General features: G+C 45.9%; 1 protein-coding gene across 2 annotated transcripts; it reads left to right on the top strand.

The window, feature by feature from the left end:
- The first annotated feature begins 1,029 nt into the window (after nucleotides 1–1,029).
- Nucleotides 1,030–197,751, top strand: LOC115481964 (protein HEG-like). Of its 2 annotated transcripts, XM_030221465.1 has the most exons (12): nucleotides 1,030–1,156; nucleotides 59,167–60,135; nucleotides 74,679–74,801; nucleotides 76,792–76,901; nucleotides 81,130–81,188; nucleotides 99,395–99,537; nucleotides 110,388–110,516; nucleotides 175,618–175,660; nucleotides 186,185–186,222; nucleotides 186,815–186,902; nucleotides 191,365–191,542; nucleotides 197,373–197,751. In XM_030221465.1, exons 1-12 carry the CDS (start codon nucleotides 1,102–1,104, stop codon nucleotides 197,502–197,504), a joined length of 2,067 nt encoding a protein of 688 aa, XP_030077325.1. In that variant the 5' UTR covers nucleotides 1,030–1,101; the 3' UTR covers nucleotides 197,505–197,751. The 2 variants fall into 2 exon arrangements, with proteins under 2 accessions (XP_030077325.1, XP_030077326.1); XM_030221466.1 differs by lacking the exons at nucleotides 186,185–186,222; nucleotides 186,815–186,902.
- Nucleotides 197,752–227,422: the final 29,671 nt, after the last annotated feature.

Raw genomic sequence — 227,422 nt, 5'->3', positions numbered from 1 at the left:
TTGAAAATATGGTCTGTCCCGCCCCTTCGCATACCCGTCCTCCGAGATAGGCACCCATGGAGATGGGCGTTCGATTATGCCCCTCTGTGTGTGAGTTAAAGGATCAGAGGGTTACCTGTGAGAGTGGGTGAGGGAATTAGAGAGCTATGTGGGATTGAGTGAGAGGCCAGGACTAGCCCAACTGGGAAAATGAAATCATCAAAGTCAAAGACACAAAATATTTAGTTTCGGTTTTTAGAAAATGCAATACATCAGCTTTGAAAATGGGCATTTCATTTATTTTGTTAATTACAGAAAGAAGTGCTTTTTTGTTTCCGTTTCTTCAGTGTCTACTGTTCACGGTTCTCTTTTTAGGGTGTTTCCCTCCCTTGATTCTTTAAGATCCCTGTCCTTTTCCGTCCATCACTAATAGGAGTCTCTTTTCCTTTTTTCCCTTCTCCCACTCAAGAAACAAACTATACACATATGATATGCAAGAAAACAATGTAATGTTTTTACAAGGTATAAACAAATATGGGAAGCTATGCAAATGTCTATTACTCGTTGAAAAATAGTTTAATAATAAAGCTATATTAAATCCATTGTTCCTGTGTAAAATATTTAAAGAACTGAAACCTCAAATCTCCCGAAAGGAGAATTTATATCAATGTTTCCACCCTCTATCACAGTGGGAGTAAGTTCATATCATTGGTTTCTAGGAAGAAAAAAAAGCAACAACTCCCAAAGGTTCAAAACAAAATCTTTCTCTCTTAAAAGGATCCATAGACTGTCCTTATCTTGAAGACCGCTTTCCTTGGCAGACTTTTGCAGCTGAAATGTTGAAAAAGGACTGCGAATATGGGGGGGTGAATGGAATTTCGGAACAGCTTTTGAGAATGTTGCCCACTCCCTCCCCAGCACAGTGCGTGTCATGGTACCAGCTGGCTCCCAGCACCTCTGCCCACCTCTTGCTGTCCCTCCCAGTCCTCCTCCTCCTCCCCCTCTCTTCCCACCTCCTTCCACAGGAGAGAGCAGTGGAGGGAGGTCAGTTCTGTGCGGTGCAGGCTCCGGTCGCCCGTAGCTCTTACTCCTGCTCCCCAGCTCCCAGAAGCGGAGGAGGCAATGCGGGGAGCCGGTGCCCTGGGCTGCCTTTGCCTGCTGTTGCAAACTGTTGAAGGTAAGGCATGGTTTGGGGAGGGGAGAGGGAGTGGAAAAGGCACAGGATCCCGGTTCTCCTGCTATCCCCGCCCCGGGTACCGTCAGCTTTTCTCCCCTTCCCCACTCCTTTCACCTACTTCTTGTCTTCTTCTCCCAGCGGGGAACCCCGGTTTTCACATTCTTTGGAGCACTGCTCCCCTCCACTTGGGGAGGGGCTCTCTCACTTCTGGAAGTCCAGTTCTCCCCCCCCTTTCTCCTCTCTTCCTCCCAGGGTCTACCCTAGTTCTCACTATCCTACCCCTACCCCAACTATCTGGAGCCTCTTTCTTCCCCGCCAGGTCTACCTGCACCTCTCTTCCTATTACCCTAGAGCCCAGTTCTCTTTCCACCACTGTGTATACTGAAGTCCAGCCTTTCCCTCTGGCCTCTTCCTCCCTTTGTGCTCCTTGGAGCTGAGATTCCCTCCCCCCCCCCCCCCCACACACTCTCTCTCTCTCTCTCTCTTGCTCCCTGAAGCCCAGTCTTCTCCCCCCTCCCCTTGCCTGCTCCCTGTTGCCGAGAGCCCCCCCCCCCCCACTATCTTGCTCCCTGAAGCCCAGTCTTCTCCCCCTCCCCTTGCCTGCTCCCTGGAGCCGAGAGACCCCCCCCCCACACACACACTCTCTTGCTCACTGAAGCCCAGTCTTCTCCCTCTCCCCTTGCCTGCTCCTTGGAGCTGAGAGACCCCCCCCCCCTTCCCTGCGCCCTGGAGGTGACTCCCCCCCCCACCCACCTCCGCTAGTTTACTTGATGCTGCTGTGATTCATTCTCTGGTTTACATGGCAACGTGTGATTCAGAGGTGCAGAATGGCACAGACAGGAGCTGAACAGAAAAGTATGTGCCCCAACCCCAGAGCCTGCACAGGAGGATGTGTGAAGCCCCCCTGCTCCTCTCATGTGCTCTCACAGGTTTCCAGTTCCCTCTCACACACCGTGGTCCTCAGCTACATTTATTTTTATTTTATTTTTGTTACATTTGTACCCTGCGCTTTCCCACTCATGGCAGGCTCAATGCGGCTTACATGGGGCAATGGAGGGTTAAGTGACTTGCCCAGAGTCAGAAGGAGCTGTCTGTGCCTGAAGTGGGAATTGAACACAGTTCCTCAGGACCACTCATAAGGAGTGCTGTGGTTTTCTGGCTTCCAGTTTGGTCCTCTGGCTGCACTTACACACAACCAGAATATGGGGAGCTGCCTGGTCCTCTTGCACACTGGACAGATAGGCCATCATTTTTTTCCCCTTTTCTATGCTCAGAACAGAGGAGGCCGTTTTGACCCTCAGCTTTGGTCCCCTGATCTGAAGGAGCTGAACCCCACTGAGGGACACAAGCTGCTTTGTAGCTGCATTAGTCACAGATCAGCATGTTCTTGTGGAGAAGAGAAGTAGACAGGCTGCTGGGGGCGGTAGTTACAGATTAACAGGCTTCCAAATATTATTTCTTGCCCAGATCTTGCTGAGATTAACTGTTCATGCAAGGATGCTTGGAGCTGTGCGTAATGTTTATGCTGTACCTTTCACCTCTGCTTCCTGCTGGGGATTACAGGGAAGGGTAGAAGTTGTCTACAAATTTGTATACCTTTTTTTCCATTTCTGTTGGACTAATTACAGTTCTTAAATATTATTTATTTATTTATTTATTTTTGGTATTGTTACCTGGTGTCATCGTAGCACAAGACCTGAGTTTGACTGCTGTGTGATTCACAGAGCAAGGTTACTGCACAGAAGAGCTGGCATACAAAGCACAGCATGTGTTCTTTCATTAGTGAAGGGTGAATTAGCCTCTGGTGATTTTGTATTATTTTCCTCTTGCTTCTGTGGTGTTCCACTTTCATTGGCACTGACCATAACACAGTTAAACCCTCTATTCTCTACTAGCAGGTGTTTTCCCCTCAGTTTGAATTCTCAATCCTATTGCTCAGCTGTTGCACTGATGGTCCATGGCCAGCTCCCTAGAGTACTTGCTAAATGTGCCTCCTGAGTCTGCTACTAGGTATCACCATGTGATGACTGATTCCCTCCCTGGAGAACTGTCAGCATGCCTTCCAGGGCATTCCCGGCCACCCCAAGAAGCAGGAGTAGGAAGGGGGAGTCAAATTCATACCTACAGCCCTGAAAGAATGTGAACCTTTGACCTGAACTGCTGTGACCTGGAAGTCACACACACATAGGCAAATCAAGGTCTCCAATTTGCATTTCATACTTTTGCACTGTACAGAAGGATTCTTTCAAGCTACACAGTGTCTTTTCCTGCAGAGTTACCACGTGGTTCAGTCTCAGACTCCTCAGGGAACAGGTTGTTATGAGAGAACTCTGCTGCATGCAGTGTATTGTCGGTTTGTTTATGTATGTGTATATTCATTTACTGTGATGTTAGGGCTGCAAAATCCCAGGTTCCAGGGTGGGTAAGGACGAGCACCTGGGCTGCCAAGCTTTGGAGGACCGGGATGCCCAGGGCCCTTTTGAATCAGTCTGTGAGCATGCCAACCCTAAATGGGGATGCCCTTGTCCCAAGTTAGATTGTAAGCTCTGTGGAGCAGGGACTGTCTCTTCATGTTCAAATGTACAGCGCTGCGTACGTCTAGCAGCGCTTTAGAAATAAGTAGTAGTAGTAAGTTTTGTTCAGCTATTGTCTTGCCTTGCTCAGATTGCAGTAGAGAAGTTGGACTCTAAGCTTTTAATCGATCGTTGCAAAGTGACATTTTTTTTAAGTGCAACTATTTGCTTTGTTGGTTTCATTTTCCAAATTTGAAACTTCTGCAGGTTGTCCTATTTATAACCATTTTTAGCGGTTTTCAAAAGCTTATCATATGTTAGTTGAATGTTCTAATGCTTATTAGGTGTATCAGTAGGATTGTGCTAACATTGTATAATATTTCTGGTATTTGAATTTCAGTTAAATGTGTATATTTTGATACTGTTTCAGGGTAGTTCTATTATTAGGTTTCAATTTACTGTTTTGAAGTTTACCTCATTTATTGTGGTTGTTTATTCTTGGTTATTTTACTATTGTTATGCTGTTAACAAAATTGCAAGTTTTATCTTAAACTGTACCTGCTCTACACCATCTTGGGTGAATCTCTTCATAAAGGCAGTTAATAAATCCCAATAAATAAAGTAAATAAATTTTATTTATTGTATTTGTACCCCACATTTTCCCACCTTTTTGCAGGCTCAATGTGGCTTACAGAGTATGGAAATGAAAACGTCGTTACATGATTTGAAGACAAAAGACAAAGACAATCAATCATAGGCTAAGGTGAAAGAGGAGTTCAGATGGAAAGGTGTTAGGTAAGGTCGTGTGAGAGGTGTCTTAGGTGTACTTGGGTAGTTTAAGGAATGATTTGTTTCATTGAGGGTGACTTTTATAGGCTCTGTTGAAGAGATGTGTTTTCAGGGCTTTGCGAAAGCTTGTTAGCTTGGTTATGGTTTTCAGGGCCATGGGTAGTGCGTTCCAAGACTGTGTACTTTTGTACGCAAAGGTAGTAGCATAAGCCTGTTTGTATTTCATTCCTTTACAGCTGGGGAAGTTCAGGTTGAGGAATTTGCGGGCCGCTCTTTTGGCATTCCTGGGCGGTAAGTCCACTAGGTTTAGCATATAGAGTGGGGCATCTGCATGAATGATTTTGTGTACAGTCGTGCAGATCTTGAACTCAATTCGTTCCTTGAGCGGGAGGGAGCCAGTGTAGTTTCTCTCTGAGGGGTTTCATACTTTCGTATTTAGGTGTTCCAAAAATGAGTCTGGCTGCGGTGTTCTGGGCTGTCTGGAGTTTTTTGATGGTCTGCTCTTTGCAGCCTGCGTATAGAGCGTTGCAGTAGTCCAAGTGGCTTATTACCAGTGACTGTACTAGGGTGCGGAAGATGTTTCTTGGGAAGAAAGGTTTTATTCTTTTGAGTTTCCACATCGATTGGAACATTTTTTTTGTAGTGTTCTTCACGTGGGTGTCGAGAGTGAGGTTTCGGTCAATGGTGACTTCAAGGATTTTCAGATTTTCTGAGATAGGAAGTGTACAGTAGGGTGTAGTTATTGTAGGGTAGTTGTTTGTATTGTATTGGGAGGTGAGAACTAGACATTGAGTTTTTTCTGCGTTGAGTTTTAGCTTGAATAGAGCAGGGACAAATTTATTTATTTAGCTAGCTCCTTGTGACCCTGGGCAAGTCACTTAACCCTCCATTGCCCCATGTAAGCCGCATTGAGCCTGCCATGAGTGGGAAAGCGCAGGGTACAAATGTAACTAAAATAAAATAGATACTATTGGAGATTCTACATGGAATGTTGCTACTATTGGAGATTCTACATGGAATGTTGCTACTATTCAGATTCTACATGGAATGTTGCTACTATTTTTTTTTGTTACATTTGTACCCTGCGCTTTCCCACTCATGGCAGGCTCAATGCGGCTTACATGGGGCAATGGAGGGTTAAGTGACTTGCCCAGAGTCACAAGGAGCTGCCTGTGCCTGAAGTCGGAATCGAACTCAGTTCCTCAGTTCCCCAGGACCTAAGTCCACTACCCTAACCACTAGGCCACTCCTCCGCTCTAGCAACATTCCATGTAGAAGGCTGCGCAGGCTTCTGTTTCTGTGAGTCTGATGTCCTGCACGTACGTGCAGGACGTCAGACTCACAGAAGCAGAAGCCTGCGCGGCCACATTGGTGATCTGCAAGGGCCGACTTCTACATGGAATGTTGCTAGTGGAATAGCAACATTCCATGTAGAATCTCAAATAGTAGCAACAGTGGAGGAGTGGCCTAGTGGTTAGGGTGGTGGACTTTGGTCCTGAGGAACTGAGTTTGATTCCCACTTCAGGCACAGGCAGCTCCTTGTGACTCTGAGCAAGTCACTTAACCTTCCATTGCCCCACAGCCTGCCATGAGTGGGAAAGCGCAGGGTACAAATGTAACAAAAATAAAATAGATACTATTGGAGATTCTACATGGAATGTTGCTACTATTGGAGATTCTACATGGAATGTTGCTGCTATTGGAGTTTCTACATGGAATGTTGCTATTCCACTAGCAACATTCCATGTAGAAGGCTGCGCAGGCTTCTGTTTCTGTGAGTCTGACGTCCTGCACGTACGTGCAGGACGTCAGACTCACAGAAGCAGAAGCCTGCGCGGCCACATTGGTGATCTGCAAGGGCCGACTTCTAGTGGAATAGCAACATTCCATGTAGAATCTCAAATAGTAGCAACAGTGGAGGAGTGGCCTAGTGGTTAGGGTGGTGGACTTTGGTCCTGGGGAACTGAGGAACTGAGTTGGATTCCCACTTCAGGCACAGGCAGCTCCTTGTGACTCTGGGCAACTCACTTAACCCTCCATTGCCCCATGTAAGCCGCATTGAGCCTGCCGTGAGTGGGAAAGCGCAGGGTACAAATGTAACAAAATAAAATAGATACTATTGGAGATTCTACATGGAATGTTGCTACTATTGGAGTTTCTACATGGAATGTTGCTACTGTTGGAGAGTCTACATGGAATGTTGCTACTGTTGGAGATTCTACATGGAATGTTGCTACTATTGGAGATTCTACATGGAATGTTGCTGCTATTGGAGTTTCTACATGGAATGTTGCTATTCCACTAGCAACATTCCATGTAGAAGGCTGCGCAGGCTTCTGTTTCTGTGAGTCTGACGTCCTGCACGTACGTGCAGGACGTCAGACTCACAGAAGCAGAAGCCTGCGCGGCCACATTGGTGATCTGCAAGGGCCGACTTCTAGTGGAATAGCAACATTCCATGTAGAATCTCAAATAGTAGCAACAGTGGAGGAGTGGCCTAGTGGTTAGGGTGGTGGACTTTGGTCCTGGGGAACTGAGGAACTGAGTTTGATTCCCACTTCAGGCACAGGCAGCTCCTTGTGACTCTGGGCAACTCACTTAACCCTCCATTGCCCCATGTAAGCCGCATTGAGCCTGCCGTGAGTGGGAAAGCGCAGGGTACAAATGTAACAAAAATAAAATAGATACTATTGGAGATTCTACATGGAATGTTGCTACTATTGGAGTTTCTACATGGAATGTTGCTACTGTTGGAGAGTCTACATGGAATGTTGCTACTGTTGGAGATTCTACATGGAATGTTGCTACTATTGGAGATTCTACATGGAATGTTGCTGCTATTGGAGTTTCTACATGGAATGTTGCTATTCCACTAGCAACATTCCATGTAGAAGGCTGCGCAGGCTTCTGTTTCTGTGAGTCTGACGTCCTGCACGTACGTGCAGGACGTCAGACTCACAGAAGCAGAAGCCTGCGCGGCCACATTGGTGATCTGCAAGGGCCGACTTCTAGTGGAATAGCAACATTCCATGTAGAATCTCAAATAGTAGCAACAGTGGAGGAGTGGCCTAGTGGTTAGGGTGGTGGACTTTGGTCCTGAGGAACTGAGTTTGATTCCCACTTCAGGCACAGGCAGCTGCTTGTGACTCTGGGCAAGTCACTTAACCCTCCATTGCCCCATGTAAGCCACATTGAGCCTGCCGTGAGTGGGAAAGCGTGGGGTACAAATGTAAGAAAATAAATAAATTTAGCCTGTGCTGTCAGTAAAGCCCAGAACAAAATCAAATACAATTAAGAATCAAAGATCCATAAATAAACATTTACTTATGATGCCCTAGCTTGTTCATTATAATACTGCCACATGCTGAGCCAGAAATCTGCTGGACACCTCAGACACCCTGAAAAATTTACAGAAGCAGTATTTTTAAAGGCAGTATGTTTCTTGAGACTTTTTACGTGCAGTCTCATATATTCTGCTTTTCGAGGCTGTGAAGGTGTCCCCACCGCAATCATCCCTTCACCTCTAGAAATTCAAACTCCATCAATCTTAAACCCTGAAATTACATCCCTGCCCCCCCCCCCTCCATGTGTGACTCAGCAGCTTGTGATGTGGCCGTAACAATGAGTTCTACACAAAGCCCTTGAGATGCTCTTTGTTTTTACTTGCTGTGTCACACATGGAGATGTTTTCCATTCATGAAGATGCTGCCAGTAGATCTTTAATGGCTGGAACAGACTGCGGTGAATCCTGGTGACACAGGTACCAGGACCACCCATCCATTCACCTTCAGTTAATCAGCCCCTGATTTTATATGTGTTGCCCCCATTGAGCTGGCATGAGTGCTTGTATCTAAAAAGTTAGGTGTGTAAATACAGAGTAATCTGTAACAGCATTTTCACGCACAACTGCCCATAGAGAGTTCGCACAGCATCCCAGTGCCTTTTTGGAATTTACACCGTAACCCTTCCTGTGCAAGAGGGTTAAGCAATGAGCTGAAGGTGAGCAGCACAAGTATGGTGAATTGGTAGGGGGAAAATCTTAATTCTGCACCCACTGTCTGAGTTTCTGCAAATGAAGTTGTATTTATAGAATCTGAACAGTGTGATTATACGAGGGTTCTGTCCTACCCTCTATAAATCAGTGGGATAGCCAGAAATGATTTTTTGTTTCTGGGGAAGGGGGAAGGGCTAACATGGCTGGGCATTAGGCACTAAGCACCCTATTTTTCCTCTGTCTTCTCTTCTCTTCCTCCATACCCCGCTGGTGGGGATCCCCAATCTGGAGGTCAGTCAACTGAGCCCCAGAGAAGCACAGCAATCAGCAGAATGAGGATGTTCAGTGCTTGCAGGCTACCACTGGCTGTTGCTGATCCCATGAGGACTAAACATAGTAGCATTGGAAGCTCAAAGTGCTGCCACTAACTAACTTTTGGATTTCGTCAGCTGGCTGGGGCTTGCGGATACCCAACAGCTCTACTAATGGTGTGACAGGGTGCTGGGAGGGCCTGAGGCAATATTGGAGAGGGCCAGGCCCACCTGTTGCTACTCCTTCTATAAACTCCTGTGGCTTTTTCTGGTTGTATTCCTTCTAGCAGTTCTTCTCAAATCTTTTTAAGCCTATGACCCCACGATTACAGTCAAATAAAATTGTGTGACACCCTGGAAGTGCAGAATAATGATGCATCTATGGAGTGTCCGACTCACATTTTAGGAAACCCTGTCTTATAGCCAGTTTAAAGGTGGGGGACACGATGTGTGTAAATGGTTTACCCCCCTGTTCTTTCCTGAATGCCTCTTTAATATCCCCTTTACTCCCCATATACGCAGACGATGTCACGATTTACATCCCGTTCAAACGTGATCTAAACAAAATCACCAATGAGATCAACCAAAGCCTCCAAATCATGCACTCCTGGGTAGATGCATTCCAACTGAAACTCAACGCAGAAAAAACACAATGTCAAGTACTCACCTCACAACACAACACAAACAGCTACTCCACCATAACCACACCATACTGTTCTCTTCCCGTCTCACAAAATCTGAAAATTCTTGGAGTTACCACTGATCGAAACCTCACACTCGATGCTCACGTGAAGAATACGACGAAAAAGATGTTCCACTCCATGTGGAAACTCAAAAGAGTAAAACCTTTCTTCCCGAGATACATCTTCCGCACCCTAGTACAGTCAATGGTAATAAGCCATCTGGACTACTGCTGCAAAGAACAGACTATCAAAAAACTCCAAACAGCCCAGAATACCGCCGCCAGACTCATATTTGGAAAAACTAAATATGAAAGTGCAAAACCCCTAAGAGAGAAACTTCACTGGCTCCCACTCAAGGAATGCATTGCGTTCAAGATCTGCACGATTGTACACAAAATCATTCACGCAGACGCCCCAATCTACATGCTAAACCTCGTGGACCTGCCTCCCAGAAACGCCATAAGATCAGCCCGCAGATTTCTCAATCTGCACTTCCCCAGCTGTAAAGGACTAAAATACAAGCTGATACACGCCACCACCTTCTCTTACATGAGCACGCAGTTGTGGAATGCATTACCTACAGCCCTGAGAACCATTGACGAAATAACTAACTTTTGCAAATCTTTGAAGACACATCTCTTCAATAAGGCCTACAAAGAGAACCCATAGCCTTACAAAATTACCTCACCAACCCACCCAGTTATTAAAATCCACCATCTTTACTATCCTGCCCAACACCTTCCTGTTCTCTTCCCTTTCTTAATCTCTGTATATTACTAATTGTATCTGATATCCTGGAATGACTGTCATAACAAAAGTCTGTAAGCCACATTGAGCCTGCAAATAGGTGGGAAAATGTGGGATACAAATGCAATAAATAAAGTACCTTTGTACAGTGACGCTTTCCAACCAGTATGCCTTCAGATCTGATCAGGTGAACCACAGAAAAGTCATCAAGATCCAAACCAGCACGTGGGCTCTGCTATCAGCACTTCACAGTAAGAGACAGCAGTGCTGGCTCTTAAATATGAAGCAGCTCCTGCGATCCATGTATAGCAGAGTGGGAATTAATAGCACTCAGGGAATTAGTAACCTGGTCTCGTTATAGACATTGTGGAATTAACAGCATGCAGGAAATTGATAACCAGATCTCCTGATAGAGAATGTGGGAATTAACAGCAACCAGTGAATTGATTAGCGGGTCTTGTTATGGAGAGAGTGGGAATTAAGAACACACATGATAACCGGGTGTCGTCATAGAGAGTGTGGTAAGTAAGAGCAAACAGTAAATTGTTAACTGGTAATTAATAGCACGCAGGGGATTGTTAACGGGATTTTGTTATAGAGAGTGTGGGAATTGATTGCACAGACTGAGTTGATAACTGAGATTAATGAGAGTGTGGGAAATTAATAACACACAAGGAATTAATAACCAGGTCTCATTATAGAGAGTGTGGGAATTAAGAGCACGTAGGGAATTGATAACCAGGTTTTGTTGTACAGATTGTGGAAATTAATAGCACACAGGGAATTGATAACTGGCTCTCATTATAGAGATTGTGGGAATTAATAACACAAAGGGACTTGGACTTTTATGGTCTATGTCCCAGAAACACCAAAGTAAGACCATGATCAAGTAAATAATATCACATTCATTGTTGATTTAAATTTTGAATTAATAATGAATGTGACTGTTGGGCAGGCTGGATTTATTTATTTATTAGAATTTATTTACTGCCTTTTTGAATGAATTCACTCAAGACAGTGTACAGTAAGAATAAATCAAAACATGAGCAATAGACAAATACGATCTGAGGAAAATGGGAGTAGGAGGAGTAGCCTCTTGAACAACACTAGTAGGCGACGTAGGTTAGGAACAATCTCTCTATTTAAATATACACTCGAGTTGAGTGTATATTTAAATAAGAGATTGTTCCTAACCTACGTCGCCTACTAGTGTTGTTCACAAAGTATGGCATAGTATATTACTTACAATGTCAACACAGTACGTAATAGAACATTTTAATAGACAGCGTAGTGTATAAGCAAAGATGGAACATATAGATAGGTAAGAGATATCTATACACACACATGTGTGTATGTATATGCACAATATATACCCCCTAATTTTATAAATTCACCAAAAATTGCAAGTGGAAATCTGCACATAAAATTTAAATTAGTTCTAATAATTGGCTTAATTACTGGCGATACCTGAAATCAATTAATATGTATGTGTGTAAATTTAGGCACATGATGCACAACTGAATTTTATGCATCCTGGAAAAGGAGGCGCAGGAATGGGAGGGTCATGAGAGTTTTGGGGTGGAGCATGGCCATGGATTCGTAAGCGCAGCCTATAGAATAACCCATAAGTGGGTTTTTTCTTCATCGATTTTTTTATGGACCATTCGGGTCTTTACCTGCTGTCACTTACTATGTTACTATCATAATTGGGTGTCATTATACAAAGTGCGGGAATTAATAACACACAGGGATTTGATACCCGAATCTCATTATAGAGTGAGTGAGAATTAAGAGCACACAGAGAAGTGGTAACTGGGTCTTTGTTATAACGTGTGTCGGAATTAATAGCACGCAGGGGGATTGATAACTGGGGCTCATTATAGAGATTGTGGGAAATACCACACAGGGAATTGATAAGTAGATTTCATTATAGAGAGTGTGGGAAGTACACATATATACAGCAACGCTTCTTCGTCCTGCTCTGAGGCTCCTCCTTTGAGCCTTTAGCGGCACTTTTCATTTCTTCCCTTGCTCTCCTTTGGGAAATTCAACTCTTTTCTGTATCTGTACTGCCTCCTCCATGGATGCTGGCTTGCTATCTATATAAATAAAATCCCCCTCAGACATTCTGAATCCCCCTCAGACGTTCTGAAGCTCACCTCTCTCCAACTGTGGCTCCTGACCTAGGCTATTCAGACTCCCGCACTCAGCCACGCCCATCTGCGCCCTAAGCCACGCCCCATCTGGACATAAAAAGCACTCTCAACGTTCCATTGACCACTGACGTCAATGAAGCCAGTTCGTTTGTTCGAAGCTCTGTAGCAGCAGATGTGGGCCCCGCCCTCGCGTCAAACGTAATGACGTTGAGGGCGGAGCACATTCAAGGAGCCAATCAGTAGCCGAAAGCAGGAGAGAGGCCAGGTTCACACTCTCGCACAGGACGAAGAGGGAGGGCGGCAACACGGCGAGCAAATGGCTGCGGCGAGTGTCCAATGTGGAGGAGGCGGGTGAGGGCTCGGGGTCGAGGACCACTGGCGACTCGGAAACGGGGGGGGGGGGGGGGGGGGGGGGAGGAAACAGCACTGGCTACGACTCCAGCGCAGCCGTCATCCCATTCACTGAAAATAAAAGAAGCAAACCTATGACATGCTTCAGGACGTTTAATACACAGGAGTGGAAGTGACCCAAGCAAGTGTACGCTAAGCAAGGAAGCCTGGTGACTTGCCTGCCTGGTGCGAAGGTGGCGGACCTCACGTGTCACCTAGATAGGATTCTAGATAGTGCTGGGGAGGAGTCCGCTGTCTTGGTACATGTGGGTACCAATGACATAGGAAAATGTGGGAGAGAGGTTCTGGAAGCAAAATTTAGGCTCTTAGGTAGAAAGCTGAAATCCAGATCCTCCAGGGTAGCATTTTCTGAAATGCTACCTGTGCCACGCGCAGGGCCCAAGAGACAGGCAGAGCTCCAGAGTCTCAATGCGTGGATGAGACGATGGTGCAGGGAGGAGGGCTTTAGATTTGTTAGGAACTGGGCAACATTCTGGGGAAGGGGGAGCCTATTCCGAAAGGATGGGCTCCATCTTAACCAGAGTGGGACCAGGCTGCTGGCATCGGCGTTTAAGAAGGAGATAGAGCAGCTTTTAAACTAGAAATGGGGGGAAGGCCGACAGTCGCTCAAAAGAGCATGGTTCGGGATAAGGTATCTTTCAAAGATATCACCATAACAGGGAAGATAGAGTATCCTGATAGTGAGGTTGCAAAAGAGATTGTAGTAGATCGGGTATCTTTAAATAACAATAAAAATCAGACAAAAGATTGCCAATTAATACTGTCAAGTACTAAGCATGATGTACTTAGGAACAACAAACATAGTTTGAAATGTCTATATGCGAATGCCAGGAGCCTAAGAAATAAGATGGGGGAGTTAGAATATATTGCACTAAATGAAAAATTAGATATAATAGGCATCTCTGAGACCTGGTGGAAGGAGGATAACCAGTGGGACACTGTCATACCGAGGTACAAATTATATCGTAGTGATAGGGTGAATCGGATTGGTGGAGGGGTAGCATTGTATATTAACGAGAGCCTTGAATCAAATAGATTGAAAATTCTGCAGGAAGCAAAACACTCCTTGGAATCACTGTGGATTGAAATTCCATGTGCAAAGGGGAAAAGGATAGTGATAGGAGTGTACTACCGTCCGCCTGGCCAGGACGAACAGACGGATGCGGAAATGTTAAAGGAAATCAGGGACGCAAACAAACTGGGCAACACAATAATAATGGGGGATTTCAATTACCCGCATATAGACTGGGTTAATGTAACATCTGTACACGCAAGGGACATAAGATTTCTTGATGAAATCAAGGACAGCTTCATGGAACAGCTAGTTCAGGAGCCGACAAGAGAAGGAAAAATACTAGACTTAGTCCTTAGTGGTGCTCATGATCTAGTGCAGGGGGTGACGATACGAGGGCCGCTTGATAACAGTGATCATAATATGATCGGTTTTGATATTGGCATTGAAGGAAGTGAAACTAGAAAATCAAGTACGCTAGCGTTTAACTATAGAAAAGGTGATTACGACAAAATGAGAAAAATGGTGAAAAAAAGACTGAAAGGAGCAGCTCGCAGAGTAAAAAACTTGCATCAGGCGTGGATGCTGTTTAAAAACACCATCCTGGAGGTTCAGGACAAATATATTCCACGTATTAGAAAAAAGGGAAAAAAGACTAAACGTCAGCCGGCGTGGCTAAACAGTAAGATAAAGGAAATCATTAGAGCCAAAAAACAATCCTTCAGAAAGTGGAGAAGAGAACCAACTGAAAGTAACAGGATAGATCATAAGGAATGCCAAGCCAAATGCAAAGCGGAGATAAGGAGGGCAAAAAAGGACTTTGAGAAGAAATTAGCGTTGGAAGCAAAAATACATAGTAAAAACTTTTTTAGATACATTAAAAGCAGGAAACCGGCCAAAGAGTCGGTTGGGCCGCTGGACGAAAATGGTGTTAAAGGGGCGATCAAGGAGGACAAAGCCGTAGCGGAGAAATTAAATGAATTCTTTGCTTCGGTCTTCACCGAGGAGGATTTGGGGGGGACACCGGTGCCGGAAAGAATATTTGAAGCGGGGGAGTCGGAGAAACTAAACAAATTCTCTGTAACCTTGGAGGATGTAATGGGTCAGTTCAGCAAGCTGAAGAGTAGCAAATCACCGGGACCTGATGGTATTCATCCCAGAGTATTAATAGAACTAAAAAATGAACTTGCGGAGCTACTGTTAGAAATATGCAATCTGTCCCTAAAATCGAGTGTAATACCAGAAGACTGGAGGGTAGCCAATGTTACTCCGATTTTTAAGAAAGGTTCCAGAGGAGATCCGGGAAATTATAGACCGGTGAGTCTGACGTCGGTGCCGGGCAAGATGGTGGAGGCTATTATTAAGAATAAAATTGCAGAGCATATACAAAAACATGGACTGATGAGACAAAGTCAGCACGGATTTAGTGAAGGGAAGTCTTGCCTCACCAATCTAATGCATTTTTTTGAGGGGGTAAGCAAACATGTGGACAATGGGGAGCCGGTTGATATTGTATATCTGGATTTTCAGAAGGCGTTTGACAAAGTGCCGCACGAAAGACTCCTGAAGAAATTGCAGAGTCATGGAATCGGAGGTAGGGTATTATTATGGATTAAGAACTGGTTGAAAGATAGGAAGCAGAGAGTAGGATTGCGTGGCCAGTATTCTCAGTGGAGGAGGGTAGTTAGTGGGGTCCCGCAGGGGTCTGTGCTGGGTCCGTTGCTTTTTAATGTATTTATAAATGACCTAGAGATGGGAATAACTAGTGAGGTAATTAAATTCGCCGATGACACAAAATTATTCAGGGTCGTCAAGTCGCAGGAGGAATGTGAACGATTACAGGAGGACCTTGCGAGACTGGGAGAATGGGCGTGCAAGTGGCAGATGAAGTTCAATGTTGACAAGTGCAAAGTGATGCATGTGGGTAAGAGGAACCCGAATTATAGCTACGTCTTGCAAGGTTCCGCGTTAGGAGTTACGGATCAAGAAAGGGATCTGGGTGTCGTCGTCGATGATACGCTGAAACCTTCTGCTCAGTGTGCTGCTGCGGCTAGGAAAGCGAATAGAATGTTGGGTGTTATTAGGAAGGGTATGGAGTCCAGGTGTGCGGATGTTATAATGCCGTTGTATCGCTCCATGGTGCGACCGCACCTGGAGTATTGTGTTCAGTACTGGTCTCCGTATCTCAAAAAAGATATAGTAGAATTGGAAAAGGTACAGCGAAGGGCGACGAAAATGATAGTGGGGATGGGACGACTTTCCTATGAAGAGAGGCTGAGAAGGCTAGGGCTTTTCAGCTTGGAGAAGAGACGGCTGAGGGGAGATATGATAGAAGTGTATAAAATAATGAGTGGAATGGATCGGGTGGATGTGAAGCGACTGTTCACGCTATCCAAAAATACTAGGACTAGAGGGCATGAGTTGAAGCTACAGTGTGGTAAATTTAAAACGAATCGGAGAAAATTTTTCTTCACCCAACGTGTAATTAGACTCTGGAATTCATTGCCGGAGAACGTGGTACGGGCGGTTAGCTTGACGGAGTTTAAAAAGGGGTTAGATAGATTCCTAAAGGACAAGTCCATAGACCGCTATTAAATGGACTGGAAAAATTCCTCATTTTTAGGTATAACTTGTCTGGAATGTTTTTACGTTTGGGGAGCGTGCCAGGTGCCCTTGACCTGGATTGGCCACTGTCGGTGACAGGATGCTGGGCTAGATGGACCTTTGGTCTTTCCCAGTATGGCACTACTTATGTACTTATGTACTTATTGGTTAATCTCTGTTTCAACTCCCCCACGCAGCCGTCATTGCTATACACTCACAAACAAGCAAACCTAGGAGCTGCTGCTTCACATTGTCGTTTTTAAATTGAGGACAAAAGGAGAGGGGACACAGACAGACCCTGCAACTGGGAGGGGGGACCCTGCAACTGGGAAAAAGGGACGGGGGGAACCCCCCTGGAACTGGGAGGGAGGGGGGAATCCCCCCTGCAACTGCAACTGGGAGACAGACCGGGGGGGGGTGGACACCCTGGCACATACTCTCATTCTCACACACACACTCGCACCCAGTCTCACTCTCCCTCTGTCACACACGCACATACGCGCGCACATTCACTCTCTCTCACACACTCACTCACTCTCTCAAACATACACACTCCGAGGAAAACTTTGCTAGCGCCCGTTTCATTTCTGTACGAAACGGGCCTTTTTTACTAATATGATATGTTTTGAAATAAGTGTTGATGTACCTTAGTCTTGAAAAAGCTGGGAATCGCTGATGTAGTGTTGGATCTTGCTGCCTGCCATTGCTTATATTCAAAACCAACCTAAAATATCACCGCCTCGAAATGGCTTTTAAATCTTACTCAGGTTGTTCCTGTTTTTCTCCATGTTGACTGTAATACATTCTGGAAATTTGATTTGTAAACTCTACACACCAGAGATTCTCTCTTATTTCTGCTGTGTACATTATTAGCTTTCCCTTTCCACAAGGAACCTGCCTATAATGTTTGCTAAATTAATCAATTCTTATGTACACTGAAGGAAGTAAACAGGGAAGTTTAAATGCAAAGTTACCTGTCTTTTTTTTTTTTTGTCTCCTTCCTGCCAGAACTCGCCTCACCTGGCACCATGGTGACATTAGACATAACTATCTAGAGCTCTTCCTTATATTTAGTTATTAGGATTCATTTACCGGCTTTTTTTTTTTAATTTATAAGAATCTTTATTAAGCATTGAATAACAATACAACTGTTCAAAAGTACAAGTATGACAGCCACAAGTAAGCAAAAGTACATCCACGCAAACATCATGATTCACATCTCAATAAGCTGCCTAAATACTTTTTCAATGCAGCTATAAGATCCAATCAGTATTCTTAATTTTTCCATTTACACATTCACCCCTCCCATTAAACTATCTTATCCAAATCAAATCTACCTAAATCACAAACTGCCCCCCCCAATCCGCCCCCCCCCCCTTCATCCATCGTTAGGCAACAGTAAGTAAGATAATGAATGAAAGCAAAAAGAACAATGAAGTACATTGATTACACCATCCAATCATACAGGATAATGGTGAGTAAATGGTTCCCATATCTGTTCCCATCTGGGCAGTTGTTTCTTTTTCACCGCTGTCAAGCGTTCCATCTCACACAAATACCTCACCGTAGCCACCCACCCACTCAGTGATGGAACTCCAGGCGTCTTCCAGCACCTCGCCATGTGTATGCGAGCCGCCTGTAAGACCACCCTCACCAATTGGAATTGCATCTCATTACACCCCCCCCCCCCCCCCGGCTTCATTCCCAGGAGGAATACCGCTGGATGCCACTGCACCAGGACTCCCAGCCAAACCTGCAATCTTGATTGTATAGCCCTCCAGTATGCCTTTGCTTTAGAACATTTCCACCAAATATGTCCCATAGTACCTAGGTCACCACAACCCCTCCAACAGTTAGCGGAGACCTCAGGGAACATATGCTTTAGTCGTACTGGAGTCAAATACCAGCGATAAAAAATTTTAATCGCATTCTCTTTCACTGCCACTGATAGAGCTGACTTCATAAGCCCCTTCTCCAACCTCACCCATGTATTCTCTGATAAGGTAAACTCTAGTTCTTTCTCCCAATTCTGCTTATGCAACAAGTAAGGCTTGTGTCTTTGGCTCACATAGCCATATAAAGAAGTGATCATCCCCCTAGCACTTCCCAATTTAACACACATCTCCTCCAAAGGATCAACCTCCCGTAGCAGGCATTGTTTATATTTCGGAGTATGCAAAAAATGTTGCAATTGCAAAAAGGCATACTTGTCCTTTACCCGTAACTTAAAATCGTCAACGAGCTTCTCATAGGGAACTAGCTCGTTATCTTCATACAACTGTCCCCACATCTCCAATCCCAACTCCGCCCAATTCTGAAAGGGCGTCACTCCTACCCCCGGCTCAAACAGTGGATTATCTGCGATTGGCGCAAGTCGTGAAAAATAGGGCTGACTTGCCGGGAAACAAAGATCCCAGTAGTAAAAGGTGTTCTGAACGACAGGTGGAAAACACTCCACCCATCCCCTGTGCTTACTAGGAAGCCACATTAGCTGTCCCAACCTACGTGAACCCACCAGAGATTGCTCAATATGAACCCACATCTTGTGACTCTCCCTTCGAAACCATTCTATGGCCGAGCGGGCCTGGGCAGCACAGTGATACCAATATAGATTAGGGACCCCCAACCCACCATCTTGCCGACTTTTGTACAAGAAGTTTCTCGGCAGACGCGGACGCTTCTGGTGCCATATAAAGCTGACTAGTTTGGCTTGTAGGTTAGATAGAAAAGATCTGGAAAGACGCAAAGGAAGTACTTGGAACAAGTACATTAACCTAATGAGAACATTCATTTTTATGACCGCTATCCTCCAAAACCAAGATAGGCCAATAGAGTTCCAACGATCCAAATCACTCTGAATCGCCTTCTGAATAGCAGGGTAATTAAGATCAAATAGCTCAGACAAATTCCAGGGAATCTGAACCCCCAAATATCTAAAATCCCTTAACGCCCATTTAAATACGAAGGATGACCGCAGCGTTTCCAATAATCCTGAAGGCACACGCACTGCCATTCCTATAGATTTGCTGGCATTGAGCTTATACCCCGACACCCCCGAGTATACATCAATTTCCTTCATTAAGTTAGGAAGAGACACCAGCGGACGCGTCAACGAAAGGAGAACATCGTCGGCGAAGAGCGCAATTTTAAAATCCTCACCCCCAACACTCACTCCAGTGATATCCACGTTCTCTCTAATTGCCGATGCCAAGGGTTCCATAGCCAGAGCAAAGAGAAGGGGAGATAACGGACACCCCTGTCTAGTGTCCCTTTCCAAAGAGAAACTCCTCGAGTAGCCCCCATTTATTTTAACGCAAGCTTTAGGAGAAGTATAGAATGCTTTAATCCACAGTCGAAATACCGGTCCCATTCCAAATGTTTCCAAAACCTTATCGAGAAACCCCCAATGGACCCTGTCAAAGGCCTTTTCAGCATCTAGCCCCAACAGGACCATGGGGAGCCCTCTCTTTTGCGAAACGTACAGTAAGTCCAGAGTTCATCTTATATTATCCATAGCCTGTCTTCCCGCCACAAACCCCACCTGATCCGGATGAATCAGGCTAGGGAGCAATTTAGCTAGACGATTAGCCATCACTTTCGCCAAAATTTTTACGTCCGTGTTTAAAATGGAGATCGGGCGGTACGACGCACATTCAGTGATATCTTTATCAGGCTTCGGGATAACTGCCAACCAGGCCTCCATCATGGACTGGGGCAAAGGTGCTCCTTCTCTCACCGAGTTAATAAGCTGCACCAAGTATGGTGCCAGCTCTCCCGCAAATGCCTTAAAAAATTCGGAGGTGAATCCGTCTAATCCCGGGGCCTTGTTGTTCGGTAGCTCTTTAATGACCCCCAATACCTCATCTACTGTGACTTCAACATCCAACTCCCTCCTCTGTTGCTCTGACAGGGCCGCCAGATCACGGGCCTTCAAATAGCTATCTATATTCGCGACCTGTACATTAGTGTCTCGCTTGTATAGCTTCTCGTAAAACTGAGCAAACCTATCTCGGATACTCATGGATTTCCGTAATTGGTCTCCCCCTTCATCTCGAATCCGCAATATTTGCCTATCCACTCTAACCTTTCGGAGCTTAAATGCCAGCAAACGCCCAGGCTTATTGGTACTTTCATAATGTACTTGACGTAAACGATCGTGAACAAATTTCAAACTCTCTTCATGGAGCGCTCATCCATTTTAAGTTCAATGTCCTCGACTCTCCCGCCTAACTCGCGGAGGTCCGAACTCAGCGTCGCAATGGTCTCCAAGATCTCATCTTTTGAGGTCTGTATCGCTGCTTGGATGCCATTCAACATCTTGCGCATTTCAGTAGAGATTCCTTTTTTCGTAGGAGAGCGTCGCGCCTCGTCCATGGAGAGCGCGGAATCTGACTCCGACATCGAAGCAGGAGCGGCAGCCTCATGGCGCGTGGCGGCCTTGCCTGCCGATCTCCCGGAGCTTCGCGTTGCTTCCTTCCGCCCTGCCATCTCAATTTCGCTCAGAATTTGGAAGCAACAAAGTTGGGCGGCTCCCACACGTTTTCGCTAGGGGTTCAGCCCCGTTCACCAACAGCAACAAAAGATATCGCCACTTTCCAGGAGTCGTGGGGAGGAGAGCTCAAACTAAGCAGCCATAGCCTGCAGTGACGTCACTTCCTCCTCTCATTTACCGGCTTTTTGAAGGAATTCACTCAAGGTGGTGTACAGCAAGAAGAAGTCAAACATAAGCAATAGACAATTACAGCAGTAAAAATATTCTACATTACAATGTCAACAATAAAACATTTTAATAGACAGCATAGGGTGTGAGCAAAGATGGAATGTATAGAATGATAAGATAGATTAACATGGGTACAGGGAGTAAGGGAAGGGAAATGGTACTTGATATACCGCCTTTCTGTGGTATTTTGCAACTACATACAAAGTGGTTTACATATATTCAGGTACTTATTTTGTACCAAGGGCAATGTAGGGTTAAGTGACTTGACCAGAATCACAAGGAGCTGCAGTGGGAATTGAATCCAGTTCCCCAGAATCAGAGTCTGCTGCACTAACCACTAGGCTACTCCTCCACTAGCAACATTCCATGTAGAAGCCTACCCTAGCAAATCAGCAATGCGGTCTCGCAGGCTTCTGTTTCTGCGAGTCTGACATCCTCAAAGGCTTCCAGGCTGCTTTTTTCATGCTTTGAAAATACGTACGGTAGTCATCAAAACAAATGTTGGAATGCACTAGTTGCTGTTTTTTTTCTGAAACGTGATGCCTGTTCTCATGTACAGTTTCTTATGGTAGTATTTCCCAACTAATGTACCCTCAGAGCTGATCAGGTGTGCTGCTATGAGAAAGTCACCACTGCTTGACACTTAGATCTAGAACAGCAGGGCTGAGCGCTCAGCACCTTGAAGCAACATGAGACAACAGTGGTGGTTCTTAAAGGTGCAGGAACTCTTTTATTAGCACAAGTGTAATCATGCATTCCTCTTCTTCCTAGTTGGGTAGATTAAGTCCTGGGTAAAAAGTTGGGGGGTGGGGGGCTTGCTTACTGTAGTACATTTCACACAATACTTCCTCCTTTTCTTCCTCTTGAATTTGTTCATCTTCTGTCTTATCACTATGGGAGTGAGATGGGAAGCGCACGCACGAAGCACTGGTTGTGATTCGTTGAGTGTTAGGAGCGAAGCAGTTGCCTGTAGCATCTGGATTGCTTCTTTTCGCTTGAATATAGAGGGGATTGGAATCTAGGAGAGGGAAGGTCTAAGGGGGGGGGGGGGGGGGGAGGTTTGAGACAGGAGTCCATGTGTGTTAAGGAGCTTGTGCAGGGTGGATGGTGTTCCCTTGTGAAGTGTAGAAACAGTGAAGCAAAGAGCAGCAAAAGCAGGGCACAGAAGTGTCCAGGGTGAGATGCCTTTGTTTACAATGGGATTAAATGTGTCCTCTCCATGCCCACCAAGTCTCATGTGATGCACTTTTTGGGTTTATTTTTGTAATATTAATGTGTCTCGGGGTTGAAAAGATTGGGAAATGCTGTCCCATGATCAGATATGTGTTTGTGTACTAGAGAGCCATTTTGAAAAGTGTGAATTGTGCAAAGGTTTGCCTACAGCCCCTCTAGGTTCCTGTTCCTGAGGAAATACTGCACAATACAAAGTTTGCAGAGATTTCCTACCCTTATAGAATTTGGCAGTGGAGGTGATAAAAGGGGTTCAGTGGCTGCATAAGTGGCCTGCATGACCTGGAAGAGGGATCAGTGGCATTGGATTAGTCCATTTGAGCTGGAAGAAAAAGGGGTCAGCATCTAGACCAACCCGCTGAGCTGGGCTGGGCTGGAGCTTGCACAACTTTAGCCCACACTGGTACAAAGAAGGCTGGTAGGATGAACTGGGGAGAGGGAGAAGGGATTGGGAGGGAGCATAGCAGGTCAGTTGTGCGAGTCGAGAGACAGAGAGTGGAGGGTTTTGATCCAGGTAGATGGAGAAAGCAGAGGGTATCAGGCTTGGAAAGAGTGAGGAGAGAAAATAGAAGTTAGGCCTGTGGAGGGAAGGTAAGGGGATGTGGTTCCTTTGCACAAGAGTGAAAGTAAGGAGGAGGTTGGGAATTACAGACCTGTCAGTCTGACCTCAGTGCTGAGTATGCTAATGGAAATGCTTCTAAAGAGGAGAATTGTGACATTTCTTGAACTACATGGAATGCGGGACCCGAGGCAGCATGGTTTCACTAGTGGCAGGTCGTGTCAGACGAATCTGACTTGCCTTCTTCGACTGGGTGACCAAACAGTTGGATGTGGGAGGGGCGCTTGATGTGGTATACTTGGATTTCAGCAAAGCCTTAGACACGGTTCCACACAGGCGTCTGATAAATAAATTGAGTGCCCTCGGTGTGGGACCTAGAGTAACTGATTGGGTAAAAAATTGGTTGAATGGTAGGAGACAGAGGGTGGTGGTAAATGGAGCTTGCTCTGAAGGAAAGGAAGTCATCAGTGGAGTACCGCAGGGATCGGTCCTAGGGCCGGCTCTTTTTAACGTCTTTGTGAGCGATATTGCAAAAGGGCTGTCTGGCACAGTTTGTCTCTTTGCAGATGATACTAAACTCTGCAACAGGGTGGACACCCTGGAGGGTGTGAATGACATGAGGAAGGACCTAGCGAAGCTGGAGGAATGGACTGATATTTGGCAACTAAGGTTTAATCCCAAAAAATGCAGGTTCATGCACTTGGGTCGCAAAAATCCGAGGGAATGGTACAGTATAGGGGGTGACGTGCTTCAGTGTACAAAGGAAGAGCGGGACTTGGGGGTGATTGTGTCTGATGACCTTAAAATTTCCAAACAGGTAGAAAAAGCGACAGTCAAAGCCAGAAGAATGCTTGGGTGTATAAAGAGAGGCATGACCAGCAGGAAAAAGGAGGTGATAGTGTCGTTATATAAGTCTCTGGTGAGGCCTCATTTGGAGTACTACTACTACTACTACTTAACATTTCTAGAGTGCTACTAGGGTTACGCAGCACTGTAAAAATCAACAAAGAAGGATGGTCCCTGCTCAGAGGAGCTTACAATCTAAAGGACGAAATGTCAAGTTGATGCAGTCTAGATTTCTTGAGTAGAGGTGTGGTGGTTAGGTGCCGAAGGCGACATTGAAGAGGTGGGCAGTTCTGGAGACCGCACCAACGGAAAGATATAAACAGGATGAAGTTGGTCCGGAGGGCGGCTATGAAATTAGTAAGCGATCTTGAATGCAAAAATTATAGGGACAGGCTTATGAACCTCAACATATATACACTGGAAGAGAGGAGGGAGAGAGGAGACATGATAGAAATGTTTAAATATCTCAAGGGCATATATGTACAGGAAGAGAGCCTTTTTCAAATGAAGGAGATCTCTGGAATGAGGGGGCATATGACAAAGATAAGAGGGAATAGGCTTAGGAGTAACCTAAGGAAGTATTATTTCACAGAAAGGGTGGTGGAGGCATGGAATGGCCTCCCGGTAGAGGTCTTGAGGACTGTTCCAGAATTTAAAAAGGCATGGGATAAGCATGTGGGATCACTTAGGAAGAATTACGGGTTACAGAAGATGGGCAGACTGGATGGGTCATATGTTCTTTATCTGCCGTCTTGTTTCTGTGTATAGTGTATTCATATTGCTCGAGTGAGGGAATTCTGCAGAAAACCTAAACATTCTGTATTTTTTGTTAATGATTTTTATTTTAGTGTACTGCATTTTCAGTGCTATTTTGACCAATACAGTAGATGGCGCTGGAAAGATCCACGCTAAACTAGTATTCTGTGCAGAGCACCCTTTGCAGAATAGTAGCTTAGCGTGGATCTTGCGCCTGACTTTTATGCCTGCGGAAACCTGATACGTCATTGAGGTGTGATGTTACAGAATGATGTCATTACGCGCCCTGGGCGCATAACTAATGGTGGTTGGACGCATAATGACATCATTCTGTAACATCGCACCTCAATTCTGGGAATGCCTCTGAGGTGCCCATGGCCACGTCCCCTTTTCAGTTGTGCATCATAAAATTTGGGCACGCAGGTTACGGAATAGTATGCAGGGCAGATCTGTGTGCAAATCCTAATGACGTCCAATTATCACCGATTATTGATTGTTAATGGCTCATTAACTAATTAGTTGGCGTGCAGATCTGAAATTAGATTAGCTTTATTATTTTTTAGTTCGCCTTTATCCAGAGCGGATAACAATGAAAATATTAATAAAATATATAATAAACGGAAACACAAGGTAAAAATCAAGATGCATCAAAAATACATCACTTAAACAGGACAATGAAAAACCTTAAACAAAAGAAAGTCTCTTAGGTACTTTCGAAATGCTGGCTCACAGGTCTCACATTTGAGCCACAATGGCAGACTGTTCCATTCAGTAGGGCCACGGATGGGTAAAGTACCCACTGCTTGTGTCCTTTTCTGTGTATATGAGCTGTGTAGTGTAGTGTGAATGTAACTCACCTTGAGCTACTACTGAAAAAGGTGTGAACAAAAATCTAAATAAATATATATGAATAGGAGAGGACAGAAACAACAGAAGTAATGTTTCTGGTGTGAAAGGTAGAGGAACCCTTGAAATCAGAGGCAAACCGGTTTTGAAAGATGAGCACCGTGATTCCTTGCATGGAACAATGGCAAGTTGTCTTTAAAGGAAATCCAGACAGAGGATAAGGTACGCCATCTTTTCCACTAGCAGGTTGTTTCAGGTTTCCTTTTGATGGCAGGCAATCAACAGCGGAACTGCAGGGCTTGGACTAAGCAACTTTCCCACTTTTTCCTGTTACCTCTTTCCAGGAGTCCCTGCAGCAGCATTCCACATGCAACATCCACAGGAGAGGGATCCCACTTCATCCCACCCTGCATCCTCATACATCCAGCCAGGACCAGTCCTTCACGCTGCATGATTTATTTATTTATTTGCTGCATTTGTACCCCACATTTTCCCACCTATTTGCAGGCTTAATGTGGCTTACACTATATTGCAAAAAGGCATAATTATGAACAGAGTAATAGGTTTTTAAATTTAACATATTATTGTGTGAAAATAAGGAAGATAGGTCTATAGAATAATTTACATAACACATAAAAAGCAGTAAAGGGGAGGCGTGGCCTAGTGGTTAGGGTGGTGGATTCTGGTCCTGGGGAACTGAGTTCGATTCCCATTTCAGGCACAGGCAGCTCCTTGTGACTTTGGGCAAGTCACTTAACCCTCCATTGCCCCAGGTACAAATAAGTACCTGTATATGTAAGCCACATTGAGCCTGCCATGAGTGGGAAAGCGCAGGGTACAAATGTAACAAAAATAAAATAGATATTATTGGAGATTCTACATGGAATGTTGCTACTATTGGAGATTCTACATGGAATGTTGCTATTCCACTAGCAATGTTCCATGTAGAAGGCTGCGCAGGCTTCTATTTCTGTGAGTCTGACATCCTGCACGTACGTGCAGGACGTCAGACTCACAGAAGCAGAAGCCTGCGCGGCCACATTGGTGATCTGCAAGGGCCGACTTCTACATGGAATGTTGCTAGTGGAATAGCAACATTCCATGTAGAATCTCAAATAGTAGCAACAGTGGAGGAGTGGCCTAGTGGTTAGGGTGGTGGACTTTGGTCCTGGGGAACTGAGGAACTGACTTCGATTCCCACTTCAGGCATAGGCAGCTCCTTGTGACTCTGGGCAAGTCACTTAACCCTCCATTGCCCCATGTAAGCTGCATTGAGCCTGCCATGAGTGGGAAAGCGCGGGGTACAAATGTAAAAAAATATATATATATATATATAACTAATGTAATCAATTCAGTGGGATCAGTACATGGTTGGTTTAGATATAGAATAATAATCAAGTCATTAAGGAGGATTCTTACTGTAAGTCTCTTTGAACAAGTGCGTTTTCAATAATTTCTTGAAGGCAGTCAAGTCACGTGTTGTTTTTAAAATATTCGGTAGTTTATTCCATGCTTTTGTGCAGAGGTGCATGAAGGTAAGATTTGTGTAATGATTTGTATTTGAGTCCTCATGATTCAGTCTCATTTTGACTCTTCAAAAGGAAGGATGTTGAACATTATTTGAGCGCTGCGTAACCCTAGTAGCGCTCTAGAAATGTTAAGTAGTAGTAGTAGTATTTGGTTTCAGTACTGGGATGAAGCTAGCAATGCTGTGAGTCCTTCAGCAAAATGAGGAACTGACCTTGAAATCTAAACCTATCCTTTTAGCTGAACTTCCCTAGACATGCTCGACCACATGTGAAGTCTGGCACTGCTGCAGCATAATTACGTATTATTCAAGTTTCTCACTGCAAGTTAACGCAACAAAGATCTAGGAACGAAAGAGAATGTGCCTAATCTGAGCACAACCAGATCCACCATAACACACGCACAATATTTTAAAACTGTGTGATCTGTATTGATTAAAATAGAACTGAAAATGCAGTACACTAAAAAAAAAATGTTTCTGTAGAATTCCCTCACACAAGTAATATGAATACACTATACGCATTCTCTTACCTTCCCTCCACAGGCCTAACTGCTATTTTCTCTTCCAGCCGCCGAGCAAGCTGAGTGTGGCTCATAGAAATATTACCCCAGTGATTGAATTAAAGAAGAAATTGGAATGCCTTTTCCTCTCTGCCACTTTGATTCTCTTTCTCTAAGTACATAAGTACATAAGTAGTGCCATACTGGGAAAGACCAAAGGTCCATCTAGCCCAGCATCCTGTCACCGACAGTGGCCAATCCAGGTCAAGGGCACCTGGCACGCTCCCCAAACGTAAAAACATTCCAGACAAGTTATACCTAAAAATGAGGAATTTTTCCAGTCCATTTAATAGCGGTCTATGGACTTGTCCTTTAGGAATCTATCTAACCCCTTTTTAAACTCCGTCAAGCTAACCGCCCGTACCACGTTCTCCGGCAATGAATTCCAGAGTCTAATTACACGTTGGGTGAAGAAAAATTTTCTCCGATTCGTTTTAAATTTACCACACTGTAGCTTCAACTCATGCCCTCTAGTCCTAGTATTTTTGGATAGCGTGAACAGTCGCTTCACATCCACCCGATCCATTCCACTCATTATTTTATACACTTCTATCATATCTCCCCTCAGCCGTCTCTTCTCCAAGCTGAAAAGCCCTAGCCTTCTCAGCCTCTCTTCATAGGAAAGTCGTCCCATCCCCACTATCATTTTCGTCGCCCTTCGCTGTACCTTTTCCAATTCTACTATATCTTTTTTGAGATACGGAGACCAGTACTGAACACAATACTCCAGGTGCGGTCGCACCATGGAGCGATACAACGGCATTATAACATCCGCACACCTGGACTCCATACCCTTCCTAATAACTGTTGGAATGTAATTGTATTTTACATGCATTGCCTGTCACCTATTATTTCTCTGTGATTACTCTGTGACCTCTGATGTAAATTACTTAGAGAGGTCACACAGCTATGCAACTTCCTGTGGGGGTTAGACACAGCAGATGCAGCAGATGCAGCACATGGAGCACATGGAGCTCATGATCTCTCCTAACCTGAGAGGATCTATGGTGGTGTGAGCATCCATTACCATCTAAGCACATGGAAGGAGCTGATAATACAAATGTATAGTAATATGTATATATAAGCCTGTCTGATTATAATCTAACTACAAACTGTGAGTAAACAGATGTTTTGTTACTTCAACTTTAAAGTGACTCAGCAGTGAATTATTCAGGGGTGAATGAGAGAGAGATGAAGAAAGAAATTAACATTTCTAAAGCTGAAGCTGTGTGTACTAAAATCTGCTAATTATTTACTACAAATAATCCAACAAAAGGGTTATGGGCCCAGGGGCCAGGAATTGAAAAAGAAGAGAAATATTACCAGGCAGAAAAAAGGCCACATTTTTTCTCTTAAGTTTTAAAGGAAAGATTCAGTCTGTCTCTCTCTCCCCCCACACAGCAGACAGAAGGCTAAGAAAATGGCTGAGGGAAGAAATTCACCATTTTTCTATTCTCTCAAGGTGCCTAAATTAACTGAGTTTAATTATCGGCAGTGGGAACTAAGATTCATATGTCTCCTTCGAGCAAAAAGATTAAATATATGCTTAGACCAAGACAGAACAGATGAAAATATGGCTGAATGGGACAATGCAAACTATTATGTGAAGTGCATGCTTTTGGAAGCTCTCTCAGAGAAACAAGCCATATTAGTGGAGGGAAAAGATACACCAAAGGACATTTTATATAAACTGAGAACTATGTATGCAACTACATATGCAAAGCAGCAACCAATTTGGTTGGCAGAGTTGAATGAAACCAAATTAAGGGATAAAAGTAAATGTAATGATCACATTATGCATCTTATGTCTTCATTTCAAAAGCTAGAACTTTCTGGAATTCCCATGTGTGATGCATTGAAAAGAGCATTTCTTTTTACCTCACTATCAAAGAAGTTTGATGTTTTTAGGTCTGTAAATGAGGCCATTGAAGGGCAATCTTTTGAACAGGCAACATCAAAACTAAGGCAGGAATGCATAATAAATGATTCTGAGGAGATGTGTTCTCAAAGCAAGTCAGAGAGAAATGAAACAAATTTCTTGGCAAAGAACAGAGGAAGGCGGAGCTATGGGAAAACTCCACCCAAGGGCAAGCTGATTTGCTACTCATGTGGAAAGGAGGGACATGTATCTAAATGGTGTAAGGAAACACAAAACACTCCCTCTAGCTCACCTAAACCAATGGAACTAAAGAATTTTCAAACCAGGAAATGTATGAAGGACAAAGATAAACACAAGGGCTTTCTAATGGCAGAAAAATCTTTGACTATGGTAAATAATAATTCAAATGAAAGTACTTGGATTTTGGATTCAGGGAGTACATGCCATTTAACCAATTGTAAGGATTTCTTTCAGGAAATGTGTCCAGAGGAAGGTATTCTTAAAACTGCAAACGCAGGGACTGCTAAGATCCAAGCAAAAGGTATTGGATTCTTAAAATGCAAAGTGTCTAATGAAGTTAAAGAAATTCCTGTAAGTGATGTCTTGTATATTCCCCAAGCAGTTTGCAATATGCTTAGTGTATCTACATTAGATAAGAAGGGATTTGTGATTCATTTTGAAACAGTAAGTGCACAATCTCTAAAAATGATGAAGTGTATGCTGAAGCTTTTATGCATAATGATGTTTATAAGCTGAACATTTCAGGTGAAGCCTCACATATGGTGCAAGTAAGGAAGAATGATGGTAAATGTAGTCTGGAAATCTGGCACCGCCGCCTGGGACATCGTGATTCTAAGGTGATCCAGGATCTTTACAGTAAGCAACTGGCCACCGGCATTCAGATAAGTGCAGATGCTGGTAAAATGGAGAAATGCATAGACTGTGTTACTCAAAAAGGTGTGAGACCCTCATTTCCTGCATACACAGGAAATAGGAGTAATAAAGTGCTGGACTTAATACACAGTGACTTATGTGGACCGTTTAATATCCCATCATTGGGAAATAACAGATTTGTGCTAATATTCTTGGATGATTTCTCTAGATATTGTGTGGCCTATTTGCTGAAAGAGAAAAGTCAAGTCACAGACATGCTGAAGAAATACGTAGCCATGGTGAGCAATAAATTTGAAAGAAAACCAAAGGTTCTTCAGACCGACAATGGTGGTGAGTTCATTTCACAAAGCATGCGCACATTTCTAGAACAAGAAGGCATTCAGCATATCACAACAGTAGCTTATACACCAGAGCAAAATTCTGTTGCAGAGAGAAAATTTAGGTCACTTGTGGAAATGACCAGATGTATGCTGTCAGATAGCAATCTCCCTAAAAGACTATGGGGGGAAGCCATTCTCACAGCAGTGTACCTACAAAACAGAATGCCAACTAAAGGCGCTGAGCGCACACCACATGAGACATGGCATGGTAGGAAGCCAAACCTGTCACACATAAGGACATTTGGAAGTACAGCATATGCTCATATACCAAAGCAAAGAAGGCATAAGCTGGATTCCACAACAGAAAGGGGCATTTTAGTTGGCTATGCTCCAGGACACAAAGGATATAGAATTTTGAATCTGAAAACTGGCATTGTTGGCATAAGACATGTTACATATTTTGATGAAAACAAAAGGGTTGATAAAGGCTGGATTATCCCAGATGAGCCTTATCATCCAGAATATGAAACTAGAACCATAATAGACATGCCAGTGTATATAAATGCCATACCAAGGCAGATGTCTGAAAGCAACTCATCTGTATCTAACGAGGAACAGGCAGAGGAAGCAGACACAGAAAGGATCATTGAAGAAGACAGTACAGTTGGAGAAGGGGAATCAATTGGAGAAGGACTCTCAGATTTAGAGGATGCGGAAAGGTCAGACCAACCTGTTGTCAGACGCTCATCCAGGGAAAACAAAGGTGTTCCACCCCCAAGACTGTCTTACCTAACAAAGTCAGCAGAAGCTCAAGAGCCCTTAACATGGGATGAGATTGAGAAAATGCCAGCAGAAGAAGCTGCTGAATGGCATAAAGCTGCACAAGAAGAAATTGATGCATTGGATAAAAATAATACTTGGATTCTTACAAAATTACCTCCTGGCAAGAAAGCTATAGGATGCAAATGGGTATTCAAGTTAAAAAGGAATGCACAAGGAAAAGTGGAAAGGTATAAAGCCAGATTAGTGGCAAAGGGATATCTTCAAAAATATGGAGAAGATTTTGATGAAGTGTTTGCACCTGTAGTGAAACACACGACAATCAGAACACTTCTGAGCATTGCAGTCTCAAAAGGCATGCAAGTCAACCACATTGATGTGAAAACAGCGTTTCTTCACGGAGAAATAACTGAAGACTTGTACATGGAACAGCCAACAGGTTTCATAAATACAAAACAAAGACAGCTAGTGTGTAAATTAAACAAAGGTCTTTATGGATTAAGCAAAGTGCAAAATGTTGGAATGATAAATTGCATGAAATATTGACAAATTTAGGATTTAAGCAAGGTGAAGCAGATAAATGCTTATACACTAGGTGCACAAATGGACAATATGCATACATTTTAGCTTTTGTTGATGATCTGCTCATTGCAAGCAAAAGTGAGCAAGAGTACAAGGACATTGTAAAGTGTTTAAACCTCAATGTTGAGATAAAAGAACTTGGTAATGTGTCATACTATCTTGGTATAGAAATTGAGAAACAAAATGATGGTTCTTATCTTCTAAGCCAGAAGCAGAAAATAAATGAGCTTATTGAAAGTTTAGGTATGCAAGATGCCCAAGTTGTAAGCACTCCCATGATCACTGATTTTCTGAAGGATGAAACAGTAAGAGAACCTTTACCAGATAACATCCAATATAGATCAGCCATAGGTAAGCTTTTATATCTAGCTACCACATACAGGGCTGATATAGCAAATGCAGTAGGAATTTTGAGCAGAAGGGTCAGCTCACCTACCAAATCAGATTGGACTGCAGTTAAAAGGATGGTAAGGTATTTAAAGGGTACCATTGATTGTAAATTAAAGATTTCAGCCAATAGTAATCCAAAACTAATATGTTACTGTGATTCAGATTGGGCAGGGGATCATTCTGATTATAAATCCACAAGTGGATATGTGTTTATGTATGGAAATGTACAAATTTCATGGGCCAGTCATAAACAAAGTATTGTGAGTTTGTCTTCTACAGAAGCTGAATATGTGGCCGTATCGGAAGCGTGCAGAGAACTGATGTGGATTGAAAAACTTATGCTGGATTTTGGAATAGCTGAAAAGAGACCAATCCAGATAATGGAAGATAATCAGAGCTGCATCCGACTGTCACAAAATGACAAGGTTCAGTCACGCACCAAGCACATCGCAACGAAATACCACAACGTGCGAGAGTTGGCAAAAGAAGGGGTCATCAGTCTACACTATTGTCACACCAGTGAGATGACAGCTGACATCATGACCAAACCGTTACCCAGAGAACATTTTGTGAATCTGCGTATAAAGCTTGGACTTTGTATGAATAAATAATTGCATGACAGTTATGCATGAGAAGGGGTTTGTTGGAATGTAATTGTATTTTACATGCATTGCCTGTCACCTATTATTTCTCTGTGATTACTCTGTGACCTCTGATGTAAATTACTTAGAGAGGTCACACAGCTATGCAACTTCCTGTGGGGGTTAGACACAGCAGATGCAGCAGATGCAGCACATGGAGCACATGGAGCTCATGATCTCTCCTAACCTGAGAGGATCTATGGTGGTGTGAGCATCCATTACCATCTAAGCACATGGAAGGAGCTGATAATACAAATGTATAGTAATATGTATATATAAGCCTGTCTGATTATAATCTAACTACAAACTGTGAGTAAACAGATGTTTTGTTACTTCAACTTTAAAGTGACTCAGCAGTGAATTATTCAGGGGTGAATGAGAGAGAGATGAAGAAAGAAATTAACATTTCTAAAGCTGAAGCTGTGTGTACTAAAATCTGCTAATTATTTACTACAAATAATCCAACAATAACACCCAACATTCTATTCGCTTTCCTAGCCGCAGCAGCACACTGAGCAGAAGGTTTCAGCGTATCATCGACGACGACACCCAGATCCCTTTCTTGATCCGTAACTCCTAACGCGGAACCTTGCAAGACGTAGCTATAATTCGGGTTCCTCTTACCCACATGCATCACTTTGCACTTGTCAACATTGAACTTCATCTGCCATTTGCACGCCCATTCTCCCAGTCTCGCAAGGTCCTCCTGTAATCGTTCACATTCCTCCTGCGACTTGACGACCCTGAATAATTTTGTGTCATCGGCGAATTTAATTACCTCACTAGTTATTCCCATCTCTAGGTCATTATAAATACATTAAAAAGCAACGGACCCAGCACAGACCCCTGCGGGACCCCACTAACTACCCTCCTCCACTGAGAATACTGGCCACGCAATCCTACTCTCTGCTTCCTATCTTTCAACCAGTTCTTAATCCATAATAATACCCTACCTCCGATTCCATGACTCTGCAATTTCTTCAGGAGTCTTTCGTGCGGCACTTTGTCAAACGCCTTCTGAAAATCCAGATATACAATATCAACCGGCTCCCCATTGTCCACATGTTTGCTTACCCCCTCAAAAAAATGCATTAGATTGGTGAGGCAAGACTTCCCTTCACTAAATCCGTGCTGACTTTGTCTCATCAGTCCATGTTTTTGTATATGCTCTGCAATTTTATTCTTAATAATAGCCTCCACCATCTTGCCCGGCACCGACGTCAGACTCACCGGTCTATAATTTCCCGGATCTCCTCTGGAACCTTTCTTAAAAATCGGAGTAACATTGGCTACCCTCCAGTCTTCCGGTATTACACTCGATTTTAGGGACAGATTGCATATTTCTAACAGTAGCTCCGCAAGTTCATTTTTTAGTTCTATTAATACTCTGGGATGAATACCATCAGGTCCCGGTGATTTACTACTCTTCAGCTTGCTGAACTGACCCATTACATCCTCCAAGGTTACAGTGCTACCCCGCTCCATCCTCCGACAGCCATAGCCCTGTGTCACAGCCAGCGGCGGTTATTTCCTCCCTGCTTCAGTTGGTTTGCTTCGCATTGGGGCTGTTGAAGTGGCCACTCTGAGGGCTTGTGCAGGGCCATGTCTCCATTACCAGTGACGACACACAACACAAGTCATGGAGGGGGAGGGGGCAAGCATTTAAAGCAGGCTGGATTCTACCTCCCTCGCCTTCCTATTGAACAAATTTGACCAGTCAGATGGTGATGGGAAAATCCCACCAACCCACAGGCCCTGGCTTTGAAAATCGCCCAAAAAGTCGCTACCTGCAACTTTTGAAATTTTCCTGCGGGGGCAGTTTTCCCATGGACATGGCAACTCTGCTAGAGGGCTGAAGTGGGAGGAGGTCCCTGGGTAGGAGGAAGCCCAGCCCAGGGGGAATAGTTTGAAATAAAATGCAAAGAAATAGTGCCCTGGCACTGAAGAGTGATGGGGAGGGGGGAGGAGTTTGGAAGGAGTTACACTTTAGGGGGTTATTTTGGTTGCCTGCAGGTCCCCTGCCAAGAGACCAGGAGGAGAAAAGTGGAATCCTCAGTGAGGAGTGTGATCACTGGCTGTAAAGGAAGGTTGCGGCTCCAGAAAGTGGCAACTGGGAGATTGTGTGTGAGCTACAGGTGGGCAGAGGAGAGACCCAGCCCAGGAGCAGGGCATTGGAGCCAGGGAGATCTCGTTCCCGAGACCAGGGTGGATCTAGAGAGGGGTCACTGCTAGAGGAGGGAGGGTCTGATCCTGCAGAGAATGAATTTATGCTGAAAGGAGGAGAAGCAGCCACTGAGAATAGTACTGCCTTACAGGATAGGCATGGACAGGTGAACTGTATATTTGTACATATTTGGTACCCATGAGGTATCCCTGAGAGGAGAAGTGGTATATAAGTTTCCCTGCGGAACACCAGAAGGATTGGATCTAAGTTGGAGTTTATATGCTGTTTGGACTTGAAGTACTGCCTTTTGCAGAGTTGGAAGAAATAAACAGTTTGAGTTGTGTAAGCTGTGACTACAGCGTATCTTTGAGCACAAAGGTGCAAGTGCCCTCCAACCCCCCCTCCCCCCCCCCCCCCCCCGGATCACTATTCTGGACCACAGACCCACCCCAAAGCTCAACTGCATATGTGCAGCAACTGATAAGTGAGGGAAGATTGGTCCTGAGTGCGAGATCTGTTTTGTGCACCAAGTCCGGAGCTAGCACACGGGTGAGACTCGGGTTACACCTGCAAAGAAGAGAAAGTTGGCAGAGGACAGGTGAAAAAGGAAACACTACCCTGGAAATACCCACTCTGCCTGAATGTAATTCAGCTTGAGCTACCACTAGAAATGCATGAGCTAAAATATGAAAATAAATAAATGAAAGGGGAAGAATTCTGGAGCCTGCTCCTATCTTATGAGATGTGTGTTAAATCGATGCAAGAGGATTAGCTTGTGGGTGTCATCATTTTGTGTTTTGGAGGGAACTGCCCTGTGCCTTGGGGGTAGGTGGCTTTTCATTGGGACCAGTTGCTTACACTGGAGTAGAGATGGAGTGTTTTGGGGTTCCAAGCTGAGGCCTTGTGTAGAAAGAGGCATTTCCCAGGCCAGCTTGACCCTATTTAGTAGAGAGGAGTTCAAGGGAGTTTATTGCCATGAAAGGCTAAAGAAAGAAGCTGAGGCCACAGTCAACTCAGAAAGTACCTGAGAGTGTTTCCTGAGAAGACTGTGGGACCTCGAGACTGCATCTCACTTAGCTTCTTGAGAAGTCCAGAGTGTTGACAATGCTAACAAAAATATGTAAGACACTTTGAGCCTGCAAATAGGTGGGAAAATGTGGGATACAAATGCAATAAATAAAAAAATACCCTGGTGCATCCCAAGCACACAGTATGGAACAAAGATTTCAGCATTTTTGAGATACTTTGCTCCTCCTGTATCTGGACCCAATAGCTAAGTTATAAGACATTTTTTGGACTCCTTGGGGTTGACGTGCAACCCCCCCCCCCCCCGGGGACTGGATCTTGCACATTGTATCTGTCCAAATCCAGGTTTAACACCACACTGTAAATTAAACGGTAATATCACCTGCAATAGAGGGCTGGTCAGTTTGATTCCCAGGCTGGGTCTTCTGCACCCTGGAATTTAGAAGTTATGATAAAAGGTTGCCATGCATGTTCTTGTGCGTTTCTGTGATGGAAATCTTTCTGTCTTATTCTCTTAAATCATGTGTTAGTTTTCTCTATATATTTTTTATTGCACTGTATCCTCAGTTTCCGGTTATGTTCTCCTGCCTTGAGCTGCTAGGGAAGGCTGGGATAGAAATACAAGGTTCCGGAAAGAGCCCTGGTGTATGGCTGCTAATCTTTGCTGCAGTGACCAGTGTAGTAGCAATAGGAGGATCTCGTAAAATCCACAGGTAGTTGTGCATGAAGACTCATCGATACCAGGATTTTCCCTCTGTTTTACGAGATCCTCCTATTGCTCCACTGTAGCAGAAGTCCAGGGTGCCTGGAACTGGTACTGATCAACCTTAGTATGTGTAACACTGACCCAATATCCCCTGAATTCTGTATAGGTTACCCAAAGTTGAGTGCAGATCCCAGATCCACACAGAAACTAGTTAGCCAATTAAGTGCTGTCAATAATTGCTGTTAATTGACAGTAATTAGGACTTGCTGAGGATCTGCCCCACGCCTTATTCTATAACATGCATGCCTAAATTTTATAGTGCAGCACTGCAAAGGGGGCATTCTCAGAAATTAGACGCCATTTGTGTGCCTAACTGCCATCATTATGATATGAGACCTGGATGAATGGTCTTCCCAGAAGGACATACTAGATGGGTTCCATTATCCTCACTTGACAGCCAGACATCCCTCTTCTACTTTAAACAAGCCAATAGGTGCTTTTTCTTGTCTGTTTGTGATATGGAAGCACCTGGTCCTGTTGATGAAGTTTTGGTTTGTAGATCAAAATCCTATATGAAATCCCATACCTGTAGGACTAGATCCCTGTGTAACTCATCTTTTAAAATATCAAACGACCTTTCTCATTTGAGGTTTCATACAATTTGGCTTGAACTAATCATCTTTAAGAAGTTAGTAAGATGTATGATGTGAAGAGGCAGGGAACTAAAAGGTCCAGAATGCACTGCAGCAGCAAGGGAATCAGAGTCAAGGGGAGGACTCTAGGCAGGAGAGTGAGAAGCCAGCAGTTGATTGAGAAATTGAACCAGGTATGAGAGGGTTGCAGGCAGCTTAATTAAGAGAGTGGTGGAAAGCTGGGAGAGGTAGAAGGAAACACTGGGGAAGCTCTCTCTGGAAAAAGTGACAGCTGGAGAAGGAAAGTAGATGCTTGTGTTTGACTGTTTGAGTTTGAGGAACTGTCTTAAGTTTGAGAAGGGTTTAAGTAGCAGGCTCTGAGGAAAGTGCCTTTTTGTTATGTTTGACTTCAAGAAATATTTATGTTAAAGAAGAAGAAATGTTAATGTTAAAAAAGAAATGTCATGAGAAGTATGTTAAATAGCCATTAATAAAACCCTTAATTTCTTATAAGAAGCCTGGTGTTTGATGAGCGTTTTGTGAAGGGAGAAGAGGAGGCAGAAAGCTCGAGAGAGAGTGGAAGGGTGACCACCTCACAATGGCTAAGTCTGCAGGTTGGGAATGAACTTCCATAGCACCCAGATAGGCCCCGAGATGCTTATACAGGGCTCTTACCTCTTAAACCATGTCAACCATTGCATTTTACGTTATGTTTTATTGAAAATTCTATTCTTAACTTTGTATTTCAAATTACTACGTAAGCCGCATTGAGCCTGCATTGTGTGGGAAAGCGCGGGGTACAAATGTAATACATAATAATAATAATAGTGACATACAACATAGTCCAGGTACTTGGGATTCCTGCCCCACTGTCTAGCACTTTGTAACGTTGGTGACCTGCTTTCCCCGGAATAAAGTATAAATGTTGGATGTTAGATAACATGATTAGTTGGAACTATGGATAATCATGCCATCTAGGTATTGGTGGAAACTTAACATCATGTCCATGAGATACTGTTGCTGTGGCACCATGTAAATAAACTGGCAGAATCCTGATGAGGTAGGAAATAGTTTTTCCCCCATAAACTGAATGCCTGTTGTAGAAATGTATTTGTCAAATTTAGAGAATCTAATCTAATCTGTATTTATATTCTGCTAACTCTCTAATGGCACAAAGTGGATTACAAAATGTTAGAAGTAACCAGATCAACCATCTGGAAGTTGCAGTAAATTAGTACACAAAATAATTATCATTAATCTTCCTAAATTTTATTCAGAACCTCACTGTGCCATCTAATTGACATTTTAAGTGCTCCTAATCATAACATATCCTGAACCTCTTTTTCCAGAAGGATCTTACGAGACTGGGAGACTGGGCGGCTAAATGGCAGATGACGTTTAATGTGAGCAAGTGCAAGGTGATGCATGTGGGAAAAAAGAACCGGAATTATAGCTACGTCATGCAAGGTTCCACGTTAGGAGTTACGGACCAAGAAAGGGATCTGGGTGTCGTTGTCGATAATACACTGAAACCTTCTGCTCAGTGTGCTGCTGCGGCTCGGAAAGCGAATAGAATGTTGGGTGTTATTAGGAAAGGTATGGAAAACGGGTGTGAGGATGTTATAATGCCGTTATATCGCTCCATGGTGCGACTGAACCTTGAGTATTGTGTTCAATTCTGGTCACCGCATCTCAAGAAAGATATAGTGGAATTGGAAAAGGTGCAGCGAAGGGCGACTAAAATGATAGTGGGGATGGGACTACTTCCCTATGAAGAAAGACTAAGGAGGCTAGGGCTTTTCAGCTTGGAGATGAGACGGCTGAGGGGAGACATGATAGAGGTATGTAAAATAATGAGTGGAGTGGAACAGGTGGATGTGAAGCGTCTGTTCACGCTTTCCAAAAATACTAGGACTAGGGGGCATGCGATGAAACTACAGTGTAGTAAATTTAAAACAAATCGGAGAAAAATTTTCTTCACCCAACGCGTAATTAAACTCTGGAATTCGTTGCCAGAGATCGTGGTGGAGGCGGTTAGCTTGGCAGAGTTTCAAAAGGGGTTAGACGGTTTCCTAAAGGACAAGTCCATAAACCGCTACTAAATGGACTTGGGAAAATTCCATAATTCTAGGAATAACATGTACATAAGTACATAAGTACATAAGTAGTGCCATACTGGGAAAGACCAAAGGTCCATCTAGCCCAGCATCCTGTCACCGACAGTGGCCAATCCAGGTCAAGGGCACCTGGCACGCTCCCCAAACGTAAAAACATTCCAGACAAGTTATACCTAAAAATGTGGAATTTTTCCAAGTCCATTTAATAGCGGTCTATGGACTTGTCCTTTAGGAATCTATCTAACCCCTTTTTAAACTCCGTCAAGCTAACCGCCCGTACCACGTTCTCCGGCAACGAATTCCAGAGTCTAATTACACGTTGGGTGAAGAAAAATTTTCTCCGATTTGTTTTAAATTTACTACACTGTAGTTTCATCGCATGCCCCCTAGTCCTAGTATTTTTGGAAAGCGTGAACAGACGCTTCACATCCACCTGTTCCACTCCACTCATTATTTTACATACCTCTATCATGTCTCCCCTCAGCCGTCTCATCTCCAAGCTGTATAGAATGTTTGTACGTTTGGGAAGCTTGTCAGGTGCCCTTGGCCTGGATTGGCCGCTGTCGTGGACAGGATGCTGGGTTCAATGGACCCTTGGTCTTTTCCCAGTGTGGCATTACTTATGTACTTATGCTGCAGACTCTATATGGCCTCTGCTTTGAGAGGAAAAAAATGAGAACATTGCTCCAACTGACTAGAGATGTTCCAGCTGAATACAGGAGTAAATGTGTTCAGATTTGAGGGTTCTAGGTACCTAATGCAATGTGTTCATGTATATGGGTTGCTAGTCCATTATGGTGGAGAGGAGGATGTTAATGGCACATCGATGGTGGCTCTTCCTCCAGGCGCAGCCCACGAGGGATGTGAGGGGATGCAGGACCACATGCAGAGTGACTCATTGTGGAGCGTCATTTGCATAAGTTACTAGAGGCTGAAAAACAGAGCAGAAAAGCAGACTATGTGTGAAAAGAAAAGCACAGTTGCTCAATGTGTCGGATACATCTTCTTGAACCTGATGCATATCTTTGGCTACCCCTTATTACCCCTAATATGCCTCTCTTATGACAGTCACTACTCACAGATACATGAAAGTCACCAGTATTTGCTCAAAAGAGTCATGCTGAGCAACGGAAAGGGAGGTTCAGATTTCCTGCCCTTAGGAATTTGGCAGCTGCCCCACAAAGAATTGTGCTGCCTGATGCTATCATAATTCCAGGTTTTTTTTCTGATATAATATCCCCCTCTTACTGTGATAAAGTGTCTGAAGATATCAGTCCCCTGGAATTTACTCTTCTCATCAGTAAGATGTTTTCCCACTTGCTGCAAAAAAGAGGCTTGTTCTCCCTGGCCTTGATATTCAGACCGTGGAAAGCAGCCCATGATTGCCGTTGACCCCGGATATTCAGTGACAGGCCTTTTCCGGTGACTGACATTGAATATCTTTATTTTATTGGGCAGGCTAAGACTTAACCAGCTAAGTGAATAGTTTATAATGGCCAAAGATAGGAGGACTGCTATTTAGGCGTGGTATAGCCGGTTAGCTGCTATGTGCGAACTGTCAATATTCAGCGAAGATAACCGGCTATCTCCCACTGAATATTAGTGGTTAGCCAGGTAAATGCTATTTAACCAGCCATTCCTAGCCAGTTTAATAGTGCTGAATATCGGCCAGCCTGGTAATATAATCCTTGTGACCTGGACTTTTAATACTTGGTGTTTTTCTTTCCTTTTCTGCTTTTGTTTGGTTGTGTTTTTAGGGAGTTGTGAGCTATAAACTTAGAGGTGTGCTGTTCCTGCTTCATTTGGCATGTATTTGACTTGAACAAGTGTGTCACGGTGTCTGATACTTTCTGGTATGTTAAGATTATAGAGTTTAGGTCAGTGGTGTAGCTAAAATTGAAAGGGCCTCTGGTAAAGGAATGACTTGCCTTTCCAAACCTGAGCTCAGGGCGAGTTACAGTTCAAGCTACTCAACAGGGTTTACGTCTAAGCAGTGGAAGGTGAAGTGATTTGCCCTGCCAGCTCCCTCACTAGTACCTTCCTTCAGGTTCAGACAGCCTAGCGCTACATTCTCTACACAGTGCTTTTTAAAGTACAAACTGACTAGTCTTCCAGATGTTAATTTGACATTTTCTTCACACCATTGACCTGGCTCTAAAGTTATTCCTAGACCTTACAGAGCTGCCAAGTTATCTACTTCCAGGTTTTGAGATTAATCTCAACTTGGTAGCTCTGACCTTCTTGTAATTCCCACTAGTCTGCCCTGGGACTGCTGCAGTAGGAATGGCCATAACATCTGAAGCTGTCACTGTCAAATCCTAGGGGAGGTGGGGGGAGGGGTCAGTGACCACTGGGGGATTTATAATAGTCTCTACCATACTTCTTTATAATAGTTTCTACCATTTTGCTCGGCACCGACTTCAGGCTTACCGGTCTATAATTTCCCGGATCTCCTCTGGAACCCTAGCATGCCCTGATGTTACATTTACCCAGTCAATATCAGGGCTAATTAAAATCACCAATTGTGTTACCCAGTTTGTTAGTGTCACAGAACCCGGGATGGTGAGCCCTTGGGCTGCAGCAGATAAATCCTCTGGGGAGTTGCAGAGCAGAGGCGAACCAGGCACTGAATACAAACAGGATACCAGTCTGTCATGGTTGTGGCCGTGCCCTTATGTTTAGACCTACTGCTTCTCCGTATCTAACTCCGTGACCTCTCCAGTCTGCCTTTTTCCTATTGTTCTTCCTGTAAGCCAAACCTCGCTTTGGTCTCCCTGCTTCTGCTTCATTTCCTGTTGTTGTTCTTCCTTTTAGCCAAACCTCGCTTTGGTGTCCCTGAAGCCAAGCCTCGCTTGGTCTCCCTGCTTCTTCTTCATTTCCTACTTGTGACATCAGCCTACTCCTTTATAAGAACCCAGGGAGCTTTCCTACATTGCCTTTGCAAGAGGCCTCTTAATCTTGTGTTACCTGTCCTGAGTGTTTTACTCCTGAAGGTCTGTTCTGTGTTTCTCTGAGTCTTGTGTTTCAATGCTTTCCTTTGTTTCTGTGAGTTTGCTTTTGAATCTTGTTTCCTGAAAGCCTGGCTGTAGAGCCACTCCCTGCCCTTGGTGTCTGTATCTGTTTGATTCTACTCTTGGCTTCTGCTTTTAGTCTAGCCCTGCTTTTGACTCTTCCTATAGTTAAGCTTTTAAGCCAACCTCTGTGTTTAGCTAAGCTCTGTTTCTGTATTCCCTGTTCTGTTTCCTATGTGTGTGTGGTTCTTGTCTGTTTATTCAGAGTCTGTAGAAGCCAGCATTGTCCCTAATTACCTCATTGCTATGCAGCTGGGTCTGCTGCTTCTCAAACTGCCTGGCCTTTCCCTTCCAGCTGTGGATGCTGGTAAGCACATTGCTTCTTTGTTTGTTTGTTTGTCTTCCCTTAGTCTGCTTAATCCTTTGCCTGCTATGTTTGCTTCCTGGCTCTTGAGCTCTATTTCTGCCAAGTTCTGTTCCTGTTGTGTGTTTGAGCCAGGTTCTGCCCCTGCTCTCTATCAAGCCATTTCAGACTCCTGTTCCAGTGAAGCCCTTTCAAACTTCCATTCCAGAATCCGGTTCTAGCCAAGCCAAGCCTGTTCCAGAATCCTGTTCTAGCCAAGCCTGTCTGAGAACCCTGAATCCTGTTTGAGAATCCTGAATCCTGTTCCAGCCAAGCCTGTTTGAGAATCCTGAATCCTGTTTGAGAATCCTGAATCCTGTTCCAGCCAAGCCTGTTGAGAATCCTGAATCCTGTTCCAGCCAAGCCTGTTTGAGAATCCTGAATCCTGTTCCAGCCAAGCCTGTTTGAGAATCCTGAATCCTGTTCTTGCCTTGTGTATTGTCTTGCTTCTGTTATTCTGTTGCCTAGCTCCTGCTCTGTCTTGCCTGTCTAGTTGTGCTTTGTTTTGTCTCTTTCAGTCTAGTCCTGTCCAGATCCAGTTCTTGCCTTGTCCTTGTCTTGCCCTTTTCTGAACCCAGTTTTAATCTACTTCCGTGTTTTGCCTTGTCTTGCATTTCTGGGTCCCAGTCCCAGTTTTAATCCAGTTCTGAGTCTTGCCTTGTCCTGTCTGGGTTTCAGTTCTGGCCCTTGCCTTCTTTTTCTTGCCTTGTTTGGATCCGGTTCTTGTGTTGTCCATTGTGTTTAGTTACCTCTGTCCTGCCTTGTTGAGTCTGTTAGTTAATCCTAGTCCAGTCTGTTCTGATTCCTGCCTGTGTCAGCCCAGGTGATTTGTCTGCCAAAGCTCTGGCTTTGGTCCAAGGGCTCACTACTCCTGACAGTTGTGACATAGTCATGGCAAATAGACAGCACACTCAAAACAAGCAACAAGCACCACAACTTAGGCGGGCCTCACGGACGATCTGAAACCCACTCGTATAAAGTCCAAGTGTATGGGCCTCACGGCCGAGCTGGAACCAAATCATACCCGAGGGAAGGGAAAAGAAACAGAATGGAATCTCTTGAGCAAGTACTACTCAAGCAGTGCACACACACTGCACTAAACAGAGCCATAAACAAGGGGTCAAAAGACCCTACACACAGGCACAAAGAAAATGAAGGGGAAGAGACAACCCCACTAGACTCACATGGTAGAAACCACAAGTAAAAGATAAGAAAACCACACAGGAAGGCTGCACAGGACTGGGCTTAAAACCCTAGCTATAAATGAAAAGTCCTAACCAAGTCAAACAAACATTGCACAGAGAGGTAGCACAGGGCTGGGCTAGTAGTCCCAGCTAAATGGAAGAGCTGTCCACTTGTGCAATACAGAGAGACAGCTCGAGGCTGAGCTAGTAGTCACAGCAAACAGATGAACCACTCACTCAAACAGAATCAAACAGAGAGGATGCACAGGACTGTGCTAGTAGACAGCTAAATGGAAGAACGGCCCACTCATGCCACACAGGGAGATCGCTCAAGGCTGCGCTACTAGTTACAGCTAAACGAAAAAGCAATCCACTCAAACACAACCAGAAACCTCACAAAGAGAACTCAAACAGAAAGCACACAGGAAAAACTCAAGACAAGGCCACACAGAGGAACACACACGGCTATGCCATACAGAACTCAAGGATAAGGGAAGCCAATCATGAGGGAACACTCTGAGCTGTACCATACAGCACTCAGGGAGGAGGGAAGCCACTCAAAGGAATACTCAAGGGTGTGCCACATGGCACTCAAGGATAAGGAAAGCCACTCATGAAGGAACTCTCTAAGCTGTACCATACAGCACTCAGGGAAGAGGGAAGCCACTCAAAGGAATACTCAAGGGTGTGCCACCAGCAGTGCTTTTTTGTGCCAGTACGCGCTGGTATTTTTTTTTTTTTGTTACATTTGTACCCCGCGCTTTCCCACTCATGGCAGGCTCAATGCGGCTTACATGGGACAATGGAGGGTTAAGTGACTTGCCAAGCGTCACAAGGAGCTGCCTGTGCCAGAAGTGGGAATTCAACTCAGTTCCTCAGTTCCCCAGGACCAAAGTCCACCACCCTAACCACTAGGCCACTCCTCCACTACGCGCCAGTATGACATACCGGCACTTTTTTTCCGAGGTCCGCTCACCTGCCAGCTCCCATCTGTTCATGCACCTGTGCTCCCTGTGTTGAAATCTTTTGTTTACCCGAAGTCACGGTGAACCGGCAGTGAAAGCAGCAGGCAGGCAGGCTCGCCTCCTCATCACTTCCCTTTCTTCTCAGTCCCGCCTTCCACTGATGTAATTTCCTTTCCGTGAGGGCAGGACACAATGAGAAGGAAGGAAAGCGACGAGGAGGTGAGCCTGCCTGCTTGCCTGCTGTTTTCACTGCCGCTTCGCCGTAACTTCGGGTAAACAGAAGATTTCAACGCACGGAGCACGTGTGCACGAACGGAAAGTTGGGGAGCTGAGGGCAGGCAGGTGGGGCTGGGATTTGAACGATCTTGGGGGCAGGTGGAGGCTGGGGCGAGTCAGTGGACATGGAAGGGAGGGGGAGAATAGGGGGCAAAAGAGAATTGCTGGACACGGAGGGGAGGAGAGGGGGGAGAGAAGAATCGCTGGACATGGATGGGAGGGGAGGACAGGGAAGAGAGGAGAATCGCTGGACATGGAGGGGAGGGGACGGCAGGGGAGAGAGGAGAATTGCTGGACATGGATGGGAGGGGAAGGCAGGGAACAGAATTGCTGGACATGGATAGGAGGGGAGGGCAGAGGAGAGAGGAGAATCGCTGGACATGGATGGGAGGGGAAGGCAGGGAAGAGAGGATTGCTGGACATGGATAGGAGGGCAGGGGAGAGAGGAGACATGCTGGACATGGAGGGGAGGGAAGGGCAGGGGAGAGAGGAGACATACTAGACATGGATGGGAGGGGAGGTCAGTGAAGAGAGATTCGCTGGACATGGATGGAAGGGGAGGGCAGGGAAGAGAATTGCTGGACATGGATGGGAGGGGAGGGCAGGAGAGAGGAGAATCGCTGGATGGGAGGGGAGTCAGCAAAAAGAGATTCGCTGGACATGGATGGGAAGGGAGGGCAGGGTAGAGAGGAGAATCGCTGGACGTGGATAAGAGGGGAGGGCAGGGGAGAGAGGAGAATCGCTGGACATGGATGGCAGGGGAGGACAGGGGGCAGAGGAGAATCGCTGGACATGGATGAGAGGGGAGGGCAGGGGAGAGAGGAGACATACTGGACATGGATGGGAGGGGAGAGCAGGGGAGAGAGGAGATTCGTTGGACATGGATGAGAGGAGAGGGAAGGGGAGAGAGGAGAATCGCTGGACATGGATGGCATGGGAGGACAGGGGATAGAGGAGAATCATTGGACATGGGTGGGGAGGGCAGGGGAGAGAGCAGACATATGCTGGACATGGATGGAGGGGATGGAAGACAGGAAGGAGATGCACATGGATGGGAGGGGAGAGTAGGGGTGATAGGAGAAATGCTGGAAATGGATGGAGGGGAGAGCAGGACAGGACATAGAGGAGAATTGCTGGACATGGATGGATGTAGGGGTTGGTGGGGAGAGAGGAGAAATGCTGGACATGGATGGAGGGGAGTAGAGAGGAGAAGTGCTGGTAATGGATGGAGGGGGGTAAAGAAAAAAGAAGACGATGCACATGGATGGAAATGAGGGAAAGGGAAGAGAGGAGAAAAACTGCACATGGGTGGAGAAAATAGGCAAAAGCTGGATCCACGTTATACCTCCTCCAGCCAATTCCATGGAGGAGGACCCAGCTTTTACTTATGGATGTAGGGCAAGAAACGAAGAAGAATGGAGGAAAGTAAAGAAATAAATGGAAAGGAAGCCCTAGAAATGGAGTAAAGAGAACAGATAGTAGCAGAATCAGAGACTGGGACCAATATGGATAGAAAAACAAAGTCACCAGACAACAAAGGTAGAAAAAATCATTTTATTTTCATTTTAGTGTTTGGAATATATCCAATTTGAGAATTTACATCTGCTGTCTTATTTTGCATTGGGTATACTAGAGCTGTAACAGCTTACAGAAATTATTTATAATGAAAAAAAATCACGTTATTTTTTTCTCCTATACTAGTATAATATTTTCAATGATGTCTGTTTATATGCGCCATGGCTGGTATAAGGGGTGTGGCTAATGTGGGTGTGGCCATCATATGGGTGGAGCCCTATGTGGTGACCCCTCCCATAATGAGTACCGGCACCTTTTTGTCTACAAAAAAAGCACTGGCCACCAGGCACTCAAGGGAAAAAGGGAAGCCGCTCATAGGAACACTCTAGGCTGTACCATACAGCACTCAAGGGTTTACCTACAGGAATCAAGGGAAAAGGGAATCCACTTGCAATCATAAACAAGGCTGGCCATACAGGACTCAGGCCCAGATGCATCAACCAAACGTTAAAAAATCAAAAACGTAAAAATCCTTAACGAATTTTAAAAAAACGAACAATGCACCAAAAAATTCAAGTCGCACATGTTCAGTGCGGTAGTGTAAAGTACAATGCATCAAACTGGTGTAATCCCTGTCGGTAATCAGCCCCTAAAGCTTGCGCAGAGCAGCCAAGCGTTATGCTGGCTGCTCTGCACATGCCACAAACGTCAACCCCCCCCCCCAAAAAAAAACCAAAACACAAACACGTGGATTAGGAGAGGGCAAAGGCACTTGTCAGGAGCGTCCTTTATGGACGGCCTTATCCCCCCGCCCCGCACGAGGTCGCCGCTACTCCCCGCTTCCCCCCCCCCCTTGAATTAAATAAAAAAAACAAAACAAACTTCAAAACTTTAGCAGCCCCGGGCCCCCCTCCCTTCCTTTCTCTCAACTCTTTCTCCCCACAGCTCCGCCTCTGCCTCCCGCCATCCTCCGCCCCGTGCCCCGCCCCTGCCACCACCCCTGAGGTCGTCGCCGCCGCTCCCCCCTCCACCGGTCCCCCCTCCTCCTTACCAGGCCCGCGCAATGCCTCTCACCTCTGTGTGAAGGCGCTGCACGGGCAGAAAGAACAGCTGATGCCTCCAGTCTTCGCGTCTCTCCTGTCCTCTTGGGCCCGCCCTTGTCTGACGTAAGTAACCTATGTCAGACGGGGGCGGGCCCAGAAGGAATGGAGAGTCGCGAAGACTGGAGGCATTAGCTGTTGAGAGAAAGGAAGGGAGGGGGGCCCAGGGCTGCTAAAGTTTTGAAGTTTGTTTTGTTTTTTTTATTTAATTCAAGGGGAGGGGGGAAAGTGGGGAGTAGTGGCAACCTCGTGCGGGGCGGGGCGGGGGGGGCAAGGCCGTCCATAAAGGACGCTCCTGACAAGCGCCTTTGCCCCCTCCCGATCCTTTTTTTTTCACTTTTAGATGCAGGGGGAGCCGGGAGAAGCAATAAAGGACGCACCCTGACGCGTGTTTTCGCCCCCCTCGCTTTTTTTTGGGGGGGGGGTTTACATGCCTAATAATCGAATCACCAACTACAACAGCCATCCTAACCCTTCCCTCCTGGGCAGTAGCTCCTGGAGACGCATCCTCAGTGTGAGAAGATATTGCATTCCCTGGTGTGCTGGTCCTCTTCATTATTAAGATGGACGGGGAAACTCCACTGCTTATTTCTAGGATAAGCAGCATAAAATGTATTGTACTGTTTTGGGATCTTGCCAGGTACTTGTGACCTGGATTGGCCACTGTTGGAAACAGGATACTGGGTTTGATGGACCTTCAGTCTGTCACAGTATGGCAATACTTATGTACTTATCCTCTCCATGAAAAAGTACTTCCTAACATTACTCCTAAGTAGATCCCCCTGTAACCTCAATTCATGTCCTCTAGGTCTACCATTTATCCTTCTCTGGAAAAGATTTGTTTGCATATTAAGACTTTTCAAATATTTAAACGTCTATATCATATCACCCCTATCCTTCCTTTCCTCTAGGGTATAAATATTCAAGTCCTCCTCTTCTTGTACGTTTCTTTGGGGCAAATCCCATATCATTTTTGGCACTTTTCTCTGAACTGCTTCAAGTCTTTTTATGTCCTTAGCAAGATATGGCCTCCAAAACTGAACACATCACCAACCACTTGTACAGGGGCATCAACACTTAATGTTATTTATTTGGATTTTGCTCACACCTTTTTCAGTAGTAGCTCAACATGAGCTACATTCAGGTACACTGGGTCTTCTTTCCCAGGAGGGCTCACAATCTAATTTTGTACCTGAGGCAATGGAGGGTTAAGTGACTTGCCCAAGATCACAAGGAGCAGCAATGGGATTTTTAACCGATCACCTCTGAATATCAAGACTGGTGTTCTAACCACTAGGCTACTCCTCCACATAGTAACATAGTAGATGACAGCAGAGAAAGACCTGCACGGTCCATCCAGTCTGCCCAACAAAATAAACTCATAGTGCTACCTTTTGTATATATCTGACCTTGATTAGTATCTGCCATTTTCACGGCAAAGACCGTAGAAGTCTGCCCTGCCCCCCACCACTGGCTCTGCCACCCAATCTCCGCTAAACTTCTGAGGATCCATTCCTTCTGAACAGGATTCCTTTATGTTTATCCCACGCATTTTTGAATTCTGTTACTGTTTTCATCTCTACCACCTCCCGCGGGAGGGCATTCCAAGCATCCACCACTCTCTCCTTGAAAAAGTACTTCCTGACATTTTTCTTGAGTCTTCATTTTTCCAGAGATGGGAAGGCGGCAGAACTAGAGGACATGAAATGAGACCGAAGGGGGCTTCAATCTCATTTCATGTCCTCCTGTTGAAGCAAAAGGGTTTTAAGAAGGTTTTGGTGGCAGAATTGGATGTTTCCGTGGGTGGTTCTCTTTTTCTCTCTTTCTCTGATGGCAAGCAGAATTGCACAGGAACCGGTTTTGTCCTTGCTCCTCTCCTCTCAGGAGAATGATTAACTTGGCTGGAAATTGAAAGGGAAGTTCTTTAAAAACAGATGTTTCGAAGGTGCTTTTTTGGTTAGAGGGGCAGGTGTGTTGCTGTGATTGGACAGAAGTTTTCAGGCTAATGCTTAAACAAACAAAATGAGATTCTTGTCAAGTTATTTACAGGAGGAAATATTTATGAATATTTCTTTTATACAGAAAGAAGGTTTTGAGTTTAACAGTTTAATTGCTCAGGCTGCCACAGGTTTGACTGATTGAGGGATTTGGGAGATCACTTATTTCAGCTATTCATAAACTGAATCTTCCAGGTAACCTTGTTTAGGATTCAAGGACTATGCCTTTATGTAAAGAAAGAAGTAAAACCGAAGCTCTAATTGTTTTACAGATGTGCACAGGCAAAAAATAAAATAGTTTTATTTCTGTTTTTTCCCCAAATATGTTGGAAGTACATTTTTTAAGTTGCTTAATACACAATATTTGGGGTCAAGTACTATAAGTTATATGCACATGTCCTGAACTTGGGCACCTATATTTCCTGAGCTCCGTTAAGGTGCTGACACCTTAGTTACCAGAGTATGTCTTACCCATTAGATTAGTATTTTGTAAAGAAAAGAAAGCACCTACCTTTCTTATTATAAGAAGCCTGGTGTTTGATGAGCGTTTTGTGAAGGGAGAAGAGGAGGCAGAAAGCTCCCGTGTGTGTGACCAGCTCACAATATATAGGTATAAAAGCATAAATTTACTATATATTATAATGTTTTAAGCTCTTATTTTGAAGTTGGAGTCAGAGTCAGTACATTTTTACAGACTCTGACTCCACCCAAAATTACTTCTGATGCCCTCTTACGTATCATTTTCTGGCCTACACTAATGTTGGAGTTCTTTTCTGTCTGTAAACCCTTCTGACCCATTGCATCATAGTAAATTTTAAAACAAACTTAAACACATCTAAATCCAGGAAAGCACGGGACAAGCACAGAGTATTTTTGAGGGAGAGAGAAAAGGATTGTACAGATGAGCAGTTGGTGTCTATATGTAGATTGGTTAGGTCATGTATGGTCTTTATCTTCCATCATGTTCTATGTTTTTGTAATAACCAGTGCTTTCCAGGTCGGTCCTGGAGTATCCCCTTGCTAGTCGGATTTACAGGGTATCCACAATAAATATGCATTCAAGAATTGCATACAGTGGAGGCAGTGCAGGCAAATCAATCTCATGCATATTTGCTGTAGATATGATGAAAACCTGACTGGCAAGGACATACTCCTGACCTGACTTGGGAAACTCTGCTCTATACAGCAGTCCTACGTATATAAGCTGCAGTGAATACAAGATCATTATCGACGTAATCAGGGAGTCATGTGATAAATGCTGTCCAGTTTGTAGGGTTCTGGAATAGTCAGTGATCGATCAAGTGTTGTCTGGGGTGGGGGGGGGGGGGGGGGGGGGGGAGGAGGGTAGAAGAATCTTAACTGGTAACAGCTGATCGTTCTTTGTGCAGTGCAGTAATAGTGTGGAACTTGTAATGGAAACCACTGACTGATCTCCCATTGCTGGTTTTTATGACTGGCCAATAGTTTCATACTACTTTCAGATCTGTTGTCCTAACACAAGTCTGTCTTGTGTAGGAGTTTATATCCCACAGAGCAGCTCACAGTAAGGATGCAATGCAACACCAGATTCTCAACCCATAACAGCAATTTATCCTAGGTGATAAGGTTGTCCTGGGGTCATGCAGACTCAAAGGAGTTATAGCTGGCTTTTTCTCTTTCCCGTATGAGCCAACTGGTTGGTTTAGAATACTGAGACTTCCCAGAAATATTGAGGAGTACCTGCAAGGCATAGCTGTTCCAACTTGGAGAACTGATGCCAGAAAGGATTTCTAGAAGGATGGAGGGTTTTCTCTCTGTTCTGCATGATCCTACTGGTTATTACATAGTAACATAGTAGATGACGGCAGAAAAAGACCTGCACGGTCCATCCAGTCTGCCCAACAAGATAACTCATATGTGCTACTTTTTGTGTATACATTAGTGAAGTATCGCATTTGCTTTAACATATAATGCTTGGTCTTTTGTGTTTTTCATACTGAGAAAACCTATTATCTGTTTTTCCTTTTTATTCTATGTGTCCCCCAGAGATTGCTACGATCCATCATGTGTCACTTGTCTTTTAAATAGTGCATTTTTTCTAGTGAAAAAGGTGCTGGTACTCAAATGCCAAGGGGTAGTATGATCACTGAAGGACCCATCCCACAATAGCCGGGCCCCCTACAACCAGTCACAGAATTTATGACAAGGCAGAATTTGTGTGTAGAGCCTGAGCTCTTTCATTAAAACTTTGGGACTGTGGGTCAATTTTAGCTGTTTCCAACAGTGGCCAATCCAGGTCACAAATACCTGGCAAGATCCCAAAAAAGTACAAAACATTTATACTGCTTATCCCAGAAATAGTGGATTTTCTACAAGTCCATTTAATAATGGTGTATGGACTTTTCCTTTAGGAGCCATCCAAACCTTTTTTAAAGTCCACTAAGCTAACCGCCTTTACCACATTCTCTAGCAACGAATTCCAGAGTTTAATTACATGTTGAGTGAAGAAAAATTTTCCTCCGATTCATTTTAAATTTACTACATTGTAGCTTCATCACATGCCCCTTAGTCCTAGTATTTTTGGAAAGCGTAAACAGATGCTTCACATCTACCCGTTCAACTCCACTCATTATTTTATAGACCTCTATCATATTTCCTCTCAGCCGCCTTTTCTCCAAGCTAAAGAGCCTTAGCCGCTTTAGCCTTTCCTCATAGGGAAGTCGTCCCATCCCCTTTATCATTTTCGTCGCCCTTCTTTGCACCTTTTCTAATTCCACTATATCTTTTTTGAGATGCGGCGACCAGAATTGAACACAATATTCGAGGTGCGGTCGCACCATGCAGCGATACGAAGGCATTATAACATCCTCATTTTTGTTTTCCATTCCTTTCCTAATAATACCTAACATTCTACTTGCTTTCTTAGCCATAGCATCAACGACGACACCTAGATCCCTTTCTTGGTCTGTGACTCCTAACGTGGAACCTTGCATGACGTAGCTATAATTCGGGTTCCTCTTTCCCACATGCATCACTTTGCACTTTCTCACATTAAACATCATCTGCCATTTAGATGCCCAGTCTCCCAGTCTCGTAAGGTCCTCTTGTAATTTTTCACAATCCTCCCGCGATTTAACGACTTTGAATAACTTTGTGTCATCAGCAAATTTAATTACCTCACTAGTTACTCCCATCTCTAGGCCATTTATAAATATGTTAAAAAGCAGCGGTCCCAGCACAGACCCCCATTTTTATTTCTTTTAATGTATAGTTAATGTAACTTGCCTTGGATTCTTCTGAGAAGAAACTGAAATAATTAAATGCAACAGATCCAGTGTAGGAATGAACTGGATAGCTAGAATTTTCCACGCACCTTGAGTATTGTGTTCAATTCTGGTCGCCGCATCTCAAGAAAGATATAGTAGAATTGGAAAAGGTGCAGCGAAGGGCGACTAAAATGATAGCGGGGATGGGACGACTTCCCTATGAAGAAAGACTAAGGAGGCTAGGGCTATTCAGCTTGGAGAAGAGACGGCTGAGGGGAGACATGATAGAGGTATATAAAATAATGAGTGGAGTGGAACAGGTGGATGTGAGCATCTGTTCACGCTTTCCAAAAATACTAGGACTAGGGGCATGCGATTAAACTACAGTGTAGTAAATTTAAAACAAATCGGAGAAAATGTTTCTTCACCCAACGTGTAATTAAACTCTGGAATTCGTTGCCGGAGAATGTGGTGAAGGCGGTTAGCTTAGCAGAGTTTAAAAAGGGGTTGGACGGTTTCCTAAGGGACAAGTCCATAAACCGCTACTAAACGGACTTGGAAAAATCCACAATTCCAGGAATAACATGTATAGAATGTTTGTATGTTTGGAAGCTTGCCAGGTGCCCTTGGCCTGGATTGGCCGCTGTCGTGGACAGGATGCTGGGCTCGATGGACCCTTGGTCTTTTCCCAGTATGGCATTACTTATGTAAGTAAACAGCCTTCAGTTCCTTCCTTTTGCACCTGTAAACCCTGTAAGGATCTCTGAACACACATAAAAGGCTCTCCTAACAGAGGGGCCCTTTTATCAAAAGGCGGTAGGGCTACCACTGGCTTGGTGTGTGGCAAATTGGCCCTACCGCCAGGCTCGTCCAGGAGCCCAGTGGTAGTTCCAGTTTTCCCACGTGCCAGGGCGTATGCTGTGCACTGCCCGATTACCACCGGGTTACCGCCAGAGCCCTCAGCAAAGGCAGTAAGGGCTCCAGCAGTAAATGGCTGAGCAGCAGTTTTTAAATTACCACACAGACATTTATTGGCCCTTTAAGAAAAAGCCAAATTTCTTGCACCCACCCAACAAGGACCCAGAAATATCGTGGAACTCCCGATTCTGCTGGGCAGGGGATGGAAACAAACTGGTCTCTTTACAAGCTGTTTTATTGCCGACTGAATGTTTATTTCCATCAGTGAACAATCCAGGAGCCTGAGAAACTTTGGCCTAGTAACATAGAAATACTTATGGGATGATTGTAAATGGCTTTGCCTGGCTCTGTCACCTTAGTATGTTTGCATTTATTTATTTATTTCCAAAATTTCTAGCCCAAGGTATCTACAATTCTGAGCGGGTTACATTCATAATATTATACAAAAACAAAACATTTACATAAAACTAACAAATACTTTCAATAAACGAAATCAACCAAAGCTTCCAAATAATGCACTCCTGGGCGGACGCATTTCAATCAAAACTCAACGCAGAAAAAACACAATGTCTTATAATCACCTCACAACACAATACAAATAAATTCACCACCATATCCACCCCAAACTTTTCCCTCCCCACCATTGACCGAAATCTCACACTTGAAAATCACGTGAAAAACACAACTAAGAAAATGTTCCATTCTATGTGGAAACTCAAAAGAGTAAAACCTTTCTTCCCAAGGGGCCATTTTTCGGAACCTGGTACAGTCAATGGTATTAAGTCACCTGGACTATTGCAATGCACTTTATGCTGGCTGCAAAGAACAGACCATCAAAAAACTTCAAACAGCCCAAAATACCGCAGCTAGACTCATATTTGGGAAAACAAAATATGAAAGTGCAAAACCCCTAAGAAATAAATTACACTGGCTCCCACTTTAAAAAACGTATCGCATTCAAGACCTGCATGATTGTTCACAAAATCATTTACGGAGATGTCCCGACATACATGCTAGACCTTGTGGACCTACCACCCAGAAATGCTAAAAGATCTTCCCATATCTTCCTTAACCTTTCCCCAGCTGCAAAGGACTAAAATACAAACTATCACATGCGACCAGCTTTTCTTATATGAGTACTCTGCTATGGAATTCACTTCCAACTCACCTGAAAACGATTAATGGATAACTGACTTCCGCAAATCCCTGAAGACTTACCTCTTTAACAAAGCCTACCACGAGAACCCATAACTAACCATAACACAACACCTACCCAACTTTATTCAAAATGTATCTTTTTACAACTGCTTTACCAAATCCTCTTGCCTTCACGGACTTCTTTGTAACACCAATTGTATTATTTAACTTGGAATGGCGATGCCATAACAGGTCTTTGTAAGCCACATTGAGCCTGCAAATAGGTGGGAAAATGTGGGATACAAGTGCAATAAATAAATAAATAATAAATAAATAAACAGCCCTGATCAAAGACCCTAACAACTAACAATATCCTCCAGAATAGCACAGCCTAATCAGTAACTCTCCTTGTACTGCTTTTAGTTGGTGATGGATAGAGGAGAGGTTGTTTTTGGATAAAAGTCATTGGTTTGTTTGTTCTAATGTTGCTGAAATTCTTTTTGTCTGTGTAAACAGAAAATTTGAGCAGGCGGTTGTGGAATCAGTGGGAATAAAAGTGATTAAAAGCATCTTTTGTGTTTCTGATGGAAAGTGATTGCATGACATTGTTAGATGCCAAGAAGCTGCAGGCTGGTTATTATCAGCTGGTTAGGGCAGTTCCTCTCCTGACATTTCCCTCTTTTGGATCAAGTGCTGGAGACAAAAGCAGAAACTGATTCATTTTCCTGACTTGTTATTACAGATTTTGCTAAAACAAAACTAGATAGAGTGTGTGTGTGTAAAGGCTTTGACTTCTATATATGTCCAGGGCTGTCATCCTAACTCCACGACAGAAAGGAAACTGGTCAGCCTCCATTTTCCAGCAGTCATCTTGGCGGATGTGGGCCTTGGCCAAATGTTCACACCCATCCCAATGTATTATGAATATTTTTCTGATAGTGTGGCTGCCTCTTTGGCAGGTGATTCTATTCTGTGACAGCAGACTCCTCTTGGTGGATGACGCTCCCCGCTCACCCAAAATTTCATCTCCCTTAGTGTGGCTGGTGGGGATCCCCAAGCCCCAATAGCCAAAGACCTCCTTTCCACCAAATGGGCTTACTTCTTGGGTGGCCGCCAGCACTGTTCCCAAGCCGCTGCTGCCAGTCGCAGGCCCCTCCAACATGCATGTGCGAAAGTCAGCATTGGCTGAGGCCAGTATCTGGCAGCAGCGGTTCAGGGACAGTGCCCAAGAAGTAAGCTCATTTGACAAGAAGGAGGTCTTCGGGCTGGCAAGGCTTGGGGATCCCTGCCAGCACAGGTATTTCATTTACTTTGGGTAGGGTGCTGGGAGGGGAGGCGGAAGTTAAATTTGGGTTATGCTTTGAGCAGGGCATGGTGGCAGTGGACATGACATTTTGGCCCACCCATTTTGATCTCGGGCTAACCCTAACTTCTCACTCTGCAGCTATTGTGAAAGAAATGCAGATAAGGGCCAAAATGAATTCCTGTTGTATTGATTCAAGGCCCTCTTTAACATACAATGCTACCCCTCCACCAATTCGAACCACCCTATCACTCGATATAATTTGTACCCCGGTATGACAGTGTCCCACTGGTTATCCTCCTTCCACCAGGTCTCAGAGATGCCTATTATATCTAATTTTTCATTTAGTGCAATATTTCTAACTCTCCCATCTTATTTCTTAGGCTTCTGGCATTCGCATATAGACATTTCAAACTATGTTTGTTGTTCCTATTTACATCATGCTTAGTACTTGACAGTATTAATTTGCAATCTTTTGTCTGATTTTTATTTTTATTTAAGGACACGTGATCTACTACGGTCTCTTTAGCAGCCTCACTATCTGGATACCCCATTTTCCCTGTTTTGGTGATATCTTTGAAAGATACCTTATCCCGAACCATGCGCTTTTGAGCAACTGTTGGCCTTTCCCCCGTTTCTAGTTTAAAAGCTGCTCTATCTCCTTTTTAAATGCCGACGTCAGCAGCCTGGTCCCACCCTGATTAAGGTGGAGCCCATCCTTTTGGAACAGGCTCCCCCTTCCCCAGAATGTCGCCCAGTTCCTAACAAATCTAAAACCCTCCTCCCTGCACCATCATCTCATCCACGCATTGAGACTCCAGAGCTCTGCCTGTCTCTTGGGCCCTGTGCGTGGAATGGGTAGCATTTCAGAAAATGCTACCCTAGAGGATCTGGATTTCATCTTTCTACCTAAGAGCCTAAATTTGGCTTCCAGAACCTCTCTCCCACATTTTCCTATGTCATTGGTACCCACATGTACCAAGACAGCCGGCTTCTCCCCAGCACTATCTAAAATCCTATCTAGGTGACGTGTGAGGTCCGCCACCTTCGCACCAGGCAGGCAAGTCACCAGGCAATCCTCACGTCCACCAGCCATCCAGCTATCTATATGCCTAATAATCGAATTACCAACTACAACAGCTGTCCTAACCTTTCCCTCCTGGGCAGCACTTGCAGACATATCTTCGGTGCGAGAGGATAGTACATCCCCTGGTGGGCAGGTCCTGGCTACAGGAGTACTTCCTACTTCACCAAGGTGATGCTCTCCTTATAGGAGACCTCCCTCCTCCAAGGTAGCACAAGGGCTACCAGACTGGAGGTGGGACTTCTCTACACCTGTAGGTCTCCTCTATGTACCTCTCTGTCTCCCTGAGCTCCACCAAGTCTGCTCCTGTAGTCTCAAGACAACGGACACGTTCTCTAAGAGCTAGGAGCTCTTTGCATTGGGCACGCACATATGACATCTCACCAACTGGGAGATAATCATACTTGTGACACTCAATGCAAAAGAATGGATAGCACCCCTCTTGCTGCTGGACTCCATCTTAACGTTTTTGAGTTTTTCAATAATTTAAAACTTGCTACAGTATTAAGGATATTAGCCTAATATAAAAATGTCTTTTAGTTTATGTGGTATATTGTATGATTTATTTAGTGTTTCCTTCTTAGATGGTAATGAAATGTATTTATAACTCTGTAAGAGTACTCCTTGCTTGTTAACTCTAATTACAATAACTGACTATAAATGAAGAGTTGTCCTAGGGGTGGGTGGGAAGACTAAACTAGATCCTGCAGTGCCTGCTAGATACTATCTGTTAATGCTTTGGTACAAAATTTTTAAAACTAAGTGGAAAAGACTATGGAGATTAGTTGATAAAATTTGCTTTTTATATTTTTATTTTGCCTATCACTAACCTACAATTCCTCCTTTCAACCCCAATCTTTAAGTTCCCGAAGCACAAAGCAAAATAGCATTCACTTACCAGAGAAATGTCCTGAACAACTATCTAGTTAAGTTAGGACAGTCTTTTTGCTGTCCTAAGCTAACTAGGTACTATCAAAATGCTGTTGTTGAGTTTGGGTGGTTTCTCAATAACTCCAGACTCCACCCCTACCCTACTCCCAGACTTCCCAACCCAGAGTGCCATGGCAGTCAGAGCACATGTTCAATGTCGCTCTTCAGTTAAATGCTGCCCAGTCAGCATGATTTAAGCGAGCCAGAACATCTCCCGCCTGGTTAAATCATGCTGAATATTACTGACTTTGCTAAATTTATGCTGGCTCTTCTCCATTCAGTCCAAGACCAAGAGAAGCAAATCCAGCTGCAACAGATGGTACAAGCAAGAAAGCAGTGGAACTGGGAATTAACAAGAGCAATAAGATGATTTTACTGAAGCAAACCTTAAATCTGACCTCTGTGTTTAATACTGTTTACTCCACTAACAGAGCACATCATGAGACGAAGACATGGGATATTGAAGTTGAAAAGTTAAACGGACATATGAGGTGGGATGTGCAATCTTAAACTAATGTCATATTCTATTTCTGTGTCACTGTGCAGCTGTGTCAACAACAGTGGAAGCTGGTGCAACAGCCAGCACCCCGGGGATCTCAAAGAGTACAGAACATGCAGCCAACTCTACCACTACTTCGGCAACAGCTACAACTGGTGTGGAGAACAAACCACGTAGCCCACAAGTGCCCTTACTCACAACCAGTGCCACAGACAGTGATGGTATGACAAGAACAATGGGTGAGGGCTCCAGTAGCATGTCATATAAGACGAGCAGAATAATATCAGAGAGCCAGGCACCTTCTGCCACCTCCATAGCAGCTTCCATTGGTGCAGAGAGTTCAACACCCAGTGCCAATCCTGATACCACACCTTCCACAGCTTGGGTATCCACCTCACCCATGGACACTATAGAGCAGCGCTTGACAACTGGAATCAGAACAAAAATGACATCTGAAGATGACAGTTTCTCCATAGTCAGCACCACATCTTCAAGAACACTAAGAATGGACTCCACGACATCTGTTGCAAAGGGTGTCATAACACATGGACAAACCACAAGTAGTGCAGGTACAGCAGCAGTGAATAGTGTCAGATCCTTGAGTACAGAGACTCGGCCATCAACAGGAGGCACCACAACTGTGAGTGCCAGTGCTGGAGTACAGACACCAACAGGGCATACTGTCAGCTCACTAACAACCAGTGAGGGTACTAATGCCAGGAATCGGACCTTAGGCTTTACAACAGCCAGCCACAGTATGAGTTCAGAAAGTTCAACAATGGCAACAGACATTGCCATCTCCACACATAGCCTCACAGTCTCCCAAAGTCAACTGACTGCAGCAACTGGAGGGAGCTTGTCCACATCACCTAAGACAACTAGAACAGGGCACAACAGCACATCCTATACACAGAGTTTCTCAGCACAGACTGTGTCAAATGGAAGCCACTTGGACAGTACAGAACATGTCACAACATCCCCCTCTCAGGTCTCCTCAACTACATCTACTCACACCGGTAAGTTACCAAGAACAGCTCTGCTGCTCTTGGTTGTTCTTAGTAGCAATACAAGAATTATTACAACACAACACTGTGTAGCAGCAGTGTTCAAGGTGCTTGGCTCTTCAACCAGGCCTTTAATGGAAAAAGTAACTATCTTCTTAGTCTCACACACACATACACACACACACACAAGGAGTGACACAGGCTGCACATACTGCAGCAGGACATGTTTATCCACTTCTACCCTAGCTGAGAAAACATTTCATCATCTCTCTGACCTCATGTGCAACTTTCTTTAAATTTGTCACCTTATTTTCTAACTCCTTGTTCCATCTTTGCTTATACCTTAAGCTGTCTATGAAAATGTTCTATTGCGTATTGTTTGACATTATAAATAGTATACTATGCCATACTTTCAGGCTTATTTTTGAAAGAGAAGGGCACCCATCTTTCAACACAAATTGGGAGATGGGCATCCTTCTCCCAGGGTCACCCAAGTTGGCATAATCGAACGCCAATTTTGGGCGTCCTCAACTGCTTTCCATCACGGGGACGACCAAAGTTCACAGGGGCGTGTTGGAAGCGTAGCAAAGGCAGGACTGGGGCGTGCCTAACACATGGGCGTCCTCGACCGATAATGGAAAAAAGAAGGGCGTCCCTGACGAGCACTTGGGTGACTTGGTCCGTTTTCTTTTACGACCAAGCCTCAAAAAGGTGCCAGAACTGACCAGATGACCACCGGAGGGAATCGGGGGTGACCTCCCCTTATTCCCCCAGTGGTCACTAATCCCCTCCAACCCTCAAAAATAAACTTTTTAAATATTTTTTGCCAGCCTCTATGCCAGCTTCAAATGTCATACCCAGCTCCATGACAGCGGTATGCAGGTCCCTGGAGCAGTTTTAGTGGGTGCAGTGCACATCAGGCAGGTGGACCCAAGGCCATCCCTCCCTACCTGTTACACTTGTGGTGGTAAATGTGAGCCCTTCAAAACCCACCAGAAACCCACTGTACCCACATGTAGGTGCCCCCGTTCACCCATAAGGGCTATGGTAGTGGTGTACAGTTGTGGGGAGTGGGTTTGGGGGCTCAGCACACAAGGTAAGGGAGCTATGCACCTGGGAGCAATTTCTGAAGTCCATTGCAGTGCCCCCTAGGGTGCCCGGTTGGTGTCCTGGTATATCAGGGAGACCAGTGTACTGCGAATGCTGGCTCCTCCCATGACGAAATGGCTTGGATTTGGTCGTTTCTGAGATGGGTGTCCTTGGTTTCCATTATCGTCGAAAATCGGGGACGACCATCTCTAAGGACGATCATCTCTAAGGTCAACCTAAATTTCGCGATTTGGGCGTCCTCGACCGTATTATCAAAATGAAAGATGGACGCACATCTTGTTTCGATAATACGGGTTTCCCTGCCCCTTCGCTGGGACATCCTGCGAGGATGTCCTCAGCAAAACTTGGGCGCCCGTTTCGATTATACCCTCTTTGTATTGTTATTTGAATATTTTTTACTGCTGTAATTGCCTATTGCTCATGTTTGATTTATTCTTACTGTACACCACCTTGAGTGAATTCCTTCAAAAAGGTGGTAAATAAATCCTAATAAATAATAAAATAAATAAATGGGGTTAATATACACAGAGAGCACAAAACAGTACATCAGTATAAGTCTAGCGGGCTGTTACAATGGAGGGTAAAGGGTAGAGTTTGCAGTCAGATGAGGTTGGGGTTGCAGTATGTTCACATTTCAGCAGGCCCCACACAAATGTAGCTCTTTTGTTGATGTCTCCAGGAACTGGTTGAAGGGGGGCAGACTCAAGAAAAATGTCAGGAAGTATTTTATCACGGAGAGAGTAGTGGATGCTTGGAATGCCCTCCCGCGCGAGGTGGTGGAAAAGAAAACGGTGGTAACGGAATTCAAACATGCATGGGATAAACATAAAGGAATCCTGTTCAGAAGGAATGGATCCTCAGTAGCTTAGCCGAGATTGGGTGGCAGAGCCGGTGGGTGAAGGCGGGGCTGGTGGTTGGGATGCGGGGATAGTGCTGGGCAGACTTATATGGTCTGTTCCAGAGCTGGTGGTGGGAGGCGGGACTGGTGGTTTGGAGGCGGGGATAGTGCTGGGCAGACTTATACGGTCTGTGCCAGAGCCGGTGGGGGGAGGCGGGGCTGGTGGATGGGAGGCGGGGATAGTGCTGGGCAGACTTATACGGTCTGTGCCAGAGCCGGTGGTGGGAGGCGGGGGGATAATGCTGGGCAGACTTATACAGTCTGTGCCCTGAAGAGGACAGGTACAAATCAAGGTAGGGTATACACAAAAAGCAGCACATATGAGTTTATCTTGTTGGGCAGACTGGATGGACCGTGCAGGTCTTTTTCTGCCGTCATCTACTATGTTACTATGTTTAGTGGCAAGGACATGTAGTTTTCACTGGGCTCCAGCACATGAATGTTGAATCAGCAGAGAAATGAGCATCTCCCGAGCTCTGTGTGATCAGTTGACTCTGACCTACCAGTGCTGCCTGACATGCATACTGCATCAGCAGGTAATGTCTCATGAATAGCACATGTAACCATCCCACACTTCCCACAGCTCTCCTGCATAACACAGCCACATGTAAAGGTCCCACATATTCTGTAGTTCTCCTATTGCAGCCACACTGAAGGATCCTGCACCATCTACAGTCTTCCTCTACATCACAGTGACATGTAAGGGCCCCATATTCCTTGAGCCTTCCTCTATAGTACAGCCATATGTGAAGGTCCCATACACCCTGGCGTATTCCCCAGTGCCAAGAAAACAGCAAGGCAACCAATCCACAAAAGCCAAAGCAAAAGCTGAGATAGCAGACCAGATGAGAAGTCAATCAAATATTTATTCATGTTACTACAACATTCAAATCAATTAAGACCCAATGCCAAACAGGGCCATATTTCGCCAATCAGTCTGTGGGGTGGAGGAATAGCCTAATGGTTAGTGCAGTGGCCCAAAAATCAAGGGAACAGAGTTTGAGTCCCACTGTAGCTCCTTGTGACCCTGAGCAAATCACTTTACCCTCCATTGCCCCAGGTACAAAATAAGTACCTGTATTTAATATGTAAACTGCTTTGATTGTTACCACAGAAAGTCAGTATATCAAATCCCTCAAATCCCATCCCCTTTCCCTGCATCAGGGGCAAAAAGTGGATGAGAAACTACAAACGTATAATTTTACATCTGATTGGCAAAGCATGGCCCTGTTGGGCATTGGTTTTTAATTGGTTCAGGTGTTGTTATAGGTTTAATAAACATTTGATTGACTTCTCAGGTGGTCCATGTGTAAGGGTCCTGCATTCTCTTTAGCCCTCCACTATACTACAGCCACATTGGCACATTGCGGATGATACCAAAATCTGCAGTAAGGTACATACTCCTGATGATAAAGATAACATGAGGAGGGATCTAGTGAAGCTTAATGACTGCTCTAGAATTTGATACCTAAGATTTAATGCTAAAAAAAAACAGGGTCATGGATTTGGGCTGAAAATTCTCAACCTTGGTCCTGGAGGCACCCCAGCCAGTCAGGTTTCATGATATCCCCAGTGAATATTTATAGTAACCCTTAAGTAACTACTTGTATATGTTTCTTTCACCCTTTATTTATATCAACATGCATTTAATACACATTTTCAATACATATATTGCCTAATGGTTTTTCTACATCCGTCCTTTCTTCTATCACTCTTACATTCCACTCTCTCCTTTCACTCATCCTATATAATAAAACTCACCCTCAACGTTCTGAGGACACTGACGTCAGTGTCACTTCCTGCAAGCACTTCCTTTGGGTTCGAAGGGTTCGTGGTGGTGAGGCCACCGAAATCACTATGTCTGGACCCCGCCCTCGCGCAGGGGTGTGCTGGTAAATTTTTAACAACAGGCTCTCTATCCGAGCATAGCTGGCCCTGAAATTTGGGGGGAGGGGGAATACATGCCTCTCTCTCCCCTCCCTTGTGCGGACACGCTAGGCATACCTTTGCTGAGCCTCACCAGCCAATAAATGGACTGCCACCATTCTCTGCTGTTTGTTTCTGGCTCTGAGCAGCATGATGGAACCTTCTTGTGCTTGCATGAAAAGTCCCAGCCTGATGCTCAGAGTCAGAAACAAGGAGCAGAAAGCAGCAGCAGTCTATTTACTTGGCTGCTGGGACCAGCATCACTGCCAGCAAAGTAAAAGAGAATTCAGGAGGGGGCCCAAGCCCACATTTTGGGAGTCAGTTGTTAAAGTAACCATGGGGAGGCCTACTTTAACAACCGGCTCCCAAAATTCTTAAAAACTTAACAAACGGCTCTCGCGAGCCCGTAAGAGCCCGCTCCAGCACACCACTGCCCTCGCGTCAAACATGATGACATCGAGGGCGGAGCAATGGCGTCAAAGATCAAGGGCGGAGCAATGGCGTCAGTGGATGAAGGTGGCTTGCGTTGATGAGGTGCGGAGCAATGGCGGTCAGTGGCTTCACAACGCCGAAGGGGTGGGTGGGGGGGGGGTTCGGGAGGAAAACCTTGCTAGCGCCCGTTTCATTTCCTCCAGAAACGGGCATGTTTTACTAGTATATCATATTATATCCGACCCGTTTGGGCCCAAAGTGCACGGGTCTTATCAAAACTCCTTATCTTATCATCATCTTCTATAACAGAGGATTCTTCACGAAAATTCAAAGTTCTATATCAGTCCAGATTAATACACTGGTATACACTGTCCTCTTCTTTTATGTATCTGCTTTTCTGTATATTACCTCCGATTTGTTGTCATAAAAATTTGCATTTCATGCTAGTTAACGTTGAAAATGTTCTCTTTCAGTCCCGTATTGAAAATGTCTATTAAATGCATGTTGATATAAATAAAGGGAGAATGAAACATATACAAGTAGTTACTTAAGGGTTACTTTAAATATAAATTGTAACTAGGGAGGAAAAGGAGGGGCTCATAATTGGGAGCAATGAATATTTATGAGATAGATGAATATTCATTGTGGATATCCTGAAAACCTGAACGGCTGGGGTGCCTCCGGGACCAGGTTTGGGACCGTAGCATTTGATCTTATGAACCATCTTCTTCATCAACTTGCAGATATAGGGGTTTCTACAACAGTTCTTGATTGGTTTCAGCCATTCCTTCAGGTTATCAATAGAAATCAAACAAAATAAAACATGGAAAAGAAAATAAGATGATACTGTTATGATTGGGGTCTGAACCCCTCTCAAACTTACCTCTTTCCTGGGGGTCAGCTTCTTAGCTGGCTTCTGTTTCTTTTCTCTGTCCTTTCTGAGCTGGCTCTGTCTCTCTGTGCTGGCAGCTTCCAGCAGCATGGCTCTAATTGTTTCACTATACTGCACCTGTGTGGGTGGACTGAGTTACCTCTACCTCTCTTTGGAGGTACTGGCTTCAAGTGCTTCACGGTTTTGCATTGGTGTGGGTTGGGCCTCTCTGGGTCAGTGTGCTGTTGCCTGGGGCTAGGGAGTGTGACATCATCAGGGTGGGCCTTGATAAGGAAGTGGTCTTGTTTCCTTCAGGGCCTTTGCAACAGTGGTGTTTGCTTTAGGTAGGGTGGTGCAGTGTGCACTTCTGACTTTGTCTAGTTTCCCTGCTTGCTTTTGCTAAGGGCCAGGTTAGTGTTAGTGCAGTGTGCACTGGTGTTTGTGTGTTTAGCTTTCCTGCTTTTCCCTCTTGGTTTTGGAAGCATTGCTATGTGTAGGGCTTTGGAAGCTCTGTTGCTGATAGAAGTACTTCAGGGTTTGGTGTTGTTAGGAACACTGCAGAGTTTGCTGTTAGAAGTACTTCTGGTGTTTGTGCTATTGGGAGCATTGCAGTCTTTGCTGTTGGTGTTTGGTGATTTAGAATCACTTTTGGCTTATGTGTTAGCTTCCCTTCTTTTTCCTTGTGGCTCCCCTGTCTTCCCTTTTAGTGCTAGGAGCTCTTCTGGTTGCTTGCCAGAGTAGTGCTTAGGAAGCACCTTGTTAGTTGTTTCTAGCTTGCTAGAGCAGTGCTTAGGTAGCTGGTTAGTTCTGTGTTTAGCTTATTAGTGTAAAGCTCTGCTTGTAGCTTGGTGCTTAGTAGCACCTGTGTTAGCTTTGTGTTTAGTTCCCTGTTCTGTTAGTTTAGGGCTTAGGAAGTCCCTTTCTTGAGCAGGGATTAGGAGCTCCTGTTTAGTATAGGGCTTAGGAAGTCCTTTTGTCAGTTTACTGTTAGGAACACTCCTGCTGGTTTAGGGCTTGGGAGCACGTAGCTCAGTTTAGGTTTAGGAGCACTTCTGTTTCCAGTCCTGGTCCCTATGTCATCCGGTATCCAGTAAGTCCTGTCGGCTACTCGAACCCAGGAGCTCAACTCCTGGGGGGCTTAGTAGCTAGGTGCAGGTGAAGCTGTGTGGACCAATCCGGTGTGCTCCAGTCCGGTGTTCCAGTCCTGTGTCCTCCAGTCCGGGGGATTCCAGTCCAGTGTTCCAGTCCGGGGGGTTCCAGTCCTGTGTCCTCTAGTCCGGGGAATTCCAGTCCAGTGTTCCAGTCCATGTGTTCCGGCTCGCTGGGCAGTGCCTGCAGTCCCTGCCGGTGTCGGTGTGCTTGCCCAGCGTTGGTTGGTGGGTTTTGCCTGCTGCTGTCGCTCCTCGTCAGCAGCCCAAGGGCTCACGTTTGCTCCAGAGCCCGGCCCCGTGGGCTCTGAACCTGAGAACCTGACAGATACCTTTTTTATTGGACATAACTTAATACATTTCTTGATTAGCTTCTTCGTCAGAATGGCTACAACCCCAAAATAATCTCCAAGAATATTGCCTCCTCCCTCAAAACACCCAGGGAGAATCTGCTACAGTACAAGGAGAAAAAATCCACAGACAGAATTCCCCTTGTAGTGACATACAATCCAGAGCTGGAAAAACTGAGGAAAATCATAAGAGATCTACAACCTATACTCCAGGAGGATGAATTACTGAAAGAGATATTCCCATCCCCACCAGTACTGGCCTTCTGACAGCCACCCAACTTAAAACACAAGCTAATCAGAAGTAAACTTCCATCACAGACTGAAAAGGAACAGAAGGGCACACTTCCCTGTAATTTATCCAGTTGCAAACTATGCCAAAATATTTCACAGGACCCCAAAGTCATCCACAAAGGAAAGATATTCAACATAAAGGAATCTTTCACTTGCTCATCTTCCAATGTGGTATATATCATTCAGTGTAAAAAATGTAACGAAGGATGCTATATTGGAGAAACAGGCCAGATGCTTAAGACAAGATTCAATTTACATAGACATCACATGAACAATACAGCCAGTAGGGCCCCCACCCCGGTGGGACAGCACTTCACAGAACCAGGACACTGTACCAATGATTTCACAGTGAGAATACTGAAAGGTAACTTTAAAACCATACAAGAACGTAAGACCTTTGAAGTCAGAATGATTGAATATTTTAACACCCAACAGAAAGGACTTAACAAGGATCTGGGGTTCCTAGCCCATTATAAACCATAAAGCTGTATGTCTCTGTTGATCACCCTCCCCTCACCTATCCACACCCATCCTGTTAGAATATCAATGATATGCTTTGATGTCCCCATGCATACCTCCAACCCACCCCCATCCTCCCACCCTGTCAGACTGTCATAGTAATGCTTGAATGTTTTCACTTATGTGCACTGTCAGCTAGCACATTTGCTTATTTCCGATCTGACGAAGAAGGGCAACCTTCGAAAGCTAATCAAGAAATGTATTAAGTTATGTCCAATAAAAAAGGTATCATCTTATTTTCTTTTCCATGTTTTATTTTGTTTGATTTCTATTGATAACCTTAAGAGTGGACTAACACGGCTACCACACTCCTCTAGCCATTCCTTCAGAATCATTCATTTAAAGTTTCTATGCAAGACAAAATATCCACATCTTATCCTCTCACAAGGTTCAACTCTCTCCCCATTGCTTCTAATATTTTCATGAGTCCCCTTGCTCTACTGATACAGAATCTGGGCATAAGTAGCTATTACTATGCAAAAGTACCCATTACTATGCAAATGATATTCTACTGTTTATTTATTGCATTTGTATCCCACATTTTCCCACCTCTTTGCAGGCTCAATGTGGCTTACAATACATCATGGATACTGGAGATAAGAAGAGAATATAAATTTGGTTTTACAGAAGGATTTTGGATTATGTGGTCGTGAAATACAAGATAGTGGTATTGCAGAAGACATTATCAGACATTAGAAATACAAGATAGTGGTATAGCAGAAGACATATAAGACATTAGACGCGTTATGACGTTTCTGGGTATATTTGGAGATTTTTACATGTTTTGATCTTTGTGGTATATCTTTTCAAAGAGATGAGTCTTCAGTAACTTACGGAAGTTGGCCAGTTCATAGGTCGCTTTCAGATTGCGTAGTAGCACGTTCCAGAGTTGCGTGTTCATATAGGAGAAGGTAGAGGCGTGCATTAATTTGTATTTCAAACCTTTGCAGTTTGAAGCTTAAGGAATGTTTGAGAAGATTTTTTTGCATTCCTGGGTGGCAGGTCTATTAAGTCTGACATGTAGGCTGGGGCAGCTCCATGGATAATTTTATGAACTAGGGTACATACTTTGAACGTGATTCGTTCTTTGAGAGGGAGCCAGTGTAGTTTCTCTCGTAGGGGTTTCGCACTTTCATATTTTGGTTTTCCGAATATTAGTCTGGCTGCCGTGTTCTGGGCTGTTTGGAGTTTTTTGAGTATTTGTTCTTTACAGCCAGCGTAGAGTGAGTTGCAATAGTCCAGATGACTGAGTACCAGTGATTGTACCAAATTGCAGAAGACAGTCCTTGGCAAAAAATGGTCTTATTCTTTTTAATTTCCACATTGAGTGAAACATCTTTTTGGTTATGTTTTTCGCATGATTCTCAAGTGTTAGGTGTTGATCAATGGTGACTCCAAGAATTTTTAGGGTGTCTGAGATTGGTAGATTTAGTTTTGGTGTGTTGATGGTGGTAAATTTGTTCGTGTTGTGTTGTGAGGTGAGTACTAGGCATTGGGTTTTTTCTGCATTAAGTTTCAACTGAAATGCATCTGGCCAAGAATGCATGATATGTAGACTTTGGTTGATTTCGTTGGAAATTTCACTTAGGTCTTGTTTGAATGGGATGAAGATCGTTACATCATCAGCATATATGTATGTACTAGTCAAACTACTAAGATAAACTACTACTGAAGTACTGGACCTTCAACCTCTACAATTTTGCTTTGAGACAGTGGCAGATTGGCTCAGAAACAATCAGTTGGTTCTTAATCCAGAATTAAAGAGTAGCCTGTTGAGTTACAAGTCACACATCTCCTCCCAATTTTTCTCCGGTTCTCTTTGGTCATTCAGTCCAAACAGTACCTTTCTTTAAATACATATTAGATTCACAAGTCTTGTACCCAACAATTTTCAAATGTGGTGAAATCAGGTTTCCACGCTCTTCGTCAAATATGCTAGGTTAGAAACTATTTGATCATGATGCTTTATGTACGTTTTGTTATGCCTTTGCCCACTCTCGCTACGAATCGTCAACGAAATTGACCAAAGCCTACACATCATGAACACATGGGCAGATGCATTTCGACTGAAATTAAATGCAGAAAAAACTCAATGCCTGATTCTCACCTCTCAATACAACACAAAAGAATTCACAACCATTAACACTCCAAACCTGAACCTTCAAGTCTCAGAAACGCTAAAGATCCTTGGAATCACCATCGACCGCCACCTAACGCTTGAAACTCATGCTAACAACACAACAAAAAAGATGTTTTACAGCATGTGGAAACTAAAAAGGATAAGACCATACTTCCCAAGATCCGTCTTTCGTAGCCTAGTGCAATCCCTTGTGCTCAGCCACTTGGATTATTGCAACTCACTATATACAGGTTGCAAAAAACAAACACTGAGGAAACTGTAAACAGCCCAGAATACGGCAGCCAGACTTATCTTTGGAAAGCCAAAATATGGAAGTGCACAACCATTAAGAGAAAAACTGCACTGGCTTCCACTCAAGGAACGCATAACTTTCAAAATATGCACATTAGTCCACAAAATCGTTCAAGGTGAAGCCCCAGCCTACATGTCAGAGTTGATAGACTTGCCACCCAGAAATGCCAAAAGATCATCTCGAACCTTCCTTAACCTCCACTTCCCCAATAGCAAAGGCGTGAAATACAAAAAGTTACACGCGTCAACCTTTTCTCACAAGAGCACGCAGTATTGGAATACACTGCCGCGCAACCTAAGAACAACCAACGAGCAAGCTTCCTTCCGCAGATTATTGAAGACTCATCTTTTCGAACAAGTCTACGGAAAAAAACAAAACACATAAAGTCCATACTTACTGTTCAATAATGCATCGTACATTCATCGCAGAACTCCCACTCCCAAATTATCACATCACTCATACCTTTAATCACAGAAAGTTATAAACCAAATGACTTCACGTCTTTTATCGCCCCAAAACTACCATTTCTTCCTTCCAAAGTTGCAATGCCTATGTCCCATTAGTAAATCCCTAACGACACCTCAACTGCTTCGCTTAACCCTGCATAATCTAATCTCTAACTATCTGTAACAAATTGTATTTCCAACATTCAAATCATATTGTAAGCCACACTGAACCCGCAAAAAGGTGGGAAAATGTGGGATACAAATGCAATAAATAAAATAAATAAATAAATAAAATTATTGTAATGTCATCTATGCAAGTATTACAAAGGCAAATCTTAAGTGATTGCAGACCATGCAAAATACTGCAGCGCATTTGATTTGCAAGGCAAAACATAGGGACTATGTAACACCTTTATTGAAACAGTTACATTGATTGCCTGTGGAATATAGAGTAAAGTTTAAATTTAACCGGAAAGAAACGGCACCTGGTGGATTAAATGGTACTTAGCCGGCTATCCAGTGATATTCAGCAGGAGATAGCTGGCTGTCTCCTACTGAATATCATCGGTTAGTAGCTATATAACCGGCTATCTGCCATTTCCAGTGTGAGTTTGGTAGCCATATTTGGCTGCGTGAAACCCTGGAATATCTTTGGCCGGTTTAAACATAACCTGCCAGCACCGAATATCAGCTTGGCCAACTGTTTTTAAACCAGCCAAAAATAGATTAGATATTCAATGCCGGACACTGGAACGGTCCGGCATTGAATATTCTGGCTCAGCACTGACTGCAGGAGGCAGCCCAGTTATCTCCCATAGTCTGAATATCAGCCCTTAATATTAGCCCATAAAGCTCTTCATACCAGTAATGCTAGCTATTTAGCATCGTTAACAATCCCATTCATGCCCTCACATCTGTGCTCTTTGAATGATCACAGAATGGTCTTCCCAGGCTCAAGGTATGCAAGATGAGAAGAGACCAGAAACTCAGCTTTCTTTTTCCTTGCCCCTGCATTATGGAATAGTCTTGCTCATGTGTCTTTGGTATGAATCTTCATTGATGCAATTTAGAATAGGTCTTAAAGCACATGTTTTTAAAATAGTATTTGGAGAGATTGCAGAGCATTAGTCTGTTATTGTTTTTGTTTGGCATGAATGGTAGGTGAATGCAGAAAGGGTTATGAATGACATACCACAATTGTGTGAAAAGGTGTACTTGTTTGAGTCTGGAGAGAATAGGCTGCTTTCCTATCTAATAATGGCATTCCTTTCTGCTTATATTATACTAGCCGTTAAGCCCGTTAAAACGGACAAGTATTGGTATGGGGGTTTTCCAGGGCCCCCTCCCCCTGCCGCTGCAGGGCCCCCTGCTCTCCCTCACCTGCCAGCTCCAAGGCCAACCTCCTTCCCTCCCTCCCAGCTCCAAGGGCCCCCTCCCCCCCTCCCAGCTCCAAGGTCCCCTGCCTGCTGTCCCAGTTCCAAGGCCCCATGCCGTCCCAGCTCCAAGGGCCCCCCCTCCGTCCCTCCCTCCCAGCCAGCTCGAAGGCCCCCTTCTGTCCCTCCCTCCCAGCTCCAAGGCCCCCTCCTTCCCTGCCAGCTGCAAGGCCCTCTGTCCCTCCCTCCCAGCTCCAAGGTCGCCGCCGCTGCCCCTCCCCCCCGAGGTCGCCGCTACCGGTCCCCCCCCCCTGGAGTCGCTGCCGCCGCCCCCCTCCACCCGGTCCAGGCCCTCTCTTCGCTATCAAACATATAAAATGCGAGTGACGGTACTCACCTGCAAATGCGCAGTAGAGACTTCCCTCTCTGTCCCGCCCCTGCGTCAACACGTGATGACGAGGGCGGGACAGAGAGGGAAACTGCGCGAAGGGGAGGGAGGGAACTGCTCCCCCCTCCCCGAGGTCACCGCTACCATTCCCCCCACCCGGTGTCGCCGCTGCCGCCCCCCCTCCACCCGGCCCAGGCCCGCTCTTTGCTATTGAACTTACATTGCCGAAAATGCAGCAGTCAGATCAGCTGAGCTCCCGTCAGTCTTCCTTCCCTGCCTGTGTCCCGCCCTCGCCGACGTTACATCACACGAGGGCGGGACACAGGCAGAGAAGAAAGGCTGACGGCAGCTCAGCTGATCTGCCTGCTGCGTTTTCGGCAATGTAAGTTCAATAGCAAAGAGAGGGCCCAGGCCGGGTGGAGGGGGGCGGCGGCAGCGACTCCGGGTGGGGGGAGCGGTAGCGGCGACCTCGGGGGGGGAGTGGTTCCCTCCCTCCCCTTTGCGCAGTTTCCCTCTCTGTCCCACCCTCATCATCACGTGTTGACGCAGGGGCGGGACAGAGAGGGGTCTCTACTGCGCATTTGCGGGTGGGTACGGTCACTCGCATCTTATATGTTTGATAATTTTATTGTTAATCTGCCTAGACTTGCATTGCGAATTAGGTGGTATATAAGATATGCAAAAGAACATCAGGACTAGGTTATGCAGCATAAAATGTATTGTACTGTTTTGGGATCTTGCGAGATACTTGTAACCTGGATTGCCCACTGTTGGAAACAGGATGCTGGGCTTCATGGATATTCGGTCTGTCCCAGTATGGCAATCCTTATGTACTTATGGGATTGTATTTGAAGATCTTAAGGTGGCCAAAAAAGTAGAAAGGTAATGACAAAAACCAGAAGGATGCTTGGGTACATAAGGAGAGCAATGGACAACAGGAAAAAGGAGGCAATAAAGCCTCCATATAAGTCTCTAGTAGCACCTCATTTAGAGTATTATGTACAATTCTGGAGACTGCACCTTCAGAAACATTTAAACAGCATGGAGTTGATCCAGAGGGCGGTTACTAAAATGGTCAGTGGTCTTTGTCATAAAGCATATGGGGATAGACTTAAACCGCCCTATATTTAAAGGGAAACTGCCGAAACAGCACCTAACTGGCTACCCAGTGATATTCAGTGCTGAATATTGCCGGTTAGCGATATAACCAGCTATCTCGCGATTTTTATCGTGGAGCCGGCTAATTTTGGTGGCCATATTTGGCTGCCACAATAGGTAGAATAACTTTGGCCAGCTCGAACGTAATCAGCCAGCGCTGAAAACAGCCAAAGTTAAACTGGATAGTCAATGCTGGTCACTGGAAATGACCCGGCATTAAATATCTGGGCTCACTGCAGACCATGGGAGACAGGCTGGCTATCTCCCGCCGTCTGAATATTGGGGCCAAAGATCTTAATATGTCTACTTTGGAAGAAAGGCGGAAGAGGGAAGATATGATAGAGATGATACCTCTGTGGCATAAATGCACTGGAGGTGAGTGTCTTTCAATTGAAAGGAAGCTCTGGAATGAGGAGTCATAAGATGAAGGTGAAAGGAGACAGACTCATGAGTAACCAGCAGAAATACTTCTTCACGGAAAGGGTGGTAGATTTGTGCATCAGCCTCCCAGTGGAGGTGGTGGAGATGAAGACTGTATCTGAATTCAGGAAAGAAAAAGGAAGGGATATTAGATGGTATGGGTTGGCAGATTTGATGGACAACGTGGTCTTTATCTGATGCCATTTTCTCTGTTTCACATGTAAGGATCCCACACTCCCTACAGTCCTCTTGTCTAGTAACATTTATTTAAAATTTTCTAATCCGCCTACAACTAAGCGGAATGTAAATAGTATACATAATAAAAACAGTAAAACAGAAACCACACATCATTATACAAATCCCACAATGGCAGCATTGTCAGCTAAACAAGTAAGGGTCCACATTCTCTTTAGCCACGTACTAGAGCCATATGTATAAGGGTCTCACATTTTCTGTAGCTCTCCTCTATATAACAGCCATATGGGAAGATCCAAATACCCTGATGTTCTTCCCAGTGCTATTGCTATGTATATGGGTCCCATGTTATGCACAGGCCTCCTCTACAGCACAGCAACATGTAAGGGTCACATATTCTTACAGGCTTCTATCCTAGTTATATGTGAAGATCCCATACACCGTGGAGTATTCCCCAGTGTTTCAGCCATATTTGAGAGACTTAAACATCTGCAGACGCATGAGGATCTGGAGAAAAATGGGGGTTTGGGGGGGGGGGGGGAGGTTCTCGCCCCACTGGTTATTCATGATCTGAACTGAAATTTTCTTCCCTTTTCAGCTGAAAATTACTGCAACAGTATGATGTGTCCACTTTTCAGCACTTGTGTGTCCAGACAGTCTGACTATGTCTGTCAGTGCCCCCTCGGGTTCTACTTTCAGCCCCCAGCTGCCTGCGTAACAGGTAAGTGAAGGACTCTGTGCAAGGGCTGTTGGAACTTTGGGCAGCGGGAGCAGGTAAACCAAAGAAAATTTCAGAAAATGAAACTAGAGGTAGGATTCTGAGGGCTCTATGTGCTTCAGGATGCTCCTTCCTGCACGGATAATGCAGGAGCTCTTGCCACCTACAGAATAGATGGCTGTAAGCGATTCTGCAGTAATTTTTATCAATAGAAATCAAACAAAATAAAACATGGAAAAGAAAATAAGATGATACCTTTTTTATTGGACATAATACATTTCTTGATTAGCTTTCGAAGGTTGCCCTTCTTCGTCAGATCCATGTTTTATTTTGTTTGATTTCTATTGATAACCTTTAAGAGTGGACTAACACGGCTACCACACCTCTCTACTTAAGATTTGCAGTAATTTTTAAATCTGGGAATGTCTAAATGATATGTTGGGCTTAGATGCCCAACAGAGTATCCCGCTGATATATTTCCATTCACTCCTAAGAGATTCGACTCCAATATGAATACTCTATTGTGACTCAGCAGTGGAACCAGGAGCTGGGCCTAAACCTCCGACTGGAACAAGTGGGGGCATGTTTATTATCAATTTATAGTATGACAGAAAAACGCCTGCTGGTGGGAATTACATTACAAATTTGTGCTGTGATTACACTTATCCCCTCACAGAGCCTTTCGTGCCACTTTACGAGATAATAATTCTTGTCCTAAGTGTTCTGGGTCATATGTTATGGTCTTGTCCCTTAATATTTGCTTTTTGGAAAGACCTAACTAGTCATGTCTCAAAGCTCTGGAACCTTTCTTGGCGCCCGGTGCCAAGTCAGTTGTTTGACATCTACCATAGCTCAGGTTCCGCGCTCCTAGGCCTTAAGGCTTTTTTAAAACGATCCGTGCTAATGGCAAAAAAAAGTGGTATGTGTCTGACTCTCCCCAGGCATTCCCAAACCAAGTCATACCCCTTTCCCCTCCCACCTTGGCTTTTACTGGGAGATATAAAGGAATTAGAGAAGGTGCAGAGAAGGGCGACGAAAATGATAAAGGGAATGGAACGACTTCCCAATGAGGAAAGGCTGAGAAGGTTAGGGCTCTTCAGCTTGGAGAAAAGGCGGCTGAGGGGTGATACGATAGAAGTCTACAAGATAATAAGCGGAGTAGAGCGGACAGATGTGAAGCGTTTGTTTACACTTTCAAACAACAACAAAACCAGGGGACATAAGATGAAGCTAGAATATGGTAGATTTAAAACAAATAGGAGAAAGTTTTTCTTTACTCAGCGTGTAGTTAGACTCTGGAACTCGTTGCCAGAAAATGTAGTGACAGCAGCTGGCCTTAAGGAATTTAAAGGGGGTTTGGACAGATTCCTGAAGGAAAAGTGCATTGAACCATTATTAAGAATTGGGGTTTTTTTTTTTTTTTTTTTGGGGGGGGGGGGGGGGGGGTTGCCGGGTTCTTGAAGCCTGGATTGGCCACTGTCGGAGACAGGATGCTGTGCTTGATGGACCCTTGGTCTTTTCCCAGTATGGCAGTGCTTATGTACTTATGCTTATGAACTTTCTAGTGCCTAGTGAGGGACAGGAGCAACCCCTACTTTCTCCTACCTTGTCAGCTATCTGGGATCACAACAGCGGTTCTGACCTCAAGCAGTACTCACCACAAGGGGTCAGATTCTGGGCAACTGATGGGAAAGTATCGTATCTTTAGGGCTGAGCCACCAAATATGTTGGAATATGCCCCGTTCCCCACAGCCATGCCAGTACAACTCATTTCCTGTTCCATACATATGCCTGAATCAGTTTAGGGTGTAATACAGGATCTTATATTATTTTCTGCGAAGTTTTGGCAGGTCGGGAAATGATATGGAAGCGCGAAGCAGCTGGCATGTTCACATTAGCATGTACTAACTGGTTAATGCAGGGTTAACGGGGCAGCCCTTAGCATGCAAGTCCAGCATGAAGACACACTAAGCCCATTTTTAATGTTTTCCAGGAAAAGCTTTCCCGGGTTCCCTGCACCTCCGTAACCTGAGTTACTCTTTGAACATGGAGAACCGAGATTCTCTTGTTTTCAAAACTACAGCTGCAGACATTGAGCGTGTTGTAAGTTTTCAGTTTCTTTAATCCTTTGGTGGGGGGGGGGAGGGGCAATGATAAATTCCCGATTCAAGCTGTCAGTATATGTCAGATTTTACAGTGGGGGGAGTATGATGAAACATGGCAGAAAAGGAGGGCGGGGGAAGTGAACATGAGCATCAAGAGTTTGACTGGGACAGGTATTTGACAAGTCTCTTGAGCAGGGACTGTCCTTCCCCATGTTTTAACTTGTACAGCGCTGCGTAACCCTAGTAGCGCTATAGAAATGCTAAGTAGTAGTAGTAGTAGTAGTATTTGGGAGCAGAGTGGCAGAATGATGCGAGACAGTGAGGGAGAGGAAAGAGATTGCAAGCAACTGAGTTCCAGAAGATGAAAAGTTACCCTGGGTTAAACTGAGGTAAGAGAAGAGAACACAAAGGAGGAGATGACAAGAACTAGACATGACATGAGAGACAGCTGGCTCTTGTAGATGTGACGAGGGATCCGAAAAGGTGAACAGAGCCCTACCTCCACCTTGAAGGAGTTGGGAACAGTTGATGGGAAAAATAAGCTGGACGAGGCAGCTGACTTTCATTCTAGCATAAGCTGGAAAGTGGAGACAGTGAGGAGGGTGGGGTGAAGGAGTGGTGTCAGAGGACAGAAAGGGATAAAAGGATGTTCTGTAGAAAGCGGTTTAGAAAGGTCTAAGGGGATTTAGAGAAACAGGAGTTTGAAAAGAGCTGAAATTGGAGAAAAAGTGATAGGACTTCTTTTCAGCAGAGTAGATAAGAAATAATTACTTCCTTAGTGAAGCGATTTTCTAGCTGGGCTGGCAACGGAGATACTCACATATGCTGCAGCTATTTTGAAAAGGCCTTTATATGATTACTGTGCTGGAAAGTAATAAGCACATACATGCACACCTGTTATCTGTGTGTAGGTGTCAGTAAGAACGTAAGGTTGCCCTACAGCAGTGGCGTAGCCAGACTGGATATTTCTTTTGGGGGGGCCACTAGGCATGTAGTGCTTCGTAAACTTCTGAACAATGCCTTAGCATGCACTTGATGAAAGATTTCTAACTAAACAGTTTATCCTGCACCAAACATACTTATGGAAACGTTGGGCTCCTTTTACAAAGCCACAGTAGTGATACCTGGTGTGACAAATGCGACGAAGCCCATTCAATTGCTATGAGCTTTATCATATTTGCCATGCAGGAATCACTACTGTGGCTTTGTAAATGAAGCCCTGTGAAAATGCTGACATTTTAAGATAAATTAGCATTATCTCATAACTTAGCCATTATAGTAAGGTTGAGTCTGGTCAACATCTCAACACACATCACAGTATCCTGCAAAATAATTATCACAATGGTACATATCCTTCAACACTGCCCACTGGACTATCAAGAAACCCCTATAGCTCCTCCTCTAAGAATGGATGCAAAGAAGAAAAAGGGCATTTCCCCAGGAACTTGCTGTACAAAAAAAGGTTGATGTTGGTGTAATCTCAATAAAAACTTAGACTATGAAATATCTGTAATACGAAGCCTACAAAAATCACTCAGGACCTATAGAGCTAATCTACTTTACTATAACACCACTAATTTAGGGGCCCTTTTAGAAAGGCTTGGTAGGCTCTACACGCATGCAGCGTGTGTCAAAACAAGACTACCGCCAGGCTAGCGCCCCCCCCCCACCCCCCCAGCAGCAATTTGAGATTTGGTGCGCATCCATAGTGCCAGGATGAACTATTTTTTTCAAAATTGTGTTAAGGCAAACTTCTGAAGAATATATTTAAAAATATATGTAATAAATAAACAAGTGTACAAACATATTAAAAATATGATAAGGCAATAAAATCAGACAAACAAGTGTAAGGACTAAGGATATCAAATGATAATGCAACTAATACACTAGTATATGTGATATAAAATAAAACATTGTCAAATAAACATACAACGTAATCAAATAAAGATTCTAAAATGAATACTGAGAACTCCAAACCAAAAACTGACCTCTGTGGTTGGTCTCTCGTATAACAACCTTCAAAGTCAAGAAATACATATCATAGGGTACTGAGACAACAATTAGGTCTACAAAATGAAAGTGACGTCTGTGATTGGTCTCTCATGTAACGACGTCTAAAGTCAAGAAATACATATCATAGGGTATTGAGACAACCATTAGGTCTACAAAAATGGAAACATACATCATCGAGTAAGCAAACAAGACATAAACACTGAAAGGTACTTAAGACAAGAAATACTCAATAAAGTCTACTTGTAAAAATAATAAGTAAATCTTTGTATAAATTTTATACTGTATGTATATGTTATATCTACTGAAAAGTGTAAGCAAATAATAATAATATGTTAAACCTAGGGACGGCTATAATAAAATAAAGGGAAACAAGGACAGCAATGGGCTCATGTGTATGATAATAATTCAAATGGGAGAAGTAAAAAAAAAATTGGTCTGTTAGTGCCCAAGTTCCCAAAGGCAGAATAGTAAAAACAAAAGCTTGTTTCTAAGTAAAGCAGGGCAACAATAGACAATCTGAGAGGAAAGTCTGTAAATGTTTCAAAAGATCAAAAGTTGTGCCGGACGATCCGTACTACTGGGAGAAAGAAGTGAATATACTGAAAGTGAGTGATGTGAATGGGGGTTGTTATCTGGCTCTCCATTATAATGAGCGCTGACAACAGTAGAATATTTATGATGCGGGAGAGCAACCAACACAAGTAAAAATGAAAAATGACACTGCTGCGTCTGCACACTTAAGAACACCGAGAAAGAAGATACGGGTGTAGCAGTTAATGACAAACACACTTCCTGAAAACAAGTGCAGAAGGCAGGAAAGTGAAGGTGAATGATAGGTGTGAAAATAAAGAATACACTCAACGGAAAGAGTAGTAGCAGTGAACACAAAACGTTTTAAATATCGCGTCACTCAGGTATACTTTTCACTCGGCATAACGCCTTTTATCTGAACAAGCACATATCACATTTTCTGGTTCCCTTTTCTCCAACGGTCTTTTTCAAGGTAAGATATTTTTCTCACATTTTACAAAGGCACGTAAGGGCCTATGTGCGTGCAGCACGTGTCAAATTGGCATTACCGCTTGGCTAGCGGTTATCGGCAGTTGGCGCACGCTGGACAGTTATCACACAGGTAATGCGTGAGCCCTTACTGCTAAGTCAGTGGTGCTAAGGGATCAGGGCGCTGGTTTTCATTTTGCCGCACGCCCATTTCCCGGGCCTTCCAAAACACCCTTTCTTCCAGCCGCGGTGGAGAAGTGGTCCAGCGTGCATCCAATACACATGCCCGCACTACCGCAGGCCACTTTTTAATCCCTGTATAGCATCCCGATTTGTCCACCTAAATGTGGGCACATGTCCAAGATGGACGTGCAATTTAATTGAGTAATGAGCCTTCAGCTATCAATGATTGGGTGCTAACAACCAATTAAGTTAATTGTCACTCACTAAAATTTGCGCGTGCATTTGGCTGTTTGCTATTCTATAAGGCATGGTCCTATTTGTGTGTACGTCAAAAAGGTGCGTGGTCATGGACGTGTCACTGTGTTCCAAAAGATTGCGTGTGTACTTATAGAATATAGCCTCAGTGCACTTAAGTTGGGCGCCAGCGTTTACACCAGGTTTCAGCAGGCGTAAGTCTGGCACCTAGTTAGGCGTGGGAATCAGCGCTATGCACGATTTTGTAAAGAGCTTGAGTCCTTTATAGAATCGCACGTACTGCTGATGTTTTGCTGGCTGAATTTTGAGCATCATTTATAGAATTTTCTTCTAAATGTGTGTAAATGTTCTAATAGAATAGGCTTGAGACCCATAGAAATTTGGCGCCTAAATTTTGGGGACCCGATGCCCCCAAAAAGTGAGTATTTGCATAAGATGACACCATTGGCAGTGACGCCTGAGTTCCCTGTTAAGTGTGCACTGACATGAAGGATACAGCCAGAACTGTCATCATAAATTAACAGGTAAACAGGATAGTCAAAGGCCATGGAGTACTGACGGGAAAGGGCTCCATCTGGGGTGGGGAAGAGGGTGGGAGTGGAGGCTTCCCTTCCACAGAAGGCTGATGCGGTGGGGAAGGGCTAGGTTGGTAGTCTGCAGAAACCCAAGTTAGCTGCATACGCATCTCTCTTGATTTTAACACACATGCTGCTAGGAGAGAGGAAGCCAGGTGTGCTGAGCACTTCTACTTGATTTCTGCTACCATTTTCTTTCAGTTATCTGAAATTCTGAAGAATCACTCCGGCTATGTTACATCCATCGTAGAAAAACTGACGTAAGTAGAAATAAGTTTGTGTGTGTGTGCTATTGTATTTGTAATTGAATGTGTGTGTATGTGACTTTGTGTGTGTCATTTTGTGTATGTGTGTGTGTCATTTTGTGTGTGTATGTGTCTGTGCATTTTCTGTGGATAGATACGTAGAGAAGGCTAATACTTGCGTTGTGAGAGTGTAGTTACATGAGCCATTAGTCTCGGAGATTCATAATGGCTCTTTCTGGAGCAAGGATGTACAATAAATACTTAACCCTGTGTATCAGTGATGTTTGACAACAGGTTACACCCCCCACCCCCCAAATGGAGCACATTATAAAGTATCACCTTCTAAAGGCCAAGAATCAGCTACTTCCCTTCTGTTGTGCCAGCAGCAGTCTATAGTCTTGGCATATCTAGCAAATGCTACATTTCCTGGCACCTCAAGGGCAGTCTGATAGGAGCAGTTTTTGAGCTTTGTCAGAATCACAGAATTCCGCACCCAACAGGAAACAAAGTCAAATCCCTTTTCAAAGTAGTGAAGCTTTAGTGTTTAATTTCACTTAGTTTACTTGCTTCCTGTTTTATTTTATTTTAGGTTTATTTTAACTTGGCAAAACAGCCTTGAGTTTTTTTTGCTTTGTGCTTTTTCACATACTCTTGCACTTATGATTATGAGGCAGTGGACAAAGAAATTATATATATAAGAAGTGATATTAACTGTTAATTCTGGGATTTAAAAGCTTGAAGTTTGAATTCTTTTCACTCTGCCAGCAAAGTAAAGAGAAGGAATGTCATCTGGAGAATATTAGAAATCCAGCTTGTTGAGCTAAGGTTAGGAAAGGTCAGTGAGAAATGAAACTCTGTCCCTTGTGAATTGCCAATGCTAGCTGGCACAGCTGTAAACTATTATGAATGAATAAAGGAATGAACCAGACATATGATTAATTGTAGTTTAAAATGCTTAGATAGAAAATACTATTTAGAGAGAGAGAGGCAATAGATTAGTATTTACAAGTTTTTGATATTTAGAATATGTCTTATAAGAAATACTGATTCTGTGTAAATTAATAAGGTTTGTGTCTGTGTAGAATATCTGTTAAATTCTGTATTACTCTTTGTCTGCTGTTTAAGAGGTCAAGCAAGGACTGCATTGAGGAGATCAACATGTGGTTTGACTTAGCCATAGTTCTGGCTGGTTCAATGTATAAGCTAATAGGTGAAAAAGGTCAGAACTAGTCAGCTCTCTTCTCCTTGATTAATTATAGCTAAGTGTAGGACTGGCCTCCTGGAAGTAATAACCTGATATGTATGTTATTAAGTAAGACTGGCCCTTGACCCCTTTAATGAATGCCAGAGTTTAGTTAGCAGTTAGTACTAGGAATATGAGAAATCAATCATAATAACATGTAAGAGACTGGAGACCAAATGTCTGGCTTAAGGGGCCCCAGGTCAGAGGTCAGTTTAGGATGTCTGGAACCTATGTAACTGATATTTCAAAAGTAATGATTGGTTGAGGCAAGGTAGCCAATCAATTTATTAACCAATTGGGAGTAAAGGGGGCTAGGCTAGGAGGAGGGCTTAGGACCCTATTTAAGTAGGAGCAGAAGCAGTTTACGTCAGAAGGAGCTCAGAAGAAAGAGAAGGACAGAAGGAACAGACAGAAGAAGGAGAAGACAGCATAAGAAGAGAAGCAGCTGAGACAAAGACACAGAGAGCTGAGACAGAGGAGAAGAGAGCTAGAACTGATGTCTTGCTTTGTTTGCTGGCAAATAAAGAAGATTTTTCTCTCATACTGGTGTGTGCTGTCTGACTCCTGAAGCATCACAAATTCATGCCTCCATTCCTGCAACAATTCTTGGTGGCAGCGGTGGGATGAATCCTGCATTAATCCCAGCACCCAACTGACTGGAGAACATTCGCCGGGTATGTATTCTGTATTCTGTATTGTAATTCTAGCTAGAAAATTGTAAATCAGCCCCTCAAACAAATTGAGGAAGGAGAGCCTGATCAACTCTCAGCGAAGGCCCTAGTACCTTCTAATCTAGAGGAGATTAGAAGCGAAAACGCTTGAGCTTATCTGTATCTGAGAAATCTGAAATTGTTGGGTGGGATTTTCTGTACTGAATGAATGTGTGATGCCTGAATGTTAATGAGTGCGGACTTCTTATAGCTGCATTTCCAATTAACGCGAGTTCAATTGGTCAGCAACGGAAGGAAGCGATTGTTGTCTGTCTACCTAGTGTCTCGAGAGTGCAGACCCCTTACTGCATTCTCAAAAATTCCCTCCCTTTTTGTGTGTTGTAACTGTAAGCATTATGGGTGGGACATCATCTAGACAAATTGATACCCCCCTAGATTGTATGCTTAAGAACTTTAGAAAAGGATTTTTAATTAATGACTATGGACAGACTTTAAGCTCAAGTACTCTAAGAACCTTGTGTGAAGTTGAGTGGCCATCTATGGGAGTGGGGTGGCCCCCTAGTGGCAGCTTAGATATTGAAGTAATCCGGAAGGTCTACAGCATAGTTGTAGGAGAACCAGAATATTCTGAACAACTCCCTTATATAGATTCCTGGGACAGCCTTGTGACTGACCCTCCCTCCTGGTTGAAAACTTATATGGGATCCCCAGTAAAATTCATGTTAGGCCGTGTTCAAAGAAAGATTAGAAAATCTAAACTAGAAGAGGGAAAGAGCCCTAGGAAGCTTACCACCCAATCAGTGGCTTCCGCCCCTACCCTGTCTGAGAAACCCATACTCTCTGATGACCCCTCAGATCTTGAGCCACCACCTTATGGCCCATTGTTGGGGTTCCGTGCTACCCCCAGAGATCCACGCCGCCCAGCTCAAGCCTCTCCAGTACAGGCTTCTCCGGATAGTTCTTCCCCTCCTGTGCAAAACCTACCACATCCTAGGTTGGACTTTTCACCTGGCCTCTACCCTTCTGTGCCAAATCCTCTCCTGTTAACCTCTGAAGACCCGCTTTGGGTTCCACTCCCTGACTCCTCAACTCCTGACAGCCCAGCCTCTCCCTCTAATACCCCTACCCACTCATCAGGGGCCCGGCATCCCTTTCAATGGACTGACTCACCTGTGACCACCTCTCAGTCTATGAGTACCCCTCCCCATCCCTCAGGGGTTCAACATACCTCCACTGAATGGGTTAGACCTGCTGCAATCACCTTTGAGCATGATAGGAGGGTAGCTCCTAGCTCTACCTCAGATTCCATTCCCACCTCCTCGAGAGTTCTGCCACTCCGTCAGGTAACTACCACTCGACCGGATCCTAATAATCAGGGTCAGGTTATACAGGCACAGGCCTACCAGTATGTACCCTTCACAACCACCGATCTCCTGAATTGGAAGACGCATTACCCCTCTTATACTGAAAAGCCTCAGGCAGTGGTGGACCTAGTGGCTAGCATTATGGCCACCCATAACCCAACCTGGACTGATTGTCAACAACTTCTCCTGACCCTCTTCACAACTGAGGAGAGGCGGAAGATTTTGCAAAATGCTGAGGCCATCACGCGAGAGCGTGTCCCCGGGGGGACACAAGACCCAGAGGGATGGGTTAGAGCTCGGTTTCCTCGCGCAGCTCCAGATTGGGATCCAAATGATGGGCAGCACTATGAACTGTTGTCTGGCTATTGCCGGGACTTGCTGGAAGGTATGAGGAAAGGCATAAAGAGGCCCATTAATCTGGCAAAGGTCTCTGAAATTCTCCAAGGGGCAACTGAATCCCCTGGGGCCTTTCTAGAGCGACTAATTGAAGCCTACAGAACATACACCCCATTTGACCCTGAAGCCCAAGAAAACCAGAGAATGGTGAATAGTGCATTGGTGGCCCAGAGTATGCCAGATATCCGGAAGAAGTTGCAGCGTCAGGAGGGATTCGCAGGGATGAATACCACCCAGCTAATTGAGATCGCAACCAAGGTTTTCATTAATAGAGATCAGGAGGTGCGCCGAGAGGCTGACCGGAAGATGCAGAAGAAGGCCGACCTTTTAGCGGCAGCCATTACTAATTCCACCCTTAACCGAGGTCGACCTCTAGCTAATGGGAAGCCAAAGTGGGACCCCGGACCACCAGCCAGGCCCCGAGATTCCTTCAATCAATCCCGGCCAGGGGGGAGAATCCCAGACCAAGATTGGAGAGGGACCAGTGTGCCTATTGTAAGGAAAGAGGGCACTGGAAAGATGAATGCCCCCAGAGGCGCCAGGGACTGAGAAGGGGACCAGGAGATCGAGGAAGCCGAGGCCGAGTTCGAGAGGGAAGATATGAGCCTCCTGAATCTGACATCATCGGGATAGCCGAGATGGCAGAATGGGACGAATAGGACAGACCGGGTTCCTACAAACTGGGCTCCCAGGAACCTATGGTCAAGCTAACTATAGGGAGCCGCTCAATTCCATTCATGATTGATACAGGAGCTGAACATTCTGTTGTGACGGAGCGATTAGCGCCTGTGTCTGGAAAAACTGTCCGAGTGGTGGGAGCCACGGGGGTGCAGAACCGGAGGCCTTTCCTGACAACCCGTAGATGCCAATTAGGCTCACACATAGTCACTCATGAATTCCTGTATATGCCAGACTGTCCAATCCCTTTGTTAGGTCGAGACCTGCTGTCCAAGCTTAGGGCCCAAATTTCCTTTGACTCTGATGGCCAGACTTCAGTCTCCTTTCGGCCCCCGATATCCAGCCCTAAGGGTATATTGAGTTTCTGCTGCCCTCTTGAAGAAGAATGGCGGCTGCATCAGTCACATAGCCAAGTTGACCTACCCCTGGCAGACAGCTTTCAGGTCAGTGGGGTATGGGCAGAAGATAATCCCCCAGGGTTGGCCCGAAATATTCCTCCTGTACATGTAGACTTACTTCCAAATGCCCGGCCAATCCATCTTCGTCAATACCCAATTCCCAGAAAGGCTCTGGAAGGGATTCAAGCACATTTGAATCGTCTGTTATCCCATGGAATTATTCGTCCTTGTCAGTCTCCATGGAATACGCCACTATTGCCAGTTCAGAAGCCAGGGACTGAGGACTACCGGCCAGTCCAAGACTTACGAGTGGTTAACAAATCCACTATTTCATTACACCCTGTAGTGCCTAATCCATATGTCCTGCTAGGATTGATACCTTCTGGAGCTACCCATTTCACAACACTAGACCTAAAAGATGCCTTCTTTTGTATTCGGGTGGCCCCCGCTAGTCAACTGCTTTTTGCCTTTCAATGGGAAAACCCAGTAACAGGAAGGAAGCTTCAGTATACATGGACCCGCCTGCCACAGGGGTTCAAGAATTCCCCCACCATTTTGGGACAGCCCTAGGACAAGATCTTAAGACTTTTAAATCTGAGCCTTCCAGGCGAGTTTTACTCCAGTATGTAGATGACCTCCTGATTGCAGCAGTGACCCAGGAAGAGTGTTTTGAGGCTACCAGAGAATTGCTGGAGCTACTCTTGGATGCAGGCTATAAGGTCTCACGCTCAAAGGCCCAACTTTGTCAGTCAGAAGTGAAGTATCTGGGCTTTTGCATTTCCCAGGGAAGTCGGAGACTGGATGCTAGTAGGAAGCAAGCAGTTGCTGCAATTCCCCAACCCAAGTCCAGAAGAGAAGTTAGGGAATTCCTGGGAGCAGCTGGATTTTGCAGAATTTGGATTCCAAATTTTGCATTGATGGCGAAACCCCTTTACCAAGCCACAAAGGGGGGTGAAAAGGAACCATTTGAATGGGGACCTACTGCTCAACAATCCTTCATTGCCATAAAGAAAGCCCTACTCCAAGCCCCTGCGTTAGGCCTTCCTGATGTGGAGAAACCTTTCTCATTGTATGTCCACGAGCGACAGGGGGTTGCTCTGGGTGTGCTGACCCAGATGATGGGATCCTGGCAGAGGCCTGTTGCATACCTGTCTAAACAGCTGGATGGAGTGGCTAAAGGATGGCCAGCCTGCATGAGGGCCATTGCAGCAACAGCCTTACTGGTCCAGGAAGCTGATAAGTTGACCTTGGGCAAGAACTGGTTGTTAAAGTCCCCCATGCAGTTCTCACCCTCATGGAGTATAAGGGCAACCACTGGTTTACAAATAACCGCATGGTTAAGTACCAAGCCAGCTTGTGTGAGAATCCACGGATACACCTGGAAACAGTGGCTACATTTAATCCTGCCACTCTTTTGCCAGCATCTGAGGGACCTCTGGATCATGACTGTATCCAAACTATGGATGAAGTGTACTCCAGTCGACCAGATCTTAAAGATGTTCCGTGGAGGGACCCAGATGTAATTTATTTCACAGATGGAAGCAGTTATGTGGAGAACTCCAAGCGACTGGCAGGCTATGCTGTGGTGACAGAAGACAAGGTGATAGAAGCAAGAGCCCTGCCCCAAGGAACTTCAGCCCAGAAAGCAGAACTTGTGGCCCTCATACGAGCTCTGGAGTTAGCAGCAGGACTGGTGACCAACATTTATACTGATTCTAAGTATGCCTTCACAACCCTACATGCTCATGGAGCTTTGTATAAGGAAAAGGGACTCATAAATGCTGCAGGCCAACCTGTTAAGTATGGACCTGAAATACTTCAGCTGCTAGAGGCTGTGTGGGCCCCTAAGAAGGTAGCTGTTATTCACTGCAGGGGACACCAAAGAATAGATACTCCAGTGGCCCGAGGGAACCGCCATGCTGATCGGGTGGCCAAGGAAGCTGCTCGAGGACCCCCAGCAAGTACTGTGACTCCCCTGTTCCAAATCCGATTGCAAGAATGGACACCTATGTATACCCAAATGGAAGAGAAATGGGCTCAAGAAGAAGGTGCAGTAAGGAGACCTGATGGCTGGTTACATCTCCCTGATACCAGAGTTCTGGTGCCACGCCACCTAGCTTGGCCTGTAGTGTCTCAAGCTCATGACCTATCACACTTAGGGAAAACAGCACTAGCCCGCCTACTCAATCGAGTAGTGGTGCTGGAAGGATTGGATAGTCTGGTTGCCACTGCCTCTGCCCGATGTACTCTCTGTGCCCAGAATAATGCTCGTCAGGGACCCCGTATTCCACCAGGAGTTCAGTCTAGAGGACTAACACCCTTTGAGTCCCTAGTTATAGACTTCACAGAAATGCCCAGGAGTGGTAGGTTCCGATACCTCTTAGTCATGGTCTGTACCTTTTCTGGGTGGGTGGAAGCATATCCTACAGTCACTGAGAAAGCCACAGAAGTAGCTCGAGCCCTCCTTAGGGATGTCATCCCCAGGTATGGACTGCCCCTTGCCATAGGTTCAGATAATGGTCCCGCCTTTGTTGAAGCTACACTTCAGGCCCTGTCCCGCGCATTGCGCATTACCTGGAAATTGCATTGTGCCTATCGTCCCCAGAGTTCAGGGCAGGTTGAGCGGGCAAACAGAACCTTGAAAAATAGCCTAGCAAAGATTTGTCAGGAAACCCAATTGAAATGGCCACAGGCATTGCCACTAGCCCTCTTCCGCCTCCGATGCACCCCAACTAAAGGAACAGCCCTCTCTCCCTTTGAAATTGTGTATGGGAAGCCCCCAGCCATTTTACAGGGAATTAAGGGAGACATAGGGATTTTAGGGTCTGCCCAGGTGCAGGAGCAGGTAGCCCTCCTGGGTAAGATAATTTCTGAGCTTCAGTCTTATGTGAGAGAAATAAACCCTGTCCCCTTCCAGGCTCAGGTACATTCCTTCCTGCCAGGGGATAGAGTTTGGGTGAAAGACTGGAAGCTCCAGCCTTTGGGGCCCCGATGGAAAGGACCTTTTACTGTTTTGCTTTCTACCCCTGCAGCTGTGAAGGTCGCAGGGATTACTCCATGGGTCCACTGGTCTCGAATTAAGTCTGCTGACCAGACTGAGCCCAGCACGGATCAGACGGAGCCTAGACAGTGGAGAGCAGAAAGAGATCCAGCGGAGCCATTGAAGTTGCGCTTGACCCGAACCAAAGAATCTACTAGCTGAAAAGAAGGGTCAACTGCATACTGCAGGAGCTGCTGAACTTCGGCTTCATACTGAGACTCTTTCTTGCTCTGATTCTGGCTTTCTTGGAATTTGAGAGCTTGATCCTTATCAGTTGAGGGTCTATCCCAACTGGTATAAGAACTCAAAGACTGAGAACACTATATGAGAGTAATCTGTGATTAGCACAGACTGTTGAAATATTATTGCTTAATTAGTTTGCTGTATTTGTTTTAGATTAGGAAGAAAGAAAATGTTAGTAGTTTGGATGCTTTTGTTGTTTTCTACTCCTTGCCTCCTTGTTCCTAATACCCCAACTCGCTCCAACCTTTGGTTACACTCTGTCCAGGAACTAATTAGCCAGGCAAAGATTACTTCCCCTTGTATTGTGTGTTCCCGATTTTCTCCTTATACTACAGATGTCCCAGCTGTACCTGTCCCTGTGCAACTCCCAGCTCTTATACCTCCCTACTTTTCGAGTTCAGGCCCTTGGAGCCAGGATTATACTTGGTGGTCCTTTTATAATGCTACTTCCCCCTCTGAATCTTCTCTAAGGCCAGTTTTTACGTCTCCCTATCCAGCCTCTGGAGTGTTTTGTTTAACAAGAAGCATCTCAACTGTTCTTCCCATTCCCTGTAACTATACTAATGTTCTCCCAGAAAAAGGAGAATCTGTGTGGGTAGTTTCTCCAGGTACTCCTATGTGCCCTGCTACCATACCTGTAGATTATGACCCAGGTGATTATCTGGCTCCTAAGCGTACCACTGAGAAGACTATAGTGTCCAAGCTTATTTTCTACTTTCATAAGTCCCCGGGGTATGAAGAGTTATTAACAAATGAGCAGCCTGTCACAATTGGGGATTGGCGCCTATGGTGTGCAAAGTCTCCATTTCGTCTTCGTTCCCCCTGGGATAGGGGCTCGCATTATGGGCACCCTAAGTACCCTGTCCAGCCTGAGCCAACATTTATTGGGAACTTTCCTCACCCTCTCCTTGGTCATTACTGGCTCTGTGATAATGTCCTCCACATGATTCTTCCCGCCACATATGATTTTTGTGTATTGGTAACCTTGAATTATTTTCCTAAAGTTATTCCTCTTAAGCCACTATCCCCGCACCGCTCTAAGCGAGAGGCTTTGTCCTTACCCTCCTCCGTTGCCACAGAGGATGAGGCGATTGAATTAGCCCTCCAGTATATTAATTCTACTTATCCTCTGACTAAAAAGAGACTTGTAGCCCTTTCTGCCACGGCCTGGATTCCAATTGGAGGCCCGGTAGCGGGTATTACTGAACTAGGTATGGCTACCCGGAGACTTCAATCCCTACTCCATGTTTTAGTTCATGAGCTGAATGTGGTAGTCAATGCATTGCAGGATCAAATTAATGAATTAAGTATAGTTTCTCGGTATAATCGTATGGGTCTTGACTATCTCTTTGCAGCCCAGGGTGGTCTCTGCACAGTGCTAAATTCTTCAGAGTGCTGTACTATTGTCATAAATAGGACGCATGTAGTTAGGCATGCCATGGATAAAGTCCTACAGTTGGCTAGCCTTAATGTGGAGGATTACCGAGGAGGATTAGACCTTACCTCCTGGTGGTGGTCATTGACCTCCTGGATACGTCCTTTGTTCATTTCCCTAATAGTCTTAGTTTTAGCAGGGTTTTTGTTTTGTTTCCTGGCCTCATGTGCTTCGGCAGTATGCCGTCGGACCTTAACAAGTAGGGTAATGGTGATTCACAAGTCTATTCCTAGTTAGGATCACTATAATCTCCAGAGTTTGAGTTGTGAGACTTATCTCTGCATAAGCTGATTTTAGTCTCAAAGGGGGGAATGAGGCAGTGGACAAAGAAATTATATATATAAGAAGTGATATTAACTGTTAATTCTGGGATTTAAAAGCTTGAAGTTTGAATTCTTTTCACTCTGCCAGCAAAGTAAAGAGAAGGAATGTCATCTGGAGAATATTAGAAATCCAGCTTGTTGAGCTAAGGTTAGGAAAGGTCAGTGAGAAATGAAACTCTGTCCCTTGTGAATTGCCAATGCTAGCTGGCACAGCTGTAAACTATTATGAATGAATAAAGGAATGAACCAGACATATGATTAATTGTAGTTTAAAATGCTTAGATAGAAAATACTATTTAGAGAGAGAGAGGCAATAGATTAGTATTTACAAGTTTTTGATATTTAGAATATGTCTTATAAGAAATACTGATTCTGTGTAAATTAATAAGGTTTGTGTCTGTGTAGAATATCTGTTAAATTCTGTATTACTCTTTGTCTGCTGTTTAAGAGGTCAAGCAAGGACTGCATTGAGGAGATCAACATGTGGTTTGACTTAGCCATAGTTCTGGCTGGTTCAATGTATAAGCTAATAGGTGAAAAAGGTCAGAACTAGTCAGCTCTCTTCTCCTTGATTAATTATAGCTAAGTGTAGGACTGGCCTCCTGGAAGTAATAACCTGATATGTATGTTATTAAGTAAGACTGGCCCTTGACCCCTTTAATGAATGCCAGAGTTTAGTTAGCAGTTAGTACTAGGAATATGAGAAATCAATCATAATAACATGTAAGAGACTGGAGACCAAATGTCTGGCTTAAGGGGCCCCAGGTCAGAGGTCAGTTTAGGATGTCTGGAACCTATGTAACTGATATTTCAAAAGTAATGATTGGTTGAGGCAAGGTAGCCAATCAATTTCTTAACCAATTGGGAGTAAAGGGGGCTAGGCTAGGAGGAGGGCTTAGGACCCTATTTAAGTAGGAGCAGAAGCAGTTTACGTCAGAAGGAGCTCAGAAGAAAGAGAAGGACAGAAGGAACAGACAGAAGAAGGAGAAGACAGCATAAGAAGAGAAGCAGCTGAGACAAAGACACAGAGAGCTGAGACAGAGGAGAAGAGAGCTAGAACTGATGTCTTGCTTTGTTTGCTGGCAAATAAAGAAGATTTTTCTCTCATACTGGTGTGTGCTGTCTGACTCCTGAAGCATCACAAATTCATGCCTCCATTCCTGCAACAATTAAAGTTTGAATGTTCAAATGGTCACAATTAAAGAGGAGGAATTCTGGGACTTGCTGTGTGGGAGACCCAAGTTCAGTCCCCAGTTTGGCTTTTGCAGCTCATGCCAGGACTTGGGGGGGGGGGGGGGGGGTGCCATGGAGGATATGTTCAGATCTCTGAGCTGAGGTAGAAAGGATGTCCCAGCAAAATAAAACAGCAGCAGTAGCTGCTCCAGACTGCACTTCCTGTCTGGCAGTGGCTCATGCTGCCATAGCCCCAGGTAGGCAGGATGCAGTGGAACACGAAGTCCAAATAAGCAGGAGAAAGCTTATTATATTATTGAGGCTATTTTAGAAGGCTTCCACGCCATCCCCAGGATTCTATATAGGTCGTACTCTGGATTTGCCTGTGCAACTTAATTAGCTTAAGGTTTAACGGTTTTATTCAGGATCAAAAAAACAAATCAGCATGGAACAACTAGACAAGATAAAACAAAAACATCGAGCGATTACATAATAATAAACATAAACAGCATACAGCAAAGAACTGGATAATATATGATACCATTTTTTGTTTAGTGAGAAAACTCTGACACCCTCCTCCCCACTACCCTAGTTCACTTTCAAATTTTAACTATTATAGGCAAGATCACCCCTGTCCCTCCAACCCTACTGAAGCCCATATTTTAAACGTTCACGAAGATGACCCGGCGTCTGGGCTGCAACTTAATTTGCTTAACGTAGAAGGGGCGTGGCCATGAGAGAGACATGGGCAGGTCGTGGGCGCTCCTTGAATTTACACACAGTGTTGTAGAATATGTCCATTCCACACGTAATGTAGGCATTAGCATTTGCACCAGGTTTTTATTAGCGTAAGTCACTTAACCCTCCATTACCCCAGGTACAAATAAGTACCTGTATATAATATGTAAGCCGCATTGAACCTGCTATGAGTGGGAAAGCGCGGGGTACAAATGTAGCAAAAAAAAAAAATGGCTGCGACTAAATCTAGTGGCAGAAAACGGGCATTGGGCGTATTCTACAAAATGCACTTAAATTTAGGCGCAGTATATAAATAGGGGGTTTTACATGTGTAAATACCTATCTGGGGAATTCTGTATAGGTTGCCCAAACTTAGATACCTGGATGATATTCCTAGCTGTTTCAAAATGGATGCTGTTACAATTCCTGTTTGAATCAAATCTGGAACAGCGAAGATACTTATCTGTAGCAGGTATTCTCCGAGGACAGCAGGCTGATTATTTTGACACGTGGGTCGACGTCCGCGTTGGCCTGGGAACTGGCATTTTGCCATAGCAAAACCAAAAAGGTTTTCCTATAGTCTTCTGACGTGCATGCAGCACGCACTGACTTCCCGCCGCGCAAGCGCATACCTCAATTAAATCAAAAATCATAACAAATAACTCCAAAGGGGAGGTGGGAGGGATTGTGAGAATAATCAGCCTGCTGTCCTCGGAGAATACCTGCTACAGGTAAGTATCTTCGCTTTCTCTGAGGACAAGCAGGCTGCTTATTCTCACACGTGGGGTATCCTTAGCATCCAGGCTCACTCAAAACAATGAACATTGGTCTATTGGGCCTCGCAACGGTGAGGACATAACATAGGTTAACTTGAAACTATATGCAGCTAGCTGAGAGTGCAGCCTGGAACAGAATAAAAATGGGCCTAGGGGGGTGAAGTTGGATTCTAAACCCCAAACAGATTCTGCAGCATTGACTGTCCAAACCAACTGTCGTGTTGAGTATCCTTCTGAAGACAGTAGTGTGACGTGAATGTGTGGACTGATGACCACGTTGCAGCCTTGCAAATCTCTTCAATGGAGGCTGACTTTAAGTAAGCCACCGATGCAGCCATGGCTCTAACATTATGAGTCATGACATGGCCCTCCAGAGTCAGCCTAGCTTGGGCATAAGTGAAGGAAATGCAATCTGCTAGCCAATTCGAGATTGTGTGTTTTCCAGTTGGGATCGAAAGAAACAAACAACTGGGCGGACTGTCTGAAGAGCTTCGTCCGTTCCATGTAAAAGACAAGGTGTGCAAGCTGCTTTCACCAGGGTGGGCATGAGGACGGGGAAAAAATGTTAGCAAGACAATTGACTGGTTCAGATGGAACTCCAACACCACCTTCAGCTGGAACTTAGGGTGCGGAGGAATACTCTGTTGTGATGAAACTTAGTATAAGGTGCATCCACTACTAAGGCCTGAAGCTCACTGACTCTACGAGCTGAAGTAACAGCCATCAAGAAAATGACCTTCCAGGTCAAGTACTTCAGATGGCAGGAATTCAGTGGCTCAAAAGGAGCTTTCATCAGCTGGGTGAGAATGATGCTGAGATCCGATGACACTGATGGAGGTTTGACAGGGGGCTTTCACTAAAGCAAACCTCTCATGAAACGAACACCTAAAGGCTGTCCAGAGATAGGCTTACCCTCTACATGCCTTACGGAGTAGGTCTTGAGACAAGTGTAGAAGGTATTCAAGCAGGGTCTGTGTAGGACAAGAGAGAGGATCTAGGGCCTTGCTGTCACACCAGATGGCAAACCTCCTCCATTTGAAAGAGTAACACCTCTTCGTGGAATCTCTCCTTGGAAGCAAGCAAGTCTCGAGAGACATCCTCTGAAAGACCCAAGGAGGCGAATTCTAAGGTCTCAACATCCAGGCCGTGAGAGCCAGAGATTGGAGGCATGTAGAAGCGACCTCTAGTTCTGAGTGATGAGGGTTGGAAAACACTCTAATCTCCACAGTTCTTCAGAGGACAACTACAAAAGAAGAGGGAACCAAATCTGACGCGGCAAGTAGGGTGCAATCAGGATCATGGTTCCGCAGTCTTGCTTGAGTTTCAGCAAAGTCTTCCCTACTAGAGGAATGGGAGGATACGCATACAGAAGACCCATTCCCCAATGAAGGAGAAAGGCATATGATGCTAGTCTGTCGTGGGCCTGAAGCCTGGAACAGAACTGAGGGACCTTGTGATTGATCTGAGTGGCAAAAAGTTCCACCGAGGGGGTGCCCCATGCTCGGAACATCTTGCGGGCTACGCCCATATTCAGTGACTACTCGTGAGATTGCATTACCCTGCTCAGCCTGTTGGCCAGACTGTTGTTTACACCTGCCAGATAAGTGGCTTGGAGAAACATGCCATGTTGGCGCACCCAAAGCCACATCTGGACAGCTTCCTGACACAGAGGACGAGATCCGGTACTCCCCTGCTTGTTGGTGTAGTACATTGCAACCTGGTTGTCTTTTTGAATCAAAATGATTTGATTGGACAGTCGATCTCTGAAAACCTTCAGAGCGTTACAGATCGCTCGTAGTTCCAGGAAGTTGATCTGAAGACCTGTTTCTCGGAAGGACTAGGCTCCTTGAGTGTGAAGCCCATCTATATGAGCTCCCCACCCTGGAAGAGATGCATCCATCGTCGGCACCTTTTGTGGCTGAGGAACTTGGAATGGTCGTCCCATGGTCAAATTGGACCGGATTGTTCACCACTGAAGAGAATTTTGAAAATCAGTGGACAGTTGGATCACATCCTCCATATTTTCTGTAGCTTAATACCACTGGGAAGCTAGGGCCCATTGAGCTGATCTCATATGAAGATGTGCCATGTGTGTTACATGTACTGTAGAGGCCATGTGCCCCAAAAGTCTCAGCATCTGCTGAGCTGTGATCTGCTGAGACGCTCAAACTGTGGACACCAGGGACAGGAGGTTGTCTGCCCTTGTCTTTGTGTCCAGCAGTGCTCCAGTGAACTCCAATTTTTGGACAGGAGTGAGATGGGACTTGTAGTAATTTATTACAAACCCCAGTAGTTCTAGCAACTGAATAGTCATTCACATGGACTCCAGAGCACCCTCCTCTGAGGTGCTCTTTACCAGCCAATCGTTGAGATAAGGAAACACATGCACTCCGTCTGCATAGTGACGCTGCGACTACTGCTAGACACTTTGTAAACACTCTGGGTGCAGATGTCAGGCCAAAAGGCAGTACATGGTACTGAAAGTGCTGTGTTCCCAGTTGAAATCGAAGATACTTCCTGTGAGCTGGGAGTATCGAGATGTGTGTGTAAGCATTCTTTAAGTCCAGAGAGCATAGCCAATTGTTCTTCTAAATCATGGGAAGAAGGGTGCCCAGGGAAACCATCCTGAACTTTTCTTGGACTAGGAATTTGTCCAGGGCCCTTAGATCTAAGATGGGATGCATCCCCCGTTTTCTTTTGCACAAGGAAGTACCTGGAATAGAATCCCAGCACTTCTTCCCCTGATGGAATGGGTTCAACCGCATGACCCTTTAGAAGGGCGGAGAGTTCCTCTTCAAGTACCTGCCTGTGCTGGGAGCTGTAATAATGAACTCCCAGTGGGCAATTTGGAGGTTTGGATTCCAGATTTAGGGTGTATCCTAACTGGACTATTTGAAGAACCCACTGGCCGGAGGTTACAAGAGGCCACAGTTGGTGAAAAAACATTAACTTCCCTCCAACCGGCAAGTCGTCCGGTATGGACACTTTTACTGTGGTTATGCTTAACTGGAGCCAGTCAAAAGCTCGTCCCTTGCTTTTGCTTGGGAGCAGCAGGGGCCTTAGGCGCATGCTGTTGATGAGAACGAGCACTCTGAGGCTGAGCCTGACTAGGCTGTCGAGAAGCGGGATTGTACCTACACTTTGCATAGGAATAGGGAGCACTCCTCTTCCCCCCCCCCCAAAAAGCCTCCTAGATGAGGTTGTAGCAGAAGGCGCCCGGCGGGAGAGAGAATCCATAGCACCATTATGCTTCTTGATCTGGCCAGCAAGATCCTTTACTTTTTCACCAAAAAGGTTGTCCCCCTTTCAAGGTGCATCTGCCATCCGCTGCTGGATCAAATGGTCCAAGTCAGAGACACGCAGCCATGAGAGTCTGCGCATCACTATACCTTCAGCAGCGATTCTGGATGCCACATCAAAAGAGTCGTAAGCGACCCTGGCCAAGAATTTACGACACGCCTTCTACTGCCTCACCACCTGGCGAAAAGGCTGGACAGCTGCCTCACCACGTTCTGCAAGTGTACGCTCGTGAAGAGCTGGCAGGACTGGATATGGGCAGAATCCAAGGTCCTAGCTTCTCTGCCTGGGTGCGCCGAGGCATAGTCTATAGTACTCTTGACTCTTTTGAGGGCGGAGTCCAACACCATGGAATTGTGGGGTAATGGAGACCTCATCAACCCAGGTTCACCATGGATTCGATACTGGGAATTAGCTTTCTTTTAGGATCACGGGGCCAGACAGAGGCAACGACCAGTTCCGCATAAGGACTTCCTTCAGTACCTTATGTAGAGAAGCCATCACAGCCTCCTTAGGTGGAAAGGGATAGTCCAGGACCTCAAGCATCTCAGCCCTGGGCTCATCCTCCACCTCCATATGGAATGGAATAGCCATAGCAATTTCCTGGACAAAGGATGTAAAGGAAAGGCTATCCCTTTGGTCCTAGTTGTAGTTACTGCCGTTTACCACTAAAGTGACTTTGGTGCATCTGCTGTTTAATGCCCCCTGATAGCCAGATCCAGAGAATCGCTGTTCTGCCACCTCCTGTTTCCAGATATTTCTTTTCTCATGGGGTAGATTCAAGAAAAGTGTGAAAATGTAGACACCAGGATGATGTGAGCGCTAAGCTAAAAGCCCACCTTTTTGATGCTGCTTTTAACTCCTAACACTTATTCACTTGTTCAGAACCCTTATTTTATCATCCTCACCTTAATATTCCCTTATCTCTTGTTTGTCCTGTTTGTCTATCCTAATTAGATTGTAAGCTCTGTCAAGCAGGGACTGTCTCTTCATGTTCAAGTGTACAGCGCTGCGTATGTCTAGTAGCGCTATAGAAATAAGTAGTAGTAGTAAGTGTGAATTCTATAATGGCAGTTCCACGTGGAGCTGCTGTTATAAAATCCTAATTAGATTGTAAGCTCTGTCAAGCAGGGACTGTCTCTTCATGTTCAAGTGTACAGCGCTGCGTATGTCTAGTAGCGCTATAGAAATAAGTAGTAGTAGTAAGTGTGAATTCTATAATGGCAGTTCCACGTGGAGTTGCTGTTATAAAATACTAGTGTAAGTCCGCAGTTTCGCACTTAACTGCAGGCACAAGAATTTACGCCATGTCAAAGGCTGGTGTAAGTACTTGCGCATAAAAAGGCCCTTTTACAAAGCGGCGGTAAACCCAATGCAGACTTACCGCACGCTAACCCGGAGCTACCACTGGACTAACATGGCCACCGGAGGTACTTCTGCCTCAAGTGTGTGCTATTTCCAAAAAACTTGTTTTTATTTTATAGCACAGCACTAAACTGGTAGTAATCAGGCATCGTGGCACACTGCCCGGTTACCACCAGGTTACTTTGGGTGCCATTAGTGCCACCTCAGTGGGTGGTGGTAAGTGCTACCCCCGCATGGCCATTTTTTTTTTAGGAGCTTTTTACCTGGTGCGGTAAAAACGGCCCCAAAAGTTGGCCTGTCTCCTAGTACTCTATAACATGCATGCTTAACCCCTAGGTACACCCTTGACTTACCCATGGACCTCCCACATTCCCACCCCCTGGAAGTTTCATGGGATAGAATTTGCTCATGAAATTTCTAGAATAGCCACTAAGGGCACAATTAGCATAAGTTAACACCAACTTAAGCCAATAATTGTTTAGCTCCAATTAACAGCCAATTATTAAGGGGTCCTTTTACTAGCCTGCGCTAGAATCAACACATGTTTTTGATGTACGCTGAGGCCCCCATTTACCGCAGTGGGTAAAAGGCTGTCTTTTTCCCAAGGACAAGAAATGGCTGTGCGGTAAGTGAATCACTTGCCACGTGGCCATTTTGGGGGGGGGGGGGGGAGGGGAGCACTTACCACCACCCACTAAGGTGGCAGTAAGGGCTCCTGTGCTAACCCGGTGGTAACCAGCGCTACAAAACTGAAAATAATTTTGTAGCACCGCAAATAGCATGTGCTGGGGGTGTGGTAGCCCGGCATTCAATCCAGATTGACGTGTGGCAAGCCTGTTGCCGTGCGCCAATCCTTTAGTAAAAGGGCCCCTAAACTAATTTGCACACCCAAATGACCTTATTTTATAAATTGTAACTACAAATTTAAACACTATACATAAATTTGGTTGCGCAAGTTTATAGAATTAGGGAGTTGGTGTCTTGTCTTTTTAATTTACCTGCCCTGGCCAGTGGTGTCACCAGTGAGTAGCCTTTTAAGTCTGCACATTTTCTCTGAAGCTGTAACTTGTGTCTTTCCCAGAAATGGCAGCGTCATGGCCACTGTCAGTAACTTTTTCCAGCAGTCGTCCCCAGTGACCAGTGACAACGTGACTCAATCTATTCAACGTTTCATCAGAGATTGTCATGATTGTAGGCCACTGCAGAAAGGGGATGCTTACCAGGGTAAGGATTACTTTGCTTTTCATTTCTACCTGTGGCACAAGTTACATAAGTACATAAGTAATGCCATACTGGGAAAGACCATCAAGCCCAGCATCCTGTTTCCAACAGTTGCCAATCCATGTCACAAATACCTGGCAAGGTTCCAAAAAAAGTACAAAACGTTTTATGCTGCTTATCCCAGAAATAGAGGATTCTTCCCAAGTCCAATTCAGTAATGGTCTATTTATTTATTTATTGCATTTGTATCCCACATTTTCCCACCTATTTGCAGGCTCAATGTGGCTTACAGAGGTCTGTTATAGCATTGCCATTCCAGTGAGTCAGATACAATTGGTGATGTAAAGAGATTGAGAGTAGGAAAGAGTTCTAAGAAAATAGTTATTAAAGAAGAGTTTCAGACTAGTGAGGATTAGTATGGTTGTAAAGTTAAGCTATGGGTCCTCTTTGTAGGCTTTGTTGAAGAGATACGTCTTCAGGGATTTTCGAAAGTTAGGTAGTTCTTCGATTGTTTTCAGATCGGCAGGTAAAGTGTTCCATAGCTGCGTACTCATGTAGCAGAAGGAAGTCGCATGTATAAGCTTATATTTTAGTCCTTTGCAGCAGTGGCGTAGCCAGAAGTCAATTTTTGGGTGGGCCAACAGGTTGGATGGGTGGGCACTAGACAGTGGTGTGCTGGTAAATGTTTAACAACAGGCTCTCTCCCCGGTTCACCTGTGCACCTCCCTTCAAAATTGCAGAGCTGGCTATAGCCGGGGAGAGAGCCTGGGGGGTGGAGGAGGCAATGCATTACTCTCTCCAGGAAAAAAAACATTAAATGATCCCAGGTTCCAATCTAATTCATGTTTAATGTGGGATAAAATGCCATAAATAAGTAAATAAATATAAACTTTTAATGTTGAGCACCTGATTCTCAAAGTGGACATGTTCCAATCATTATAATGAAAATAAAATGATTTTTTTCTACCTTTGCTGTCTGGTGACTTTGTTTTTCTGATCATACTGGCCCAGTATCTGATTCTGCTGCTATCTGTCCTCTTTATTCCGTTTCCAGGGCTTCCTTTCCATTTATTTCTTTACTTTCCGCCTTTCTTCTTCATTTCTTGCTCTGGGTCCTCCACAGACTTGACTGTCCAGTGGATCCAGCTTCTGCCTATTTTCTTCAACCATGTGCAATTTTCTCCTCTCTTCCTTTTCCCTCATCTCATCTCCTTCCTCACTCTTCCCTCCCCTCCATCCATGTCCAGCATTTCTTCTCTCTCCCTTCCCTCTCCTCCATCCGTATCCAGCAGCCTCCTCTCTCCTGCCCTTCCTTCCCTCCATCCATCCATGTCCAGCAACCCTCCTCTGCCCCCTGCCCTCCCCTCCATCCACCCATGTCCAGCAACCTTCCTCTCTCCTCTTCCCTCCCCTCCATCCACCCATGTCCAGCAACTCTCCTCTCCCCTCCATCCATCCCCAGCAATTCTCTTCTCTCCCCTGTCCCCTCCATCCATCCATTCCCAGCAATTCTCCTCTCTCCCCTGCCCCCCACCTCCATCCATCCATCCCCAGCAATTCTCCTCTCTCCCCTGCCCCCCACCTCCATCCATCCATCCCTAGCAATTCTCCTCTCTCTCCTGCCCCCCACCTCCATCCATCATCCTCAGCAATTCTCCTCTCTCCCCTGACCCCCACCTCCATCCATCCCCAGAAATTCTCCTCTCTCCCTTGCCCCCCACCTCCATCCATCATCCCCAGCAATTCTACTCTCTCCCCTGCCCCCCACCTCCATCCATCCCCAGAAATTCTCCTCTCTCCCTTGCCCCCCACCTCCATCCATCATCCCCAGCAATTCTCCTCTCTCCCCTGCCCCCCACCTCCATCCCCAGCAATTCTCTCTCCCCTGACCCCCACCTCCATCCATCCATCCCGTGACTCTCCTCTCTCCCCTCCCCTCCCCTCCCGCTCCTATCCATGTGTCCAGCGATTCTCCTTCACCCCCATGCATCCTTCCCTCCCATTCCACCTGCCCGCCCTCTCTCTGACGGCAGCGCTTCCCAGACGCTGCCTCCGCCGCCACGATCTACCACCTCCCTCTGTCTCACTCTCAACAGCAGTGGTAGCGATTCAAACACGCTACCTCCTGCTTCTAACCCGGAAGCGTCTCCTCTGCTTCCGGGTTAGAAGCAGGAGGCAGCGTGTTTGAATCACGATGCTACCGCTGCTGTTGGTGAGACAGAGGGAGGAGGTAGATCGTGGCGGCGGAGGCAGCATCTGGGAAGCGCTGCCGTCAGAGAGAGGGAGGCAGATGCAGGATCAGCGCTGCCTGCTCCCTCCGCTCCGCTGCTGGGTGGGCCTGAACCCAAACTGGGTGGGCCTAGGCCCATCCAGGCCCACCCGTGGCTACGCCCCTGCTTTGCAGTTGGGGAAGTGTAGATTCAAATATTTTCGAGATCTTTTGGCATTTCTGGGAGGCAGGTCTACAAGGTTTAGCATGTAAGTTGGGGCGTCTCCGTGGATAATTTCCTTAAGTGGGAGCCAGTGAAGTTTTTCTCTTAGGGGTTTTGCAGTTTCAAATTTTGGTTTTCCAAATATGAGTCTGGTGGCGGTATTCTTGGCTGTCTGGAGTTTCCTGATGGTTTGTTCTTTGCAGCCAGCGTAGAGTGCGTTGCAATAGTCCAGGTGGCTTAGTACCAGTGACTGTATCAGGGTCCGGAAGATGGATCTAGGGAAATAGGGTTTTACTCTTTTGAGTTTCCACATGGCGTGGAACTTTTTTTTTGCTGTGTTCTTCACATGGGTTTCGAGCGTGAGGTTCCGGTCGATGGTGACTCCAAGGATTCTCAGATTGTCTATGGACTTTTCCTTTAGGAAGCCGTCCAAACCTTTTTTAATCCCCGCTAAGCTAACCAGCTTTACCACATTCTCTGGCAACAAATTCCAGAGTTTAGTTACACGCTGAGTGAAGAAAACGTTTCTCTGATTTGTTTTAAATTTACTACTTTGTAGCTTCATCGCATGCCCCCTAGTCCTAGTATTTTTGGAATGCGTAAACAGTTCACGTCTACCCGTTCCACTCCACTCATTATTTTATAGACCTGTATCATATCTCCCCTCAGCCGTCTTTTCTCCAAGCTGAAGAGCCCCAGCTGCTTTAGCCTTTCCTCATAGGGATGCCGTCCCATCCCCTTTATCATTTTTGTCGCCCTTCTCTACATCTTTTCTAATTCCACTATATTTTTTTTGAGATGTGGTGACCAGAATTGAACACAATATTCGAGGTGCGGTCGCACCGTGAAGCGAATCAAAGGCACTATAAGTCCTCATTTTTGTTTTCCATTCCTTTCCTAATAATACCTAACATTCTATTTGCTTTCTTAGCCACTGCAGCACACTGAGCAGAAGGTTTCAACGTATCATCAACGATGACCCCTAGATCCCTTTCTTGGTCGGTGACTCCTAACTTAAAACCTTGCATGACATAGCTATAATTCGGGTTCCTCTTTCCCACATGCATCACATTGCACTTGCTCACATTAAATGTTGTCTGCCATTTAGACGCCCAGTCACGTAAGGTCCTCCCTCAATTTAACTACTTTGAATAACTTTGTGTCATCAGTAAACTGTACTTTGTCAAATGCCTTCTGAAAATCCAGATACACAATATCAACCAGCTCACCTTTAGCCACATGTTTGTTCGCCCCTTCACTAACTCCATGTTGGCTTTGTCTCATTAATCCATGCTTTTGAATATGCTCTGTAATTTTGTTCTTTATAATAGTCTCTACCATTTTGCCTGGCACCGACGTAAGACTCACCTGTTGTGATATCCCCCTTCTCACTCAGGGTGACCTGGTTCTCAATGTGCAGATCATATGCAAATTAGCGTACTACCCCTTCTAGCTCAGGGTGACCTGGTTCCCACTAAGCAAATTAAACGGGTCTCACCAACTGCATATTTCTCAGGCAGCTCTTTATTCCAGCCCCTGGGCACACTTCTTCTAGCTTAACACTTTATGGTTTCATAGATCTTCACACTGAGCCTCCCCACACAGATACATGGGCTCAGTACTAGCTTCAATACTTTGGGGACTTCTAACCCCAGGCTTTGCAGCCTGCTTCTCTCAGTACTGGGACACACAGTCCCCTCTTTGAACGCACAGTTCTGGACACACAGTCCCTTCTTCTTTGGACACACAGTCCTTTCACTGAACACACAGTTCCTATAAGTACTGAGGACACACAGTCAAACACTAATGCTGTAGGGACTTCTTACCCCAGGATTTTCAGCCTGCTGATCTCCTTTGGACACACAGTCCACCACAAGTCCATAGGGTTAGCCTGTATCTTCCAGGGGGATCTCTCTTCTCCTGCTGCCAGCTCACCTCACTTCCTTTCACCACTCAGGTGGAGTATAAAGTGGTTAATTAGCTACACAGGACCCAGCCCATAACTTCCCACACCTGTGGACATCCCAGGGCTCTCCCTGGTCCTAGCGACCTCCACCTATTCTCCTACTAGCGCCATCTAGTGGCCTACCCCGTATAGGACAGTCTCCTACTTATCACACTGTCTATAATTTCCCGGATCTCCCATGGAATGTTTTTTAAAAATCGGCATTACATTGGCCACCCTCCATTCTTCTGGTACCACGCTCGATTATAAGGATAAATTACATATTACTAACAATAGTTCCACAACTTCATTTTTCAGTTCTGTCAGTACTCTGGGATGAATACCATCCGGTCCAGGAGATTTGCTACTCTTCAATTTGTCAAATTGCTCCGTTACATCCTCTAGGTCTATAGAGATTTCATTCAGTGTTTCTGACTCGTCAGCTTCGAATACCATTTCCAGCACCAGTATCTCTCCCAAATCTTCCTTGGTGAAGACCGAAGCAAAGAATTAATTTAATCTCTCCGCTACGGCTTTGTGTTCCCTGATCGCCCCTTTTACCCCTCGGTCATCTAGAGGTCCAACCGATTCTTTTGCCAGCTTCCTGCTGATGGATAGGTGGGGTGCACATAATTTTGCTGCTGTTGTTCACCATGGGTGGGTTGCGAGTTGGCTCCAGATTTTCAGGACAGGATGATCCAGTCCTGGTTTTACTGCCTACTATGCATGGATCTATAGGCCATAATTTTGTAAAGGATGTTTTGTGTGTAAATGCATGAAATTAACTCATGTATAAAACCTTGGGGTTGGACTGGGAGACTGGGACATGCTGAATAATATTAAAGGCCTACCAGGGCTTAGAGCTAGTGCGGGGCCCAGAGAATGTTATGTTAGAGTATTACAAAGAGCAAACCCAGTGTACCTGAATGTAACTGAAGTTACTATTGAAAAGGGTGTGAGCAAAATCCAAATAAAATATTTCACTCAGTCACAATTATATAAAACAAGCAAAATTTTGACACTCGTTTGTGTTAAATGCAATAGGGAGGATAACATTTTGTACCATTCATTTTAGGGGCTGTTCATTAAAACAGAGATTTTGGGCTGCTCCTGTTTGTTATATGGCCACCATTTTGTGCTGCAGGCTTCCTTGAACAATTGTTGGATAAGCCTGGAGCCTTTCAGGGAAAAGACAAAGGGGGGGGGGGGGGGGGGACCTTGTTGTTTTGCAAAATAAGGCTTGTGTTAAGAAAATGTATTTTACATCCGTGGACGTTGTTAGAACCCCAACCTATTAGAAATGGAAAACCCAGTTACATTTGCTATTTACATGGGAGGCAAAAAATGTATGGGAATCTCCTAAATGGAAAAAGCACTTCCTGATGGTATAGGATTCTTATATACAATCTCAGAGTCCCAGGGGAGAAATTTAGTCCTGCTTACTTTCAGGCTTATTTTCGAAAGTGATCGCCGGGCATCTTCCGACATAAATCGGGAGATGGCAGGCGATCTCTCAAAAGCGGCAAAATCCGTATAATCGAAAGCTGCTTTTTTTGACACCATCGCCGCTTTCCCGTCGCAGAGCCGGCGAAGTTCAAGGGGGCGTGTCGGCGGCATAGCGAAGGCGGGACATGGGTGGGCATGGGCGTGGCTACCAGATGGCTGGCTTTCGCGGATAATGGAAAAAAAAAGTGGCGTTGATCAGTATTTCGCCGGGTTTACTTGGTCTTTTTATTTTCACGACCAAGCCTCAAAAAGGTGCCCCAACTGACCAGATGACCATCGGAGGGAATGGGGGATGACCTCCCCATACTCCCCCAGTGGTCACCAACCCCCTCCCACACTAAAAAAATAAAACTAAAAACCTTTTTTGCCAGCCTGTATACCAGCCTCAAATGTCATACCCAGCTCCCTGACAGCAGTATGCAAGTCCCTGGAGCAGTTTTTAATGGGTGCAGTGCACTTCAGGCAGACAGACCCAGGCCCACCCCCCCACCCCCCATCTGTTACACTTGTGGTGGTAAATATTAAGCCCTCCAACCCCCCCCCCCCAAACCCACTGTACCCACATGTAGATGCCCCCCTTCACCCATAAGGACTATGGTAGTGGTGTAGAGTTGTGGGGAGTGGGTTTGGGGGGGGGGGATTTGGGGGGCTCAGCACCCAAGGTAAGGGAGCTATGAACCTGGGAGGTATTTGTATATTTTTAAAAACGTTTTAGAAGTGCCCCCTAGGGTGCCCGGTTGGTGTCCTGGCATGTCAGGGGGACCAGTGCACTACAAATGCTGCCTCCTCCCATGACCAAATGCCTTGGATTTAGCCGGGTTTGAGATGGCAGGCATTTTTTTCCATTATCGCTGAAAAACAAAATCGGCGATCTCAAACCTGGCGAACGCTGGCATTTGGCCGGACCAAACCGTATTATCGAAAGAAAAGATGGCCGGCCATCTTTTTCGATAATACGGTTACGACCAGCTGTAGCGTTGCCGCCAAAATAGATCGCCAGCGATCTATTTCGCCGGCACCGTTCGATTATTCCCCTCCACATGTAACATATAGTAACATAGTAAATGATGGCAGATAAAGACCTATACTGTCCATCCAGTGTGCCCAACAAGATAAACTCATTTTACATGGTATGTGTTACTTTATATGTATACCCGAGTTTGATTTGTCCTTGCCATTCTCAGGGTACAGACCGTAGAAGTCTGCCCAGCACTGTTCTTGTACTAGATGTTCTGAAGCTAACGTGTAAACCCCTTAAAATTTACACTCCAGCCCATCCATATCTATTCAGTCACGATCAGGGTGTAGACCGTAGAAGTCTACCAAGCATTGGTTTTACTCTCCAATTACCGGCGTTGCCACCCAATCTCCGCTAAGATTCCATGGATCCATTCCTTCTAATCAGGATTCCTTTGTGTTTGTCCCACGCATATTTGAATTCCATTACTGTTTTCATCTCCACCACTTCCCGTGGGAAGGCATTCCACGTATCTACCACCCTTTCTATGAAAAAATACTTCCTGACGTTACTCCTTAGTCTGCCCCCCCCCCTCAACCTCAATTCATGTCCTCTAGTTTTACCACCTTCCCGTCTCCGGAAAAGGTTTGTTAGATTATATGTAAACGGGGATGATTCTATATCAGAGCAGTTCCTGGGGGGGGGGGGTGGATGGGGAGTGAAGGGTATTATTGGTATACTATCTAGGATCAAAATAAGCAAGGCCTTCTGATAGAGGTCAGTTGTTGGCATGCAGTATATTGTGGGTTACGGGTAAAGAGTGGGACTGTGGGGGGGGGGGGGGTTGCCGTTTGTTACTGTTTGTTTACTATAAGAATTATAATTAATAAAAATGTTTGACTCAAAGTGTACGTTGTGCAATTGGGCATGGACTTGTCTGCAACTTTAGAGAAGGTGGGCCTGATATTCAACTGGCGGCAATCAGCATTTTGCTGACTGCCACCAGCATTACATAGAAACAGAGAAAAGTGTAGGCAGATAAAGACCATATGGCCTCCCCAGTCTGCCTATCCATGCCATCTACTCTCACTTTCACTCCCTTAGAGATCCTATGGACTTGTCCCAAGCTCTCTTGAATTCAGATACTGTTTTCATCGCCATCACTTCACCACTCTTTCTATGAAGAAACATTTCCTCAGGTTACCTTGAGCATGTCCTCTTTTACTTTCATACTATGCCCCCTCGTTCTAGAGCTTTCTTTCAATTGAAAGAGACTCACCTTCTGTTCATTTATACCACATAGGTATTTAAATGTCTCCCTCATATCTCCCCTCTCCCACCTTTCTTCCAAAGTATACATATTGAGATCTTTAAATGACAAAGACCACTGACTTTCTGGACTGACTCCATGCTGTTTACACCCAGAAACTCAATGCTGGGCCATGTCCGAGCTCTGGCATTGAATTTCCAGGTATATAGAGCTGGCAAAAGCATACCCAGTTAAAAACATTATTCAGTACATAACCAGCTATGAAGAACCGTATATAGACAAGACTGCATTTTATGTGGTCCTATTTATGTGGTTATCTTAGACAGTTAAGTTCTGAAATCAGCACTTAACTGGCTAAGTGCCAACTCCTTCCCCCCCCCCCCCCCAAACGCCCCCAAAATAACCGATTTCAACTTGGGCACTAATGGACATTTTCAGCAGCACTATTCAGGGCCACCGGGGGGGGGCAGGGGGGACAAAATTCCCGGGGCCTGGGCCTCCAAGGGGGGTCCGGCACCGGGGTCAGGCCACCGGCGCTGCAGTCCCTGGTCTCACCTGCCTGCTCCTGGCCCCCTGCATTTGAAGCCGACAAGGGCGTGACACAGGGAGGAAAGGCCAGAAGAGAGGAGATCTGCGACTGCCACTTTGAATGCAGGGTGCCCGGAGCCGTGGAGGCAGGCAGGTGAGACCGGGGACTTCAGGGGCGGGGGGAGCGACACAGGGTGGTAGCGGTGGGGGTGCGACAGGGGGCGGCAGCGGCGGGGGGAGAGACGGTGGGCGGCAGTGGCAAGGGGGCGAAGGTGGGGGCGCCCTTGCCCTGGGCCCAGCCTAGTCTCTCGGCAGCCCTGGCACTATTCAGTTAAGTACTCCTGAAGATAACCTAGGTAGCCTCACATAGGTGATTTAAACAGCCAGGAGCCTCTCCTGGCCTTGAATCATTTTGAATATCGGACTCGGTGTGTTGGGGTGGAAATGTGGGTGGAGTATGGGTGCAGTTTTACACATCTTTCATAAAATATACACATACTTTATCCACTGTAACTTAACATCTGCTCCTGAGCAGTTGTTAATGTTTGCAGCTTCAATCTAGGTGCAATTTCGGCCGGTTTGCCCTTAGTCTTTTATGAGACACATGGAGGGGCATAATCGAACGGCACCGGCCATCTTCGGGGCCGGCTCCGCAAAGGGGTGGAGCCAACCATATTTTCGAAATATGATTGGGGTTGGCTAAATCGATCACCAGATTCAGAGGAGATGGCCGGCTTCATTTTTCAGCCATAATGGAAACCGGGCCCGGCCATCTCAAACCCGGCGAAATGTAAGGCATTTGGTCGTGGGAGGAGCCAGCATTTGTAGTGCACTGGCCCCCCTGACATGCCAGGACACCAACCGGGCACCCTAGGGGGCACTTCTAAAAAAAAAAAAAAAAATAGCTGCCAGGTGCATAGCTCCCTTACCTTGGGTGCTGAGCCCCCCCAAATCCCCCTCAAAACCCACTCCCCACAACTCTACACCATTACCATAGCCCTAAGGGGTGAAGGGGGGCACCTACATGTGGGTTTTGGGGGGCTCAACATTAACCACCACACGTGGAACAGGTAGGGGGGGATGGGCCTGGGTCCACTTGCCTGAAGTGCACTGCACCCACTAAATAGCCTGCAAATAGGTGGGAAAATGTGGGATACAAATGCTACAAATAAATAAATACTGCTCCAGGGACCTGCATATTGCTGTCAGGGAGCTGGGTATGACATTTCAGGCTGGCATAGAGGCTGGCAAAAAATGTTTTATTTTATTTTTTTTTGGGTGGGAGGGAGTTGGTGACCACTGGGGGAGTAAGGGGAGGTCATCCCCAATTCCCTCCGGTGGTCATCTGGTCAGTTGGGGCACTTTTTTGTGACTTGGTCCTAAAAATAAATGGACCAAGTCCAGCCGGCGAAATGCTCATCTGAGCCGGCCATCATTTTTCCATTATGGGGTGAAGCCGGCCATCTCGTAACCACGCCCCATCCCGTCCCGCCCCCACTCCACCCCCATCCTGCCTTCTGTACCCTCCCTTGAAGGTTGGCCGGCTCTGCGACGAAAAAGCAGTTGGCGCCAGCTAAAATTGGCTTTCGATTATACTGATTTGGCCAGGATCAGGAGATCGTCGGCCATCTCCCGATTTGTATCGGAAGATGGCCAGCAATCTCTTTCGAAAATAAGCTCAATAGTCGCCTATATGCCTTATAAAATAAATAGACACCTACCTGGCCTTCACACACAGGTGACTTGTTCTAAAATTGCCCTCATAGTCCTGCCTGCCGATTGGTGGATGAGGGAAGTTTGATAGGGCAGACGACAAGAATGTAAGGATGAGTTTTTCTGTATCAGTACTGCATGCATGCTAGAGCCAGGCTTCCAAGAGGGGGAGGCAGGGGGGAAAAGATTCCCTGGGCCTGGCCTCCAAGGGGGGGCCTGGCGCCTGTAAGGTTGTTGAGGGAGCAGAACCTTCTTCTTGCCTGCCTGCTTCCGGGACTGTCTCTCTCCTGCTCCTATGTGCCAGGACTTGGGTGATTGCATTAACAAGAGACAACAGACCGAGGAAGAAGCAGACACAGGAAAGTAAGGGGGTGGCACGAGCGTGGGGTGAAGATGCTTGGCTCCGTGGTGGTCCAGATGGGGTGGGCTGTGCCTCTCGGTGGCCCTGGCTAGAGTACATAGTCCATATGTCTCACTTCTGTGCCTTTTTCTTCTCTACAGAGACAAGCCTCTGTGGCCCAGACAGCTGTGACAACACAACCACCACCTGCAAGTCAAGTAATGGAGAATTTTCTTGCTCATGTAAAGATGGTTACTTCAAACGCTTCCCGATGGACAGAAGCTGCATGGGTAGGTGGAGCAGAAATTGCAGGATGTATCTGGTATTCCTGTTGGGAACTGCTGACAAGCATAGATGCTCATGGAATGGGACAGGAATACTGGGCCCAAAATACTGCCAAAGACAAAGTTGCTCAAAAAGAAGATGACAGACAGTTGGGGTCAATATTCAGCCTGTAGTGTGGTCAGTGGTTTTTTGGCCATCACCAGCTTTATTTCTGGATATTCAAGTATATTGCAGCCGGCTAACAATTAAGCAGTGAATTGCTGATATTCAATGCTTAATCACATAAGGGCCATTTCTGCCCCCTAATCACCCACAAAACAGTCGCACTACCCAGAGTGGAGGAATAGCTTAATGGTTAGTGCCATAGTCTAAGAACCTGGAGAATCGGGTTCAATTCCCACTGCAGCTTCTTCTGATCCTGGACAAGTCACTTAACCCATTCACTGCCCATGTGCAAAACTTGTGAGACCACTAGGGACATAAAAAGTATGCAAACTGCTTTTGTTGTACCCACAGAAAGGTGGTATATGAAATCCATTACCTTTTTAAGTGCCACTGAATATGCCTGGTTAGCCCCAGACAAGTGATTTAAACAGCTAGGAGCCATTTCTGGACATTTAAATCACTGTGAATATCAACCCAGTTGTGTTAACGTTGGTAATTACCATCATACCCCCAGAAACTCTTACCGTGTTTGCTCCTCAAGAAGTATGTAAAGCTTCCTTGAAAAGCCAAGTCTTCAAGTGTTTTTAATGACCCATAGCAAGAATGCTGGTGTAATTCTAACCCAGTCTAATCTAAACTCTTTTAACTGGCTAGATCCCTAAAAGGTTCAAAGCAACTAATTTAAGAAGGTGATAATACAATAAAACAATGCTTATGTGGGTTACTCATTCCCCTCGGCTAAGGGGAAGAGAAGACTACGTTTATTTGAATTAAGTCTGGCTTTTCAAGCAGCTAAGTTTTGGAATGGAATTGCTGATATTTTTTCATTCTTCGCATTCATATTTTGTTTTTAGAAAAAGGATGAAAATTGTTTTATTTCAGAAACACGTTTTGCATTCAAATTATTAATTGTTTCTTAGTGTTATCTTCTTCCCAGGAAATCAATTCTGTTTTTTTATGATTGTGTAACCCACTTTGAACTGCAAGGTATTAGCGGGATATAAGACTGGTTTATCATTAACAAGAGAACACAGCAAAATTCTAATTAATACAAATATTTTTGGAATAAATAGGTTTTCAGGTCCCTTCTAAACAATAGCCCCTAAGTATTCAAAATTATTTAACTGGTCAGTGATGGCTGCTGACTGGTTAAACTGCAGACAGCAGGAGCAGGGACGTTTCTAGGTCAGCTGCACCTGTGACGGATTTCCACTGCGCCCCCCCCCCCCCCCCCCCACCACCGTTGTTCTTACCTCCTGGGGTTGCTGGGAGCATTTGCGTGGCTGTTTGCTCCGCCGGTTCCCTGCCCCAGAACAGGAAGTAATGTCAAAGGGAGCAGGGAACCAGTAGAGCCAACAGCTGCGCAGCTGCTCTCTGCACCTCCTTGCAGCGTGCACCCGGGGCGGACAGCCCCCACAGCCCCACCACTGAGCAAGGTTAGCACTGTAGATGGAACTGTATGAATAGCTGTCCTATGCCCAGTTACAGCTGCATATTGGTTTAATCAATACAGCTCGCTGGAAACAGCCGGCATGGAATATCAGGGGGCAACGCCAGCAGTGGGCAGTCACTGCACTGCCTGCTGCCAGCTGACTATCAGGCCCTAGGTAAGTAACTGGCAGTTTTACAGGTAAATGAAGACTGTTTCAGGTCTGATCGGGTCGAAAAATGAAAGAAGTTTCTAGTATCTTTTTTCTAGTTGCACCTTTAAATGAAGGATATATTAACAAAAGTCAATCTGTTGATCTGAATGTTCAGTTTGTAGCAGGAAAGATAATCAATTTTGATAGAAAAATAGGTGCAATACCATACATTATTTTTAAAGAAAACATGCCAGTTTAAAGCCTGCTGACTTTAACAGGTAACCAATGAAGTGAGATGAGGAGTGGAGTAGCTTGAGCAAATCAGTCTGTGTTCTGTAATAGTCGGAGTCCACAGTATACAGTATTGCTGTAATCTAATTGTGGCAGCACTAATTGTTTATTTTAATTATTTATGTTCTGTGCATCCCACAGTTTACGGTGGATTACAATTTTATACATATAATCAAAATCACATAAAATATACAACACAGTCACATCATAACACCATAAAACAAATCAACAACATAAAATAAGTTAAAGTGAGAATCTCCTCATGCCACAACTGCAGTTAGAAAACATGGACGGAATTATGAAAAGGATGCTTTAAGTTGCTTTCTAAAAAGAAGATCTGAGTCAGTTTTGTGGAGATCAACAGGCAGTGAATTCCACGATCTGGGGCCCATTACTAAGCAAGTGTTATGACCCGGTAGTAGTGAGCCCCTGTGACCCGACTGAGCACGGCTGAGATGGAGTGATGCCGCACTCGGTCAGGCAGCCAGACAACCCCTAGCTTCACCTGGGAAGTGACCACCGTTCACCGGGAGTTGAGCTCCCAGCTGCAGGTGCCCATCAGGACTTCTGGAACTGGTGGGGTTGCACTGCCACTGACCAGGATGGCAGAGAACAGACAGTCCAGAACCAGTACTCTGATAGGCAAGAATAGTCAAAATCAGTCCAGGGTCAAGGCAGGCAGCAAACAAGCGAAATCCAAGAAAACTAGCCAAGGTCCGGTACACAGGAAAACAGGAACAAAAGATAGTTGGCAAACAGCACTCAACAGCAACTCCTCGGAACAATTGAGGCCAAAGCAATGAAGGACTGAAGGCAGGGCTTTAAATAGTGTTGGAATCAATCTCAAACATGTGCAGCTGATTCAAGATGGCTGCCCCCATCAGCAGAGATGCCTACGTCCAAATATGGGCTTCCTTCCTGAAGCTAATCAACACCAAGTGGCTTCCTAGGATAAGATCTATCCAAGATGGCTGACTCTTGAGCTATCCAAGATGGCTGTGGACATTGATCCAACCAAGATGACGGCTGCCAGAAATAGGAAACAGACCCATCCTGGAGAAACCACATCCAAAATAGCCAGCTATCTCTGCCGGACCGCACCTCGCTGGCGAATCGGCCGCGCAGACCTGGATGATTCGTGAGGAACGTAACAGCAAGGTTGAGCTAGTAGCGCCAAATGCTCCTCAAGAAAATATGGGCTGATAGCTCTGAGCTGTTTACGAGTCAAAAACACTTTCCTAAATAGGCTGTTTACTTGAAAATCAAAAGATAAGAGACTGTTCCAGGATTATTCCCAAGATTTTAGCAGTCTGAGCATAAAAAAAACAGTCAGGTTTTGTTCATCAGCTTTTCCAAACCATAATACATTCCAGCCGAGCTGCCATTTTTTTCAAGAAAGCCGCAAGGGACAGGAGTGAGTGTCCTTCATCCTGTCCCAAACTACCCTCATGGACCACCAGGGACATCAGGTAGGCCCAGTGGGACTACATGAACAGTGGAGGGGTTGAGGACAGGATGGCGTTCTGGGGGGGGGGGGGGGGGGAGCTTTGATCATGGTGGTGGACTTGGGGAGGGGGGTGGAAGGAAGGGACTAGTAGAGGGATGGGGGATTTAATGGAAAAATAGTTATGTGGGTACTGTTCGAAATTTTTTGTAACGACACCCACCCACCAGATTTTGAGCTGTCCTAAATTAGGCTGCTTAGCTCCTTCCTAACACCATCCCTGACCTCTTCTTTTTTTGCGGCCTGCTTTAGTGCCACTGAATTTCGGGGGTTTGGCAGCAAAAGATGATTTAAGTGGGCAGGAGTCTCTCCTTTCCCACTTAAATTGCTTTGAATATCGCATTCAGTTTTAGCATATGAGACCTACACAATTAAATATCTTTTGACAAGTGAGGTTATAGTCTGAAAGAGTTGTTATCAGTAAGAATATATCGTTGGCATAGAAGAACAAATTTTAATCATGTTCTAAAGTAACCATACTCAAAAAACGCATGTTAAATAGTAATGGCGAAAGCAATGAGCCCTGTGACACTCCACATACTACCTTCCATTTCTGCAAAACTTTTCCAGCTTTTCTGACTACATATGACCTGTTAATTAAAAATTTACGCAACCATTCCAAAACGATGCCCAAGTGTCCTAGCTCATTTCGTGATCGACAGTGTCAAATGCTGCGGTGATATCAATTTGCAGCAATATTGTCCGGTTGCCTTTACTTATAGATTTTTTGGCAGCAGAGACTAAAATCAACAATAAGGACTCACTGTGTAGGTCTTACAGAGTAAAAATGTTGGGCGCATTATCCATCGCCTTCGTCTACAAATTGTGGTGTGCCAATATTATATCTCCAATATTATTTAACGTCATGATAGCTCTGCTACAGGGGAGACTTGAGTCAATGGATTCTATCCTTTTAGATTGTAAGCTCTGTCGAGCAGGGACTGTCTCTTCATGTTCAAGTGTACAGCGCTGCGTAAGTCTAGTAGCGCTTTAGAAATGATTAGTAGTAGTAGTAGTATCTAAGCAGATGCCACTATTTACATCTCTTTTTGAGGTGACATCCAGAGAGTTCTATATAGGATTAAAACTGGCCATGATTTAATGGAATCCTGGGCCTCTGAATTCAGGCTAAAATTAAATAGGGAAAATACAATTTTTTTTTTGTAATAACCAATTTCTTTGACCATGATCTGTGCAGCAATTTTAGCACTGACTGTATTTCTTATCCTTTGGAGTCCACTCTAAACATTTTAGGGGTTGTTGTTGATCAGCACTTAACCTTTGAATCTCAGGTATCCTTGGTGGGTACTAAACCTTTTAAATTACTTTGGAAGCTGAAGTGCATTAGGTCCTTTTTTTCTTTTTTATAATTTTCATCCAAATTTAACAACTCACAAGAGAAGATTACAATATGAGAAAATGTACAATATCTATAATATATCTATTACAATTGAAATGTTTATACTCTACTTTCGACCAGAAATATAAAGTAATAGGATCCAAGAAAGGAAAAGAAAAAAACAAAACAAAAAGACAAAATTGTTACAGTGGGGTTGTTGTTTATTTTTAATTTATTTATTTTATTGCATTTGTATCCCACATTTTCCCACCTATTTGCGGGCTCAGTGTGGCTTACAATACATTGTATTGATGGAATTACAATCTGTTACAACATAATTATGGTTACATTATGAGGCGTTAAGTTAAAACAAAGTCCATGTATCGTTAAAGAGAATAAAAACAATGGCAAAGAACAACAAAACAATAGAAGAACACTGGATACTGATTGGGCATCAGAGCAATATCAAGAGATCGTTCGGGTATAATATTTTCTGTTTTTTACCTGTAGAATAGGTTTAAGCGTGTAAAATTGCGGGGGATAGAAGTACGGAAGAGAATGTATTGATGCATTGCTAACAGTGTGTGTGGACTTCATGTGTTTTGATCCTTTCGATATATTTTTTCTAAAAGATGGGTCTTTAGTAGTTTGCGGAAGTCGGTTAGTTCGTAGTTTGTTTTCAGATTTCGTGGTAGTTTGTTCCAGAATTGTGTGCTCATATAAGAAAAGGTTGACGCGTGCAGCACTTTGTATTTTATGCCTTTGCAGTTAGGGAAGTGGAGGTTGAGGAAGGTTCGGGATGATCTTTTAGCGTTTCTGGGTGGTAGGTCTATTAAGTCAGACATGTAGGCTGGGGCTTCACCGTGAATAATTTTGTGGACTAGTGTGCATACTTTAAAAGTGATGCATTCCTTGAGTGGGAGCCAGTGTAGCTTCTCTTGTAAGGGTTTCACACTTTCGTATTTTGGTTTCCCGAAGATGAGTCTGGCTGCTGTGTTCTGGGCTGTTTGGAGCTTCCTCAGTAATTGTTCTTTACAACCTGCGTATAGTGAGTTGCAGTAGTCCAGATGGCTGAGCACAAGTGATTGCACTAGGCTTCGGAAGACGGATCTTGGGAAGAATGGTCTTATTCGTTTGTTTCCACATGCAGTAGAACATCTTTTTGGTTGTGTTGTTTGCGTGGGTTACCAAGTAAACCTTCCCTAAGTGTATCATACAGTGTGGTCTGGTAATCCTACTACTACATTCACATCCTCTTTTGAAACTAAAAACTCCTCTAACTGTTTAGGATCAAAAAACTGGAACAATTTGCCTTGATATAATACTCTATATATACAAGGAAATTTTAACATATAATTTGCTCCAAGTGCCAGAGTCCTCTGACGTAGTGCTAAAAAAGCACTACGTCTTTTTTGGGTCTCTCTAGCCATATCAGGAAATATTCTTATTTTAGATCCAAAAAAAGTAGATTCTAAATGTCTAAATGAAAGTCTTAAGACTGCGTCACGATCCATTTCTAAAGCAAAAACAACCAAAGCAGTCAACCTCTGGGAAATTACTTCCAAAGATGATTCAAGAAATTATGTCAAGTTCTAATCTCACCACGGCAGGTTTTTTTTAACACATTCCACTTGAAAAACCAGAGGGGGGGGGGGGCATTAGCAATTTGCCTCAGTGTACTCACAGTCTGCTCTTCCACCGGTTCAGCCCTCGATGTTAACACAGCTGAAGATAGGCTTCCTCCCTGCTCTCTCGTCTCCTCTGTGGGAAGCCATGACACAGGACTTTCTCCAGCTTCCAACCCTCTTGGTTGCGGGGGAGCCGTGCACATGACGGGGCTGAAAGAAACCCCGTCTACACTGTCGGCCAGCTCATTAGTTCCGGCTCTGATAGCAGGGGAAGATGTTTGACTCGGGCCAGAAACCACACCAAATTGCTCCAGCATCAGCTGCTGTAGAAGGTGGGTTCCACTCAGAGTTGAGGGATTAACCCGAGTTTTCCCTCTCCTTTGCCCCATAATGATAGGGAATCAAAGCCCTCCCGCAGCGTTCTGAAAGAGCAAATTGAGCGCGTCTGGTACAACAGCTCTCTAGGCGGCCATCTTGGATCCGGTGGGCCCTTTTTTTCAATTGATATTTTTAGATTACTTGTCCAATCTCTTGTTTTGAACCAATTTGATTATTCTAATTCCATCTATGCAGCGTGTACAGAATGTATCTTAAGGAACCTGCAAACTGCCCAAAATACTGAGGCTAGACTTGTCATGCATCTACCATGCTTTGAGAGGGCTACTCCTTTGGTGATACATTTGCATTGGCTTCCCATTAGGGCCAGGATTGTATTCAAACTCTGTGCTCCCATATTTCAGATTTTGTATGGAGTTGCCCCTGACTATATGTTGCCCCTTGCTGCTTTGCCTTCTCGCAGTTCAATCTTTGGTGCAAAAGACTACCTGTGACTTCATTTTCCTACCTGTAAGAAAGTAGTTTATAAATCTATATATTCAGCTACTTTTTCATACCAACCAGCTAATTTTCGAAAGTGATCGCCGGCCATCTTCTGACATAAATCGGGAGATGGCCGGCGATCTCTCAAAAGCGGCGAAATCGGTATAATCAAAAGCTGCTTTTTTGACACCATCGCCGCTTTCCCATTGCCGAGTCAGCGAAAGTTCAAGGGGGCATGTCGGCAGCGTAGCGAAGGCAGGACATGGGCGTGGCTACCAGATGGCCGGCTTCAGTGCATAATGGAAAAAAACAAAAGCAGCATTAATGAGCATTTCGCCGCTTTTACTTGGTCCTTTTATTTTCACGACCAAGCCTCAAAAAGGTGCCCCAACTCACCAGATACTGGAGGGAATGGGGGATGACCTCCCCATACCCTGCCAGTGGTCACCAACCCCCTCCCACACTAAAAAATTAAAAATAAAAACCTTTTTTGCCAGCCTGTATACCCAGCTCCCTGACAGCAGTATTCAGGTCCCTGGAACAGTTTTTAATGGGTGCAGTGGACTTCAGGCAGGTGGACCCAGGCCCATCCCCCCTACCTGTTACACTTGTGGTGGTAAGTGTTGACCCCTCCAAACCCCCCCAAAACCCACTCTACCCACATGTAGGTGCCCCCCTTCACCCATAAGGGCTATGGTAGTGGTGTAGAGTTGTGGGGAGTGGGTTTTAGGGGGGATTTGGGGGGCTCAGCACCCAAGGTAAGCTATTTGCACCTGGGAGCTATTTGTATATATTTTTTTAATTTTTAGAAGTGCCCCCTAGGGTGCCCGGTTGGTGTTCTGTCATGTCAGGGGGACCAGTGCACTACAAATGCTGGCTCCTCCCATGACCAAATGCCTTGAATTTAGCCGGGGTTGAGATGGCCGCTTTTAGTTTCCATTATCGCTGAAAAACAAAAGCGGCCATCTCAAACCCGGCGAACTCTGGCATTTGGCCGGTCCAAACCATATTATCAAAAGAAAAAATGGCCAGCCATTTTTTTCGATAATATGGTTCCGACCAGCTGTTTGCGGCGCCACCAAAATAGATCGTCGGCAATCTATTTCGCCGGCGCCGTTCAATTATCCCCCTCCACGCTACTAAATGTGGAATTCCTTGCCAAAAACTATAGGATCCCAACATGATTATTTGGTTTTTCATAAGTTTTTGAACTCTTTCCTTTTCAAAACATCTGCCTAATCTCCCCCTTCCATTCTCCCCATTATGCTTTATTATTGAATATTGAATTCTTATATTTATAAATATATATATGTATATATATATATATATATACACACACACACACACACATGATTCTTTCTTTATTGATATGTGTGGGTTTATGTATTTTGTTTCAAATTTCTTTTTAGCTTGTTAGCCACATTGAACTCAAAATTGTATGGAAAAATGTGGGGTATAAATGTTGTAAATATATAAATAAAGTGTAGTATATCGAATTTCTCCAAGAACCTAGATAGTTGATATTCCACAACGGCCTCCAATAATTTGGTAAATAAAGGAATGTTTGGCCTTGGTCCCCCTGTAGTTGCTAGGCTCTGTCATATTTAGTTTGGTTGATTTTGGGATAGGGGTTAAGATTATATCACCCATTTATGGTGGAAAAAAAATCCATAGATAAGGTACAATTCAAAAAGCAAGTGACCCATTTGAGAATGTAGGTACAGAGAGTCGTTCATAAGAAAGGCTGGGGAGTAGTCCAGTGGGCAAGTTGACTTAGAAAATTTCTGAATTAAAGGTGTAATCTTAACTTCTGTAGCTGGCTCAAAGATTTAGCATTTCTATAGCGCTACAAAGCGTACGCAGCGCTGCACAAACATAGAAGAAAGATAGTCCCTGCTCAAAGAGTTTACAATCTAGTAGACAAAAAATAAAGCAAACAAATCAATTAATGTGTAGAGGAAAGAGGAGAGGAGGGTAGGTGGAGGCAAATGGATACAAGTGGTTACGAGTCAAAAGCAATGTTAAAGAGGTGGGCTTTCAATCTAGATTTAAAGATGGTCAAGGATGGGGCAAGATGTAGGGACTCAGGAAGTCTATTCCAGGCGCAGCAAGACAGAAGGAGCGAAGTCTGGAGTTGGCAGTAGCAGAGAAGGGAACAGATAAGAAGGATTTATCCAGGGAACGGAGTGCATGGGAAGGGGTGTAGGGAAAGACGAGTGTGGAGAGATACTGGGGAGCAGCAGAGTGAGTACATGTATAGGTTAGTAGAAGAAGTTTGAACAGGATGCGAAAACGGATAGGGAGCCAGTGAAGCGACTTGAGGAGAGGGGTAGTATGAGTAAAGCGACCCTGGCGGAAAACGAGACAGGCAGCAGAGTTTTGAACCGACTGGAGAGGGGAGAGGTGACTAAGTGGGAGGCCAGCAAGAAGCAGATTGCAGTAATCCAAACGAGAGGTGACAAGGGTGTGGATGAGGGTTTTGGTAGAGTGCTCAGAAAGAAAGGGGCAGATTTTACGGATGTTGTAAAGAAAGAAACGACAGGTCTTGGCGATCTGCTGGATATGAGCAGAGAAGGAGAGAGAAGAGTCAAAGATAACCCCAAGGTTTCGAGCTGAGGAGATAGGGAGAATGAGAGAGCCATCAACAGAAATAGAAAACGGGGGAGCGAGGAGGTGGGTTTGGGGGGGGGGGGGGGGGGAAATGAGAAGCTCAGTTTTGGTCATATTTAATTTCAGGTGGCGTTGAGACATCCAGACAGCAATGTCAGACAAGCACGCTGAAACTTTGGGGGAGAAAGGTAGATTTGGGAGTCATCAGCATAGAGATGGTAGGAAAAGCCATGGGATGAGATTAATGAACCAAGGGAAAAGAGGAGGGGGACCAAGAACAGAACCCTGAGGTACGCCGACAGGCAGAGGGATAGAAGTAGAAGAGGATCCACCAGAATGAACACTAAAGGTGCGGAGGGAGAAGTAGGAAGAGAACCAGGAAAGGACAGAGCCCTGGAATCCAAATGAGGACAGGGTATCGAGAAGTATGCTGTGATCGACAGTGTTTAAAGCAGCGGAAAGATCAAGAAGAATGAGGATGGAATATTGACCTCTGGATTTAGCCAGTAATAGGTCATTGGAGACTTTAGTAAGCTCAGTTTCGGTTGAGTGGAGAGGGCGAAAACCAGATTGTAGTGGTACCTGGTAACCCTGCTTCAAGATGCAAGAAGAGATACAGACCAGGAAGACTTATAAAGAAATGACTGTAACATGGAAGTGATTTTTTTCCTTTAAAAAATATTACACATCTAATAACATCAAGTTGTTCTGTAGGATTGGAAGGTTTCTTTGTCATTGTTAGATTTTCAACAACTGTCAGATAGATGTTTCTCTTTTGCTTGAGACCTCAGATTCTGAACTTGTGGCTGCAGTCACAAGTTCAGAATCTGAGGTCTCAAGCAAAAGAGAAACATCTATCGGGACATCAGGTTGATTCATTTCTTTCCCAGGGATATAATAAGCCATAGTCATTGGTGGTAAATTCTGTTCAGGAATAGATAAATTTTCACGCATATAGCGCTTCAACATCTCCAGCAGAGCAACATTGTGTAGTTCTTTATTGGTATAAAAAACTGATCTACTAGTCCCTTTGGAATGGAGGTGAATGTGTATACAGAATCTGGCCCTTTATGTCTAAACTTGTTCTGAATCTCATTATGTAAAAATATAGACTACACCCTCAAACAAAAAGCATTTTAATTAGACCTGTCCTTTTCAGGGCACAGACCGTATAATTCTGCCCAGCACTATCCCTGCCTCCCAACCAGCCTCCCTCCCACCCAATCTCGGCTAAGCTTCTGAGAATCCATTCCCTCGGAACAGGATTCCTTTATGTTTATCCCATGCATGTTTGAATTCCGAGAAAGAGCGAAAAAGGAGGTATAGAAGGAACGAGGGAACGAGAAAGAGAAAAAGGAGGAATAGAAAGAATGAGGGAATGAGAGAGAAAAAGGAGGTATAGAAGGAACGGAAAGAGTAAGAAAAAAGGAGTAATAGGAAGAACGAGAGAGCGAAAAGGAGGAATAGAAGGAACGAGAGAGCGAAAAAGGAGGTATAGAAGGAACAAGGGAACGAGAAGGAGAAAAAAGGAGGAATAGGAAGAACGAGGGAACGAGAAAGAGAAAACAAATGTATAAAAGGAACAAGCATAGTAACATAGTAGATGACGGTCGAAAAAAAACCTACAGGGTCCACCCAGTCTGCCCAACAAACCTTGATTTGTAGCTGTCATTTTCAGGGCACAGACTGTACAATTCTGCCCAGCAATATCCTCGCCTCCCAACCAGCTCCCCTCCCACCCAATCTCGGCTAAGCTTCTGAGGATCCATTCCCTCGGAACAGGATTCCCATGCATGTTTGAATTCCGAGAATGAGTGAAAAAAGAGGTATAGAAGGAACGAGAGAGCGAAAAAGGAGGTATAGAAGGAATGAGGGAATGAGAAAAAGGAGGGTTAGAAGGAACGAGGGAACGAAAAAGGAGGTATAGAAGGAACGACAAAGAGCGAAAAGGAGGTATAGAAGGAACGAGGGAATGAGAAAAGGAGGATTAGAAGGAACGAGGGAATGAGAGAGCGAAAAAGGAGGTATAGAAGGAACGAGGGAACGAGAAAGAGAGAAATGGAGGTATAGAAAGAATGAGGGAAAGAGAAAAAGGAGGAATGGAAAGAACGAGGTATCGAGAAAGAGAAAAAATATAGAAAGACCGAGGGAATGATAAAGAGAAAAAAGCAGGTATAGAAGGAACAAGGGAACGAGAAAGAGAGAAAAGGAGGAATAGAAGGAATGAGGGAATGAGAAATAGAGAAATGGAGGTATAGAAAGAAAGAGGGAACGAGAAAGAAAAAAGGAGGTACAGAAAGAACGAGAGAGAAAAAAGGAGGAATGGAAAGAATGAGGGAACGAGAAAAAAGGAGGACTAGAAGGAACGAGGGAACGAGAAAGAGAGAAATGGAGGTATAGAAAAAATGAGGGAACGAGAGAGAAAAAAAGGAGGGCTAGAAGGAATGAGGGAACGAGAGAGGGAAAAAGGAGGTATAGAAGGAACGAGGGAATGAGAAAGAGAAAAAGGAGGTATAGAAAGAACGAGAGAGAAAAAAGGACTAGAAGGAACGAGGGAACGAGAAAGAGGGAACAAGGAGTTATAGAAAGAACGAGGGAACGAGAAAGCAAAAAAAGGAGGTATAGAAGGAACGAGGGAATGAGAAAAAAGGAGGAATAGAAAGAACGAGGGAATGAGAAACAGAAAAAAGGAGGTATAGAAGGAACGAGGGAACGAGAGAGAAAAAAGGAGGTATAGAAGGAACGAGAGAAGAGGAGGTATAGAAAGAATAAGGAAACGAGAGAGAAAAAGGAGGAATAGAAGGAACAAGGGAACGAGAAAGAGAGAAATGGAGGTATAGAAAGAATGAGGAAACGAGAGAGAAAAAAGGAGGTATAGAAAGAACGAGGGAACGAGAGAGCGAAAAAGGAGGTATAGAAGGAACGAGAAAGAGAGAAAAAAGGACGTATAGAAAGAACAAGGGAACGAGAGAGAAAAAGGAGGTATAGAAAGAACAAGGGAGCGAGAAAATGAAAAAAGGAGGTATAGAAGTAACGATGGAACAAGGAAGAGAGAAATGGAGGTATAGAAAGAACAAGGGAACGAGATAGAGAAAAAAGGAGGTATAGAAGGAACAAAGGAATGAGAAAGTGAAAAAAGGAGGTATAGAAGGAACGAGAAAGAGAAAAAGGAGGTATAGAAAACGAGGGAAAGAGAAAAAAGGAGGACTAGAAGGAACGAGGGAGAGAGAAAATGAAAAAAGGAGGTATAGAAGGAAAGAGGGAACGAGAAAGAGAGAAATGGAGGTATAGAAAGAACGAGGGAACGAGAAAGAGAAAAAAGGAGGACTAGAAGGAACGAGGGAATGAGAAAGTGAAAAAAGGAGGTATAGAAGGAACGAGGGAACGAGAGAGGGAAAAAGGAGGTATAGAAGGAACGAGGGAACGAGAGAGAAAAAAGGAGGTATAGAAGGAATGAGGGAACGAGAAAGAGAGAAATGGAGGTATAGAAAGAACGAGGGAACAAGAAAGAGAAAAAAGGAGGAATAGAAGGAACGAGGGAGAAAGAGAAAAGGAATGTATAAAAGGAACAAGCATAGTAACATAGTAGATAACGGCAGAAAAAAACCTGCAAGGTCCACCCAGTCTGCCCAACAAGATAAAATCATATGTGCTACTTTTTGTGTATACCTTACCTTGATTTGTATCTGTCATTTTCAGGGCACAGACTGTATAATTCTACCCAGCACTATCCCTGCCTCCCAACCAGCCTCCCTCCCACCACCGGCTCTGCCACCCAATCTCGGCTAAGCTTCTGAGAATTCCTTTATGTTTATCCCATGCATGTTTGAATTCCGAGAAAGAGCGAAAAAGGAGGTATAGAAGGAATGAGGGAACGAGAAAGCGAAAAGGAGTTATAGAAGGAACGAGGAAGATCCCTCTCCCCGTTCCCTCTCCCCGTCCGTACATATCAGACTCTCACCGCCTAACACATACGTCTCCCGTGGATTTCTACTCCCTAAGTGCATCACTTTGCATTTCTTCGTATTGAATTTTAATTGCCAAACCTTAGACTATTCCAAGTATCCACCACTCTCTCTGTGAAAAAAATACCTCCATGACATTATTCTTGAGTCTGCCCCCCCTTCAATCTCATTTCATGTCCTCTAGTTCTACCGCCTTCCCATCTACGGAAAAGGTTTCCGTAGATGGGAAGGCGGTAGATGTCAATGTATTATTAATATACACATCAAATTATTTGAGTGATCAGCTTGACCTTTGCTTGTCATTATCTCTAATCCATTCATTTGTAAGGAATCTGGGGTAAATAAGATGAAGAAACTTCTATAAATGATAGCTAGTCCCCTACCTTTCTTATTTCACCTTGGATAGTGTACTACATTGCATCCTCAAGGACAAATATCTATGAAAAAGGGGCTCTTGATATCTGGAGCCAAGTCTCAGTAATAAAAACAAATTCTGCACCGGAGTCTTCTATCAACTCCCTTTTATAAGGGCATTTTGTTACAGAAGGACCTGGCATTAAAACAAAGACAAGGTACTGGAGAATCTAACTCTAAGTTTCAGGAGTACAACAGAATGTTTTTCAGGAATTCCTTAGATGCATAATAAGTGACACTGTCTCTAAACTGTCTGTTTCCTACAATAGCTGTAATATTGTATATAAGTATTGCCACACTGGGACAGACCAGTATCCTGTTTTAAACAGTGGCCAATCCAGGTCACAAATACCTGGCAAGATCCCAGAAAAACTCAATACATCTTATGATGCTTAGCCCAGAAATAAGCAGTGGATTTTCATCGTCAATTTAATAATGGTCTATGGACTTTTCCTTTAAGAAGCCGTCCAGACCCTTTTTAAGCCCCGCTAAGCTAACTGCCTTTGCTGGCAACGAATTCCAGAGCTTAATTACATGTTGAGTGAAGAAAAACTTTCTCCGATTTGTTTTAAATTTACTACTTTGTAGCTTCATCGCATGCCCCCTAGTCCTAGTATTTTTGGAAAGCGTAAACAGAGGATTCACATCTACCCGTTCCACTCCACTCATTATTTTATAGACCTTTCCTCATAGGGAAGTCATCCCGTCCCCTTTACCATTTTCGTCGCCCTTCTCTGCCCTTTTCTAATTCCACTATACTGTATGTTTATTTATTTATTATTTATTCATTTCAATTAAATATCAAGCAAAGCTTGTACAGAAAAGAAAGTTATTACAATATATGTACATAGGAAAACAAATTTAAGGCGAAAAAGAAAAATTAGTAATATCTTACTCAAGTCCACAATTGCGAATTCAAGATTACCAAGTGGAAACTATTATACGAGATATTACAGGAAATAATAAACCTGATCAAACTAGTACTAACAAGGGTCTACATTATTAAGGGTATATTAATCAAAAGATTAACATTGATGTTTTATTAATCTGCCGCTTCAGATCTCCTAGAAACTAAAAATTCAGTAAGTTGCAGTGGCTCGTAAAATACATAGTTCATAGATTGGTACCGAACTATGCATTTACAAGGATAGCGAAGGAAAAAGGTAGCTCCCAACTGAAGTACCCCTGGTTTACTTAATAAGAACTGTCTTCTATGTTTTTGGGTCTCTCTTGACACATCTGGGAAGATCCTGATTTTTAATCCCCAAAATTCTTTATCTTTATTTTTGAAGAACAGTTTCAGCAGCCATATTTTGTCTAGAGATAAAACCACCGAGGCTATCAAAGTCGCAGAGTTAATTATTTCAGAATCCGAAGATTCTAAAATTGCAGAAACATCTAAAGGTGAATCTTAATGAAGAGGTACTTCGAGACCTCCGGTTGGTTTCATCGGTATATAATAAACATAGGAAAACGGAGGCATAGATTCTTCTGGAATTTCTAAAATGTCTTTTAAATATCTTTTTAACATTTCTTTAGGAGAAACTAATTTCATCTTAGGAAAATTTAGAAAACGTAAATTATTGCTTCTCTGGCTATTTTCCAGTGATTCTATCTTCCTTCGCATGTTCATATTATCTTTAACCAATACTGTTTGTGTTTCTTGTATTTTTTCCTCTGTTTTCTTTCGTATTTCCACTTTTTCAGAAAGCTTTTTAAAGTCCGTATTAAGTGTAATCAAATTTTCTTTCAAAGTCTGTGTCTGTCCTTCTAGTGCTTGTATCTGCGGACACAGGGCCTTTCCCAGATTAGCAAAAAGGTAAAAGCATGCATAGTCTGTACCTTTTGAGTCTCTGAGGTTAATGCCTTTGTATTACCGACCATAACCAGGAGGTCCCCCGAAGATGTATTCCCAGTACCACGGGGGTCCGAATCCAGCGGACTCCTCGAGTCATTGAGATGTTGTTCCTGTGCCTCTCGTTCAGCCACCTCAGGGCGAAACGGAAAAAACGCAGTCAGTGGAGAACTCGTGGTCTGTGGCTGCGGGGGCGGTGCCCTATGGTCGGAGCTCAATGAGACTTCCAGCACTTGCGCTGCCTCGGTGCTTCTACTTGCAGGGTGCAGCGACCACATGCCGCCTTCCGACCTATTGACCCCTTCTACTCTCTGTACAAACATGTCCAAGGGTCCAGTAGTCAGGACGGGGAGCCGACCAGAGGCCATAGCGGAAGACGACTTCCCCCTTCGCTTCGGTATTGCTAAGCCAAGGATAGGATAACAGAGGTCTAGCCTGCATCAGCTTCAAACCGCCATCTTGAAATTCCTCCACTATATGTTTTTTGAGATGCGGCGACCAGAATTGAACACAGTTTTCGAGGTATGGTCGCACCATGGAGTGATACAAAGGAATTATAACGTCCTCACTTTTGTTTTCCATTCCTAATAATACCTAACATTCTATTTGCTTTCTTAGCCGCCACAGCACATTGAGCATAGGGTTTCAATGTATCATCAATGATGACACCTAGATCCTTTTCCCAGGCAGTGACTCCTAATGTGGAACCTTGCATCACGTAGCTATAGTTTGGGTTCCTCTTTCCCACATGCATCAGTTTGCAAAAATCAAACCTTTGTTTAAAAATTTTAGCGCACATCGCTATAATCTTACCTCAGTTGCCACGTAGCACATCGCCGCACTGTCAGAGCATGTTGCCTTGTTCCGTTTACATCATCACCATCCACTAATGCTTGGTACCTTGTACCCGAGCGCAGACCCTTTTGTTTTTGCTCTGTTTACTTTAATGGCTCCCGCTCTATATATTTATATAGTTTTATAGTTTTCACGGCATGCGTTCACTTTTTCCATACCGTTCACAATTTTTGTGTCACCTCAATATGTAATTATTTATCTGACCCTTTTTGGTTGCTCCCGCTGTGTCATTTACATCTGGCATTTTTGAGTAGCTCTTCTTTTATACACACCACAGCATACCATTGTTTTCCATATATTATGGTATATTTTTCAGTATTTGTGTTTTCATCTTTTTAGACCTTTATAATCTATCGTTGCTACTTCCAGATTTGTATCTCTAATCAGACATACAGGTTAGTCTCTTCAGAGTGTATTTCTCCGTTCCTTTTTAACACGTATTTATCTAGGTTATATTCTATATTTCTTTCAAATATACTGTTCAAGGTTATCTAGATTCCACTCTATTTGGTCAAACACATGTAAGTTTATGATTTAATTTTTTTAGCAAGAAATTCATTAAGGCCACACTCTGATATATATACTTACTAGTATAAAAGGCCCATTTCGGTAGGCAATGAAGCGGGCAGCGTCCTTCCTGTCTCCCCTGTCCCCCCTGCAGCCACCCATCTGGTCTCAGGACCCCCTCCCCACCAACCTACTCTGCCCCTGCAGCCACGCATGTGCAGCGGCCCTCCCCTGCTCCCCCTGCAGCCACCCATGTCCAGTGACTCTCCTCTCCCCCTGCCCCCCCTGCAGCCACCCATGTCCAGCGACCCTCCTCTCCTTTCTCCATCCCCCCCTGTGGCCACCCATGTCCAGCGACCCACCTCTCTCCCCTGCCCCCCTGCAGCCACCCATGTCCAGTGACCTTCCTCTCCCCCCTCCCCCCCTGCAGCGTCCCTTCTGTCTCCCCTGCCCTCCCCTGCAGCCACCCATCTGGTCTCAGGACCCCCTCCCCACCTCCCTCTTCCCTGCCCCCCTGCAGCCATCCATGTCCAGCGACCCTACTACTACTACTACTGCTACTATTTAGCATTTCTATAGCGCTACAAGGCGTACGCAGCGCTGCACAAACATAGAAGAAAGACAGTCCCTGCTCAAAGAGCTTACAATCTAATAGACAAAAAATAAATAAAGTAAGCAAATCAAATCAATTAATGTGAACGGGAAGGAAGAGAGAAGGGTAGGTGGAGGCGAGTGGTTACAAGTGGTTAAGAGTCAAAAGCAATGCAGCCACCCATGTCCAGCGCATCACCCAAACCCCTACCCCCCCCCCCCCAGTGCATCACCCAAGCCCCTACCCCCCCCTCGGGCACATCAACACCCTCGCCACCCACAGCCGCCAATACTAATGCTCTCCGGCCGCTGCTGCGTCTCCTGTTGAGCAGCAGCGGCTGGTACAAAAAGAAAAAAGCCCAAAAAAGATTTTAAACCTGAAACACGGCTCCGTAGACAGCCATCTGGCATTGGCTGTCATCTCTGCAGCTGCTCCTCCTCTCCCCTCTGACGTCGCTGCGCTCCTCCGGGGTCTTCCTGTAGGGGCAGTGACGTGGAGGGGAGAGGAGGAACGGCTGCAGTGACGACAGCAAATGCCAGATGGCTGTCTACGGAGCCGCGTTTCAGGTTAAAAATCTTTTTTTGGCTTTTTTCTTTTTGTACCGGCCGCTGCTGCCCCACAGCAGCGGCCGGACAGCGTTAGTATTGGCGGCTGCGGGTGGCGAGGAAGTTAATGTGCCCGAGGGGGGGGGGTAGGGCTTTGGTGATGCGCTGGGGGGAGGGTCTTGGGTGATGCGTCGAGGGGGGGTAGGGGCTTGGGTGCTGCGCCGGGGCGGAGGGGCTTGGGTGTTGCACCGAGGGGGGGGGGGCACTGAGAGCTGATTGGTAGGCAGGGGGAGGAGTAGGGAAACACGCTCTGCGTGTTTCCCTACTCCTCCCCCTGCCTGGCTCGTGGTTTCCAGGGCAGGGGCTTGGATGTTGCGCCGAGGGGGGGCACTGACAGCTGTTTCCAAGGCAGGGGGAGGAGTAGGGAAACACGCTCCGCGTGTTTCCCTACTCCTCCCCTTGCCTTGGAATCAGCTGTCAGTGACATCACTGACGTCAGTGCGTTCTAAACTGCCTAGCAGACCACCTCCGAGGGAGCCACGGTACCAAGCACATTAGAATGTTGGAGGTGAGAATTATTATATAGGATTCTCATTTCTTTTATTTCTTTTGCTTTATTATTCATTTTTTCCTTTTTTTGTTTTAATAGTTTTTTACCAATTGTTTTTTTCAGTACCTGGTCAAAATAACCCTGACAAAATAACCCCGATAAAAAAGCTCCAAACAAAAAAGGTTCCCGACATAATAGTCCCTGACATAACAGCCACTGTCAAAATGGCCTGCCCAAAATATAACCATTGACAAGTTAGCCCCTCGACAAAAGGGTCCGATCAGGCTGCCCAGAATATGGGACTGCATTTTTTCCTAATAATCTTACCTTGCCAAACAGGATAGGGTTGGTAAGGCTATCAAAATGATGACAATATTGGGTTGTTTTTTTTAATTAGCATGTTGATGGAAGAATAGTTTCTTGAAATAGCAGAACAGATCATGAATACCAGTTTGTAGCTATAGAATTTTGTTTATTTATATATGCTTTATGCAATTGAATGCTGGTAGGAATCTTTATCAGTGAAGATTTCAGTTGTAGTTTATTATATATTTTGTGATGTGTTATTTTTTCTTAGGGGGCTGTTTTGTGTAGAGGCTATTTTGTCAAGGGTTATTTTGTTACAAGGCTGTTTTGTCAGGGCTTTTTTGTTGGGGTTCTTTTGTCAGGGCTCTTATGACTGGGTGCCGTTTTTTTTCCATTCTATTATGATCATTAATTTCTATTATATTTAAATCATCTGCATTTTTTAAGTATATATACAGTGGGGGAAATAAGTATTTGATCCCTTGCTGATTTTGTAAGTTTGCCCACTGACAAAGACATGAGCAGCCCATAATTGAAGGGTAGGTTATTGGTAACAGTGAGAGATAGCACATCACAAATTAAATCCGGAAAATCACATTGTGGAAAGTATATGAATTTATTTGCATTCTGCAGAGGGAAATAAGTATTTAATCCCTCTGGCAAACAAGACCTAATACTTGGTGGCAAAACCCTTGTTGGCAAGCACAGTGGTCAGACGTCTTCTGTAGTTGATGATGAGGTTTGCACACATGTCAGGAGGAATTTTGGTCCACTCCTCTTTGCAGATCATCTCTAAATCATTAAGAGTTCTGGGCTGTCGCTTGGCAACTCGCAGCTTCAGCTCCCTCCATAAGTTTTCAATGGGATTAAGGTCTGGTGACTGGCTAGGCCACTCCATGACCCTAATGTGCTTCTTCCTGAGCCACTCCTTTGTTGCCTTGGCTGTATGTTTTGGGTCATTGTCGTGCTGGAAGACCCAGCCACGACCCATTTTTAAGGCCCTGGCGGAGGGAAGGAGGTTGTCACTCAGAATTGTACGGTACATGGCCCCATCCATTCTCCCATTGATGCGGTGAAGTAGTCCTGTGCCCTTAGCAGAGAAACACCCCCAAAACATAACATTTCCACCTCCATGCTTGACAGTGGGGACGGTGTTCTTTGGGTCATAGGCAGCATTTCTCTTCCTCCAAACACGGCGAGTTGAGTTCATGCCAAAGAGCTCAATTTTTGTCTCATCTGACCACAGCACCTTCTCCCAATCACTCTCGGCATCATCCAGGTGTTCACTGGCAAACTTCAGATGGGCCGTCACATGTGCCTTCCGGAGCAGGGGGACCTTGCGGGCACTGCAGGATTGCAATCCGTTATGTCGTAATGTGTTACCAATGGTTTTCGTGGTGACAGTGGTCCCAGCTGCCTTGAGATCATTGACAAGTTCCCCCCTTGTAGTTGTAGGCTGATTTCTAACCTTCCTCATGATCAAGGATACCCCACGAGGTGAGATTTTGCGTGGAGCCCCAGATCTTTGTCGATTGACAGTCATTTTGTACTTCTTCCATTTTCTTACTATGGCACCAACAGTTGTCTCCTTCTCGCCCAGCGTCTTACTGATGGTTTTGTAGCCCATTCCAGCCTTGTGCAGGTGTATGATCTTGTCCCTGACATCCTTAGACAGCTCCTTGCTCTTGGCCATTTTGTAGAGGTTAGAGTCTGACTGATTCACTGAGTCTGTGGACAGGTGTCTTTCATACAGGTGACCATTGCCGACAGCTGTCTGTCATGCAGGTAACGAGTTGATTTGGAGCATCTACCTGGTCTGTAGGGGCCAGATCTCTTACTGGTTGGTGGGGGATCAAATACTTATTTCCCTCTGCAGAATGCAAATAAATTCATATACTTTCCACAATGTGATTTTCCGGATTTAATTTGTGATGTGCTATCTCTCACTGTTACCAATAACCTACCCTTCAATTATGGGCTGCTCATGTCTTTGTCAGTGGGCAAACTTACAAAATCAGCAAGGGATCAAATACTTATTTCCCCCACTGTATATATATATATATATATATATATATATATATATATATATATATATATATATTTGCACATGTTTGGTATAGATGTGTCAAGTTTTATTCATGTAAGATTAATATCTTTTTGCCACAACTATGTTTAATCATGCTTTTTTTATGTATAACAAATCCTGGGCGGCTAAATGGCAGATGACGTTTAACGTGAGCAAGTGCAAGGTGATGCATGTGGGAAAAAAGAACCGAATTATAGCTACGTCATGCAAGGTTCCACGTTAGGAGTTACGGACCAAGAAAGGGATCTGGGTGTCGTCGTTGATAATACACTGAAACCTTCTGCTCAGTGTGCTGCTGCGGCTAGGAAAGCGAATAGAATGTTGGGTATTATTAGGAAAGGTATGGAAAACAGGTGTGAGGATGTTATAATGCCGTTGTATTGCTCCATGGTGCGACCGCACCGTGAGTATTGTGTTCAATTCTGGTCGCCGCATCTCAAGAAAGATGTGGAGGGGCATAATTGAACGTGAACGCTTATGTGTAAGAACGTCCATCTCCGAGAACGGGTCCGTGAAGGGGCGGGCCGAACCGTATTTTCAAAAAAAATGGACGTCTATCTTTTTTTGCGAAAATACGGTTTGTGCCAGGCAAATGCATTGGATTTGGTCGTTTTTTGAGCTGGGCGTTTTCGTTTTTTAGCGATAATCGAAACCAAAGCGGCCCAGCTCAAAAATGACCAAATCCAAGGCATTTGTTCGTGGGAGGGGCCAGGATTCGTAGTGCACTGGTCCCCCTCACATGCCAGGACACCAACCGGGCACCCTAGGGGGCACTTTTACAAAAACAATAAAAAAAAGTAAAAGAGCTCCCAGGTGCATAGCATCCTTCACTTGTGTGTTGAGCCCCCCAAATCCCCCCCAAACCCACTGCCCACAAGTCTACACTATTACCATAGCCCTAAGGGGTGAAGGGGGTCACCTACATGTGGGTACAGTGGGTTTTGGGGGGGGGGAGGGTTGGAGGACTCAGCATTAAGCAGCACAAGTGTAACAGGTAGGGGGGATGGGCCTGGGTCCACCTGCCTGAAGTCCACTGCACCCCCTAACAACTGCTCCAGTGACCTGCATACTGCTGTCAGGGTATGACATTTGAGGGTAAAAATAAAAAGTTGTGAAACTTCATTTTTTGTGGTGGGAGGGGGTTAGTGACCACTGGGGGAGTCAGGGGAGATCATCCCCGATTCCCTCCGGTGGTCATCTTGTCATTTAGGGTACTTTTTGGGGCCTTATTCGTGAAAAAACAGGGTCCAGGAAAAGTGTCCTAAATTCCAGCTAAAAACGCATACTTTTTTTCCATTATCGGTGAAATGCGCCCATCTCTGTTCAGCCAATAACCACGCCCCAGTTCCGCCTTCACCACACCTCTGACACACCCCCATCAACTTTGTCCGCATCCGCGACGGAGTGCAGTTGAAAACGTCCAAAATCGGCTTTCGATTATACCGATTTATTCGTTTTTGGGAGATAAACGTCTATCTCCCGATTTGGGTCGCAATATAGGCGTTTTTCTCTTTCGATTATAAGCAGGATAGTAGAATTGGAAAAGGTGCAGCGAAGGGCGACTAAACTGATAGCGGGGATGGGACGACTTCCCTATGAAGAAAGACTAAGGAGGCTAGGGCTTTTCAGCTTGGAGAAGAGACGGCTGAGGGGAGACATGATAGAGGTATATAAAATAATGAGTGGAGTGGAACAGGTGGATGTGAAGCGTCTGTTCACGCTTTCCAAAAATACTAGGACTAGGGGGCATGCGATGAAACTACAGTGTAGTAAATTTAAAACAAATCAGAGAAACCTTTTCTTCACCCAACGCGTAATTAAACTCTGGAATTCGTTGCCGGAGAACGTGGTGAAGGCGGTTAGCTTAGCAGAGTTTAAAAAGGGGTTAGACGGTTTCCTAAAGGACAAGTCCATAAACCACTACTAGATGGACTTGGGAAAAATCCACAATTCCAGGAATAACATGTATAGAGTGTTTGTACGTTTGGGAAGCTTGCCAGGTGCCCTTGGCCTGGATTGGCCGCTGTCGTGGACGGGATGCTGGGCTCGATGGACCCTTGGTCTTTTCCCAGTGTGGCATTACTTATGTACTTATGTACTTTTATGTTGCATTTTCATCATGTTTTATCCTGTTTCATTTATCAAATATTTATAATTGTGTGTTGCATCTACATACATTTTCACTGTATATTACTGTTTAATCCTATATGTTCATAATTTGTTTACTATTTATTTTTTATTGCCATTTGAATCTTTGCTTTTATTTGAATTTCATTTTTTATATATTGGTTCTAATCCATAGACTCCTGATGTAGGTCTTTTGGCCGAAACACAATGTTGTGTGAGTCATCTTGTTTTTCAATAAACTTTGTTTCATTATACGTCTGCTGTGGTCCTGTCTTTGGAGATCCTGGTTCTCATTCCCACTTTCTTCTCTACTTGAGCTTCTCCGTGGGACCTGTTTGAGTTCTCCATGGGCAAGGACCTCTAAGCATTCTGCGCTAGTCAATGCAGGTGCTAGTCCGGTTCTAATGGCCTCTAGCGCTTGTGTTTACTTCTGAGCATCCGGGCCTAAATGTCTTTACCCCAAGTCACAAGAAACTGCAGTGAAAATTGAACCCAGCTCCCCTGGTTTTTAGGCTGCTACATTAACCATTATGTATTCCTCCTGTAAAGACATAAGCCAAGTGTTTGTGCAGTGGATTTTATCGGAAGAGTGACCTGGCACACAGATCGGTATCTGGGTAGAGCAGAGAGGAAAAGACAGCCTCCATGCATTCTCCTCTGGTTCAAGAAGCACTTGTTTTGATTTATAATCATTTGCAAAGGAATGATGTTTGTTTTCTACAGTCTTGCCTTTCTGAGGACCCTCGTTTTCTTTATATGGAGCTCTTTTGTACTCTCAGAGCAGGAGTGTGCTCCAAGGGAGCCTCATTGTCTGCTTACTGGTATCCCGAGGTTTTTGTTTTCATGATAGATTGTGCAACACTTCTCTGAAAACTATGGCTTAGGTCCTGGGCCTAGATGTTCCAGTAAGTCTAGCTATACTGACAGCAAATTTTCATATCCTGTAACATTTATTTATTGGGATTTATTAACCGCTTTTATGAAGGGATTCACTCAACATCTGCTGCACCTCACAAAGAGTGTTTCTGGGATTAATTTCCCTCTGGAGAAATTTAGGCCCTAGAGCTGGTCAACTCTCTAAAAAACAAAAAAAAAAAAAAAACCTTGACACTATTCTTCAGGAATCTAAGGACAAGTACAATGTTGATACATTTTTGTTTATCAAATTCATGTGCTTGAAAAGGTTCCTTCCTATAGCTGGGAATTAACAGCGTTAAAGAAATTAATTTTCTCTGCTACTGAAAATAAAGGCCTAGCTTGTAAAAATAGTAAAAGCTGTGAGAAAGGACATAGATTTCCAATTCTCCATAGGTGTTACTGTCACGGACTGTCACAGAGTCCGGAGTAGTGAGCCCTTGGACCACTGCCAATGACCGGCAACAGCAGGTGAACCACCCAAACAGGAAGCGAGGCCGAACACAGACAGGGTGGTACAAACAGGACCGGAACTAGCAGGATGGGAACTGAAGGGGTAGATGAGCAGGGCTGGAATAAGCAGGACTGGAGCAGCCGAATTCTGGAACGGGCTTGGCTTGGCTGGAACCGGATTCTGAAATGGGCTTGACTGGAAAGGATTATGGAATGGATTTGGCTTGGCTGGAACCGGATGCTGGAGTGGACTTGGCTTGGCTGGAACCGGATTCTGAAACGGGCTTGGCTGGAACCGGATTCAGGATTCTCAAACAGGATTCAGGACTCTCAAACGGGCTTGGCTGGAACAGGATTCAGGATTCTCAAACAGGATTCAGGATTCTCAAACAGGCTTGGCTGGAATGGAAGCTGAAAGCAGACAGGGTTGGAACACACAGTGGAGGAACTGAAGCTGAAGACAAACAGGGCAGACACAAGCAGGATTAGAACTGAAGCTGAAGGCTTGCAGGGCTGGAACAAGCAGGGTTGGAGTAGAAGTTGAAGACTGGCAAGACAAGAACTATCAGGGCGGGCTGGAACTGCAACAAACACACACAGATGAAAACTCATCTGAAGGCCTCTGTTGCAAAGGCAAGCCTGAAAGTTCCCAGGTGCTTAATAAAGGCAATTACAGATGGGGTCACAAGTAAAAGTGAGGCTTGGCAGCAAAAACACCAGAGCACAGCTTGGCTACAAGAACACCACAGCAAGGCTTGGCAGTAGGAACACCAGGGCGAGGCTTGGTTGCAAGAGCACCAAAGTGAGGCTTGGCTGCAGGAACTCCAAAGCAAGTCTGGAATGCTGGAACATCAGAATAAGACTGGAATGAACTCTGGAACATGTTTGGGAAACAGGAAGAAGAAAGTCCTTAGCAGCCATAGGGCCTGGTCACCAGGATGCGAGGTGAGTGTAGGCATGGGATACAGTCACAACCATGACAGTTACTTTGGGATTTTGAGTTACTTGAATGGATCCTCAGGAGCTTAGTCAAGATTGGGAGGCGGGGCTGGTGGTTGGGAGGCGGGGATAGGGCTGGGCAGACTTATATGGTCTGTGCCAGAGCCGGTGGTGGGAAGCGGGACTGGTGGTTGGGAGGCGGGGATAGTGCTGGACAGACTTGTACGGTCTGTGCCCTGAAGAGCATAGGTACAAATCAAAGTAGGGTATACACAAAAAGCAGCAAATATGAGTTATCTTTTTGGGCAGACTGGATGGACCGTGCAGGTCTTTTTCTGCCGTCATCTACTATGTTACTATGTTACTATGTATGTTTGAGGGAGTTTGTGCTGTTACTGAGGTGACTTCAGAATTTTTTTTATATGATGAGTTGTAAGTGGAGGTGTTCTAATTCTGCTGTGGATCAGGGGGCCACAGGGGCTGGCTCCCCAAATTGGCGCTGGGGCTCCCAGGGGTCCCCAACCCCTGCCAGCTGAAGAATTTGTCCTACGCAGGTCTCTCCACATGGCCTACCCTGCTCTTCTCAGTCACGCCGTACACGCTCATTTTAGTGAAACTGAGCATGCGCACACTTTGCACATGCTCAGTTTCATTAAAACGAGCATACATGGCACGACTAAGAACAGAGCAGGGCAGGCAGTGCGAGACCAGCGCGGGACAAACACTTCAGCTGGCGGGGGTTGGGGACCCCTGCCAGCCAAGGTAACATTGTGCAGCGGAAGCGGGGGTGGCGGCAAGGAGGCATACCAAAATGTGCCCCTCATTTTGGCCTCTGCCCCCCCCCCCCCCTCCTCTTGAAGTCTGGCTACGCCCCTGCTCTGTACTCACAGTTAGAGGGAATTTCTTGTGCACTTAGGGTATATTTTTATTTATTTACAGGACTGGAGGTACAGGGTTTCTCTTTGGCCTCTATCAAATCTAGTATAGACAACAAGGAAAAAAAGTTACTGGGCTCAATATTCAAACAGACTTATATATTGTGTTACTTTATAAAGTCAAGTAGGTGCCTGGTTCTTTATTTTTTAAAGTTTTTATTTATGTAAGGCTCCAAACTAGATCCAGATTCACAGGACAGGGTTGATCCAGTCCTGGGTTTAACCCGTTGCATGCAAGTAGGTCTGATTTTCCCAAGAATACAAGTCCCAGCATGCACTGGGATAAACCCTTGTATTTGGGCAGTCTTATATTTATGCACTTTTTATAGAAATACAACAAAGAGATAACATCTGTGTAACGAAAGCACACTAGTCATACACAACATATAATAAAAAGGAAAAAAAAAGTGAATAAACAATAAAAAAAATCTTCTAGACACAAAGGCCCTGATATTCAGACCACAGGACATAGCCGGGCTGTCTCCCATGGGCCACGCTGAACCCGAATATTCAATGTCAGGCCATTTCCAGTGATTGACATTGAATATCCAGGGTTTTTTTTGGCCAGTTTGAAGATAACTGACTGTGTCGATATTCAGACATAGCCGGTTATCTTTAAGCCGAGAAAGATATACCGGGGTTTGACACGGCCAAATATGACCACCAAATCCGCTTTAAAAATTGGTGGATATAACTGGTTATTCACTAACTGCGAATATTCAGCGGATGATAGCTGAATACTGGTGGATAGCTGGTTAAATGCCATTTAACTGGTCAGCATCTGTTCTGACCAGTTATATAGCGCCAAATAGGTGGAAAGTCCACAATTAGAGAGATCCAAGATTACAGAAATCGGAGGAAGCTGAATACTAAAATTAATAAAGGAAATATACCAGGCCCCAACCATTGGAATAGGTCCCAGAGATCACTGAGAGTTTAGAGAACTGCACAATCGCAATTGTTCAAAGAAATGATAAGTTTTGTCCTTGAAAGTGCAAATCCCCTTCGCGAAAAACTACACTGGCTCCCAATCAAAGAACTCATTGCTTTCAAAATCTGTACTCTGGTTCACAAAATTATCTACGGTGAAGCTCCGGGATACATGACAGACTTGATCGACCTACCAACTAGAAACACATCTGAATCAACATGAACGTACCTAAATCTGCACTACCCAAGCTGCAAAGGACTCGATTACAAATCAACTTACGCGTCCAGTTTTTCCTACATAAGCACACAACTATGGAACGCATTACCAAAAGCCTTGAAAACTACGAACGACCACCTAAACTTCCGGAAAACACTAAAAACTAACCTGTTTAAAAAGGCTTACCCTACCGATGCAACATAAATGCCTGATCTCTGCAAAACAACAAAACTAAAGAACGTAATGGACATAACACAACTCTTCCATTGTACGATTCCCTAGTTTGGTTGTGCCACGTGAACTTTATGTTACCACAACATCACTTTGTATTTGTTTACACCGGAGTCTGTAACGCCTCTCCGGTACTATGTAAGCCTACAAATAGGTGGGAAAATGTGGGATATAAATGTAATAAATAAATAAATAAGACAATATGCTTGCAGAGAAGGCACAAATGTTACCAACCTCACACAGTTAAAATCTTTGCATGCATTTCCAAGAACTTCTTCCTCCTTTCTTACAGGGCCGCTGAGAAGGGGGGGGGGGGTGCAAAATTTCCCAGACCCGGCCTCCAAGAAGGGCCTGACACCAGGCCTTCGGAAGGCCATCGTGCCAACAATCACTGCGGATACGGGAACAAAACATTTTACCGCCCCAGGGAAGAGTAGAAAGTTTTGTTCCGGCAATAAAAAATGCTTTCCTCCCTTCCTGTCTTTTTCCTCACCGCAGTTATCACCTACAGGATCCTACAGCCAGCAGTGACCTTCCTTCTGCCGGGACGCGGCAGAAGGCAGGCCTCAGAGTCGGAGTCAGCCTCTGACTGTGAATCGCTGCTGGCTGCAGGAACCTGTAGGTGAGACCAGAGGGGAGGACGAAAGAAGGGGAGAAAACCAGCAATGGTGAGGGGCAGAGCAGAGGCAGGGGTGGTGGTGGCAAGATATTTTGCCCTGGGCCCAGCTTTGTCTCTCAGTGGCCCCGTTTTCTTATGTAAAGCCTCTTTATCTTGGAGAAATATGAAGAAGCCCGTACTGGAAAGTTGGCGCAATCACTTGTATCTGCTCCAGAGTTGCTGTAAGTGAAGGCACATACATTGTTGGCTCAATAATGCTTTGATAATGTGACTGTTGGGCAGACTGGATGGACCATGGAGGTCTTTATACGTCAAACACAAAACAAAAAGGGAAAGGCAACTTCACATGTAAAATCCAAAACGGGAAAAAGTAGGGATGCATTTACTATGTTATACATAAATGCACATAAAGGGGCCCTTTTACCAGTGGCATAGCCAGACCTCGATGTGGAGGGGCACATTTTGGCCCGCCTCCCCACATCCCACTGCCAAACATTCCTTGGCTGGCGGGGGTCCCCAATCCTAGTCAGCTGAAGCATTTGTCCAGCGCTGGTCTCCACCACATTGCTTGCCCTGCTCTTCCCCTCACGTCCTGTGCATACTCGTTTTAGTGGAAGAGCAGGGCAGAACCGCAGAACAGTGCTGGGCAAATGCTTCAGAAGGCGGGGTTGGGGATTCCTGCCAGCCAAACCAGGGGCCCCAGAGCCAATTTGGGGGGGCCCAGGGCCCCGTGGCCCCCCGTAGCTACACCACTGCCTTCTACTAGGGTGCGCTAAGCACAGTCTTTTGTGTGTTAACTGTGCAGTATTTATTATTTTTTAACTTATTTTTGAGAGGGCGTGTCGGGGCAGAGAATGGGCGAGGAAGCGCTAATCAGGTAGAGTGCTGTCATTAGCATGTCCTAACTGAATAACGCAGAATTTGCATGGAAGCGCTTAACACCTCCTAAATAGGAGGAAGTAAGTGCTCCCGCGTTATTTGCTGTTACCACATGCTAATCACGACATTAAAAACATAAGAAAATAAGTGTTGCCATACAGGGACAGACCAAAGGTCCATCTAGCCCAGTATCCTGTTTACAACAGTGACCAATCTAGGTCATAAGGTCCTGGCAAGATCCCAAAACAGTACAATATATTTTATGCTGCTTACCCTAGAAATAAATTTACTACATTGTAGCTTCATCGCATGACCCCTAGTCCTAGTATTTTTGGAAAGCGTGAGCAGACGCTTCACATCTACCCGTTTAACTCCACTCATTATTTTATAGACCTCTATCATATCTCCCCTCAGCCGCCTTTTCTCCAAGCTGAAGAGCCCTAACCGCTTTAGCCTTTCCCCATAGGGAAGTCGTCCCAACCCCTTTATCATTTTTGTTGCCCTTCTCTGCACCTTTTCTAATTCCACTATATCTTTTTTGAGATGCGGCGACCAGAATTGAACACAATATTTGAGGTACCATGGAGCGATACAAAGGCATTATAACATCCTCTTTTTTGTTTTCCATTCCTTTCCTAATAATACCTATCAATAGAAATCAAACCAAATAAAACATGGAAAAGAAAATAAGATGATACCTTTTTTATTGGACATAACTTAATACATTTCTTGATTAGCTTTTGAAGGTTGCCCTTCTTCGTCAGATCGGAAATAAGCAAATGTGGTAGCAGATAGTATATATAAGAGAAACATCAAAGCATAATACCTAACATTCTATTTGCTTTCTTAGCTGCAGCAGCACACTGAGCAGAAGGTTTCAACGTATCATCAACGACAAGACCTAGATCCCTTGCTTGGTCCGTGACTCCTAACGTGGAACCTTGCATGACGTAGCTATAATTCGGGTTCCTCTTTCCCACATGCATCACTTTGCACTTGCTCACATTAAACGTCATCTGCCATTTAGACGCCCAGTCTCCCAGTCTCGTAAGGTCCTCTTGTAATTTTTCACAATCCTCCCGCGATTTAACAACTTTGAATAACTTTGTGTCATCAGCAAATTTAATTATCTCACTAGTTACTCCCGTCTCTAGGTCATTTATAAATATGTTAAAAAGCAGCGGTCCCAGCACAGACCCCTGGGGAACCCCACTAACTACCCTTCTCCATTGAGAATACTGACCATTTAACCCTACTCTCTGTTTTCAATCTTTTAACCAGTTTTTAATCCACAATAGAACACTATCTCCTATCCCATGACTCTCCAATTTCCTCTGGAGTCTTTCATGAGGTACTTTGTCAAACGCCTTCTGAAAATCCAGATACACAAAGAGGGTGCCCAAGTTTTCCTGAGGGCATCCTCGCAGGACGTCCTTGGGAAGGGGCGGGGAAACCTATATTATCGAACCAAGATGGGTGTCCATTTTAACATTTAGGTCGACCTTAGAGATGGTCGTCTTTAGAGATAGTCGTCCACGGTTTTCAGCGATTATGGAAACCGAGGACGCCCATCTCAGAAACGACCCAATCCAAGCCATTTGGTCGTGGGAGGAGCCAGCATTCGTAGTGCACTGGTCCCCCTGACATGCCAGGACACCAGCCTAGGTTGTACAGCAGTGGACTTCACAAATTACTCCCAGGTGCTGAGTCCCCCCAAAAAACCCAAAACCCACTACCTACAACTATACAACACTACCATAGCCCTAAAGGGTGAAGGGGGGCACCTACATTTGTTTATTTATTTATTTATTTATTTTATTGCATTTGTATCTCACATTTTCCCACCTCTTTGCAGGCTCAATGTGGCATACATTACATCAGGAGTAGTGGAAATACATAAGAAAATAGACATTTACTACATGTGGGTACACTGGGTTTCTGGTAGGTTTTGAAGGGCTCACATTTACCACCACAAGTGTAACAGATAGGGGGGGGGGATGGGCCTGGGTCTGCCTGCCTGAAGTGCATTGCACCCACTAAAACTGCTCCAGGGACCTGCATACTGCTGTCAGGGAGCTGGGTATGACATTTGAGGCTGGCATAGAAGCTGGCAAAAAATATTTTTAAAGTCTTTATTGAGGTTGGATGGGGATTAGTGACCACTGGGGGAGAAAGGGGAGGTCATCCCTGATTCCCTCTGGTGGTCATCTGGTCACATCCTCAATCTCTCTCTCTCCACTGCTACGGTCCCTGACACCTTCAAGCACGCTGTAGTCACACCACTTCTCAAAAAACCATCACTTGACCCCACCTATCCCTCTAACTACCGCCCCATCTCTCCAAATTACTTGAATGCGCTGTCCACAGCCGCTGCCTTGATTTCCTCTCCTCTCATGCCGTCCTCGATCCGCTTCAATCGGGCTTTCGCCCACTACACTCGACAGAAACAGCACTCTCTAAAGTCTGCAATGACCTGTTCCTTGCCAAATCCAAAGGTCACTATTCCATCCTCATCCTCCTCGACCTATCTGCCGCCTTTGACACCGTCAATCATAATTTACTTCTCGACACACTGTCCTCATTCGGGTTCCAGGGATCCGTCCTCTCCTGGTTCTCTTCGTATCTTTCCCAACGCACCTTCAGAGTATTTTCTAATGGCTCTTCTTCCACCCCCGTCCCGCTCTCTGTTGGGGTTCCTCAAGGATCTGTCCTTGGACCACTTCTTTTCTCGATATACACCTCTTCCCTGGGCTCGCTGATCTCATCACATGGTTTCCAGTACCATCTCTATGCTGATGACACCCAGCTTTATCTCTCCACTCCCGACATCACAGTCGAAACCCAGGCCAAAGTTTCGGCCTGCCTTTCAGACATCGCTGCCTGGATGTCCAACCGGCATCTGAAACTGAACATGGCAAAGACTGAGCTCCTTGTCTTTCCACCCAAACCTTCTTCTCCTCTTCCCCCACTTTCCGTCTCTGTTGACAAAGCCCTCATCCTCCCCGTCTCTTCAGCCCGCAATCTCGGAGTCATTTTTGACTCCTCCCTCTCCTTCTCTGCCCATATCCAGCAGACAGCTAAGACCTGTCGCTTCTTCCTCTATAATATTAGCAAAATTCGCCCATTCCTCTCTGAACAGACCACCCGAACCCTCGTCCACTCGCTCATTACCTCTCGTCTTGACTATTGCAACCTTCTCCTCGCTGGCCTCCCGCTTAGCCACCTATCCCCCCTTCAATCTGTCCAAAATTCCGCCGCGTGAACCGATACTCTCATATCACCCCTCTCCTCAAGTCGCTTCACTGGCTCCCGATCCGCTACCGTATACAGTTCAAGCTTCTCCTATTGACCTTCAAGTGCACTCAATCTGCAGCCCCCCATTACCTCTCTACCCTCCTCTCCCCGTATGTTCCCACCCATAACCTTCGCTCTCAGAACAAATCACTCCTATCTGTACCCTTCTCCACCACCGCTAACTCCAGACTCCGCCCCTTCTGCCTCGCATCACCTTATGCCTGGAACAGACTTCCCGAGCCCATACGCCATGCGCCCTCCCTGACCATTTTCAAGTCCTTACTCAAAGCCCATCTCTTCTCCCTTGCTTTTGGCGCCTAACCACCTTCCCCATTCATGATACCTACACTTACTACATAGTTTGTTACCTTTAGATTGTAAGCTCTCTTGAGCAGGGACTGTCCTTCCCCATGTTTAAACTTGTACAGTGCTGCGTAACCCTGGCAGCGCTATAGAAATGCTAAGTAGTAGTAGTAGCAGTTCGGGCACCTTTTTGAGGCTTGGTCGCAAGAAAAAATGGACCAAGTAAAGTTGGCCAAGTGCTCGTCAAGGACACCCTTCTTTTTTCCATTATCGGCCGAGGTCGCCCATGTGTTAAGCACGTCCCAGTCCCGCCTTCGCTATGCTTCTGACATGCCCCCGTGAACTTTGGTCGTCCCTGCAACGGAAAGCAGTTGAGGATGCCCAAAATCGGCTTTCGATTATGCCGATTTGGGCGACCCTGGGAGAAGGACACCCATCTTCCGATTTGTGTCGAAAGATGGGCGCCCTTCTCTTTCGAAAATAAGCCTGAATATCAACCGGCTCCCCTTTATCCACATGTTTGTTCACCCCTTCAAAGAAATGTAGTAGATTGGTGAGGCAAGATTTTCCTTCACTAAATCCATGTTGACTATTGAGCTTATTTTCGAAAGAGATCACCAGCCATCTTCCGACACAGATAGGGAGATGGCCGGCGATCTCCTGATCCCGGCCAAATCCGTATAATCGAAAGCCGGTTTTGGCCGGCGCCAACTGCTTTTCGTCATGGAGCTGGCCAACCTTCAAGGGAGGGTACAGAAGGCGGGGCGGGGGCGGGGCAGGGGCGTGGTTACGAGATGGCTGGCTTCGCCTGATAATGGAAAAAAGATGGCCGGCTCGGACGAGCACTTTGCCGGCTGGACTTGGTTCATTTATTTTTAGGACCAAGTCACACAAAAGTGCCCCAATTGACCAGATGACCACCAGAGGGAATCAGGGGTCACCTACCCTTACTCCCCCAGTGGTCACCAACCCCTTCCCACCCAAAAATATTTTAAAAAATCATTTTTTGCCAGCCTGAAATGTCATACCCAGCTCCCTGACAGCAGTATGCAGGTCCCTGGAGCAGTATTTAGTGAGTGCAGTGCACTTCAGGCAGGTGGACCCAGGCCCACCCCCCACCCCCACCTGTTACACTTGTGGTGGTTAATGTTGAGCCCTCCAAAAACCCCCAAAACCCACTGTACCCACATGTAGGTGCCCCCCTTCACCCCTTAGGGCTATAGTAATGGTGTAGAGTTGTGGGGAGTGGGTTTTTGGGGGGATTGGGGGATAAGGTAAGGGAGCTATGCACCTGGCAGCTATTTTATTTTTTAGAAGTGCCCCCTAGGGTGCCTGGTTGGTGTCCTGGCATGTCAGGGGGGCCAGTGTACTACAAATACTGGCTCCTCCCATAACCAAATGCCTTACATTTCGCCGGGTTTCAGATGGCCGGGCCCGGTTTCCATTATGGCTAAAAAACGAAGCCGGCCATCTCCTCTAAACCCGGCGATCGATTTAGCCTGCCCCAACAGTATTTCAAAAATACGGTTGGCTCCGCCCCTTTGTGGAGCCGGCCCCGAAGATGGCCGGCGCCGTTCGATTATGCCCCTCTTTGTCTCATTAATCTATGCTTTTGAATATGCTCTGTAATTTTGTTCTTAATAATAGTCTCTACCATTTTCCCCTGCACCGACGTCAGACTCACCGGTATATAATTTCCCAGATCTCCTCTGGAACCTTTTTAAAAAATCGCTGTTACATTGGCCACCCTCCAATCTTCCGGTACCATGCTCGATTTTAAGGATGAATTACATATTACTAACAATAGCTCTGGAAGTTCATTTTTCAGTTCTATCAGTACTCTGGGATGAATACCATCCGGTCCAGATTTGCTACTCTTCAGTTTGTAGAACTGCCCCATTACATCCTCCAGGTTTACAGAGAATTCATTCAGTTTCTCCGACTCATGAGCTTCAAATACCATTTCTGGCACCGGTATCCTACTCAAATCTTCCTCGGTGGAGACCGAAGCAAAGAATTCATTTAATCTCTCCGCTATGGCTTTGTCTTCCCTGATTGCCCCTTTTACCCCTCGGTCATCTAGCGGTCCAACCGATTCTTTGTCAGCTTCCTGCTTTTAATATACCTAATTTTATTAACCAGCTCATTTCGAAAGAGAAGGACGGCCATCTTCTGACACAAATTGGGAGATGGCCGCCTATCTCCTAAAGCCGCCCAAATCAGTATTATCGAAAGCCGATTTTTTGACACTCTCGCCGGCGTTCCGTCACATAAGTACATAAGTAATGCCATACTGGGAAAAGACCAAGGGTCCATCGAGCCCGCATCTTGTCCACGACAGCGGCCAATCCAGGCCAAGGGCACCTGGCAAGCTTCCCAAACGTACAAACATTCTATACATGTTATTCCTGGAATTTTGGATTTTTCCAAGTCCGTTTAGTAGCGGTTTATGGACTTGTCCTTAAGGAAACCGTCCAACCCCTTTTTAAACTCTTCTAAGCTAACCGCCTTCACCACATTCTCCAGAAATGAATTCCAGAGTTTAATTACACGTTGGGTGAAGAAAACGTTTTTCTCCGATTTGTTTTAAATTTACTACACTGTAGTTTAATCGCATGCCCCCTAGTCCTAGTATTTTTGGAAAGCGTGAACAGACACTTCACATCCACCTGTTCCACTCCACTCATTATTTTATATACCTCTATCATGTCTCCCCTCAGCCGTCTCTTCTCCAAGCTGAATAGCCCTAGCCTCCTGAGTCTTTCTTCATAGGGAAGTCGTCCCATCCCCGCTATCATTTTAGTCGCCCTTCGCTGCACCTTTTCCAATTCTACTATATCTTTCTTGAGATGCGGCGACCAGAATTGAACACAATACTCAAGGTGCGGTCGCACCATGGAGCGATACAAAGGCATTATAACATCCTCACACCTGTTTTCCATACCTTTCCTAATAATACCCAACATTCTATTCGCTTTCCTAGCCGCAGCAGCACACTGAGCAGAAGGTTTCAATGTGTTATCGACGACAACACCCAGATCCCTTTCTTGGTCCGTAACTCCTAACGTGGAACCTTGCATGACGTAGCTATAATTCGGGTTCTTTTTTCCCACATGCATCACCTTGCACTTGCTCACATTAAACGTCATCTGCCATTTAGCCGCCCAGTCTCCCAGTCTCGTAAGGTCCTCTTGTAATTTTTCACAATCCTGTCGCGAGTTAACGACTTTGAATAACTTTGTGTCATCAGCAAATTTAATTACCTCGCTAGTTACTCCCATCTCTAAATCATTTATAAATATATTAAAAAGCAGCGGTCCTAGCACAGACCCCTGAGGAACCCCACTAACTACCCTTCTCCATTGTGAATACTGCCCATTTAACCCCACTCTCTGTTTCCTATCCTTTAACCAGTTTTTAATCCACAATAGGACATTTCCTCCTATCCCATGACCCTCCAATTTCCTCTGTAGCCTTTCATGAGGTACCTTGTCAAACGCCTTTTGAAAATCCAGATACACAATGAGGCTCATTTTCAAACCTATGGAATTTAGCCTCCCAAAGTGCTTTGAAAATATGCCTCAATATCAACCGGCTCCCCTTTGTCCACATGTTTGTTTACTCCTTCAAAGAATTGAAGTAAATTGGTCAGGCAAGATTTCCCCACACAAAAGCCGTGCTGACTTGGTCTCAGTAATCCATGTCCTCGGATGTGCTCTGTAATTTTGTTTTTAATAATAGCCTCTACCATTTTCCCCGGCACCGACGTCAGACTCACCGGTCTATAATTTCCCAGATCTCCCCTGGAGCCTTTTTAAAAAATGGGCGTTACATTGGCCACCCTCCAATCTTCCGGTACCACGCTCGATTTTAAGGATAAGTTGCATATCACTAGCAGTAGCTCCGCAAGCTCATTTTTCAGTTCTATCAGTACTCTAGGGTGAATACCATCCAGTCCAGGAGATTTGCTACTCTTCAGTTTGCCGAACTGCCCCATTACGTCCTCCAGGTTTACCGTGAAGTCAGTAAGTTTATCCGACTCGTTCGCTTGAAATACCATTTCCGACACCGGTATCCCACTCAAATCTTCCTCGGTGAAGACCGAAGCAAAGAATTCATTCAGTCTCTCCGCTACGTCTTTGTCTTCCTTGATTGCCCCTTTTACCCCTCGGTCATCCAGCGGCCCAACCGATTCTTTTGCCGGCTTCCTGCTTTTAATATACCGAAAAAAATTTTTACTATGCTTTTTTACCTCTAATGCTATCTTTTTTTCGTAATCCCTCTTGGCCTTCTTTATCTGCGCCTTGCATTTGCTTTGACACTCCTTATGCTGCTTCTTGTTATTTTCAGACGGTTCCTTCTTCCATTTTCTGAAGGCGTTTCTTTTAGCCCTAATAGCTTCCTTCACCTCACTTTTCAACCAGGCCGGCTGTCTTTTGGAGTTCCGTCTTTCTTTTCACAGAAGTGGCCAAACTTCAAGGGGGCGTGTTGGCAGTGTACAGAAGGCAGGACGTGGGTGTGCTTACGAGATGGCTGGCTTCAGCTGATAATGGAAAAAAGAAAGCCGGCCCTGACGAGAATTTGGTCCGATTTATTTGGTCCCTTTTTTTTAGGTCCAAGTCCCAAAAAAGTGCCTGAACTTCCCAGATGACCACTGGAGGGAATCAGGGATGACCTCCCCTGACTTCCCCAGTGGTGACACACACATACCTCCCTGGGTGGGGGAGGTATGTGTGTGTCAGCAGAGGCATAACGAAGGCATGGACGTCCTTCTTTCAAACATTTTGGACATCCTGAACTGCCCCCCTACAGGGACAGCCAAATTTCAAGGAAGTGGAGTGAAAGAGTGACAGACTGGCCTAGTGGTTAGAGCACTGGTCTGGCAATCCAGAGGTGGCTGGTTCAAATCCCACTGCCGCTACCTGTGATCCACAATCCAAATAAATAAATAAAGAGGGTTTTGGAGGCATTTTGGATGTTCTCAATTGCTGTTGCAGGGAAGGACATCTTCAACTGCCATCACAGGGACAGAGGCATAGCAAAAGACATAGTCTTAAAAAAAAAAAGTTTGAAAAGTTGTTTTTTTTTCAAGGTGGGAAGTGGTTAATCACCACTGAGGAAGTCTGGTCATGTGGGCAGTTCGGGCACCCTCCTTAGGAAGGAAATCGTGTGCAAATGAGCTAACAGCAAGCAGCTCATTTGCATGCAATTTCCTTCATGCATGCCCATTCCTTTCCAGATTAGTAAGGGAAGGGCTTTTTCCATTCAGTTAGTAGGACCACTGCACTACGAATGCTGGCTCCTCCCATGACCAATGGCTTGGATTTGGCCGGGTTTGAGATGGCCGGCATTAGTTTCCATTATCCAACTTCCATTGGTTTTCAAACTATCTTGAATCACTCATAATGTTTGTGGACTGTTAAACTAATATAATATTGTAACTTTGCCTCTCTATATAATTTCCTTTGAAAATGACTTATATTGGTGTATCTTATCAAAGATGATATCTTTGTATTTAATGAAAATTAATAAACAAATTTAAATATAAAAAGGAGATAGAGCAGCTTTTAAACTACAAACGGGGGAAGGCTGACAGTCTCTCAAAAGCGCATGGTTCGGGATAAGGTATCTTTCAAAGATATCACCAAAACAGGGAAGATAGGGTATCCAGATAGTGAAGCTGCTAAAGAGACTGTAGTAGATCAGGAGGGGCATAATTGAACACGAACGCCCATCTCCATGGGCGTCTATCTCCGAGAACGGGTATATGAAGGGGCGGGACAGACTGTATTTTCGAAAAAGATGGGCGTCCATCTTTTTTTTCGATAATACGGTTTGTGCCAGGCAAATGCATCGGATTTGTGCGGATTTGAGCTGGGCGGTATCGTTTTTCAGCGATAATGGAAACCGAAAGCGCCCAGCTCAAAAACGAACAAATCCACGGCATTGGGTCATGGGAGGGGCCAGGATTCATAGTGCACTGGTCTTCCTCACATACCAGGACACCAACCGGGCACCCTAAGGGGCACTTGTAACAATTAAAAAAAATTAAAATACCTCCCAAGTCCATAGCTCCCTTCCCTTGGGGGCTGGCATACAGGCTGGGAAAAAAAAGTTTTTAAAGTTCTTTTTTTTTGGGTGGGAGGGGGTTAGTGACCACTGGGGGAGTCAGGGGAGGTCATCCCCGATTCTCTCCGGTGGTCATCTGGGCAGTTGGGGCACTTTTGGGGGACTTGGACCTGAAAAAAAAGGGTCCAGAAAAAGTGACCCAAATTCACGTTTCTGGCGCCCTTCTTTTTTCCATTATCGGCTGAGCGTGCCCATCTCTCCTTGGCCGATAAACACACCCCAGTCCCGCCTTCACCACGCCTCCGACACGCCCCTGTTAACTTTGTCCGTTCCCGCGACAGATTGCAGTTGGAGACGCCCTAAATCGGCTTTCGATTATACCGATTTGGGCGCCCACGGGAGAAAGGCGCCCATCTCCTGATTTGGGTCGAAATATGGGCGTCTTTCTCTTTCGAAAATAAGCTGGCAGGTGTCCTTAAATAAAAATAAAAATCAGACAAAAGATTACAAATTAATACTGTCAAGTACTAAGCATCATGTAAATAGGAACAACAAACATAGTTTTGAAATGTCTATATGCGAATGCCAGGAGCCTAAGAAATAAAATGAGAGAGTTAGAATATATTGCACTCAGTGGCGTCGCGAGGGCAGCTGACACCCGGGGCGGGTCGCCGCTGCGCACCCTCCCCCCTCCGGAGCGCAACCCCCCCCCCCCCCCGAGAACATACCTGGAAGGCGGTGAGGGGCGGGCAGGAGAGCCAATCCGCCGAGTGCACGCTGCTGGGGGGTGTCGGCGCCTCGCTGGTTCCTTGCTCTCTCTGCCCCGGAACAGGAAGTAACCTGTTCCGGGGCAGAGAGAGCAAGGAACCAGCGAGGCGCCGACACCCCCCCAGCGGCGTGCACCCGGGGCGGACCGCCCCACCGCCCCCCCCCCTTCCTACGCCACTGATTGCACTAAATGAAAAATTAGATATAATAGGCATCTCTGAGACCTGGTGGAAGGAGGATAACCAGTGGGACACTGTCATACCGGGGTACAAATTATATCGTAGTGATAGGGTGGATTGAATTGGTGGAGAGGTAGCACTGTATATAAAGGACAGCCTTGAATCAAACAGATTGAAAATTCTGCAGGAAACAACACACTTCTTGGAATCACTGTGGATTGAAATTCCATGTGTAGGAGTGTACTACCGTCTGCCTGGCCAGGATGAACAGACGGACGCAGAAATGTTAAAGGAAATTAGGGACGCAAACAAACTGGGCAACACAATAATTATGGGTGATTTCAATTACCCCGATATTGACTGGGTAAATGTAACATCGGAGCATGCTAGGGAGGTAAAATTCCTTGATGAAATCAAGGACAACTTTATGGAGCAGCTGGTACAGGAACCGACGAGAGAAGGATGGGACCAGGGTGGGACCAGGCTGCTGGCGTCGGCATTTAAAAAAGGAGATAGAGCAGAGATTCAAGATGGCGACGAAGCAGGATGTGGATGGCGGTTGCTCGTAGAAAATTCTTACAAAGTACCGTTTTTCTCATTAACAATGCTGAAAAGGAAGGGTAAGCCAAAGGGACCACCCCTCCCGAAGCAAATTTCCTCCTTACCCGGACAACCGCCAATATCCTCATTTTTGGTATCGACCCCAATTTCGGGCGCATCCGTTGATGGGTCTGGGAAGAGCCCCGTCCAGGAAAGCGATTTTTCACTCAGCCCGCTGAGACCTTTGACCCCGCCGCCTCCGCAGTCTGACGGAGTTGCTGTACTGAGGCCTGAAGGAGGAAACTCGAAGGGGTGGCGAACTCCATCAGAAGGAGCGGCATCCGAGATGCCTAGTCCTTAGTAGAGCGCATGATCTGGTGCGAGAGGTAATGGTGCTGGCGCCGTTTGATAACAGTGATCATAATATGACCGGATATATTCCGCGTATTAATAAAGGAGGATGGAAGACCAAACGACAGCCGGCGTGGTTAAAAAGTGAGGTGAAGGTAACTATTAGAGCTAAAAGAAAATCCTAAGAAATGTCAAGTCGAATGCAAAGCGCGGATAAGGAAGGCTAAGAGGGACATCGAAAAAAAGATAGAGTTGGAGGCAAAAACACATGGAGGGGCATAATCGAGCGGGGCCGGCTATCTCTAAGGGCGGCCATCTCTGAGGACAGCGCCGCCGACCGTATTTTCGAAACAAGATGGGCGACCATCTTTCGTTTCGATAATTCTCTGTAGAGGTGGAAGGGATTGGTCTGAATACTTATAAACCTCTTTCAAAAATTTTACAAACATGTCTCTTGGAGATGTAAATTGATCTTTTGGAAAATTTAACAAACGCAGATTCAAATTTCTTGAAGAATTCTCTATGTTTTCTATCTTTCGATGTAATATCATCCGGTCTCCAGAGATTTGTGCTTGCTGCTCTAGTATTTTAGCAGTTTCTGTCTCAAGTTTAGTCTGTTTCAACAAAACACCTTCCATCTTCTCCCTCAAATTTCTTATTTGAGAAGCATTATTTAAAGCTACTGAAATAAAGGCATTACAAACCTTATGCAAAGACTCTAAGGCTGTCCATATAGACTCCAACGATACCTCTTGAGGCTTAACCAACGATTGAATCGCCATAGCACATAGAAAAGATTCTTGTAGATTTATATCTTGATTCAAATCTTCCGTGGCGTCCCCAGTTGTCATTTCCGGTAATCGTTGGGCTCCCACCGCCTGCTCTGATGGTATCTCGGATGCCGCTCCTTCTGATGGAGTTCGCCACCCCTTCGAGTTTCCTCCTTCAGGCCTCGGTACAGCAACTCCGTCAGACTGCGGAGGCGGCGGGGTCATAGGTCTCAGCGGGCTGAGTGAAAAATCGCTTTCCTGGACGGGGATCTTCCCAGACCCATCAACGGATGCGCCCGAAATTGGGGTCGATACCAAAAATGAGGATATTGGCGGTTGTCCGGGTAAGGAGGAAATTTGCTTCGGGAGGGGTGGTCCCTTTGGCTTACCCTTCCTTTTCAGCATTGTTAATGAGAAAAACGGTACTTTGTAAGAATTTTCTACGAGCAACCGCCATCCACATCCTGCTTCGTCGCCATCTTGAATCTCTGCTCTATCTCCTTTTTTAAATGCCGACGCCAGCAGCCTGGTCCCACCCTGGTTAAGGTGGAGCCCATCCTTTTGGAATAGGCTCCCCCTTCCCCAGAATGTTGCCCAGTTCCTAACAAATCTAAAACCCTCCTCCCTGCACCATCGTTTCATCCAAGCATTGAGACTCTGGAGCACTGCCTGTCTCTTGGGCCCTGTGCAAGGAACGGGTAGCACTTCAGAAAATGCTACCCTAGAGGTTCTGGACTTGAGCGTTCTACCTAAGAGCCTAAATTTGGCTTCCAGAACCTCTCTCCCACATTTTCCTACGTCATTGGTACCCACATTTAGCAAGACAGCCGGCTCCTCCCCAGCACTAAAATCCTATCTAGGTGACGCATGAGGTCCACCACCTTCGCACCAGGCAGGCAAGTCACCAGGCGATCCTCACGTCCACCAGCTATCTATATGCCTAATGATCGAATCACCAACTACAACAGCTGTCCTAACTCTTCCCACCCGGGCAGCACTTGAAGACATATCCTCGGTGCGAGAGGATAGTGCATCCCCTGGTGGGCAGGTCCTGGCTACAAGAGTACTTCCTACTTCACCAGGGTGAAGCTCTCCTTCTAGGAGACCTCCCTCCTCCAAGGTAGCACAGGGACTACCAGACTGGAGGTGGGACTTCTCTACAACATCCCTGTAGGTCTCCTCTATGTACTTCTCTTTCTCCCTCAACTCCACCAGGTCTGCTATTCTAGCCTCAAGAGAATGGACACGTTCTCTGAAAGCTAGGAGCTCTTTGCATCGGGCACACACATATGACGTCTCACTAACTGGGAGATAATCGTACATGTGATACTCAGTGCAAAAGACTGGATAGCACCGCACCCCTCCCGCTGCTGTTTTTCAATAATTTAAAACTTGCTACAGTATTAAGGACATTAGCCTAATATAAAAATGTCTTTTAGTTTATATGGTATATTGTATGATTTATTTAGTGTTCCCTTCCTAGATGGTAATGAAATGTATTTAAAACTCTGTAAGTGTCCCGTCTTCCGCCGGGACCAACGAGCGCCTGCTCGCTGCTGGCGCCGGTGGACCATGGGACCCGGGGCCGCCAGGGATGGCCGGCCTTCGCCGCGGATCCTCCGGTGGCCGGCCATCGCCAGCCAGCAGGGAGAGTCGGCCATTACCTTAGTCCGGCGGCAGAGGATCGCTGGTTGTTCCCGACTTGTTCCCGCCGATGGCCGGCTTTCCAGTTCCGCTATGGAACCCCTGCAACATGGCGCCGGCGGTGGATAGCCGGCGTCTCTTCCGGTTGCGGGGCCAAGCAGGGGAAGCGGTGACTGGCGTCACCTTGGATTGGTTACGTAAAGGCTCAACCGCAGGAAGCGCCAGCTAATGGGAAGGCCTACTTAAGGAGCACCACTCCTCTTGGCCAGTGCTTCGGCTTCTCGTTCCTGAGAGCTCCGCATCGTTGGATGGAACTCTGTACCTTGCTATCGGACTTTGCCTGCCTAGACCACTGCCTGCTACTGACTCTCCTTGACCTCGGCCTGCCTCGACCACTGCTTACTACTGACTCTCCTTGACTGCGGCCTGCCTCGACCACTGCTTACTACTGACTCTCCTTGACTGCGGCCTGCCTCGACCTCTGCCTGCTACTGACTCTCCTTGACCGCGGCCTGCCTAGACCACTGCCTGCTACTGACTCTCCTTGACCTCGGCCTGCCTCGACCACTGCTTACTACTGACTCTCCTTGACTGCTGCCTGCCTCGACCTCTGCCCGCTACTGATTCTCGTCGACCGCTGCCTGCCTCGACCTCTGCCTGCTACTGATTCCCCTTGTTCACTGTCTGCTTCTTCCAGAAGCCCTGTCCGCCCCCTGTTCCGGAAGCCCTGTAGGCTGCCCGCACCTGGAGGCTCAACTTCCAGGGAACGGCGGCCTTCCCAGGCGAAGAGTGGGGGTGGGTCAGCTGTCCTCTGGAGAAGGAGGGGTTTACTCCGCTGTCTCCGGCTGGATCCAAGAGCTCACACCCGTAAGCTGCTCATCCTTTGGCGGAGCAAGACAGTAAGCCGAAGCCATGAGCTCGCCGACTCCACCTGACTTGAGGAACCTGGCGAGGATCCTGCAGCAGCAGCAGGAACAACTGAATGCCCTCTCTGGGGCCTTCCAGAATGTGTGTTCACAGATCAACTCCAGGCAAACCCAGGCGTAGGCTTCACCAGCGGGTTCCCGTAAGAGTGCCACATTTTCGGGGCCCCGCTTTCCTGAGCCTAGCCGGTTCAATGGGACCCCCGAGAACTGCCGGGGATTCCTGAACCAATGTAATCTCTACTTCGAGATGCAACCGGAGGCCTTCACCTCGGACCAAACGAAGGTCTCCTATGTGATCTCCCTACTCACCGGGCCGGCCTTGGCCTGGGCTTCACCCCTCTGTGAACAACGGGACCCCATGCTCACGGACTTTGAAGAATTCCAGCGCCGATTCCGGCTCGTCTTTGATGTTCCGGGAAGACCGTCCTCCGCATCCTCGGAACTCCTGCGGATTCAGCAGGGGTCCGGGACCGTGGGCGAGTATGCCGTGCGGTTCCGCACCTTAGCCTCAGAACTGCGGTGGAACTCTGAGGCCCTGTCCGCAATCTTCTGGCAAGGATTGCAGGGTCGCATCAAGGACGAACTGGCTGGACGGGACCTTCCCTCCACCTTGGATGCTTTGATCACGCTCTGTACCCGGATTGATACGCGCTTCCGGGAGAGGGCCTGGGAACGGGCCGAACAGCACAGGACGGCGGCTCCTGGGCCGCGACCCCGGAGGGTTCCTTCACCTCGAGACCCTTCCGCTGGGCAGGACAGTGTTCCGGAGGAGCCCATGCTCGTGGGCCAGCAGCGATTGGCTGCCTCAGGGCGTAACCGGCGACGCCGGAATAACCTGTGTTTCTACTGTGGGGAAGCGGGACACTTGATTCAGGCGTGTCCTACTCGACCGGCGGGAAACGCCGAACCCAAGGCCCCGTGAGGGGACTGGTCTTGGGTCACTCGGGGCCCCCTCCCGACGATCTGTTCACCATACCAGTGACCCTCCAGTGGCAAGACCATTCGATCCAGACCCAAGCCCTGTTGGACTCAGGGGCTGGGGGAAACTTTATTAGTTTGGAACTGTTTGAGCAATGGCAACTACCGGCGCAGGAGTGCAACCCAGCTGTGCAGGTGACGTCCATTCAGGGAACAGTATTACCCAATCCCATCTCCCGACTCACTCCGCCGGTCGAGCTAAGAGTAGCCCAGCAGCATCAGGAGAAGATCCAATTCTTGATAATGCCTAAGTCCATTCATCCCCTGGTGTTGGGCCTGCCATGGCTACGCCGCCATTCACCCTTGATTGATTGGACATCGGGGCACATACAGGGCTGGGGAAAGTATTGCTCAGAGCAGTGTCTGACCCCGGAAGGGAGCCCCTGCTCGGTGCTGGCAACCACCCCGGGAAGACTGCTGGCCTGCAAGGCGACCTTACCTAAGGAATACCAGGCCTACGCGGATGTCTTTAACCCGGTAGAGGCGAACAGGTTGCCCCCGCACCGGCATTTTGATTGTGCTATTAATCTCCTGCCAGACCGGATGCCACCTCCCGGGCGGCTGTATACCCTCTCCCGGGTATGTTCAGGAAAATCTGGAGAAGGGATTCATCCGAGCATCGTCCTCCCCGGCGGGAGCCGGCTTCTTCTTTGTCAGCAAGAAAGACAGAACCCTCAGGCCTTGTATCGATTACCGGGCCCTGAACGCCATCACGATTAAGGACCGGTACCCGTTGCCCTTAATTCCAGCGTTATTTGACAGACTCCAGGGAGCCCGGGTATTCACGAAGCTGGATCTGAGAGGAGCGTATAATCTTATACGGATTCGACGGGGCGATGAGTGGAAAACCGCGTTCAATACGCACGAGGGGCATTTCGAATATTTGGTTATGCCTTTCGGATTATGTAATGCCCCGGCGGTTTTCCAAAAGTTTATCAACCACGTGTTTCATGATCTCCTCTACTCATTTGTTATTGTCTACCTAGACGACATCCTGGTATTTTCCCGGTCTCCACTGGAACATGTGGACCATGTAACCGAGGTCCTCAGGCGCCTAAGGCAACACTGATTATATGCCAAGTTAAGCAAGTGCGTGTTTCACCAGGTAGTGGTGCCCTTCTTGGGCTATATTATCTCCGGGCATGGGTTCCAAATGGACCCGGATAAAGTGAGAGCGATTCGAGATTGGCAGCAGCCGCAGAACTTGAAGGCCCTACAAAGATTCTTGGGCTTTGCCAACTATTATCGCCAGTTCATCAAGCACTACTCCCCGGTCATGGCTCCCTTGACTGCTCTCACCCGGAAGGGAGCGGATGTACAGCACTGGCCAGCCCCGGCGGTGGAGGCGTTTGTTGCTCTAAAGAAGGCTTTCCTGTCGGCTCCCATCCTCCGAAGTCCAGACCCGAGTAAACCTTTCGTGGTGGAGGTGGACGCTTCAGCCGTGGGGGCCGGGGCCATTCTCTCTTAAGTCACGTCCGCGGGGAAACGACTGCCGTGCTTCTTCTTCCCTCCGAAAGTTCTCCCCCGCCGAAAGGAACTACACTGTGGGGGATCGGGAGCTCCTGGCCCTCAAGTTGGCCCTGCAAGAATGGAGGCACCTGTTGGAGGGCGCCGAACATATTTTCACAGTAATAACCGACCACAAGAACCTGTTGTATCTCCAAGGAGCCAAGAGGCTCAATCCACGACAGGCTCGGTGGTCCCTATTTTTTGCACAATTCCAGTTTTGCCTAATGTTCCGGCCCGCGGAAATGAACATTCTTGCCGACGCCCTCTCCCGGGCGTTTGAGGCCCCCGAGGAGCCTGAGGACTCGCAGCCTATGTTGAACCCGGAATGTCTGCCAGCCATGCCTACGGCCCTAGTACCTACCAGAACGCTGGTACCTCGCCAAGACCGGAGGAGAGCGATGCACTGGGCCCACTCGTCAGCGTTTGCGAGGCATTTTGGGTTCCATAAAACGTTGCACTTACTCGCACGACAGTACCACTGGCCACGGAAGACACAGGACGTGCTTCACTTTGTGTCCTCCTGCCCCGTTTGTGCCCGGACCAAGTCAACGGTAGGGCGGCCGTAGGGGGAACTCCAGCCCTTGCCGGTACCACAAGGCCCCTGGGAGGAGCTCTCCATGGACTTCATCACCGATTTACCTCGCTCCCAGGGGCATACGGTCATTTGGGTGGTAGTGGACCGGTTCTCCAGAATGGCCCACATCATTCCCCTGAAGGGACTTCCCTCGGCAGCCACGCTAGCCACTTGCTTCGTCCAGCACATCTTCCGCCTGCATGGGCTCCCCATACGGATCATTAGCGACCGGGGAACCCAATTCACCTCCCGGTTCTGGAAGGCGTTATGTGCCGCCTTAGGAGTCAAGGCCCATTTCTCGTCGGCCTACCATCCTCAGACTAACGGGATGGTGGAACGTATTAACCAAACCCTGAAGGGGTTCCTCCGAGCTTTTGTGAACAACCGCCAGGACAACTGGGTGGCACTCCTTCCCTGGGCAGAACTCGCCTACAATAATAGCCTACACTCAGCCTCCCAGCACTCTCCGTTCTCTGTGGTGTTCGGCCGGCACCCCCGGCTTCCTCCGGCTATCTCATCGGAACCAGATATTCCTCAGGTACAGCAGGCCCTGAATAGTATGCAGGACACCTGGAAAACGGTCCGCGAGCAGCTGCGGAGGGCGGCTGCCAAGTACAAACTATACGCGGACCGCCGCCGCCGCCCCGCTCCTGTATTCCAACCGAGGCAGAAGGTCTGGCTAAGCACCAAGCACCTGCGGCTCCGGCTGCCGTCTCGACGGCTAGCGCCACGCTTCATCGGACCCTTCTCCATTCAGGAACGGATTGGAACTGTCACCTACCGGCTTCGCCTGCCCCGGTCTCTGCGGGTACACAATGCATTCCACGTATCCCTCCTGAAACCATTTCAGAGGTCCCGCTGGCATCCACGAGGGGAGGCATCAGTGATTCCGGATTCTGAACCAGATCCAGAGTTTGAGGTTCAGGAGATTGTAGACTCCAAGTGGAAAAGAGGGAGACTGTATTACCTTCTCTCTTGGAAACATTTTGGCCCAGAGGATAACTCATGGGAGCCGGATTCCAATGTACACGCTCCGGACCTAGTACAGGAATTTCATCTACGCTATCCACAGAAACCCGGACCCCGGGAAGGAAGGGGGTCTTCCGGGGGGGATACTGTCCCGTCTTCCGCCGGGACCAACGCGCGCCTGCTCGCCGCTGGCACCGGTGGACCGTGGGACCCGGGGCCGCCAGGGATGGCCGGCCTTCGCCGCAGGTCCTCCGGTGGCCAGCCATTGCCAGCCAGAAGGGAGAGGCGGCCATTACCTTAGTCCGGCGGCAGAGGATCGCTGGTTGTTCCCGCCGATGGCCGGCTTTCCAGTTCCGCTATGGAACCCCTGCAACATGGCGCCGGCAGTGGATAGCCAGCGTCTCTTGCGGTTGCGGGGCCAAGCAGGGGAAGCGGTGACTGGCGTCACCTTAGATTGGTTACGTAAAGGCTCAACCGCAGGAAGCGCCAGCTGGGGCCCCACGCTAATGGGAAGGCCTACTTAAGGAGCACCACTCCTCTTGGCCAGTGCTTCGGCTTCTCGTTCCTGAGAGCTCCGCATCGTTGGATGGAACTCTGTACCTTGCTATCGGACTTTGCCTGCCTAGACCACTGCCTGCTACTGACTCTCCTTGACCTCAGCCTACCTCGACCACTGCTTACTACTGACTCTCCTTGACTGCGGCCTGCCTCGACCACTGCCTGCTACTGACTCTCCTTGACCGCGGCCTGCCTAGACCACTGCCTGCTACTGACTCTCCTTGACCTCGGCCTGCCTCGACCACTGCTTTCCACTGACTCTCCTTGACTGCGGCCTGCCTCGACCACTGCCTGCTACTGACTCTCCTTGACTGCTGCCTGCCTCGACCTCTGCCCGCTACTGATTCTCGTCGACCGCTGCCTGCCTCGACCCCTGCCTGCTACTGATTCCCCTTGTTCACTGTCTGCTTCTTCCAGAAGCCCTGTCCGCCCCCTGTTCCGAAAGCCCTGTAGGCTGCCCGCACCTGGAGGCTCAACTTCCAGGGAACGGCGGCCTTCCCAGGTGAAGAGTGGGGGTGGGTCGGCTGTCCTCTGGAGAAAGAAGGGTTTACTCCGCCGTCTCCGGCTGGATCCAAGAGCTCACACCCGTAAGCTGCTCATTCTTTGGCGGAGCAAGACAGTAAGAGCACTCCTTGCTTGTTACTCTAATTACAATAACTGACTATAAATGAAGAGTTGTCCTAGGGGTGGGCGGGAAGACTAAACTAGATCCTGCAGTGCCTGTTAGATTCTATCTGTTAATGAAAAGTTTTTAAAACTAAGGGGAAAAGTCTATGGAGATTAGTTGATAAAATTTGCTTTTTATATTTTTATTCTGCCTATCACTAACCTACAATTCCTCCTTTAAACTCCAATCTTAAGTTCTCAAAGCACAAAGCAAAATAGTGTTCACTTACCAGAGAAATGTCCTCTTCTCTCAGAACTTCTCAGAAAGGAAGAGGGACTAGGAATAATGGGGGGGATATGCGCCTCCTATGCACCTAATGTAGGCGCTGTCTTGTCTTGAAAAGGAGGTGAGCCCTTAGGTCCCGTAAGGCCCCGAAGGACCTCAAAGGACAGCCGTGCAACCCCAAGTCTTCACCCGCGGCGGCCGCCGTTCACCAAGGGTTGAGCCCCCAGCTGCAGGCGGCCAAAGGGACTTCTGGAACCGCGGGGTTGACAGGCTGACCCAGCACTGGAACCGGGAGCAGAGGGAGCAGGAGGCAAGACAGAGAAAACCAGGAACCGGCAGCAGGTCAAGATAGGCGGCTAACAGAGTAGTCCAAAACAGGCAGCAGGTCAGGGCAGGCAGCTATCAGGGTAGTCCAGAAACAGTCCAAAGGTCAAACCAGGAAAACAAGGGAACGCTCAGAGAACTGGAGCACAAGAAGACTGGTCTCGGGAACAGAACCTGAAGCAATGTTCTGTCTCTGCCCCGCTCCTTAAATACTGTCAGCATTCAGCCGCCCAGCCCCAGCCGATATGGCCGGCCAATCGGAACCTGACTACCGAAGAGATCCCTCTGATTGGTTCCGTCCGGCCTCCCAGGCGGAGCTACAGCACTGGAATCCCAATCCGGTCCCTTAGAGGCGGAGCTTTGGGCACCCGTGCCCGAAAATGAGGAAGACGCCGGTCATCGCGTCCCAGCGCCATCTTCCCTGCTAGTGCAAGCGCGGACTCCATAGCCGGCGACTGAGAGCCTGGAAGCCGCGATCGCCGGCCTACAGGCTCGGCCGCGGATAGGACGGCTATCGCCGGGACGGGTCCTGGTTTTTGGCCGCGGTTCTAAAATGGCTGGCCATCACCACAAGGAATACCGGCTCGGCCCCGACTGTACTCGAGATAGCCGGCCATCCGGGGAATCGTCGGGTAAGTCCTCCCTGGCTGCAGAACTGTCCTCCCGGCCCTTGCTTCCCGCAGAGGAGCAGCCTGAGGGAGTGAAGGATGTGACAGTATCCTCCCCGGATGCTCCCTTCCTTCTGGGTCCTGGTTTCTGAGGATAGCGATTATGGGAGGCCCGGACCAACTCTGGGGCATGTACATTAGTGGCCGGTTCCCACGAATTGTCCTCGGGACCGAAATGCTTCCATGACAACAAGTAGAGCAGCTTTCCCCAGCGCCTCTTGGAGTCTAAGATCTCTTCCACTTCTTACTCAGGATCGGGGTCAGCCTCTGGAACAACAGACTCTTGGTCCTGTGGATGCCACTTAGACCCCCGGAAGACTTTCAGCAGCGAAACATGGAAAGCATTATGTATTCGTAGATTCTTTGGTAGCCGCAGGCGGTAGGTCACAGGTCCGATCCGAGACTGGATCATGAATGGCCCGATGAACCGCGGCCCTAGCCTCTGCGAAGGCACTCGGAGCCTCAGGTATTTAGTACTCAGCCATACCTTTTGCCCTGGCTGAAGGACCGGAGCAGGGCGCCGATGCCAGTCAGCGAACGACTTATACCTGGTGGCGGCTTTCTGTAGTTGTTCTCGGACCATGTTCCAGACTACTCGTAGGTCAGCAAGGGTTTGAGTAACCAGGGGTGCAGCTGAGTGAGAAGGAAAAGGCGGAGGAAGCCGCGGATGTTGTCCGTATACAATGAAGAACGGAGAGCGCCCGGAAGCAGAGTGTTCTGACCCCTAAATCCCATACTCTTCTCAAATTGACTGGCTTTAGGTGAGAAACTACCTGATATTGTCTTAAATTTTTAAGGCTTGTTGCTTAATCAATTTAATTAGCACTGGGAAACCTCTCTTTCTGTCTTTCTTTCTTTCTGTTCCTGCCAAGCTCTGATAGAGGGGAAGGGCATTTTTACATAGCTGAAACTGCTATAATTATTGGCAATATCTAGATTTATTTAAAAGGAAAGTTATTAATATCTAGGGCAGTTTTAAAAAGTAAAATAAATTGTAAGGTCCTTGAGCAGACACTACCATTTTGGTCCATTCAGCTAGAGAATTCCCTTGATAGCAGCACTTAGCTGACACTTTGGGACTTATAATCCCTCCCACCCCACGGTTGTCCACTCATTTATAGACAAACCAAACCTCATTAACTTTACTCCTCAGTCATACACAGGCAGTCTTGCAGGCTGATACTCCAACATAGTACACCTGTTCATACCCATTTCAACCAATCAGGATGACTTTTATTCTCTGCAATAATTGTGCTGCTTTAGTTTCAAGGCCAATCATCTGGAAACTTAAAGCTTGTCCTATCTGTCTTCAGCTATCTACTTTAAAACAAGAGCTCTATAAAGTAATGCAAGAATTAGATGCAATTAAAGCAACTTATAGGACTGTGCAGAATCATAACTTCTCACCACTGCCTCAGAGAATAAAACCACAAAGGAACAGATGGTTCACAGTAGGCTCAGGCAGAATTCGTCATGTGACCTGGGGCGTAGCTACGGGTGGGCCTGGGTGGGCCCAGGCCCACCCAGCGCCAGCCCCAGCTCCCATTGCCGGCCACTGCTGCTTTTCCTGATGAGCAGCAGGGCCGGCGCTACAAAAAGAAGAAGCGCTCAGCTGACTGAGCTGAGTGCCAACGCTAAGACTCGACAAGAAAAAATGTTTTAAAAAAACCGCGGCACCGCAGGCAGCCTCGAAGCATTGGCTGCTGGCTCTGCAGGCTCCGCCCGTCTCTTACGTCACTGCCCCTGTAGCGAAGCAGGCTACATACCAGGCTATAATCTTTTTAGGAAGGATAGAGAGGGACGTAAAGGTGGAGGAGTAGCTCTGTATGTGAGAAATGATATCGCAGCAACTGAAATGACAGGGAAGTGGGGAAAGGAAGAAGAGATATGGATCACCTTAAAAAGAGAGGATAGAACCTTGGTCCACGTGGGTGTTGTCTACAGACCCCCGACACAATTGGAGGAACTGGATAAAGATCTGATCGCTGATATTCAAAAGTTGGGGAAGAAAAGAGAGGTGCTGTTGTTGGTAGACTTTAATCTGCCGGATGTAGATTGGAAGGTTCCTTCTGCGAAATCGGAAAGAAGTAGAGAGATTGTGGATGCTTTCCAAAGTGCTGTGCTCAGACAAATGGTGACAGAACCCACAAGGGAGGGAGCAACGCTGGATCTGGTGCTCACAAATGGGGATAGTGTGTCAAATGTCCGAGTGGCTGCGCACCTGGGAAGCAGTGACCATCAAACGGTTTGTTTTGATATAACGGCTCATGTGGTTAGCGACCACTCTAAACTCAAAGTCCTGGACTTCAAGCAAACTGACTTTAACAAAATGGTGGAATACCTGAGGAAGGAGCTGATGGGCTGCGAGAACGCACAACACGTGGAAGGACAGTGGTCCAAGCTGAAAGAAGTAATAAACAGGGCCACAGACCTTTATGTAAGGAGAGTAAATAAAAGCAAGAGAAAAAGGAAACCGATATGGTTTTCAAAGCAAGTGGCTGAGAAAATAAAGGCTAAAGAGTTAGCATTCCAGAAATACAAAAAATCTCAACACGGGGAGGAATACCGGATGAAACTGAAAGAAGCCAAGAGAGAGGTACGTCTGGCGAAGGCGCAAGCGGAAGAACAAATGGCTAGAAATGTACGGAGGGGAGACAAAAACTTCTTCAGGTATATTAGTGAAAGGAGAAAGACTAAAAAGGGGATTGTGAGACTAAAAGATACAGCAAAACGCTATGTAGAAAATGATGAAGAAAAAGCCAATTTGCTAAATAGATACTTTTGTTCTGTTTTTACTGAAGAAAATCCTGGAGAAGGACCGAGAGGAACTGACAAAAGTACACCTGAGAATGAAGTGGATAGAGCACCGTTCACGGAAGAGAGTGTGTATGAACAACTTGGAAAGCTAAAGGTGGACAAAGCCATGGGGCCGGACGGGATCCACCCCAGAATACTGAGGGAGCTCAGAGAGGTTCTGGCGGGTCCTCTTAAAGATTTGTTTAATAAATCCTTGGAGACGGGAGAGGTTCCGAGGGATTGGAGAACGGCGGAGGTGGTCCCTCTTCACAAAAGTGGTGATAGGGAAGAAGCTGGAAACTACAGTTCGGTAAGCCTCACTTCGGTTATTGGAAAAGTAATGGAAGCCATGCTGAAGGAAAGGATAGTGAATTTCCTGGAAGCGAATAAGTTGCAAGATCCGAGACAACATGGTTTCACCAGAGGGAAATCGTGTCAAACGAATCTCATTGAATTCTTTGACTGGGTGACAGGAGACTTAAATCAAGGACGTGCTATGGACGTCATCTACTTAGATTTCAGCAAGGCTTTTGACACGGTTCCCCACAGGAGGCTCTTGAATAAACTAGAAGTGCTGAAGATAGGACCCGAAGTGGTGAACTGGATTAGGAACTGGTTGATGGGCAGACGCCAGAGGGTGGTGAATGGAGTTCGCTCGGAGGAGGGAAAGGTGAGTAGTGGAGTGCCTCAGGGATCGGTGCTGGGGCCCATTCTGTTCAATATATTTGTGAGTGACATTGCCGAAGGGTTACAAGGTAAAGTTTGCCTTTTTGCGGATGACACCAAGATTTGCAACAGAGTGGACACCCCAGAGGGAGTGGAAAACATGAAAAAAGATCTGAAGAAGCTGGAAGAATGGTCTAACATTTGGCAATTAAAATTCAATGCGAAGAAATGCAAAGTGATGCACTTAGGGAGTAGAAATCCAAGGGAGGCGTATGTGTTAGGTGGGGAGAGCCTGATAGACACGGACGGGGAGAGGGATCTTGGGGTGATAGTATCTGAGGACCTGAAGGCGATGAAACAGTGCGACAAGGCGGTGGCCGTAGCGAGAAGGTTGCTAGGCTGTATAGAGAGAGGTGTGACCAGCAGAAGAAAGGAGGTTTTAATGCCCCTGTATAAGATGTTGGTGAGGCCCCACTTGGAGTATTGTGTTCAGTTTTGGAGGCCGTACCTTGCGAAGGATGTTAACAAAATGGAAGCGGTGCAAAGAAAAGCTACGAGGATGGTATGGGAGTTGCATTCCAAGACGTATAAAGAGAGACTTGCTGACCTGAACATGTATACTCTGGAGGAAAGGAGGAACAGGGGTGATATGATACAGACGTTCAAATATTTGAAAGGTATTAATCCGCAAACGAATCTTTTCCGGAGATGGGAAGGCTGTAGAACGAGAGGACATGAAATGAGATTGAAGGGGGGCAGACTCAGGAAAGATGTCAGGAAGTATTTCTTCACAGAGAGGGTGGTGAACGCTTGGAATGCCCTCCTGCGGGAGGTGGTGGAGATGAAAACGGTAACGGAATTCAAACATGCGTGGGATAGGCATAAAGGAATCCTGTGCAGAAGGAATGGATCCACAGAAGCTTAGCTGAAATTGGGTGGCGGGGTGAAGAGGGGTTGGTGGTTGAGAGGCTAGGATAGGGGAGGGCAGACTTATACGGGGTCTGTGCCGGAGCCGGTGATGGTAGGCGGGACTGGTGGTTGGGAGGTGGGAAATACTGCTGGACAGACTTATACGGTCTGTGCCCTGAAAAAGACAGGTACAAATCAAGGTAAGGTATACACATATGAGTTTATCGTGGGCAGACTAGATGGACTGTGCAGGTCTTTTTCTGCCGTCATCTACTATGTTACTATGTTACTATGTTCACTGTTGTTATAGGCGAACTCAGCCCAAGGGAGAAGGGATGCCCTGTTGTCTTGCCGCCTGTTGACAAAAGCCCGCAAGAATCCCTTCAGCGTCTGGTTAATCCGCTCAACCATTTCATTGGTTTGGGGATGGTAGGCAGAGGAGAAATGGGTGACGACCCCCAGCGCGGAACACAGGGCTCTCCAGAATCATGAAGTAAACTGGGCTCCCCGGTTGCTGATGATCCTGACTGGTAGCCCATGGAGCCGGAAGATGTGCTGGATGAAGTGCTGGGCTAGCAGTGCTGCCGACGGAAGTCCTGGCAGGGGAACCAAGTGTGCCATGCGGGAGAACCGATCCACCACCACCCAAATTACTGTGTGCCCCTGGGAGCTAGGAAGATCCGTAATGAAGTCCATGGACAATTCCTCCCAGGGGGCTGCAGGAATGGGCAAGTGCTACAGATCTCCCCAAGGGTGCCTGACCACAGACTTGGTCCGGGCGCAAGTGGGGCAGGTCGTGACAAACTGAAGAATGTCCTGGTTCATAAGAGGCCATCTGTAATGTCGGGTGATCAAATGGAGGGTCTTTTGAAACCCGAAGTGTCTAGCCACCGCAGACGAGTGTCCCCAGCGCATCACTTTTCCCCGGTCCTGCGGCTGCACGAATTCCCGCATAGGGGTGACCTCGCCCTGGGCCGCACCGAGGCAGGCTGGATCCAACATAGGATGAGGTTCCTCGAGGTCCTCTGGAACTTCAAAAGCTCTGGAGAGGGAGTCTGCAGGGGTATTTTGCGCAGCTGACCGGAACACCAGTTGAAACCGGAACCTGGCGAAAAACAGCGACCAGCGGGCCTGCCGCGGATTCAACCTTTGTGCCTCCTGCAGATACAAAAGGTTCTTGTGATCGGTGATCACCGTAAAACGATGCTCCGCCCCTTCCAGCAGATGTCTCCACTCCTGCAGAGCTAACTTCAGGGCTAGCAGTTCCCTATCCCCTACGGTATAGTTGCGCTCTGCTGGGGAAAACTTTCGGGAGAAGAAGAAACAGGGTTGGCGCCGGCCCTTGGCGTTAACTTGAGAGAGAACCACCCCGGCGCCCAAAGCAGAGGCGTCCACCTCCACCATAAAGGGTTTGTCTGGATCCGGGGCCTGAAGGATGGGAGCGGACTCAAACACTTCCTTCAGTTGATTGAACACTGTGTGTGCTTCGGCTGGCCAGTTCTTAACATTCGCATGCTTCTTAGTAAGCGCTGTCAATGGAGCTGTCAACTGAGAATAATGGGGAATAAATTGCCGGTAATAATTAGCGAACCCCAGGAACCGTTGCAGCGCCTTCAGGCCTTGGGGTTGGGGCCACTCCCGGATAGCGCGGAGTTTGTCTGGATCCATCCGCAGACCCCCAGATAGAAGAATATGTCCTAAAAAAGACAGAGTCTGCTGGTGGAAAGAGCATTTGCTGAGTTTGGCAAACAAACGATACTGCCGCAAGCGCTGGAGGATGGTCCGGACGTGGGCCACATGCTCCTGGGGATCCTTAGAGAAAATCAAGATGTCATCCAGGTATACGATTACAGTAGAATAGAGCAGGTCTTCAAGGACGAAGTTCATGAACCTCTGGAACACCGCTGGAGCATTGCACAGGCCGAAGGGCATCACCCGGTATTCAAAGTGCCCCTCGTGCGTGTTGAATGCGGTTTTCCACTCGTCCCCCTGCCGGATACGGACCAAGTTATAGGCCCCACAGAGGTCCAACTTGGTAAAGATCTGGGCCCCCTGCAGCCGATCGAACAACTCCGGGATAAGGGGCAGAGGATAACGGTCCTTCACAGTGATGGCATTCAGACCCCGGTAGTCGATACAAGGCCTCAGGGAGTCGTCCTTCTTAGTCACGAAAAAGAATCCTGCCCCGGCAGGGGACGTGGAGGGGCGAATAAACCCCTTCTGGAGATTCTCCCGGATGTAAGCTTGCATGACCTTCGACTCCTCTCGGGATAACGTATAGAGTCGGCCCCGCAGTGGCATCTTGCCAGTCATCAAATTAATAGCGCAATCATAAGACCAATGAGGGGGTAGCACGTCTGCTTCAACGGGATTGAACACATCAGCGAGGTCCCGGTACTCTTCCGGCAGAGCAGCTTGACAGATAGGCACAGTTCTAGGAGTAGCCACTACCGCGGGGCAGCTGGATTCTCGACCCTTCAAACAGGTCTCGGTGCAGGCGCTACCCCAGGCTGGAATCTTGCCTAGAGTCCAATCTATTACAGGAGTATGATGCCGTAACCAGAGCAGGCCCAGTACCACCGGATGAATGGTACGGGGCAGAATCAAAAATTGAGCCTCCTCACGGTGGTCTTCCCCCACCTGGAGCGCCAAAAATGGGGTCACCTCGGTGATAGGCTGGGGTAACGCCGTTCCCTGGATGGACGTCACTTGCAAGGCAGGCTGAAAGGGCAGTGTAGGCCATCCCATCTGCCGCAGGAGTTCCTGACAAATAAAGTTTCCCCCCGCCCCAGAATCCAGCAAAGCTCGGGTGTGGACCACCGTCTCCTGCCAACGCAGGGTCACCGGGAGAGTAATCAAATTGTCCGGTAGGGGATTTGAGTGCCCCAAGACCCCTCCCCTCAGGGCGCCTTGGGAGTGGCATTTCCCGGTCATGCGGGGCAAGTGTTGACGAAATTACCGGCCTTGCCGCAATACAGGCAGAGGCCGCCCCGAAGGCGTTGAGTCCAATCAGCCGGGGTTAACTGTTGACGGCCAATGACCATAGGTTCCTCGGAGGCCTCCCTCAGCCCTCTGGAGACCCGTCGAGGGGAGAGTACCCGACTAGACTGGGGCCCGCCTCCGGACCCCCTCCGCCGGTCGGCACGGGATCTAGCCCTCTCCTGGAAACGGGTATCCACCCGAACACAGAGCGAGATCAAGGCGTCCAGCTGCCCCGGAACCTCCCGCCCGGCCAGCTCGTCCTTGATCCGATCCTGAAGTCCCTCCAGGAAGATAGCAGATAGAGACTCCTGATTCCAGTGCAGTTCTGTCACCAGAGTCCGAAACCGGATGGCATAGTCCGCCACGGTCCCCTCGCCCTGCTGAATCCGCAGCAACTTGGAAGCGGCGGAAGACGGCCTTCCAGGAAGATCAAACACCATGCGGAACCGGTGCTGGAACTCCGCGTAATTATCCAAAAGCGGATCCTGTTGTTCACATAGCGGAGATGCCCAGGCTAGGGCTCGACCAGTTAACAAAGAAATAACATAGGCCACCTTTACCTGGTCTGAGGCAAAAGCCTCTGGTTGCATTTTAAAGTACAAGTTGCACTGGTTGAGGAACCCCCGGCAGCTTCCAGGGACACCATCAAACCGTGTAGGCTCAGGGAACCGAGGCCCCGGGAAGGGCCCTCCCTGACGGGGAGCCACTGCAGCGACCTGATGCGCCGCAGCGGCCTGGTTATGGACCTGGACCGTGGTTAGCTGAGAGCAGACATTCTGCAGGGCCCCCGACAGGGCATTCAACTGCTCCTGCTGCTGCTGGAGGACCTTAGCCAGGTCTCTTAGATCAGGTTGCGTTGACGAGCTCATGGCTTCAGGTTCCTGTCTTGTCTTGAAAAGGAGGTGAGCCCTTAGGTCCCGTAAGGCCCCGAAGGACCTCAAAGGACAGCCGTGCAACCCCAAGTCTTCACCCGCGGCGGCCGCCGTTCACCAAGGGTTGAGCCCCCAGCTGCAGGCGGCCAAAGGGACTTCTGGAACCGCGGGGTTGACGGGCTGACCCAGCACTGGAACCGGGAGCAGAGGGAGCAGGAGGCAAGACAGAGAAAACCAGGAACCGGCAGCAGGTCAAGATAGGCGGCTAACAGAGTAGTCCAAAACAGGCAGCAGGTCAGGGCAGGCAGCTATCAGGGTAGTCCAGAAACAGTCCAAAGGTCAAACCAGGAAAACAAGGGAACGCTCAGAGAACTGGAGCACAAGAAGACTGGCCTCGGGAACAGAACCTGAAGCAATGTTCTCTCTCAGCCCCGCTCCTTAAATACTGTCAGCATTCAGCCGCCCAGCCCCAGCCGATATGGCCGGCCAATCGGAACCTGACTACCGAAGAGATCCCTCTGATTGGTTCCGTCCGGCCTCCCAGGCGGAGCTACAGCACTGGCATCCCAATCCGGTCCCTTAGAGGCGGAGCTTTGGGCACCCCTGCCCGAAAATGAGGAAGACATAAGTACATAAGTAATGCCATACATGGAAAAGACTAAGGGTCCATCGAGCCCAGCATCTTGTCCACGACAGCGGCCAATCCAGGCCAAGGGCACCTGGCAAGCTTCCCAAACGTACAAACATTCTATACATTCTATACATTCTAGACGCCGGCCATCGCATCCCAGCGCCATCTTCCCTGCTAGTGCAAGCGCGGACTCCATAGCCGGCGACTGAGAGCCTGGAAGCCGCGATCGCTGGCCTACGGGCTCGGCCGCGGACAGGACGGCTATCGCCGGGACGGGTCCTGGCTTTTGGCCGCGGTTCTAAAATGGCTGGCCATCGCCGCAAGGAATACCGGCTCGGCCCCGACTGTACTCGAGATAGCCGGCCATCCGGGGAATCGTCGGGTAAGTCCTCCCTGGCTGCAGAACTGTCCTCCCGGCCCTTGCTTCCCGCAGAGGAGCAGCCTGAGGGAGTGAAGGATGTGGCAGGCGCATACATTTGCGCCATGTTTTACTTGGTACAAATGGCCTCACCTGAAGTTAGGTGTAATTCCCGGGCGTAAGTGCTATTCTATAAACCGCGTCTAACTTTAAGTGCAGGTTATAGAATAGTGCTTTTTATGGCACCAAATATAGAAATCCAGCCCTTAGTGTGTCGGGACTGCTGAACATTGTTACCGTAGGGACACTTGTACAAACTTTAGGTGCCCCAGGGATAAGAAGTGGAAGCCTATTTTACATGGCATTAGAGCGCCTGGATAGGCGCTCTAATGCCTTAGATAGCCTTAGACCTGGCGTAACTGGGGGCGTCTGAATGCTGCAGGGACATACGTAACTTACAGCAGCCAGATGCTCAAAACTCCAACAAATACCACCTGAGCAGCTCCTCATACTCAACGCCAATGACTTACAAATTTAAGCACATTCATAGTGTTGAGCATGAGGAGCAATTGTGGAAAGATTGTGACTGGGTATGCGCCCAAGAGCTGAGTGTTAAGCACAGCTCTTGAGAAAATGCCCAGACAAAGCCCTGACCTGTCAAAATATAAAGCCATTGTGGTCCGGTGGAGCACAGTCCCCTGTTCCCCCCCCAAACATGTGAAGGCTTGGTGGTCCAATGGACCCCAGGCTCCCCATCCCCCAACGACATAAACCCCTCCCTCAAAAATAAATAACACCCTGGTGGTCCAGTGAGACCCCTGGCAAGGACCCCGACACCCCACCGCAAGGGCTAGGCCTGCAGGTCTAGCAGTAGCCCCCCTCCCCCCCCGAACTCTCTCCTACCTTGAAGAAAGGAGGAGGGACTAGGTCTCCCTCCTCATTCTAGGCACCTCCTCAAAACAGTGATGCCCTGCCCGGTAGTTAAACCTTGCCCAGTGCATCCCAGGATGCACCGGGCAGGGCAGAGCGCCGCCATTTTGAGGATTCACCCAGCAGCAGGAGGGAGTCCTAGTCCCTCTTCCTTTCTTCAAGGTAGAAGGGGATTGGAGGGACCACTGCTAGACTACCAGGGCTAGCCCTTGAGGTTCGGAGTCCTGGCCAGGGGTCTCACTGGACCAAAAGGGTGTTATTTATTTATTGGGTTACATTTGTACCCCGCGCTTTCCCACTCATGGCAGGCTCAATGCGGCTTACATGGGGCAATGGAGGGTTAAGTGACTTGCCCAGAGTCACAAGGAGCTGCCTGTGCCTGAAGTGGGAATCAAACTCAGTTCCTCAGTTCCCCAGGACCAAAGTCCACCACCCTAACCACTAGGCCACTCCTAGGGGGGAGGGGGTTCACAGGATCACCAGGCCCTCACGTTTTCAGTAGGATGGGGGAGTGATTCCTAGCCCTTCCCGATCTCCCCATTCCTGTCCAATGACTTGGCAAATGCCAACTCTGAGCTGGCGTAGGGTTTGCTGTGGGAGGAATGCCCTTGTTTGGCACATTGACTGTTGAGTATTGTGGAGGAACTGGGAATTAGTTCATCAGCTTGTATTTGCATTCTTAATGTGCTATCCCTCAGCACTGTTCCCTGCAGTGGGGGCCTTCGAGCATAGTATGCCAGCAAACATGGGCGCTAGTCTGGCACTAATGGCCTCTGGCGTCCACGTTTGCTTCTGAGCATTGGGGTCTAGGTGCATATAACAGCCCATATAACAGCTTTGACCTTTTATTAATAAAGGTGGTATATCAAATTCTACAATAAGCAATATATGCCCCCCTGCATTTACACCAACATTTTTCAACCAGTATGCTGTGGCACACAGGTGTGCCGCAGGAGCTGGGCAAGCTTAATTTGTGCCAGAACAGAGTAAGTTTTCTTGTATCTAGCGGTCCTTGGCAGGAAGCAGTGATTCGTACAGCCTGCTCGCACCAACCCTGGAGCCTAGCCTTCTGTCTGACGCTTCCTGCCTATGTGGAAGCAGAAAGTTACATGAGAGAGAAGGCTCCAGCATTGGTGCGAGCAGGCTGTATAAATTGCTGCTCCCTGCCAAGGACCGCTAGAGACAAGAAAACTTTTAAAAGATACACTGGGGGAGGGGGTCAAGAGAGACAAGGGGAGATGCCTGGTTGCTGGCTGGAAAAGGGGACAGGAGGGAGAGATGCTGGACTATTTTTGTGGGGGTGGGGGTAAGGGAAAGTAAATGCTGGACTATTTTTGTGAGGGTGGGGCAGAAGGGACTCTTTGTGACGGGGTGTGCCTTGACAATTTTAATGCCGTATAAGTGCCGTGAGACGAAAATCTCTGGTTTACACGCTATGCAACTTAAGTCACCATCACAGAACAGCACTTAGGCACCTCTGTGTCAATATTCTTGTAAGGGATATGCAAATGCAGGCCACATTTACAGAATTGTGTGTCACGTGTAGCGAGCAGCAGTGAGCGCATTATGTAAACGTTCAGTGCTGATGCCCATCCACATTTTTATGGACTGTAGACGAGCAGATTTACCTTGCAGTGCAGAGTTTGTATGACTATTTGATTAATGTAAAATTCATTTGATGTCTCTGCAACATTTATCATTCCCCTGTAATTGAGTGGAACCACCAACTTGCATTGGAACAGCTTAACCACTTGACCCCTGATGCAGGCATATGCCGAAACATGGCCCGTGTCAGACCTTCTAATAAATTTTGTTCCTTCTCATCAATTCTTGGGGCCCTTTGTGCTTTTTTTTCTGCTGCTTATCCATATAGCAGCTCAGATCACTGCCACTGCTGAAATTTGATCTAATTGTAGATTGTAGATTTAAAATCAGGGTAAAATCATGGATATTCAAGAGCTCCTTTAAGCCTGAAAATTAACATTTTTCCTACATGCTCTGAGGGGGAGACTTATCAACATGGGCTACCATTAAGACGTGTCACTTTACTGTTAAACCCAGTTATTAGTAACTAGCCTGCTTATTTTCGAAGGAGAAGGGCGCCCATCTTCCGACACAAATCGGGAGATGGGCGCCCTTCTCCTAAGGGCAGCCAAATCGGTATAATCGAAAGCCGATTTTGGCTGCCCTCAACTGCTTTCCGTCACAGGGCCAGCCAAAGTTCAAGGGGGCGTTTCGGCAGTGTACAGAAGGCAGGACGGGGGCATGGTTAAGAGATGGCCGTCCTCGGCCGATAATGGAAAAAAGAAGGGTGGCCCTGATGAGCATTTGGCCAACTTTACATGGTTCATTTATTTTCAGGACCAAGCCTCAAAAAGGTGTCTGAATTGACCAGATGACCACCGGAGGGAATCAGGGATGACCTCCCCATACTCCCCCAGTGGTCACCAACCCCCTCCCACCCAAAAAAAAATTAAAAACATTTTTTGCGAGCCTCTATGCCAGCCTCAAATGTCATACCCAGCTCCATGACAGCAGTATGCAGGTCCCTGGAGCAGTTTTAGTGGGTGTAGTGCACTTCAGGTAGGTGGACCCAGGCCCATCCCCCCTACCTGTTACACTTGTGGTGGTAAATGGGAGCCCTCCAAAACCCACCCGAAACCCACTGTACCCACATGTAGGTGCCCCCCCCTTCACCCATAACCATAAGTGCTATGGTAGTGGTGTAGAGTTGTGGGGAGTGGGCTTTGGGGGGGGGGATTTGGGGGGCTCAGCACCCAAGGGAAGGGAGCTATGTACCTGGGAGCAATTAATGAAGTCCACTGCAGTGCCCCCTAGGGTGCCCGGTTGGTGTCCTGACATGTGAGGGCAACCAGTGCACTACAAATGCTGGCTCCTCCCGCGACCAAAGGGCTTGGATTTGGCCGGTTTTGAGATGGCCGGCCTCGGTTTCCATTATCGATGAAAACCAATGCTGGCCTTCTCTAAGGTCGACCCAAATGTTGAGATTTGGCCGGCCCCGACCGTATTATCGAAACGAAAGATGGCCACCCATCTTGTTTCAATAATACGGTCAGGGACGCTTCTTTACGGGGCCATCCTTAGAGATGGGCGCCCCCTTTCAATTATGCCCCTCCATGTCTCACTGAGATCTGTGGTAAAATAACATGAGTTAGTGGAATAATAACATGTTAACAGTAGCCCACATTGATGACTACACCCCTGATCTAGTTTAAGAGGACTTACGTACACATGTCGGCGGAGTTACCAAGTGCATTTGTTCTCCCTTCCTGCTGCAGACCTTACATCATCATTTCTCCACTGGCAAAGATCCTCTGTGCTCCACTTTCTTGAATTCTGTTATTCTTTTTACTTCCATTGTAGGATGAGGGTTGTAGGGAATAAATTTTAACTGAGAATAACTATCTCCTTATGTTGCTCCTAAATCTACCTCCTTTGGGCCTCATATTATGACCTCTTTTTCCAAAACTTTCTTTCATCTGAAAAATACTTCTTGTGTATTATTTATACCTTCTAAGGTATTTGAATGTCTCTGTGTTAAGCTTCCTCTCTCTTCTCTCCCCTTTAGATCCATAACCTTAGGGTTTTTAGGTCTGTTGGGCATAAGGTGCAAACTATATCCTTCCTTGGAATCTGAGATGCTACATGACACCAGTAGATAGGAGACAAGAAGATAAAATCCCTTTGTTCCCCGGAAATAAAAATTCACATTTTCAGGTAAAGTTATGTGTCTGATGTCTGAATATTCCTCTTTTTTTTTTCCTAGCATGCTCCAGTGGATATGGCCTGCAGGACACGACATGTGTGGCGTACGTGAGTTTTTGTAAATATTACACTGGAAAAATTCTCAAACTTTTTATAATCTCTTTCTGAATGCATCTCACAGAACTTTATTACCAAGCTCTAAAGCCCCCAAAACATTAACAGGTGTAAAAATAAGTAACAACATGACCATTATGTCCTATTGTGGCTGAAGGATAGGAAACAGAGAGTGGGGTTAAATGGGCAGTATTCACAATGGAGAAGGGTAGCTTGTGGGGTTCCTCAGGGGTCTGTGCTAGGACCGCTGCTTTTTAATATATTTATAAATGTTTTAGAGATGGGAGTAACTAGCGAGGTAATTAAATTTGCTGATGACACAAAGTTATTCAAAGTCGTTAACTCGCGACAGGATTGTGAAAAATTACAAGAGGACCTTACGAGACTGGGAGACTGGGCGGCTAAATGGCAGATGACGTTTAGTGTGAGCAAGTGCAAGGTGATGCATGTGGGAAAAAACAACCCGAATTATAGCTACGTCATGCAAGGTTCCACATTAGGAGTTACGGACCAAGAAAGGGATCTGGGTGTCGTCGTCAATAACACACTGAAACCTTCTGCTCAGTGTGCTGCTGCGGCTAGAAAAGCGAATAGAATGTTGGGTATTATTAGGAAAGGTATGGAAAACAGGTGTGAGAAGGTTATAATGCCGTTGTATCGCTCCATGGTGCGACTGCACCTTGAATATTGTGTTCAATTCTGGTCGCCGCATCTCAAGAAAGATATAGTAGAATTGGAAAAGGTGCAGCGAAGGGCGACTAAAATGATAGCGGGGATGGGATGACTTCCCTATGAAGAAAGACTAAGGAGGCTAGGGCTTTTCAGCTTGGGAGGGGAGACATGATAGAGGTATATAAAATAATGAGTGGAGTGGAACAGGTGGATGTGAAGCGTCTGTTCACGCTTTCTAAAAATACTAGGACTAGGGGGCATGCGATGAAACTACAGTGTAGTAAATTTAAAACAAACCGGAGAAAATGTTTCTTCACCTAACGCATAATTAAACTCTGGAATTCGTTGCCGGAGAACGTGGTGAAGGTGGTTAGCTTAGCAGAGGTTTTTTTTTTTTAAATCTTGTTTATTAGCAACAATAACAAACATACAATCACAATGGTAACACAATGTAGTTGACACGATCCATACAATCAATACCGTCCTCAACTGTTGCTAGTGTTTTCCCCTCTTTTATCCCCATCCCCCCAATCCTCCCCCCTCCCTCTCTTTAGGAAACTATTCAGTCGTCGGGATAGTGGATTCTCGTATACACAAATAAAAACCTTACACCACAGCATTTCAACTCAAAAATATACACATACTCCTGCCTACTAATATAAGTTTTAACAGTTTAAAAGTCTGCTTCTTGCAACTGGCATCAGGGTGTCCCAGTATGGAACCCAGGTCTTGGAAAATCCGTCTCCCCTTCTGGAAGCAAGGTCTCCAACTCCTCTTTTTTCCAGCATACAACACTGCATCATGGCTCCTCGCCACTGCGAAACACTAGGCCCCTCTTTTTGCAGCCATAGTTGTAAAATTATTCGCTTTCCCATCAAGACAGTCTGTTTCAAAAAAGCCCTCAAGCCTTCGGGCGATTGTCCTTGAACAATGAACTTGTCGAACAGTTGACCCGGGGAAGGGCACCACCGGACTCTCCACATCTGTGAGATTTTAAATCTCAGCTCTGTCCAGAACTGTTTCACCAGGGGACAAGCCCAAAACATGTGTCCCAAGGTGGCTCCCACTTTCCCGCATTTTGGACAATCATCAGTCTGTTTCAGGGTTGCTCTATAAGCTCGGTGTGGCGATATATACATTCGCATAACAAATTTGTATTGCATTTCTCTCCAGATTACATTTTCCGTTACTTTATGTACTGTAGATAAACAAAGTGCCAACTGTTCTGGATCAACCTTCCACTGTAGTTCTGATTGCCAGAGAGTTGACACTTTAGTGCAGTCATTTGCTTCCTGCAGATCTCGTAGGTTACGGTGGAAATATTTCAAAGGTACTTTCAACTGCGCCTCCAGGCCCAGAAAATCATTCATATTATCCCATATGTCTTGTGTCAGATTTTGGTCCGGTAAGGTCTTAAGATAGTGATTAATTTGTAAGTAAGCAAAATAGTCCCCCTGATCTAACCCAAACTCGTCACACATACTTTGAAAGGTTTTAGGGGTCCCCTGTTCTGTGACTACCTGGAATAGATAATGTATTCCCCGGGAGGTCCATTTCTGAAACAATTTGGAGGTTCCTCCCTCAGGGAAGGTCAGGTTGCCCCTCAAAGGGAGCAGGGGTGAGACCGCACTGTTCCAGGTGAAAGCCTTACTCAGCCAGCGCCATACTTTCCACAGGGAATTTATTATATACCCATAGGCTCCCACCATAGGAAACTCAGCCGACGGAGCGTGTAGCCAGTATGCAAAATCTAAGGGTGCCATTAATGATGTCTGCCTTGCAAGGATAATGGTAACCCCTGCCACCCCTGTAGAAGGTCTTGTGTGCGCCTCCGCAGCGGGCTCATGTTTTCTCGGTACAAATTGCCTATGTCTGCCGTAATAATAATCCCTAGATACTTTAAGCGCTCTGTAGCCCATTGAAAGGGAAAATGTCCCTCCCACTCCGAGCGCAGCGTCGTTGGTATTGGCAAAGCCAATGATTTTTGTAGGTTTAGTTGTAGCCCAGAGAAGAAACTGAATTAATCTATCACTTCCAACAATCTCTCTACTGACGTTCTTGGGTGTGTGAGTGTAAGAAACATGTCGTCTGCAAAGGCCAGTATTTTAATTTTTTGTCTATGTATGGTTACCCCCTGTATCTCTGGGTCTAACAAGATAGTATGGAGTAGGGGTTCAAGATATAGTAAAAACAGTAACGGTGACATCGGGCAGCCCTGTCGCACCCCTCGCTCCACCCGAAAGGAAGCGGATCTAGTTCCATTTATCAATATCTCTGCCTGGCTTTCACCGCCTCCAGATACCAGTCCCCCCAACCCGATGTAATCTAACACCTGGAACAAATAATCCCAATTCACCTTATCAAAGGCTTTGGCAGCATCTAGGCTTACCAGTAGTAGTGGGTCTCCCGTCTTCTGCCCGTATGCCCCTGCTAGTAGCACCCTGCGCATGTGTTGGGTGGCCTGCCGCCCCCTCACAAACCCTACTTGATGTACTCCAACAAGGCTAGGTATATAAGACATCAATCTCTCTGCCAGCACCCGAGACAGTATTTTAACGTCTACATTCAGTAGCGATATGGGTCGGTATGCCTCAACCTGGTCCTGCGACTTATCTGGCTTCAGAATTAGGGTTATTAAAGCCATATTCTCTCCAGGTGAGAAGAACCCCCGTTCCACCACCGCGTCAAAATACTCCACCAGGGGCCCATTCACTTGCTGTAACAGCAACCGATAATATTCATTGGAGAGCCCATCCGCCCCCGGTGCAGAACCCAGACGTAGCGACTTTAGGACTCTATGGACCTCCTGTGCCCTTATCGGGGCTGTCAACGCCCGTTGTGCCTCTTCCGTTAGCTTAGGCATTCTAGCGTCCTCCAAATAGTCCCATGTTAGTGGGCCCTGAAAGCGTTCCTGTGCAGCGTATATATCTGTGAAGTAAGTTTGAAACGTCTTTGTGATCTCCTGCGGTTGGGTTACTCTCTTTCCCTTATTATTCACCACGGCTGGTATAAATTGTCGTGGCATGTTAGCTCTTGCTATTCTCGCTAGAAGTTTACCCGACTTATTGCCAAAGCGCTGAAAATTCATTCGCCTGATCATCAGTTCCTTTAGAGCCTGATCGTGTATAAGGGAATTCAATGCTACCTGGGCCGCAGACATCAACTCCTTATTAGACTCGGTTGGGTGTAATAAATATTTCCTCCTTGCTGATCCATATTCCCTCTCTAGTCTCAGGATACCTGAAGCCAGGCGTTTCTTCCTGGCACTCAGGTATGCTATCACATGCCCCCTCATAACTGCCTTGGAGGCTTCCCAAAATGTTATTGGCGACTCGCAAGTGGCTAAATTCGTGTCTACATAGAATTGCCATTTCTTAAATAAATAGTCTTTAAATTGTGGATCCTGGTATAGGTATGAAGGGAATCTCCAGCGCCCACCCTCTGGAATCCCCCCTGAAAGCTCTAAATCAATCCAGATCATATTATGATCCGATACTGCCATTGGGCCTATTGTTGCTGCCTGGACTTTAAAGAACCACGAGGTAGATATCAAGATGTAATCTATTCTAGACCAAGATTGATGGGCCTTTGACTGGTGAGTATAATCTTTAGTGGTGGGGTGGAGGGATCTCCATGCATCTGTCAGATGTAATTGATCGCAAAGAATCGGCAGTCCCTTCCCCCTCCCCACCCCTGGAGTCGCCTGGGGGGAGAGTCTGTCTAATGTAGGGTCTTGTACTTGATTGAAATCGCCTGCCCACACCCAGGGTGCATCTGTGTATTTCATTCCCAGCGCAATAAGAGACTGAAAAAATTTTGGGCTATAGTTATTTGGGCCATAGACTGTATACAAGTAGAATTTTTGCCCCTGGTAGTTAATGTACAATAAAACAATCTGTCCCTCTGTGTCCTTATATATCAGTTTTGTTTGACATGGCAGTCCCTTCCCAACTAGTATGACCACTCCACTTTTCCTATTCCCTGATGAGGAGAAGTAGCAATCGCCCACCCATTGCTGCTTGAGTTTTGCATGTTCTGCATCCGTCAATTTTGTTTCCTGTAAACATGCTATGTTTGCCCCCTGCCTCTTAAGTTGTGTGAGGATCTTGTACCTTTTCACTGGTGAGGTAATACCAGAGACGTTCCAAGATATAATCTTTAGATTATTACGATTAATATCTCTTCTTCCTCATGGGTACCTTCAGAATACTAATGTCAAACTCCCCAGGAGCCCAGCCCCTCTCCCAGGGAGGCTTGCACTGTGTCTTTACAGGGGACCACCGCAACCTCCCATACATCACCCCTGCGCCATTTACACCATCCACCATCTCATCTGGCATTAATCCCCTCCCCTCCTTTTGTGTACCCCCCTTCCCTCCCCCCCCCCCCCGAATCTCCCCCCCCTCCCGAACAACAACAACAACTTGAAAGTCACCTTAATGTTGAGGTTCTCTAACCCCCATGTCCAAGAGTCTGTTGCCCTGCAAACTGTTCCTCATAAATGTCCACGGACCTTAACTCCAGCTCTTGTCCCAAACCAGTGGTTCTCCGTACTGTGCAAGTTCTTCCGTTCAGCTGGTGTTGCCACTATCTCTTTTGCTTTCAAGGCCACCCACAAAGTCTTTAGCTGCTTGTTCCGAATCAAACGATCTCCGGACTCCATTCTGTTTAATTTTTAATACTGCTGGGTATATTAACATGAAGGGGATTTGCAAGGTATGCAGCCAGCTACACAGCGGGGTGAACACTTTCCGTCTCTCTTGCAAAGCAGCAGAGTAGTCCTGATATATTCGTACAGGGTTACCTTTAAACTTTGTGGACTCCCGTTTCAAACGATAGCCATTCAATATTTCTGTTTTGTGTGCAAAGTTGTGAACTTTGATTATCACTGGCCTCGGTGTCTGGCGGTCTTCTCGAGCGCATCCCAGCCTGTGCGCTCTCTCCAAGCTCAGGGGCCCCGCATGGTCAGAAAGGGCGAACTCGTTTTTGAGCCAGGCCTCCAGCTCCGTGATAAGAATTCTGTCTCCCACCGACTCCGGCACACCGATCAGCCGTAGGTTAGACCGTCTGGACCTGTTTTCCAGTTCATCTATTTTAACAGTAAGTGAGTCTACAGAGTCTTTAAGTTTACTCAAGGCCGCCGGGGTTGTCGGGGTGGCGTCTTCCAGATTTGAGACGCGTTGCTCAAGTTCTCCGGTTCGCCGGGTGAGCTCCGCCTGTGATGCTGTAAAGTTTGCAATTTGCGTCAAGAGTTTCTCCAGCCTTGGTTCTATGGTGGCTTCCACTACCGCTGTCAGCTATGCGAGTTGCTCCTTAGAGAATCCCGCGCTTCCACCTGGCGGCCATTTTGTTTCCCCCAACGCGTCTTCCACCCGAGGCTATTCTTTGTCGCGTTTACTTGTTCTACTCGCCATCACCTTGGAAGTGGAATCCACAAATTTGTCCATGCCACTTTGGACTATCCGCTGGTGTTCTTGGACCGCTGTTCTGTTGCACAGGGTTAGATTTAAGCCGCAAAGGGGGGCCAGATTTTTCAGAGAGAGCTCTCCTCACGTCCTGCTCCCTCTAGCACATCACGTGACCTCGGCCAACTTGGCAGAGTTTAAAAAGGGGTTAGACGGTTTCCTAAAGGACAAGTCTAAAAACCACTACTAAATGGACTTGGGAAAAATCCACAATTCCAGGATTAATATGTATAGAATGTTTGTATGTTTGGGAAGCTTGCCAGGTGCCCTTGGCCTGGATTGGCCGCTGTCGTGGACAGGATGCTGGGCTCGATGGACCCTTGGTCTTTTCCCAGTGTGGTATTACTTATTAAACAAGGCAAATATATAATCGTTGCATAAGTACGTAAGTACTTGCCATCCGCTGTGTGATAGTATATATCCCTAGTGAAGCATACAAGTTCAAGTTGCAGACAGATTGTTCGGTCTTTCACCAGATTTTTAGTGGAAGACAGATAATTCCCATTTCTTCTCTTTAGAAGTCCACCCCTGGGTATTGGAGCTCATGCTACATACCTGGGAGTTATTCACAAATTATTTCTCTGTGATTTATGGGTTAGAAGACTACCCAGAGCTTTGTCTCTTGCTGGGACCTGCATAAGGGGATTCTTCTTCCTTCCTTCTCCTACCACATCAAACACTGATCCCCATTCCCTCCCAACCTCCATTCTGAAACGCTGATCCTACTCCCTCCCCCCCCCCCCAACCGAGGAGCACTGGTCCCTTTAATAAGAACCCCACCTCCTGTTCACCCATTCAGGCTTCCCTTTAAAATCTCTGGTGGTCTACGGTTCACAGGGCCGGAGCGATGCCCACTCATTCCTGCCCATCATGGCTCCAATGTCAAAATCGCCGCCACAGTGACATAGCTAGGACTGAGATGGGCCCCCTATAACACCATCACTCAAGAGCTCCAGTGAACAAACCATGCAAAAAGCAAACACATTCACACCTGCATAGAAAACCTGTCACAGTAATAGAAATTGAAATGCAAGAAGGAACGGTACAGTATAGGGGATGAAGTGCTTCAGTGTGCGAAGGAAGAGCGGGACTTGGGTGTGATTGTGTCTGATGACCTTAAAGCTTTCAAACAGATAGAAAAAGTGACAGCCAAAGCCAGAAGGATGCTTGGGTGCATAAAGAGAGGCATGACCAGCAGGAAAAAGAAGGCGATAGTGTCGTTGTATAAGTCTCTGGTGAGGCCCCATTTGGAGTACTGCGTGCAGTTCTGGAGACCACACCTACGGAAAGATATAAACAGGATGGAGTCGGTCCAGAGGGTGGCTACAAAATTAGTAAGTGGTCTTGAATGCAAAAATTATAGGGACAGGCTTATGAACCTCAACATGAATACGCTGGAAGTGAGGAGGAAGAGAGGAGAAATAATAGAAACGTTTAAATATCTCAAGGGCATTTATGTACAGGAAGAGAGCCTTTTCCAAATGAAGGAGAGCTCTGGAATGAGGGGGCATATGACAAAGTTAAGAGGGAATAGGCTTAGGAGTAACCTAAGGAAGTATTATTTCACAGAAAGGGTGTTGGAGGCGTGGAATGGCCTCCCGGTGGAGGTGGTATCTTTAACAAAGAAGGAATCTTTTCAACTGATATTGCTGATAAGGAGGGCCCCCATCCTTCACTTAATGGGCGCCCTCTAGACAGGCTCTCTGGCTAGGTAATTATATTAAAAGAAATTTTCTGTCATAGTCAATCGTGACCACTGCATTAAAAAGTCTGTAGGAACTGAATGAGGTCTCTTTCTTCTATACAACCTGTTTAGCTACCTGTAGAGTGTCCCTGCAGCCACATCAAAACTCACCATCACAAAAGGATAAGATTCACTTGTAATTTCTGACAAAATTTTCAAAAAATGAGTGGTATCTTTAACAAAGAAGGAATCTTTTCAACTTCAGTTCTTAGAAAGTAATCCACAAATCATGAAAACGGTTCCAACACCAATTGCCGTAGTGACATAATAGACCTCTCAGAGGGAATGACCAATTCTTATGTACTTTTGGTATCAAATTCAACACTAGTGTACTAGGAGGTTGTTTGTTTAAATATTTGTAGTCTCTAGATGGTAGGAAACCTTCTTCAACACCTGTCTTGGTAATCCTTTGTATCTGTTGTTGTATTCTGCTTTTTAACATATTTATAAATGACCTAGAGATGGGAGTAACTAGTGAGGTAATTAAATTTGCTGATGACACAAAATTATTCCAAATAGTTAAATCGCGGGAGGATTGTGAAAAATTACAAGAGGACCTTACGAGACTGGGCGTCTAAATGGCAGATGATGTTTAATGTGAGCAAGTGCAAAGTAATGCATGTGAGAAAGAGGAACCCGAATTATAGCTACGTGGAACCCGAATTATAGCTACGTGGAACCCGAATTATAGCTACGTCATGCAAGGTTCCACGTTAGGAGTCATCGACCAAGAAAGGGATTTAGGTGTCGTCATTGATGATACATTGAAATCTTCTGCGGCTGCTAAGAAAGCAAATAGAATGTTAGGTATTATTAGGAAAGGAATGGAAAACAAAAATGAGAACATTATAATGCCTTTGTATCGGTCCATGGTACGGCTGCACCTCGAATATTGTGTTCAATTCTGGTCTCCGCATCTCAAAAAAGATATAGTGGAATTAGAAAAGGTGCAGAGAAGGGCGACGAAAATGATAAAGGGGATAGGATGACTTCCCTATGAGGAAAGGCTAAAGTGGCTGGGGCTCTTCAGCTTGGATGAGGGGAGATATGATAGAGGTCTATAAAATAATGAGTGGAGTGGAATGGGTAGACATCAAGCGTCTGTTTACGCTTTCCAAAAATACTAGGACTAGGGGGCATGCGATGAAGCTACAAAGTAGTAAATTTAAAATGAATCGGCGAAACCTTTTCTTCACTTAACGTGTAATTAAACTCTGGAATTCATTGCCAGAGAATGTGGTAAAGGCGGTTAGCTTAGTGGAATTTAAAAAAGGTTTCTTGCCAGGTATTTGTTACCTGGATTGGCCACTGTTGGAAACAGGATGCTGGGCTTGATGGACCTTTGGTCTTTCCCAGTATAGTAATACTTATGTAATGACCTTTCATATCTAGCGATCCAATTTCTTTTAACAATTTAGATTTAAAAGTGTATGAAATAGGGTGCAAAGGTCCAGGTGGTACCCAAGTGGAATGAGATCTTTTGATATCTTTATCAAATCCCATTTCCTTATTATCAAAAAATATTCTTAATAGTAATCTCTCAGAGTCAATCATGAATTGAAAGTGGTCAAATCCAGAAACAAGAACAAATGCAGGCCTTTTAGGATCAGTGAATGACAACGGAACCCACCAATACAGGGAGATGTTATAAGCAAGTTTTGATCAACTAGCTGTTTTGAATGTGCTGGGTTGTTGAGATTCTTTCCCTCTGGCATTCTGTTGGGTATTTTTGTTCAACACCAACCCAATAAGAGCTTTCTAAAGGTCAAAATTCAAGTGTAGACATGAATTTTGACCTTTAGAAAGCTCTTATTGGGTTGATGTTGAACAAAAATACCCAATAGAATAAATCCCACAGGTAAAATGAACAAGAGTATCTTCTACCTTCAGACAGTGTTGCAAGCTTCAGACTGGGCTCCGGTGTCTTGCACCTTGGCTGCCTCCTTAAAGGGAGACTGAGATCTGCTCTCACATTCCTCTTATTATAGGACAGTAGACTCCTCCCTTATTCACCAACCCCTATCCTGATTGGAGGATCTGCTGATCCATGGATTCTATTGGAAGAGCCACAGGACCTCTCTCTGTCATGTGCTGTACCTCTTCTAGCTGTTTCCATGGGAATTGATCTTGTGGTCCACACGATTGGTGAACTCTATTTTCCCTTACAGGACTGAAGCTGATTCTTTGGTGTTGGTCCCCCACCTTCATCTTTTTCTCCTAGGCCTGAGTTTTCTTATGGGATGGGACATAGACCCTGTCACAGTGTGCATGTGTCTCTCTCTCCCCTCCCCCTGCCCCCTCTCCTTTGGTCTGGCTCTCTCTCTGTCTCTTTCCTCTGCTTCTCCCCAACTCTCCGGCTCCCCTTCCCCTCCCCCTGGACATGGCATCTCTCCAGTTCTCCTCCCCCCATGCCTGGGTCCAGCATCTCTTCAACTCCTCACCTGCCTGCTGTTCCTGTAAGCGTGCAGGCGGATCACTGCAGAGACAGAACTGTAAAGCTGCCTCTCTCTGGCATCGTGTACAAAACTCGCGAAGCAGTCCCAGTATAATAATGTCACAGTATAATAATGGGCTTGGAAAAGGCTTGGTTGGCATCTTCTGCTGTGCCTGATGAAATGAATTGTGTGTTTCAGATGTCCATTTGGATACGGAGGCTTTAACTGCACTGATTGTAAGTAATCTGTCCTCATTTGAGTCTTTTGATATGCAGTGGTGCCATCAGAAAAGCCTCACTAAGGTGTGCACCTGCTTCATATGTTGAGCACGTGTTGCATGCATGCCTTTTTTGCTTTGGATGGGGGCAGATATCCTCTGCTGTGCAATTCAAAAAGTTTGGGTGATAAGGCGGGTCCACGCAGTCTGGATCCCTGAGGTATTATCATCCTACAGAGCACAGCTCACATGACTCTTCACCCAACGCATAATTAAACTCTGGAATTCGTTGCCGGAGAACGTGGTGAAGGCGGTTAGCTTGGCAGAGTTTAAAAAGGGGTTAGACGGTTTCCTAAAGGACAAGTCCATAAACCACTACTAAATGGACTTGGGAAAAATCCACAATTCCAGGAATAACATGTATAGAATGTACGTTTGGGAAGCTTGCCAGGTGCCCTTGGCCTGGATTGGCCGCTGTTGTGGACAGGATGCTGGGCTCGATGGACCTTTGGTCTTTTCCCAGTGTGGCATTACTTATGTACTTAAGTACTTACGTACAGTACTTCATTTCACTGTGTCCTCCTGCTGTCATCTTCTCTCCTTTTACCTAGCCTCTCTCCTGGCTCTTGTGATTGTGTCCTGTGTCCTGGGGTTACTGCTGCTGATTCTCTTACTTGCATTCTTCTTCACATGCTGTCGGTGAGTATAGAAGACAGGTTCTCTGCATGCGACGCAGCTCAGTGCTCAACAGTTTGCAGGGGCAGATTGTTTAGGTCTCTTAGCTCGGGTTTCCCAGTACGTATGTTGCACAAGCCACAGTGGGAATAATTTGATAAAGGCTTTTGTGTGTATGTATGGAAAATATATGGGCGTAAAATGTCGCTTGTAAAATTAATCCCCATGTTGTATATTATTTATTTATATTTCACCTTTTACAAGGTGGAGTTCATCACAACATTCCTAAGAAAACTTGTAAAAAAAGGGAATCAATATTCAGCCAGTTGAGCTCAGCATTTTGCTGACCACCACCAGTGTTAAACCCGGATATTTATTTATTTATATCATTTATACCCTGCCTATTACCACACAGAGCAGCCACTAAGCGGCTTACAATGAACAAATAAATCAGTTGCAATGGCAGAAGAGAAGGACCGGAGGAATAAGGGAAAGAGGGGGAGAGTTAGAATACAATATATCATTAGTAGAAATAGAAAACAAAAAGAAGAAGAGAAAGCAGGAGTCCTAAATCAGGTCTTGACTCGCCGGGACACTCAAGGCAGGAAACCAGGAGGAAACGGGCCCCTTCGTCCTAAGCACAGAGCAGCCACAGAAGAGAAGACCAGCTGCCCGATCAATCCAAGGCATCCAGGTAGTGCAGGTTCTAACGGGCCTCCTCTAAATGTCCAACCGCCGGGCTCTCCGTCATCCGCTACTGCTCCGCCGATCCGACAGAAGAGGAGGAGCCGGTGTCGGCAGGGGGGAACAGCTCCAAGACTACAGCCAAAAGCCCGCCAAGATAATGACAGCAGAGGCAGCAGACTCCCCTCCAGCGACGAGACTGCAGCGCCAAGTGCAGCTAATGGATCCAGCACCATGCCCGGCAGCACTCCTACCCGTCTCCTCCATCAGCAGCACCTCCCTGCTCGAGTCCACCACAGATGAATCACCCCACAGCGCTGGGCTTCCAGCATTGAATTTTCTTGGTATCCGGAGCCGGCTAACACATAGAGGGAAATAATGGAAAGGGACACCCAAGTTTTGCTGAGGACATCCTCGCAAAACATCCCGGTGGAGGGGCAGGGAAACCCGTATTATCGAAACAATATGGATGTCCACCTTTTGTTTCAATAATACGGTTGGGGACGCCCAAATCTTGGCATTTAGGTCGTCCTTAGAGATGATCGTCCCTAGATTTGGTCATTTCTGATTTTTGGCGATAATGGAAACCAAGGACGCCCATCTCAGAATCGACCAAAAGCAAGCCCTTTGGTCGTGGTAGGAGCCAGCATTTCTAGTGCACTGGTCCCCCTGACATGCTAGGACACCAACCGGGCACCCTAGGGGGCACTGCAGTGGACTTCACAAATTGCTCCCAGGTACATACAGTGGTGGAAATAAGTATTTGATCCCTTGCTGATTTTGTAAGTTTGCCCACTGACAAAGACATGAGCAGCCCATAATTGAAGGGTAGGTTATTGGTAACAGTGAGAGATAGCACATCACAAATTAAATCCGGAAAATCACATTGTGGAAAGTATATGAATTTATTTGCATTCTGCAGAGGGAAATAAGTATTTGATCCCCCACCAACCAGTAAGAGATCTGGCCCCTACAGACCAGGTAGATGCTCCAAATCAACTCGTTACCTGCATGACAGACAGCTGTCGGCAATGGTCACCTGTATGAAAGACACCTGTCCACAGACTCAGTGAATCAGTCAGACTCTAACCTCTACAAAATGGCCAAGAGCAAGGAGCTGTCTAAGGATGTCAGGGACAAGATCATACACCTGCACAAGGCTGGAATGGGCTACAAAACCATCAGTAAGACGCTGGGCGAGAAGGAGACAACTGTTGGTGCCATAGTAAGAAAATGGAAGAAGTACAAAATGACTGTCAATCGACAAAGATCTGGGGCTCCACGCAAAATCTCACCTCGTGGGATATCCTTGATCATGAGGAAGGTTAGAAATCAGCCTACAACTACAAGGGGGGAACTTGTCAATGATCTCAAGGCAGCTGGGACCACTGTCACCACGAAAACCATTGGTAACACATTACGACATAACGGATTGCAATCCTGCAGTGCCCGCAAGGTCCCCCTGCTCCGGAAGGCACATGTGACGGCCCATCTGAAGTTTGCCAGTGAACACCTGGATGATGCCGAGAGTGATTGGGAGAAGGTGCTGTGGTCAGATGAGACAAAAATTGAGCTCTTTGGCATGAACTCAACTCGCCGTGTTTGGAGGAAGAGAAATGCTGCCTATGACCCAAAGAACACCGTCCCCACTGTCAAGCATGGAGGTGGAAATGTTATGTTTTGGGGGTGTTTCTCTGCTAAGGGCACAGGACTACTTCACCGCATCAATGGGAGAATGGATGGGGCCATGTACCGTACAATTCTGAGTGACAACCTCCTTCCCTCCGCCAGGGCCTTAAAAATGGGTCGTGGCTGGGTCTTTCAGCACGACAATGACCCAAAACATACAGCCAAGGCAACAAAGGAGTGGCTCAGGAAGAAGCACATTAGGGTCATGGAGTGGCCTAGCCAGTCACCAGACCTTAATCCCATTGAAAACTTATGGAGGGAGCTGAAGCTGCGAGTTGCCAAGCGACAGCCCAGAACTCTTAATGATTTAGAGATGATCTGCAAAGAGGAGTGGACCAAAATTCCTCCTGACATGTGTGCAAACCTCATCATCAACTACAGAAGACGTCTGACCGCTGTGCTTGCCAACAAGGGTTTTGCCACCAAGTATTAGGTCTTGTTTGCCAGAGGGATTAAATACTTATTTCCCTCTGCAGAATGCAAATAAATTCATATACTTTCCACAATGTGATTTTCCGGATTTAATTTGTGATGTGCTATCTCTCACTGTTACCAATAACCTACCCTTCAATTATGGGCTGCTCATGTCTTTGTCAGTGGGCAAACTTACAAAATCAGCAAGGGATCAAATACTTATTTCCACCACTGTAGCTCCCTTACCTTGTGTGCTGAGCTCCCCAAAACCCACTACCCACAACTGTATACCACTACCATAGCCCTTAGGGGTGAAGGGGGGCACCTAGATGTGGGTACAGTGGGTTTGTGGTGGGTTTTGGAGGGCTCACATTTACCACCACAAGTGTAACAGGTGGGGGGGGGGGGGGGGGTGGGCCTGGGTCCACCTGCCTAAAGTGCACTGCACCCACTAAAACTGCTCCAGGGACCTGCATACTGCTGTGATGAACCTGAGTATGACATTTGATGCTGGCATAGAGGCTGGCACAAAAGATTTTAAAAGATGTTTTTGAGGGTGGGAGGGTTTAGTGACCACTGGGGGAGTAAAGGGAGGTCATCCCCGATTCTATCCGGTGGTCATCTGGTCAGTTTGGGCACCTTTTTTTGCCTTGGTCGTAAGAAAAACAGGACCAGGTAAAGTCGTCCAAGTGCTCGTCAGGGACGCCCTTTTTTTTCCATTATGGGTTGAGGACGGCCATGTGTTAGGCACGCCCAAGTCCCGCCTCCAACACGCCCCCATGAACTTTGGTCGTCCTTGAGACGGAAAGCAGTTGGGGACGCTCAAAATCGGTATTCGATTATGCCGATTTGGGAAACCCTGGGAGAAGGACGCCCGTCTTCTGATTTGTGTTGAAAGATGGGCGTCCTTCTCTTTTGAAAATGAGCCTGATAGCCGGTTAAGTGCGTTATTCACCGGCTATGAGCTACCACATAAACATAGGACGGACTTTTATGAGGACCTATGTATGCGGTTAACCTGGCCAGTTAAGTTCTGAATATCAGAACGTAACCAGCTAAGTGCAGACTCCAACCCCAGAACGCCCACAAAATAGCCAGTGTAGACTTCAGTGCTAACCAGTTAACTGCCACTGAAAAATAGCGGTTAGGTCTGAACAGGCGATTTAACCAGCAGGAGCCATTTCTGGCCGGTTAAAATGCTTTGAATATCGACGTGATAATCAATACTTTAATAGCAATAATTCTGAAATTCTTCTCCGTTAATATGATTGCCATAATATTCCTGTGCACCTTATCTGTTATATATACTCTGATTCTCTATTCCATCAATGTGATTGTAGTTGTATTATATTGTAAGCCACATTGAGCCTGCAAATAGGTGGGAAAATGTGGGATATAAATGCAGCAAAATAAAATACATACATAAAACTAAATAAATTGCAAATATATTAAGAACATTAGGCAAATCTTCAGCCTTGTGTAGAGTCAACCCCTCAGTTTACTAGCATAATACTGTCTCACACTGGCAGCTGCACTAACACTGCGCTCCCTTCTTTGACAGAAGTGGCACGGCAGATCTTTTGGCTCTCTTCCCTAACACTCTGCCCAGCATTCCCCTCCATTATTGGACAGAAAGCTCTGCACAGAATTATTTCAACTTGGTTGATTCTTCTTGGATGAAATTGATTGTATATTTCAGGTCAAAGGTACCATCTAGTGCACCATCTTACGAGCAGGAATCCTACTTGAGGTGGCCAAAGCAAGAAGCACTGAAGATTCCCCGTGTGACCATGAGCTGGGACAGCAGCCACATTGAGATGCAAGAAAATGGAAACAGGAACAACTTGGAGGAGAGCCCTGTGGGCAATGGGAATGTGGTGAGTGGTAGACTGGGAGCAATGTGGTGTCCAAGAATAGGATCTGAGACCCAAGCCTGGCAAATACATTACACCTCTTTTTCAGTGATTGGGTCAGCAGTTACAGAAAAATCCAGACCTTAAACACAAAGGGGAGAGATAATAAGTACCACCTACTTTCCTCTACAGGATAAGAGCATAACAGATGATGGACACGCCTGTAACTTATGCATTGATCACTCACACCAGCCAGACAGCTGTTGGAACTACTTGTGCCTAAATGCTGGAGACAGAAACGGAGAAAAATGTAGGCACATAAAGACCATAAGGCCTATCTGGTCTGTCCATCCATGCCATCTACTCTCCCTATCACTCCCTTAGAGCTCTCTTGAATTCAGGTATTGTTTTCATCTCCACCACTTCCACTGGGAGGCTGTTCCACGAATTCACCACCCTTTACGTGAAGAAGTATTTTCTCAGGTTACTTCTGAGTCTATCCCCTTTTACCTTCATCCTATGTCTCCTCATTCCAGAGCTTCCTTTTATTTGAAAGAGACTCGTCTTCTCTGCATTTATGCTGTGTAGGTTTTTAAATGTCTCTACCATATCACCTCTCTCCCACCTTTCTTCCAAAATATACATATTGAGATATGAAGACCACTGACCATTTTAGTAGCCGCCCTCTGGACCGACTCCATCCTGTTTATATCTTTTTGAATAGAGAGATGTGGTAGCCGTGTTAGTCCACTTCTAAAGCCAGTCAATAGAAACAGAATAAAATAAAACATAGAAAAGAAAATAAGATGATACCTTTTTTATTGGCCTAACTTAATACATTTTTTTGATTAGCTTTCAAAGGTAGCCATTCTTCATCAGATCAGAAATAAGCAAATTTTGATAAGTAACAGCATATATAAGTGAAACATCAAAGTATTTCAGTGACAGTCTGAAGGGATGAGGGAGGGGTGTGCTAGGTGAGAGACAGAGAGGGCTGAGAGGATGAGGGACAGGGAGATATGCATGGTGATCAGAGGGTGAGAAAGAAGTGAAATTTCATGGTTTATAATGGGCTAGAAAACCCAGATCTTTGTTAAATCCTGTCTGGTGGGTGTCAAAATATTTAATCATTTTGACTTCAAAGGTCTTACGTTCCTGTATTGTTTTAAAGTTTCCTTTTAGTATTCTCACCATAAAATCATTGGTATAGTGTTTTGGTTTTGCAAAGTGCTGTCCCACAGAGGTAACATCCTGGTTGGCACTGGCATTTTTCATATGATGTCTATGTAAATTAAATCTCTTCTTCAGCATATGGCTTGTTTCTCCAATATAGCACCCTTTGTAGGTAGATATTTATTTATTTATTGCATTTGTATCCCACATTTTCCCACCTCTTTGCAGGCTCAATGTGCCTTACAATCATCATGAATGCTGGAAATATATTAGAAATAGACATTTAGTGTTACAGAAGGATCTTGGGCAACATGATAATGATAAAACATGATAGTGGTATAACAAGCAGATATAGTAAGACAGTTCTGAATATATGTGGAGGAGTTGTGTATAATCACATCGGTTGATCTTTGTGGTATGCCTTGTTAAAGAGATGGGTCTTCAGTAGTTTGCGGAAGTTCGTTAATTCGTAAATCGTTTTTAAGTTGCGCGGCAATGCGTTCCATAACTGTGTGCTCAAGTAGGTAAAGTTTGACACGTGCGTTAGTTTGTATTTCAGCCCTTTGCAGTTAGGGAAGTGCAGATTAAGGAATGTGCAGGATGATCTTTTGGCATTCCTGGGTGGTAAGTCTATCAGGTCTGACATGTAGGCTGGTGCATCTCCATGAATGATTTTGTGAACTAGGGAGCATATTTTGAACGTGATGCGTTCTTTAAGTGGGAGCCAGTGTAGTTTTTCTCGTAGGGGTTTAGCACTTTCATATTTTGCTTTACCGAATATGAGTCTTGCTGCAGTGTTCTGGGCTGTCTGAAGTTTCTTGATTATTTGCTCTTTATAGCCGGCAAAGAGTGCATTGCAGTAGTCTAGATGGCTGAGCACCATTGATATCATTTTTACAGCGGAAATAGTTGTGAGTTAGAATACATTTGTGTTATGATTGGGGTCTGAACCCCTCTCAAACTTACCTCTTTCCTGGGGGTCAGCTTCTTAGCTGGCTTCTGTTTCTTTTCTCTGTCCTTTCTGAGCTGGCTCTGTCTCTCTGTGCTGGCAGCTTCCAGCAGCATGGCTCTAATTGTTTCACTATACTGCACCTGTGTGTGTGTTGCCTGAGTTGCTCTAGCTCTCTTTGGGTGTACTGGCTTCAAGTGCTTCACAGTGTTGCATTGGTGTGGGTTGGGCCTCTGGGTCAGTGTGCTTTTGCCTAGGTCTAGGGAGTGTGACATCATCAGGGAGGGCCTTGATAAGGAAGTGGTGTTGTTTCCTTCAGAGCCTTTGCAACGGTGGTGTTTGCTTTAGGTAGGGTGGTGCAGTGTGCACTTCTGACTTTGTGTCTAGTTTCCCTGCTTGCTTTTGCTAAGGTCCAGGTTAGTGTTAGTGCAGTGTGCACTGGTGACTGTGTGTTTAGCTTTCCTGCTTTTCCCTTATGGTTCCCCTGCTTTTCCCTCTTGGTTTTGGAAGCATTGCTGTGTGTAGGGCTTTGGAAGCTCTGTTGCTGATAGAAGTACTTCAGGGTTTGGTGTTGTTAGGAACACTGCAGAGTTTGCTGTTAGAAGTACTTCTGGTGTTTGTGCTATTGGGAGCATTGCAGTCTTTGCTGTTGGTGTTTGGTGATTTAGAATCACTTTTGGCTTATTTGTTAGCTTCCCTTCTTTTTCCTTGTGGCTCCCCTGTCTTCCCTTTCAGTGCTAGGAGCTCTTCTGGTTGCTTGCCAGAGTAGTGCTTGGGAAGCACCTTGTTAGTTGTATCTAGCTTGCTAGAGCAGTGCTTAGGTAGCTTGTTAGTTTTGTGTTTAGCTTATTAGTGTAGAGCTCTGCTAGTAGCTTGGTGCTTAGTAGCACCTGTGTTAGCTTTGTGTTTAGTTCCCTGCTCTGTTAGTTTAGGGCTTAGGAAGTCCCTTTCTTGAGCAGGGATTAGGAGCTCCTGTTTAGTATAGGGCTTAGGAAGTCCTTTTGTCAGTTTTCTGTTAGGAACACTCCTGCTGGTTTAGGGCTTGGGAGCACGTAGATCAGTTTAGGTTTAGGAGCACTTCTGTTTCCAGTCCTGGTCCCTATGTCATCCGGTATCCAGTAAGTCCTGTCAGCTACTCGAACCCAGGAGCTCAACTTCTGGGGGGCTTAGTAGCTAAGTGCAGGTGAAGCTGTGTGGACCAGTCCGGTGTGCTCCAGTCCAGTGTTCCAGTCCTGTGTCCTCCAGTCCGGGGGATTCCAGTCCATGTGTTCCGGCTCGCTGGGCGGTGCCTGCAGTCCCTGCCGGTGCCGGTGTGCTTGCCCAGCGTTGGTTGGTGGGTTTTGCCTGCTGCTGTCGCTCCTCGTCAGCAGCCCAAGGGCTCACATTTGCTCCGTCCAACTGGAACTAAGGATGCATGCAGCTTTCACAGCACGACGAGGATGAAGACCGCGGCTGGGCTGGCGGGAGGTTGGGGTCCCCCGCCAGCTGAAGCAATATTTTAAAAAGCCGGCAGGAGGGAGCAGACCTCAGGGGTAGGTGACGGCGGTAGGCGGGGGAGGGAGGGAGGGTTAACGGCGGTAGGGGGGAGAGTTGACGGCGGTAGGGGGGGCAGCGGCGGCCGGGGGGGGCTATAATGTGCCCCCTCACTCTAGCCCCTGCCCCCCTACTGCAGAACCTCAGATACGCCCCTGCTGTCAGCCCTCTCTGTTTCTCACCTAACCCACCCCTCCCTCATCCTTTCAGACTGTCACTGAAATACTTTGATGTTTCACTTATATATGCTGTTACTTATCAAAATTTGCTTATTTCTGATCTGACGAAGAAGGGCTACCTTCGGAAGCTAATCAAAAAATGTATTGTTAGTCCAATAAAAAAGGTATCATCTTATTTTCTTTTCTATGTTTTATATTATTCCATTTTTATTGACTATCTTTTTGAAGGTACGGTCTCCAGAATTGTACACAATATTCTAAATGTGGCCTCACCAGAGTCTTATACATGGACTTGTGAATGTACATTGGGCTGGCACAAACAGGTAGACTGGCCAGCTTATAATCGAAAGTAATCGCCGGCTATTTCCCGACACAAATCGGGATATGGCTGGCGATTTCCCAAAAGCGGCGAAAAGCGTATAATCGAAAGCTACATTTGCGATAGCTTCGCCGCTTTCCCTTCACCTCGCCGGCGAAAGTTCAAAGGGGCGTGTTGGCAGTGAAGTGAAGGCGGGACATGGGCAGGCTTGGGCGTGGCTACCAGATGGCCGGCTTTTGCGGATAATGGAAAAATAAAACCCGGCGATAAGCAGTATTTTGCTGGGTTTACTTGGTCCTTTTATTTTCATGACCAAGCCTCAAAAAGGTGCCCCAACTGACCAGATGACCACCGGAGGGAATGGGGGATGACCTCCCCTTACTCTCCCAGTGGTCGCCAATCCCCTCCCACACTAAAATTATTAAAATACAAACCTTTTCTGCCAGTCTGTATGCCAGCCTCAAATGTCATACCCAGCACCCTGACAGCTGTATGCAGGTCCCTGGAACAGTTGTTGTTGGTTGCAGTGGACTGCAGAAAGGCAGAGCCAGGCCCATCCCCCCTACCTGTTCCACTTGTGGTGGGTAATATTGAGCCCTCCCAAACCCCCCAAAACCCACTGTACCCACATGTAGGTGCCCCCCTTCAGCCCTTAGGGCTAGGGTAATGGTGCACACTTGTGGGCAGTGGGTTTTGGGGGGGATTTGGGGGGCTCAGCACACAAGGGAAGGGTGCTATGCACCTGGAAGCTAATTTGGTTGTTTATAAAAGATGTTTGAAGTGCCCCCTAGGGTGCCCGGTTGGTGTCCTGGCATGTGAGAGGGACCATTGCACTACAAATGCTGGCTCCTCCCACAGCCAAATGCCTTGGATTTTGCCGGGTTTGAGATCGCCAGCAGTTTTTTCCATTATCGTGGAAAAACAAAACTGGCGATCTCAAACCCGGCGAAATCCAAGGCATTTTCACCGGCCCACAGCGTATTATCGAAAAAAAAGATGGCCGGCCATCTCTTTTGAAAATACGGTTCCGGCCAGCTGTTGCGCCGCTGCCGCCAAAATAGATTGCCGGCGACCTGTTTCGCCGGCGACGTTCGATTATTCCCCTCTGGATGGACTAAATTGGCTTTGTCCGCTGACATCTGTTTTCTGGAGCTTTCTCAGTGATGAAGCTGTTGTGCTGCTGTCAGCCGCAGTAGCCATGGTTGGCCTCTACTATTTTAACTTGTCTCCAGATCTAAGCTAAATACTGCAGTGACCTCCAGTGGGCAGGAAGCAGAATGCAGCTGGATCTAGAGCTGCTTCAGCTCAGTTTCGTTGCAAACTGGTAGCTGGGAGTGCAACTTGGCAGCTCTTGCAGACCTAGGAGAAGCCTAGATGTGTGAAGCCCTTGTTTCCTTCACGTAAATGTAACACTCTCACTAACTGTCTAACCTGGAGAGTTCTAGTGTAGAAGTTGCAGCTACAGACCAGTAGGTATTGTTGCCTCATCCCTTCACTCCTACTAAAGGGAGGAAAATGGGGAGAGTGAATGAGCTAGCACCACAGTTCACATCTGAATGAAACCATGGTGCAAGGTTTTTAAACAGATCTCCTTCCTTGAGGTAGCTGATAAAAAGCTCTCGATACTTATGCTATTTGGATGTTCTCTTTTGTGGCGTAAACTTGATGAGCTTAAACTTGCCCCTCTGTTCTCTGGCTTAGGTTGATGCCAACAGAATGGATAGCTTGAGGACATTTACCTGCAAGAACCCAACCCGCTACTCCTACCTGTGCCAGGGGCAGGATAATCCATATTTTATCAGTGATGACCATGGCCAGGTGAACCTGAAGTGACCCACAGCCATCAACTGTCCATCTGCTGAGGACTCTTATCTCCTATCCACCATTTGCAAAGCTCCATCACTTTGATGCAAATACTAATCACAGGGAGTATGCACAAGGAATGTCTCATTAAGAAAAAATCTAGGGTATCATGTATCTACTGTACTCTGGCAAGAAAAGATGATTTTAAATTACAGGATGTATTTTTATATGCCAATTTTTTACATTCTTTATATGAATTATAAGTGATGCGAGCCTGCTAGTGCCTTATTTCTCTGCACTTAAGGATGCCAGTGATGTTCCCTGTTGCAGAACTGGTTCTCTAATATCTGCATGGTTTATTTATGAAGCATCTTGACTGGGAGTGGGGGTGAGGAGATCATGATGGAACCCAAAAGGTTATTGCAGGGTTCAGTGGGCAGGAAGTACATTCAGTCTCAGTTAAGATTTTATGTGTTTGACTGTACTTAGTCTCATTGAAACCTTTTATCAAACAGGTTCCTTTCTTGCTAGATAACGTTCTTCATTCGAAGAGGTCACAGCGACCAATCAGAGCAGCAGCTTTGGCTTGCCCAGTGGACACATTTCCAACATGCCAGGGGCTGCAGTTAGATCAGTAAGCTGGGACATAGAAGGTCAGAAACCTAAAGTGTTATGAACAAATGTTGTTGTACAGTGTTTTGGAAACCTGTGCTAGCCATTTATATCCGTCATTGTTTGGTCCCAGACTTCAGCCTCTCTACAGAAACTCAGGCTTCTGGGGATCATGACAGAATGTGAAATAGCATGGAATAATGTTAAATATATTATACAAATTCTCTATACACACTGCACTGCTGAGACCACAGAACAGTCAGAAGCAGAGGATTCAGTTCAATCTAAACTGGACGGGTTCTAGATCAGGTGCAAGGTCTCTGATTTAATATAACTCAGATATTGTTCCTCTAATATAAACAGCGCGTAAAGAAATGTTTGTTACATAAGGAAGCTGAGACCAGCAGTCCTAATGTTAGAAGTATACACTGAAAGCATCAGTCATGATGAGATCATGTACAGAAGGAGTCCTCAAATCCAGTTCTCGAGGTCCACAACCCAGCCTGGTTTTCAGGATTTTCACAATGAATACGTATGAGATCTTTGTCCATTCATTGCTTCCATTACATGCAAATAGATTTCCTTGATGTACAGGAATGTAGGCACATAACTACATGTGCAGGAAAGTGTGTCCGTTAGGAGTGTACATTGGTTAGCACACATTCAGTTCATCTGGGTGCCTGAAAGATTTTAAAGCATGCATATGAAGACACATGTAACTACAAAGAGCTCACTGAGAGGGATTATGATCGAGGTCTACAAAATCCTGGTGTAGATCGGATAAAAGTGAATCGAATTTTTCACTCTTTCAAAAAGTACAAAGACCAGGGGAAACTCAATGAAATTACATGGAAATACTTTTAAAACAAATAGGAGGAAATATTTATTCACTCAAAGAATAGTTAAGCTCTGGAACTTGCTGCCGAAGGATGTGGTAATAGCGGTCAGTGTATCTGGGTTTAAAAAAGGTTTGGACAAGTTCCTGGAGGAAAAGTCCATAGTTTGCTATTGATATAGATATGGGGGAGCCACTGCTTGTCTCTGGGATCAGTAGGATGAATCTTACTATTATTTGGGATTCTGTCAGGTACTTGTGACCTGGATTGGCCACTGCTGGAAGCAGGATATTGGGCTAGATGGACCGTTGGTCTGACCCAGTATGGGTTTTTTATGGTCTTAAATTAACAGATCTACAGTTGATTTGCACACATAGAACAGTTTTAGCGCACTCACAATGCTCATATGAAAAATGCATGAAATGAGAAGAATAAAACACCCAAATATCGGGGAAAAATTAGGAAAGAACAACACGAAACTGACTTTTTCTTGGCTTTGCACATCCCTAATGCCCATAAGGTTGATGATAGCACAAGGCGTCATGTGCAGAACTGCGTACATATAAGGAAAGAGAGCACTGCAGCACATTTTCCTAATTTGCTGCTTCCTCAAATGCTGCTAAATCACTCTGATGCCAAATTATTGTCTTCTCCAGTGCTTTGTGCTCAGGCTAATTCTCCTATCCTCATTTTAGTCATAACACTGTATTTAGCGGAGCAAAGCTTGCTCACTCTGCAGGGCTTTAAGAAGAAACCATTATTAAGCATTCAACAAGTAATCTTACTAAACATTCATGCTGTAAATCACAGATCCTTGGCTCCCCGCTGGAAAGTGATTTTAAAAACACAACTCACTTCCTAATTCTACCGTTTTTCCCAACAGGGTGCATCCTCGGATCTTCCAGTGATTGGATTCACTCCAATATAGCTGCAGGTACTTTATGCAGGTTTGTCACGTGGGCCATTAGAAGGAGGCAACATGCAGCCACTTGCTGTGGGGTCGATATTCACTCAGCATTATGCCCGGAAATTCAATGCTCAGCCGTATCCGGGCTTTAGTATTGAATTTTCGGGTTTGTGGAGCCGGCTAAATCATAGCTAGTTTAGTCGATATTCAGCACTTAACTGACTGGGGCACTGCATAAAGATAGGACTGACTTTTGCAGTTATTAATGTGGTTAACCTGGCTGCTAAGTGCTGAATATCAGCTTAACCAGCCTGTGGAGCACCCCCAAAACAGCTAGTTCTGCTTTAAGTGCTAACCAGTCATTTTCAGCAGCTTTCACATGTAGAATTCACTGCCAATAAAAGGTTGAGAAGGGCCTCTTAACTGCTCCCCTTTTGCTCTACCTTCCCCTAAAGAAATAAAATGAATCAGTACAGACCTGCCAAGTCTCCCACTTTCAGTGGGTCATTTCCTGCTGAGGATCAGGATCTCCTGCTGAGTGGCCTCCTGTCCAGCGACAGCAGGAAGCGCCTTCATAAAGCACCATCTCCTGCTACCAATGATTCCATGCCCCATGGCAGCAGGAGATGACATTTTATGAAGGCGTTTCCTGCTGCCTCTAGACGGGGAGACCACTCCTATAGCTGCTGGTCGTGACTGAGCCTTGCTGGGGCGGAGAACTGGGCGGAGTTGTGGTTGGAGCTGGGTGGGGCAATGGGCAGAGCTGGATGGGGCAAGGGGGCTGAGCTGGGGTGGACCCTAAATCTCCTGCTGAGTGGATGAGCCTCCTTGGAAGCTCTGTCAGTAATCAGTATCTGTGAGCAACTATTAGCATACCAAGCACCAAGAATCTGGAAGAACTTAAATCTAGACTATTTAAACGACTATAGTCAATTCAGAAAACATGTAAAAACATTTCTCTTTAAAAAAAAAATTCCTATGTTAATTCCTTTACAGTGCTCATTTGATCTGTACTATTTGCTATAAGTCTCGAAGTATTGTCTCGGTGCCATCATTGTACTGAAGACCCAAAATGTAAACCGCTTAGAATTTATTAACAAGCGGCCTAGAAATTCCAAATAAAGTAAAGTAAAAGTGCTGAATGTCGGCTCTTAACCAGCCATGTGCTGACTCCACCTCCAAAATAGCTGGTTTTAAGATAGGCATTAACTAGAGGTTTTCAGCTGCACTAACTGGTTAAGTACTGCTGAAAATATTAGTCCCGGTTAGCAACTGAACCAGCTGAATATTGATTCACGTGTGTTTCACTGACTGGAGTCTAGTGCCAATGCCTCTCCGGTTTTTGGTGGGATTTTGGCGTGACAATAGGATTTTTTCCTGCCTGTAGAGTGCTCCCAACTCCGCTACAGCGTGTGGCCAAATACTGTATGTAAATAGAGATCTGCATATTTTTACGCTAGACAGAAATCTTAGGGATGTGCATTTGTTAGCATGTATTTGGTTCATTCACATGCCTCAAAATTTAGGGCCTGATTTATGAAAGGGCCCTTTTAGAAAGCGGCGGTAAGCACTAACGTGTGCTTATCATGTGCTAAAATGGCACTACTGCAGAATGCTCTCAGGCGTCCCATGGTAGTTTGGGATTGGCACGTGTTCTGCAGAGCTTGCTTGTCCCTCACTATTGAAAATGTGATAGTGAAACAGCTCCACACGCTGGCAGGACTCCCGCTCAGCTTAGGGGAACAGTGAACGTGCTTCTACCATGCAGGGGCGTAGCTAGGTGCCGACCCTCCCCCGATGCTACAGCTGCCACGTACCTTTGCTGGTGGGGGTCCCCAACCCCCGCCAGCCAAAGTGTTCTTCAGCGCCAGTCGACTCCAGCGCCTTCGCTGATGATCTGTTTCTGACTCTTGACGTCCTGTGTGCATGTCCTACATGAGGCTAAATACAGGAGGGTCGGCGGTAGCGACGGGGGAGGGTCGGCAATGGCATGGGGGGGGGTCAGCGGCGGGATGGGGGGTCGAAAGTGGTGGGGGGGGTTGGCGGCTGAGGGAGGTGGGCTAAACTGTGCCCCCTCACCTCAGACTCAGGACCCCCCTCCCACCAATGTCTGGCTACACCCCTGCTACAATGCAGGGGTAGCCCAAGGCATCTGCCGTCTGAGGCAGGGATGAGATGCCGCCCGGACTAGAATCTCCTCCTTCCCTTTCAGCCCTACATTTACCTTATTTTTTTTCCAAAAGGCGGCAGCAGCAGCAGCGATTGCCATGGTCTGCTCTGTTTTGGTGCCGCCTGCACTGGCCTCTGAGGAAACAGGAAGCTACGTCAAGAGGCGGGCCGCAGTGGGAGAAGAGGCTGTGGGAATGGCTGGCACTGACACTGCCTTTTGAAAAAGAAACAAATAAGGTAAAGGGTTGAGAAGGGAAGGGGAGAGTGCTGCTCCTGGAGCATGCCACCTGAGGACCCCGCCTCAGGTGGCCCAAAGGTAGGGCCACAACTACTACCATGTGTCTTCAGACTCTTCAAGCATCTATCTGGAGGTTCCCAGTTGTATACTTGCCCTCTAACCTCATTAGTTTCAAGTTTGATTAAAACTTTCTACCCCACCCATCAGACAACCAACCTGGGCAGAGTAAAAGTAAAGTAGCATAATTAGACAGACACCAGTTAAAAGAAGGAAAGGAAGGAGGAACCACAACGTTTTGATAGGATGGGGGGGGGGGGGGGGCAAATACATAAGGTTAAAAAATAACTAAAGGCTGTGTGTGGTCTAAACTCACGTCCAAATGCCTCCAGAGGAAAGGGACAACAGACTAGCAGAAAGCATCCTTGAATAAGAACCTTTTATGTGATGCCTGCCAGCTTAAATATTCGGGCAGCATATTCCCAAGCTCAGGGCCTTGGACAGGAAATATACAGTGCCAAGTACTCTCAGAGGGGTCTTTTTAGTACGCTATGGTAAGCACTAATGTGTGCTTGCTTACCACAGCAAAAGATGGCTTACCGTGGGCTGCGCCGAGGCATCCCATGGTCATTTTTGGATGTGCGCGTGCTACCCATGCGCTAAAAAATGAAATGTATTTTTTAGCACTAGGGGTGGAGAGTGTGTTCTGCGTTGTCGGTTAGCGCAGTTACACTGCTGTGCGCTATCCGATTAGCGTGTGCTTAGCGCATGAGCCCTTACCGCCTACATAACAGGTGACGCTAGGGGCACATGTGCTAATGGGAAAATTAGCACATGACCATTAATACTGAAAATCTTTTTAAAAATCGGCCTTAGCACGTGGGAATGACCTGCACAAGGACATGGTAAGGTCACTTTTCACCACAGTTTGCTAAAAGGACCCCATAGACTATTAGGTTTCTCCAATACAGTAATGTGTTTTATTAAAGCTAGACCTTAATACCTGCAAAAACAATTTTAACACGTATTACTACTACTACTACTTAACATTTCTATAGCGCTGCTAGGGTTATGCAGCGCTGTACAATTTAACATAAAAGGACAGGCCCTGCTCAAAGAGCTTAACCTCTGAATTAACGTGATTTGCTGCATGAAAACACTCTTGCATGTTTTCTATGGAAACGACTATTTGAAATAAACTGGGGAAAAAATTGTGACAAATTTGAAAATGAACCAAAAACATTTTGCCGTGCACACCCCTAATGAATCTGAGATGGGGCTGGCCCTACTTTCTATCTGTTTTTTGACTTTTTGATTTCTTATTAAGTATGCCTAAGCACTGTAATTCTAATGAGAAACTAAATGACCCAGCTTATGTTCTTATTTATGTGATAACCCAATAAATGAATTGTGGCTTTTTCTGTCTGGAATGAGTTACTTGTGCTCACCTGATTCTTGTTGTCAATTTCCTTGTGTACTAGGCTGTGCATTTGGTCATGTTATTCTTACAAAAAACTCAGGCTAAGTTAGAAGAAGAAAAAGAATCTTTATTTCTCACCTGCAACAGCACAAGAAATACTATTGGCTCTCGGCATTAGTAGTTTTACAGAACAGAGTCTAACAATAGGAAGGAAAGTTTTATTCCTCATACAAAGGTCACAAAACAGAGAGAAAGAAAGAATCTTAGCTATAGAGAATTAGTTTGTACGGGGGGGGGGGGGGGGGAGAGTATCCCCCCCCCCTTGGAAATAGGCTGTGGCAAGGATATGAAACTCTGCTGCCATCCGGACTATTTCAGAGTCTTTAGATGAGCAGTTACTTATATACCCTTCCCATCACAAAGGACCACCTCATATATCACCCAATCAGCAATCCTGGAAGTACATAGGAGACCTGTGATAGGGCCTTGGTGTCCTTGCCACACCTCTGCTCAGTAACAAACAGTTGGGATGTCATGAAAACGGGGGGTCTGGTCAGTTTGTTTGTAACAAGGCAGTTGGTTGGGATGTCATGGCAATGGTCTTGTCAGTTTGCAGCAGGGGAGTAGCCAGACTTTGGCGGGAGGGGGGGTACAGAGCCAAGGTGAGGGGGCACATTTTAGCACCCCCCTGGCGCCATTGCCGACACCCCCCGCCGCCACCAGCACCACCTACAACAACTTTGACCCCCCCCCCCCCGCCCGCCGTCGATGTCGCCTACCTTTGCTGGCGGGGGACCCCAACCCCTGCCAGCCGAAGTCTTCTTCCTTCGTTTGGTTTCTGAGTCTGACGTCAGATTCACAGAAACAGAACGAAGCCTTGCGAACTGCAGGGCTTTGTTCTGTTTCTGTGAGTCTGACGCAGGACGTCAGACTCAGAAACCAAACGAAGGAAGAAGACTTCAGCTGGCGGGGGTTGGGGGCCTCCGCCAGCAAAGGTAGCATACTGCAACGATGGGTGGGTGGCGGGAGGGGGGGTTGAGAGGGTCATCGGCAAGGGGGCCCAGGCCCCTGTGGCCGCATAGTAGCTACGCCCCTGGTTTGCGGTCAGCCAGAAATTCCTGTCTTGTAACTATCAGTGGAAACTCACAGGAACACAAACAGAAATAAGCAGACCCAAAAGAAAATGCAGAAAATTCCAGAACACTTGAATGTAAGGAGAGGACAGAGTTCCTCAGCTATTCTTTTCTGCAGTATTTGCTGAAGAACAGAATCCCATGGAGGGCGTTCTGTCAATTTACAGAGGGCAGTCTATATAGAGCTAGCTGAAAGTGAATAAGCTAAGGATATTTATTTATTTATTTATTTATTTATTATATTTGTATCCCGCACTTTCCCAGTAAAAGCAGGCTCAATGTGGCTTACATAGTAATAGGTAACACAGAATTTTGTTATGTAAAGTAGGAAATTAAGTATAACATAATAGAAGGATGGATGGGTAGTAAATGGATGGGTAGGTAGGTAGAGACAGGTGATAGAGAGAGGAGGGTAAGGTGGGAGATAGATTCTGTTCTTACGTGGTAACATAGTAGATGATGGCAGATAAAGACCTGTACAGTCCATCCAGTCTGCCCAACAATAGTCCCTCCAGACCGGCCTAGACAGATGGGCCATGCACTCCCACCAGCAGGTAGGTGGAGAACGAGAACCACAGACCTCCAGAGGAGCCTACAGGTCAGACGTGCAGCCCCTCCCAGTCAGTATGAACGTAACAAGCAGAATAAGAACCAGCAAATATCCCTTAACCTTTCTCTCCCATGGCTTCAAAATCCCACACAATGTACAGGAACACTATGCCGCAAAGGAAGAAGCTGCCTGAAACAGCAAGAGCAGTCACAGAAAATCCGTTGCTGAAAACAAGCTCTTTGGTTCCTTGTCTACTCTTCGAGAAGAGAGCTCTTTCTATCACTTAAAGAGGATTTGGAGTTTTTTTTGGTAACTACTACTACTACTACTATTAAACATTTCTATAGCGCTACTAGATTTATGCAGCACTGTACAAATTAACATGAAAAGACAGTCCCTGCTCAACAGAGCTTACAATCTAAATTGGACAGACAAACAGACAGCTAGGGGTGGGGAAATTGCAGTGGTAGGGGTGATAAGTGAGGGTGTTGAGTAAGAGAGTCATGGTTAGGAGTCGAAAGCAGTAGCAAAGAGGTGGGCTTTAAGCCTAGACTTGAAGACAGCCAGAGACTGAGCCTGACGTCTTGGCTCAGGGAGTCTATTCCAGGCATAGGGAGCAGCGAGATAGAAGGAACACTTTCATCCAAAAGACAGCAGCCCCTCAGGAAGTACACCAAAACAAATCCCTGCAGAGATGATAACCAAAAATGCAGAAGGCCAGATCACAACAGTACGGGGCGGGTTCTTGGCCAGTCTGGAGGGAATAAAGGAAAGCAAATTAGCAGGTAAGGTCTAAGAGTCCCTATAGGCTTATGTATCATCTTATTTTCCACCAAGAGGTCCAAAGTGGTTTACATGTACTAAAATAAAATACATCGATGCGTTCAATGCGGTATATTAAAAGCAGGAAGCCGGCAAAAGAATCGGTTGGGCCGCTGGATGACCGAGGGGTAAAAGGGGCGATCAAGGAAGATAAAGACTGTGAGAAGGGAGAGGCTGTCCTACCCTGGTTAGGCCCCTAGAGGGCGCTGTTCCCCTAAAAATGTCCAGGGAGAAGGGCTGGGTGAGTCGCTGAAGGGAGCCAGTAAGGGGAGGTATAGCTGGAGGTCGCTAGGACCGGGGAGAGTCCTGGAGGTGGAAACAGGTGCAGCAGGTTATGGGCTGGGTCCTGTTTGGCCATTAAACACTTAATACCCCACCTGAGTGGTGAGGGGGAGAGGACAGCTAGCAGCGGAAGAAGAGAGCTGGTAGCTGAAGCAGGAGGTCCCCATGTGAAGTACTGGCTGAGCCCTTTGGACTGGTGGTGAACTGCGTGCAAAGCAAGGAAGCTGGCTGGGGTAAGAAGGCCCTAGAGTGCCAGGTATAAGAACTGTGTGTTACAAGGACGGACTGGGTGTCCGGGTTACAAGGAAGGACTGGGGTGTTCATGTTACAAGGAAGGACTGTGTGTCCAGGTGTTTAAGCTGGAAGATTGAACTGAGTAGGAAGAACTGTTTAAGCTGGTAAAAGTGTGCCCCAGGAAGCGGGAATAAAAGATTTGTCTGAGAAATATCCTGTGGTGAGACCTGACTATGTTTGCCTTTCGAGAAGCAGGTCACCCTGAGCAGAAAGGGGTAGTAGACTAATTTGCATAAAATCTGCATACTGAGAACCAGCTCACCCTGAGTGAAAGAGGGACCTGGGATCCTGAGGTGGGAGCTTCATCTTTACAGTAGCCTCATCTTCACAAGATGTAGCAGAGAGATTGAATAAATTCTTTGCTTCGGTCTTCACCAAGGAAGATGTGGGTGGGATACCGGTGTCAGAAATGGTATTTCTAGCAGACGAGTTGGAGAAACGTACGGTAAACCTGGAAGACGTAATGGGGCAGTTCAGCAAACTGAAGAGTAGCAAATCGCCTGGACCGGATGGTATTCATCCTGGAGTACTGATAGAACTGAAAAATGAGCTTGTGGAGCTACTGTTAGTGATATGCAATTTATCCTTAAAATCGAGCATGGTCTTGCGTTCCAAGACGTATGAAGAGAGACTTGCTGACCTGAACATGTATACCCAGGAGGAACAGGGGTGATATGATACAGACGTTCAAATATTTGAAAGGTATTAATCCGCAAACGAATCTTTTCCGGAGATGGGAAGGCGGTAAAACGAGAGGACATGAAATGAGATTGAAGGGGGGCAGACTCAGGAAAGATGTCAGGAAGTATTTTTTCACGGAGAGGATGGTGGATGCTTGGAATGCCCTCCCGCGGGAGGTGGTGGAGATGAAAACGGTAACGGAATTCAAACATGCGTGGGATATGCATAAAGGAATCCTGTGCAGAAGGAATGGATCCTCAGAACCTTAGCTAAAATTGGGTGGCGGAGCAGGTGGGGGGAAGAGGGGTTGGTGGTTGGGAGGTGTGGATAGTGGAGGGCAGACTTATACGGTCTGTGCCAGAGCCGGTGATGGGAGACGGGACTGGTGGTTGGGAGGCGGGGAATGCTGCTGGGCAGACTTATACGGTCTGTGCCCTGAAAAAGACAGGTACAAATCAAGGTAAGGTATACACATATGAGTTTATCTTGGGCAGACTGGATGGAACGTGTAGGTCTTTTTCTGCCGTCATCTACTATGTTACTATGTATGTTACTATGTACTGAAAGATTGGAGGGTGGCCAATGTAACGCCGATTTTTAAAAAAGGTTCCAGGGGAGATCTGGGAAATGATAGACCGGTGAGTCTGACGTCGGTGCCGGGGAAAATGGTAGAGGCTATTATCAAAAACAAAATTACAGAGCACATCCGAGGACATGGATTACTGAGACCAAGTCAGCACGGCTTTTGTGTGGGGAAATCTTGCCTGACCAATTTACTTCAATTCTTTGAAGGAGTAAACAAACATGTGGACAAAGGGGAGCCGGTTGATATTGTGTATCTGGATTTTCAAAAGGCGTTTGACAAGGTACCTCATGAAAGGCTACAGAGGAAATTGGAGGGTCATGGGATAGAAAGAAATGCCCTATTGTGGATTAAAAACTGGTTGAAGGATAGGAAACAGAGAGTGGGGTTAAATGGGCAGTATTCACAATGGAGAAGGGTAGTTAGTGGGGTTCCTCAGGGGTCTGTGCTAGGACCGCTGCTTTTTAATATATTTATAAATGATTTAGAGATGGGAGCAACTAGCGAGGTAATTAAATTTGCTGATGACATAAAGTTATTCAAAGTCGTTAACTCGCGACAGGATTGTGAAAAATTACAGAAGGACCTTACGAGACTAGGAGACTGGGCGGCTAAATGGCAGATGACGTTTAATGTGAGCAAGTGCAAGGTGATGCATGTGGGAAATAAGAACCCGAATTATAGCTATGTCATGCAAGGTTCCACGTTAGGAGTTATGCACCAAGAAAGGGATTTGGGTATAGTCGTCAATAATACACTGAAACCTTCTGCTCAGTGTGCTGCTGCGGCTAGGAAAGCGAATAGAATGTTGGGTATTATTAGGAAAGGTATGGAAAACAGGTGTGAGGATGTTATAATGCCGTTGTATCGCTCCATGGTGCGACCGCACCTTGAGCATGGGCGTAGACTGGGGGGGGGGCGAGGGGGGCATTGCCTCCCCAAACGACATCATCTTATCTTACCGGAAGTCGCAGCGGTGGGGCACCACCAGCACTAGAAAAGCACCAAACAGGCAGCTCAACTCCGTCCTTCGCTTCCCTGCCCTCTCTGCGTCCCGCCTTCCTCTGATGTCATTTCCTTTCGGGCGGGCGGAACGCTGAGAGGGCAGGGAAGCGAAGAACGGAACCACGCTGCCTGTTTGTTACTGTTACTGCTGTTGCCCCACCGCTGCGACTACCGCCAGTTCGCTGCCGCTCTTGGAACTGGAAGTTAGCCAGCCAGCCAGCGAGCCTCTCAGCCTACCTAACCTAGGCTAGTCCACTGAAGGAAGAAGCGGCGCCATTGGTGAATGAAATCTATTTTTCCCACTCCCCCGCGTAGCCGTCGCCGACCATTCACTCAACACAGCAAGCAAACCTGTGAGCTGCTGCTGCCTGCATCGCACGAGCATCCCCACGTTGTCGTTCTTTATTGTTGGTTGGTCCATCTTTCTTAATAGTGTAGGTTTTTGTTGGGTGGGTGATAGGTCTTTAAGGCTCATGCATATTGAATGAGGCTGAGAATGCATTCATGACTCAGAGCAGGACTTGTCCTAAAATGTCATGTTAAGGGGGTTTATCTGAAATCTCTGAGAGATGATTTCTCTTTGCTCATGCTTCAAAACATACAGCCCATTATTCAAAAGGGATTACCTGGGTAGGCAGTGCCTTACGGGGGGGGGGGGGGGGGGCAAAGGGAAAGGGGTAGTTGGGAAGGGTTGAAGTTAGTGGGTCGTTTAGTGGGATAGTGGCGAGAGAGAGAGGGGAGCCAGCTATTTTTCCCTTCCTTCCTCCATATTAGCATATTCATTTGCATATATATATATATGCAAATTAATATGCTAATATGCTCCGCCCCATCCTTTGCCCCCCCAAATGAAACAGTCAAACTATGCCCATGACCTTGAGTATTGTGTTCAATTCTGGTCGCCGCATCTCAAGAAAGATATAGTAGAATTGGAAAAGGTGCAGCAAAGGGTGACTAAAATGATAGCGGGGATGGGACGACTTCCCTATGAAGAAAGACTAAGGAGCCTAGGGCTTTTCAGCTTGGAGAAGAGACGGCTGAGGGGAGACATGATAGAGGTCTATAAAATAATGAGTGGAGTGGAACAGGTGGATGTGAAGTGTCTGTTCACGCTTTCCAAAAATACTAGGACTAGGGGGCATGCGATGAAACTACAGTGTAGTAAATTTAAAACAATTCGGAGAAAATTTTTCTTCACCCAACGCGTAATTAAACTCTGGAATTCGATGCCGGAGAACGTGGTGAAGGCGGTTAGCTTGGCAGAGTTTAAAAAGGGGTTAGACGGTTTCCTAAAGAACAAGTCCATAAACCACTACTAAATGGACTTGGGAAAAATCCACAATTCCAGGAATAACATGTATAGAATGTTTGTACGTTTGGGAAGCCTGCCAGGTGCCCTTGGCCTGGATTGGCCGCTGTCATGGACAGGATGCTGGGCTCGATGGACCCTTGGTCTTTTCCCAGTGTGGCATTACTTATGTACGCAATCCCCAGTGCATAACAATCTACTTTGGGAAAAGTGCAATTATTTTGGGAGGTAAGAATGGTTCTAATGTAGCGGTTCCCAAACCTGCTCCTGGAGGCAGCCCAGCCAGTCAGGATTTCAGGATATCCACAATGAATATTCATGAGAGATTTGCATGCACTGCCTTCACTACATGCAAATCTCTTTCATTCATTGTGGTATCCTGAAAACCAGGGCCAGATTTGGGCACCATGGTTCTAAGGAATTGGAGATGATCAGAATCTCTTCACAGAATGAGGTGGTGGTGGTCATGTGAAGATTTAGGGGCCCTTTTACTAAAGGGCATTAAAAAGTGGTCTGCTCTTGCCCTAAGGCGGGCCATTTTTTAATGTTGGGGTTAAATGGCCATATTTTGTATTTCTGCAACACTGAGCACACATTAATTTTTCCAGTAGCGCATGAGCCCCTACCAGCACCTAATTCGTAGTTAGTAAGGTAGTAAGGGGTTATGTGTTAGCGTGCAGTAATGCCCATGCACTAAATATGTTCACTCTTTTCCCCTAAACACATCCCCAGTGCTTGAAAATAAAGAATATTTTTTAGCGCGTGCATAGCACGCCCAAATCCCAGAACTACTGCAAGATGCCTGAGAGCACTCAGTGGTATTGCCTTTTAGCGCATGAGCCCTCTTTAGCATCGAGTTGGTATGGCCAAATTTTAATGAGTGCCAATTAGCATCAATAATTGGTGGTTAGTACCCAATTATTGATCGTTAATGACTCAAGTGGAATGAGATTATCTTTAAATATGATGAAGTTACAGACTTTTTAGAGTGACCACTGGCTATTTTCAAGTGTTCAAAAACGCACTGTAAAACTACCATTATTTGAGGAAAAAAAAACCAGGTACCAACTTACTGTCAACGATGTCACAGTGGCATAGAATTTTGTAAAGAATAATTTGTAATTTTCTAAAAGTTCAAATCTTTATTATTGTTTTTAAAATATAGAGCAACAAACAATGGAAACAAGAAGACCATCAGGCTCATTTTCGAAAGAGATGGATGTCCATCTTCCGACATAAATCGGTACTTGGATGTCCATCTCTCAGGGATGTCCAAATCGGTATAATCGAAACCTGAGTTTGGATGGCTCTAGTGAAAGTCCGTCGCAAGGACGTCCAAATCTCAAGGGGGTGTATCGGAGGCGTGGTGAAGGTGGGACTTGGGCGTGCCTAAGACTTGGACATCTTTGAGCCATAATGGAAAAAGGCAGAGATGTCCTAAACTAAAACTTGGACGTTTTCACCCGGACGTGTTTTTATTATGAATAAGGCACAAAAAGGTGCCTGAAATGACAGATGACCAATCGGGGATGAGCTCACATTACTCCTCCAGTGGTCACTAACCCCCAACCACCCTCCAAAAACATCTTTAAAATATTACGTGCCAGCCTCTTTACTAGCCTCAGATGTCATACTCAGGTCCGTGACAGCACTATGCAGGTCCCTGGAGCAGTTTTAGTGGGTGCAGTGCACTTCAGACAGGCGGACCGAGGCCCATACCCCCCCCCCCCTCCACCTGTTACATTTGTGGAGGAAACAGTGAGCACTCCAAAACCCACCACAAACCCACTGTACCCACATATAGGTGCCCCCCTTCACCCATAAGGGCTATGGTAGTGGTGTACAGTTGTGGGTAGTGGGTTTTGGGGGGCTCAGCACACAAGGTAAGGGAGCTATGTACCTGGGAGCACTTTATGAAGTCCACTACAGTGCCCCCTAAGGTGCCTGGTTGGTGTCCTGGCATGTCAGTGCGCTACAAATGCTGGCTCCTCCCACATCCAAATGGCTTTGGTTTCGAAAATCGCCGAAAGTCAAAGATGTCCATGTCTAGGGACATCCAAATCCAAGGACGTCCTTGGTATTTTTGAAATGAAAGATGGACGGCCATCTTTTTTCGAAAATACGCTTTTCCCCGCCTCCGGATTTGGACATTTTACAAAGATGTCCAAATCACAACTTGGGCGTTTCTTTCAAAAATGCCCCTCCACGTCATCTTAATTATTGGGTGAGGGGATCTTAGGAATTTACTACATGGCATGCAAAATGCAATCTATTTCTACCATTACATCCTTCATATTTATTTATTAACTTACTTATTGGGATTTATTTACTGCCTTTTTGAAGGAATTCACTCAAAGCAATGTACAGCAAGAGTAATAAGCAATAAACAATTGCAGCAGTAAAAATATACAAACAACAATGCAAAGTATGGCTTGGAGGGACATAATCGAAAAGGACGTCCAGGTTATGTTGAGGACATCCTCGCAAAATGTCCAGATGGAGGGGCGGGGAAACCCGTATTATTGAAACAAGATGGACATCCATCTTTCATTTCGATAATACGGTCAGGGACATCCAAATCTTGAAATGTAGGTCATCCCTAGAGATAGTCGTCCCTAGACTTGGTCGTTTCTGATTTTCGGCGATAATGGAAACCAAGGATGTCCATCTCAGAAACAACCAAATGCAAGCCCTTTGGTCATAGAAGGAGCCAGCATTTGTAGTGCACTGCTCCCCCTGACATGCTAGGATACCAACCGGGCACACTAGGGGGCACTGAAGTGGATTCATAAATTGCTCCCAGGTACATAGCTCCCTTACCTTGTTTGCTGAGCCCCCCAAAACCCACTACCCACAACTGTACACCACTATGATAGCCCTTACTGGTGAAGGGGGTCCCTAGATGTGGGTGCAGTGGGTTTGTGGTGGGCTTTGGAGGCCTCGCTGTTTCCTCCACAAACGTAACAGGTAGGGGGGTATGAGCCTGGGTCCGCCTGTCTGAAGTGCACTGCACCCACTAAAACTGCTCCAGGGACCTGCATACTGCTGTGATGGAGCTGAGTATGCCATCTGAGGCTGGCAAAAAATATTTTGAAAGATATTTTTTGAGGGTGGGAGGGGGTTAGTGACCACTGGGAGAGTAAGGGGAGGTCATCTCCAATTCTCTCCAGTGGTCATCTGGTCATTTCAGGCACCTTTTTGTGCCTTGATTGAAGAAAAACACGACCAGGTAAAGTCGTCCAAGTGCTTGTCAGGGACATCCTTTTTTTTTCCATTATGGGTTGAGGACGTCCATGTGTTAGGCACGCCCAAGTCCCGCCTTCACTATGCCTCTGACACGCCCCCTTGAACTTTGGCCATTCCTGTGACGGAAAGCAGTTGGGGACGTCCAAAATCGGCTTTCGATTATACCGATTTGGACGACCCTGTGAGGATGCCCATCTTCCGATTTGTGTCGAAAGATGGGTGTCCTTCTCTTTCGAAAATGAGCCCAATAGTATACTACACTGCGTCAACACAACACAATAAAACATTTTAACAGACAGCAAAGGCGTAGGGTATAAACAAAGTTGGAGCATATAGGTAGATAAAATAGAGTAACAGGAGTACGAAAAAAGGGACTAGTTTAAAGAAGGTTGTAAATGAGGTCAGAAAGTTGCTTGAACATTTTCTTAGCTAGGGTAGGAGATTAATACCTTTCAATAACAACATCACAGAAATAATGGACAAAGTCAAAACAGGTCTGGACCTTATGGAAAAATGTGTGAAAACTTACAAACTCAAATTAAACAGAGACAAAACCAAATTCTTGGTACTGTCAAGTCCGCATAATCCCACAGCCCACCAAAATTTCACAATAAACCACCTTAAGTAGAGATGTGTGGTAGCCGTGTTAGTCCACTCTTAAAGGTTATCAATAGAAATCAAAACAAAGTAAAACATGGAAAAGAAAATAAGATGATACCTTTTTTATTGGACATAACTTAATACATTTCTTGATTAGCTTTCGAAGGTTGCCCTTCTTCGTCAGATTGGAAATAAGCAAATGTGACAGCTTCATACAAGACACCACAGACTTTCTGAATAAATTGAAAAATATCAAACAATTACCACCAAACACCCTTCTGGTCACGATGGATGTAGAATCACTATACAGCAACATTCCACATGCGGATAGCATAGCTGCATGTGGAAGACTCCTAAAAAAATCCACACTGGACCATCAATACTCACCAGAAACTATTACAAAATTAATCAAATTCATTTTAACTCACAACTACTTCCGCTTTAACAATGATATCTATCTACAAGTAATGGGCACTGCAATGGGCACCAGGACAGCACCCCAATATGCCAACCTTTTTATGGCTGAGCTGGAAGAGACATTTCTGAATACATACCAGACCAAACCTCTAAAATACTACCGGTACATCGATGACATTTTTATGATTTGGACGGAGGGGGAAGAAACTCTGAAACAATTTTACTATTCCTGCAATACATACCATCCTACAATCAGATTCAAAATTGACTACTCCCCAGAAAAAGTCAATTTTTTGGACACCACAGTCTCAATCAGTGATGGCTGTATACAAAAATCTATATACAAGAAACCCACAGACAGATGCAGCTACCTCCACAACTCCAGCTTCCACCCTTCACATACAAAAAGATCCATTATTTACAGCCAAGCCACAAGATACCACCGTATCTGCTCGAACCCAGAGGATAGAGACAGATACCTTGAAACCCTGACTGCATCCTTCAAACAGAAAGGCTACAACCCCAAAATAATCTCCAAGAATATTGCCTCCTCCCTCAAAACACCCAGGGAAATTCTGCTACAATACAAAGAAAAAAAAGCCACAGACAGAATTCCCCTTGTAGTGACATACAATCCAGAGCTGGAAAAACTAAGGAAAATCATAAGAGAACTACAACCACTACTCCAGGAAGATGAATTACTGAAAGAGATATTCCCATCCCCACCAGTGCTGGCCTTCCGACAGCCACCAAATTTAAAACACAAGCTGATTAGAAGTAAACTTCCAACACAGACGGAAAAAGAAAAGGGCATGTTTCCGTGTAACACAGCCAGCTGCAAACTATGCCAAAACATTTCACAAGACCCCACATTCACAAAGGAAAAATATTCAACATAAAGGACTATTTTACATGCTCATCTTCCAATGTGGTATATATCATTCAGTGTAAAAAATGTAACGAAGGATGCTATATTGGAGAAACAGGCCAGATGCTTAAGACAAGATTCAATCTGCACAGACATCACATGAAAATAGCCGGTGCCAGTCAAGCCCTCACCCCTGTGGGCCAACACTTTACAAGACCAGAACACTGCACCAGTGATTTCACAGTAAGAATACTGAAAGGTCATTTTAAAACAATACAGGAACGTAAGACCTTTGAAATAAGAATGATTGAATATTTTGACACACAACAAACAGGACTTAATAAGGATCTGGGTTTTCTAACCCATTATAAACCATAAGCTGTATTTCTCTGTTTATTTCTCTGTTTATTACCCTCCTCTCACCTACCAACACCCATTCTGTTAGAATATCAATGAAATGCTTTGATGTCCCCATGCATACCCCCACCCTCCCACTCTGTCAGACTGTCAAAGTAATGCTTTGATGTTTCTCTTATATATACTACCTGCTACCACATTTGCTTATTTCCGATCTGACGAAGAAGGGCAACCTTCGAAAGCTAATCAAGAAATGTATTAAGTTATGTCCAATAAAAAAAGGTATCATCTTATTTTCTTTTCCATGTTTTATTTTGTTTTGATTTCTATTGATAAACAATAAACCACCAAACATACCAAATTGAAACACAGTTAAAAATACTGGGAATCATTCTTGACAAACACCTAACACTAGACTGTCAAATATCAGCAGTAACAACAAAATGCTTCAGAACACTATGGAAACTGAGAAGGATCAGAGACTACTTTCCTAGACAATCATTCTGGATAATAGTACAATCGACAATACTTTCACAACTAGACTACTGCAATGCAGTATACAGCAGTTGCAAGGAAAGTACACTGAAATCGTTGCAAACTGTTCAAAACACGGTGGCAAGGCTAATTTTCAAGAAATCGAAATATGAAAGAGCTACCCCACTACTCAAAATACTATACTGGCTGCCAATCAAGGCAAGACTGTTCTTCAAAGCGAGCACCATCATCTACAAAATGTTATTTGGTTTGTCTCCAGAATACATGATTGACTTGGTAGAACTATCCCCAAGAAACGCAAGCCCAGAAACCAGAAGCTATCTACTTCTTCACCTACCCAATTGTAGAAACATAACATACAAATCTATCTACATGGCCAGATTTAACTACCTGGGCTCTAAATGATGGAACTCAATACCAAACATCACAAGAAGCATCACAAACTATCTTCAGTTCAGAAAAGAACTGAAAACACACCTCTTTAAATAAATTTTACAACAAATAAACTAGCTATCGATTTCTATTTTGGTTACTAATCATAAACTGTCCTTACAAGCCCTGATCAAAAGCTAAACTGTAACAATAAGCATCACCATAAGTCTCAACCGAACTGAAAGATGTAAACCAATACTGCAAACCAGAATGTAATTTGTAAGCCACTTTGAACCAAAACCTGTTTTGGGATAACAGTGGGGTGCAAGAATGCATAAACATGTCCTGCTATATAGTATGTGCAGCCAGTATCATTTACTTCTTCCGTTAAAGGCCTGGTTGAAGAGCCAAGCTTTCACCTGATTCCTGAAGTAGAGATAGTGTCGTATTAAGAAGACTCGCTTGTGGTATCCTTTGGAAAGTGTGTGGTTAGGGATACTCCTTAGGAGGACCTTAGTGACCTTGACGGTGTGTAGAGTGAGATCCTGTTCTTTAAGTACTCTGACCATTACCTTTAAGGGCCTTGAAGGTCAAACATAGACTTTTAAATTTGACTCTGTATTGTACTGATATCCAGTGAAGATTGTGCAAAAATAGTGTGATGTGGTCATGTCACTTATAGCCTTCTGTTAGTCTTGCTGCAGAATTCTTCTCAGGAAATCTCATCTACCCCAACTTGACATTTCGTCCTTTAGATTGTAAGCTCTTCTGAGCAGGGACCGTCCTTATTCGTTAATTTGTACAGCGCTGCGTAACCCTAGTAGCGCTCTAGAAATGTTAAGTAGTAGTAGTAGTAGTAGTGAATCGATTGGAGCTGGTGCAAACCCTTTGTCATCAGACAAGTGTAGAGTGCATTACAGTAATCCAGTCTTGATGTTATCATGGCATGCACAACTGAGACCAGGCTTGCCTTCTCAATGTAAGGATAGACAGCATAGCTGTTGCAAGCGATAGAAGCTGCTCTCAAAGTTTGCTTGGATTTGGGGAAGCAGAGTAAGTGTTGAATCTAGGTGTATTCCAACTTGTGATTTGAGGGGGAGTTCATATTTCGCAGAAGAGGTTTTGATGTCAGGTATGTGCCCACTTGTGTTAAGGACGCAGAGAAACTCGGATTTACATGGGTTCAGGTAAAGTTTGTTGTTTTTAGCTCATTCTTGAATTAATGTTAGACAGGTAGTCAGTTTATTCAAGGCTGTAGGTAAGTCAGGTTCAATGGGTATCAGTAGCTGCACGTCATCCGCATAGATGTAGAACTGAGTGTCGATCGACTGAAACAGCTCAGCTAGTTGCTTGATGTACATATTGAATAGATTAGGTGACAGTATTGATCCTTGTGGTAACCCATAGGTCAGTGCCCATGGTGGTGATGAGGTGCTGCCGAACACTATGGACAATTGCCTTTCTGATAGATAGGATCTGAGTCAGGCAAGTACTGTTCCACCGATACCTGTTTCTGCTAGTCGTGCTAGCATAATATTGTAATCCAAAGTGTCAAAAGCTACTGAGAAGTCTAGCAGTACTAACATCAAGGCAAGTCCCATGTTTTGGTTTCTGTGAAGACCATCTAGTAGGAGTACAAGGACCATTTCTGTTCCATAATCAGGTCCGAATCCAGATTGACATGGTTCTAGCCAGTTTTTCTCTTCTAGCTAATCAATCAGTTCATCACAAACTATAAGTTTTCCTAAAAATGGGATGTTTGATACTGGCCGGTAATTTTCAAGTTTGTCCTGGTCAAGGTTGTTCTTCTTTAGCAAAGGACACACTACTGCCTTTTTAAATGCTGTTGGTATTTGCCCTTTAGCAAGAGAGGAGTTCATGATTATTGTGGTGCCTTCTATGAGGACCCAGTTTGCCTGCTGCACTTTTGATGGGCAGGGGTCAAGGGAGCAGATAGTTGGTCGAAGATCTCTTAGGATTTTGCCAAGGCCATCCTCTATCCCTGGGTTAAAAAATTCCCATATGTCTGTGTCAGGAGGGGCGAGTGTGCATGCTCTTGGTTAGCTGATTGGAGATTGGGTGGGACTACTTGTAAATCCTGGTGGAGTTTTAATTTTGTTGGCAAAGTATGCAGCAAAATCATTGCAGTTCAATAGTGACTGGGCAGGCTGGTTCTGTTGTGGGGGTTGCATTAGGCTGTTTACTATGCTGAACAGATGCGTGATTGAATTGGCAGCCTGTTCAATGCATTGAGAGAAAAATAGTTTTTTGACTGTTGTTAAGGCTTGGTGGTACTTTGTCATGTGATTCCTACAGATTAGCCTATCCTCATCTAGGTGAAATTGACACCATCTCCTTTTCAGTTTCCGTCCTTTGCACTTAAGGGTCTGAAGTTCTAGAGAAAACAAAGGTGAGCGTTTGAGTGGGGCAAAAGACCTTTTTTAGTGGTGCCGTTTCCTCTAAGGTCTTAGCTAAGTGTGTATTTCAAATATCAACCTGTTCTGACACTTTAGTTGTCTTTTCATCCACATGTATATAGTCCAAAACCTCTAGGAAATTATCAGCAGTCAGCTTTTTCTTGTCTCTGATCTCCTTCCAAACTCTGGAAGGTGCCATTTGTTTCAGGTGTTCACTTATGGAAAACTTAATTAGAAAGTAGTCTGTCCATGATAGGGTGTTATCTCAATACTGCTATCATGGTTTTCTGGTATAGTAACTCATAAGTACATACATATTGCCACACTGAGACAGACCAAAGGTCCATCAAGTCCAGCTTCCTGTTTCTAACAGTGGCCAATCCAGGTCACAAATACCTGGCAAGATCCCAAAAAAGTTCAATACATTTTATGCTGCTTATCCCAGAAATAAGCAGTGGATTTTCCTCAAGTCATTTTAAAAGTGGTCTATGGACTTTTCCTTTAGGAAGCCATCCAAACCTTTCTTAAACCCTGCTAAGCTAACTGCCTTTACCACATTCTCTGGCAACGAATTCTAGAGTTTAATTACACGCTGAATGAAGAAAACGTTTCTCCGATTAATTTTAAATTTACTACTTTGTAGCTTCATTGCATGCCCCCTAGTCCTAGTATTTTTGGAAAGTGTAAACAGACGCTTCACATCTACCCGTTCAACTCCACTCATTATTTTATAGACCTCTATCATATCTCCCCTCAGCCATCTTTTCTCCAAGCTGAAGAGCCCTAGCCACTTCAGCCTTTTTTCATAGGGAAGTTGTCCCATCCCCTTTATCATTTTTGTCGCCCTTCTCTGCACCTTTTCTAATTCCAATACCTTTTTTGAGATGCAGTGACCAGAACTGAACAAAATATTCGAGGTGCAGTTGCACCATGGACCGATACAACAGCATTATAATGTCCTCATTTTTGTTTTCCATTCCTTTCTTAACAATACCTAACATTCTATTTGCTTTCTTAGCCACCGCAGCACACTGAGCAGAAGGCTTCAATGTATCATCAACGCCGCCGCAGAGATCTTTTAAGTACCATTATGTAGGTGTTTGTCCTCTTGCATTTTTGTTTTCTGTTTGGTTGGTGGGGATTACAGACCTGCCAAGGCTACCGCATTTAGCAGAAGACTCCCACTTTGGTGGGTCATCTCCCGCACTCCCGCCAAAGCGTAAAGTCTCCCACTGAGGTAGATGTGCCATGGAATTCAGTGCCCCTGCTGCCACCACCTCTGCTCTTGATGAGAAGCCACGGCCATGGCAAAAAGAAGAAAAGCAAGTGTGGGGCCGCAGCAGCCTTCAGGCATGCGCTGTCGGCTCTGCGGCCTTCTGCCCCCGAAACGGGAAGTTGACGTCAGTGGGGGCAGAGGATGGCAGAAAGGGAAGCCACTGGATGGAAGGGTAGGAGAGAAAGAGGGAAGATGCTAGATGGAAGGATAGGGAGAGAAAGGGGAGACACTGGATGGAAGGATGCAGAGAGAAAGAGGGGGAGACACTGGAAGGATGGGGAGAGAAAGAGGGGGAGAGGATAAAGTTAGTGAAAGAGTGGAGAATAAGAGTAAGGGGCATGGGGAGAACAAAGATGAGGAAAGAAGAAAAGTAATATGTAGATGAAGTAAAAAGAGGGAAATTAAAGAATGGAGATAGTAAGAATGAATTAAATCTGAACACAGAGAGAGGCAAAAAATTAAATTGAAGAAAGGAGAGAAAAATGACAAAATGGACAGGAAACCCTGGCAAGAGAGTTAAGAGATGATGAAGGAAAACAGAATCAAGAGACTGGGACCAACACAATTAGAAAAAGTAAATGGCCAGACAACAAAAGTACAGAAAATAATTTTATTTTTAATTTTATTTTATTTTAAATTTAGGATAAAGAAATTTGGTAGCTGTGTTTAATAATGGTTAACAAATGCAAATAAAACACAAAATAGAAAATAAGGTGAAACCTTTATCTTGGGCTGATTTTAATACGTCTTTCATTAGCCTTTAAAGATCAACACTTCCTTTCTCAGGTCAGGAGAGGATGCCATAGTAGCAGTATACTGTCCTGACCAGACCTGAGGTAGGAGGTTTTGGCCTCTGAAAGTTTAACTGAAAAGGGTATTAAGCTAGTACAATAAAAAGGTATCATCTTATTTGCCAATTTCAAGTGCCTGAACTGAGCACATGTGGGAGGGCTGGCATCGGTGGATGAAGCACGCTGCCAACTGCTGCACTACTCAAACAGCACGGTTGGAGCGCATGCAGTGGACCTCTTCCAACTAGCGGGACTTGGGCAGCTCCACCAGCGATTCAACCAGTGCCACAATTTTGGAGTGGGCTTAAGCTGAAAGTGGGGGGCCAGGGCCCCCACCTGGTTATGTCCCTGGGGGGAGGATAGGGGGTGTTATAGAGTGAACTGAATCCCTTTTCCACATCCATGCTTACTGGAGTAAATAAAATATTTTCTGGAATGGCCATGGGATTGAGGTGTTCTGGGGGCGGAGCCATGAGGTAGAGTGGGTAGAGCCAATGCAGATTGGGCGGAGCTGGTGTGTGTACTAAAATCTCCTTCTCAAAAATTGGGACCCCTTGGCAGCTCTGGGATTAATACTTTCTGTCCCATACACTACCGGGATCCCTGAGTTCTCTTGGTCTGCTGGGCCAAGGCACATTCCTTGTGACAGAAGTTCCTTAGGCATATTTGACTGGGTGACACTGCTGTGTACTCTGTGGATCAGCAATCTTACCAGCTGACAATGCAGGATTAGAGGCTTTAAGTAAAGACCTTTTTAAAGTTGTAAATTCAGATCAAATACTTCCAGTAATAGAGAAAGAAATGACTGCACTTTTGTGAATTTCTTTGGACACAATGCAGAGGAAGTTGATGGTGGACGTTAGTTTTAACAGAATATAACAAATTTAGAATCTTAGAAATAGTTATGTAGTTAAAATAAAACTTAAACTCATGGACTGTAGTGGTTCACTTTGTAGTTTCTGTTCCTGATATCCCTGGATGGTCCAGTTGAGGCAGGTTATTGTAGCCTTTTTTTCTTGTCCAGGAAGAGGGTTAGAGGTTGTCCTCCTTTCACCCGGTCTTTTCATTTAGTGCTATATAGTCCAATTGTCTCTTTTCCTTGCATCTACAAGCTGCTTTGAAGTTAACAGGGATAATTTGCATCCTGTACTCTGTTCTCCCACTGAACACTACTGGCTTTCTTATACCATTACTAGGTAATCAATAGAATAAAATAAAACAAGGAAAAGAAAATAAGATGATACCTTTTTTATTGGACTAACAATACATTTTTTTGATTAGCTTTCGAAGGTAGCCCTTCTTCATCAGATCAGAAATAAGCAAATGTTGGTAGATGACAGTATAAATAAAATTAAACATCAAAGCATTTCAGTGACAGTCTAACAGGATGAGGGTGGGGTAGGTTAGGTGAAGGACAGGGAGATATGCATGGTGATTAGAGGGTGACAAAGCAACAGAATTTAATGAGGCGGGGCTGGTGGTTGGGAGGCGGGGCTAGTGTTGGGCAGACTTCTACGGTCTGTGCTCTGAAAATGGCAGATACAAATCAAGGTCAGGTAACACATATGAGTTTGTCTTGTTGGGCAAACTGGATGGACCGTGCAGGTCTTTCTCTGCCGTCATCTACTATGTTACTATCCTGCTTATTTTCGAAGGAGATGGCCGGCCATCTTCCGACACAAATCGGGAGATGGTCGGCCATCTCCTAAACCCGGCCAAATCGGTATAATCAAAAGTCGATTTTGGCCGGCTTCAACTGCTTTCCGTCGCAGAGCTGGCCAAAATTAAAGGGGGCGTGTCGGCAGGGTACGGAAGGCGGGACAAGGGCATGGTTACGAGATCGCCAGCTTTGGCGGATAATGGAAAAAAGAAAGCCGACTCTGACGAGCACTTGGCCGGCTTCACTTGGCCCATTTATTTTTAGGACCAAGCTTCAAAAAAGTGCCCCAATTGACCAGATGACCTCTCGAGGGAATCGGGGATCACCTTCTCTTACTCCCCCAGTGGTCACCAACCCCCTCCCACCCAAAAAAAATTTTTTTTAACATTTTTGTTCCAGCCTCTATGCCAGCCTGAAATGTCATACCCAGCTCCCTGACAGCACTATGTCACGTGCTCGAGGACCTTGGCATACTATCAGGCTTCTTCCCCGGGAGTCCTTGGGCCACTACCGTGGAGCGGCAGTGGCAGGCAAGATCACCTTCAAGGTAGAGATGAGACAAGACTGGATCGGAACCCCGGACTGGAGTTCAACACAGGAATACACGGAACTGGAACGCACCGGACGGGTGCGCACTGGAGTGGAGCCCGCTGGACTGGAACACACTGGAGTGGCCCCACTGGACTGGAATACACTGGAGCAGAACCCGCTGGACTGGAACACACTGGACCTAGGCTTCACCTACGCTTAACCACCTTTCCCCGAGGGTTGAGCCCTCAGGTTCGGGCGGCCGGCAGGGCTTACAGGAAAAACCGGAACTGGAACTTGCAAGCAGGAACAGCAGGAATGAGGATTCAGGAGTGCCCCCTGGCACCTAGGTGAAGGCAAGGCAGACAGGCCGGGAATGTCCGGGTTCCGGCAGTAGGCAGGTTGAAAGCAATGGTCAGGTCAAGGAACAAGACTAAGGCTGGAGCTTCAGTATCAAGGAGTACTGGCAACAGACTGAACCAGGGCTGAAGCTCCAGAAGCAAAAGAAACACACACGGAAAACCAGCAGGCTAAACACAAGAAGACTAGTCAACTGTACATAAGCTAGTAGGAAAGCTAAGCCCAAGCAAACAAGTCATACACTGGAAACATACACAGAGCAAACTCAGGAGACTTAGTAAAGCTATACACCAGCTAACAACCAAAGCTGTGCCCAAGCTAACAAGTCATACACTGGAAACATACACAGAGCAAACTCAGGAGACTTAGTAAAGCTATACATCAGCTAACAACCAAAGCTGTGCCCAAGCTAACAAGTCATACACTGGAAGCATACACAGAGCAAACTCAGGAGACTTAGTAAAGCTATACACCAGCTAACAAACAAAGCTGTGCCCAAGCTAACAAGTCATACACTGGAAACATACACAGAGCAAACTCAGGAGACTTAGTAAAGCTATACACCAGCTAACAAACAAAGCTGTGCCCAAGCTAACAAGTCATACACTAGGAACATACACAGAGAACTAGCAAAGCTGTACACAGGCTAACAAGCAAAGCTGTGCCCAAGCTACCTAGACAAACATAGAAACTCACACAGAGCAAACAATGTAGCAGTGAACAGAGCACTCCACATACCAGGGCCCTTAGACGAATGCAAAGGCAAAGGCTGTAGTCTCTAAGTGATTAATAAAGCCCCTCAACACCAGAGGCACAGCTGCAGCAATCACCTTGCATCCAAACAGAGGCCTGACACACAGAGAAGTCAGCCCACAGGAAGGAACAGCGGGAGCCATCTTGGATACTGGCATAGAGGAGGAGGCGGAAGCCATCTTGGAAGAGACATAGCCCACACAGGTGAGGTTCAGTAGGGCAATCAGCACACAGAGCCAGAGAGAAACTAAGACAGAGACAGACACAGAGACAAGCAGAAGCCAGCACAGCCACTGCCTCCCAGAAACAGGGTAAGTCTGAGGGTGGTCACGGCCACAGACGTGACAACTATGCAGGTCCCTGGAGCAGTTTTTAGTGAGTGCAGTGCACTTCAGGCAGGCGGACCCAGGCCCATCCCCCCCCACCTGTTACACTTGTGGTGGTAAATGTGAGCCCTCCAAAATCCACCACAAACCCACTGTACCCACATCTAGGTGCTCCCCTTCACCCATAAGGGCTATGGCAGTGGTGTACAGTGGTGGGTAGTGGGTTTTGGGGGGCTCAGCACACAAGGTAAGGGAGCTATGTACCTGGGAGCTTTTTCTGAAGTCCACTGCAGTGCCCCCTAGGGTGCCCGGTTAGTGAGGGGGACCAGTGCACTACAAATGCTGGTTCCTCCCATGATCAAATGCATTGGATTTCACCGGGTTTGAGATGGCCGCCATTAGATTCTATTATCGCCAGAAACCAATGGTGGCCATCTCTAACCCCGGCCCAAATGTTGAGATTTGGCCAGCCTTGACCATATTATCGAAACGAAAGATGGCCGGCTATCTTGTTTCGATAATGCGGTCGGGTATGCCACTTTACCGTTCGATTATGCCCCTCCACGTTACTATAATGGGCTACAAAACCCAGATCTTTGTTAAGTCCTGACTGGTGGGTGTCAAAATATTTAATTATTTTGACTTCAAAGGTGTTGTGTTCCTGTATTGTTTTAAGGTTCAACAATTTTTATTGATGACAAGTCAAAGACAATACAAAACCACTTCAACTTCGGCTGGTCAATACAATGCTTCAAAACTCAAGTTAGCTGCACAACAAGCATACAACACTGTGTGTAGTCATCAAACTTTTAACAATGTTTCCCCCCCCTTCCCCCTCCCCCTTGTACACCGATGACTGAGCTTCCCCTATTTCAGCGTTTCTAGTGATAACAGTGCAACTGTATAGTCCACCTTTCAAAGCTGCATATATTCAAGTATGGTAAGGGCCACCAAAAGTTCGCTGCTCGCAAATCATCATCAAGTTGTGTACTTTGTTATGTACCTCCTTCCCCTAATGAGAAGGGCTTGCATATAGCAAGTCTTCAGCTTATATTAACCAAAAACCTGAACTTCAGCGTATCTCACTCAATACCTTATAAAATGCCAGATTGATCACCTCATACCTCCCATCTAGTACTGCATATTAAACAATTGAACCCTCCCAGTCTACCCACCCCTTCCCCTTCTACCCTCCGCCCCCTAATCCCCCCGCCCTCCTACCCTCCATCCCTCCTTACAGGGTCCCTCACCCGTTATCTCTACCCCCACCCTCTACCCCACCATAAGAACATATTCTATAAATAATGGGACATACTATCACCCCGGAATGGCATTGTTGATTACCTGTTTAGATAAGGGGGTCTCCCAGCTGATTAAGAATGGAACTACAAGCTCGAGGCGCAGGAGTCTGAATATAAGGTTTCCAAGTTAAATAGAATTCTTTTTGTCTTTTAAATTGCAGATGAACTTCTCGTAGTTCCATTAACAGTAAGGCATGTGTTCGGTTACGCCACTGCCAGTATGTGGGAGCTTCTTGCCCCACCCAATTGACTAAGATGCATTTCTTGCTGATTAAGAACGCTTTATAGAATAGCAAATTGCGATGGACAGCACCGGCCCCCAGCAGAGCATTATCCGGTAATACGCGTGTTCGATATTTGTCTCAAAAAGTGGAATATCCTCGCCCAGAACTGCTGTATCTTGGGGCACTCCTACATCGCATGATAAAATGTACACTGCGGCCCCCCACATTTTCCTGTATTGTTTTAAAGTTTCTTTTTAGTATTCTCACCATAAAATCATTGGTACAGTGTTTTGGTTTTGTAAAGTGCTGCCCCACAGAGGTAATATCCTGGTTGGGACTGGCATTTTTCATATGGTGTCTATGTAAATTAAATCTCTTCTTTAGTATCTGGCTTGTTTCTACAATGTAGTAGCTTTCGTTGCATTTTTTACAGTGAATGATTTATACCACATTGGAAGATGAGCATGTGAAGGATTCCTTAATGTTGAATATTTTTCCTTTGTGAATGACCGTGGGGTCCTGTGAACTGTTTTGGCATAGTTTGCAGCTGGATATATTCAAGGAGCCGACTCACCCCCAATATTGAGCAAATTCCTTGTATGTGTCCAGGGAGGGGTTATTTCCACTGGGCTTAGCATGCCCAATAATTTGGAAAAGTTGGCTCCTATGGTGCCGCTCTCTTCTTTTTGCGTCTCACTAGCTTGTGTTTTAAGTCGGGTGGCTGTCGGAAGGCCAGCACTGGTGCGGATGGGAATATCTCGTTCAGTAATTCATCCTCCTGGAGAGTGGCTGCAGATCTTTTATGATTTTTCTTAAATTTTCCAGCTCTGGGTTGTGTATGTCACTACAAGGGGGGTTCTGTGGCATTGGAAGATGAGCATGTGAAGGATTCCTTAATGTTGAATATTTTTCTTTTGTGAATGACCGTGGGGTCCTGTGAACTGTTTTGGCATAGTTTGCAGCTGGATATATTCAAGGAGCCGACTCACCCCCAATATTGAGCAAATTCCTTGTATGTGTCCAGGGAGGGGTTATTTCCACTGGGCTTACCACGCCGCCCAATAATTTGGAAAAGTTGGCTCCTATGGTGCCGCTCTCTTCTTTTTGCATCTCACTAGC

This window comes from Microcaecilia unicolor, chromosome 12, assembly GCF_901765095.1.
Source record: "Microcaecilia unicolor chromosome 12, aMicUni1.1, whole genome shotgun sequence".
In the NCBI taxonomy this organism is placed as follows: Eukaryota; Metazoa; Chordata; class Amphibia; order Gymnophiona; family Siphonopidae; genus Microcaecilia; species Microcaecilia unicolor.
Note: the sequence above shows the minus strand (reverse complement) of the source record. Positions and strands in the feature narration are given on the sequence as shown.

Excerpts from the sequence above, each read along its gene's own strand:
- LOC115481964 (XM_030221465.1), top strand. The coding sequence starts at position 1,102 with ATGCGGGGAGCCGGTGCCCTGGGCTGCCTTTGCCTGCTGTTGCAAACT. Across the intron at positions 175,661-186,184 it reads CAGGACACGACATGTGTGGC|ATGTCCATTTGGATACGGAG; the intron begins GTACGTGAGTTT and ends TGTGTGTTTCAG. Across the intron at positions 186,223-186,814 it reads AGGCTTTAACTGCACTGATT|CCTCTCTCCTGGCTCTTGTG; the intron begins GTAAGTAATCTG and ends CCTTTTACCTAG.